At 38.8% G+C, this 288,358-nt stretch overlaps 3 protein-coding genes across 9 annotated transcripts in view; 2 read left to right on the plus strand and 1 right to left on the minus strand.

The window, feature by feature from the left end:
- The first annotated feature begins 12,259 nt into the window (after positions 1 to 12,259).
- Positions 12,260 to 163,961, plus strand: atp11b (ATPase phospholipid transporting 11B). 2 transcript variants are annotated; one of them, XM_059944854.1, is made up of 31 exons: positions 12,260 to 13,100; positions 26,444 to 26,560; positions 29,426 to 29,515; positions 31,322 to 31,402; positions 35,065 to 35,172; positions 38,059 to 38,187; positions 46,621 to 46,724; positions 46,853 to 46,900; positions 48,782 to 48,846; positions 51,482 to 51,563; positions 55,050 to 55,185; positions 65,512 to 65,709; positions 66,043 to 66,192; positions 68,208 to 68,380; positions 75,312 to 75,380; positions 76,133 to 76,206; positions 76,632 to 76,735; positions 84,501 to 84,682; positions 90,019 to 90,222; positions 91,544 to 91,697; positions 95,298 to 95,400; positions 95,975 to 96,120; positions 97,033 to 97,092; positions 102,927 to 103,054; positions 107,877 to 108,018; positions 109,337 to 109,402; positions 114,926 to 115,029; positions 119,027 to 119,192; positions 138,416 to 138,501; positions 155,949 to 156,082; positions 160,251 to 163,961. In XM_059944854.1, exons 1-30 carry the CDS (start codon positions 13,074 to 13,076, stop codon positions 156,040 to 156,042), a joined length of 3,390 nt encoding a protein of 1,129 aa, XP_059800837.1. In that variant the 5' UTR covers positions 12,260 to 13,073; the 3' UTR covers positions 156,043 to 156,082; positions 160,251 to 163,961. The 2 variants fall into 2 exon arrangements, with proteins under 2 accessions (XP_059800837.1, XP_059800831.1); XM_059944848.1 differs by lacking the exon at positions 138,416 to 138,501 and having other exon boundaries at positions 12,262 to 13,100.
- Positions 163,962 to 171,585: 7,624 nt separating this feature from the next.
- On the minus strand, positions 171,586 to 252,109 carry dcun1d1 (DCN1, defective in cullin neddylation 1, domain containing 1 (S. cerevisiae)). 3 transcript variants are annotated; one of them, XM_059944881.1, is made up of 8 exons: positions 251,785 to 251,800; positions 239,766 to 239,904; positions 237,479 to 237,695; positions 195,164 to 195,332; positions 183,507 to 183,637; positions 178,144 to 178,226; positions 173,899 to 173,995; positions 171,586 to 172,807 (listed from the first exon to the last, which is right to left on the minus strand). In XM_059944881.1, the coding sequence occupies exons 3-8, from the start codon at positions 237,651 to 237,653 to the stop codon at positions 172,728 to 172,730; spliced, it is 735 nt and encodes a 244-aa protein (XP_059800864.1). In that variant the 5' UTR covers positions 237,654 to 237,695; positions 239,766 to 239,904; positions 251,785 to 251,800; the 3' UTR covers positions 171,586 to 172,727. The 3 variants fall into 3 exon arrangements, with proteins under 3 accessions (XP_059800864.1, XP_059800870.1, XP_059800858.1); XM_059944887.1 differs by lacking the exons at positions 239,766 to 239,904; positions 251,785 to 251,800 and adding an exon at positions 251,996 to 252,109; XM_059944875.1 differs by lacking the exon at positions 239,766 to 239,904 and having other exon boundaries at positions 251,785 to 251,918.
- LOC132378108 (uncharacterized) overlaps positions 251,874 to 288,358 on the plus strand; it is a 42,406-nt gene continuing 5,921 nt past the window's right edge. Inside the window, exons 1-7 of one of the 4 annotated variants that reach the window (XM_059944862.1) lie at positions 251,874 to 252,078; positions 258,839 to 258,982; positions 265,143 to 265,268; positions 266,581 to 266,721; positions 272,904 to 273,031; positions 287,582 to 287,714; positions 288,155 to 288,308. In XM_059944862.1, coding sequence (XP_059800845.1) covers positions 251,874 to 252,078; positions 258,839 to 258,982; positions 265,143 to 265,268; positions 266,581 to 266,721; positions 272,904 to 273,031; positions 287,582 to 287,714; positions 288,155 to 288,308 — 1,031 coding nt within the window. Of the gene's footprint in view, positions 252,109 to 252,300; positions 252,702 to 257,755; positions 258,020 to 258,838; positions 258,983 to 265,142; positions 265,269 to 266,580; positions 266,722 to 272,903; positions 273,032 to 287,581; positions 287,715 to 288,154; positions 288,309 to 288,358 lie in introns of those variants that run through there. The other 3 variants (XM_059944869.1, XM_059944866.1, XM_059944859.1) reach the window with 3 other exon arrangements.

Here is a 288,358-nt window from a genome sequence, read left to right on the forward strand (position 1 = left end):
GCATTGAGTACAGAAGTTGGGATGTAATGTTAAAATTGTACAAGGCATTGGTAAAGCCAAATTTGGAATATTGTGTACAGTTCTGGTCACCGAATTATAGGAAAGATATCAATAAATTAGAGAGAGTGCAGAGACAATTTACTAGGATGTTACCTGGGTTTCAGCACTTAAGTTACAGAGAAAGGTTGAACAAGTTAGGTCTCTATTCATTGGAGCGTAGAAGGTTGAGGGGGGATTTGATCGAGGTATTTAAAATTTTGAGAGGGATAGATAGAGTTGACGTGAATAGGCTGTTTCCATTGAGAGTAGGGGAGATTCAAACGAGAAGACATGATTTGAGAGTTAGGGGGCAGAAGTTTAAGGGAAACACGAGGGGGTATTTTTTTTACTCAGAGAGTGATAGCTGTGAGGAATGAGCTTCCTGTAGTAGTAGAGGCCAGTTCAGTTGTGTCATTTAAGGTAAAATTGGATAGGTATATGGACAGGAAAGGTGTGGAGGGTTATGGGCTGAGTGCAGTGGGTGGGACTAGGTGAGATTAAGAGTTTGGCACGGACTAGGTGGGCCGAGTTGGCCTGTTTCCATGCTGTGATTGTTATATGGTTATATGGTTATAAGATTATAAGAGGCATGGACAGAGTAGATAGCTAGAATCAGGAAATGTTGACCATCCCTTTGCATGCACAGATGCCAGTTGATCCACCAAGTTCTTCCAGCAGTTTAGTTTTTGTCAGGAAAAATAATAATTCTTTTAAGAATAAGAATTACAGGTTTCCCCCGCAATCTGAAAGTAGACCGTTCCTATGAAACCATTTGTAAACCGAAATGTCGTAAAGCGAAGAAGCAATTACCATTAATATTTATATGGGAAAATTTTTTGAGCATTCCTAGACCCAAAAAATAGCCTACCAAATAGCACATAAAACCTAAAATAACACTAACATATAGTAAAAGCAGGAATGATATGATAAATATACACCCTATATAAAGTAGAAATATTGTAGGTATGGTGTAGTTTCATTTATCAAAATCAGAAAGACAGCGAGCCAAAATCGATTTGGAGAAAAAAAAATCGGCATGTACATGCATACGTACACACATGCGTACACACGTACACGCAAGCACAAACAACTGCCCGCACAAGGCTTCACGGTCATTGCAGTCTTTCTCGGGGTATACACACATATAAAGCAGGCATCTTTTTTTCGTAAAAGTGAAAATCCTCTTTGGTTAGCGAAAACAGGTACTAATGTAGGTCTTTTGTAACATTGCGAGTTGTCGTAAAGCGAACGTTCGAAAAATGGGGGACACCTGTAATGCAAAAACCTCTTGTCACCTCATTTCACTGAAGTCACCTGGAACAGCAAAAGTTGACAGGAAACCTTTAACACTAGATGACATACAACGTGCCATTGGATAAATTGTGATGACAATAAATTGAGTAACGAAAGACAACTGCTAAGCACTCAGTTCATCCACCTACAAAATATCAGGAGTCAGTTAATCCAAATACAGACCAACACCAAAGTCACAGTCGACACTAAAGAAATCCATTAATATAACATTTGAGTCTGATACATTATGAACATGGATGAAAAAGAAATGGAGGGTTATATAGTACAGAAGGGTTAGGTGATTATGAAGTAGGTTAAAGGTTGGCACATCATGACTGAAGAGTCCTTATTGTGCTGTATTGTTCTATGTTCAATGTTCTCTTTATTAAGCATTATGATGATTGCTGGGCTACAATGTTCAAATTTTAAGTTGATCCAATACCACTAGCTTTCAATACCACTAACAATATACCTGAGCTATATTGTTTATTTTTCAGTATGGCTCCAGCACAGCACAGCACAGGTCTCATCTTGGCAGACTGCCAGCTGAAATCACAGAACCACTTTCACACCCAGTTTAAAGGGCATGCTAAAAACAAAAATGTTGTTAAAAATGTAATCCTCTAAGCTTTAGATAACAAAAGAGCATGTCCTGCATTAAAACACAACTAAATTAACTGAAACTAACTTAGATAAATAATGGAAGTATAATTACTTAACTTTCTCATGTGACAGCTGACATCTTACATTCATTTTCATGGGGATTGGTGTGACTACACCAAGTTACCTTGGCAGAGGCTCAACTGGGAATTTTCCCAAATGAAAGATGTGGATACCCTATTTGAGTTAGATGGGCTGTGGTATAAAAATGTACTGAATCAATACGCAGTGAGTTTTAGAATTTCTTTGACTGCATCTCATCCCGATGCTGCACTCAAAGTAATGACAAAGATTTTTCATGGAAAAAAACAACAGAAAATAACCTGAAAACAGAGCAGTTGAAGTTGAAACTACATTTATGTAGGTTATTTGCTTATTTATTTTTCACAAATCAGTATGATTTTTACAGCATAAAATGGTACTGTACTGTAAACCACAATGTTATGACCTTTTAACCTGCTCCATGATCAATTTAACTCTTCGCTCCTACCTAGCCCACAATCCTCAATTTTTCTTTTCAGCCATGTGCCTATCCAAGACTCTCTTGAATGTCTCTAAATATTAACCTTTACCATAACCCCCAGCAGTGCATTCCCTGCATTGAGCACTGTCTGTCTAAGAAACCCACCCCTAATATCTCTTTCCTCCATTCACCTTGAAAGGATGTCTTCTGGTATTGGCCCATCCTGGGAAAAGGTAGTTGGCTGTCTCCTTTATCTATGCTTCATATAAACCTCTAACAAGTGAGCTCTCATTCTGCTTCTCTCTAAAGAGAAAAGCCCTAGATCATGCAACCTTTCCTTATAAAATACGTTCTCTAATCTGGCCAGCATCCTGGTAGATCTCCTAAACAGCTTCTCTAAAGCTTCCGCATCTTTCCTATAATGAGGCAATTATAAGTTATTAATTGCATGTCCCCCACTCTCCAAAACAGTTATTTAATTATATACCCAGATTTCATTTAAGTTGTATCAAATACATGGATGATAGATACAATTAAGTCAAAGCATACCTTAGAAATTCTACAGCACATTACAGGCCCTTCAGCCCACAATGTTGTGCCAACCATGTAACCTACTCTAGAAGCTGCCTAGAATTTCCCTACTGCATAGCCCTCTATTTGTCTAAACTCCACGTACCTATCTAAGAGTCTCTTAAAAGACCCTATTGTATTCACCTCTACCACCTTCGCTGGCAGTGCATACCATGCACTCACCACTCTGTGTGAAAATCTTATCTCTGACATCCCCCTTGTACCTACTTCCAAGCACCTTTATGCCCCCTCGTGTTAGCCATTTCAGCCCTGGGAAAAAAGCCTCTGGCTATCTACACAATCAATGCCTCTCATTACTAGTGTATCAGCAATCTCTTTCAGATTCCAGAGGACATTTGGGAAGTTTCAGTAATAAAATGCTTTATTCAGGAAAAAAATGAACTTTGAGCATTTATGTTTCTGTTAGACTAATCCCAGCAGTCTCAACTAGTTCCAGCCAGTTCAATATTCAGCAGCTAACTACACACAAGAGCATCAGATCACAAGGTGCGATTGTTAAATTGACAGACACCCAACATTACATAAGCCATATATAATTCAACTTTGTTATTATGACACAGGCAGTTTGGTCCATTAGGTAAATTCTAATTGCCAGCATAGCAACCCATTCTGTATCCTGAAAGGTTTAGGACAGGATTAGTGGGCTGCAAAGCTTGTTTCCTGGTCACTCTCTATTCTAAAGGAGAATTATTCCCAAGCAGCAAAAGTCCAACGTTCACTTCTTAGATTTGGGAGAGAATAGTTATCTCTCCAGAATGAGAGAAAATATCTACTTACTTAGGAGCTTGTCAAATTCTCCCAAAAACTTAAAATATAGTCCACTGTTACCCACAAGAATAGTATAGATGTTGTTATCTGGAGCAACACACATAGAGTTGTAACAGGGGCGCATCTACAGAAAATAGTGCCCATGGCAAGCACTGAAATTGTGTCCTGTCCAAACATCTGATACCTATCTTTTAGATAACTTTAACATAATATCAGCTCAAAAATACAAGTGAAGCTCATTAATCTTTTAATTAACAAATTATGGCACTACATGAAAATTATAACTGCACCTTCCTTGCTTTCACTGATGCAAATTGGTCTATGATGTGATCAGTCAGTTTTTTCAGTTTCTTCTCTTTCTACACTCAGCAGAGCAAGATCACAGAGTCTGCCTTGACCCATGGAGGCTCTCAAATAGGAAAGTATTAGTTTTAACTTGCTGAATGATCTCTCACAGCTGGCGATGGTTAGCATTATCTGAATAGCAATGCGAAGATTGGGGAAGATGGTCTCATCTCCATACTGAACAATAAATTAAAGAAGCTCTTGAAAAGTTGACCTGCCTTGATAGCAACATTCTGCAATCCAAAATTTCTTCATATGGCTGCTGTCCATCAATATCAGAGCTGTACAATTCGCCCAAATTTTCACGCTTCTTTAGGTCGTTGCTGTCGAAGCCGTAACACTCAACATTGAGAAGAAACCCAACTTGGTGTCAGTGTTGTGCAAATGAGCAAACCTTTCGCACATTTCTCTGTGAAGACAGTTGAGTGTTCCCTTCATGGCTCTTTCCATTTCCTCCTTAGCTGTTAACCCAGCATCTTTCAAGTTCTCATCAGCCATTCGTTTCTTTCATCTCTAACGTCTTTCAACTTCAATATTCCATTCTTGACAGAGACCGACTCCTTCGAGTGACTCACTGACCAACACTTCTCTTTCATCATAAAAACGATCTCAGAGGGCTTTCAAATCTGGGGCAGCAAGGTGGAACCTCAAGTTATCCTGCAGCCTCTTGAATATGGTCAATGCGAATGAGTACTTTCTTCCAAAATCCGAGCAAAATCAGAAAATTGTAACTCAACATGCGGTTGTACAGCAGCCTTGTGTCACTTCTTGTTTCGCTGCATTCGCATTCATTGTCTATCATGTCCTGGAGAACTTGAATTATCTCCTCAAGGTACTTGTTGATGGGCTTCACTGCTTCTGTCCTTGCACTCTACCTGGTTTCGGACTTCGACTTAACAACCACAGGCACGGCATTTTTCAGTTTTCTCCCCAGTGCTGTGTTGAACGAGAGAAAAACATGTAGACAGCTTTGATGGTTGCAAAAAATGTAAACATCATTGTATCCTGCTTGGCTGCATGTACACCCACCAAGCTGAGTGAGTGATTGTCGCAATTCACAAATACTGCCAGGTTGTTTTACTCACTTATTCTTTGATGAACACTACTTATATGTCCAGCCATCACAGCAGCATTGTCATAGCACTGTGACCGACAATCTTGTAGCTCCATTTCGTCCTTCTCTTGCTGTTTCAAGATGTCTTCAACTAAGCTCTCAGCATCCTTCTGGCTTATCTGGATAAAACCAATCAAGGACTCTCTAATACGGACAGTTTTCCTCCCAAAATCAACTTCCACATACCTCACTACTTCTGACATCTGCTCACGGTATGCCTGATTATGAGTCGAATCAAACATGAGACCATAGTACTTGGCTTTACGAATGCTTCTCAGTAAACTCTGGTGAACAGTGGATGCCACCATGTGGATGAATTCGTTCTGGACACCCGGTGAAAGATAAGACGTAGATCCAGGATGACTTTACAAATGAGTGAGGTTTTTTATGACAGGGTCAAAGATGGCCAGTAGTTCCAGTAAGCCAAGGAAATTAACCACATTGTAGTCATCGCCTAGCTGAACCGACTCCCTGTGTCCTCGCAAAGTCAGGTTCTGAGTCACAAGGAATTTTATGGAGTGAAGGATTCTCCTCAAGTTATCCCGCCACCTCTGCTTTTCCTTCTTAATCTGTGACTGAAATACCGTGTCAATAACCCCTCTGTTTCCAGCTAAATTTCTTTCCACTGTGAAGCATTCCCAATGATTCTTGGCAATTTCATGAACACTAATCCTTTCAGGTGGTTTCCACTGGTTGAATCCACTTTCCTGCCCCAATGAGGATTGATGGTCTGACTGGGAATAGAGAAGACAACAGATACAAAATGCAGAATTTTTAGAAGGGGAATAGACCAGCCATGAGTGAGTCACTTCCTCACCACGACCATTTCCCAATTTCCTTTTGAATCAAGTTTTGTTCATTGAGTGGTTATTTGTTGGTAGGAAAAGCCCCTCACTGTTAGAAACATCGAAAACCTACAGCACAATACAGGCTCTTCAGCCCACAAGGTTGTGTTCTGGAAATACTTCCAATGCAGCTTTATTATTTCTGTTCTCAACGCATCAGGCAGAATTGCTTTTCCAGTATCCTTGTTGAACTTGAGAAGTCCAATGTCATGTTGTTCAATCACTTCTGGTATGACAGTTTGAGGCTCTTTGACACCATCCAGTTCACTAAATTCAATGCCGTCAGGTTCAATCTCATCAATAAACTCAACATCACCACCACCATCGTCTTCCGCTCCTGTCATACCCATGTTCTCTGTGGCAGTCTCACTCTTAATTTTGTCATACTCAGATTTATCTGACTTGACTTCCTCCTTGGCTTGTGATGCATTTGTACTTGATCCACCTTCGGATTCTAATGAACTTGTAGCAGGTGTAGGTGACTCCATGGAACATGTCGAACTACTTCTTCCAGGCTTTTCAAAGAAGGACATGAAGAACTTGCTCGACTTCTTGTCTTCCGCCACCTCAAACTTTCATCTCTTTCGTCCTTCTGCTCCACTTTCCTTCTTCTTCGTGAAGAAACATTTCATGGTCTTCTTACACAATGCTCTGAAATAAGGCCATCCTAGTGCTTCTCGCCCATGATAATCAAAGACAGATCATACATCTGAAGAAAATTCTTTTTCCACTATCCGAGGATGGCTTGTCTGACTTTAATAGAAACTGCTCAGTGGTACCCCCTTCAAGTGGCACCCAGGGCACATGCCATACCTGCCAAACTTTAGACACGCCACTGAGTTGCAAGAACTCAGCAGGTCAGGCAGCATCTATGGAGGGAAATTGGCAGTCAATGTTTAGGAGAATGAACCTTCAAGGTTCATTAGAAACCTTTTCTCGCTGTGCTGAGCAACCATTCACTCTCAGACTCTGGAAATGAACATATTTGATTACATCATACCTTTTTAGTCTGGAAAAAAATTACCCTTTTACATTTGAAGATCAACTCCTGATTGCCCAGTTCAATCTCAGTTGTAAGTTGTCTTAAGACAGGCTGATGCCATGTCCCTTTCCAACTGGGCTAAATCATTTTCTTGTCTGGTATCTTCCACCATCTCCCACATCAGTATTAGAGCATGGTTCTTGCCATCCTGATTGCATCAAGTTCAATACCCTTGAAACCCCTTGCATCTTTGATATAGTCTGCATGCATATCCTTGCCTGGCCTTTAATGATTATTTATTGGTGCAACAATCAATCTGCTGGAGGAAGTCAGCCAGTTGAACAGCTTCTGCCAGGGTATGGGTATCGTCAATATTTTGCTTCAAAAACATTCAGGAACCAATGCAATCTCACAAGCAATTTTTGCAAACTTTTTGATCTAGAGGGAGCACTAACAATGATCTCAGGAGGCTTGTTTTCATTATTTACATATACTCTAGTTTTTCCACATATATTGTGATAGAACTGTCCCAGACCAAAACACACCATAAGATACTCCTCAATTTGTCTACATCTCCAATCCATCGAGGTCTATTTGTTTATACAGTGATTAACACACTTCCAAGATTGTTGCTTCAAGATTCTCTTCTGAGCTGTCCATAGTATCAGTTCCCTTTTTTGGAATCAAAGTGTCACAATTAAAGCTCCACTGGGTCCTCTTCCTTAATTTGACCGATCGTTATTAAGCCTCAACCAACACCATTCTATATTCTTCAATGCTCAAAGATATCAAATTAGAGACCAGAGAAGCACAAGATTTAGCTAATATTTTAAATATTATACAAACTATGAAATAAGCATAATGACATACAAGTTTTTGATAAAATGTGGTTTATTAGCAAAATTATTTTACAAAATTCCATCATATTTTTTAAAATACTTCTTTTTAATTTCAATACTTTAAAATGCTTGACATACTTAGGACATCAGACAGCATCTGCAGAGAGACAAGGTGGGTTATCATTCAGGTGATGATCTTCCACCAAGTGAAAAGCAAAAACTTGCAGATTTTAGAAACTAAAATAAATCTGATGGAAGGTTACATACTCTACTTTAATGTCAGACCTTCTATGACATACTGCACCCTACTGCTACAGTCACATAAAAACTAGAAGAAGCCACATGACTCTTTGAACTTGCTCTTTCATTCATCAACATCATGGTTGACCAAATGCCTTAGAGCCAATTTTCTGCACCATATCCATATTTTTTGATCTGCTTAATACACAGAAATCTATCCTTGAATGAACTCAGTGAGCCTCTAGGGTAGAGAATTCCTGTGATTCATCATCATCTCTATGTAGAAGTTTTCATCTCAATACTAAATAGTCTATTCCTCATTCTGAAACTGTGAACAGTGATTATGGAGTTGTACCTAAATTCATCCTATTGAGTTCTGTAAGATTAAAAATAAATTCAGTATCTTCTGTCATTCCTTTAAACTCTATATATTAGAGTTCAAAGGAATGACAGAAGGTAATGAATTTATTCTAATATAAAACCAGAAAATGCTAAAAGTACCCAGCAGGTCAGGTAGCATCTTTGGAAAGAGCATTTTTATTTATGTTCTTCTAGAGCAGAGGTTGCAACCTATGGCACACGTGTCCAAAATAGCATGAACAAAAATATTGTGGCACACAGCTTTATACCTCACCCATAATAAAATGATTATCTTTACTGCCAAATGAAGCAGTGAAAATATTTTACAACCCAAGAGCAGTGAGGTGTTTACATAGGCAATGTCTCAAGCCAGCTTGGTGTTGGGTAGACAGTCATAAAGACATGTGATCTTGGATGAAACATTTTGAAATCCTTGCAGATCTGGTTTAGCTAGTAAATGGTTACACTACAATACAATTAAAGATCATGCTATTTTTCAATTGTCCTTTTAAAAGATTAACCTTTGAACATGTTTTCTAAAATGCTTCATTTATTTCAAACTGTGTTAAAATTTATCAATAAAACAATAAACACAAATAAGCAACAAAGTCCATCATTACTGTTTACTAATTCATTAATCAATCGTAATCTCTGCTCAAAATTATCATGCCACATGAGAGATTTCTTTTTAGTTTATCACCACCCCTGCTCAAGCTAATGCAGTCCGAATCTAACAAATCTCTCCTCTTGTAGCAAACCTGTAACTAATCTAGTGCACCTTCAGTGCAGTTCCTTTTTGACAAGTACAGAAGAACTGCCCATAAACTGAATATTAGTTAAGTTGAAAGTGAACAACTCCCTCCCTACCCAAATCATAAAGTGAAATCTTAAGCCATGACAGTTCTTGGGGAATAGTTTGCAAAGTGTAGACCAGGGAAAGCCAGAGTAGGAGGTTACCAGCAAGTGAACTGTCATTAATGTTTGTCGGAAATGACAGAGGAAAGCTGATCTGCTAATTACAGAAAAAACTATCAACAGGTTTATGAAAGAAAACTGCACTCAATATTTCACAAAGACACTTTTAATTCTCCACTCAACCACTCTTGTAATAATGACCAGCATATCATTTATTTCCCTAGTTGCCTGGAAAAGCTGCATTTGGCTTTTACTGAATAATGCACAAGGTCACATAGATCTCTCAGATAGCAACATTACATATCCTCTCCCTATTTCAAAAATACTCTGCTTTTCCAAACTTACCATATTATATAGCATATGCTGTTCTTACACACTCATCAGTTTGAAGCCTCTTTATATCCTCCTCCTCCTCTTCCTTCCTAACAATCTTTCTAATATTATATCATCAGCAAACCTGGAGGTTCCATTTGGTGTCCTCAGCTAAATATTTGAAGCAAATTGTGAATAGCTGAGAACTGGACATAAATCCCTATGGTGTGCCATTAGTCAAAGCCTACTTCTCTGTGGATTGTCACCTTGTAGTGGTGGAGAAGCTTGTGTGGTCCTGAGATCCCGAGAGTGATGCCGTGGCGGTAAGGTCGAGAGTGAGGTCCCTAACAAAGAACAATCCAACCAAGATCTCAACGGTGTAACAGGCAGACAAAGTTACTTCAAACTCAACGGCTGTGAAGGCGGATGAAGGCTGCAACAAATCCATCAGCTCCAATTGTCATGTTTTCCATGCCATTGGAATCAGTTGATTTATGAAGTATCGTGTGCTTCTTGGAGTGCAACATCGAGTCCACTTTAAACAAATACATGCATAGGCGTCTTTGCTCTGTGGGCTACATCTTAAATAGATCAACAGAAAAAAGACCTTCATCCGCGACCTCGAGGGATAGACACAACGAGTCAAAGCCTACTATCCGAAAAAAGGGCCTCAGACTGAAACATCCACTGCTTACTCTTTCCCATAGATGCTGCCTGGCCTGCTGAGTCCCTCCAGCATCTGCAGATTTTCTCGTGTTTAAGAAATTGCAGTTGCCAACGTAGCCTGTCTATCATGGAAACCTGCCTCCTCTCAGTGACTGTGTCTACACATTACACGACCTTGGGAAGGCACCCAAGATTATCAAAAATGCCTCTCACCTTGTCATTCTCTCTTCACCCCCTCTTCCATCTGAAAGAAGATCCAAAAGCTTGAAAACGTGTGCCATCAGGCCCAAGGACGACTTCTATGCTGTTGCTTTGCTTGAATGGACCCCTGAATGATAAAGTCTTGATCACTCAGTCCCCTTCATCATGGCCCCTGCACCTTAATTGTTTGCTTGTACTGTACTTTCTTCTCTGACTGTAACACTATATTCTGCTTTTTTGTGTCTCCACCATTTAGTACTACCGCAACGTGTGTTGGCTGTCCATCGTTCCCAACAAAGCCGTTTGTTTGTGCAGCTCATCAAAAGAGCTGTGTGGAGAAAAGGCTCTGCGGGAGGAGTTTTACAGTGAAAAGGCTGTTGCATTGGGGCAGCTCCACTCTCTCGGCCTTAAAAATCTTGGTCCAATGGTACGAAAAATTGTCACAAGACTTCCTTGGCTGCAGTGGATAGCCATGACATCTTCTGTGCCTTGAAATGCCCTTTGTTGTCTACAAAGCATTGCAGTGCTACCTTCTTGGCCATTGAGTCTTGTAGTTGATCTCATCTGCCCAGACCGCTGGAACTGGCTTTGCATGCTGGGGTAGGCATATCCCTATCTCTCCTGGCTACCCTCACTTGGTTTGGCCCCCCTGTTGAAGCAATGTATGGGGGTGTAGCCATTGTCGCATGTAAAATAGTTACTTGGAGCCACAGGTGAGAGCTGGGTGGCAGGTGCGGACCAAAAGTGAAGAAGCTGCCCCTAGGTGGAGCATGATAAGCCTGCCAGAGGTGCTACAATGGATCTCATGAATGAACTGATCTGTTTGGATGGCATGCATGCAAAACTTGTCACTGCATCAATAATAAAATAATTCCCAGTCTTTGCTTTCTGTCCAATAACTACTTCTCAATCCAGATCAGTATATGACATTCAACCATATATGCTTCAATCTTGCTCACTAACCATCCACAGACAGCCTTTATCGAAACCCTTCCAAACATCCAAATACATATATTTTGCATACAATACATATAAATTACATAATAAATATAAACATAAATTGCATACATCAGAAAACCTCCAGCAAATCAATCAAACTAATTTTCCCTTCATAAATAGCTAAATACGTGGATAGGAAAGGTTTACAGGGCCGTGGGTCAAACACAAGCAAATGGACCTGGCTCTTTGGGCAGCACAGTCGGCATGGATGATTTGGACCAAAAAGTCTGTTTCCATTCTGTATGACTCATGATTCCTCCTGGACAACTCTATTCTTCTTTTCAGCTATTCTGTTACTACATACTTTATAGTACTGTAGCATCTTCCCCACCACTGACATTAAGTGAAAATATCAGTAGTTTGCTCTCTCTCCTTTGATAGGGCAGCATTTAGTACCACTGAATCCCAGGCACATTCACTAACTTTATAGCCAACCTTCAGAATTCCAAGATGTGGATTATCAAGTCTTTTTGACATATCAGGTTTTAGTCTCAATAGCTTATCCAGTGCTTTGACAATATTTATTTATCTCAGCTCCTTGGTTCTCTAGTACTTCGGTTTTTATGGAAGAAAATAAATACTGACAGACAAAAAGGAGTTGTTCAAATATTGCCTTTATTTTGTCACATGTATATCCAATGGTAATTCCTTTACCATTTCCTTATTCTCTATAATAAATTCTTTCCTGTTTAGCGACCCACATTTACTTTCCTTCAAAATTCACGATTCCAGGTCTATTTCTTGCACATTCCTGGTTTTCACTAGTCCACCACTGCCCCCTTCACTATCCTGCCTCGCTCGGCTCCTTGTCTTCACTTTATAACTCACGTTTTTGACTAGGGTTACCATCTCTTCCAAAGTCGCCTTATGATGTATGGGTGAGGCATATTTTTTTTTACAAGAACACGGAAAATCATTCTCGTAAACGAGTTCCATAACCACCCCAAGCTGAAATCCACACTAGCCTTCCGACCATTGAGGACATCTTGGAAAACTGATGCCTCAAGAAGACGGCGCCCATCATTAAGGACGCTCACCATTCGGGATATACCCTCTTTGCATTGCTACCATGAGGGAGGAGGTACAAGAGGTTGGAGACCCAGAAACCCTTATGAAGAGCGTACTCCGGTCCGCAATCAGATCCATGAACAATACCTCGTCACTCCTCTTGCACTAGCGGGGCATAAGGATGCTGAGGGAGCTCCGGCGACGCTTCAGCCCATTGGTCCCTGCCCTGACGGAAGTGTGCTGGCGCGGTGTTTCCGGTGCGGGGCGGGCGGACGGGCGGGCCGGGCCGAGTTGATGATGTGGGAAGAGGTCGGCGTCGGGCTGTGGGCTGTATTCACGGGTTAAAGTGCGTTACCAGCCGTGTCGTCGAGGAAAGTAAAACCGGTCGCGTTGGTCGGCGGGACGGCGTCTCCCGCCGGCTTTATGTGGAGCCATGATTCGCTGGATACGGCAGCAGCTGGTAGGTTCGGCTTGTGAGGGCTGTCGGTGGGATGAGCCTGTGGCGCGGCTGAAACCCTCGGGTGCCGCTTCCGACTGGAGCGTTGCTCCTACTTTCGCCGGGGCTTAAGAGGGCCGGGCTGTAGGCGAGAGAGTTGTACAAACTACCACTTGCCATTCTGCGGGTGGAACCGCAATGGCTTCTCACACGGATCGAGTAGTTCCTGGTGGTGGACCTTTGCAACAAGATAGATAATTTCACTCAGACTCTAAGTTTATTACAGGTAACCTGAGATAATTAAACATGGTTATCATTGATCGTTAATGTCAGCTCGGTTACCAACACCTGCTGCTGTTTCCGTCACTGAGGTTCTGCAAGGGTTTATTCGATATTGTTCCGCTGTCATGTACCACTGTATGAGACTGTGGTAATGAAATGCTTTCATTTCACAGTTGCAATACAATATAATTACAGTAACTTGAGTTTAGTTGACAACAGGTGACATTACATATTAAAATGCCAAATCAAACTGCCCAGGATTGTGATTCGACATGACAAATGTGCTGTTGGCTTCCAAATACAGTTTGCATATAAGCATTTTTGTATTCGTGATGCTACTCATCTCTTTGAAGTGTAAGTTTCATTATTGTTGGAGAGCAGTCTATTTTGTGGAAGTACAAGTAACAGATGAAGCAACAAAATGACACAAACAGCACCACAGAGAAAGACAGGACTAAGCCTGCCATCCTTCACTCCTGGTACATTGTTCTTCAATATCTCTAAACCAGGGTTTTCAACCTATTCTTTTAAGTCTTCATGAATCCCTACCTTAACTGAGGTGTCTGTGGACGCCAGGTTGGGAACCCCTGCTCGAAACCAAACCCTCTAAATTGGCTTCTTTTATTATCTATTAAATTTTTGATCAATATTTTTCTGAAGTTTGCCATTGTTGACTTTGTGGGATAGTGCACAAATAGGCCATTATTAGGCCTGACTTGTCCATGCTGCTTCCAACCTAGATCTATTTAGTGTCATTTGCCCTATAACCTTCCATATCTTTCCACTCCATGTACCTGCCCAACTGTCTTTTAAAAGTTGTTATTGTACATGCTTCAACCACTTCCTGAGCAGCTGAGTCACATAGAATTCACCCTTTTTGCGTATGTATTAAAAAAAAAGTTGCCCTCTCAAGTTCCTCTTAATGTTTTCCCTCTCACCTTAAACCATTGATCGTGTGGATAGTCAGAGGCTTTTTCCCAGGGCTGAAATAGTTGCCACAAGAGGACACAGGTTTTAGGTGCTGGGGAGTAGGTACAGAGGAGATGTCAGGGGTAAGTTTTTTACTCAGTGGTGAGTGCATGGAATGGGCTGCTGGCAAAGGTGGTGGAGGCAGATACGATAGGGTCTTTTAAGGGACTTTTAAACAGGTACATGGAGCTTAATAAAATAGAGACTCTAGGTAAGCCTAGTAATTTCTAAGGTAGGGATATGTTTGGCACAACTTTGTGGGCCAAAGGGCTTGTATTGTGCTATAGGTTTTCTATGTTTCTATCCCTTTTATTTCTTGATGCACCAACTCGGGGGTGGGGAGAATAAGTGTATTCACCCAACTTATTCCTCTTCTGAATTTATAAACCTCTATAAGATCACCTCTCAGTCTCCTACACTCTAAGGAATAAAGTTATAGCTTGTCCAACCTCTAGATAACATCACAACTCCTAGCAGCATCTTGAATCTTTTCTGCACTTTCTAATTCCACAAGCCTGTTGTGTAGAAGTGCTTACAGGCATTTTGACTGAACTGCCTTATGTAAACTTAAACTTGTAGCTCAACGTTTTGGAAAATAACCTTGCATTCTGAATGGTTCATGAGCCGATGAACACTACCTCACTGTATTGCTCTATTTTTGCACCATTTATTCTCTTAATGTAATATAGTATTTTGTATGTACTGTATTGCAGAGCATCAAATTTCACAATATGTAAGTAATAATAAACATGATTCTGATTCAAAAGTTAATTTTCTGCAGGACATAATATAGGAGACAATTCATATCAATTGTATGGTTTCAACAGATTAAATAAAGCAGGGTTTGAAAACAGGATGTGCCACTTAGGTGGAAAATAGTGGATGTCAGAGTTCCTAGCTGTTAATCATGAATTTACATTATGACACATTAAAGTTTGATAATACACTATGACAGCTGATATCATAACACAACTCTCCTAATGATAGTAAATAGGATATAAGAGGTGGGTGGGTATGTGTTGAATGATAGTTTAAAATCAGATAGTTATAAGCATGTGGTGCTGTGGCATTGTAATTGGCTATCCTTGTTTTAATGTTATATAAACATATGCTTGGGTGAAGTATGATAGTATATACTTAAATAACTACATTGAAATTAATTTAGCTCAATAAAATTGTTTATACTTCCTGTGATGCATTTAGAAATCACAGAAAGATGTTGGACAAATTGGCCAAGTTCAGTGATCTCTATAGCATCTACATATGTTCTCAAAGCTAATTTATTTACCCTTTCATCTATTAAGAGCCTCTCAATTTGCATTTTGTTGGCAACCTAGTAAACCTAACAGGTTATTATTTACCATTTCAATTCACTTTTAAATGTTAGTACAGCTTGACATCATAGCCAGGTAGTAATGAATTATTGTTTGTGTTATGTGGTGTCTTGAATATAAATTATAGTTGATATACTCATTGGAATGAGTATTGAGTCTTTTGTTATTTATTCTTCCCAACTATTGTGTGATTTTGAACATTTCCATCATACTGACCTCTCCCCATCTGATAATTAGACAATCCAGTTGTCATAATAATATATTCAACCCTTGATTCACTTACCTAGGGCTCCTATCTCTAATTGCAATAAAAAAAGTTTTATAAAAATTCATCAAATGAATCCTACTGTTTTTAGTGTTCCTATGTATAGAGATCAAAATTGTTACCCCATCAAATTGTTTTTCACTTATCTCGTGATCGTAAATAATTTTGTGATCATAATTATATTTCATTATTGCTCAATCAAAAAAATAAGTCATTTTTGCAAACTGAAAAGTAGCTGGAATTCTAAGTGAGTTAAAATTGTATGACAGCTATATTCTTAAAAAAAAAATTAGGAACCTTTGCATTTGATAAATGTTTTCTATTATTCAGCTTAATGTTTTTAGCTGAAGAATTCATTGGGGAGAAGAACAAGTCCCACTTCAACTGGATATATCTGTTACAGATTTTAGTTTGTTCTTTCCCTGACATTTCAGAGCTGTTCACTTCAAATAGTGAAATTATGTGGATTTGGACACATGTCCATTTGATCATGTTTAAATAGAGTAATGCGTTTGGCCTTGGTCGCATTTAATGTAGCAGTAAAGATTTGTAATTTTAATGTGAATTTGGCGACCATTCATGGATTAGTTTGATTCCCTTTTGGTCAGAATAAAGGTGTAGCCAGAATATTTGTCAACTAATTTCCTTGAAAGTTGTAAATACCACCAATGAAATTAAGACCACCAACATTTTACTTAAGCTTTGTCTGAAAATGAGTATGTTTAAGAATACATTTGTTTCTTTTTACTAATGCAGCATTAAATATGCATACATTGTATGTATTCTTTCTCTACTCCTAGTGCTTTACTGGTACAATGAAGATTTTATTTAATGTCAAAATTATCTTGTTTAAGATTGTTTTGATGTTAATATCCATGTCGGTTTTAAACAGTTGTAAAGGGCACAGTAATGTAGCAGTTAGCATAATTCTATTACAGCACCGCAGCGATCCAGATTCAATTGTTTTTTTGTAAGGAATTGGTACTATTCTCTCCATTAATGCATGTGTTTCTACTGGGTGCTCAGGTTTCCTCCCACATTCCAAAGACATGCTGGTTAGTAGCTTAATTGATCACATTGGTGTAATTGGGTAGTATGGGCTTGTTGGCCTGATACTGTATGGTAACAGGCTCTAACTGTAACAAGTAAAAATAATTACAGTACTGCAAACAAAAACTGATAAGCCCCATGTTCTTTTACTACTTAATATTTGCTTGTTTAAGAGACCTTAAAGTGTTCTTAGAAGTAAAATACGATGTGGTTAATGATAGGAGCTCCATTTTAAGTCCTTCATCACATAGTTATGCAAGAATGTAAAAATTCTGGGGATATGATGCTTGGCATGTACAAAATTAGGTAAAATCTGAAAGGTTTAAAGGTAAATATGCCCTAAAATGTTGAGATTTATGTACTGTACTTTTCCCACATAATACTTGTATTCACCTATCGAACTGCTACCCTTTCCTGAAATGTAGTCTGTTGTTGGTGAGATGATATATTCTCTTAAACTATGACCAAATCACTGATTCATGGTGATCTGGGAAATCTCATTTTGAATGCACTGTCCACATGATGGGCATTCACTGTCTGGGACCAGGGAGCTTTTATGTCAAGCTCAGCTTTCTAACCATGGTAGCTGTGAACTTCTAGCGATTAAACAGTTGTTTTTGAGTAAAAGGACAGCTTTGCAAATAAACAGCACTGTCTATAGAACACAAGATGATGGATTCTACAGCATAACGATGATTGCTCAAAAGATGCAGTGCAAGACTTCGGTATTCTGTTACTTGCCCTGTATCAAACCAGGCAACGCCGGCTAAGTTATTTAGTTCGATGAACTTTGCAGACTAGAATGATACTATCTCTTAGCACATCAAATAGCTGATTGATTGTGTACTGAAAGAATCAGCTTCACAATATTAATTTTGGGTTTCTAGAAACTCTGTCCCCAGAAGCCACCTGTACGAAAAGATATCTGAAATATTATCACGTATGTTAAGTCACCCAAGTGGCAGAAAGTAAGGGAACAGTCAGACTTGTTAGGAATGATTTAAAAAACAATGAAAAGAATGTCAGAAAAGGCGGGTGAACTAAAATCCATTCCTCTGCCTTTGATTTCTGCAGTGAACAGTACACCGTCAGTATACCAATAACTGTCTATATTGGATAGGGCTTAAGATCTTCATTTGAGTTTAAAATTTTGTGGTCAGCAAACTCAATGCCATCACACACATTATCAATTTTTGTTTGAAAATGCAAACATGTATTATTGTTTTATTGTTCAATGAAGTTATTCTGATGAACTTTATTTTTTTTTAGACATTTGAGAGGCTCTTAAACCATACACAGCAACATACAAATGTTATCTTTATTGAAGGAGAGCTTTGAAGGCAACGGTTGCTAGCAGAAGGTTAAACATGATTTGTTTCAGTGTAAATGTGACTGCAACGTGGCATCCATTTTATGAACTACTAAAATAGCAAAACCAAGGTTAATTAAGTTTAAAACAAAATCCAAACTTTTCTTATTTAATTCTTTTGTTCCTCTGCATTGATGCTGCAGTGTGGGGGTGATAGATACAAAACTAGAATCTGAGTTCACATTCTATTGGCAACCTAACCAAGCTTTATTATCGTGTCTAAAGGAATAGGTCAATGTTAATTTGAACAGGTTTTAGACTTTCCTTCTCCCAAACAAAAGAGCAAGACTTGAGAAGCAGGAAAGTTATGCTAAACCTATGTTGAACTTTGGTTGGCAGTGGATTTATGGGTGGTTATTTATTATTAGGAAAAGACAAATTAACCATTTCTCTTTTTGTCCAATTCAGTGAAGAAGACCAAGGATTAATTTAATAGAGGCCTTTAAAATGATGTGGGTTTAATAGAGTAGATGTAGAGAGATTGTTTTCACTGCTGGGAATGAGTTTAACTAGAGGTTTTCACTATATACTCAAGCAATAAAATGGGAAATTCAGCAAATAATTCTTTATCCAAATTGTGGTGTGAAAGTAGTGATTGAATTATATTTAATGGCATTGAACAATTATTCACAGATTAAGGAGATAGACGTTTATGTTGACAGATTTGAATGAGGAATGGCATGATACTAGATCAGGGTAGATGGGCCAGTTGTTTGTTGCTGTATGGTATATTCTCCAATCTGCTCAGATTGCAAGTGGTAAATGGAATTCAATCCTGCAAATTGAGTTGGTGCATTTTGGGAGTGCAACAGCACAAAAGAATACATTGTGGGAGAGTAAAGGTTTGATGGAAGAGGGTTTTGGAATATATTTACCCTCAAGGTACTAGATTAGTTTGATTGTATGACTTAAAAAGGCTTGCAATTAAAAGGTCAGGGAGTTAGGCAAGTACTGCAAGTGCATTATTTAAACCACAGTATGAGTACTGCAGACAATTCTTGTTAGCATATTATGGGAAAATAATTGCACTGAAGAGAAAGGAAAATTGATTTTGAGAGTTTGCAAGGGCTGGAAATTTTCAGTTTTAAAGGAAGATTGGGTAGTTAAGAGTTTTCTTTGGATCAGATGAGGCTGAAGGAATTCAGTTTTTTGAGATTTATGAACTGGGGTTTTAGATGAGAAGTAGGTGGGACTAATTTCCATTTGTAGAAAAATCAAAAACTAAGGAGCATAGATTTGAAACATTGAGGGCAAAATGGCAACAAAAAATTCTCCCAGTTGTGGGATGTGGATGCTTAACAGGGCATCAGAAGCAGAAAATTTCATTATCAAAGTATAAATGCATATGCACATAGAGCTATGATGTGCAAGGCCATAGTGCCTAGTCCCTGCTTCTCCCCCTGCTCTTTCTACAGGCCTTTTATAGCACATCTCTGATGTGATATGTTACCTGTCTTGATTGCTCCTTGCATTGAATGTTATTTGAGTTCTCTCCTATCAATTGTTTTGGGGTATTTTCCCATTTTAAAAAATGTTGCTGTATTGATTTTATTTAAAAACTATCCTTATTTCACACAACCTGTGGGCTGCTTATACATACTGTGAGTTGGACGAAGTCTGCTGAATACAACTGAGGGAAATTGTGATGGGCTGCTTTCCCTGCATTTAAATTTAGCATTCTCATTTTAGTTCTATGAGACAGAATTAACAGACAATGCAGATTTTAGTGTGTGGCCACAGTAAACAAAGAAATCAATATAGGTTTATCTTAATGTTATTTAAAATAAAACTTGCACAAAAAACTCTAAAAGCTGATAAATTACTGGAGCTTGAACATCTCCATTCCATTATTTTAAAAGAACTACTACAGAATACTGGATGAATTAGTTGCCATCCATAAAACTGTATAGATTAGGGAACAGACATTGCAGATTCTCGGATAACCCCATTATTTAATTGAAACGTCATACTGCATGGAAACAGTCCTTTTGGCCCACCAATTCCACACAAACCATCAAGCAGTCATATACCTGAATCTTGTGCTTATCCCATTTTTTCCCCCTCACAGTCTGTGAAATTGCTAAAGTTCTGACATTCACCTTTACACTAAGGGTTTATTAAGCTACCAACTTGGAATGTAACAGTAAAATGAAGATCATTGCAAAAGCTCAAATGGCCGCATTAAAAATGTGCGATCTCCACTTAGACGGCACCCAATGTCAGGATTAATCCTGGATCACTGGAACTGTGAGGGAAAACGAAAGCGATAAACATACCATTTAACCTTGTGATGGAAATGTTGGAGTTCAGTATAAAGGATATGATAGGACTACACAGAAAATAACAATGGGATTAAGCAAAATCAACATGCAAGGGAAATTGGCAAACATACTCGAGTACTTTGAAGATATAGCAGGTAGAATAGGCAAGGAAGAAACAATGAGTGTTGGATTTTCAGAAGAGTTTTGTTAAAATGCCATATGGTGACACTGTGTGCAAAATTAAAGCTTATAGAATCAAAGGTTATAAATTTGCCTCAGTTGAAAATCTGTTGAGAGATAGGAAGTAGCGTAGGGATAAAGTGGGACTTTCTCAAGGTGGCAGATGGTGATCAGTGGGGGTACCATAGAATCCCTAACTATTCACAATCTTCTTTGGATAATTTAAATGAGATAACCAAATAAAATGTTTCTAAGTTTGCGAATAAACAAAGTTTAAGTTTGTGAGCTGTGAGGGAAACAGAGCTTTCAGATGTTTTAGGCAAATTGTGCAATTGGGCAAATGTACGTTGGATGTATAATGTGAAGAACCCATGATTTTTCCCAGTATTATTCTACCGGTAATAGATTGGGGAACTGTGTGTAAAGGAACCCAGGTCCTCTTTCAACAAGTTATTGAAAGCAAATGTGTGGGTGCAGCAGGCAAAATATGTGGTCATCTTCTGTGCAGAATGTTTTAATTGCAGCAATGACATAAACTAGATCTTTTTGAAATCACATCTGGAGTACTGTGTGTATTTCTAGTCTCTTTAGCCAAGAAAGGATATTCTTGCCTTAGAGAGAGTACAGCAAATGTTTCCTGAGGTAACATGACTGTTGTAGGAGGAGAAATTGGATTTACAACAATCTTTACAATATTGAGGGGGATTTCATTGAAATGTAAATTCTGACAATTGATTAGATTGGAGTTAGTGTTGGGATGCAGAGTGAGATTTGTAGAACTGAAATCAGGAGAAATTTCTTAACTCAGGAGGCGATGAATTTATGGAATTCAGTTCAGCAGAAAGCAGTTGTGACCAAGTTACTGGATATGTTTGTTTAAAAAAAAGAAGGAATATCGTAGTGAGTTGGAAAATGTTTGAATGGTAGAGATGCTAGAAGGGCCAAATGAACTACTGTTCTTTTTCCATGGTTGTATGTCAAAGTGACTGAATTGCCTTTGTGTCACAGTGGTAAAAGTGAAGTCGAAGGGTGCAAGGTGATCTTTTGATAAGGTTTATTTATACAATTTCTTAGGAGAAAACTAGTTGTAAGCGGTTAGAAGTATACAGTTGTACAGTACAGAAATAAGCCATGGTGATCTTTTTGCCCATCCACGTCAATGCTATTTGACTGCATTAGTTATGTATGTTTCTAAATCCTGGCTATTTAAGTGCTTACCTAAATGCCTTTAAAACATCATGATTGAGTCTAACTCCACACTTGCTCTGACGGAGTTCCAGATAGCAACCACTTTCTATGTGTATAAAAAATCTTTTAACCTTAAATCCACTTAAAGCTTCTTCCTCCCACTTTTAAGAAATGGCCTTTGCTACCCCTACAATAGGGGATAAAAATTAACCATCTATGCTACTAATAATTTGACATAAGTCTTTAAGGTTACCTCTCTGCCTCCTTTGCTTCAGAGGAAATAAACTTAGCCTTTCTGGTCTCTCTCCACAAAGCTTTATAATCTAGGCAACGTTCTTGGGAATCCCTTCTACACTCTCTCCAGCTCAATTAAATTCTCCTTATAGTCTGACAACCAGAAATGAATGCAATCCTCCATATGCAACTGAACATGTCTTAGTTCCTATATTGTGCTCCCACCTGTGAAAGCTTGTATGTGATATGCTTACTTCACCACCCTAACCACCTGTATAGCCACTTTTAGCAAATTGTTTTTTGTAATCCAAGGTCTCTCAATGCATCAACATTCCTTAATAGAATCGAATCGGGTTCATTTTCATTGTCTTAGCTACCGATCCGGACCTCAGTCAGTCTGGATCAGAGACAGCATCTCCAACACCATCATATTGAACACGGGCCCCCCTCCCCCCCACCCCCCCAGGGCTGTGTGTCAGTCCACTGCTGTTCACTCGGCTGACCCACGACTGTGCAGCAATACACAGCTCAAATCACATCATCGTGTTTACAGATGACACGACCGTGGTGGGTCTCATCAGCAAGAACGACAAGTCAGCTTACAGAGAGGAGGTGCAGCGGCTAAAGGACTGGTGCAGAGCCAACAACCTGTCTCTGAATGTGAACAAAACAAAAGAGATGGTTGTTGACTTCAGGAGGGTACCACTCCCCGCTGAACATCGACGGCTTCTTGGTAGAGATCGTAAAGAGCACCAAATTTCTTGGTGTTCACCTGGCGGAGAATCTCACCTGGTCCCCCAACACCAGCTCCATAGCAAAGAAAGCCCAGCAGCGTCTCTACTTTCTGAGAAGGCTGAGGAAAGTCTACCCCCCCCACCCCCCATCCTGATCACATTCTACAGGGGTTGCATTGAGAGCATCCTGAGCAACTGCATCACTGCCTGGTTCGGAAATTGCACCATCTCGGATCGCAAGACCCTGCAGCGGATAGTGAGGTCAGCTGAGAAGATCATCGGGGTCTCTCTTCCCGCCATCACGGACATTTATACTACACGCTGCATCCGCAAAACAAACAGCATTATGAAGGACCCCACGCACCCCTCATACAATCTCTTCTCCCTTCTGCCGTCTGGGAAAAGGCACTGAAGCATTCGGGCTTCCATGACCAGACTATGTAACAGTTTCTTCCCCTAAGCTGTCAGATTCCTCAATACCCAGAGCCTGGACTGACACCTTACTGCCCTATTGTCCTGTTTATTATTTATTGTAATGCCTGCACTGTTTTGTTCACTTTATGCAGTCCTGGGTAGGTCTGTCGTCTATTGTAGTTGTTTTTTTTCTCTGTTGTTTTTTACTTAGTTCAGTCTAGTTTTTGTACAATGTCATGTAACATCATGGTCCTGAAAAATGTTGTCTCATTCTTACTATGTACTTTACATAGCAGTTATGGTCGAAATGACAATAAAAGTGACTTGACTTATATGATGTGAATTTTGCTGCAAAGACATTGAAGTACTGCATTATAAGGTACATAATGCCAAAAAAAAGGAATAAGATGGTGTGCATTGGTTCATGACCATTCAGAAACCTAATGGCAGAGATGAAGGAGCTATATCTGAATTGTTGAGTGTAGGTCTTTGAGGTCCTATACTTCCTCCAGATGGTGAAGATCCTTACTAATGGATGTCGCATCTCAAGACATCACCTCTCCAAGATGGTCTCTGGTGGCGAGGACCGTGCCCATGGTAGAACTAGCTGAATCTACGACCTTTTGCAGCTTCTTGCAATCCTGTGCAATTTCAAATGTTTGGTGACGTACTAAATCTCCTTCAACTCCTAATAAACTAGAGCTGCTGGTGTCTTGATGATTGCATCAATGTGTTGGGCCCAGAATATAACCTCTGAGCTGTGGACACCCAGGACCCAAAGCTGCTGAACCTTTCCGCAGCTGATCCCTCAATGAGGATTGGTGTGTGTTCTCTGACTTCTGTTTTCCTGAAGTCCATAATCGGTCTCTCTGCCATTGAGTGTAAGGTTGTTGTTGTGACACGACTCAATCACCAGTCTGTCTTGCTCCAGTACACCTCATCACCATCTGAAATTTTGTTAACTACAGTGTTATCATCAGCAAATTTATAGATGGTGTTTGAGCTGTGCTTAGTCACCCAGTCATGAATGTAGCAAGGGTAGAGCAGTGGCTAAGCACACATTCTTGAGGTGCTCTCATGTCTGCTCTTGAGGGGATGTTTTTACTGATCTGTAATGATAATGGCAGCAAGATCCAGTTGCAAAGGGAGACACAGAGGCCTGGGTTTAGAAGTTTGGTAAGTAATACTGAGGGGAGGATGATATTGAACAGAGCTGTAATTGATAAACAGAAGCCTGGCATATGTTTTGTTGTTGTCTAGATGGTCCAGAGCAGAGTGGGGAGCTAGTGGGATTGCATCTGCTCTAGACTTGTTGTGGCAGTAGACACATTGGAATAAGACCAGGTTCCAGCTCAGGCAGGAGTTAATTCTAGCCATAATTCAACCTCTGGAAGCATTTTATTACAGTGGGTGTGAATGCTACCAGTCAGTAGTTATTGAGATATATCACCCTGTTCTTCCTTGGCTCTGAAATAAAAGCAGGTTCAAATCTCAGACTACAACAGTAAGAGGTTAAGGATTTCTTTGAACACTGTAGTCAAATAATTGGCACAGGTTTTCAGTAGCTGGCCAGATATTCTGTTGGGGCCTGCTAGACAACAGGTTCACCCTCTTGAAGGATGTTTTGACATCAGTCTCTGGTATTAATGGTATTGGATGCTGAGGGTATTCGCATTAGTGAAATGTTTTTCTCTCATTCAAAGCGTTCATGAAAGGTGTTGAGCTCATCATTGCCACTTATGCTGCTTCACCATATAGAAAATAATGGTATGCAGATCCTGCCGTTTTCGACGATTGTGTCTCCAAATTTGCATAGCATTGCCTTTTCGCTCTCACAATGGCCTTATGCAGGTCATACTTGGGCTTGTAGGGTTCTGGATCACCAGTACTATACATTACAGATTTAGTTATCAGTAGACTGTAAATATCCTGATTCACCTAGGAGTTCTGGTTTGGGAAAGCTCGGTATGTTCTCGAAGGCACGTGCTCATTCACGTAAGTCTTGGTGAAGCTGGTGACAGCTGTAGCTTCTTCACTTAGATCAGAAGTTAAGTATGTTTATATGATCCAGCCCTCTGATTCAAAGTAACCCTGTAACTGCTCTTCTGCCTCCCCTGATCACACCTTGTGGTCCTCATCATTAGTGCTACAGTTCTCGGTCTTTGCCTAGATGCTGGGACTGGAGATACAGCCAAGTGATCAGATTTGTGAAAATGAAGACATGGGATGGCAAGCATTCTCTATGGTGGTGTAACAGTGAGAGAGTGTATTGGCTCCTCTGATTCTGTGAGTGACATGTTGGTGGCAGTTCATCAGAGAATTATCAAACCAGCCTGGTTGAAGTCCCCTGCAATGATTGGGAAGGCATAGGCTGCACTGTCTCATGACTTGATCACAGTGCTCAGCTCTTCTAGTGCCATCCCGATGTCTACCTCAGTGGAGTATACACCACTACCAGAATGAAGGTGGAGAACTGCCCCGGCAGGTAGAATTGACTACACTTGTCTGCCAGATGTTCCAGGTGGCAAGAAAGGACTTAGACAGAACTAACACATAAGTGCACCATGATGTGTTTTAAATACTTGCAACCCAAGCTGGGTAGTAATGAAAGCTGCTAAGTTTAACTTAATTGCATATATTGTACAAGTCAGAATTGTCATGCTAAAATTATATGCTGGTTAGGTTAATTTTGAGCAGTGTGTCAACTTCTAGGCAATGGACAGAACTACTGGAGCTTCCAAGCATCAGAGATTGAAGATGCATTACTGTGTGCGTAAGCTTCAATAAACTAGTTGAATTATTTTTCATTTTTAAAATGCACGTTGAATTTTGTCGATTTCCTCGTGTTTGCTCATTGAATTTTGTCAGCTGTTTCCTCTTGCCTTTAAGCCTTCAGTCTCTATTTCCAAGACACTAACATTGCCTGGTATGGTGTGACACTTTTCCTTTGAGAAAGGAAATGATGACTTTCATAATTAGTTTTGGGAAAATAAGTTTGGATACTTTTTGTGGGTATTTAAATTTTAAAGTTGAAGTCTCTAATTGATATTTTAAAAAAATCACTGACAAATTTCTTCTATCTTGCAGGGATTTGACCCACCACATCAGAGTCCCACAAGGACAATATATGTTTCCAATCACTTCCCTCAGCACATTCATTTTGTTCACCAGAAGTTTCCAGACAACAGGATAATATCATCCAAGGTAATGATGAATGTAAACCAGTGGTTTACCTTAATCTTTTTCAAAACAGTATTTAGAAAATTTACTTCACAATTGCCTGCCAGTTTTAATCTTGTTAATTCAGCTTTTAAATGTTGAAGCATATCTGTAATAATTGGATAGAAATTATGGCACTGAAACAGGCTTATACATTGAGCTATGCCAATCTTATTACTCCTGTTGGAGGAATTTAGCAAGTCATCCAACATCTGTGGAGGGGAACAAACAGTCAACATTTTGGGTCTACATCCTTCAGGACTAGAAAAGTGGGAAGAAGCCAGAAGATGAAGGTGGGGGGAGAGGAAAGTATCACAAGCTGGCGGTGATAGATGAGACCAGGTAAGAAGAATGTGGGAAATGAGGTGTTGCTCCTTCATCCTCTTGGCCTCATCTTGGCAGTAGAGGAGGCCACTGGGAGATGCAGTGTAGTTCCTGTGTTTGTGAGACCCAACAGAGGTTGGTGGACCACTTCGTTAAGCACCTCTGTCTGCCGCAGGATCTCCCAATGGCTACCCAATTCAATTTGACTTCCCAATGCCATTCTGACATTACTTCATCTCCTCTTCCCCAACCCATGTTCCCTCTCACCTGGCCTCACATATCACCTGCCTGCTTGTACTCCTTCGCCTCCTCCCAATTTCTTATTCTGACTTCTACCTCCTTCCTTTCCAGACTTGTTGAAGGGACTTGACTTGAAACGTCACCTGTTCATTCCCCTCCATAGATAATATCTGACTTACTAAGTTCATCCAGCATTTTGTATGTGTTGCTCTAGATTTCCAGCATCTGCAGAATCTCTTGTGTTTACTATTCCTTGATCAAACTTTGTTGATGTATTCAGTTCTTTGTCATGCATTAATATGTTTTAAATATAGCCATGTGCCTTTACAAGAATGAAGGTATTTGCCTCGAGTATCGCACATTCTAACCACTCTCTGGAAAAAAGTGGTTGCTTCTAAATTCTTTCTTGAGTTTATTGTTACTTGTTTATATTTATATCCCCTAGTTTAGGGCTCCTAGAAAGCATCTCTCTTATCATGTCAAAAAAGAATTTTCCCTTGCCTATCAAACCCACAATTATAAAGGCCTTTTGTTGGACCACCTAAGAACCTTTTCCTAATAAGACTTTTTTTTTTCCCCCTAGCCTGGTAATACACAAATGTATTTCCTTAAAACATTTATTGAATAACATTTGGACTCAGTTCTCCTGTGCTTTCATTTGCATGAACAATTCAAGGAATTACATACTTGCTGAAATCTGAAAGTAGTCTAGTAATGTTAAAAAATGACACTCAATGCAATGACAATGATTTACATTTGTGCATAGTAGTGAGACTTTCCATTTCATGAACATTAGTAAGTAAATTCTGAGTTATTGTCACCAAAGATATTTGAAATAAATGAATGACAAAGGTTTTCACTTTTGCCTAAGAGGGGTAAAAGTGCTTTTAGTATGTTTGGTGCCTTAGCATGACCAGGGAACCGTGGAACAACAATGAAAATTCAGGGTAGATTAGTATGCAGAATTAGAACTGAGGAATTTTTTTTCTCTCCTTTGTTCTATGTAGGCAATTCAGATCTTTTTACCATTGTTAAATAATATTCATTTTTAAATGGAATGGGTGAAAACTAGGCCATACGTTGCTGTGTGCAATAAAACTGATAATCCACTGATTGCGATTTCCAAACAATGGTTCAGAGTCTAAATCACTGGGTTTTGTTTCCTGTTCTACCTGTAAACTTGGCAGGGCCTGTCTCCCAGATTCTCTTTAAATTTATTGAGACCACTGAACTGCTTTGATACTGCTGTGTAACTTGTTTTTTTTTAAAAGCTAATTAAAAGTGTCCAGGTGTATTAATGGGAGTAATAATTGACAGTGCAAAAAATTTTCCGGTCTAGCACCATAAGCCTAGAGAGTATTAGATTATCAGAGTTTATTCTATCTGGTTGCAGATTTCTGTGCGCAGAAATTTCATAGAACACAAGTTACTGACAAGTAAATTAAAAGATTGATTTGTATGATGTCAATGGAATGAAATGCCATGAATTTACTTACTTTTAACAATGGTTCTTTTTAGTTAGATGATTAAGTACATGATAATCAATTGCAGTGCAAAATTGCCTGCAATTTCTTAGAATCTGGGCAAGCTTGAAAGCATTTTACTACCATATCTTAATTAATATTGAAGCTTGTTTTGTAATTGGGTTATAGATAAGAATCCAGTGTTTTTTTTTTCCCCCCTTAAAGGTGACTTATTACAAAGTCAGTGTAGGTCACAAACACATTGACTCATGCAGTGCTTTGCAGTTAGTTTGATTTGCATAAATATTCATTTGGTATGTGCCATGTCGAATGACATGGGTGATCATGGTCTTTCCATGACCATAATTGTTCTTGGTAATTTTTTTTCTACAGAAGTGGTTTGCCATTGCTGCCTTCTGGGCAGTGTCTTCGCATGTTAGGTGACTCCAGCCAATATCAATACCCTTTAGAGATTGTCTGCTTGGTATCAGTGGTCTCATAACTAGGATTATGATATGCACCAGCTGCATGGCTTCACTTGACCCACGGGAGGGTGGTGGGGGGGGGTGGGTTGGTTGCTAAGCCAGGGCTTTACCTTGCTCAAGGGTGACCCGCAGGCTAGCAGAGAGAAGGAGCTCCTTCTACCTCCTTTGGTAGAGACGAATCTCCACCCTGCCATCCAGCATAATATAATTTGACACCAAACTTAAGGGCACTATTTTCAGATAATTGGGTATCCTTTAATTTTGTAGAATTTATTTTATATTTGTATTGAATCCTTTTGTGTTACATGTATACTTATTTTTTCTTTTTTTTCTTGCAGTACACAATTTGGAATTTTATCCCTAAAAATTTATTTGAACAATTCAGAAGAATAGCCAATTTCTACTTTCTTGTAATTTTTCTTGTACAAGTAAGTTTATCTGAAACCAAATGTGATGAATATTGTGGGTTGAAATTTCTTCCTGCTTTGGAATTAACTAACAATTATTAATTTATAAATTGGTCTTGCTTAAGTTCAGGTGCTTAATTTCATCTCCACTTAGTGTTCTAGTTGCCTTTTTAATTGCTTGCTGTCAGTCCATGCTGACTTTCATTTTTGAGAATACCCAGATCTCTGAACGCCAACATCATTTAAACAATATTTTTCTATAAAGTCCAACATTCCATTTGCTTTCTTAAAAACCTTATGCTTTTTCCTTTCAGTGACTGGTACAAAAAGGCACCTAAGACTTCTCCTTTCACAATGTATCACTGTTCATGTAATTACTTGCTCTCCTATTTTATTGTCAACAAAAAGGACATCCATATTCTACTGTGCCTGCCCATTTTTGCCTGTTCCCTCAATGTGTCAAAATCAACCTGGAGTTCTTCTGCTTTCTTATCTTTCATGCTCTTGCCTACCTTTATGTCCTCTTAAGGAAATAGCCATGTGTTGCTTTTAATATGCTCATAAATCCTAATGCCGATCTCTACTGGTTACTGCTTGTCACTCAAAGAGACCATTTTATTCCTACTTTTAGTGCTCATTCTGCTGACTAGTTCTCCATCCATGTTAATATCATTGTGCTTAATTTTGCATGTTAATTGCTGATGTGGGACCTTATTGAAACTCTTAAAGTGCACGAATAAGGATGTGCAATTCTTTAGGGCATTGGTAAGATCATAATGGGAGTATTAGTCATCTTGCCCAAGAAAGAATGCAATTTCTGTGGTTATTTCCTAATGTTCTTTGGTTCTTATTTCACTATTTTAAGCTGTCTCACACCATGTTATGTGATTTCTAATGGTGAAACTAATTGTGATAATTGATGAATTAATCTCTCAAATTTGCCTTCACTTATTGTGATTTATAATTTTTTTACCTTAATCTTCTATTTAATGAAATGTTAGGTTAATAATTATTGGGGGGGAAATGTAAAATTATATTATTGAAGAACAATGTTTCCAATATATTGATCTTAGGGCTAATATTCTTGAGTTGTGGTAGGAGATATTCTGATTATACTAAGTTTTGAAAGAAGCATAGATTGAACTTTACATTTGTAGCAAATAATATATCCAATGTTAATTTTTTTGCCCCTAAGGCTCTGGTCAAAAAGAAAACGAACAGCTGCCACACATTGCAGATTTTAATTTTCATGAAACTGGTGCATTAACTCCTTTTGCTTTGCAATGGTTTACCAGAACATTCATGATATGTTAGAATTTTTTGTCTAATTTACAGCATATTTCCTGTAAGTCGTGTGCACATTGGCAAGATTTTCTTACCAAAATATGATAAGAATTTTCAGCAACTAGATGAGCCCACAACAGACCAGCCCTCCTCAGAGGGAAAAGAGGGGAAAATTATTTTGCTCTAAAAATCTGTGCACTTTTAAGTAGTTCAAATGTAATTGATTTGATTGTTCTGTTCATTGTAATATAAAAGATCCATCAGTAATGTTAAATGTTGCTATTAATAAAGGTTTTGGAAAACAAAACATTTTATTTTGTGGGAAAGGCAAATGAAATTAATGCCAGTGGAAATTAATTACTTCAATAATTAATTTCCCTGATAATTTTCATTATAGTGGAAGTATATTATACAGGGCATGGTCGACTTGATATCGACAAGTGTTTAATCTAATGTATTGTACTAAATGCTCCAGTAATATTACAGAACATGTATATATTGATGCTTACATAATTTATGGAATTGTATTCATTCATTTTCAAGTTAATGATAGATACTCCAACAAGTCCCTTCACCAGTGGTCTGCCATTGTTCTTTGTAATTACAGTAACTGCAATTAAACAGGTAAGGAGTAAAATTAATATTCAATGTATTAGCTTTTGTAAAGCAATGTATTACATTTGTAAAGTTTTATTTTAAAGATTGTTTATACCATGTTATAAGCCATTTCTAACTTAGTAATGTAGCTGTTGGATTAACCACTAAGAGTAGTTCATTTGTTCTTGAAGATATTTGTGTAACTAGTTTTTTTCTTTCTTGTTCTTCATTTGGTACTTGTTCTTAATTCAATTTAGGGAGAAAATTTTACAGATTACTACTTTGGTAAAGTGTGTAAGGATGGATTAAGTGGTTTTACCTTCAGGACCACCCTTAACAATGACCAGAATCAAATGATTTTCAGCCGTAGATTTTCTGTGTTCAGAATAAATATTGGTTCTTTGACAATTGTTTTTAATTTGACGAGCTTGATTTGGAATGTATTTTCAGAATTTAGAATCGGATTTGAAATCGAAAATGATCAATGACAGCCTAGGGATTCCGTGTGCCATTTTCTCTGTTAAATTCAGTTGTTTGTCTTGCAGTAGTTGACTTTAATTGCCATGTATAAATTGGGTTGATACCAAGGTGTGATCTACAGTGAACCATATGTATTCCTTTAATCTCTCCCAATGCAGTGCCTTATTAAACAGAATGCAATTGTATGTATCATCCAAACTTTGAAGTCAAAAACAGTAGCTGGCAGTGGTTAGCCTTTTTAAAATGATGTCAAAATACAAGAACTTTTATATCAAATGTATTTTAGATGCTCTTTGAAATCTGCTTTTTTTTGTTAGAAGCTTTAAATCAAGCTAGCTGTAGTTAAACATTTCAATTTACCTTTTTTATTTACAAGCATTTATTTTTAAACAAGCTGAAATAAGTAAATGTATGATGTGCCTTTTTGAATATTGCCTTAGAGAAGTAGCATCGAGCATCCATCAGCAAAGATCCCCACCATCCAGGCAGAACCTGTACCCAGGCAGGACTCTCACCACCAGGTTCAAGAACAGTTGCTACCCCTCAACCTCTTGAACAAAGGGGATAGCTACATTCATTAATGATTCATTTATATTATTTCATGCTTGCTATTTATTTATATCTTTATTTCCACAGTTTGTTTACAGTTAACAGTTCCTGATGCTTACTGTTTACAGTTACTGTTCTATAGATTTGTTAAGTATGCCCACAGAAAAAGAAACTCGGGGTGATATGTGGTGAATGTATGTATTCTGATAATAAATTTTGCGTTGAACTTTGGACTTTTGAAACCCTTGTTGCCAGATAAGATCCCATCACTGTTTGCTTTAAAGTTTTATCTGTTGCTTGATCCCTAGATTATAACATTTAATACCTATTGTTCAGTTTTCAGTGCCTCTTTTTCCATTGTAAGTAGATAGATAACTACCACAATGTAAGCATTTAAAAGAATCCTTGAATTTTGTGTATTTTTAATCACTTTTTATTCCTTAATTAGACCTTTTACTAGTTATGAGTATGGAGCATTGTGCATGTGCAATGTATTATTAAGTAATAATGTAAATTTTATTTTTTTAACTGTAGCCTGATTTTTAAAAATTGTAGGAGTGATGCGGGCTTTCATAGCAATTGTCACTGATTCTAAGAATGCATTTGTTCTAAGGTAGCCACATTGATGCACTTGCAGAGGTATTTGAAATCATGAGAGGCTTAGAAGAGGTGGATGGTTGCAGTTTATTTTTAAAGATGGAGGAGCCTAAAACCAGAGGACATAAATTTCAGGTGAAAAGGGAAAGATTCAGAAAGGACCTGATCAGCAACATTTTCCAAACAAATGGTGGTGACTATGCCAAGTGGGCTGCCATAGGAGACTGTAGAGTTATGTGCAATTAGAATGTTTAGAATACATTTCGGCAGGTATGTGGATAGAAAGGATTCAGTGATTTATGTCAAATGCAGGCAAATAGAACAAACCTAGATAGACATCTTGGTCTCCATGGACAAGTTAGGCTGAAGGGCCGGTTTCCATGCAGTACTACTCTTAACCTGTGAGTCTAAATCTGCATCAACTTCTCTTGAGATTTCTACTGTTCTATATGGAACATAGCACAAATTCAGATTGGTGCACAAGTTGTCAAAATCCTGATTCCATGTTTGGACAAGAACATAAATGGTGCATTGCTTTAACAAAGATGAGTGCATTTTCATTCTTTCTTTTTCAATCTTTTTATTATTATTAATATCAACATAATAAGATTGATACATAGATAATGGGATTACAAACATACACATTTCAACTGAACATGAAAGAATACATAAGCAATAGTTACAATTTAAATGAGTCTTCCCAAATCATGGACGATACAAGTAACATATAGGGTCAGCAGGAGACGCTCATGGAGTGAGCACTGTTTCAGATTCGCTCCATAACCTTTTACTTTTTTTAACCTATGATCACCCTTATTTAACTTACTTTTACCTACACCAAAAGATTCTTGCTACTTTTTTGGACTTATCTTTAAGAGTTTATTGTGAATTTTGAAGAAATGAATACAGAAATGGCTCTGAGATCTAAAGGGCAAGACCCTGGGAAAGATTCTAACGGGAACGGGAAGAAGAAAAAGACCGATCCTAAGCGCACTGAATTGACTTATGAAATGTTATTGGGGGTTTTAAATGAAAAATTTGAAGAACAACGACAAATTTTCAAACAAGATATAAAGGCTTTTCAGGATTATATGGATAAGACTGATTCAGTAGTTAACCAGCAGCAAGCTCTAATCGCAACTTTACAAGAGGACGCTCGGAAGCGAGACTTGATAATCGACAAACTGAAGCAGAAATTATCTTCGACAATTAAACAGGTGGAAACAATTAAAGCCAAGAGTGTCAACTTTGAAAATCGGTCCAGAAGACAGAATTTACGCATACTTGGTCTCCCGGAAGGTATTGAACAAGGGGACCCCTCGAAGTATTTTGCTCAACTTTTAAAGGATGCGTTCCCTTCTGTATTCCCAGACAGTCCTTCGTTACTTGATCACGCTCACAGAATTATGCGTCGATCACCAAGTGCTTCAGCTAAACCACCGGTTGTAATTGTCCGATTTCTTTATGTGCATGTTAAAGAGCAACTTATTCGTGTGGCTCGGCGTGTAGGGATGGTCAAATTCCAAGAATTCAATTTTCGAGTGCATTTTCAGTTTCACCTATTTTGATTAAATACTTTATTTATAAAAAGCTTTGTTTAACGATCCAAACCATGAAAGTAGTACGAGAAAAATCATGTTAGTTTCATCTAAGGTGTGGCCTTAATACTGTAATTTGAGAGTATTGCTACTTAATCTTTTAGATGTGTACATTGCATCTTGAAAAGTAATTTCATTTTTTTAAACACTTAAAAGTGAGCTGCTAAATTGTACCATGAATACATGTGTGTGTAAATTAATAACCGTCCCTATATTTACAAGCTAAATGTATGTAGTTATCTCCATTTTTAAAGAAAATAAAAGTTAACTGCAGATCAACCATGTACTATTACAACGGATATTACTTCATTTCAAAATATGCAGGTATAAGGGGAGAGAATTTTTAAAACAGAATATTCATGGCATGTTAGTTTAAAACTTTAAAACCTTTGTTAAATGCTTAAAAATGGGTATATTTTAACTTGGAAAGATTATATTTTGTTAATTATGCTTTTTGTACATTAGGGTTATGAAGATTGGTTACGGCATAAAGCGGACAATGAAGTAAATAACACCCCTGTGTATGTAATTCGGAGTGGTAGTCTTGTCCAGACAAGATCACAAAACATAAGGGTAAGTCTACCATAGTTTTGGTGGTGAAGTGACATTGAGATGTGTGCGACATCTTTCAATGATGATTTTAGATTGTTTGTTATTTCCTCTTCATCTCGAGCATAGCAATATTGTATAATTAATTGACTGTACTCATTTGCCTCTTATTTGCATTTCCTCCAGACTGATCACCTGCAGTTAACAAGTTATATCAGTTAACATCACCTTTTGTCATTCAATCTCTTTCATATTACTTTGTTCCCTTCAGCCTTAGCTACAATATTTCCAAATTTTCATCATGATTAAAGCTCATCAATATGAGTTGTTTCTCTATGCACAGTTGCTGCCTGATCTTGTGGTTATTTCTAGCAGTTCCTGCTTTTGGAGGTCCAGCATCTGCAGTTTTTCTTACTTTTTGATTCCTTGATCTCCAGTAGAAACACATATTTCCTGTAACATAACTAGAACTGTACGCAGCATTCAATTTGTAATTAACTGTATTTTGTGTATCTATTATATATTTTTTTAATTTACACTCAGTAGCCATTTTATTAGGAACACCCATATCCCTACTCCCAGATGAATATATCTAATCAGCCAGTCTTGTGTCTGCAACCCAATGCATATAAGTATGCGGGCATGATCCAGTTATTGTTCAGACCAAACATCGAAATGGAGAAGAAATATGATCTAAGTGACTTTGACTGGTATGATTGTTGGTGCCAGACAGGATGTTTTGAGTGTCTCAGAAACTGCTGATCTCTTGGAATTTTCATACACAACAGTCAGTAGTGTTTACAGAGAATGGTGTGAAAAACATAAAGGAATTCCAGTGAGTGACAGTTCTCTGGGTAATAATGTTGATGAGAGAGATCAGGGTGAATGGCTAGACCGGGGGTCGGCAACCCGCGGCTCCGGAGCCACATGTGGCTCTTTTACGTCTGTGCCGCGGCTCCCTGTTGCTTTGGGAAATAATTGGTCAGTATTTAATTAAAATGTATTTTATGTTAGTTTGTTAGTTTTCGAAATGTAATTCTAAATTTGAAGATTATGGTGATCTTGTACAATCTAAATAAGACGTTGTGGCGACCCATTTCCTGACACATCCGAACCGGCTCACAATTAGCCAGCGTTCAGGCTAAGGGAGATAGCCTACGGGGGTTTGTGAGTACGTGTCTTTTGCAGCATCATGGGGGGCGGGTTGAGGGAGGCTTAAAAGCAAGGCTGTTTAGTTCGAATAAAGCTATCTTTGACTGCAGTTTACTGACTGCGTGTAGCACACCGCTACAACGTGTTTTTATCACTGGCTGTCCAGAGGGGAGGTGCTGAAACGCTTTGTCACGTGTCTGGAAGAAGTGAAAACTTTCCTGGGCAGCAAAGGGCCCACCTTTCCTGAGCTGGAACAGCCAGAGTGGCTGGAAAAGCTACACTTCATGGTAGACATGACAGCGCACCTGAACACGCTGAACACAGCTCTTCAGGGGTAAGGACGTACAGCCCTGCACATGTTGGAGGATGTTTTGGCATTCGAGCGCAAGTTGACAGTGCTTGCCAGAGATTTACAGAAAGGCACATTGTCTCACTTCCCCAATTTGAGAGAGTTCAAACAAGGTCACGACATGATAAATTCGGAGTATTTACATTCTGCAATCATCGCAATGCAAACATCGTTTGGGAAACGCTTCTGTGAGTTCAAAGAGGAAAAAAACACATTATCCTTCCCGGTCACTCCCCTAAGCATCGATCCATCCCTACCGAATACGACTGCATTGTCAGGTGTGAGTCAACCTGACCAAGTATGATAAATATTTTAATTGCCTATTATTTTACGTATATTCATATGTTTTCATTGTTCAGTGAAATAGTCCTTTTACTTTTCAGGTTGACAGCTGGCTGACGTTATTTTTCGTTTGCTGCTGACGGCAAATTTAAGTTTGGCGTTTTTCATAAATACAAGAAGGACTCAAATAGACATTGAGTATTTTACTTAAAAGTAACCTTCAACCCAACATCTTTTTTTCGGAGTTCAAAATGTTTTTGTTGCATGCAGAAATGTAATTTCGTTTTCTCTGCAGGAGTTCATCAATTTCATAAATGCAACACATTATAGTTTGTTTATAAATAGCATAAAGGCAAAACAAAACGTTGTATGCAGTGTTATTTCATTTTAAATGTCAAACGGCTTTTGCGGCTCCCAGTGTTTTCTTTTCTGTGGGAAACGGGTCCAAGTGGCTCTTTCAGTGGTAAAGGTTGCCGACCCCTGGGCTAGACTGATTCAAGTTGACAGGAAGTTAACAGTAACTCAAGTGGCGAGCAGAAGAACATCTCAGAGCACACAACATTCCAGATCTTGGAGTGGATGGGTCTACAGCAGCAGAAGACCACAAAGTGTTGTGTATAACAAGATGTTATGTGTATTACCCTCACACAACCTCATTTTTGTGGTCTATGCCTTTGCTATTGAAGGAGAGCACACCCTTTGCACCAATTCTGAATTTGATTTGCCATTCTCCGTTATGTCCCCAGGGTTTTTAACTTTTGTAACCAATTCTCTATATGGGACCTTGTCAAAAGTCCTGCTAAAATCCATGTGAATTACACTATATGTAGTAACTCCTTGACCTCACCCATCATGTTACTATCTCACATTGGCCAAATAGATCTTTACAAAGCTGTGTCAACTGTGTTACCCATGTGAAAGTTCCATCCTTTGCCTTCTATGGTCAAGCCAGTTGCAAATCCAAATTTGCAAGTTACCATAGATCCCATGTATATTTATCTAGGTTGTACTAGTGACAACAGACTGGTAGAACATGTGAAGGAGTGGCCTGCATGCTCCAAAGGTAATATTGAGCTTTAAATTGGTTTCCTTCAAACAACTAGACAGCCTTTTATTTTTACCTGTAGGTTGGTGATATCGTCAAAATAGAAAAAGATCAAACCTTTCCAACAGATTTAGTGCTGCTGTCGTCTGACCGAGCAAATGGGACATGTTACGTCACTACAGCAAGTTTGGATGGAGAAACTAATCTGAAGGTAAGGATTTTTTTCTTGCATGAGAAATATATTTTGCTTAGCTGGTACAGTAATAGAGCTTGGGCAATGAACTGCAAGAGGCAATGATTTAAGATGACATTTCTATATAAAAGCCTTTAGAGTAAAAATAATTTTCTTGAGTGTGCTCATTTCTTTCTAAGTCTGCCTTGTAAATTAATTTATATTGTTTTCATGTGGGTACAGAACCTTTCTTTTTCAATCTTTTTATTGAGTTTCATATATACATATAAAAAAAACATAATAATAAGTAAATTATGAATACAATAGACTTGAAGTCACATTAATAATAAGATAACTATATCCTATTAAACATCAACAAAAGAAAATACCTTAATCAATCAATTCCATATGATTATATATGAAAAAAAAACAAAAATAACCGTTAAAAGAAGAAAAAATTTGAAAATATGTGAAAAAAATATATATTGAGAAAAAAAAACACTAAACTAAACTAACATGGGCAATAATAATAGTTTACAGGTATATGATAGTGTCAAAAAACTCCAGAACTCCATACCTGAACATGAATAAGCAGAAAGAAGGTCTGGAAAAGGCCAAATTAATTCATATGAAAATGTCAAATGAACGGTCTCCAAGTTTCTTCAAATTTAATTGATGAGTCAAAAATAGTGCTTCTAATTTTTTCCAGGCTCAGATAAGAAATAGTTTGAGAAAACCACTGGAACGTGGTAGGAGGATTTACTTCTTTCCAGTTTTGTAATATAGACCTTCTGGCCATTAATGTTACAAAAGCAATCATTCGTCTGATTGAAGGGGAAAACTGATTACCATCTTCATTTGGTATGCCAAAAATTGCAGTAATAAAATGAGGTTGTAAATCTATATTCCAAATTGAGGAAATGGTAGTAAATATGTCCTTCTGGGTACAGAACCGAAGTAACCTTTTTTCAGACCCATGGGTGGAAATTCAAATATTTGCATCGAAATATCTATGGTAACTTTGAATTTCAGATTTCTGACCTGTATTCCATTATGGAGTCGATAAGAACAGTAATCTTAAATTGAATATTTTTGTGAAAGACTTAAGTTTATGGACTAAAAATGGTCAACTTGGCAATAGTTAATTTATGATCATTGCTTAAATGTTTATTCTGTGTACCAAGATGGTGCATTAGATACCTATGGCTATCAGAGTGCTAATAGCTATTTTGACTAACGTCTTCCACTTCCTTCCCTCTGCATATCTCCAGTTGCAAATAGAAGGTGCATGTGACATTTAGCGTTGCACACTTTTAGCCTGGTAATGATTTGGAGTGGGACCAGGGTACTGAGGTGAGAATCATAAGAGGTTGGATAGGTGGAATTGGGAGGTGATCAGATGGAGCTGGAGCAGTGGAGATGAAGTAAATGGCAATGGTGGAAGTTTTAGACAAGAGTGAGGGGAAAATTGGACTTAGGACGGCAGCTGTTGCAAGATTGGATATGAACTCAGATAAACGTGTTCAGAAGAGGTGGTAGGATTTGGTGCAGACCTAGAGTATTGGGCTCAAAGGATGCAAAATACAAAGTACAACTGATGCTGGTGTTGTAAAAAATTCTTAAACCTGTGAGAGACCGATGATTGCTATTCATGTGGTAGAGTCCAGGTTCCCTTTTAATGTATACCTCCATTCTCTGTCTATTCATATATCTAAAAGCTTCTCCTTCCACTACATCCTCAGCAGCCAGTTTCAGGTACAGACCAACCAAACTTACCCTCTGCAGATTCCTTAAACTTTCCCCCTCTTACCTCTCATACTTGATATTTCTGCTCAGGGAAAAAGATGCTGACTGTCTATCCAATCAATATCTCTGGTAATTTTATACGCCTCTATCAGGCCTCCCCCTTGGCCTCTGCTGCTCCTGAGGAAACAACCTAAGATTGTCTAACCTATCCTTCTAATACAGGCAGCAAACTGCTAAACCTCCAACACCTTTTTCATAAGCCTCCACATCATTTTGGTAATGGAGCAACCAGAATTATACATAATTATTTTCAAAGCATCACTTTGCAAGATTGTGACTTAATGAAGTGATGGGTTGTTTGATCCTGTTCATTTGTGCTGACCATAAGTCCAATGAACAATGATTGTTTTGGCCCTACTGAGGTCATCTTCACTATCCAATGCATAAGGATAGTATATATTTACTTAAGATTTACTCAGCTTGATTTCCATGGTACTGGATGGTGAAATATCCCAGCAAATGTTAACCCGCTTCTTACAACTGTTGTTAAATATAGAAGATTACTGAGTTGTTGGCTTGTTGAAAATGAGTGTTTTGCTTCCTTTGGTTTGTCCTGAAACTGTTATGCAGACTAGCATCAGTAGTGATTGTTTACTGCAGAAGTAATCAACCTGAAATGTTAACTCTTTCTATCTCCAAGGATGTTTCTTGACCTGCTATGTTTTTCCAATGTTTTCTGCTTTATTGTGAGCAGTCTTTTTATTAGTTTATCTGTTTTGAACTGACTTGCTCTTATTGCTCCAAAATGTTAGCATGGAGAATTAGCTCTACTTGATTGTAATCTTAATCTAATTGGTGAGTCAAAGGATTCAAAGTACACTTATTATCAAAGTATGCATAAGTTGTACAACATTGAGATGGATATGTAAAGTGTTTTCGTATATTCACATCTGTACGATGTTACATGAAGTAATGTGTACATTTGGCCAATTGTAAGTTAGGTCAGCATGGCAGTTCTATTTTTACCACATAGTTGGATAAAACTACCACTTTAGCAATTGAATGATGATTTCTTGCATGAATTCTGTGTGTATAGTCTTGGGCTTGGGTCAGGCCACCTGACTCTATGGTGCCCACAACATTATACCTCCCAATTTTTATCTACTACAAAATCTTTCCCCTTATTGTGTATACTGTGTGTACTCAAATATAATGCCCACCAGTTCAGAACTCTCTGCTTTCCTTTACAGTTTTGTCTCAGTTTTGCTTGAAGTTAAATTCTTATCCCTTTATAGGCATTTAGTTTTACTCTTTATTCTGGAGACTTCAGCAACCTTCCCTACACTTTCTGTCCTCTTACATTTTCCAACTTGTTGAACACACCCATTTAACTTCATAGTTTTTTAGTAAGTTCTTTAGTATTTCTTTTTTACCCTATAAATGTCTACAAGAAAACAAATCTTAAAGGTAGTATAAAGTAACATATACATACTTCAATAATTTACTTTGAACTAGCTGCTGTATCACACATGCCAGAAGACTGCTGAGTATGTGTTAGTTTACATTGGTCCCTGCAGCACTGATTTGACACAATGTTAAACTGAACTGCTGCTCTGAACTGAATGGCAACCCTGGCAGGGTCTGCAAGACATTACATCCTACAAAGCAAAATCCAATAGTATGAATGGCAGTGATGCTTCACTACCAGATGAACTCAACGCCTTTTTTGCATGCTTTGGAAGGGAGAACACAACTACAACTGTGAAGATCCCTGCTGCACCTGATGACCCTGTGATCTCCATCTCAGAGGCAGATGTTAGACTCTTTAAGGCAGGGACCTTGCAAGGCAGAAGGTCCCAATGGAGTACCTGGTAATGGCTCTGAAAACTTGTGCCAACCAACTAGCAGGAATTTTCAAGGACATTTTCAATCTCTCACTGCTATGGGCAGAAGTTCCCACTTGCTTCAAAAAGGCAACAATTATACCAGTGCCTAAGATGAATAAAGTGTGCTGCGTTAATGACTATTGCCCAGTAGCACTCACATTGACAGTGATAAAATGCTTTGAGAGGTTGGTTATGACTATACTGAATCCCTGCCTTAGCAAGGACCTGGACCCACTGCAGATTTCCCTATTGCCACAATAAGTCAACGGCAGACACAATCTCAATGGCTCTCCACATGGCTTTAGACCACCCGGACACCTACGTCAGGATGCTGTTCATCGACTATAGCTCAGCATTTAATACCATCATTCCCACAATCCTGATTGAGAAGTTACAGAACCTGGGCCTCCCTCTGCAATTGGATCCTCGACTTTCTAACTGGAAGACCACAGTCTGTGCGGATTGGTGATAACATATTCTCCTCGCCGAAGATCAACACTGGCGCAACTCAGGGGTGTATTCTTAGCCCACTGCTCTACTCTCATGTCTGTGTGGCTAGGCATAGTGCAAATACCATCTATAAATTTGCTGACAATATAACCATTGTTGGTATAACATCAGGTGGTGATGAAAGGGTGTACAGGAGTGAGATATGATAACTCGTGAAATGGTGCTGCAGCAACAACCTGGCACTCAACGTCAGTAAGACAAAGGAGGTGATTGTGAACTTCAGGAAGGGTAAGATGAAGGAACGCATACCAATCCTCATAGAGGGATCAGAAGTGGAAAGAGTGAGCATCTTCAAGTTCCTGGGTGTCGAGATCTCTGAGGTTCTAACCTGGTCCCAACATATCGATGTAGTTAGAAAGAAGGCAAGATAGTGGCTGTACTTTTATTAGGAGTTTGAAGAGATTTGGCATGTCAGCAAATACACTCAAAAACTTCTATAGTTGTACCATGGAGAGCATTGTGACAGGCTGCATCACTGTCTGGTATGGAGGGGCTACTGCACAGGACCAAAAGAAGCTGCAGAAGATTGTAAATCTAGTCAGGTCCATCTTGGCTACTAGCCTACAAAGTACTCAGGACATCTTTAGGGAGTTGTGTCTCAGAAAGGAAGGGTCCATTATTAAGGATCTCCAGCACCCAGGGCATGCCCTTTTCTCTCTGTTACCATCAGGTAGGAGATACAGAAGCCTGAAGGCATCCTCAGCGATTCAGGAACAGCTTCTTCCCCTCTGCCATCTAATTCCTAAATGGACATTGAAGCTTTGGACACTACCTCACTTTATTTTAATATACAGTATTTCTGATTTTGCACGTTTTAAAAATCTATTCAATATACGTAATTGTTTTACTTGTTTATTTATTATTTTTTCTCTTTGCTAGGTTATGTATTGCATTGAACTGCTGCTGCTAAGTTCACAAATATCATGTCACATGCCGATGTTAATAAATCTGATTTTGATTCTGACCTCAATGTACTATTTATGCAGCTAAATTCTACCTTAACAACAAGAAGAATCTTCCTCACTCACTAAGGATTCTTTATGACCTGGGAAGATACTAGGGTACAATTACACAAGTTCCTTGAAAGTGGTAATGTGGGTAGACTGTAGCGAAGGAGGCATATGAATATTTGCCTTCATTGGCTGAGACCTTGCATACACAATGTTATGACATTAGGCAGCCAAATAGAACATAAGAAATAGGAGCATGAGTAGGCCATATGGCCCATCGAGCTTGCTTCAATAAGATCATAGCTAATCTGACCATGGACTCATCTCCACCTACCTGCCTTTTCCCCATAACCCTTAATTCCCCTACTGTGCAGAATATATCCAACCTTGTCTTCAATAAATTTAGTGAGGTAGCTTCTGCTTCATTGGGCAGAGAATTCCACAGATTCACCACTCTGGAAAAAGCCATTCCTCCTCATCTCATTCCTAACCCTACTCCCTGAATCATGAGGCTATGTGCCCTAGTTCTATTCTCACCTACCAGTAGAAACAACTTGCCTGCCTCTATCTTGTCTATCCCTTTTGTAATTATATATGTTTCTATAAGATGTCCTCTCATTCTTCTGAATTCTTGCAAGCACAGTCCTAGGCGGCTCAATCTCTCCTCATGGTCTAACCCCCTCGTCTCTAGAATCAACCTGGTGAACCTCCTCTGCACTGCCTCCAAAGCCAGTATATCCTTCTTCAAGTAAGGAAACCAGAATGCATGCAGTTCTCCAGGTGCAGCTTTGCCAGTACCCTGTACAGTTGTAGCATAACCTCCCTGCTCTTAAATTCAATCCCTCTAGCAATGAAGGCCAACATCCATTTACCTTCTTGATAGCCTGCTGCACCTGTAAACCAACCTTTTGTGATTCATGCACAACCATCCCCAAGTGCCTCTTCACAGCAGCGTGCTGCAATTTTTTACCATTTAAATAATAACCTGCTCTTTTATTTTTCCTTCCAAAGTGGATGATCTTGCATTTACCAACATTGTACACCATCTGTCAGACTCTTGCACACTCACTTAACCTATTTATATCTCTCTGCAGACTCTAGGTATCTTCTGCACAATTTGATTTTCCACTCGAAAAATGTAGTATCATCAGCAAACTTGGATACACTACACTTGGTCCCCTCTTCCAGATTGTTAATGTATATCATGAACAGTTGTGGGCCCAATGCCGACCCCTGCAGCCCACCACTTACCACTGATTGCCAACCAGAGTAATACCCATGTATCCCAACACTCTGCTTTCTATTTGTTAACCAATTACCTATCCATGCTGATATGTCACCCCAACTCTATGCATCCTTATCTTATGGATAAGTCTTTAATGCGGCACCTTATCGAATGTCTTTTGGAAATCAAAGTAAATAACATCCATCTGTTCCCCTCCCCTTTATCCACTACACTCGTCATATCGTCAAAGAACTTCAATGAGTTTGTCAAACAGGACTTGCCTTTGCTGAATCTATGCTACGTCTGCCTGATGGATCCATTTCTTTACAGATTCCTCACTATTTCTTTTTAATGATAGCTTCAAGCAACTATAGATGTTAAACTAACTGAACTGACTGGCCTATAGTTACCTGCCTTTTGCCTGCACATCCTTTTTTGAACAGTGGCACACATTCAGTGTCTTCCAACCTGCTGGGGCCTGCCCAGAGTCCAGAGAATTTTGGTAAATTATCATCTACTATAACTTCTGCTATTTCTTTCACTACCCTGTGATGCATTCCATCAGTTCCAGGGGACTTGACTATCTTCAGGCCCACAAGATTGCTCAGCACTACCTCTTTAGTGACAGCTATGGTCCTCACCTCCCAATACATCCCTAACATCTCTCTTTGGCATGTTAGACTTGTCCTCCATCGTGAAGACCGACACAAAGTAGTCATTCAAAGCCTCTGCCATTTCCTGATTACCCAATATCAGTTCCCCCTTCTGGTCCACCAAGGGACCTACGTTCACTTTAGCCAGCCTTTTCTGCTTTAAATAATTATAAAAACTTATACTATCCATTTTTATATTTTGTGCTAGTTTATTTTCATAATCCATCTTCCCTTCCTTTATTACTCACTTAGTGATTCAGTGGATCTGAGACTATTTTTCATAAAGTAGCTGGTATCTGAAATCAGTTCACACTACCTACAAAGTGTGATTGTGGTGGAGAGGGTGCAGAAAAGATTCTCAGGGTTTTCAAAAATGTTGCCTGAAGGACTTCATTTATCAAGAGATATTGGATAAGCTAGGTCTATTTTCCTTGGTGTCAAGGAGGCTGAGAAGTGACATAATAAAAGTGTATATAATTAGTGAGAGTCGTGGATAGGGTAAATTGCTAATGTTTCCATTTGTAGTGGTGCCTAAAACCAGAGAACAAGAGGTTTAATATAAGAAGAAAGATTTACAATTACGGAGTAATAAATTACAGAAACAGCTCCCTTTGACCCAACTGGCTCTTGCCAACTACAACATTTTCTTTGCTAGTTCCAGTTGTCTGCTCTTGGCCCATAAACCTCCAAGTCCCTCCTCCATTTACTTATCCAAATGCTTGTATGTTGTAATTGTATCTGCCTCAATCACTGCCTCTGCAAATTAAAGGCCCTCGCTACTCTGTGTATCTCTCCTCTTTGATCTGTGCCCTCTAGTTGTGGACTTCTCAACCCTGCAGAAAGGACTGTCTTTAAAGGGGATCTGAGTGTATTTTTCACAAATTAGCTGGTATTTGGAATCAGTTTGCAGAGGTGATTGTAGCAGCAGAACAGTACAGTGTTTAAGAGGCAGCTGGATAGTACTTGAACAAAGGGAGCATTGAAGGATGTAGAATTAATGCAGCATGAGATCAATATAAATAGGCATGATGTTCAGTTGCAGACGCAGTAATGTAGTGAGCTGAAGGGCCTATTTATGCGTTAAAGATGTAAACCAACCTCCACAGCTGTTACACTAAATTTTATACACTAAAATGTAACCTGTGGAGAAATTTGGAAAGATGACGAATCTTATTTTAAGTAAAAGTATACTTCAAACAAATCTTCAAGGAATGTAAACTAATAGCATTTGCTTAACTGAAAACAGCTTTAAGGGTTGAATTGGAAGCTAAAATTGGATCATAGCTATGTAACAGTATGGATGTATTAAAGTTGGCAGAGTGATCTTATTAAAATTATCTTACTAAATTGTGAAAGAAGTTTAGATGGGGACAATGGATGGACATCCTCATTATAACCAGTAAGGAAATTGAGACTAAACTTCCCTTTTTAGTTGAATTTATGTATTTTGTGGGGAACTAGATATCGTTGACCTCTTTTAAATTTTTGCTCTCTTTCTTTAGACCCATCGTGCAGTTCCAGAAATAGCAAAGTTGCAGACGGTTTTTCAACTGGACAATCTAAGGGCTGTTATAACCTGTCACCAACCTGAGCCAGATTTATATAGGTGAGATCAAAGCACTCTGTAAATTACTTTCTGGAATTTGTGTATATCAGTTAACATCTGTAGCAAGTTTTAGTTTCAATTGTAAAATTATTTCCTCGTATTATTTACAAACTTTTGCCTGTTTACAGATTTGTTGGTCAGATTTCAGTAAAAGGAGCTCAAGGTGACATAGTAAGGTATGAAAATGTGTATCATCCACTTTTCAATGAAACTAATGAAGCTGTTCCTTGCCAAATATGACTATAAATTCTCTAAAGCAGGATTTCCCAACCTTTTTTATGCCATGTACCCCTATCATTAACTGAGGGGTCCCTAGGTTGGGAACTGCTGTTTTCTTGCTACTGGAGAGGGTAAAATGTGTGGGTTTTTTTTAATTACATTGTCAAAGGCCAACTAGCTAGTTTGGAAATATTCTGTGAAAACAAAACATTGAAGGAGAAAATAGTCATGAATTTAAACACATTTCTATAAAGAAAAGTACTTAATGGATGTTTTTAATTCACACTTTATTTACTAAGCAACTGAAATAATGCCATCCAGCAAATTTCAGTCACCAATTAAGATTTCTTTTAAGTGATTTCAGACAGAGCAGGTACAACTGTGGAGATTTTACACTGTTTTGCCTTTATGCATCTATGAAGAAAGAAATTAGTTGTCATATTTAGCTGTTTTCAGAACCTAAATAGAATACTGTATTAATGTTTTTATTTTAAAAAGGAGGGATATGGATATTGTGTAGGCAGAAGAGGTTTTAGTTTAGCTTTTTAATTACAAACAAATCATCTCATTTTTGCTATGGATGTCCAGTCCCTATATACCTCCATCCCCCACCAAGAAGGCCTCAAAGCTCTCTGTTTCTATCTGGACACCAGACCCAACCAGTTCCCCTCCACCACCACTCTCCTCTGTCTAGCAAAACTTGTCCTCACTCTTAATAATTTTTCCTTTGGCTCCTCCCACTTCCTTCAAACAAAAGGTATGACCCTGGGCACTTGCATTGGTCCTAGCTAAGGCCTGCCTTTTTGTCAGCTACGTGGAACAGTCTATGTTCCAAACCTATAGTGGCGCCCATCCCCCACTTTTCCTACACTATATCAACCACTGCTTCCTGCACCCACATTGAACTCATCAACTTCATACACTTTGCCTCCAACTTCCACCCTGCCTTCAAATTTACCTGATCCATTTCAGACACCTCCCTCCCCTTTCTTGATCTCTCTGTCTCTGGAGACAGCTTATCTACTGATGTCTGTTATAAACCCACGGACTCTCACAGTTACTGGGACTATACCCTGTTATTTGTAAAAATGCCATTTCCTTCTTTCAATTCCTCCATCTCCACGACATCTGCTCTCAGCATGAGACTTTTCATTCCAGAACAAAGGAGGTGCCTTCCTTAAAAGAAAGGGGCTTCTCTTCCTCTACCATCAATGATGCCCTCAATTGCATCTCTTCCATTTCATATACGTCTGTCTCACTTCATCATCCCACCACTCTACCAGGGATAGGGTTCCTGTTGTCCTCAACTACCACCCCACTGGCCTGCACGTCTAACACTTGTCCACAACATTCTCCACCTCCAACTGGATCCCACCACCAACCAGATCTTTCTCTCCCACTCTACTTACTGCCTTCTGCAGGGATTGCTCCCTACATGGCTTCCTTGTCCTCACATCCCTTCCCACTGATCTCCCTCCTGGCACTTATCCTTGCAAGTAGAGCAAGTGCTACACCTGCCCCTACACCTCCTCCCTGACTACCATTCAGGGCCCTAAACAATCATTCAAGGTGTTTCTCCCTCCCTCACCGCCCCCCCCCACCTTTTAACTCTACTCATCTCTTTTTCCAGTCTTGCTGAAGAGTCTTGGCCTGTAACACGACTGTACTCTTTTCCATAGGTGCGTTTTATGTGTGTTGCTTAGCTTTTTAATTATTATTATTGTGTGCCACAAGACCTGTTCTTGTGCTGTACTGTTCTGTTTTTCAATGTGTAATCTTGAGGCAAACTTTTACAGTTGGTCTGGAGCATTGCTAAAGCATAACCTCTGTTTCCTCAGGCCTCTGGGACCAGAAAACCTTCTACTTAAAGGAGCAAGTTTGAAAAATACCAGCCAAGTCTTTGGTACCTATATATAATTTTTTCTATTTGTGTTTTAATCAAGTTAAATTTTGACCAGAATCTGTATTAACAACTTAGGAAATTGCAGTACAAATTTGTTTGGAAACTATCATGAAAATATTTATTAATAGTTGTGCAATAGTTCCAATTATCAGCAGACTGGCCAACAAGCATAGCCTTTACATGTTTTCAAGAGGTTAGACTTATTTTAATCTCATTGGTTGGCTATGAACTGTTTATATCTGTTTTGGATATAATTATGGCTGTAATTCATAGATGAGGTTCCAAAGCTATATTTCTCTTTCATAAAATATGCTGCATTCTGCCACTTGTCTATATACTCACAAATTTATCAATACTTGTCCTTTTTTTCTATGTATCCCAAGAAGATTTTGTTCTGTTACTGTATGACTATACATTTCAAACATATATTGATGCCTCCATTGGACAGAGTTGTCCATGGATGTTGCGTTCTAGTTGTCTAGAGCCTGGGTAGTACAATATAGAGAGCAAGCTCCCCCTGTCTATGCATCGCGTGAGTCCAAAGGAACGGCAGAGACCAATACAATTTGGTGGCAGCAGCATTGGAGTTACCAGTCAGCATTGAACTCAATGTAGGACTGCCTAAAGGACTCCAGCTCTGGATTTTTCCCTCGGGGTTTACTCCCAAAACTTTCCCCAAGAGTGGGTGTAGCTGTGAGGCAGTAGAGGTTTGAGATCAGCGTTTTCCTTCTCCTAGATGAGCTGCCAGCCACGGCTGACAAGCCCCATCTGCCCAAAACATCTTGTTTTAAGGTGCCAGTAACCTGCCTTTGCCCCTTCTTCTGTCAATAGAAATGGTTCTGCTGAGCTTTGTAGCTAAGCCACACGTGTGAAGACCAGGAGCCGGACTCGGTTGTCAGAGTCTATTTGAGGCACATTGGGAATATTTAATAGGTAGTGGGAGCTTGTCCCCTTTACCACCCCTGGCTATAACCCTAAGGAAACCACTTCAAACAATAACTATACATAAATAAATTGGTAGAAGTTTTATCCTTTGATCATTTCTGGCAAAAGTCACTTTGATTTAACAAATAATACCATTTGAAGTTCATGAAGTCATTCACAAAGAAGCATTTTAGATGATGAATTAGAAGATCTAAAGAAGCAGTGCAAATTTCAGGATAAGGTTGTCATGGTATTACAGAATCAAGTGTGCTGATATAAAATGCATTGAATTTGTATATAAAGTACATTGGTTATCTTCTATGCAATCATTCCAAAGTAAGGCAAGTTTTAGACAGTTAACCACATCAATTAGTGATGTACTGCAAAAATATATGCTACATGTTCAGAAAAAAATCTGAATTTCTTATTAGTAATAAACTTGGATAAAAGACCATGACTAGAAAGTTATAATTACACCAAGAAATGGAGAGAATATATTCCTTTAATGGTCTCTGTTTTGATTGCAGTGACGAAGTTTTCATAATACTTCAGGGCACAGAATTCCAAAGATTCTCCAACCGAGTAAATAAGATTATTTTGATTTAGTTCCTAAATGCATATCCCTTGAAACCATGTCTCCTAGGTCTAGGAGTCAGGGAAATACCCATCGTATCCACCTTGTTGAGCTCTCCCAAGAATTTTTTATATTCTGCATTGAGGATCACTTTCATTCTTCTGAACTCTAGAGAACAGAGGCCAAGTCGACATGATTTTCCCCTCTTACGATCCTCCATCCTCAGAACTAGCTGGGTGAATCTTTGAACTTTCTCTACCAAAATTGCCAAAATTGTACACAATATTTCAGGCATGGACTCCTTAAGACCTTGTACAACAGCAGCAGAACATTCTACCCCTTTATATAAGTTCTAATGAATTGAAAATAAACGTATCACTTGTCTTCCAAATTTCATGGTAGCTTCATGTTCTCTTCAATGACTTCTGTACATGAATACCTACATTCCTTTGAACATCAAGGAACCATGAAGTTAGAATGCAAAGAAAAGTAAGAAATGCTTGCAATAAGTTTTGAATTATGTGAAACACGTCTTCAAAAATAAAAACAAGAATGTTATGGCCAGAGGAGAATTTGAAATTCACAGAAAATATTTTTAGTCTTTGGTAGGATAAATGTGCCTACCTACAATTGTGAACATCATGCCTGCCTCCTGAAATAAGAATTCTAAATCCTCCTTCATATTTTGCTTTATTTATTGTAAGGGCCATTTGTGAAATCCAAGTGAAGAAAATTGGCTGTTGTTGACCTCTTAATTAAAAAATGAATTTTCTTAATTTAGAACCCCATGTAAACAGAACACATTCAATGAGAGTGCCCAGACTGAATTTTCATTTTAAATTAGTGTAAATTGCAAATATCAAATAGCAAGCAAAATAGACAGGTATTTACAAATCACAATATTTACTGGGATTTTCTGTGGTAGAAAGATATTATATTGGCTAATTGACCAGGATATTAATTTTATATGTTAATGTTTTGACTCTCACCTTACTTTGGAAACTTTGAGTTAGGTGAATATGGTGTATCATTGCTATAATTAACATGGAAATACACCTTCAGAGAATTAATGACAGCACCTATACATTCATAAATCCTCCTAGTTTTGCATCAGTTAACTCTGCGTCTGATTTTCAGGTGTGGCTGTTTACACAGGAATGGATGCTAAAATAGCGTTGAATTACAAGAGTAAATCACAAAAACGTTCCTCTGTGGAAAAGTAAGTTCATTTTCATGATCTTTAAGAACAAGGGTGAGCATTTTTCTTTTAAATGACCAAATCAGGATTATGGAATTGAGTGAAGATGCCACTCAGTAAGTTTAGTTTGTCATTATAAAATGCTGGAAATGTCTAGTAACTCTTACAGCATTTGCAGAGAAAGAAAGTCGATGACCTTGAAACGTCAATGCACATGTTTTTATTTCAGTTTTCTTGCTTTTTGTATTTAGTTTGTTGTTTAGTATTCCAGTTCAGCCTATCTAGGAACTTGTTGCGTTCTAATCTCCACCAACTTCTTCTCATACAGTACTTTTAACATAAAGCATTTCAATGCTTTGTTATTATTTAGTGAAGTATCACAGTTTAACACTGGAAATCTTCATTGTGCAATAGTTATTCATTATTTTCTTGCCTGAGTAAAAATAAGTGTGGTCTGACTTCTACTGGTACCAATTCATTTGAGGGTTGTAATTTTAAAGATTCTTCGTAAAGTTTTATTCTAGTTGAGTAGTTTCTTTAACTATTTCTGCTGTCCTGTGCAAAAATTGCTCTGTAAAGAATAATCAGCCTGTAGATTTCTGCAAATTTAAGTGGCAGTCAAGCTCTCTTTTAAACTAGATGCTAAACTTGAGTCTGAAATTGAAAGTCACTAATTTCTTAAGAGCTTTAGAGATATTCGAGGATGTGACTATCTGTGCACCATTGTCCTCTGTTTTCCATGGACACCAGCCCCCATGCCTAATACCAAATATTTGCCATTTATCCTGCTGTGCTGTAACAGTTTAAACCTCCAGACACTTCTTTTCTGAAAATGGAAAACAAAATGTATAAAAATACAGTGGCAATTATATTTCATGTAAACTGAATGTTATTTCTAAAGTGTGAACTTTGGTTTTTAAGTTGAAAGCTTTCAGTTGGAGACATTTAATTTTCTCTTCTCAAAAAATACAACACAAACTTAAATTGCATATTCTAGCTTTCAGTTACAGTATTTCTGCTCTGGGTTTATTTCCATTAATGTGCAATGCTTGGGGCAACAAATCAGGAACAAAAACACTTTTTTAATCATATTATGTAAAATTGTAGATTTAAGCTTCTCAGATTTTCATTAGTAACCCTACTAATGAGAAAAAAAATTTACTTGGGAAGAATATTTTTTTTGGGCAGAAAGTTTTGATGGGTGCAGGGAAGCAGTGGAGAGTGCGGTAAAATGAGGAAATGGAAATATTGAGCATCCAAGGACCTGGTTGCACAGTTTAGGAATGTGTGCAATCAATGAACTTAAGAAATAGAAGTAGGCCAGCAAGTCGGGCTGCATCTATGGAGGAGAAGCTGTTAGTGGTCTGAGACTCTTTGGCAGAACTGGGAAAGAGAGAAAATGAGTTAGGATATCAATAGCAGAGAATCTTGGGGAGAAGTTGATAAAAGTTATCCCCAGAGAAAGACCAAATGAATTAATGTACAGTTAGAAATACATTTTACAACTATTATGGTTGCTAATAGCAAACCAGGCTCTATCAATGGGGGAAGGGGGTTAAGCCAAAATTGCATTTCTCCCCTCCCCAAAAGTACAAGTTAACCTTGGAGTGAAGATACTTATTCCAGTCTTATTGAGTGTACTTTGTTCAGGAGTCTCCAATTCTTAAATTTAATGTCTCCTCCAGAACCACTTCACCAGCCATAAATTTGTTTCACCTACCTAGTTATGTGCTTATTAGTAGGTTGCATTGAGAATCTTCATATTTCAATCTTCCTAACTTTTTTTTGGAGGACGTTGTGCATCCTTTACCTATTTTGTAAATGAATTGAAAATTTTGACTAGGTGTTTTCACTTGACGTCAGTGGTGGGAAAGATGCTGGAGTCAATTATAAAAGAGGAAATTACGACACATTTGGATAGCAGTAGAAGGATCAGTCCAAGTCAGCATGGATTTACAAAAGGAACTATTATGTAGTTTTTTGAGGATGTAACTATGAAAATGGACAAGGGAGAGCCAGTGAATGTAGTGTACTTGGACTTTCAGAAAGCCTTTGATAAAGTCCCACATAGGAGATTAGTGGGCAAAATTAGGGCACATGGTATTGCGGGCAGAGTACTGACATGGATTGAAAATTGGCTGGCTGACAGGAAACAAAGAGTAGTGATTAACAGGTCCCTTTCGTAATGGCAGGCTGTGACCAGTGGGATACCGCAAGGTTCGGTGCTGTGACCGCAGCTGTTTACAATATACATTAATGATTTAGATGAAGGGATTAAAAGTAACATTAGCAAATTTGCCAATGACACAAAGCTGGGTGGCAGTGTAAAATGTCAGGAGGATGTTATGGGAATGCAGAGTGACTCGGACAGTCTAAGTGAGTGGGCGACTGTATGGCAGATGCAGTTTAATGTGGATAAATGTGAGGTTATCCACTTTGGTGGCAAGAACAGGAAGGCAGATTACTATCTAAATGGAGTCAAGTTAGGAAAAGGGGAAGTACAATGAGATCTAGGTGTTCTTGTACATCAGTCATTGAAAGCAAGCATGCAGGTACAGCAGGCAGTGAAGAAAGCTAATGGCATGCTGGGTTTTATAACAAGAGGAATTGAGTATAGGAGTAAAGAGGTCCTTCTGCAGCTGTACAGGGCCCTGGTGAAACCCCACCTGGAGTATTGTGTGCAGTTTTGGTCTCCAAATTTGAGGAAGAACTTTCTTGCTATTGAGGGAGTGCAGCGTAGGTTCACAAGGTTAATTCCCAGATTGGCGAGACTATCATATGTTGAAAGATTGGAGCGACTGGGTTTGTATACACTGGAATTTAGAAGGATGAGAGGGGATCTGATTGAAACATATAAGATTATTAAGGGATTGGACATGCTGGAGGCAGGAAGCATGTTCCCGCTGATGGGTGAGTCCAGAACTAGAGGCCACAGTTTAAGAATAAGGGGTAGGCCATTTAGAACAGAGATGCGGAAAAACTTTTTCACCCAGAGTGGTGGATATGTGGAATGCTCTGTCCCAGAAGGCAGTGGAGGCCAACTCTCTGGATGCATTCAAGAGAGAGTTAGATAGAGCTCTTATAGATAGCGGGGTCAAGGGATATGGGGAGAGGGCAGGAACGGGGTACTGATTGTGTATGATCGGCCATGATCACAGTGAATGGCGGTGCTGGCTAGAAGGGCCGAATGGCCTACTCCTGCACCTACTGTCTATTGTTTATGTGCGCAGAAGATTGTAATTAAAAATGTTGACTCAGTGGGACAAAAGAATATGCCTGAAAGTCATCATCATTGTTTCCAGTTTTCCACTCTATGCCCTATGTAGAAAATCAACCATGATCAATAGAATAAAGTAGGATCTATTTCTTAAGCTGACTGCAATCTATATAAAATTCTTAAACAGTTCTTGCCAATATAAAATTTGAAAATCTATGAAATTGAGTTGATATAAATGTTGCCAGGTAAGAAAAACTTTAAGATACTTGTACATTTCTTTCCGACTATAGGTCCATGAACACCTTTCTTATAGTCTTCCTGGGAATTCTTGTGTTTGAAGCGGTTTTCAGTACTATCTTGAAATATAGTTGGTTGTATGAATCTCCATATAATGAAAGAACTTCACAGGAAAAAAACAGCAGCAAAGTGAGTATGAATAGGTTTTTAACTTCACCTTATTTTGTGCTTGGAGTTGTTATTCAGTTGTTTAGTTGAGTCCTACTCTTCGTGACCTCATGGACTCCTGCACACCAAGCCTTCTTGTTGGAAACTGCCTCCCTAAGATCCCCCAAGGTCATACACATTGTCTGAGTAATATTATCTATCCATTATAACCTCTATCGTCCCCTCTTTCTTTTACTTTCTGTTTTACCTAACATGAGAGTCTTCTCCAAGGAATCCTGTCTTCTCATGATGTGGCCAAAATATTTGAGCTTTTGTCTCATAGTAGGAGTCAAAAGGTGGTAGGTGGAAGTTTGCTTTTCAGATTGGAAGCCTGTGAACAGTGCTGTGTTGCAACGGCCCATGATGGGACCCCCTGTTGTTTGTCATCTACAGTCATTCTACTCCAGGGTTTCCTAACCTGTGATCCGTGGACCATTCTGTTATTGGTAGGTGGACATGTCATATAAAAGGTTGGGAACTCCTGCTGTATTCTGACGATGTGCTGTGTGGTCCTAGACTCCCCCACTATAAGAAACATATGCGCCACATCCACTCTGTATTTGATGTAGATATTTCAATATTTGATGGGTTTCAATGAGATTCCCCCCTCCCCCATTCTAATAAACTTCAGTGTGTCCAGAGCCATCAAAGGCTCTTCTTATGTTAACTCTTTCATTCCTGGAATCATTCTCGTGAACCTCGTCTGGACCCCACTCCATTGCCAGCACTTCTTTTCTTAGACAAGGGGCCCAAAACTGTTCACGATACTCCAAATGTGGTCTGACTAATGCCTTATAAATCCTCAGCATTACACCCTTGCTTTTGTATTCTAGTCCCCTCAAAATCAATGATAACATTTAATTTGCCTTCCTTACCACCAACTCAACCTGTAAGTTAACCTTTAGGGAATACTGCACAAAGAATCCCAAGTCCCTTTTTACCTTGGAGTTTTGAATTTTCTCTCCATTCAGAAAATAGTCTACATTTTTATTGTTTCTACCAAAGTGCTTGACTGTACACCTCCCAACACTGTATTCCATCTACTGTTTCTTTGCCCATTCTCCTAATTTGTCTAAGCCCTTCTGCAGACATCCTGCTTCCCTGATACTACCTGCCCCTCCATCTACCTTCGTGTCCTCCACTAACTTAACCACAAAGCCATTAAGTCATTCATCTAAATCACTGACATTAATGTGTAAAGAAGCAGTCCCAATGCCAACACCTGCAGAACACCACTAACCACTGGCAGCCAACCAAAAAATGCCCACTTTATTTCCACTCTTTGCCTCCTGCCAATCAGCCAATCTTCTATCCATGTTAGTATCTCTCCTTTAATACCATTGGCTCTTGTTAAGCAGCCTCATACGGCACCTTGTCAAAGGCTTTCTGAAAATCCAAATAAGCAACATCCACCGACTCTGCATTGTCTATCCTGCCTGTTATTTCCTCAAAGAATTGCAACAGATTTGTCAGGCAAAACTTCCCCACAAGGAAACTATGCTGAATTTGGCTTATTTAGTCTCATGCTTCCAAGTGCCCCAGACCTCATCCTTAATAATAGACTCCAACATCTTTCCAACCATTGAAGATAGGCTAAATGGTCTATAATTTCCTTTCTCCTGCCTCCCTCTGTCTTTAAGAGTGGAATGGCTCTTGCAATTTTCTGGTACTCCAAAATCATTCCCGAATCTAGTGATTCATGAACAGTCATTATTGATGCGTCCACAATCTCTTCAGCTACCTCTTTCAGAACCTGGGGTGTAGCCTATCTGGTCCAGGTGACTTCTCTACCTTCAGACTTCTCAACTTCCCAGGCACCTTCTCCTTAGTCATAGCAATGGCACTCACTTCTGGCCTGACCCCACATTTTCAGCATTCTGCTGGTATTTTCCACAGTGAAGACTGATGCAAAATCCGCCATTTCTTTGTCCCCCATTACTACCTCTCCAGGGTGAATTCTATAATATTAAGATCACTGCCTCCTAAAGGTCCCTTTACCTTAAATTCCCTAATCAAATCTGGGTCATTGCATAACAACCAATCCAGCATTGCCATTCCCATAGTGTGCTCAACCGTAAGCTGCTCTAAAAAGCCGTCTTGTAGGTGTTCTACAAATTCCCTCTCCTGGGATCCAGCACCAACCTGATTTTTTTTTCTCAATTTACCTGCATATTGAAGTCCCCCATGACTATGGCAACATTGCCCTTTTAACGTGCTTTTTCTATCTCCCATTGTAATTGGTAGCCCACATCCTGGCTACTGTTTGGAGGCCTGCAATTCCCATCAGGGTCTTTTTGCCCTTGTTTCTTAACTCTACCCACAAGGATTCTACATCTTCCAATCCTATGTCACTTTTTTTCAAAATATTTGATTTCGTTTTTAGCAACACAGCCACCCCACCCCTGCTGCCAATCTCCCTAACCTATCGACACAAGGAATATCCAATCTATGATCTTCTTTAAGCCACAACTCAGCAATGCCCACAGCATCATACCTGCCAATCTCTAACTGCACTGCAAGATGATATACCTTATTCCATATACTGCATACTTTCAAATATAACACCTTCAGTCCTGTATTCATAACCTTTTTTTGATGTTGACCCTGTGGCACTTTAACTCATATCAATCACTGCAGTTTTAAACATAGAACATAGAATAGTATAGTACAGGCCCTTCGGCCCACAATGTTGTGCCGACCCTTAAACCCTGCCTCCCATATAACCCCCCACCTTAAATTCCTCCATATACCTGTCCACTAGTCTTTTAAATTTCACTTGTGTATCTGCCTCCACCACAGACTCAGGCAGTGCATTCCACGCACCAACCACTCTCTGAGTAAAAAACATTACTCTAATATCCCCCTTGAACTTCCCACCCCTTTCCTTAAAGCCATGTCCTCTTGTATTGAGAGGAAGAGGCGCTGGCTGTCCACTCTACCTATTTCTCTTAATATCTTGCATACCTCTATCATGTCTCCTCTCATCATCATCCACTCCAAAGAGTAAAGCCCTAGCTCCCTTAATCTCTGATCATAATGCATACCCTCTAAACCAGACAGCATCCTGGTAAATCTCCTCTGTATCCTTTCCAATGCTTCCACATCCTTCCTATACTGAGGCTACCAGAACTGGACACTGTACTCCAAGTGTGGCCTAACCAGAGTTTTGTAGAACTGCATCATTACCTCAACAGTCTTAAACTCTATCCCTCGACTTATGAAAGCTATAAGCTTTTTTGCTACGCTATCTACCTGTGAGGCAACTTTCAGGGATCTGTGGACATGTACCCCCAGATCCCTCTGCTCCCCCACACTGCCAAATATTCTGCCATTTACTTTGTACTCTGCCTTGGAGTTTGTCCTTCCGAAGTGTACCACCTCACACTTCTCCGGATTGAACTCCATCTGCTACTTCTGAGCCCACTCCTGCATCCTATCAATGTCTCTCTGCAATCTTCGACAATCCTCTACACTATCCACAACACCACCAACCTTTGTGTCATCTGCAAACTTGCCAACCCAGCCTTCTACCCCTACATCCAGGTTGTTAAAAATCAGGAAAAGTAGAGGTCCCAGAACCGATCCTTGTGGGACACCACTAGTCACAACCCTCCAATCTGAATGTACTCCCTCCACCATGACCATCTGCTTTCTGCAGGCAAGCCAATTCTGAATCCACCTGGCCAAACTTCCCTAGATCCCATGCCTTCTGACTTTCTGAATAAGCCTACCATGTGGAATCTTGTCAAGTGCCTTACTAAAAATCCATGTAGGTCACATCCACTGCACTACCCACATCTATATGCCTGCTCACCTCCTCAAAGAACTCTGTCAGGCTTGTTAGACATGATCTGCCCTTCACAAAGCCATGCTGACTGTCCCTGATCAGACCATGATTCTCTAAATGCCCATAGATCCTATCTCTTAAGAATCTTTTCCAACAGCTTTCCCACCACAGACTTGAGCCTCACTGGTCTATAATTACCTGGACTATCCCTACTACCTTTTTTGAACAAGGGGACAACATTCGCCTCCTTCCAATCCTCCTGTATCATTCCCATGGACAACGAGGACATAAAGATCCTAGCCAGAGGCTCAGCAATCTTTTCCCTTGCCTCGTGGAGCAGCCTGGAGAATATTCCATCAGGCCCCGGGGACTTAACTGACCTAATATATTTTACCAACTTCCAACACCTCCTCTCCCTTAATATCAACATGCTCCAGAACATCAACCTCATTCATATTGTCCTCACCGTCATCAAGTTCTCTCTCATTGGTGAATACCGAAGAGAAGTATTCATTGAGGACCTCGCTCACTTCCACAGCCTCCAGGCATATTTATCTTTAATCAGTCCTACCTTCACTCCTGTCATCCTTTTGTTCTTCACATAGTTGAAGAATGCCTTGGGCTTTTCCTTTACCCTACTCACCAAGGCCTTCTCATGCCCCTTTCTTGCTCTTCTCAGCCCCTTCTTAAGCTCCTTTCTTGCTACCCTATATTCCTCAATAGACCCTTGCTTACTGAACCTCATGTATGCTGCCTTCTTCCACCTGACTGGATTTTCCACCTCACTTGTCACCCATGGTTCCTTCACCCTACCATTCTTTATCTTCCTCACCAGGACAAATTTATCCCTAACATCCTACAAGAGATCCTTAAACATCGACCATATGTCCATAGTACATTTCCCTGCAAAAAAATCTCAATTCACACCCGCAAGATCTAGCCTTATAGCCTCATAATTTGCCTTTCCCCAATTAAAAAATTTTTCTGTCCTCTCTGATTCTATCCTTTTCCATGATAATGCTAAAGGCCAGGGAGCGGTGATCACTGTCCCCCAGATGCTCACCCACTGAGAGATCTGTGACCTGACCCATTTCGTTACCTAATACTAGATATTAGTATGGCATTCCCCTAGTCAGCCTGTCAAAATACTGTGACAGGAATCCATCCTGGACACACTTAACAAACTCTGCCCCATCTAAACCATTGGAACTAATCAGGTGCCAATCAATATTAGGGAAGTTACAGTCACCCATGATAACAACCCTGTTACTTTTGCACGTTTCCAAAATCTGCTCCTTGGTATCTTGGCTGCTGCCAGGGCGCCTGTAGGATACTCCCAATAGAGTAACTGCTCCCTTCCTATTCCTGACTTCTACCCATACTGACTCAAAAGAGGATCCTGCTATATTATCCCTGACCAGTAATGCCACCCCTCCTCCCCTTTTTCCTCCCTCTCTGTCCCTTTTAAAGCACTGAAATCCAGGAATATTGAGAATCCATTCCTGCCCTGGTACCAGCCAAGTCTCTGTAATGGCCACTACATCATAATTCCATGTATGTATCCAAGCTCTCAGTTCATCACCTTTGTTCCTGATGCTTCTTGCATTGAAGTACACACACTTTACCCCTTCTACTTTATTACTTTTACACCCTTTATTCTGCCTCTCTTTCCTCAAAGTCTGTATGTATGTTAGATTTGACTTTACTCCAAGCACTGTACTTGCAGTTCTTGCATGACCTTTATCCTCCTCCACCTCACTATCTGCTCTGACACTCTGGTTCCCCTCCCCCTGCAAATCCAGTTTAAACCTCCTGGAGCAGCACTAGCAAACCTTTCCTCAAGGATGTTAGTCCCCCTCCAGTTCAGGTGCAACCCATCCCATCAGAACAGGTCCCACCTTCCCTGGAACAGGGCCCAATTGTCCAGAAACATTAAGCCCTCCCTCCTGCACCAACTCCTTAGCCACGTATTTAGCTGCATTATCTTCCTGTTTCTAGCCTCACTAGCACGTGGCACAGGTAGCAATCCTGAGATTGCAATCCTGGAGGTCCTGTCCTTCAACTTTGTACCTAACTCCCTAAACTCTCTTTGCAGGACTTCCTCCTTCTTCCTATCCACGTCATTGGTCTCTACATGGACCATGACATCTGGCTGCTCACCCTCCCTCCTGAGAATACCGAGAACACGATCTGAGATAGCGCGGACCTGGCATCAGGGAGGCAACAGACCATCCGGAATTCTCGATCTCTCCCACAGAAGCTCTTACCTGTCCCCCTAACTTTCGAATTCCCTATCACTACTGCTCTCCTCTTTTCCCTCCTTCCCTTCTGAGTTGAGGGTCCAGTATCGGTACCAGAGACGCGACCACTGCAACTTGTCCCCGGTAGGTCGTCCCTCACCAACAGTATCCAAAACGGTACACTTATTATTGATGGGACCGGCCACAAGGGTGCTCTGCTCATCCTGTCTCTTCCCCTTCCCTCTCCAGACAGTCATCCAGCTACCTGTCTCCTGACTCTTAGGGGTGACTATCTCCCTGAAACTCCTGTCTATTTCTTCCTCTGCCTCATGAATGATCTGAAGCTCATTCAGCTCCAGCTCCAGTTGCCTAACTCGGTTTGTCAGGAGCTGCAGCTGGATGCACCTTTTGCAGGTGTAGTCATCAGGGTCAATTGTGCTTGCCCTGACTTCCCCCATACTGCAAACGGAGCACTCAACTGCCCTAACTGTTCCCTCCATTACCTACTTCTAGGTTAATTAGATTAATTAAAGGAGCTTACCCGGCCTTGCCTCACTGGGAGCAAGCTCGTCCTCAGCCTCTCGAGCCAAAGCCTTCCTACACTGTCTCTCACTAATCCGTCGCCTGCTCCTATGATGCCACGCCGTTAATCTGCTCGCTTTTTAAACTCTTCTGTTGTTCTCACAGGCCCACCTTTACGTGCTTGCGCAGTTGTGCCCCATTCAAACTGCCAGAGAAATTACCTCTTTTTTCCTACGTTAAAAATTAACAGATAGGGCAATAAAAAATAGGGCATTTTGCTGTATCATTTGCCTGTCTTTCCTCATAATCACACTACATACTACATCTAGTTGTATACCAACTGCCCCATCCTCAGCCCTATCACTCATGTTCATATCCTCCCTACCAAATTAGTTTAAACCCTTCTGAACAGCTTTAGCGAACTTGCTCACAGGGGTATTGATCCCCTTCAAGTTCAGGAGTAACCTGTCCCTTTTGTACAGGTCATACATTCCCCAGAAGAGATCCCAAAGATCCAGAATTCTGAATCCCTGCCTCCTGCACTAATTCCTCAGCCATGCATTCATCTGCCAAATAATCCTATTCATGCTCTCAAGGGCACATGACACAGGCAGAAATCCAGAGATAATTTCCATGGAGGTCCTATTTTTCAGCTTTCTACCTAACTCACTCTCTCTTCCTCTCTTTAAGACCTCCTTGCTTCTCCTACCTATATCATTGGTACAATATCTACCATGACTTCTCTGATCCGGGCATCTGAGAAGCAGCATTCTGTCCAGCTATCTCTTTCACGTCCACAGAATCTGCTGTCTGCTCCTCTAATTAGGGAACCCTCCATCACTACTGTACGCCTCTTCTTCCCCTCCCTCCCCGTTCTGAGCCACAGAAATAGACAGTGCCAGAAATCAGATTGCCTCATACTTATTATTGAGGGGAATGGCCACGGGTACTCTGCACTTGCTGTCTATTCCCTTTCCCTCTTCTGACAGTCACCCAGATACCCACTTTCTGCAGCTTCGGAGTGTCTACCTCCCTGTAGATCCTATCTATCACCTCCTCATTTTCACATATGAGCAGAAGGTCATTAAGCTGCAGCTCCAGTTCACATATTTAGACAATTATGGGCTAAATGCTGGTAAATGGAATCAACTCAGGTAGGGACCTTTGTTAGCATGGACAAGTTTAAGCCTTGACTTTTAATATGTTCAATATTAAATGCAGTCATATTTGTTTTGAATATAGTAATTTTCAGATGGTTATTTTAAGTGAAAAATATTTTCATATTATAAATGGATTCAAAATAGTAAAATTCTATTTTTTAAATCTTTCATGTGATTTGTATAAATGTCTGTTTTGAATACTGTATTCTTTGTAGCTGTTTAACACTCAAGCTGCAACCTCCATTGATATGAATTTGAGTGTGTACAAGATATGCTTTAAATGCCAGCTCCATTGCATAAACTTAAGCTGTTCCTCTGGTTCAAGGATGATATTGATTTGAGTTTGTGGATTTCAGGGTGGTAGGACCACAGGCTCTTCCGTAGTATTGAGAGGTGGAATGATTTGTTTTGTCTGCTGCCTGCTCAGCGACGCTTATCTGTTCCTTATTGTGGCCTCAAATTTCACAATACCAGCTTTTTGCTTTTGGAATGATTTTGGATTAAACATTCCCAAATGAGCATTCATGCTGCATTTCTTCAAGGGGCTTTGGATTTTTTTCTCTCTGCCTAGTAATCTTTCCCATAATGGTGCACAGAGTGATCTCTGCTTTAGAATTCTTGTGTCAGGCATGCAATCAATATGGCCTGCCTGATGTAGCTAAGAGTGACAAGAGCCTTGATACAGTGAATATTGTTCTGGGGAAGTGCTGATATTGGTTTGCTTGTTCTTCCAGTGACTGAAGGTCTTTGCAAAGGCAGTGATGGTGGTGTTATTCCAGATGTGACTGTTCAAGTTTCAGGAGAACGTAGGAGGGCAGGGATCACTATAGTCGGGAGAAGTGAGTTTTGTACCAGGTCTGAGATCTGGATATTTGGATCTCCTGTTCTCCAGATGATCAAAGACAGTGGTGCATTGAAGGCAATGTTGAATGTCATCATCAACATCTGTCTTGCTGAATGATTGCTCCCAAGGTGTAGAAAGTGTTCATGTTTTCCTGATGTCTCTATGAATCATTATCATCAGATAACAAGATAGTACACAATAACTACTTTGAATCTCTATCTAAAGCCGAAGTAAAAATGACCAGCTGACATCTCCAAGAAAAATGCAAACATTGGTACTATATACAGCCATTTTAAACTCAAAGCCATCGATTGGAGCAAGAGGAAGAAGAGTATTGGCTGCTGTTATTTTTTTTTACAGATGTTGACTGTTTGCCCATTCTCAGTGTAAATGTCAGTGATGGCTTGAAACTCAGCCTGCTGCATCTGTCTTCTGCAGCTCAACTGTTGAGTAGCCTTGCTTTCCAGAGCATAGCTGCAGTAAGTGGAAAAACGTGGCAGTTTTTTTAGGGATAAGATGCAACATTTTGGCACAAAAGATACAGAATAATGTAGTCATGTTTGATGTTTATCTCCAGTGAGAATAGTTCTGCTTTAGATTCATTGGTTAATATCACAACTTGCAAGTTGCCATTAAGCAATAAAGATGTAGACATATTACTGTAACCAGAGAATTTGAAGTGTGTGCTTGTCCCATGGTCCCTCCCAATAGATGTCGTCGAGAGGTTTTTTTTAAGACAATTTACAGTGGCTTGTGCTGCTCTCTACATTTCTCCTGGTGATGTGACAAGGTAAAGATAATTTTCAGTGTACCATTAGATGGACAGAATACACAGTGATTCTAAAGATAGTACTTCAGCCACTGGAGGAGGGTGATTGAGCAGGATCCTAGAGATGACATGCCTTATGGCAAACTGCATGACCCCCCCCCCCCCCTCTGTTCACTCTTGTTTCCTTTCTTAAAGGTGTCCAGGAATAATAACCTCTTCTTACAAGATGAGGGTGAATTCACCACTGAGCGTTGGGATTTCAGCAGGGATATTATCTGCTTCCAAGTCCTTGCTACTTTTTGAAAATGGCCTTCTCAAATTTTTGCTTACCCGGAGTGGGAGCCTAGAAAGGTTGCTGAAGGAGTTAGTCAAGTCTGCTCATAATTAGTCAGAACTGCATTTGAGGAGTTCTTTGAAATGTTCCTTCCATATTGCCTTTGATTTTGATTAGTTAGCTGTTGTTCTTGACTATCAGGGTGCAGAGCCTTGAGTGTTCGACCATAGTTTTTAAAGCACTAATGAAACCGAATGTTTTGGTCAATGGTAATTTGTTGAGTATCCTGTGCCTTCTCTTTTCACCATCTGTTCTGTAGGTTCCTGATTTTCTGCTGAACGTCTGCCTTCACTTGTTTGTGGAGTTATTTCTTTGCTTGAGGTCTAGTGGTGCTTTAAATCTGGGAATCCCTTGTGTTGGCTATTAATTAGCTCTTGGATCTTCCAGTCATGTATCTCTTCATAAATTCCATTTATGGTGAAACTCCGTGCAGTAGACATTTTTTTTTTGTCTTCTGTTGACTGGGAGTTGTTGGATTGTCTTTGAGACACAAAGCAACTGCTTTTGCACCATGCTTCTCAACTTCTCAATTTCAATAAAACTTCAAATGAGCAAATATGAAGTGAGTAATTATGCATTTTGAAAATAGATTTGAGTATGATTCTCAATGTTTCTTTTTAATAGTTAACTGATAAAATTATTTTATTTGTAGATCTTGACAGGTATATCTGATTTCTTGGCTTTCATGGTGCTATACAACTACATCATTCCAATCTCACTTTATGTTACCGTTGAGATGCAAAAATTCTTGGGATCCTTTTTCATTGTGTGGGATCTTGATTTATACCATGAACTTTCCGGTCAGCGGGCACAGGTTAATACCTCTGACCTTAATGAAGAACTTGGACAGGTGAGGGTTTTCATTCTTAGCAAAGTTAACATTTTAGACAAATGTTTGTGATTTATGTTTGGGTGTTTACACTGCCACAGATTTTCTGTTGAATATAATCAAAGAAAACAAATATTTCTGTAGTTTGGGAATACCATTTAAGTTACTTACTAAACTCCTGCAATTATTTACTGTGCTCTTGCACCACTCCTCGCAGTCCAAGACAGTTGAAGCTACTTGTGGTTGGGTTAAGATGGGGAAGTTTTTGGAAATCGTCTTTCCCATCTTGCATTATTTGCATTAAAGAGTACTGATTAACCAGGAATATGCATAACGATGATTTTAATCCTTTAGGTGGAGTATGTATTAACAGACAAAACTGGAACACTGACTGAAAATGAAATGAAATTCAGGGAATGCTCCATTAATGGCATTAAGTACAAATATATGAATGGGGGTTTGGTCCCTGAAGGAGTGACTGGAGAAACTAACAGACAAACTTTTGTAAGTTCCAATTTTGTTGGCTAAAAGTTATTAAAACACTATTTTTCATTTACAGTTCTATTTTGATGCTTCTCAAGTTGACAAATGCTTATGTAGATTTTGGATGTATCAGTATAAAAACATTTTCTATTAGGCAAGCCCTCAGCCAATTACAACTCTTCTCATCACAACAAATGCTACTATGAAATTAAAGTCAATGCTGGAAAAGATAAGCAGATTCAACAGCAATAATGAAGAGGAGTTGATGTTCCAGCTTAACCTTTCATCCATACTGGGAGGGGGTAGGGGAGAAACTTGATACTTTTTCACATAACCAGAAAAATGGCAGAAAATGTGATGGGTGAGGGAAAACGAGGTGATATATGAACTGAAGGCAAGAACAGTTGACAAAAGCAAGTGGAATAGGGTAAGTTGACATTAATAGGTCAAAAGAGGTGTCAGAGGAAATAACAGTAATCAGTGGTGTTGAATTAGGAACATTATGTATCTGATGGAAAGAATAGATGTTGTTCCATTAACTTGAGCTTCTTTGAAATGTTGTCAGAGTGGAATGGAGGTGCAGAATTTTTGTACCAGGAAGCACCCCGAAATCTGATCATGTTTGCAGAGTTAATGTGGACGTTCTACAAAGCAGTCCACCCAAGCTCAGTTATTCTAGACAGAGCCATTTGTCATTATGTTTATGTTGTTGGCTATTATTGGCAAAGATCATTCACCTAGACCCAGATCTTTTCTAATTAACCACAAGGCATTAATGTTTGACTGAAGTTTATGTCAATGAGTTAAACAACATGGGAACATGTTCTTTGACCCAAAGGATCCATGTCAAAATTTATTTTTTTTAATGTTTAGGAATGTAGATTTCATTGGCAAAACCAAAATTTATTGCGTAATCTTAGTTGCCTCATCTGTCTACTTCTACACTCTCTGTTCAAGGTCTTGTGGAATAGGCAGGCTGAAAGTACAAATTCAAACAATACAAAATTCAAGGTGAATAGCTTGGATGGTTAATTAATGCTTAACCGAAACTGATGTGGCGTGTGTGTATGTGTATATATGTATGTATACATACACACACGTGTGTGTATGCAAATTAAATCTGTTGTCTTGATTTTTCAAGTTTTTAGCACAATGAATGTTGCCTGGTGTATTTTAAACAACCTGTACTGAATAATTGAACTCATTTCTTCAGTCAAGCATCCCATTGTGCTTTGCAGCTACGTTAAGTTTATTGCCTGTAATATATAGAATAGTATGTGTTTTCCACAGACAGTGGTTTCACACACTCAGATTATCCTAGGCAAACTTAATTAACATAGAATAAGGATGTTAGAGGCTAATGCTAATACTAAGTATTCTTATAAAGCCTATCTCTCCACTGAATGATGCTAAACATAAAATGAAACAATGTCTTGACCCACTTTTTGGAAATTGGGAGGCTTAACATGCAATGATAATATTTATGCTATCATTAAAATTTAGATAAATTTCACTCAAAAACAAAATGCCGCCTGTTCTATAGATTTCAATGGTACCTGTATTTTTGCTTTCACTCCCTGGTATTTACCCCATTATATATTAGATCATGTTTATAATAATACAGAACAGTCTTCACCCAAGTGCCCATTCTTCCTGTATACATCCAGACATTAATTTTTGGCAGTCTATTTAGACAAGCTGGAATCTAATGTCATTGTTCAGAGCTGACAAATGCAGATTTGCTGCAATTTTGATTTGCTGGTTGTTGATTAGGAATAGATGGCTCCTCTGTACTAAGCTCTCCTAATATGTCCTTCAGATAATTGTAGCAGAAGTGAATGAGATTAACTTGAACCGAGATCAAACCCAGGATGATTCGCATTAGTTATTCCTGTTACTGATGTAAATTGGCTAATGGGCTTTGGTAGGCAAGATGAAGTAATCCAGTAAGTCTCAATGTTTAAAGACTTTATACCCTAAAGTGTTTGTTTGGATTCATGTCAATTGTTTTATGATTTTAATGTTTCATTTCCTAGACTAATGAAGAGGTGCTATTCTTGAAGGCAATATCCCTGTGTCACACAGTGCATATTAGTGACTTGGAAGAGCCGCACAGATCTACTCCAAAGCATGTTGTTACTGATTTATCCAAAATACAATACTATGCTGCCTCACCAGATGAGAAAGCTTTGGTGGAAGCTGCCAGAAGGTAAGCTATTTTTTTTATATCTACTGAACCTATCAATCTGATATTTTTCCTTTGATTCAGAATTTATTTTATTGAATCTGATTTCAATACTTTGAGTCACATCAGACCTCCGCTGATTGTGTTATTGTTGTGTAAAATTGGTGTAGAAGTAGTCATCACTTTTAGTTATTTGGACCTTTGACTTGTTGTGACAGTAAATGAAGATGCTTCTGCTTGACAAACTGATAACTGGAAGCTTGGTGTTCTGTAAATATATTGCTTCATCCAGTAAATTTCATATCTATAATGCTAATAATATCCAGGGTGAAATCCAATGGGTTATCCCATACTGAAGTTTTTGGACTTTCTGAAATCTGACACAGTTAAGTGATTCCACTTGTGCTAGTTGTAACTAATAACCATTTATGGAGGAAGTAGTAGTAAATATCAAGTATACAAAATATGCATTCTGAAAAAATGTACAAATGTATTTGAGCTCATTGCCAGTATGTGGTAATAGTGTACAGTCATTAATCTTAAAATGTTGTAATCTTGTATTTAAAACGTGTTGCTGACTCAAGTGATTGTAAGGCTATTTGAATATAAGCTCATCCAATACTGATTTCCAAATAGCCTGAGTTTGAGTTTTTTTTAAATTCCACTCTAGAACTAAGTACAAAACCTTATTTGACATCTCAGTACAAAGGTTGCAAAATGTTTCCTGGGAAAAGCACAAAAGAAATGAAATGCCCCACCCCAGTCCTTCAGTTAGCTTCTCTTTGTTTATTCTTCATTGCTTTGCACAAGGGCTTAAATTGAACGGGGAGAAAATGAAACTGATGTGTTGTCAACTGTGTTAGATTGTATACATTTTTCATCTAGATCCAGACTACATGCTACTTTCAAGTAATTTTTTCACTAACAAGATAAAGATGTATTATAGCTTGTGCTACTAAGTTGCCTTAAATAAGTCCTCGTGCCACCAGCCTTCAGATAAAGCTTTCCAATTATTTCACTTTTTCTATGCTTCCTGCTTTTCTTTTTGTCTTGTTTGTGTTATGGAAACTGTTTGAGCCCATGACATATAGTTTGAATCTCAATCGAAAGATCCATTGCTATGCTGTATCCAGAGAGCTGCCTCGTGGAGATCAGAAACAGGGGGCTGAAATGATCCAAGAACAAAGCTCATAGAAAAAAACAGATGAGGCGTGGAGTCATGAATGACTCCATCTCGAACCAGTGAGGAAGATTGAAACATTGAGGTGAATCACTAAGAGGCCATCGATAGCTCTGCACAAGACACTTGACAGCTGGAACAGGACATTCAGCCCTGGGTCAGTGTTTGGACCCAGTTCTGTGCTTTTGGCTCCGGGTTGGCAGCGTTGACAGTCACCCTGTACGGAAAAACTGAGATTGAGTGGTTGCTTTCCTTGTACACAGTGAAAAGATATTTACCATATTCTGAGATTTCTGTGATCATTAGACTGTATATTGGTTTCCTTCAGTTTTTTTGGTGTTTTCTTTCTTGTGGTTGATTGGTGGATGAGTGATCTGTTAATTTTTTAGTGTGTCAGAGTGGCAGCTGGGGATTTGGTGCTATTGTCACTGTTCTCTTCTGCAAATGAAGGGGTCAAGGATTGTTATGTGTAGAGAATCATTGATTTTGTGGGTGTGTTTTGACTGCAGGTGAGGAGGGAATTTTGGGGTCTGTGAGGTTTTTTATCATGCCCATTGAAGGGGACATGTTGTCTTTTATTTCATCCATCCATGGTCTTTCTGTATGTAATGGCTGTCTGGAGTAGACAAAAATTCAAGTTTTATTATACATGCATACTTTGACAGTAAAATGAACCTTTGAAATGAGGCCTCACCAGTTCTTTGTAATGTCTTATCGTTGCATTTGTCTTCCTTACCACATTTAAGCATTATAGCATTTAGGGAATCCTGCACAAGCGCTCCCAAGTCCCTTTGCACCTCAGCTACTTACATTTTCTCTCCATTTATAAAATAGCCTACCCTTTCATTTCTTCTACCAAAATGCATGACCATAGACTTCCTGATACTGTATTCCATCTGTCACTTCTTTGCTCATTCTCCAAATCTAAGTCGTTTGTAGCCTCTCTACTTCCTCAAAACTCCCTGCCCTCTCACCTATTTTCATATCATCTGCAAACTTTGCAACAAAACCATCATTTCCATCATCAAAATTATTGACATATATCGTAAAAGGAATTGGTCCCAACGCAGACCCCTGTGGAACACTACTAGTCACTGGCAGCCAGTCAGAAAAGGCTCCCTTTATTCCCACTCTTTGCCTCCTGCCAATCAGCCACTGTTTTATCCATGATAGACCCTTTCCTATAATACCATGGGCTTGTTAACTTGTTAAGCAGCCTCATGTGTGGCACCTGAAAATCCAAGTTTACAACAATAACCAATTCTCCTTTGTCTATCCTGTTTGTTATTTCTCAATGAATTCCAACAGATTGTCAGCAAGATTTTCCCGTGAGTAAACCATGCTGACTACAGTTTATTTTATCTTGTACCTCCAAGCACCCCAAAACCACATCCTTAACAATCAGCTCCAGCGTCTTTCCAGCTACTGAGGTCAGACTAAATGGCATATAATTTACTTTCTCTGCTTCTCCCTTCTTGAAGAGTGGAGTGACATTTGCAATTTGCCAGTTTTCCGGAACCATTCCAGAATCTAGCGATTCTTAAAAGATCATTACTCAGGCCTCCATAATCTCTTTAGCCACCTCTTTCAGAACCCTGCATTGTACATCATCTGGGCCAAGTGACTTATCTACCTTTGGGCCTCTGTTTTCCTCTCTAGTAATGGTAACTTCACACAGTTCATGACATCTTACATGTGGAAGTTCCACCATACTGTTAGTGTCTTCCATAGTGAAGATTGATGCAAAAAGCTTATTCAGTTCATCCGCCATTTCCTTGTCCCCCATTACTACCTCTTCAGCATTGTTTTCCAGTGGTTTGATATCCACTGTTGCCTCTCTTTCACACTGAATGTATCCGAAGAAATTTTTGGTATCCTCTTTAATATTATTGGCTGGCTTACTTTCATATTCCATCTTTACCTTAATAACGTCTTAGTTGCCTTTTGTTGGTTTTTAAAAGATTCCCAATCCTCTAACTTCCCACTAATTGTTACTCTATTTTATGCCCAACCTTTGGCTTCTTTAACTTCCCTTGTTAGCCTCGGTTGTGTCATCTTGCCTTTAGAATACTACTTCCTCTTTGGGATTTGTATATCCTGTGCTTTCTGAATTGTTTCCAGAAATTCCAGCCATTGCTGCTCTACTGTCATCCTTGCTAATGTTCTTTTCCAATCAATTCTGTTCAGCTCCTCTCGCATGTCTCTGTAATTCCCTTTACTCAAGTGTAATACTGATAAACCTGATCTCATCCCTGTTCCTCTGACTATGAAATGACCCATCAACACTGCGGTCCTCTTCACCTCTCTGTTCTTTTGAACCACGGCACCAGACTCAGTGCCAGGGACCAGGTCACTGTGGCTCCCCCTGGTAGGCTATTCCCCCTCAATAGTATCTAAAGTTGCATACTTGTTAATGAGGTGAAGGCCACAGATGTACTCTACACTGGCAGTGTATTTTCCTCCTTCCTCCTGACAGTCACCCAGTTACCTGCCTCCTTCAATCTAGGGGTGACTACCTCCCTGTAGCTCCTGTCTTTCACCTCCAGTTTCTCTTGAATGAGTTGAAGGTCATTGTGCTGCAGCTCCAGTTGCTTAATATGATCTCTCAGGAATTGTAGCTCAGTGTATCTTGTGTATATGTATTTGTCTGAGAGACGTGGTCTCTCTGTCTTCCCACAACCGACGGAGTACAATACACTGCCCCGGAACCATTCTCACTAAACTACTAAGCCCTAACAAATGAAGAATGAACAAATAAGAACAAGAAAGAATAATTTACAAGATATTTTACTTCACCCAAGGCAGATGAGTTAAAGCCTCTCTAAACACTGGCACACTTAAAAGAATGGCTGTTCTGTTTGTACTTGAATTATTTTCATTGGCCCTTTCTAATGAATCCTCTTGCTGATTGGGCGTTCCTCAAGTCAGAGGAACTGCTGCGAAGCTCTGCCTTTAAAAACTGAACTCGGCCTTTTCTCCTTGGAGCGATGGGGGATGAGAGGTGACCTGATAGAGGTGTATAAGATGATGAGAGGCATTGATCATGTGGATAGTCAGAGGCTTTTTCCCAGGGCTGAAATGGCTGCCACAAGAGGGCACAGGTTTAAGGTGCAGGGGAGTAGGTACAGACAGGGGCATATCTATGGAATATAGCGCCTTTGGCAAGCTCTAAAATTGTGCCCCGTCCAAACATTTGACACCCATCTTTTAGATAACTTTAACATAATATCACCTCAAAAGTACAGGTAAAGCTCGTTAATCATTTCATTAACAAATTATGGCACTACATGAAAATTATAACTGCACCTTCCTTGCTTTCACTGATGCAAATTGGTCTATGATGTGATCAGTCAGTTTTTTCAGTTTCTTCTCTTTCTACACTCAGCAGAGCAAGATCACAGAGTCTGCCTTGACCCATGGAGGCTCTCAAATACAAAAGTTTTAGTTTTAACTTGCTGAATGATCTCTCAAAGTTGGTGATGGAAACTGCAATGGTTAGCATTATCTGAATAGCAATGCGAAGATTGGGGAAGATGCTTTCATCTCCATACTGAACAATAAATTCAAGGAGCTCTTGATATTTTCATGTTGACCCACCTTGATAGCAACATTCTGCAATCCAAAATTTCTTCATATGGCTGCTGTCCATCAACATCAGAGCTGTACAATTCGCCCAAATTTTTGTACTACTACTTTAGGTCATTACTGTCGGCACCGAAACACAGTCCCTTGACATCGAGAAGGAACCCAAACTTGGCGTCAGTGTTGTGCAAACGAGCGAACCTTTCGTCCATTTTGCTGTGAAGATGGTTAAGTGTTCCCTTTATGACTCTTTCCATTTCCTCCTTAGCTGTTAACCCAGCGTCTTTCAAGTTCTCATCAGCCATTCGTTTCTTTCATCTCTAATGTCTTTCAACTTCAATATTCCATTCTTGACAGAGACCAACTCCTCCTCCGAGTGACTCACTGACCAACACTTCTCTTTCATCATAAAAATGATCTGGGAGGGCTTTCAAATCCAGGGCAGTATCATGGAACTTCATGCTAGGATCCTGCAGGCCTCTTTTGAATACGGTGAATGTGAATGAGTACTTTGTTCCAAAATCCTAGCAAAATCAGAAAATCGTAACTCAACATGCAGTTGTACAGCTGCCTTGCGTCACTTCTTGTTTCACTGGTCTCGTTTTCATTGTCTATCATGTCCTGGAGAACTTGAAGTATCTCCTCCAGGTGCTTGTTGATGGGCTTCACTGCTTCTGCCCTTGCACTCTACCTGGTTTCGGACTCCGACTTACCAACCACAGGCACGGCATTTTTGAGTTTTTCCCAGCGCTGTGTTGAACGAGAGAAAAACATGTAGAGAGCTTTGATGGTTCCAAAAAATGTAACCATCATTGTATCCTGCTTGGCTGTATGTACACCCACCGAGTTGATTGTCGCAATTCACAAACACTGCCAGTTTGTTTTTCTCACTTATTCTTTGATGAGCACCACTTCTATGTCCAGCCATCACAGCAGCATTGTCATAGCACTGTGACCGACAACCTTGTAGCTCCATTTTGTCCTTCTCTAGCTGTTTCAAGATGTCCAACCAAGCTCTCAGCATCCTTCTGGCTTATCTGGATAAAACCAATCAAGGACTCTCTAATACGGACTGTTTTCCTCTCAAAATCAACTTCCACATATCTCACTACTTCTTACATCTGCTCACGGTGTGCCTGATCAGGAGTCGAGTCGTACATGAGACCATAGTACTTGACTTTACGAATGCTTCTCAGTAAACTCTAACGAACAGTGGATGCCATCATGTGGATGAATTTGTCTGGACACCTGGTGAAAGATAAGATGTGCATCTAGGATGACTTTCCAAATTTGTGAGGTGTTCTTTTATGAGAGGGTCAAAGATGGCCAATAGTTTCAGTAAACAATAGTAAACTGCATTAGTTTGGGGCACTTAGTTTCCTTTTTTTCTCGGTGGCAGTTTAGCAAGTCTAAAACAGGTGGATAGTATTGTCATCCTTCTTCTGGAGAGAAATGTTGCCACCTAACTGGATTCCTTTTTATTCCAACACTTGTAGAAGTCTTTTTCCTTTTTTAACTTCCACTTTTTTTTCTTGCTCAATACCACTAACTCATTCGGAAATGTTATTGCAAAGGTGCTGGTAGTTTTTACAGTCTCCTAGATGTCATCAATTTTGATGTATAATGTGAGAAGTGGAGGATATCTAATTGAGATCTTAAATTTTGGAACGAAATACTGGTTCTACTACATGCCAAGTCTCAGCGGTGATTACCAAATTTTAATTCTATATGTCAAATGGTGACACCTGATTACCATTACTTCTAGGGGCATATTGTGCATCACATTAATCTTTGAGAGAATAATGCAGTGGAGATGGGTACCAAATCCAACTCAATTGTTATTTGTATTCAATGCTGCAGTCAGTAATACATCAAACCAGTTGAGAAATAAGTTCTTTAAATAGTTTTTTAGAAACTTAATATTACTACAGCAGTATTACATTTGTTCAATGGTCTGAAAAATCATTTATTCAAAATACCATTTTGTAGAATTGTTTATCATAAACTCCCTTCATCTGGGGGTTTTGATGCATTTTCAGTTTAAAAAAAATAGCTTGCTGAACTAGATTGGTGTGTTTTTCCATTGTAATTTACATGCACTGCTAATGTTGCTTCTCAGACCCCTGTACTATTTTCTTTTAAATGTATGGTCTATTGAGAGAATTATAACATATTTACTTTCCTTTTATGTAGAATCGGAGTTGTATTTGCAGGATCTGATGACAATAGTGTAATACTTAGCACATTTGGAACGACTGAAAGGTAACATAAAACTCCAGATGTGTAGATGGCCTTAATGTGTTGTTTCAAATGGTAGTGCGAAATTTTAAATTCTAGTTTCTCAAATCTCGAAATGAATATTTTGGTTATCTTTTTTCCCGCCTTATTTCCTCGAATATATGGTTTCACTGGTATCACATACTCATATGGTCATGTTTTGTATGGATAATCATTGTCTGATGGCTGTTTGCAGGCATTACAATTCCCAATACTATATCTGTCCAGTATCTGCATTCAGACACACTTTACCCACAGAAGTGTTGTAGGTTTTCTGTGTTTCTAAGTGTCTGGATTGTAATCAAACTGGCTTCCAGCTTAAGTTACTATAATAATATTGTCTCCCAAGGCCAATTGGGTTATTCTGGAAACTGTCTTGAATGGCATTAAATTCCTCACTATAATAATTAAGTTTCAGAAACCCAAGGTTACTATGCTAATATATTTAAAATATATCTTAACACTGCAGTATTGGCACCAAGCCTCCACTTCATGGATTCTATGAATGTTTTCTATCATTACTCAGTTATCAGCCACAATATTCTTAACAGTACTGAAACCCCCAATGTGGGTTGGTGAAAGGTTATTTATTAGCTCATTGAAATACATATGCCACTGGATGAACATGAGATAAAAGCAGAAATAACTAAAAAGACAAGTCTCAGATACATATATAGCTAAGTTTAAAAACTCCTTAATTCCCTATTACTTACTTTTTGCTTTCTCCCTTTTTGCAGATACAAACTACTTGATGTTTTAGAGTTTGATGCAGATCGCAGGCGAATGAGTGTGATTGTTGAAACACCAGAAGGTACATTGGTGTTGCATTCTAACTGATGAATTTAAGAACACCAAATGCACAAAATATGTGAATACACGGAATAGCTTAAATATTTAATTATTATGGAAATACACAGCAGATCGGGCTGCATCTATGGGGAGAGAAACGGCTAACGTTTCAGATCAAAGAGCTTTCATTACTGGTCTTTGCTAGTAGATGACTACCCTTGTTGGCATTGAATCCTGTGGTTAACTAACATAATTTCCAGTTAAGCAGTTGGCCTGATCATACATTTTAATAGCATGATTTCCCCAGTTGCTCATTTTATTTTAATGACCTTTTAGAAGATTTGCATACACACACAATGTCATATTAGTAAATAAGTGTAGACACTCAATAAATGTACATAGAAATATTTCTTCTTTTGAAAGGTGACAACATCTAATTTGTTTCAGGAAAACTGGTAATGTTCACCAAAGGGGCAGAATCCTCCATCATTCCGTTAGCAAAATCAGGGGCAGTATCTGTGATGAATGCACACGTGGATGAACTTGCTATGGTAAGTTTTACTTCTTTTTGTAGAGTTATGGATTGTGAAATTGGGCTCTGCAATTTCTATTTATTTGCATTAAACAACTTCCTAATACTCAAATGAGAGCTTCCACTTGCATTCTGGAAACAATCTTAGTTAAAGGATTAGTATGGAACTTAAGGCCATTGGTAATATACGGAGTAGTCAGATTATCTTCCAAATGCTAACTGCACAACTGCAACCCCTGTGGATATCAATATTCCCTTGCCTCTTAAACTTTAATGTATTTGGCTCCTACCAGGCTGCTGATGGAATATAAACAATATCATACACTGTGACAAAATGGCATCTGTTTGCTCTCAACTCTTTAACTCAATCACAATTCTTGTCCCTCTATATTTTAGTCCTGTGTATAACCAAATCCAAGTGCAACCACTATCTGAGTCAGTGTCTGAGTTTATAGCTGCATGTGCAAGACAACGTAACTGTATCTCTTCATCTTCACTGTGTTCTCTTCCTCCATTGAAAGTTCCCATTCTTGGTTATCTGAAGAACAATGGAGCAATGTTTGAGATATGCTGAGGGGAGAGGAGAAAAATATTGTGTACTTAAACATTTGCAACTTCAGAGTGAGAGTTTACAACATGAGAAAGTAGTTGGATGGGTGAGTATGGATTAGCTATGCTTACTGCAGTCTTCCCCAAGGAGGTTAAAGCATGCGAATCTGCTTGTTTTCCAGTCCCTTCCTGATTCCTTCTCTTCTGCACTTCAGTTACGGTGAAATGCTAAGTGACTGTTGTGTTATTTGAATAACGCAACTTTCATGGTTGTGAAGTACTAAGTTGAGAGTTTGAGGCTTGATACTGGTCCTGCACGTGCAAGGATGCTATAAAGCATATGCATTACTGTATACGGTTGAGTACTGGCTAATTGAAGTTGCTAGGTAGATGATGTAGATGTAACAGTTTGACCAGTGGGTAAAGTTAGTCGTCCTGTAACTTGGCATTTGAAGGTAACAGTTTGACAAATTGTTAAATTTCTGCACCAATATTTGACATTAAGCAGCACTACAACACTTCAACGAGAACTGGACAATCTTGTTGCTCATCCTCTCGTATATAGCGATTGCTCAAAGTATCAGAGATCATATCTAAGCTTCAAACACTGCAATGCATCAGGGAGGGGTAGAGTTACCTGGACACTGTTTCATGAGGTAGTCACACCTACTAGATTAACTAGTTCAGATTTGGTCTGTGTCCAGGAACAAGAGGGTGTAACTGCGAGTGAGGCAGGTAGGGAGATCCAAGACGTAGTGCTGAAGGAGCCTCAGCCCTTGAGCTTGCCCAACAGGTCTGAGGTTGTTGCTTCCTGAGGGATGAGAGTCGGGACTGTAGGAAGTATGACAAGCAAAAGGGGAATGTGATTAAGTGAGCCAGTCCGGGGGGGTGGGGGGGAAGAGAAGAGAAGAAAAAAATAGTTGTAATTGGGGATAGTTGTCAGGAGAATAGCACAGTTCTCTGTCACAAGGATTGAGAGTCATGAAGGATATATCATCTTCCTGGTGACCTGGTTTGGGGTGTCTCAACTGTCAAGCAGAGAAATTTGGAATGGGAGGGGAAACATCCAATTGCCATGGTCCATGTAGGTACCAATGATGTAGGAAGACAAGGAAAGAGGTTCTGTTGAGGGAATTTGAGTAGCTAGGGATGAAAGTAAAATGCAAAAAGATAATGGTCTGTGGATTGGTACTTCAGCCACATCCAAATTGGTACAGTGTTAAATGTGTGGCACAAGTATTGGGGAAAGAGGGAACTGTCCAATGGGACAGGCTCCACCTCAACTATGCTGGGACCTGTGTCCTGCCAATCACATAATTAAGGATGCGGGGAGAGATTTAAAGTAAATACTAGGGACGGGTTCAACAGTTTAGAAAAGTATGGATAAAGAAAAAGGGAAAGCCAGTGCAGTAGAGGTCATGAAATAAAGAACAAGACAAAAAATTAGAAAGGAGTTAGTATTTAACTTCAGACAACATGGAGACAAAATTTAAAAACTTGTGAATACAGGACTGAGGGTGTTATATTCTATTGTACATAGCACAGTTAGAAATTGGAAGATGACATTGTCGGTATCACTGAGATGTAGTTGAAAGAAGATCATAGCTGGAAGCTTAAATTGCAAGGATTAGCATTGTGTTGAAAGGACAGGCAGGTGAGCAAAGGTAGAGTTTGGCTTTGTTGGTAAAAGATGAAATCAAGTCTTTAGAAAGAAGTGAAATAGTATCAGCAGACAGAATTCTTGGAGATAGAGTTAAGAAACTGCAAGGGTAAAAACTGTGCCTAATGGGAGTTCTATGCAGGCTTCTGAGCAGTAGCCAGGCTATGGGATACAGATTACAATGGGAGATAGAAAAAACAGGCAAAATCAAAATTTCAAGCAAGATTGACAAAGGAGGGTCAGTGGATGTTCACTTGGATTCTCAAAAGGCATTTAATAAGGTGCTGCATATGAGGCTGCTAAACAAGATAAGTGGCCATGGTATTATAGGAAAGATACTAGTGTGGACAGAAGATTGACAGACAAGAGGAAAAAGTGGGAATAAAGGGGCCTTTTCTGGTTGGCTGCCAGTGATTAGTGGTGTTCCACAGAGGTTAGTGTTAGGTCTGCTACTTTTAACATGATCTGGATGATGAATTTGACGGCTTTAAGGCCAAGTTTGTGGACAATATAAGGTAGGTTGGAGGGTAGATAGTGTTGAGGAAGCAGATTAGGGGAAGTCTCGGAAAGTGCACAATAATGCACTTTGGTAAAAGAAATAAAGGCATAGACTATTTTGTAAACTCGGAGTGAATTTGGATATCAGAGGTGAAAGAGCACTCGGAAGTCATAGCGTAGGATTCAGGTGGTGTTGGTAGTAAGGAAGGCAAATGAAATTTAGCATTCATTTTGAGGGGACGTAAAAGCAAGGACATAATACTGAGGCTTAACGTGGCATTGATCAGACCCCATTTGCATTATTGTTAGCAGTTTTGGGCCCCATATTGAAGAAATAATGTGGTGACATTGGAGAAGGTCTAGAGGCAGTTTACAAGAATGATCCCATGAACAAAAGGGTTTATGTATGAGCATTTGATGGCTCTGGACCTGTACTCTCTGTAGTTCAGAAGAATGAAGCAAGGGGGGATCAATGTACAGAGGATGTTTTCAATAGTGGGAGCATCTAGAATGAGGCTAAGAATGGAAGGGCATCATTTAGAACAAAGGCAAGGAGAAATTTCTTTAGCCAGAGGATGGTGAATCTGTGGAATTAATTGACCCATTTTGCTGTGGAGACCAACTCTTAGATATACAGAATTTATTACAGTGGTTAATAGGTTCTTGATTAGTAAGGTTCTCAAAAGTTATGGGGGGAAGGCAGGGAATGTAGTCAAGAGAGAAAATGGTAGAGCAGACTCAATAAACTGAATGATTTAATTCTGCTCCTATGTCAGTCTTGTGTTGAAATAACTTTTGAGAAAACTGCTACCCTTCATAGTTTCATTGTACCCTAAAGAAGAGCAGGTTTCCTTAAAATAGTGCTAACCATTTGCAGTGTTAGGCACTCATTAATGCATGTAGCATTGGGCAGTGAAGGGAGTGTTTGGGCATGCAAGAATTTGTTTAAGTGCTCCCGTAACGCTAATTTGGCATGTTTGTGTGCAATGCAATGAATGGGCATGGGTTATCTGTATACTAAAATCCCACATCCACTGTCAGAGAAGAATCAGTTTTTCTCCCTGTTGTCTAGATGTTCTTGTGCTTTAGGATAAATGAAATAAAATAAATATCATAACAAATATTCATTTTCTGGCACCTTTACAAAATTATCATTTTTGTTTTACTTGTTTAAAGTGAGTAAAGCACCGAGTTGTTTCATCAGTATATTTTACCATAGAAGCACATGGCCAAAATTAATTCTACTAGTAAACTGACAGCACTTGTTATCTTTTGATTCACAAGCTAAAGCCATTCCATTTCTACATTTCAAAGCACCTCCTGATACAAGACTGTGCACAACATAATCCCATCATATAGCCAGAACACGTCACAGTCACAACTGGCTTGGATAATGCCAAGAAGTTTAAACAGCTATCAATTAAAAAATGCTTTTGTACAGCCCTGAAACTTGAACTATTAAAAACTATTCAAAATAAATGAAACAATTATTTTAATTTAAAGAAAACACCTAGGCATATTCAAACATCTAAACATTTCTGTAAGCTGAATTAATTAAAATATGTCACCTATTGCTTACCCTTCACTCTCATAGACACTTCTCTCCTGACGAAAGAAGTACCTGTCAGTAATTGCAACCAATATGCATTACTAGACCTCATTACACTTCATGAGTGGAATATTGTCAGTAAAACCCCAATGGCTAACATATTCTGGACTCTATACATGTCATAAATGTAGTGACACCTAATGCCACCAGAGACTTATCTTCAATTTTGCCCTTTTCCAATTTTGATTCAATCTTGTGCTAGCTAAAATAACCACTCTTAATATTCTGAGTTCTTTATTTTCTCTCTCCGTTAGTGTAAAAGCTATGGAGTAGGTAAGCAGATGAGCAGCATGGTTACTACAGTTTTTTGCTGTGTGCATGAAGGTGGTTGACATTGGTTGGTATTTGTGTGAGGTGCCTCAGTAGTATAGCAGTTAGCACGATGCTATTACAGAGTTTGGAGATCAGTTTCGGCGCCGCCTGTAAGGAGTCTGTAGGTCCTCCCCATGGAATGCGTGGGTTTTCCCTGGGTCCTCTGGTTTCCTCCCACAGTCCAAAGGCATACCAGGTAGGTTAATTGGTCATTGTAAATTGTCCCATCATCAGGTTAGGGTTAATAAGGGTTGTGGGGTTGCTGGGGCGGCTCAAAGGGCTGGATAGGCCTACTCCATGCTGTTTTGCTAAATAAATATTTCTTGGGCTAGAACAGCTTGGGAAAGTTGAGCATGTTCTTAGCAGGTTTGTAATTTAAAGCTAAGATATTGCACCTATTCATTGTTGCCTTGTCTCTTACACTGAAATGATTTTTGTTCTATTTTCTACAGGGAGTGATCCTTTACATAGCACAATAACTGCCACAATGTGGTGTAGCATTTGTGAATTATTTTGGTTTATGCGTTTTGGGTTTTCATTGCTAACAAGTTCCTCCCAAGTCGGGTATAACTGAGAAACGAGCAGAATCCTCTGCCTTGCTCCAACATACCCCCGACTTCTAATAGCTATGTTACTTCACTATTAACTATACAGATGCCTATATCTTCTAACTGAGTTTTAAAATTAGTACCAGTTGGCATGTGCTAATTGCTTAAATTAGCGATAGTTTGTTCAACAAGTGCATGACCTTCAAAACCACATGGAGATGACCCAAATTAATTTTATATTAGATTGTTAATCTTCAGACAAGAATTTATTCAATTTGTATGGCCCTTAGTTTTAAACTTGGGTTCCAGGATAAAGGATTCTAACAACATTGCAAACTAGGAATTTTTAAACTCTTGTAACTTCAGAGCTTAATCATTAATTTAAATTTTGATCATTAAATGGGTATGGTACAATATGAGGCCATTCAGTTCGTCCATTTGAGCTCTTTGGCAGAATAGCTAATTTGTTCCATTCCCTATCAGTTCTGCCTTGCAAATTTTGTCTTGCCATGTGTTTATCCAATATACTGTACAAGACCAGACAGAATTTCTCTTGCTCATATCTGCAGGCTGTACATTCCAGATTCTGAGAATACATTGCATTTTTTAAAACAGAGCTTTTTCTCAATTATTTTCCCCTTTTTCTTATACCTGTTTCCTCAACTCTTCATCTCCATTAACAGAAACAGCCTCTCCCACCACCCACTTTATATATTTATATCAGATCTCTGCTTGGCCTTCTCAAAGGAAACCAACGCCAACTCCTCTATCCTACCTATACTTGTAACTGTAGCCTTTCATGCCAGGAACCATCGTTTTGAACCTTTCTACTGCCTACACATACTTCCTATAATGAGGCAAGCAGAATGGATCACAATACTCCAGTCAGGGCCACTTCTCATAGATTGGTATTCTTTATATTGCTTCCCCTCCTAGTGAACGTAATTATAAAATAACAGGACTTCCAGTTAAAACTGAGGTGTGAAGAAATTTTTTTCTCAGCAGGTGATGAATTTCTTGAATATTCTACCCAATTGGAGGTATTTGAAGAGGAGGTAGTTTAATTTGTGAAATATCAGGGTAATCAGAATGGTGATAAACTAGCACAAAGAGGAGATAGTCCAGAGGCATATCAGACATGATCCTATTGAATAGGAGGTAGGTTTGAGGAGCTATATGGCCTATTACTGCTCTTATTTTGGTACTCCTACCAAAATGTGAATTCTCGAAATCCTCCATTGTAACTTTACATGCTGATGCAATGTATCACTGTCCTCTCATAGTTCACAATACTGGACATGTAGAAATTACCACTTCAAATTCTTCCAAATTTGTGTGGTTGCTTAAGTAAAAATAAAACAATGGCTGTGACACTGATCCCTGTGGAATGCCACTGTTCACTTCCCTCCAGTCTTTTTAAAAAAAATCGCCATAACACACTATTAGATGTTACTTAGTTGATTATGGCAAGTGATTATTTTTGATAATTTTGTCATGCAACACCTTTAAAATTCCTTCTAAATTTATGTACACTATATAGCTGTATTGCTCTGTCAATTCTATTAATTTGATTAAAAGCAATTTGCCTTTAATTGGTACATGCTATTTTGTCTTATTCCATTTTCCACCTGGTGATTTTTAACCTGTCATAGCTTAATGTTTTTTTATGTTTTTCCACAACTGACAGGCCTGTAGTCCTTTTCTGAACAAGGGAGTTATGGTTGTCATTTTCTGGTCCTCCAGCAACACTTCTGTATACAAAAAACAATGAAAGATTACGGACAGTGCATAGTCTTCTGCTCTCATATTTTTCTCAGGATATTAGGATAAATCCCATCTAGATCTGGTGATATACCTAATTCATTTTCTAGTACCTTCATGCTATGAATTTTTTAATGTACTATATCTAAAGTCTCAGTTATATTCTCCACTATTATTTTGGAAGTACCCCCTCCCCTCAATACAGATGCTAAATACTCATTTAGTGCCTTTTGCTTCCATGTGCAAGTCCCATCAATAAGTACCACACCTCTATGACTACCCTTTTACTACTTGTTTGCCTAAAAAAAATACTGCTGGAATTCACATATATTTCTTCAGCTGCTCTTTACACATACACTCTCTCAGACTCTCTGATCTTAAGTATTCATCTCACCTTTGATTCTTAATTCTCACTGCTATTAACAACTTGACGCTAGACTTTAGCAGTTTGTTTTGGCTTTCTTTCCTCTTTGATAGTTTGCATGCACGTGGAAGTCAGAAGGCATGGATTCAACTCCCATCTCAGAGGCTTAAGGATATCAGTCAAATTAACATTGAAGTGATTCATTGACCAGGCCTATGCTACCAGTTCAAATGAGCATTCGCGACATCTAGCTGCTTCTAGAAAAAGAACCCGCAGTCTCAGCTAGGCTGCCCGACTGCTTCTGGTCAAGCATGTTGCAGTGGTACTGTTGTACCCAATCATCTGCTGTTCCCCTGCTTTACACCAAAGATCTTTTCTCCCCCCCCCCCCCCCCCAAATATACAGGTTTGTAAGGCTTTGGAACATCTTGAAAATGTGTATAGTGCTACATAAAAATAAATGCTGTTTGTATTTTGTTTCTAGAAAGGATTACGAACGCTCTGTATAGCCTGCAAATTTCTATCCAAGGAAGAGTATAAAGAAATAGAATCTCAGCTACACACAGCCAGGACATCTCTACACCATCGTGAGCAAGTTATAGCAGATACTTTCAACATTATTGAGAAAGACCTCCACCTGCTGGGAATTTCTGGAATAGAGGACAAGTATGTTTATGATCTGACATTATTGTTAGTCTATGAACATCTTCTTCATTATAAAGCTAATTATGCTATTATTTAGTGTTTTGAGTAATTTGATGTGATGAGAGAGTTCTGTAGTTCAAAATTATGTACGTTACTATAGACATTTCTGACTTGTTTGTCATTATTCTGCAGTGTTAGTACTTATGCTATGTGAATTGAATTCAAAGATATACCAATATACTTGAATGATTAAGGTCTTGAATTCAGGTTTAGAGTCTTTCAAATCATTTTATCGGCCTTGCAGTTTATGGAAATCTGAAAATGAAGAATATAAACGGCAGATTTTGCATAAAGAGATAAATTGACATCTGACAATTGAATAGTAAAATGAATGGCATATTTTGTGCTAACCAATTCCCAACATATGTTTGTTTAAAAATTCAGTTACCATATACACTGTACAGTTAGGATTTGCTATTACCCTGGGCTCTGTGAGATGGCCTTCTGCATACTGTTGTGACAAAGTATCAGAGTAAAATCAGGGATGATCCTTAAAATATTGGCAATCTATTTCTCTTCAAGAGTTTGTGATACTGTATGAAGGCACTAGAAAGACTTGCCATGCTTAAAGTAAATCAAGTCTGGATCCATTGTATCTTGGGCTTTGAAGGTAAAAATCTCAAATGTAGGGAGGACTGGCAGATTATGATAAACTCTTTTGCAAAGTGCATGAAAACTGAAAAAGGACAAACATTACACCCTTATAGAAGAGATGTGAAGATATTCCAAGCAAATGTAGATCTGTCAGCTTAAGCTTAGTTTTGAAAAGCTTTTTGAAATTATAATTATAATAAACATTAATAGATATTGGAACAAGTTTGAGCTGATAAAGGTGAGCTCAAGAAGGTTTCACTGACACCTAACTAAGTTTAAGGTTATTTCTTAAGATTTGCCTGGAACAACATGAAAAGTAGTTGTTAGTTGGCTCAAAAAAACCTGTCATTATAGGTTAATATAGTTTGGAAGAGCTGTTTTGTAAGAATTTTACAGAATAGGTGCTCGGACATTCCAGTGGTCCAATTAATGTCGAGAGCAGAGCACTGCAAACTAAGTAAAAGTACAGAAGGGGCAAGCGGGGTGGCCATTGTAGGCCAGCAGTGAGAGTAGGAGCGTCAGGCTTTGATGAGAAGAGGCTGAGGACAAAGAAACAGGTTAGAAGATTTGGTCTTGGTTGCCCATTGTGTAGTGCAGGCAGGATGGCAAATATGGCAGTGGAATGCTCCTCCTGTAGCATGTGGGAATATTTGGAACCTGATAGCCTCCCTGATGACTACACCTGTGGGAAGTGCAGCCAAATTCTGCATTAAGGAGTTGGGTGAACTTGGGGTCATCCGGGAGGCAGAGTACAGGTAGTCCCCAAGTTACGAACATCGGACTTACAGATAACTCGTACTTATGAACCGAGCAAGGAGAACGCCATCCACCATTTTAAGTCAGAACCCGACGCCGTCCAGCATTTTAAGTTGGATCGTGATGCCGTCCACCATTTTAAGTCGTTGCTGTTGACAATGTGTTGAGTGTTTAACTTTGTATTTGGCTTCAATTTTTCTTAGTAAGATTCACCCTGACACCCCCCCCCCCCCGAGTTTGATTTAGTGACAGACCGTGACCGCTCCCATGCCGGGTTGATGTTGATCCAGTGACTCCCGTACCATCCGTGCCGGGTTGATGTCGAGCTCGAGACTCAACCTCGTAAATAAAACACTGCCACCTCCAGTTTAAATTCCCATGCAGAATATTGTGGAGGATCAAACACCCAAACCCAGCACAGCCCACACTTAACCTGGCTCAGTGCGGTGGAGTTTAGGACCCGGGGAGTTCAGTGCGGTGGTCCTTAGGACCCAGCGGACCTCGAGAGTCGGCTCAACTCAGGACCTGCCGCCCGCAGTGTTTCTGTTCCATTGACGGGAAGCAATCGCGATTGAAAATAAAGTGGAAATAATAAAATGTTTGGAAAAACACCATCGGTCATTGGAAAAGCGTTAGGATACAGTCAGTCAACAATCGGAACGATTTTGAAGGATGACGGATAAAGTGAGAATAATGGAGCATGTGAAATGCCCTGCCCCAATGAAAGCTACAATTATTACTAAGCAACGCAGTGGTTTATTTATTTGAATACATACGTTACTTAAGTGTTTTATATGCATAGAAAGGTAAAATATATACTATATACTAAGACAAACGCTTGACTAACTGACGCTAAATAATACCGGATGTACTTGTTCCAACTTACGTACAAATCCGACTTAAAGACAGACTCAGGAATGGAACTTGTACGTAACCCGGGGACAGCCTGTAATTGATAGATATGACTTTTGAGCAGGTGGTTACACCCAAAAATAATGGATAATATAGTGAGAGTGCAGAGGAGATTTACAAGGATGTTGCCTGGATTGGAGAGCATTCCTTGTGAAAATACATTGAGTGAACGTGGCCTTTTCTCCTGAAGTGACAGAAGATGAGAGGTGACCTGATGGAGGTGTATAAGTTGATGAGAGGCATTGATCATGTGGATAGCCAGAGGCTTTTTCCCAGGGCTGAAGTGGCTAATGTGGGTGGGTATAGTTTTGTGGTGCTTGGAAGAAGGTACAAGGGGGGTGTCAGAGGTAAGTTTTTCACACAGAGAGTGGTGGGTACATGGAATGCACTGCCAGCAAAGGTCGTAGAAATAGATATGATAAGATCTTTTAAGAGACTCTTAGATAGGTACATGGAGCTTAGAAAAATAGAGGGCTATGTGGTAAGGAAATTCTAAGCAGCTTCTAGAGTAGGTTGTAGGCCAAAGGACCTGTAATATGCTGTAGATTTTCTGTGTTTCTATTAATCTAAGGAAAATAGTTGCACATAAGCAAACGCTTAGTTTTTCTTTCAGTTTTAGGCTACATATAAAGCATCATCCCAACCGGTCCCAGTTTTCTTTTTAGTAGCTTTTGTTATATAATATTGGAACTATCTGTGATCCTGCAGGTTGTATTGCTGCCTTGACTATATACAAGAGTAAAGCTTAACAAAGTGACGTTATGGTCCTTGAGTAAAGAGACAAGTCCCAAACTTCAGAACATAAAAGTTCAAGCAGCTATGTTTCTGGTAACTTCCTGTGATAACAGCAATCTCTGATTATGTCTAAATGTTGAAAGTTTATCATTGAAGGATGATCTATAATGTTTTATGTGAATTTACATTGGTTTTATGTGATAGTTATTGAACATTGTAATGCATAATTTGAGCAATTTGAATCAAAGTCAGCTGTTTTGTGACTAGCATCTTTGAGCTGCTGTTATGACTCCTTTTAATGCAATATTTCTTAGTTTTGATTATTTAGTGATACAGTGCTGAGTTGGCCCTTCCTTCTGGCCCTTCAAGTCATACTGCCCCAGCAACCCTGACAAACCCAGTTAACCCTAACTTAATCACAGGACAAGTTACAATGACCAGTTGATCCACCCAGCATGTCTTTGGATTGAGGGAGAAAATGGGAGCACCTGGGAGAAACTCATGCATTCCACATGCAGACTCCTTATAGACAGTGCCGGAATTGAACTTGGAGCTCTTGGTGCCCATGGTGGAAGAAGCATTTCTTAGCAGTGTGCTTCTGTCTATGAAAATGTTGCATTTCTGGACATCTGTAACACATTAGTGGCCCCAACCAATAAAACCAGAAGCAATTCATTGAAATATTCTGCTGGTCACTTAATGATGGGCTTCAGATTTCCATTAGTGAATAACTCTATAATCAACATTTTTCAGTTAAAAACCTTAACTTAAAATCTTTATTGTTTTCCCAATTCCCTTCTGCAAACCAAACCTGAGAGTAGTTCATTTTAAAATACTAAGCCTGCAATTGTGTGAGCTGAGTATTCTAAAAAGAATAGCTCTCATCTGTGGTTTTCAAAAAGTAATTGGTTAAACACTTAAGATTTTAAGTTCAGGTTCTTAAAATGAATGATTATGGAGTTGATTATAGAGTTATTCATTGATCTGCAAAGATACAGAGTTCTCAGTACTTTATTTTGTTCATAGAGGCTACTAAATAATTGCATATCACAATGCATATGTTGTCCAAATTAGTTCCTTTGTTACCTCCAGCATACTTATAACTTGTTTCTGCCATTAAATGTTTTACTGCACATGTCTAAGCTTGAGCTATATGCCTTCCAACAGAAACAAGCCACATGAAACATCAAATTAATGCTGGTTCCTAGTGGAGAAATGTAATCAGACACATTTCCCTGTGCCTGCTGTTTGGGCCCTACAAATGATTTTCCAGCTGTTTATTCAGTTCACTTTTGAAAGCCCTGACTGTTTTTTCTACTGATTGTTTCCACTATTTCAGACAGTACCAACCAACCATCAGTAACCTTGTCACCTGTATTTTTCTTCAGAATCAGGTTTATTATCAGCGGCATGTGACATGTAATTTGATAGTGCTAAATCTGTAATCCCCTGGCTTTTGGATCAACTAATGGTTATAGCTTTTCTCTATTTATCTTGCCAATACTTGTGTACTCCAAATCAAATGTCCAGTTGTTTTGTACCTGAGATTCCATATCTGTGGAACCATTCTGGTAAATCTTGCCTTCACCTTGTCTGAAACCTCGCATCATTCCTGAAGTGATGATGAGAGGCATTGATCACATCTGAAGTTTACTTTCTTTTTATCCAACAGAAAGTTTCTACAGATTTATAAAAATACAAATGATTAGTGTTTTGGGATCAGAGTGCCCCTAGTTTATTAAGATCACCTTTGTACACTTTTCCTTCGCTAAGACAAAATGTAATTGTGTTACATTACTCAGTGTGCCACCCTACATTACTGTGAGTCCTGCTGGAATTTAACCTTTAAATTTCAAGTGTTTTGAAAACAATAATAACCTGATTAGAGTCACTGCTAAATCAACAAAATGGATTGCATACATTTAAAAAAAACAGTCATCAATAGATGGATATTTTATTATTCACCAAGCAACAGTAATTCAAACATAACTTATGATGTTCCTTCTACCTGTTGTCACCTGACCCCACTTTCCTTTAGTCTCCAGAGGATGAGGACTCATTATAGGTATGTTTCCATGAAAGTATGGAGTTTTGGAACCTCAGACAAGTAATTATTTTTCATATGCAAATCTAGGAAATTACATGCAGTGCATTTGACCAACACATATCCAGCTGAACTTGTTTCTGAGCCCAGCCTGCCTCCCCATGTATTTTGCTGATGCACTGAACAGCCATTTCTGTGGCAAAAATTAGCCACTACTTGATGTTAAATATTTTCCTATCTTTGAATCTTGTTCCAGGTTGCAAGACAAAGTACCTGAAACAATTGAGGCTCTTAAATTAGCAGGCATCAAAGTGTGGGTTCTTACAGGCGATAAGCAAGAAACTGCAATTAGTGTGTGTTTATCCAGTGGGCACTTTCACAAGGCGATGAGTATTTTGGAGCTTACTAATCAGAAATCTGACAGTGAATGTGCTGAGCAACTTCGCAGGCTTACTAGCAGGTAATCAGGTTCTCTTTTCTGAGATATATAAATTAAGTAGTTGTGCATTTTCTAATTGTACACTGAATTAGTTCTAGAAAAGTCATTTATTATTTCCTGAATATTGATATTTTAAAGTCTTAGTAAGAATTGTATTTGTCTTTGTATACCTTTTCCTAACTTTTTTAATAAATTCTGTAAGAAGTTGGACTTATTTAGCACCTTTTAAGAAAAACCTGTTGTGGTAGTTCACGAATCATCAGGCAAAAATCATTAAGCCAAAATAAAATGTTAAGCATGAGAGCAGAGTTTGGCTGGAAAATTAGGGTCTGAGAGGACAAGTTGAGATTTAAATATAAGCATTAGCATTTTTAGTAGGAAAGGTTGTAGATTATTTTATCAACATTTTGAAAGTGAGGATATGGGGCATCAAGGAAAACTGAAACAGTTTAATCTGTGTGCTAAATATATGGCTAAGGTCTTTTCTAGCAGATTCCCAAATTAACGGCAGAAATTGAGGTGGGAGTGAATGTTTAAAAATGTTCAGGAACTAAGGTTGAACTCATCATCAAATAGTACACAGTATGCTTATTGTTTAGCACTACCTGAGCATAAAGCTTCGATAAAAGGGTGCATCTTCAATCCATGTCATAGCATGAAGATGATGGCTGTGCGCTTCTGATTGCCAGGACATCAGGCAAGTATAAGCTGACAGGTGGTCAGAAATGTGGTGGGGAGACAAAGCTCTCTTTCTTCAGTATGAGCATAATAACTGACTGTAGATAAGAAGAGATCAACCTTGGTTTCATTGAAAATTGCAGGCATGGGAAGGTAATGATGAAAATACAATGCTACCAATGCATAATGTATCCATGCTTTTGGTTTTACTGAGTCATTTGACTATCAAAATTCTTACAGTATTTATATCAACTACTGGTTATGCAGTCTAAAGAGTTCTCCCTGGTACTACTGGAATATTAGCTGTCCTCTGGATAAAGATTTCCATAAAAGTTAGTAGAATATGACTGATAACAGCATGGTCTTATTGATAGGACAAATGGCCTAATTGTGCTCCTGTATCTTATGGACGAATGATAATGCTTTTGTATCTAATTTTTTATAAAACAAACATTTATTCTATGACAAAGGGTTTGCATTTTGTCAATGAAACATAATGTTGTTTTTATCAAGTAAATTAAATTGCAAATGTGGCTAAGTATCTTGCATTTTAATATTTTGGATCAGATCCACTATTGCTGTATCTGATTGTAGATGTAGTTTAGCGTACAAGAGACTTTTTGGAGCAAACTTGGAAACCTCAACAAATGATTTATCATTACAGACTGGAAAATGATCACGTGACTCAGCATGGCTTAGTTGTGGATGGAAGCAGCCTTTCACTTGCACTCAGAGGGCATGAAGAATTGTTCATTGAAATCAGCAAAAGCTGCAGTGCTGTGTTATGTTGTCGAATGGCACCACTACAAAAAGCAAAAGTAAGTGGACTACTTAAAAAAATGCAGTTCGTTTCAGCATTTGTAAGATGAAATGCAGTAGATTTCTTTTTGAACAGACTGATCTATATGTTTCTTCTTATCCTCCAATAAATTTTGATTTTGAAAATGTTGTTTACTGGAATGAAATATAAATCTTAACATTTTATTTTCTTGATAGTTTAGTAGAGAAAAAATGTTCGATGAATTCAGAATCGTAATGTCCGTCCAGTTTGGTCCCTAATCTTAGCTGGAATGCCAGCATAACAATTCCTGTTGGTCTTGCTGTTAGGGAGAAGCAAAATCAGTCTTCACCTGATAGCAGATCCCCACTGGTAACTCCTAGTTGAGAACTGTAATTAGGCCTCCTAGGCCATATTTATAAGTTGGGGCAGTAGCTTAAGAAAGTCAGGGCAGCGTTGTATGGTACCTTGAAGAAATGGATTTGTTCAACTAAGTTCAAGTTTATTGTCATCTGATTATACAAACTGTATATACAACCAAACAAAATAACATTCTTCCATACCACAGTGCACCCACAAAACATATATTACACACACCAAAATATTACCATAAATAAGTTAAAATATAATTCAGAATGCACGTAGGATGCAGTACAGGTAAATAGCTCACTGTCCTGGTGGCAAGACCTCAGTGGCGGCCGGTCTCGCATCCTGAAGGAAGAAGCTGTTACCCAGTCTGGCAGTCCTAGTCCTGAAGCTTCTGTACATCTTTCCTGACAAAAGTGGGTTAAAGAGATTGGGATGTGTGATAGGGTTCCATAACTTGAGATGCAATTCCTGGTAAGTCACAAGTAGGACAGAGGGTGACCCTCTCTGTTTTTACTATCCTCTGTAGAGTCTTGCAGTTTCTATATGACACAATGGTGCAGCCAGACAGAAGAATCTTGATGGTGCTCCTGTAGAAAATTGTTAGAATGGGGGCCTCAGTCTCCTCAAAATGTAGATGCTGCTGTGCCACCTTGACTAGTGAGGAAATGCTGTGGGTCCAAGTCCATTGTGTGCACACCAAGGAACTTCGTGCTCTTCACTCTCACCATGGCAGAGCTATTGATGTGCAACAGAATGATCGACATGCCTTCCTGTAGCCCCCCACCCAATCATTTGTTTTGTCTTGTCTACATTGAGACTTGGGTGGTTGTTCTTGCACCATTTGACAAGCCTCTCTATCTCCTCTCTGTATGCTGACTCATCATTGTTGTTGATGAGGCCAACTTCGATTGTATCAGTGTAGTTGCGAGTCAGCAGTGGGCTGAGCACGCAGAAACCGGGGAGCAGCAATGCTCAGCGTGATGGAGCTTGAGATATTGTTGCCAACTTGGACTGACTTGGAGTCTTACCATCAAGTAGTCCAAGATCTAGTTGCAGAGTCTAATTGACTTATAGCTAAAATTCTTGGATATGGGGTTTAATTTATTCACTTCATTGAATCTCCAATTTTCCCTGCTCCAGATCATGTAAAAAGATCTGGCCAGAATCCTCCTGAGCCAAACAATCTAAAGTTGAAAAGAGAAACAATTTTTAAGATTTGAGTCTCTTCATCAGACCTAAGAATGAAGCAAAGCAAGTTAATCGTGATAGCTGAGAAGGTGATGGAGGGCAATGGATAAAATGAAAGGAATTTCTCAGAGGGGTGTTATTGTGGGACATTAATGTATTTGTATATCTGTCATCATTATGGAAAGAAATTACTTGGTTGTTGCGTATGGCTATCTGTTGGAAGTAGGTATGTGTAAATTGTATGCCATGTTTGATACGTTACAGATGTGTCTGCACTTGAAGTACTTCATCTGCTGTTAAGTGCTTTGGGATGGCTAAAATATGAAACACTATGGGTGCAAGGGGTTCCAAGAACAGCTGTACACAGTGAAAGAAGAGTCTAATCCACTGGATACATTATACCTGAACTCTTCATTATTTTGGTTAGATATGACAAATCTGTCAAGGGAGAAGGGCTATTACTGCCAAGGTTGAAATTGATCCCTATGATTAGCCACAGGGCCACAGTAGTCGTCATAAGTTTCTGTATTTCATCCCTTGATTCAATGGGGATTTGTGATTCTTGATTGTAGAGTCATAGAGCTGTACAGTGCAGAAATAAGCCATTCAACCCACAACAACAATGCCAGCCCCATCTGCACTAATTCCATTTCCCTACATTATGTTCCTGCCCTATCTATTTAAGTGGTTCTCTAAATGTTTCTTAAACATAGTAATTGTGTCTGACTCTACCATCTCCTCCAGTGCATTCCAGATACCATTCACTCTCCATGCAAATCTGTCCTTTCACCTTTTTGTATCCCTACCGTGGGGGGAAAAATGTCCTGGCTATCTTCAAGCAAGAGAAAATCTGCAGATTCTGGAAATCTAAGCAATACACACAAAATGCTGGAGGAACTCAGGCCGGGCAGCATCCATGGAAAAGAGTAAACAGTCAACATTTCAGGCAGACATCCTTCATCAGGACTCACGAAGGGTCTTGGCTCAATACGTCGACTGTTTACTCTTTTCTATAAATTCTGCCTAGCCTGCTGAGTTCCTCCAGCATTATGAGTTTGTTTCTGACTACCTAATGTATCTATCCCACTTATAATTTTATAAGTCTCTATCAGGTCACCCTTCGGTCTTCTACATTCCATGGAAGATCGAGACCTCCAGTCTCTCCCTATAACTGAAATCTGCCTGTTCAGGCCACATCCTGGTGAATCTCCCTTGTACCCTGCAGTGCATCCACATCCTTCCTATATTTTGACAACCAAAGCCCACACATTATGCAAGTGCAGACTAATCAGTGTTCTGTAACTTTGCCTTAACTAATGGAGGCAAGCATGCCATATGCTCCTTTACCACACTTTGTACCTATGTTGCTGCTTTTGGGGAACAATAGACTTGAACCCCAAAGTCCCTTTGTTTATCAATATTCCTTAGAGCCTTACATTTTTTTTAATATGTCCTATCTGACTTCCCAAAACTTATCACCTCATTTGCGTAGATTAAATTCTATCTGGCAATACTCTGCATCTGATCTATGTCTTGCTGTAATCTTTTGACAACAACTTTCTCTGTTCATTTGATTAGTCCATCCAAAAGACACATTTTACACCCTACCAGAAGAGGCCCAAGCCTTTTTTAAGAAAAGCACAGGAGATAATGAGATGCATGACAAGATAGAAAATAGCCTAAGAAATGTATGAGTGGAGCTGCTAGCTGGCTTTAAAATAGAATAGAGTTGAGGAAGAGGCTGGAAGGCTCTCAATAGAGCAATGATAACTCCCCAAAATGTAACTGTAAATGTGTTACTCAAAACTGGCAGTTGAAAGTGGTTTAGATTATAAATGTAGCAAAACATGTGTGCTAATATTTTACCATCTGAAAGACAACTCCCAAAAATGGAAACACATCAGTATTACTTTGGAGTATCAGCCGAAGTTAAAGAATGCACTTTGAGAGATTTAATTTAAAATGAGTATGATCTAATATTTGATTTTAGTCTACTTTGAAATTTTTCATTTATGAATTTCTTTGTACACCATCTCTTGGGTATAGAGGCATGAAATTGTGCAAATTACTTTTCATATTTTAGGTAGTCAGACTTTTGAAAACGTTGCCAACCAAGCCAATTACCTTGGCAATTGGTGATGGTGCAAATGATGTCAGCATGATACTGGAAGCAAATATTGGTATAGGTATGTGAACAGTATTGTCAACTTAATCATATTTATCTTTCTAGCTCAAAGTAGATAAAGCAGAAAGTGTATAGTTTGTGAGATGAGTTAGAATAATGCAATACCATCTAAATGTCTATAGACAGTGCGATTTTTAAAAATTTGGTGCAAAAGTAGTGAATGCATATTTTAAGTAGTTCAACTTATTTTCCTTGTCTGAAAGCTAATTAACATTATTAATTGAGTGCTATCATCAACCTGAATTTAGGACTATGAATAATTTGATCAATAATATAATTATTTGAATAATCTGCTATTGTCATTCTGGATTGTGTTTCAGATTTCTATCTTTCTGCTTTCTTACTCCACTAATGGTAGAGCTTTTAGCTATCATGGGCTTCCATTTTAACAACAGCACTCTCAGCCTCTGTTGCATTTTGCCTCCCTGGAGTGTTTTCTTATTTTAGAATGCCAGTTTATAGACCTGAGTTTGTTTTTGTTTACAATGTAGATTTTATTAAATAGTTATTGTAAAAGTTCAAAGATTTCTGAAAACTTAATGCCTTTTAAAAACTGCCTTAACATCTTTCCACAGGAATCATGGGTAAAGAAGGCCGACAAGCAGTGAGAAACAGTGATTATGCAGTAGCAAGATTCTGCTTCCTCACTAAATTACTTTTTGTCCATGGTCATTTCTATTACATTAGAATATCACATCTTGTACAATACTTTTTTTATAAGGTATGTTACTTGACTATTCTGTTTACCAGTTTGTCACATTTTTGTATTGTTCTGCAACAATAGTCTTAATTTAGACTAGCTTTTAACCCATTTTCCTTGCCACCCCATTCTCACTAATTCCATCATTCATGTACCATACAGGTATAATACCTATCTGGTACTGTTATTCTCTGTGCCTAGACAGTGATGTCTTTTATTCTCTTAGAAAGCAAAGGTATTCTGACTAACTTTAATCTTGTCCTTGTCTATTTCGTCTATTTTCCATTAACAGCCAAATAAATGATGTCTAAATAAACAAATTGTGGGAACTTTTTATGTGGTAGGGTTCCAGCTGCTGGTATTTAGGGCGGCATTGAAAGTCCCCCATCTCTGGCAGAGTGTTCAGGACTTGCATCATAGTGTCAGTAGCTCAATTTTTACGACTGGAAGTCATGCAAGTTCCAGATGGGGACTCAGGAATACCATCACACTCAGATGTGGAAGTATTTTTCACTGCTGTTTCTGTAACACTTTTGTTTTTACCAATCAGGGCTGTTAGCCCTAAGCTGAACTCAAACCCAGAGGACTAGTGGACAACTCTTAGTCCTTTACCCTTTGACCTGTTTGGCATGAGTGACCCTACCACCAGCCAAAATAGCTCTCCAGGTCATTGAGGCACATAAGCCTCCAAACCATGACAAGGTTGCAGTCCTCATGGAGGAACCTTGGCATTGACCAGGAATCAAATCCTGAAATCTTGAAGAGCTAAACAATGTCAACAATGAAATAGAATTATTCTGCAGCAAATTAATTTCTTCATGGTTCTCATATTGTCATTGTTTTTTTTATTTATGGGCTCTTTGAAATCATTTTATTATTGACAATAGTGCATTGTTTTAAAGCCTCATGCTATTATACTTTCACCTTTTTCAGAATGTCTGTTTTATCACGCCTCAGTTTTTATACCAGTTCTTCTGTATGTTTTCACAACAGGTAAGCATTACTGGTTTTATTAGTTATTGAATTTCTGGATGCTGTATATTGTCTTTTTCTGCAGATTAACTATCTCTATCACTAAAGGATTTATAAAATTTGAAGGAAGAAGCAATTATTAAAATCCAAATCTGGTGTGTTTTCCCTTTGATACCCATTCACTTCAGTTTTTATTTGGGTGGTTTGATGCCATATTCCATCAAATGCTTTTTTGATGACAAATAGCAGTCACTCTCACCTCACCATAGCATTTCAGCTATTTGGCTGTGATGAGGTCTGGAATTGAGAAATGCAGCCTGTGCATTGGTGAGTAGTTTATTGATGAGTATGTATTGCCTGATACCACTGTTGACAAAGTATTGCATTTCTTGATGCTTAAGAGTGGACTGATTGGGTAGTAATTACCTGGATTGAATTTGGCATTGCTTTTGTGAAATCTTTAACCTGAGCAGATTTTTTACGTTGCTGAATAGATGCTCAATTGAAATGTAATAGCAACCAGCATGAGTAAAGGGGAGAGATAGAGAGAGAGAAAGAATAAATATGAATGTAAGGTGCATAACATTCTTAACAACATGGGTAAATTCAAGGCACAGATTTTTAAAAAATAGTGTATGATAACCTGATGGCTATTTCAGAAATCAAGTCACGAGTTGAACGAATATTCTACAGAGCTTGGTATTGAAGAAGGAGTAAAGCAGTAGGGTAGCTCTGGTAAAGAAAGAGATCAGTATGGTAGTGAAAATTCTTGCAAGATCAAGATGTAGAATAAGTCTGGAAGTAAGAAGTTACTGGTGGAAATCATATATGAATTTCCTAATCATAGTTGCACTGTAGTGTATGTCAAAGATTTAACTGTAGCCTTCACAAACAGTACTGTGTAATACCCGTGGGTGACTTTAATAGACAAAATCAGTAGTCCTGAGGATGAATTTGGAGTGTATTTGGGATTAGGTTCTTGCAATATGACATAGATCCAACCAGAAAACAGTTTGTTCCTTAGAGTTGACATTTTGAAGGAGCCTGGGTTACTTAACAATGACATGGTATAAAAAATACTCTGGTAATCATCACAGAATATGGATCTGAAACTGTTTGTTATGTTTCTCCTCTCACTGTGAAATGGAGACATCTCTTTCTCCCTTACTGCTGAGTTCCTTCAGCACTTTGTGTGTGTTGCTTGGATTTCCAGCATCTGCAGATTTTCTCTTGTATGAGATAATTAGTGACAGTCATTTGTGGAAATATTTCATGATTCTCAATAATGTGTATATATTTGAGAAATAAGAACTGCACAAGGAACAAACATGAGGAAATGTGCAGATGCTGGAAGTTCAAACAACACACACAAAATGCTGGTCCTGACGAAGGGTCTCGGCCCGAAACGTCGACAGTGCTTCTCCTTACAGATGCTGCCTGGCCAGCATTTTGTGTGTGTTGTCTGCACAAGGAAGATTGGTTAGCTGAAGAGTAGCATCACATTGTGGTAGGCTAGAATATTTAGGATGGGAGTGGTGAATACTGAAAAACATCCACTGCTGGTCCAAACAGTTAGACTCAATGTTACAAGCCTGCTTTGATAGCTTCACCTGGGAGGTATTTCAAGCTGAGAACATTTCTGAATAAAGGAAGTGGTCACAAGCTTCATTCAGAAGTGCATTGAAGACATTGTTCCCCAAAAATCGGTCCAGGTCTATCCAAACCAGAAGCCTTAGATAAATAGTTCAGTGTGTGTTGCTCTCAATGCAAGGGATAAAGCCTTTGCCTCTGGAGACCAACGGGATCAAGAGATGCCACTATGATTTATGTAGAGCCATTAAGGTGGCAAAATGGCAACATGGACAAAATCCAGTCACAAATGGCACACACAGCATATGGCAAGAACTGCACGCCATTGTGGACTTCAAGAGGAAATGCAGCAATACAGCCAACATTGCCGCCCTATTCTGGGGCGAGCTAAATGTTTTTTACACTCAATTCGAGTTTGATAAGACTGAACCCCCAAGGAGAGCCACTGATGACATCTGCTCCTTGGTCATTGCTGAGGCTGAAGTACATATGCAAGGCAGCATGGTTGGACAGTGTTCCAGGGCAGGTCCTCAACGTGTGTGCCAAACAGCTGGATGGTGTGTTTATAGACATTTTTAATCTCTCCCTCTCCCAGTGTATAGCGCCCTTCTGTTTCAAATTGTCCATCATTGTCCCTGTACCTAAGAAAACCAACAATTGACGCCCTGTCACACTCAGCTCAGTTACAAGCAAATACTTTGAGAGGCTGGTTAAAGCCTACATCTCCAGCATGCTACCACCCACACTGGGCCCCCCTGCAATCGCCTGCTGACAGAACCAGTCTACCGATGACGCCATAGCCACAGCACTACACACTGACCTCACTCACCTGGAGAAGAGGGATGTATACATTAGAGTGCTGTTCCTGGACTACAATTCAGCTTCATCACTATAATTCCCTCCAGATGTGACAAGAAGCTCAGAGATCTCGGCCTGCACCCTGCCTTGTGCAGCTGGTTCCAAGACTTCATATCAGATCGCCGCCAGGTGATAAGGATGGGCTCCCTCACCTCTGCCCCTCTGACCCTCAACATAGGTGCCCCCCAGGATTGTGTTCTGAGTCCCTTTCTCTACTCCCTTTACACCCACAAATGTGCTGCCACATACAACTCCAATCTGCTGATCAAATTCACAGGTGACATGACTTTGATCGGCCTTACTTCTAGCCATGACAAGACAGCCTACGGAGTAGAGGTTAATGTGCTGATTCAGTGGCGCCAAGATAACAGCCTCTCCCTCAATGTCCAAAAAACAGAAGAGCTGATCGTGGATTACAGGAGAAATGGAGACAGGCTCGCCCCATTCAACATCAGTGGAACTGCACTTGATAGGGTGAGTATTTCAAGCTCCTTGGTATACTCATCACTGAAGATCTCACTGGCTGTGTGGCAAAAAGAAGCACAACAAAATCTCTTCCACCTCAGACAACTAAAGAAGTTTAGCATGAGCCCCCAAATCTTCAAGACCTTCTACAAGGGCACCCTGACTGGCTATATCACCGTCTCATACAGGAACTGCACCAACCTTGATTGCTGGACACTGCAGAGAGTGATTCAGACTGCCTAGCACATTTGTGGATATGAACTTTCCTCCATTGAGGACATTTCCAGCAGCAGGTGTGTAAAGAAAGCCTGCAAGATCATCGGGGACACCAGTCACCACAACCATAAACTGTTTCAGTTGCTTCTGACTGGCAAACCGTACTGCAGCATTAAAGTCAGGACCAATAGGCTACGGGATGCTTCTTTCTACAAGCCATTAGACTTATAAATTCACATGTCTGTACATTGCAATGGAGTCATAATGCAAAGGTTCTTACTCCCTCACATTGTGGGATGGATGTAAGATTTAAGTAAAATTCTAATTAATATTCAAATAAAGAAAACAAATACCGAAAGATTATTAGAGAATTATTAAAACATGGGGAAATAATTTAAAAAGCAAGAGAACAAAAGTAAACTTTAAGAAAATTTTCTAAACAGATCACTTTAAAGTGGGCAATTGCAGGGTTGAGACTAATTAAATGTACAAATAAAATTTCTGTGAATTTTGTAGGAGTAGCATAGGGTATAGAATTTTTGTTTCTAACAAGTTAAGAAAGTTGAATTAAATGCCAGATACAAAAAAAAGCAACAACCATTTCATAGCAGAGATATTTGGAAATTTAGATGACCTAAAGATTGCATTCAATGTAAATTGGTTAGTAAGGATATCATCTAGCAATAGGCATATAAAACATTATTTTGATTCTTCTATGTATGTTCATTCTTACTATAGCAAAAATATATTTTTCCTCATTACAGTTTCTGAGTCAAAGACTTTTTTTTTTGGAGAAAAGCTTTAATCCTGTGAATCGTTGTCTATCTTGGTATTAGCCTACAAACTCCCACTAATTATCCTTATTTCCTAAAATAATTATTGTTTAGGATTTTAGCATGTACATGTCATAACAGCATCTTGCATTCATATGGTATTAACAAAGGGTTGATGTTGGAGGGCAAAAATGTAAGTAGAAATACCACATTTAATATGGTGTTAAATATATATTTTTTAGAAAATTTCAAATGTGATAGTAAACCATAGAGATATTAAGTCAATTGCTTAGAGAGGAAAATTTAACAAACATCTTTAGCAGAATATGTGAAAGGTTTAGGAATTGAACGGTTGGAAACAACATTAGCACTAACTGAATGGAAGAAATGGAGACAGCATAAAGTCAGAAGTGGTGAAATACAGATTTTTTTTTAGTTTATTGTTCTAAAGGAGTTTGGATGTGGAAGTTAAGCCAGTGGAGGGACTGAAAGCAAGATTGAGGATTTTGATTTAAATGTTAGAGGCTGAAGCTATGAAATTGGTTTATTTAAGTTCTGCACGAAGGTTAGTTAGGAAGGTTCAATCTTTACGTGTTAATATTGAAGTAGTAAAATGGATTCAACAGTGGCTGGATGGGAGATGCCAGAGAGTAGTGGTAGATAACTGTTTGCCAGATTGGAGGCCGGTGACTAGTGGTGTGCCTCAGAGATCTGTACTGGGTCCAATGTTCTTTGTCATATACATTAATGATTGGATAATGGGGTGGTAAATTGGATTAGTAAGTATGCAGATGATACTAAGATAGGTGGCATTGTGGATAATGAAGTAGATTTTCAAAGCTTGTAGAGAGATTTAGGCCAGTTAGAAGAGTGGGCTGAAAGATGGTAGATGGAGTTTAATGCTGATAAGTGTGAGGTGCTACATTTTGGTAGGAATAATCAAAATAGGGCATACATGGTGAATGGTAGGGCATTGAAGAATGCAGTAGAACAGAATGATCTAGGAATAATGGTGCATAGTTCCCTGAAGGTGGAATCTCATATGGATAGGGTGATGAAGAAAGCTTTTGATATGCTGGCCTTTATAAATCAGAACATTGAGTATAGGAATTGGGATGTAATGTTAAAATTGTACAAGGCATTGTTAAGGCCAAATTTGGAGTATTGTGTACAGTTCTAGTCACCGAATTTTAGGAAAGATGTCAACAAAATAGAGAGAGTACGGAGGAGATTTACTAGAGTGTTACCTGGGTTTCAGCACCTAAGTTACAGGGCAAGGCTGAACAAGTTAGGTCTTTATTCTTTGAAGCAAAGAAGGTTGAGGGGGGACTTGTTAGAGGTATTTAAAATTATGAGGGGGATAGACTTTTTCCATTGAGAGTAGGAGAGATTCAAACAAAAGGACATGAGTTGAGAGCTAGGGGGCAAAAGTTTAGGGGTAACACGAGGGGGAATTTCTTTACTCAGAGAGTGGTAGCTGTGTGGAACACAGTAGGAGTGATAGAGACAGGTTCGATATTGTCATTTAAAGTAAGATTGGATAGATATATGGACAGGAAAGGAATGGAAGGTTATGGGCTGAGTGCAGGTTGGTGGGACTAGGTGAAAGTAAGCGTTCGGCACGGACTGGAAGGGCCGTGATGGCCTGTTTCCATGCTGTAATTGTTATATGGTTATAAGTGTTGAGTCATTAGCCTGAGTTTTTCCCAACTGAACTCCAGAGAATTGAATGTTGTATAGTTGACTGTTGCTTAGCAGCAAAACACTGATAGCAATTTTTCAGATCCTGCAGTTACTTTCATTTGAACAGGGTAATGAAAATGCTCTAAAATGCAGGCTATCCTTCGTATAATCAGATAGGTGGGTGAATGGCTTGCAGATATGTATATACCTATCTAATGGATGAAAAGACACTTAAACTTAAAGTACCACATTAATATGTTTTTCTTGCAGACATTGTATGACGGTGCTTATTTGACGTTGTACAACATTTGCTTCACTTCCTTACCCATTCTCATGTACAGTTTGTTTGAACAAGATGTGCATCCTCGGGTACTACAGAGCAAACCATCATTGTACAAGTAGGTTGAATTTGATTATTGCTTTTCACTTGTTTCCTTTCCGTGCAAGAAGTGAGTTTGAATTTTTTTTGAATTTTTGGAGTGAAAAAATATACCAATTGTAAAGATTTTGCACTGTTTGAAAGAAATAATCCTAGCAACTGGCCTAGAAGAAACTTGTCCATAAAGATCTTGTTACTTTTGAATCATGGATTACGTGTTCCATGATGTTGTTATTTTCTTCAATATCTAAGAAATACCTAAATGTCGAGCAGCTAAGCTATGGAAAAACTTTCATACAACAGTGAACAATTTGTAATTTTCAGATATTTTCCAAAAATGTAATACAGATGTAGACTAAGTCACATCAGGAGTTTAAAAAATATTTCAAAATGCTTCAAATTTAAAAGCTTTGAATTTTAAATAGATTGAATAAATAATTGTAATTTCATTCAAACTCATACAGCAGGTGTACAATATTTTACTGTCATCAGCAAGATTAAGGAGCATTTGTGACAATATGTTGTTAAAGAACTTGCTGTTCATGCAACCAAATGTAATATCTTAAGGAGGGATGTTCTATAGTGTTCTCATGCAGGGTGTAGAAACTCTGAACTAAACACCAAGTTAAACCAAAGTCAATGAAGACAGGATTGCAGTAAGATTTACTGTTCACTCTTCCACATTAATGTATGGTGAAAACTATTGATGAAACAATACAAAATATATACAGTATTTGCTTCCTTCTTGGCATCACATTTACATCATAAATACTTGTAAAACTCCAACAAATTATATTACATTAAAGTCTCATTAAAGTACACCATACAGTCAGAATCTACCTACGCCATCAACGACTTTAAATACACTTCAACACAAACTATCCGGCAACGCTTTCAATAACACAAGAAAATAAACTTTATCAACCGTCATTTCTTTTAACAGAAACAGCGTTAACATTTTTACTTCAACATGTCGACTGTCATATGAACTTACGGCGTTGCTTCTATGATGTTTCTTAGTGCATAGAAATGGAACTTTTCTCGCACTGATCCTGCACACACAAGCCCCCTCCTTCCCGTTTCTTTAAACGGCTATTTACCCACAAGATGCGGCAAAACCAGGTGTGACGTCATCACATGCTGTGATACATCACAGATACTTTCAACAACTGCAATGTAGTTATCAACCTTAACATTAACTAAAAAATAATTACAAACAAATTACTAAAGTGAAAATGTAATAAAGTTAAATAAATGCCTTAAGGGCAACACAGTGACACTAATTTGGAAATACTTGAAATTCTCTTCAATCTTGCAATTTTACTGTTGGGTATAGCTTAGAAACCAAGGGTCATTTAAAATTTTAGAATTTCTCTTTTGCATTGACCCAGGAGTTACATTCAATTTCACTGCACAAATTAAGGTTGACTGGGACAGATTTCTCATCATTAGAACTGCAAAATCCAGGTTCTAGTTGTTTCAAGTACTGGGAGAGAACAAAAGGCCCAATTAAACAGGAAACTAGATTGGTGATAAAACAAGTTCCACAACTTGTAGAAGGCAGTAAAAATAAAGTAGAATTTGAGCAGTTCTTGGTGAGGGAAGAAAAAGTTCAGTTTTTAATAATGCTCATGAAGACTAAAAGATGAATATATTAAAATAATCAAAAATTCACTGGGCCAAGATCCTGTCAGTGAGCTGTGAGTTCCATTTCATCAGCTCATTTTTAGTTTGTTAATGTTACTGTATGTAATTCAATGTAATTCATACAATTCTTATGATTAGCATGATAATTCACTTACATACAACTTTGAAATAAGGCTTCAATACAAATCATGAAATGAATTTCCCTAGTGGAGCCTTAAGCTATTCTTTTTTAAAAAAAAAGTGTCAATATTTATCCTTGACCTCATGCAACTAAGCCAATTCTGGATCCACTCATTACTCAAGGATCCCATGAGCATTTACCTTTTTAACGAGCATCCTTTGTGGGATCTTGTCAAAAGCTTTGCCAAGATTGATGTAAAGATTTTTTAAAAGATTATCTTTGTCACATGGACATTGGAAGAATGAAACATATACAGTGAAACACAGTTTGCGTTAACGACCAGCACAGTCCAAGAATGTGCTGGGGGGCAACCTGCAAGTATTGCCATGCTACCAGTGCCAACATAGCATGCCCACAGCTTAGTAACCTTTACTAACTTTATGCCTTTGGAATGTGGGAGGAAGCTGAAGCACCCTGAGGAAACACATGTATCAGGGAGAGCGTACAAAATCCTTACAGACAGTAGCAGGAATTGAGCCGTGATCACTGCTGGAAAGTGTTACACTAGCTGCATCACTACCATGCCGCCCCACACTACATAAGTGACTATATGAATGCACTGATCTCTTTATTCCTTTTACCATCTCAAAAAAAAACTTCAATTGAGAATCGGGCATGAACATCCTTTGTGAAATTTGATTAGTCATATTTTTCTGAGCAAAGACTTACCCTAAAATTGTATCAGCTACTAGAAACTAGAGGTAATAGTAGTGGATGTTTTTGTGGCTGTAATCAGCAAAATTCCAGAGGGCTCAAAATTCAAACCTTTGCTGTTCAGAGAATATATTAACAATTTAAATTTTAGTACAGAGAAAAATTATAAAATAGTTTGTGAATGGTACAAAACTTCTGATATGGTTGACAGTGAGGAGGAGTGCTTGCTGCAGAATAATATCAGTTAACTGATCAGTTAGACTAAAATAGGAAAATTATCTCCATCAAAGTCCTCCATCAATGGTGCAAGTTGTATCATCTGCAGCTCAACATTAGAAAGTCAAAGGAGATGGTGATGGACTTTAGGAAGAGCAAACTTGCACTTCTCCCTGTTACTACTGAGGATGTGGGTGTGGAGAACCTACAAGTACCTGGGGATGCACCTGACTGACAGACTTGAGTGGAGCACCAACACAGGCTGTGTATAAGAAGGGCCAGAGTTGCCTCTACTTCTTGAGTAGACTAAAGTCCTTTGGAGTATGCAGGCCTCTCCTTCGCGTGTTCTACTAGTCTGTTGTCGCCAGTACAATCTTTTATGTGGTGATGTTCTGGAACAATGGAGTCAACACCAGTGGCGCCAACACACTCAATAAACAGATTAAAAAGACTGGCTCTGTTATAGGAGTCAAACTGGACACACTGGAGACTGTGCTAGAGCAAAGGACTCTATGGAAAATCCTGGCATTTCTGGACAATGTTTCTCACCCTCTGCATGCCACCTTGGCTGAACAGAGGAGCACTTTTAGTATTAGACTAAGCCAACTGTGCTGCCCCAAAGAGCACTGCAGGCAGTCCCCAAGTTACGAACGTCCGACTCATGGTCAACTCGTACTTACAAACGGAGGGAGGAGAATGCCGTCCGCCATTTTAAGTCATTGCCGTTAACACTGTGCTGAGTGTGTAACTTTGTATTTGGCTTAAATATTTCTTGGCAAGATTCACCCTGATCCCCTCTCCCTTTTCCAGTCAGCACCGCCCCACTTGTCCCATTTAACCTGTCTCAGTGCGGGTAGACTTTAGGATCTGGAGCAGCACAAGACCCGCTTCCCGCGGCTGCTGCTGTATTTTTTTTATCAAGTGCAATCGTGAACAATAGCCAGATCAGAGATGCTGATCAAGTCAACCAGTTCCTAAAGAGAACTCTGATAGGCCAATCAGACTTAGCGATAGAACATAAAATCTGCAGTTTTCTGTTCCGTTGATGGAAAACGATCACAATTAAAGCGCTTGGAAAGAGGTGAAACGCCATCGGTCATTGGAAAAGCTTTAGGCTACAGTCAGTCAATGATCGGAACAACTTTAAAGGATAAAGGTAAAGGATAAATTGAGAATAATAATGGAGCATGTGAAAGGCCCTGCCCCGATGAAAGCTACAATTATACTAAGCAATGCAGTGGTTTTAATTATTGAAATACGTATGTTTCTTAAGTGTTTGATATGCATAGAAAGGTAAAATATGTACTATATACTAAGACAAGCGTTTGACAAACTAAATAATACTGAATGTACCTGTTCCAACTTGCGTACAAATCTGACTTAAAGACAGACTCAGGAACGGAACTCGTTCGAAACCCGGGGACTGCCTGTATATGAGGTCATAATAATAGCCAGGGAAGTGATGGCCTCGTCTTGTTAGACTGTTTGAGGGAACCTTTTTTATTCTTTCTTACTTCTCTACTAAATTTTGTTATTTGTATATCTGTGCACTTGTAATGCTGCTGTGATTTCCTTTGGAATCAATAAAGTGCCTATCTATCTATCTATCTTATCCACAGCATGTGAAGTTATTATTTAGATCTTTCCATACATCCTGCTCTCCATACACGAACCTTAATTAGCTACATTATTTCTTTCTTATCCTTCGCTGTATTGATCTAGGCGTTTTTTGGTTTTTATATAGGAAGACTGTTTGAAACATAAACAGGGCCAATTAATTGGGTCCTTAAAGCAGTAAAAAGCAGCTCTAACTTCATGGAAAGAGCTTAATTTGTTGCAATAGTGCATCTGTATATAATGACTTATGAAGATCTTAATTTTGCCTTTTTATTTTTTTGACCTCTACTTGCAGAACCATGCAGCATCTTGCGCTAATGCACATTTTGTGTACCTCTTCCTAGTGATGTATTGAATTTCTAATCCATTCTGATTGTTGTCTTTTTCTTACAGCAAACTCTGGCTGTATTTAAATTGTGTATTTAATTAAGGCCATAATATGAATAGGTTATACAGTTAATTTAAAGTTAGCCTTAATATTTTGTGTGACATATTTAGCATGAGTGATATTTCTTTATTTTCACAGGGAGATTAGCAAAAATGAGGTTTTGTCTCTGAAAAGATTTCTGTATTGGACTCTACTAGGATTTTGTCATGCCTTTATATTTTTCTTTGGTGCTTATCTTCTGAGGGGAGAAGAAGATATGTCCATGATGGGAAATGGTCAGGTAAGACTTATTCTTGCTTGTCTTTTTTTTTACTTTTGTTCTTATACACTTTGCTGCCTTTCTCAGTTACATTGTGACTGTGGAAATAATTGAGCATTCCCAGACCTATCTGCAGTAGCATACCTAAGATTGGAGTGACTGGGCTTGTATACACTGGGATTTAGAAGGATGAGAGGGGATCTGATTGAAACATATAAGATTATTAAGAGATTGGACACGCTGGAGGCAGGAAGCATGTTCCTGCTGATGGGTGAGTCCAGAACTAGAGGCCACAGTTTAAGAACAAGGGGTAGGCCATTTAAAACAGAGATACGGAAAAACTTTTTCACCCAGAGAGTGGTGGATATGTGAAATGCTCTGCCCCAGAAGGCAGTGGAGGCCAAGTCTCTGGATGTATTCAAGAAAGAGTTAGATAGAGCTCTTATAGATAGCGGGGTCAAGGGATATGGGGAGAGGGCAAGAATGGGGTACTGATTGTGTAAATCAGCCATGATCACAGTGAATGGTGGTGCTGGCTAGAAGGGCCGAATGGCCTACTCCTGCACCTACTGTCTCTTGTCTAACCATATGGGTGGATACTGGAAATACTGAGCAGGGAGGTGATAGTCAAATAACAAAGGTAGCTGGCATAAGGCACTACTCAATCCCGTCTGTTTACCTGTGCATTTGGTCAATTGGTCACTTAGTTTAAACAAATGTCAATGTTTTCATATCTCTGAACATATAAAAAGAGTCACATGCAATGTTCAAGCGATCATCTTGTAATGCTTCTTTGCATAAGTTCCCATTTAACTGCAACAGTTTAGCTGTATATTTAAAGTTCAAGATGCATGCAAACTGTTAAAGATTGAATTTTAAATTATCTAACTGGCCTATTTGCTCTTTTAATTGAACTGTGCAAATGCCTCTGGACATGTAGAGTTCTGCTTTTGTTCAGAGTGTGATTCAACCATGGTTGTGTAAACTAATGCTGCTGACTCCCATTTTTTTTACTGTTCATTCTGCCTTCGGAATTAACATTAATATTAAGGTGATTTTTCAGTTTCATTGTGGAGTTGGGCTTTCATTTGAGAATGTACATGTGCATTATTCATTAAAAATTGCTTGCAACATTAAACTTGAAATTTAGCTTCATGCGAGGCAACATATATCTAAATAAATCTAGTCCGCATTGCTTTCTAATCTCTTTAATATTATGGTTGCTAAAGTTTACAGAGGAGAAATGCTTTATCAGTTGATCACTTCTTTAATCATTAATTTGCATTCTTTGAGCCATTTGCAGTATGTAAGTTTTTATATTTTAACTCTTGCTTTTTAGATGCTTGGAAATTGGGCATTTGGCTTTCTCGTCTTCACAGTTATGTTTATAACTGTTACATTAAAGGTAAGTACAAAGTGCTAAAATGAAGCCAAAACAATGAACTCACTTATTGAAATTTACTACTCATGTGCTTTGTCTCCTCTGCTAAGTTTATTCAATGTCATGATTGAGTGCATGTAGTGTTCTTCACACTAACATTACTAATTTTTATTGTGTGTATTTAAAAATACTTTGAAGTTCATAAAATATAGATTAAAGTGTTTAATTAATTTATTAAGTATTCAATTAGTTCAATTGGGTATATGACACAGATAAACAAATCCCCAGTAGTCTTGACATTGGTGCCTGTACTGCAGACAGTTTGCTTCCACCTGTCTCGTTTGTTTGACTATAAGATATAGGAGCAGAATGAGGCCATTTGGCCCATCGAGTCTGCTGCGCCATTTCATCATAGCTGAAATCTCCTGCCTTCTCCCTGTATCTTTTAATGCCCTGACTAATCAAGAACATCTCAACCTCTGCCTTAAATGTACCCAATGAGATGGCCTCCACAGCCACCTGCTTCCACAGATGCACCACTCTCTGGCTAAAGAAATGCCTTCTCATCTCTATTCTAAAAGGATGCCCCTCTATTCTGAGGCTGTGTCTTCTGGTCCTAAACTTGCACACCATAGGAAACGTCCTCTCCACATCCACTCTATTAAGGCCTTTCAACATTTGATAGGTTTCAATGATGTCACCCCTCATTCTTCTGAATTCAAGTGAATACAGGCCCAGAGCCATCAATTGCTCCTTATATAATGAGTCTTTCAATCCTATTATCATTTCCGTTAACCTTCTCCAATGTCATCACATTCTAACTTGGGTAAGAGGCCCAAAACTGCTCACAATACTCCCAAGTTTTTTGCTACCAAAGTGCATGACCATATACTTCCTGACACTATATTCCATGTGCCACTTCTTTGCCTATTCCCCTAATCTGTGCAGGTTCTTCGATCGCCCCTCTGCTTCCACAAAACTACCTGCCCCTCCACCAATCTCCATGTTGTCTGCAAACTTGGCCACAGAATCATCAATTTTGTCATCCAAATCATTGACATGTAAAAAGATGTCCTAACAGAGACCTTTGTGGAGCAGCACTAATCATCGGCAACCAGTCAGAAAAGACTCCCTTTGTTCCCACTCTTTGCTTCCTGCCAACCAGCCAGTGTTCTATCCATTGTAGTATCTTTCCTTGTCAAATACCTTCTGAAAATCCAAGTACACACCATTCATTGATTCTCCTTTGTCTATCCTGCTTGCTATTTCTTCAAAGAGTTCCAACAAATTTGTCAGGTAAGATTTCCCCTTTTGAAAACAATGCTGACTTTGGCTTATTTTATCATGTGCCTTCAAGTACCCCAAAACCACATCCTTAACAATGGACTCCAACGTCTTCCCAACCACTGAAGTCAGGCTAACTGGCCTATAATTATCTTTCTTCTTGCCTCTCTCCCTTCTTGGAGTGACATTTGCAATTTTCCAGTCCTCTGGAACCATTCCAGAATCTACTGATTCTTGAAAGATCATTACTAATATCTCCACAATCACTTCAACCACTTCTTTCAGAATCCTGAGGTGTACACCATCTAATCCAACTGATTTATCTACTTTCAGAGCTTTTAGTTTCCCAAGCACCTTTTCCCGAGTAATAGCAACTTCCACACATTTCTGCCCTCCCCCTGACACTCTTGAACCTCCAACCTCCTGTTGTCTTTCACAGCAAAGACTGATGCATAGTATATAGTTTATCCAATATCTACTCTCACCTCTCTTACGCTTTATATATCTGAAGAAACTTTTTATATCCTCTTTAATATTATTGGCTAGCTTACCTTAGTTTTCTATCTTTTGTTTCGTTATGACTTTTTTAGTTACCTTCTGTTGGTTTTTAAAAGCTTCCCAATTCCCTTTTTTGCTGTATTATAGACTCTCTCTTTGGCTTTTATGTTGGCTTTAACTTCTCTTGTCTGTCACGGTTGCATCATCCTACCTTTAGAATGCTGCTACTTTGAATTGTATCTATCCTGCACCTTCTGAATTGCTCCCAGAAATTCCAGCCATTGCTGCTCTGCCATCATCCCTGCTAATGCTCCCTTCCAATCAATTTTGGCCAGCTCTTCTCGTGCCTCTATAATTCCCTTTACTACACTGTTACACTGATACATCTGACTTCGGCTTCTCCTTCTCAAAATGAAGAGTGAATTCTGTCATCACTGGCTGCTAAGAGTTTCTTTACCTTAAGCTCTCTGATCAATTCCAAATCTTTGCATCACACCCAAACTAGAATAGTTGATCCTCTTGTGGGCTCAACTACAAGCTGCTCTAAAAAAGCCATCTCATAGGCAAACTTCTACAAATTCCCCCTCTTGGGATCCAGCACCAATCTGATTCTCCATATCTACCTGCATTGAAGACCCCATGAAAATAGTAACATTCCTCTTTTGACATGCTTCTTCTTTCTCTTGTAATTTGTATGCCACATCTCTACCTCTGTTTGGAGGTTGTGTATTTTACTCCCATCAGAGTCTTTTTACCCTTGCAGTTCCTTAGCTCTACCCATGTCAATTCTACAACTTCCAATCCTATGTCACCTCTTTCTAATGACTTGATTTCAATTTTTACCAATAGAGCTACCCAACCCCCCTTGGCCTACCTACCTCTCCTTTCAATACTTTGGTAGTTAAGCTCTCAGTTATAATCTTTAGTTACAATACAGTGATGCCCACAACAACATTCATGCCAATCTTTAACTGCTAGAAATTCATCTCCCTTATTCCATATACCATGTTGTCACAAATCCCGTCACAAGTTGAAAAGGACCAGCAGAAATGGAACACACCTGGAGTCTGGTTTGCTATAATTTAAGTCTATTTATTACTACTACGAATTAATATCATTAAAACCGGATAATACGATACAGGTTATAAACTTTTTTTATATATATATATTTCTCCATAAATGTGTGTGTGTGGATACAAAGATAATAGTCCCAGAGGTAGATATCAGTCTTACGGTGTCAGGTAAGTTTAAGCAGTTCAGTTCACTTTGTGTTGCATTGAGTTGAATTGATGGAGAGAGAGAGTTAATTGAGTTGATGCTTTACATTGGCAGCTTTAGTTATTCTTGCTTCCGAGTTCTTTAGAGTAACTTCGTGTGAACCCCACACAGACACAGATGGACAGAGCCCCTTCTAGGGATTGGTCTACTAACCCAGGGTACGGGTTCACCACCAACAAACCCCCACAGGCAAGCTCTTACCCGCACTGATAGTCACGGGTTGAAGTTAATCGGTCTGTGGCCTCCACCCTTGTGGTGGTCTAAACTCCTCCAGTGGTTTCTCGGGTAGCTTCCGCAATCCTCCCGTGTCGTGTCTCCTCTGTCGTTATCAGACTAAAAGCCTCAACTTTTTACAATCCATTCGAAATTCCAGCCGTCCGTTAGCTCAACCGCTCTGAGCTGTTACCATAGTGACTTCCCAGCTCGTGTCTCAGCTGGCGCCGTACTCTCTCTCTCTCTCTCTCAAGGTCGCAAAAGTGTTATCAGAACCAAGTCAGTGTCCTCTCTCTCTTTTAATTGCCTCCTTGTTCATTAGACTGCTGAATTTTCTAGCAGTTTCTCACCTGTGACAACGTATATTTAAATAAAACTCATTCAGTCCTGTATTCCATCACTCTTTTTGCTTTTGTCCCCTTTTTACATTGCAACTCATCCCGATGACTGCAATTTTTTTGCCCAATCATCAACCTGTCCTTGCTAGCAATTTGACTACACACTGCCTCTGTTTGTAAACCAAGCTACCTCATCCTCAGCCATATCACTACAGTTCCCATCTCCTTGCAAAATTAGTTTAAACCCTCCCGAACAGCTCTAGCAAACCTGCCTGCAAGGATGTTGGTCCCCCTTGGGTTCAGGTGTAACCTGTCCCTTTTGTACAGGTCATACCCCTAAAATTTCCCCTAAATACCCCTAAAATACTCCCTAAAATTTCTCTAAAGGATCTCTTCACCTTGCCTACCTATGTCATTGGTGCCAATATGTGTAACAAGACTTCCGGTTGTTCACCCTCCCCCTTTAGAATGCTGTGGACCTGATCCAGTCATCCCTGGCCCTGTCACCTGGGAGGCAACATACCATCCTGGTGTCTCTATCGCACCCTCAGAATCTCATCTTTATTCCTTTGACTGTGGAATCGCATATCATCACTGCAGTCCTCTTTGCTTCTGTTCTCTTCTGAGCCACAGCACCAGTCTCAGACCCAAAGACCTGATTGCTACAGCTCCCCCTAATAGGTCACCACCACCCCTTCCCCAAACAGTATCCAAAGTAGGAAACATTGAGGGAAATGGCACAGCAGTATTGTGTGCTAGCTGCCCTTTTGCCTTCCTCCTTCTGACAGTAACCCAGTTACCTGTCTGCTGGAACCCAAGGGTGACTACCTATCTATCAGTTTCTCAGTCTCCTGCATAAGCCAAAAGTCACCGAGCTGCATTCCAGTTCCTTAACATGTTCTCTGAGGAGCTGCCTCTCGGTGCACCTGGTGCTGACATGGTTGCCCAGGGGGCTGAAGGTCTCCCAGAATTCCCACATCTCTTGCGCATAGAACAATACACTGCCTCTGGAGCCATTCTCACTGAGCCCTAATGGATGAGGAGTAAAGAAGAAGAAACTTGCTTCACCCAAGCCAGATGAGCCAGAGCCAAAGGCTCCAACACTGGCCCACTCACACAATGGCTGCTCTGCTTGCCCCTGCCCTATTTTTATTACCCCTTTCTAAGGAATCCTGTTCACTGATTTGGGCATAGTCCAACTCTGACAAACTGCTGTGAAGCTCTGACTTTTTCATCTTTGGCAGTGAACCTAAGGGAAAATGTAGCTTTTTGTCATGCTCCCACTCATTGATTAGGAACAGTCCACATAATTACTTACAAAGCATGCAACTTTGTAAGCACATCTTCTCCCTCTTTCTCCATTTACTGAGTTTCCTTGAAACGCATCTAAGCAATCTTTCACAACCACTTCCTGCAATATCAGGTTCCACGTTCATATCATTCTGAGTGGGTACTTACTTTCCTTTTTGGATTTACTAATAACTGTCTTGAATTTCTGGCCATTGACTTTATTTAATAAACTCTGTTTTATGGAGAAATTATTTCCATTTGAAAGAGAATTCAGATACTTTTGATTATGTAGTTTGAAAGTGGTGGTTAAAAAGCCATGAATTTCTTGCAGTTTCTGAAATAATTGATGTTGCACAAAGTAGAACTTTCATAATTATACCTTCAAAGATTTATATTTTGCCATGCGCTTCGAGTACCTTATCCATTCAGAATGTTGTTAAAGGCAAGTCCTTATCAGAAGTTTCTAATGTGAAAATTAGATCATTTACCAACTACTTAACTGATTCTTTATTGCTTGTATTGAAACTTATTGTAAGATTAATTTCACTTAGTATTTTATCCCAGCTTAGCTGGTGGTTATGATGTTGTTTACCCCAGTAACCCTTTCTTCTTTCTCTCCTTTTCTCCTGCTGCAAATGAAAATAAGCTTGGAGTAGAGACTCATTACTGGACCTGGATAAACCATTTTGTTGTGTGGGGTTCAATAATTTTTTACATTGTGTTCTCTTTGGTTTATGGAGCAGCACTTTGGTAAGTGTGATTGTTATAAGCTTATAAAATCTTTTTTCTTATTAAGTATGTTCTATTGTAAAATTTTCAAATATGGATGCTCAAATAATGTGAAAGCAAATTTCAATTGTCAGAAAATGCCATATCTTTGATATGAATCTTGCTAATGTGTAAATCTAAAACAATAGAAAATTGTTTGCATGGACTAGATGGGCCGAAGGTCCGGTTTCTGTGCTGTAGTGCTCTAAGACTCTATAAAATCCTGGAAACACTTAGTTCAAGTACCATTTGCAGAAAGAAGCAGAGTTAACAATTTAGGTTAAAAACTTCGTTAGAATTGAGAAAGAGAAAACAAAGCCAGTTTTAAGTTGCGGAGTGTGTGAGTGAGGAATGGTTAGATTTTATGCCACTATAAGCCTTCAAGTTATTCATGATGCTGCCTTTTAATTAAATTCATTTTTTATTTCCAATAACAGGCCTACAGTATCTCGTTTCTCTCATTTGCTGCTAATAATATTTCAACAATGAACAGCCATTTGGAAGTAGATAATTTATATATCAAATTCCTAACTAAAAGAAATATTATGAATCTGAGATTGCTTCACAGTAAGCAGGCCAATCAATCAATCCAAATAATCAGACAACAAACCAGGATGTAATCACCTACAACTGTTAAACTGACATCAAAACAATTCTGTCGAGGTTCAAAGTAACATTTGAAAATACACAAATTGAGCATTTGTGGTTCATGGGGTTAGGGATTTCCTAATATTCATATTCACAACTTTCTTGGTAAAGGATTTTCTCATGAACTTGCTACTAAGAAGATAAATACTTCTACTAATTCAAGATTCTTTAGCCAGAGGATATAACCCCCTGTCAATAATATTTCATAAATTCTAGAAAGCATAGACTCATGCCACCAAACTCTTTTCATACCCACTTTTGTTCAGTTTTCATACTTTCTTATCCACACAATTTACTTTCATACTTTGTTTCATCAGCAAACTTTCATCTGTCATAATTGGCTCCTTCCTCAAAATCTTAACTGTTAAATCTTAACAGCTGAGGGTCCAGGTGTTCTGGCGATCTGTTTGACATTGTGAAAACAAACCTTATTATTTCCCTGTATATCAGTGAGACCTGACTTGGATTAGGAGACTGCTTCGCTGAGCGCCTACACTCCGTCCACCAGAAAAAGTGGGATTTCCCAGTGGCTCACCAGTTTTAATTCTACTTCCCATTCCCATCCTACATGTCAGTACATGGCCTCTTCTACTGCTGCAATGAGGCCGCACTTGGGTTGGAGGAGCAACACCTTATATTCTGTCTGGGAAGCCTCCAACCTGATGGCATGAACATTGTTTCCTTGAACTTCCGGTATTGCACCCCCCACCTCCCCCCACCATTCTTCATTCTCATTTCCCTTTCTCATCTTATCTCCTTACCTGCCCATCATTCACCTCCCTCTACTGCTCCTCCCCGTCACCTCCTTGCATGACCTTCTGTCCTCTCCTGTCAGATTCTCCCTTCTCCAGCTCTGTTTTTCACCAATCAATTTCTCAGCTCATAACTTCACCCTTCTTCCTCTCCCTATCACCTACTACTTTGTATTTTTTCCTCTCCTCCCCCAGCTTCTTACTGACTTTGTAGCTTTTCTTCTTCATTCCTGATGAAGGATCTTGACTCAGTGCGTCAACTGTTTACTCGTTTCTATAGACGCTGTTGAGTTCCTCCAGCATTTTGTATGTGTTGCTTGGATTTCCAGCATCTGCAGATTTTCTCTTGCTTTTTATTTCTCATCCAGTTTTTGTGGTTTTATCAGTTCTCTCAATGTTAAATCTATTATTCCCAACCCTGAGAGTCCTCCTATAACAACCTCTGTTAATCACCTATTGATCCAGAAACACTTTATTCACAAATTCTTCCTTACCTCTTCCATTAATTATATCCACAAAAAACTTGCTTTCTTTAATGCTCTCCTTTTTATAAACTTATGTTGAGATTTTCATTGTGTCCTGTTATCACGTTAATTTATTTAGAGATACAGCATAGAATTTAAAACTCTTGCATTTTCCTGTCAGCTGATTTCAGTTGTCTTTTTATTTTTTCCCCTCATTCAGTAATGCTTCTGTATTTGCTACCAGCCAATCCACAGGTACTACTCCAGAATACATTAAATGTTGGAAAAATTGTCACTAGTACACTTAGAATGCAAGAACTTCTGTCTCCAGAACTAAAAAAAAATTAACCAGCAGAGTTGTTTGCAGTTATAAAAATCCCTTCTGTTTTTCTGTTTTGGGAGTACAGTGGATTCTGGTTATTTGGGACACATCGGGACCAGTGCACTTTGGCTCAATTAAGCGGCTGTCCCAGTTATCTGAAGTTTCATGGAAGTAGTTAAAAAGACATAAAAAAGACAAACTGCCATTTAACTGAGTAGCAAATTGTATATTTAAAGGAAATACAGAACAAATTAAAACATTACCAGTATTACTGCATATTATAAAGCTGTATATCAGTTCGTAAAGGTGCCTGACAGAGGAGTTCATGTATATGCTAGCATAGTACTTGATTGGTAAGCTATCCATTCTTAGCCCCTTAAAGCATCGAAATTAAACACTTTTCCCAATAACCAACTACTTATCTTTATAAATTCCTGACATATTTGAACAACGCAGCAGTTGTGTGATCTATTGTTTTCTTTGAACCTGATACTGTTGAAAGTTTGTAGCAAAGGGAACCATCTAGTGCGCTATAATTTTTTAAATAGTCGTCTTTCATCAGCATTATAGATATCTGCACAAAAGGAAGTCGGGGATTTTGTAGATTTCCATGTTTCTGTACTTATGGCATCGGCACCTCCTTTCTCATGTGTGCCTTCTTGAATTTGAAGTAGTGCCTGCATTTCCATGGAGACAATCATCCATTGGTTGCTTTAAATTTTTCATGACTCAGCTTCTTGGCTAGCTCCTCTGACTTGTTTTTTTTAATTATTGGTACATGTGTACACACACACACACACACACACACACACACACAATCCAGTTACAGTGTAAAATCATTGATTGAGGGTGTCTTCAGCATCTGGATCTTTACTTACATGCTTTTGTTTTTGTGATGTTTCCTGCTGTTCCTCGAGCAATACCTATTATTCGCGCAGTTTATCTTGCTGACGTCAAGCATACAATTTTAGATTTCGGCACTCCAGTTATCTCTGCCAGCTAACGATGAGTGCTGTTAGGCGGATAGCTTTTAATTTGGTCCAGTAGGGTGATTTTTTTTCAGTCAGGGTTAAACCTTTTCACGGCAAAATATTTTTTTCAGGTCAAAATAGAAAAATCAATATTTCAAAATCACTGCTTTTTGAATTGGCATCCATTGACCAAATGGGTAACATAACACAAGCACTTGCAACTTTTGGCTCTAAGCACAGTGTAGAGTTTTAACAGCCACACAAGTGCATGTGACTGACCATCTCCTGCCCCAATTAAGTGGCATAGTTTCCCAAGTTAAGGGAATCCCAGCTATTTTCTTGATTTTGTCCTTTAAGATTTGTCCCAAATAAGCAGCTGCCCAGATTAACCAACGACCCAATTAACTGGAATCCACTGTATTATAAACATTGTTACATGCTTTCATCAGACATTTTGAATTCTTATGCTGCCAAATATTTATGCTTTCTGTGAAGATGGAAAATATTTGTTTAACCTCGGCTCTTTCCTTGCCCTCCATTTTAATTTTCCTACCCATCTCTGCTTTCACTATTGTCATTTTAGAAATTCTATATTAATATTTATAATCTTTCATGTTATGGCTAACCTAAAGTAAAAGAGCCATTTTTTTGTTTTCACTTTTAAAGATGGCATTTGGCATCAATAACCTCACAGTTGCTCTCATTGTAATTTTGCTTCATTCTTAGGTATTTAATTCTGTAACATTGGATTAGTGAGGTTAGTTCAAGTGTTAGTTCCAGACCTGTGCATCAAAATGTGTTTTATTTCTCTCCTCCTCCTAGGCCATTTTTGCAATTACAAAACATGTATGCAGTCTTCAGTCATTTGTTGTCCAGTGCTTCAGTCTGGCTTGGCATTATCGTCATAGTAGTTACCTGTTTGTTTCCTGATGTCCTAAGGAAAGTATTTTGGAGACATGCACGACCTACTTTGGCACAAAGATCACAGGTAGGTCCCACTTACCTCAGCAAGGATGCCATTTTTAGGTGTATTGCAATTAAAATTGAGTTAAATTTTTCCAGAAATCACTAGAAAGTAATTGAAGTATGTCCTCAATGAAATTATATAACTTTATAAAAAATGTCAGTTGCAGTTCATATTAGATATTACATGGTATCCATGGTCAGTGTATTCTTAACTACAGTATGAAAATGTGGCATGGTATTAGCTGAACACACAAAGCATTAATAGGTTGAAAGTAGTCTGCAATGTATTTTGTCTGCTAAATGATGAGGAAAGATTTTATATCGGTTGTTGTTTTGACCAGTATTTAGCTTCTCATTGCATGCATGTGGATCATTTCTCAATGTGTCTAGTTTATAATTTAAATAATATACATTGTGGGTCCTTGTGACTGCACAGGATAATAATGTCAGAAGATTATTTTGAAACAGGTGTTTTATAAGGTAAGTTGTAGCAGGACCCTTAAAAATAAATATTAGATATGTTTGTCTATAGGGTATAATAAGAGCAGCAGAAAGACTGTATAGGTGTGATTCTGTAATATTTTAATCACCTTATTAAATTAAGACTACTTAATAACCTATAAACTATGTCATCTTGATTTATATTGATATACATCTTGAATATTACAGAGATGACATGACTTTGTTTCCGTCCTTATTGTCATGTTGAATGATGTCATTGGTATTTCTAGAATAAAGTTCAAAAGTGCTTGTTAGATTTTCGTTTATGAAATTATCATGCAATGTTAGTGACAGCCAGCAATGTTTTTCTCTTGTGTAGCTATTAATGAAAAACATTTAAGTATCTGCATATTTAAATAACGAACTGAGTCTTTAAAATGTGCATGTCACACAACTTACCAGAACTTAAAAATAAATGAAATACGGTATGCTGAAGATCTTGCAGACATTTAATGTGGATTCATATTGTAGTGCGTGCAAGTGATCGACTTCAACTTGGATCTAGCTACATTGTGACTAAGCAGTTATGAATTCAGATTGAAATTGTTGTTCATATTCAATGCTTATAAAATGGATTTTTGTTGTTTGTGTTGGAGTAATAGCCAACCCAAGAAACCTGTATAGGGTGATTTTTTTGCTGAACTGAAATTATGTGGTATGCCAAGGAAAGCTGATGTTAACATCTGTTTCTATGAGAGGCAGATGCTGATTAAAGAATAGTTTCCATTAATAATCAGCATCCAAAAGTGAAAGTTAATGTTCAGATGGGTGAAATAGTTTAGTTTAGTTGGGTTGTTTTCTGCTCATGGAAAAGGTGAGATATCCAGGGAAGGTGTTTTCTTTTATTCAAATTCATATTTCTGCACTGTTAGATTTTACAGAAAAATGTTATAGTAATTCACTTGAAGTAATGCTTTAATCCTAAATGATCATTTCTAAAAAAAACTTCATAAAATGAATGTGCAAAAATGAGATAATTGTACTTAGTCTTTGCTTTTTAATATAAAAAAAAATCATTGCAATTATAATTAACCTTCAGAAGATCCTTATTAGAGCTGGAGTTTTTTTTGTATTGAAGTTAGGGAAACACTGGTAAGTGCAAAGAGTAGTGGAACTGCAATCTTTAAATGACAATTCATTTTAAGTTTGAAAGTTTCTGCTCAGGAAAATTAAGGACGTGGAAGGAAAGCAGGATAGATAATGGTGGAATTTGGCCATAATTTTATTGAATAGTGAAACAAGTTGAAAGCAAAATGGCTATATGTTCCACATTCCTTCTAAAGTTCAGGTCTCAAATATGAAATATCGACTATCTTGCTTTCTACAGATATTGTCACTCGTGCTAAGTTTTCTCCCCCTAGCATTTTCTATATTAATTTGTTTCCCAGCATCTCCAGGTTTTTTGATTTTTTTTTTCCATTTTCATTTATTTATGGGCAACAAATAAGGTCAATAATAACGTGCACCCCTTGTAAGTGACTTGAATACTGAGCTAAGCTGAAAAGAACATTAAACCATGGAGTGATTTGCTCTATTGTATAGTGCTTGCCTTTTGGAAACTGTGTTTTTATAAAAAGAATTGTGTGGCCACTTCAGGCATTACTTTAAAGTTGTTTCCACCATTCCACCAGATGATCACAAATTTTCAATCCAACACAACCATATATATTCTTTCTATACTGTTGCGATCAGAACACTCCGAAATGCAGCTTAAACTGTTTTTAAAGCTACAACGTAACACCCCTATTTATTACCATGCCACAACCTATAAAGGCAAGCATACTATATGCTTTCTTCATCAACCTAACCACCTGTAGTCACTTTAAGGAACTGAGTTCAGACTCCTAGATTTTTCTGTTCATCAAAATTCCTTGGTTACATCTTAAGTATATGCTTTTGTATTTAAAAAATAAGTCAAGTTTTTTGACCTTTCGGAGTGCACCGCCTCTCACTTTTAGGGACTAATTCCATCTGATAAAGCTATACCTAACTTTCCAACTCGAGCACTATCTTCAAACAACCTCTTGTCATCCCCAAAACCAATAACTATTTCATCCTCAAGCTTACTAAATTGTACCTCCTATGTTCACATCCAAGTATATCATAAACAGAGTGGTCCCGGTACCGATCCCTATATTACCGTACTAGTCATAGACATTCAGGAACAGGGACTCTCCAGGTAGGCAGCTGCTTAACTTTACATACTCCCGACTCATGAGTCCCACTTGATCTGGTGCGTAACCAAGCACAATTCTTCAGCTTTTAAAATCATAATTAATACTAAATATTCTTAAGATATTGTTACTTTAACAGTATCTATTTAGAAATGCATCTGGATTATTAGAGAAGATATTTATGTAAGGTTTCCTAAAATAGTGTCAACAATAGAAACTGAAGAACTTGATTCTTGCAAACAAAATTTTGCATCAAATTATTGATTTTGGTAGAAATATTGGTAGCAGAGCTGAGTTGAAACAAATTATTTTACCTGAATAAGGAGAAATAATTCAGTTTTTGCTAAATTGTTTAACGTTACTGGGAAAACCTTTGCCCTTTGCGACAAGAATGGCAAACTATATAGGGAACTACTGAAATAAGGTATTTTAAAATGAAGAAAAATATGAAAGTTCAATTGGAATTTTTAAAAATTTTATCTGGAACTACTTTTAATTTATACAATTAAATAACTGAGCATTTTCCATCTTGTCTATTTTGCGTTACTTTTTCAACCAGATTGCGATTGTTCCGCTCTGTAAATTCAGATGCAAACCATCTGGATAGTCCTCTAGCAGTAGAAGAATTTTTAGCTGCTCTCTCCCCATACAATAACTACAGGTGGTTGTAAGCTGGTTTGGTTTTCATTCTGCTTTGGTATATAAAGTTATATACTGTAAAATGAATGTAATGTTTAGATCATTAGATGAAAAGTACTATACAATTAACTTGATAGTTACTCAGTCTTTTGTAACCACAGATTAGTTTCTGTTTTCAACTCAGGTTAATAAATGTTGACTTGAATTAGAAGTAAATTGACTATATATCAATATTCTCTTTTAGCCAGATATAATTGTTTGCATGCACACAATGCAAAAAGATTCATGAGTAGCATGTTTAAGATGCAGCCCTATCATTACTTCTGATGCCTTAAAAGTTTTACAGAAACAACATGTGAGAAGTGAATTGTTTCTTTAATTATAATGAACCTTTAGAAGCAGTGTTTGTATCATTGCTCTGAAACCATTTCAGGACAAGTCCAGAAACCTTGCTAAGTTTCCAGTGATGTTAGAACTACTTATCAAAGCAATCAATTTTTAGCAGATACAACCATTCAGAATCACAATGTTGACATTGCCGTATTTTAATGTGGGTGTTCCAGTAAATCTTGACAGAATCATTCCTTCTATTTGGGTTCAAAGTTGATTTGAAATAGAAATATCTTTAACATTAAAAGTATTCAATGTCAAAATACTTTATATTTAAAAGAAAATACATTTTTTTTTCTCTTTGATTTGGACGTGGGTAGGAGGGAAGAAGTTGAAGTGCCAGAAAAGAAATATATTTTAAGTTAAGTGCAAATTCTGCAGATGCTGGAAATCCAAAGCAACACGTACAAAATCCTGGAGAAGCTCTTCAGGTCAAGCAGTATCCATGGAAATGAATAAATAGTCAAAATTTCATGTTGAGACCCTTCTTCTGGAATGGAAAGGAAGGGAGAAGACATCCAAATTCAAAAGTGGGGGAGAGGAAGGAGGACTAGCGAGAAGGTGATAGGGGAAGCCAGGTGGGTGGGAAGCTGGCTTCACCTAACAGCTAATCCTCCTTCTTCTTACCCACCATTTTATTCTGGTGTCTTCCCTCTTCCTTTCCAGTCCTGGAGGATCTTGACCAGAAACATTGATTGTTCATTTCCTTAGATGATGACTGATATGTCTTAGGTTGGCTCAGTTTATCCCATTTAAAAACATAGGTGATATTTTTAAAATTTGCTATATAATTTAAAAATTGTATATAATTTGACTATAGAATTTCATCTTGAATGATTGTGTGTAGCTTTACAATTCTGCCTTCCATTATATCACAATTTTCACTTATTTATAAATCCATGATATTTTTCATATTTTTCCTGATATGAGGCCTTCCAGCCTATTAAATCTTTGCCAGTTTTCAGAGCAATTCCAATAACCCCATTTGCCAATCATTTTCATAACCTGTTTTTTCTCTCTCATCAGCCCCTGATTATTCTGGCATACAGCTACTCTTGGGTATAATTTACAGTGGCCAGTTAACATTCTCAAGTCAAGTCAACTTTTATTGTCATTTCGACCATAACTACTGGTACAGTGCATAGTAAAAATGAGACGTTTTTCAGGACCATGGTGTTACATGACACAGTACAAAAAACTAGACTGAACTACGTAATAAAAAAAACACAGAGAAAGCTACACTAGACTACAGACCTACACTGGACTGCATAAAGTGCACAAAAAACAGTGCAGGCAATACAATAAATAATAAACAGGACAGTAGGGCAAGGTGTCAGTCCAGGCTTCAGGTATTGAGGAGTCTGATAGCTTGGGGGAAGAAACTGTTACATAGTCTGGTCGTGAAAGCCCGAATGCTTCAGAGCCTTTTCCCAGATGGCAGTAGGAAGAAGAGATTGTATGAGGGGTGCATGGGGTCCTTCATGCATGGGGATGCAGCGTGTAGTGTAAATGTCAATGATGGCAGGAAGAGAGACCCCGATGACCTCACTATCAGCTGCAGGGTCTTGCGATCCGAGATGGTGCAATTTCCGAACCAGGCAGTGATGCATTTGCTCAGGATGCTCTCAATACAAACCCTGTAGAATGTGATGAGGATAGGGGGTGGGAGATGGACTTCCCTCAACCTTCGCAAAAAGTAGAGATGCTGCTGGGCTTTCTTTGCTTTGGAGCTCGTGTTGAGGGACCAGGTGAGATTCTCCATCAGGTGAACACTAAGAAATTTGGTGCTGTTTATGATCTCTACCGAGGAGCTGTCAATGTTCAGCGGGGATTGGTCGCTCCATGCCCTCCTGAAGTCAATAACCATCTCTTTTGTTTTGTTCACATTAAGAGACAGGTTGTTGGCTCTGCAACAGTCCATTAGCTACTGCACCTCCTCTCTGTAAGCTGACTCGTCATTCTTACTGATGAGACCCACCATGGTGGTGTCATCGGCGAACTTGATGATATGGTTCGAGCTGTGTGTTGCAGCACAGTCATGGGTCAGCAGAGTGAACAGCAGTGGACTGAGCACGCAACCCTGGGGGGGCCCCGTGCTCAGTGTGATGGTGTTGGAGTTGCTGCTCCCGATCCGAACTGACTGAGGTCTCCCAGTCAGGAAGTCTAGGATCCAGTTGCAGAGGGAGGTGTTCAGGCCCAGTAGGCTCAGCTCTCCAGTCAGTTTCTGAGGGATGATTGTGTTGAATGCTGAACTGAAGTCTATGAACAGCACTCGAACGTATGTGTCTTTTTTGTCCAGGTTGGGTAGGGCCAGGTGCAGGGTGATGGCAATGGCGTCATCTGTTGAGCGGTGGGGACGGTACAACAACTGCAGGGGGTCCCGTGGTGGGGCAGCAGGGTCTTGATATGCCTCATGACGAACTCTCAAAACACTTCATGATGATGGATGTAAGTGCAACGGGACGGTAGTCATTTAGGCAGGACACCGAAGACTTCTTCAGCATGGGGACGATGGTGGCGGCCTTAAAGCACGTTGGAATGGTGTCACTGCTCAGGGAGATGTTGAAGATGTCAGTGAGGACATCTGCTAGCTGGTCTGCACTTCCTCTGAGCACTCTACCAGGGATGTTGTCTGGTCCAGCAGCCTTCCGTGGGTTGACCCTGCACAGAGTTCACGGAGAGACACAGCACCTGGTCATTTGTAGGAGGGGTGGACTTCCTCGCCGCCACGTCATTTTCCACCTCAAACCGGGCGTAGAAGTTATTCAGCACATCTGGGAGGGAGGTATCACCTGCACAGTCAGGTGATGTCTTGTAATTGGTGATGTCCTGGATGCCCTTCCACATGCGCCACATGTCACCAATGTCCTGGAAGTGACTGTGGATTAGCTGGGCATGTGCACGCTTTGCCCCTCTGATGGCTCAGGGCAGTTTGGCCCTTGCTGTTGTTAGAGCTGCCTTGTCGCCTGCTCTGAAGGCGGAGTCGCGGGACCTCAGCAGCACACACACCTCTGCGGTCATCCATGGCTTCTAGTTGTCATGCATAGTGATGGTCTTGGACAGAGTAACATCATCAATGCATTTGCTGATGTAGCTGGTCACTGATGCTGTGTACTCCTCTAAGTTGGTAGAGTCGCCATCGGTTGCAGCCTCCCAGAACATGTGCCAGTCAGTGTGCTCAAAGCAGTCTTGCAGAGCAGAGATGGCTCCTGCTGGCCAGGTTTTCACCTGTTTCTGAACTGGTCTGAAGCGCCTGTCGAGTGGTCTATGTGCTGGGATTGGCATGACAGAGATGTGGTCTGAGTATCCGAAGTGGGGGCGGGGCTCTGCCCGGTACGCGTCGGGGATGTTTGTGTAAACCAGGTCCAATGCGTTCTCCCCCCTCGTTGCAAAGTCCACATACTGATGGAATTTTGGGGAGCACTGACTTAAGGTTCATGTGGTTAAAATCACCGGCAACAATAAACAGACCATCAGGGTGTGCGTTCTGCAGTTCGCTAATAGCCCCGTACAGTTCACAGAGCGCCTTCTTAGCATTAGCGCTGGGGGGAATGTAGACACCGAATATAAGGACAGAGGTGAATTCCCGTGGCAAATAAAATGGTCTGCATCGAACTGCCACAAACTCCACTAACGATGAGCAGTGTCTGGAAACCAGCACAGAGTTCTTACACCATTCCATGTTGATGTAAACACACAAGCCGCCACCGCAAGCCTTACCAGAGTTAGCTGCATCTCTGTCAGAACGAAACAAAGCTAGCCTGTCTAGCTGGATGGCAGCTTCCGAAATACCATCAGTGAGCCATGTCTCTGTGAAGACAAACGTGGAGCAAACTCTGTACTCCCGCCAAGTATTACGTTGGAGTCGCATGTAGTCCATTTTATTGTCCAGGGAACAGACATTGGAGAGCAGAATGGATGGGCGAGCCAGCCCGCTAGGGTTTGCTTTTAGCCTGGCATGGATCCCTGCCCGTTGCCTCGCTTCTGCTTCCTCGCACATCGCTTTCGACATCTCCATCTCTAGCTGCCAGCATCAGGAAGGCCGAGGAATGTAGGCCTGTTCCCCTCAGCAAACCGACGTCGCGTAATTCAGCCAGCAGATCTTTGTGAAGGTTTGTTTTTGGACGATCTCTGTATTGTAGTAGTATCTGACGATGGTAGATAGCATCTCTGTTATCCATATGCCCTAATCGAAAATTGTGTGTCAAACTTAAAATAGAAAATTAAATGAAAGTAACACCAGGTCTGAAAGGCCGCTGCTGCCGTGCCACGCCACCTCATGGGAAAACCATTCTAACCAATATATGGGAAGAAACAGGACATTTAGTGGTGGGGAGTGTGGGAGCAGGCCCAATGCATTCACAGGGAGTGTAGGTGTACTCCTCTCAGATGCCACCCAAGTACTATTAATCACTTAGATCAAGCTTGCACGATGGTTTGGTGTAAGGTATCAGCAATAGTCTTGTCCCTCAGCAAACTGCATTTTCATTGTGTAGACCTATTCTGTTTGAATTTAATCCTTACAGCTTTGTAAACTTTCGGTATCAATTTCAGTGGTAAACTATACAGTTCCTGCTTCTCCTTTTATCCACCTCCAGCACTCACTTGCTAACTTACTGTCTTTACATTCCAAAATTGTTGCATAAAGCATTGCCTATGCAATCATCAATTTCCCTAATTCTTAAGATCCTCCCCCCCCACCCGTAACAGAATTCAGTTTCCAAATGTTACTTCTTGTCAATTTTTCTCAGACTTCCAAAGACATCAAGGTCAATTTCTCCAATTCCATTTGAAATTGTGAAGTGAGCAGTATCACAACGACAAACAGAAACTGGGAAAATTGACTGGTGGCTTCAGAAAAGTTTGCTTTAAGTTGTCAGCTGACAACTTGAGGAGAAGTTGTATATCTCAAAAGAAAATGGACTTAACTCTGAACCCCAAGGCTATTTACCTCTGCTCAATGCTACCATCAAGGAGGAATTACAGGAGCCTGAAGACACATACTCAATGTTTTAGGAACAACTCTTCCCCACAGCCACCAGATTTCTGAATGGACAATGAACCCATGTATACTATCTCACTCTTTTCTTTTTGGCTTCTTTCATTTTCATTCATAAATCTGGTGGTGGAGAGGAAGAAGCTGTTCCTAAAATGCACTACTTAATTTTACATGACTTATTTAATTTTATATAAAGTGTATATACACTTTATTTCTTTTTCAATTTATATTTTTTATTATTATGTATTGCAATATATTGCTGCCGGAAAACAGATTTCGTTACATATGCCAGTATTACGAAACCTGATTCTGACATCACATCACATACAATCCAGTAAGCTTAATTTGATGTTTCCTCCTTTACAAATGTAATGGTTTCGCCATTATCAAAACGTTTTTTGAAAATTATCTGTACTTACTAATTCTGATTTCGTCACTTCAAAAGTAAAGTATATCCTAAAATATGTTTTCTAGTTATGTGAGGAATATTGATTAAATTTGATTTCAAATCAAGATTTCTAAAGTTTATCCATAAATGGAGTAGGGGCCATTTATTTAATTTCAGTTTTTACTTCCAGTGCACACTCCTGTTATCTGATTGTTGGCCTGAAGCTCCAGCCTGCATTCTTAGTCTCATTAGTTGATTTTTTTCCATGTTTTTTAATCGTGCCTGTTTGAAAAGTTGTCAGTCATCCCAAATAAATACAGGTGACCCCCGTTTTACCAGTGGTGTATTCCTAAAAAGTAGTCTATATTGTGATTTTTTTCCCCCCACATTATCTGCTTATCCATTAGGGATCATAGCTTGAAAAACAATGTTTTTGTTCATCTATTTATTTTCCATATAAACTCCATTTGAGTACTTATTCTGTATCTCAACTTACCGATTGTGATTTATGAATTCAGAAGGGGTGAATTTCCCATTACCCAAAATGGTCGTCTATATCTATTTACATTTGTTAACCAGTTTTCATCCAGTGCAGCAAATTTCTGTTGAGAGTTATACTACTAAAGTGTTGCAGATTGTCTGTAATGCAAGTGATATAGCTGATCTGCTTGCCTTTCTTCTCTCCACAATACAATTTGTAAACTAATCAATCAACGGTTGGTCAGAACCTCCACCAAATCCTTTGAGTTGGAAGTCTGATACTTGTCTACCATTGAGTTCCACCAATGTTTTTAAAAACAAATACCTTTCATTTCCTATTTTACAGTATCTACTATATTTGCATTCACATTTATAAACTGAAATAAAGTTTTTAACCCATGTACATCTTCCTCATAAGATTATCATCTTCATCCCCAAGCATTTGTTACGTTATGATTCTTGTTTTGCTTGTGGTGGTATTTATTCTTCTATTCACTGCTAGCAGAAGATAATTACCATGGTACCAAGCTGCAGTGTCGGTCAAGGCCGCAGATCAGGCTTGTTTTCTAGGTCTGTAGAGATAGTTTTGGGGACTGTGCCAGGCAGTTATGGTTTAGGGAAGGGATGAGCTCAGGCAGGAGCTCATTGTCAGGGCACTCCAGTGATCCCAGTGGGCAGATGTTGGGATGTAATGTAGGCTGTGGATGAAGACCTGTAATCCACATGATCAGTGACTGAGGTCGATGGGCTGCATGGATGAGGACCGGTGACACCCTCCACAGGTCAGCGAGTCTCTCTCAGCTTGTCGATCCCAGGGTCATAGGTTCATGTGAGTAGGAGGCCATTAGCCCCCCCCAGGTTGGCATATTTTGGGGTCGGAGGTTGGTGTGACTCTGGAGTTTGAGGTCTTGGGGTTCACCCGGAAGACCAAAATAGATGTGTCCAGAAGTTGGAGGCCCGATGATTGCAAATCCACTAGGAGCCTGGAGGCGACCTGACCCAGGTTGTGAATAATTGGGAGGGAGGAAAGGGACTTGTTTTGTTATTGTTTTATTTTGTTGTTGCTGCTGTTGTTGCCTGTGTTGTTCTGCTGAACATTGTGGCCATGCTGTGTTGGCACCAGAATTGTGAAACTTGCGAGCTGTCCCCAGCCCATTCTTGTCCTTGTTGTTAACACAAATGATGCATTTCACTGTTTCAGTGATAACTAAATGAATCTAAATCTGCTTTCTTATTTTTGTTCATTAGTTGCTTTACATCTGGTCCAGAATCATTCACCTGTCTGTATTGTATGAACTTGCTTTTTAAGTTTCAGTATGGATACAGTCTTACTCTGTATGTATCTAGCCACCTGTTAATTCATTCTTTTATTAATTCATAACCACAGACCTGTAAAATTGATGGTTTTTCTGGTGGTGCCTTCCCTCACAGGAGGTTGATTGGTCTTATAAGCTGTTTTTTTTTAAGGAGAAAGTCAGATTCCTAGTCTACCAGGATTTAATGACTGAGATGTATTTACTATAGTACATATGCCAGAGTTTGAATATGATTTCAAATCATTATTCAGAAGTTAAAATATGTGGATTCTGAAAACCTATAATATAAGCAAGTTTGTTGGAAATATTCCAGATCTAGCAACATCTATTCCAGAAACTAAATACTGTAGATGCTGAAAAACTGAAGTAAAACAGGAAATGCTATAAAATGTTTGAGTCAGGAACTATCTGTGGAGAGAGAGGGTCAGAGTTAACCAATTTGTTGATGTAGGAAGTTGGAGGATCACCTGAATTCATAAGAATAAATACCCCACTTTCTAAGGTCTGACAGTATGGTAAATTTTCAACAGACCAAACCAAAATGAAGACAAAAGAGGATGCAAGGCAAGTCATGGATATGTTAACTGAGAAGCACAAATCTGGGGAAAGGTACAAGACCATCTCAAAGTCCCTGAACAGACTTCGGAGCTCAGTGCAATGCATCATGAAAAAGTGGGAAAAATATGAAACCATAGCCACAGTGCCTAGGTCAGGCCACCCCTCTAAACTTAGTCACGGGTGAAGAATGGCACTTGTAAGAGAGGCTTCTGTGACGCCAACAATTACTCTGATAGAGTTGCAGAAATTAGTGGCTGTGACTGGAGTTGAAGTTCGTGGCTCTACAGTCTCTAAGGTCTTGCAGCTCTGAGGTTATTTATGGAAGAGTAGTAAGGAAAAAGCCCTGACTATTTTTTTTAAAGCATACCCTTGCCCTTAAAATCTTAACAAAGCATCACTTAGAAGATACTGTAAAGATGTGGAACATCTTGTTGTCAGATGAAACTAAAGTGGAACTTTTTGATTTCAGCACTAAGTAGTATATGTGGCATAAGTCTAATACTGCACATTAGCCAGGTAACACCATCCCTGCTATAAAGTGTGGTGGAGGTGGCATCATCCTATAGGGATGCTTTTCAGCAGTGGAGGCTAGAAATCTGGTGCAGATTGATGGAAAGATGAATGCTGCTTAAATACAAGAGATCCTAGATAAAAACCTGCCAGAAAGCTTAAACTGGGGAGAAAGTTAATCTTTCAGCAGGACAATGACCCAAAGCATACTGCCAGAGCAGCCATGGAGCAGCTTCAGATGAGGAAAATTGATGTCCTTGAATGGCCCAGTCAGAGACCTGACCTTAACCCAATCAAACATCTATGGCAAGACCTCAAGATTTCTGTCCTCCATCTCTCCCCAACTACATCTTGAGGAATTTTCATGTCAGAAAGGTATGCAATATACATCCTGAAATGTTTTTTCTTTGCAACCATCGACAAAAACAGAGGAGTGCCCCAAAGAATGAATGACAGTTAAATGTTAGAGCGCCAAAGTCCCCACTTCAGGTCCTCTGCCTCCCGTGTGTAAGTGGCAGCAAGCAACAATTCCCCCTCCCCCCACCAGCAAATAAAAGCATCGGCACCCACCACCAAGCACTCAGCACTCAAGCGTGAGCAAAGCAATAGCAAAGACACAAACTTGCAGTACCCAAAGACTACACGTTCACCCAGTATTCAACATACTACGTGTTCTCTCTCTCACTCTCGCGCTCTCTCTCTCTCTCTAATAAGGGAGAAAAAGAGGTCTCAGTTTCACAGCGAGAGGGGAGACATAGCAGACAACTTGCTGGTTTAAGTTGTTAAAAGTCCATTGCGTCACTTTTTTCCCCAGTTCTTTGTCTAAAGGTCTCAGGGCACACAGCCAAAGATATTCCAGCTTGACACACTGATCTGGGACACCGACCTTCAATCTGCCCATCACCAAATCCCCGAGACCCTCGGCCTCCAAAGACAAGCCAAACTCTTAGGCCGTTCACTTGGCATGTCGGATAATGGCCAATCGTGACACTCCGAGAGCAGGTCCCATTCCAGTAAAGAACCGAAGTCAGCACGTAACTCCAGGTCAGGGTCTTCAAATGAACCCTGAGAGTGAAAAATAGAGATATTAAAGATGAAAATAGAGCTGCTTCCAAAGATGGAACCAAAGGAGTTGCCACTTAGTGCCATCTCGACTAAGATAGGTAAAATAGGCAAATATTGCTCCATTATGTTCTGCAAAACTAATGGAGACTTATCCAAAAAGTCTACCAGCTGTAATATGCAGCTGTGAGAGGTGTTTCAGTAAGTACTGAGCTACAGGGGATGAATACTTTTGAAATGTTAACATTTACGATTTTGAATTTTTTTTTCATGCTTTACAATTTTCCCTGGTTTTTTTGGGCTCCACTGAAAAAAGGAGCATATGTTTCACAAATAAAAATTCTCAGGTGAATCTATCAAAAATCCCTGATTGTAATACCATTTATGTGAACCAAGCGTTAGGGGCTGAATACATTTACAAAGCACTGTAGGTTCAACATTTTGTTCAATTTCAATTAACATTTTGGGTTAATGATTAGTTGACTATATTTCAGAAGTTCGCATTGAACTAACCTGAAGCATTGTGTTTTTCTTACTAGCTTGAGCATTCCATCTATTCACCTTCATGTCTAGGATTTTAAGCTAATCTAAGTTCTAAGGAGAGAGAGTGAGTTACAAATATTTTCACATTCTAAAGTCTTTCTAAAGTATGTCATAATCGTGAAGATGTGGAACCTTTTTTGCTGTTCATCCGAAGCTTCCTGAGAAATGGCCAGTTTATTACTTGCAATTTCTGCACCATAGCTGCAATAACCATTACATCATTGTTTATCTCCAGCTCTAGTAAATTAGGTTTCAGTACTTTCTGTGTGGTTTTGCGCACTCTGGCTAGGATCACAAGGGTGTCACCCAGGTGATCCAGTTTCCCCCTAACATTCCAAAACTGTGTTGGTCTAGGTCAGGGGTTGGCAACGTTTACCACTGAAAGAGCCAATATAGACCCATTTCCCACAGAAAAGAAAACACTGGGAGCCACAAAACCCGTTTGACATTTAAAATGAAATAACACTGCATACAATGTTTTTTTTTTGCCTTTATGCTATGTATAAACAAACTATAATGTGTTGCATTTATGAAATTGATGAACTCCTGCAGAGAAAACAAAATTACATTTCTGCATGCAACAAAAACATTTTGAACTCCGAAAAAAAGACGTTGGGTTGAAGGTTACTCCATAGTTAGCCTACCTTGGATCGAAGAATTAAAAGAAAGCGCGCACTGGCGGGTGTCAGGCATTGGCAGTGGTGATGTATATTAATAGCGATAAAAAAACACGTAGCGGTGTAGCGCTACACGCAGCGCTAAAATAAAGACACTGCAGTCAAAGGTAACTTTATTCGAACTAAACAGCCTTGATTTAAAGCCTCCCTCAACCCGTCCCCATGGATGCGGATGCTCCAAAAGACACGTACTCACAAACCCCCATAGGCTATCTCCCTTAGCCGGAACAGTGGCTAATTGTGAGCCGGTTCGGATGTGCCAGGAAATGGGTCGCCACAACGTTTTTAGATTGTACAAGATCACTATAATCTTCAAATTTCGAATTACATTTCAAAAACTAACAAACTACAGGGAGCCGCAGCACAGAGATCAAAGAGCCGCATGCAGCTCCGGAGTCGCGGGTTGCTGACCCTTGGATTGGCAGTTGTACGTTACCCTCTATTGTAGGTGGGTGGTAAGAGAATGAGGGGCATGTCTGAGATAATGAATTGCAAGGAAATTTGATGTCTATTGTTTTAAATTTATTCTAAATAGAAGAATGGAATGGATTGAAATGCTCTTGAGAACTGGCGTAGACCCAGTGGGTCAAATTGTTGCTTTCTCAGTCAAGGAAAAATGTTGATAAAATTAAATATGAAAATAACTAAATGGTACTCAAGTCAATACAGCTACATAATGGTGAAAAGGGCAGATATTAAACTCTTCAATATGTGATTAATGAATATTTACAATTCCTGGGTTGTTCAAATATGCAAAGCTGTCATTATGTTAATTACTAGATCAGTGGTTATCTTTGTGGTACCCAAGGCAACTAAGCCTGCAGTGTCACATAGACTCATAGAATAAGGGCATTCAGAAGATTGCTGGTGTTCAAAATAGAACAATTCTCTACTCTGCACGTGACATATCCTAGAACATTAATGAAGAAAAAGTTGAACTTGGGAAAGCTGTGCAACAATCTCTGAGGACATGGAGATAATGCTTGATGACAGGGAATGTTGCTTCCTGCATGAAAATGAAGGGGGATCAAGCTCGCTTGGCTTTGTGGTAGGTAATCTTTGATACAATCAGGGCAAATTCGAAAAGTCTGGAGTAACAAAAGAAAATCAGCATGGATTTGCTGAAGACAAATCATGTTTGATTAAGTTAATTGAGTTACAGAGAGGGTTGCGCAAATAATGTTCTGCATTAATATTTTGCTCTCACAGGCATTTGCTAACAAACTTCACAATAGACTTGTTAGCAAAGTTAAAATGTATGGGATTACAGAGGTAAAAGCACTGTGGATATGGAATTCATGAAGGAGCAGGTGCCAGCCCACAGGGCTATTTTAGAATAGGTGAGGAACTTGCTGGGTGATGTTATTAGTTCACACTAAATTGCTGATATACAGCTGCCATCAGATTTGGAATTCTCATATGAACGCTAAAATGTGGAACTTGAAATCTCAGCTGAGGTTTTCCCACCTCTTCCTTGTACTGTAGAGTCGAACAGCACTCGCTGCAATTTTCTAGCATTTAGCCTGGGGAATCTGTCTGCTGAACTTGCGCCAGTTTAGACCTAGAGCTAAAACAGTGAGTACATTCATTCCAATGAAGGGGAACAGCTGTGAGTATGTAGATTAAGAATTAATTTACAATGTTTTAGAATTCACTTAAATGTCATGATTATTTTCAGTTGTTTGTAAATGATTAAGACATGTTAGTATTTTTTGTTGGTTTTAAATAGCTTTGAATATTTCCAGATGTTAAGGAACAATCAGAAGCAGTCAGTCATTAGACCTGACAGCTGGGACTGCCTGTGGCTTGGTGAGAAAGTCAGATTTACTTTAGTTACTTTGAGAGTGGGGCCCTGCCTTGAGACAATGTTGAACAAGGCCCTGTTGCTGCCTATTTATGACTGTGGCAGAAACTTGATTCTGGCAGAGAGTAAAATTTTGAATTCATACCAGATCCATTAACTTATTGAGTAATTGCAGCTTATTGCTGGCATTAAATTCTGGCCCCATCTCCTGGAAGCAGTGCCAGAGCCATCGATTTGAATGTAGGTGAATGCCCAAGAACTAGGCATAATTTCAGCATTAACAGAAGGAGCAACACAAACGCAGCAGCTGGTGAGTAAAGTGAAAGGCCTGGAGACAATGTAGACTGGTAAAATTTAGAGATATGCAAAGTGATACCATTTTTTTGAAGAATTGCATATGAATTACATGGGTACAACAACGCCAGTGACTGTACTGACCTCAGCTTGGCTAATGCAATTCGGCTGGATAAGGTCCTCTACCTGCCTGTATATACCCAGGCCATTAAAACAAACATCTGGGAAGTGCACAGTGAGCTGCTACATGGCCTTGGGTGTTTACTGCTGAAGTACCTCCCTAGAATTCCCTGGCAGAATTTAACACTAATCAAAGTTGAGGGTAAAGCTTTAGCTTTCTGCAGAACTGCCAAAATTTTGACTCGATGAGTAAATGTCTTTGAGATTCAACACACTTAATATAATCCTAATAATATCTATAAATCAAGAATAAACCAGTAATAAGCAAAATAAGTGCCTTATTTTTTGTTCTTGTACTGGGAGTGACCCCGGAAATAAATGAGGGCCTCAATATTGTACTAAGACTGCATGATATTGAGGAATCCCAGCATGATTGGACTCCACATGGTGACATGCACTCTGTACCTGTAACTCAGCCCATCTCATACCTCTGCATATATTTGATCCTCAAGTCCCTTTGATCCCTCTAGAGCCTTGAACTACAATTCTTTACCAATGTTTAATGCTAATTGTACGTTTGGAAAGATGTTGGTTCAAGGATTGTTTAGAAGAAATTTATTAGAATGGTACAAGAAATTATTAGTTATGCTTACGAAACTCCATTCTCATTCAGACACAAGAGGTTTGTAGGAGATTTAATGAAAGGGGCTCAACTTGTGAAGAGTAAAACTGTTTCCTGTAGCAGAAGATTGCTAACTAGAAAGCATAGATTTTGGGTCATTTCGCACAAGTACCATTAATGTGGAACTGCTTAGTCATCTAGAAACGGTGGTGGATGTAGATTCCATAATAATGAACTGCATGAACTTGCAACAGTAGAGAAGTTTCAGATCTATTCAGAGAATTAATGGAGCTAGATAAATAGGTTTTCTAAAGAATTGAAATGTATAGTGGGCACATGATCAAATAATGAGTTGTGAATAATTGCTAATAAATGGCTCAAACAATGTCAAGGGTTTCTAGTTTATCTATTCTACAATGTTATGATTGTGTAGCAATGACAATGAAAGTACTAACTACATAGAATAAAGATGATTTAATCAAGTGATTCCTTCACTGAATTTATGCAGTTGATTGGGAGATGAATTTTTAACAATAATCTCTTTTTCTTCACAAGGTCTTTGTTTTATTGTGGCCAGCTTAATTTTGTCTCATTTCAAAAACTAAATTGAGTTTGTTACCTGTTCAATTAATGTGACTTAACTACATATGTAGAAGAGTTATTAGATGGCCAAGTTAAAGAACGTCAACTAAGACTGGAAATGGTTAGAGTACCCTTTCTTTCATGGTCATTTAAATGACTGTGAAGCAACTCTTAATTTGTAGAATTGCTAAGACTGTACCACTACCAGCAGACGTCTAAGAGATATATGTTCAATTTAAATATAGGTTGCATTATTAAGTGACTACAACTAGGTCATAAAAGTAATCTCTAACTGGAAAATCAAAAAAACATTACAGATGCTAGAAATCTGAAATAAAAACAGAAAATGCTGGAAGCACTCAATAGTTCAGGTAGCATCAGTGGAAAGAGAAGCGGTCAATGTTTTTGAGGTCAGTTTTGATCATCCAGTTCAGACAAAAGGCTTTGAACCTGAAATGGTAGGTTTCTCATCAGCATCCATCATTAAGGATCCCCATCACCCAGAACATGCCTTCTCATTGCTACCATCAAGGAGGAGATACAGGAGCCTTCTGATTTCTGAATGGACAATGAATCCATGAGGATTACCTCACTACTTGTCTTCTTTTTGTGCTACTTTTTAAAATACAATCTTATTTTAAATAAATATATTATGGGAAATTTATAATTATTATGTATTACAATGTGCTGCTGCCACGAAAAAACAAATTGCATGATCTATGCCAGTGATATTAAATTTAATTCTGAGTGTTTTCAGCATTTTCTGTTTTTCTTTTTTCTCTGATTTGGTTTAACACAAAGTGGTAAATCAGAGAACTTAACTCTTCATTTTCATCTGACCAAAGCTGAAGAAAGTATTCAGACAACTAAGTTAACTGAAGCTGTTACATGTATTTTTTTTTAACAATTGTGTGAAATCTGACCTGAATCCTTTAATTGGCTATTTTGCGTAACAAAATACTGCGCACGTCAATTTATGAGAATGTTGAAAATTTGTTCTCAAAGTTTGTCCTGGAATTCTGTTTTGCAAAATTAATGCCCATGATATGTTTAAAATGCAAAGAAATATTCTTGGAAACTAGGAAAACAATTATTATTGCAGCATTCTTGAGCTGTCAGATAATATAGCCATCCCAGATCACAATGTATAATTAGTGTGGACGATATCATGAACCAGAGTGGTGCTCTAAAATGAAGCAATTCTTCAGCTCATTCTCTTCTTCCAAGAGAGATTCATTATAGTTTTTACTGTGTGGAAGTATTAACCTCTGGTACATTCAGCTCTGCATCCAGCCAGTGATATGACAAAAAATACAAGTCAACATTAAAATGCTCTATGTACTGCAATGACCAGCTAAGAATAGCTTAGTATAATTCAGTAATTTAATCTAGACATGTTTGAGTCAACTTGAATCTTGTCTATTGTCATATTGTAAACAGCCAAAATGTCAATTTTGGAAGATAATTTAATGAGAAATCAGCATTACAAAGACATGTATTTTCTGAGATTTTTTGTGGTCTTGGCAAAATGTACTAAAACCATACTTATGCATTGTGTGTTCCATCCCTTTTCTGTTCCTTTGTAGATATACAACAACAAAATTGCTTTAGGGGATGACAGAATCGCTCTACAGCCATTGTCAAGGGCCAGGAATCAACTGAGCAAGATTAGGTAGAGTAGAAGTGACAGCTGCTCAGTAATGTGCATGGCAAATGTGATTGGACTAACCAGTGCTTAGGCAAAGAAGAGAGCTCATTAACATTGTGGGGTAGAGTGGAGGAGCAGATTTTGTTACATGCATGCAGGAAAATGGCCTAACATGCTCGAGGAACTTCCAGCCACCCTGTTAAGAGAAAGCAAAGTGAAATAGAAAGCTTGCATGGATTGGTACATTTTAAGAATTTAACTGGTTTGAAAAGTTCAAGTTATTTTTTAAATAAAACTTATTGTTTCATTTTATATCTATTAAAATGCCTCATTTTAATTAAAAATTACAATATTTTACACTTGTATTTAGTTGTGTACAATACGTTCTGATTGATAGGTTATGGACATGTGTAGCATCTTATTTGGAGTAGTTTTACTCTTCACTCAAAAATATGGAATTTTTAGACATTGAATTTTTGTAAAATTTCTAAATAGAATTCTATATTTACAGAGATTAACATTCAGGTTTGTAAATTATTATTTGACCATGCTTTGTATTTTAACTGAAAAGGATGCTTTTCTTTTTTTACTTCCCCATTTCCACTTCCACATTTTTCTACTTTGAGTTCCACACCCTCAATTGTTAATTCCGTCAATCAGAACAATCTTGGAGGGCAAAGATGCAATAATTAGATAGTGCCATAGCAATTGGTTCCTATGTCTTAACAAAAAAGCCTTAAACTGTATCAATTGCCCTCTGAGCATCTTGCTGTACTTTGAAATAGTTCTCACACATTGCTGCTAGATATTATAACTAGGTCCAGAAGCAGAGTACATATTTTTCTGCAACTTGAAAGCTTTTCAAATTTGCCTTCAATTTGTTTAGCTGCTGAAGAATAATCCTGGTTCCTCTGATCCCTCTACAGAGCTTTCATCTTTTACACTGAGACTTGTTTACTAGTCCAGTAGATGTCCTTTATATTCTCTCCTGTTGGTTTCACATTCAATGTCATTTAAAAAATCATACATCAGAGAAAACAATCCAAATCATAAATGCTCTATTTTAAACACTGGAGTGTACTGGGTGTTTCTAAGGGTTTGCCACCTCTCCCAGCAATAAAACAAAATCCCTTTCTAGTCCACCATTCCTTTTTAAATTGGATGATTTAGTTTATAGTCTTAAAAATTAGCCTTTTCACACCTGAATTAAAAGTTATCTGTCCAGTGTGTTTCTCTGTCTGTCTCCATAGTTTTTCCATTTCATCTTTTTGATATATTTTCAAGTTCCATTTTATCTGAACTTGTACTTTGTGCACCCAGTTTCAGATCATTAACATGAATGTAAAAGAGCAGTAGACCCAAGAGTAACCACCAGGACTGCTCTTGCATCCAACCTGAAAAGGGAATATTCACCACTGTGCATTTTTTACAAAACAAATCAATTGTATGTAATTAATAAACACTTGTTGAAATACCAACCAATATTGTCATCCTTTAGCCCGTTACTTTGGCAAATAGCTCCATTAAACACCATTAGAAATATGTGTAAACTTTCATTTAATGTTCTTAAATGATTATTTCTTGCATCTGCAGTCTCTCCTGTCTCTACTTAAATGGCCGTTTAGCTTTACATTATTAGTTTAAAAGTTTCTCCACCATCACGATAAGCTGTCTGACCTGTAGGTTTTCCCTCAACCCTTTTATTTTGGACAAGCATATAAATGTTTGAAATCCTTTTGATCTCCACTGCCACTTTTTGGAGAATTACAACCAGTTTCTGCAATTCCCGTTCTTTGCTCAGTAATCAAGGATGTGTTTCACTTTGGCAAAGTGCTTTGTAATGTCACCCTGTATAAATAATCTTTATAACCTATCCAATTTCGGTCAAAGACTAGGAAGACAGGATAATGTGTACAAATTGGTATAAAAGCTGGGAGTTTAGTGTGTCTGAAAGCCACACGAGTCAATAATGAAGTTGTAACTGGCAGACAAATGACTAGGTAATGATTTTTGCGTGAATTTGAAGGCTCTTCAAAATAACAATAACATAATTTTAATTGCACCCAATTGGTTCTAATCTGTTAGGTTTTAATAATTTCCATCACCACATGATCCAGTTTTTAAAGTGTGCTGTTTTCAAGAGGTTTGGTTACGTATTTAATGGAAGTGACTGTTTGCAGTTATAAAGTTTAGATTTGGGTGAACTATACACATGATAGCCTGGTAAACAAAGCATTTTGTTATAAAACTAATACTCCTAAAATATCATCAGGCAAGGTTTTAAGCTATTTGTGGTTTTTTTTCCTGCATCAATTTGTAAGTCATAATATTTTCATTCACATTCTGATATTAATGGAAAATTATTGGAAACAACCTTAACCAAGTCCACCTATGCATTCTTAATATGTCCAATATTAGCTGTGGCACCTTCTTTTTTTGTTGCATTGCATGGACCTATTACATAATTCTGCTCATAGCTGTATGTGGCTACTCATCATAAAAGCTTGTAGAATGGAATTATTTAATTGCACATTGCTACTGCTTGAGCTATTTATGTTATATCATCAAGTATTTTGTCTTTTGGAATTTCTTTAGAGTATATGTGCACTGACATGCATTCCAAAAAGTGTTATTCATGTGGTTAGTGTTATGCTTCATATGGTTTTCAAACTGTATTTGAAGGACTCTGTAAAGACTATTTTATTCAGTTCACCTACAACCAGAGTTAGGTGTGTGCATTTTATTTCAACATGAAGTTTGTTGTTTAAAAAGATGGTTAGTAGTTAAATATTTATTAAATCTATAAATTAATTAAATTTTCCTTGATGTATCTACTTTTTATTATGTAGTGTTAAGTAAGATATTAACGTGTATGTAACACTCTTGATTCACTTTTACATAAAGTGTTCTCAAAATACATCTTACCATTGTGACTTACATTTGATGACATCCCCTCTAAAAAATTTTAATACATTCATTCATATATTTTGGCCCAGATTTTTGTTTGTTTTACATCAAAGATGATTGTTCTGTTTTTCACTCCATTTTCTCATGGATTCTAGACTTGAAGGTGGGTGTCAAGTTTAGGTCTTGTTTATTTTATTCTTCCTGTCAGTGTTTAAATGGATTCTTAATGATACATGTATCGGCAAAACCATCCACCATTCTCTCTATGGCTCTAGCTTTTATTATTTGGGCTTCTTCTCATCCTTTCGTGTTGTTTTTGAAACTTTTAGTTGTTACGAATTCCCGTAACTGGATCACTTACCAGCAAAGATAGAGAGGTCCGTTGAAGTCTGATGGTGCTATTTTTAAAAGTATTTATTGATAAAGGGTTCAAAAATAAGATTAATGCAAACATACAGATAATATACATTGTCAATACTAAATCTAAGCGCGGGTATAATAATAACCAATAAGAAATAGCTCTATCATTGTCTAGGGGTTGATGTATTGTCCGATAGAAAGATAACAGTCACCATCAGTTCGTTCAAGCTGCAGCATTGTTGGGTTTAAAAGTGATGGGGTTTAAACTTGCCCCAGGTCTTTTATGATACCAATCCGTTGAGTCAGGGGTGCAGGCTTCCCTGTTGTTAGCTAAAAGCTGTTTTCCGTGGTTCCAGCCACCAATTCCAGCCACGGAATCGAACGCACATAGCTTCCTTCAGATGACTTCCTGCTGTTATGTGGTCGCTTAACGTTTCTTCTGGTGCGTCTGAAGGGGTTGTTCCCCAGACCCTCTTTTATACTTCCTCACAGGGTCTCCGATGTCAGTCAGGTTGGGATGATGCAATCCCTCAACCAGCCCACTCTGGTCATCCCCTGAGGGGCTTCAATGAATAGTACAGTACTCAATACACAATTTGGTCTTCCGGAGACAATGGCCATGTCCCGTAGCTTTACATCGCCGGGGAAACGAGACATTTTGCACGTCCCACTCTCATTTCCTGGGCCCCTTGACCCAACCCACCGGTTATCTTGCGATTCTCACAAAGGAGGGGGCTACGGACATAACATAGTATAAAACATAAATCAAACAATTGTCAAGGTGAGGAAAATCTGCTGAAATACTAATATGCCCCTCATACCATTGAAGCACAATTCTCACCTTTTTTTTTGGATTACCTTAGCATAAATCAGAATAGGGTCAGATTGTTGTTCAGAACTAGCTTGAATTTAAACCCTGGTCCAAACACTACACGTTTTTACTTCTTGGCACTCAAGGTCATCAATTTAGTAGCTTGCATGCTTAACTTTCTCCTTGATCACTCTTTTGTAATTGATATCTCAACGTGATTGAATGCAATCTTGGTATTTGTTAGGTGCAGAATTTTGATTTGTAATATTTGGCTTTAAGCATACAGCTGGACAGATGGATCCCAGAGGTTGGGTACTACAATTTGAGAAAAGCTTTATTTTGCAGGTTTGTGTTGTGAAGTGAAGGCATTTTGCCCACCTTTTTCAGGTGGTTGGGAAGTTATGTTTTCAGAAGTGTGTTCCCTCAGCCTAACATGGGTTTCTTGCACCATTTGTGCCTGCCTTTGATAATATAGCTTCAGGGAATTGAAAACAAAAGCATTCGTTTCATGTTATTCTTGCATTGCATCTAATTCTAGTTCTGATTAATTGGATGCAAGGATCTGAGATGTGACTAAATGAAATCTTGCTGTGAAGGGGGTAAATGCTGAAGTGGGAAAGTGAGCAGATGATTTGCGCTATAATGACCCCCTCCCCTCCACGAAGTCATCCTCACTGGTCTCCATGGTCATTATCTACATTGCTGTACAAGAGATATCAAACAATAGCATAGCTAAAAGGTCCAAGCATAACTATCAGGCTGATGTTGAAATCAGTCCCTGCCTATTATTAGCACCACAAGCCTACCAGAGGTGGTGACACAGTGTGCTGTACAGTCCAGAGGCATAACACCATTTGACTGTGGGATCCTATGCAGTTTTGAAGTATCTGGTCAGTCCTATCCATGAGAATCTACTGTGTGCTCCTCTGGAATACCACTGAGGGTTGTAAAGACTTACCTGTCCTGAATCTTGCTGATCCATTCATCATAAATGCACTGGATTGCTGAATTGATTTGGTGGTGCTAGTCCTGTTTTCAATACTCATTAAGATGTTAAATGGAGAGAATCAGAGCAAATCCACAGATCAAAGTTGTGTATCCTTGAAAATGCCATGACTAGAAAAATTAAATATGAAATGGCACATCCTACGGTCCAAGATTTATCAACAAGCAAGTGGACCAATCTTGATTTGTTGAAGAATGTAGAAGAGCATACCTGGAGCAGACACAGGTGTGCCTAAAACAAAGGTTCTAATCTGATTGAACTGTCGTAGGACTAGAGGCGTGTTAAATGTTGAAAGCATTGTTATAATTATATAATGGTGTTTAAATAATTCCAAGTCAAGTGGTCATGCTAAAGTTCCACTGTAATTCCCACATCAGTCAGTGAATGGTGGTTAATTATAGAGAGAAAATGAAGGTGGAGTACTGCATGTGCAACATTCTAGTCTGGTGAATTTGCACTTTTCCTCTGCCTCCATTTCCACTTCTCCATTCTCACAGAAACATATCTTGTTAATATTCTTTACTTAATGTAAGAAGGATACATTGTATAGATTAAAGCCTGAGGATCTCATGAAGCTTTTCAGCCTGCTTGTCACTGTAATTAATTTCACCTCTGGCCATTCTGTTAACCATGGCAATAGGCTGTCTTGAATTTTCAGAAGGTCTTTGACAGGGTGCTACTCATGAGGCTGCTAAACAAGGTAAGTATTGCAGGAAAGATAGGTGGATAAAAAATTGGCTGACTTAGCAGGAGGCAAAGAACAGCAATAAAAAGGTCTTCTCTGCCAGTTACCAGACAGCAGGTCTGTGTTGGAACTGCTTCTTTGCACATTATCTGTCAGTGATTTGGATGAGGAAATTGATGGTTTAGTGGCCAAATTTGCAGACAATACAGAGATAGGTGGAGGGGCAGGTAGTGTTGAGAAAGCAACTGAGTCTTCAGAAGGACTTAGACAAATTAGGAGAATCGGCAAAAATGTGGCAAATAGAATATGGTGCAGAGAAGTGCAAGGTCATACACTATGATTGAAGAAATACAGGTGGAGACTAATTTTCTAAATTAAGAGAAAATTCAGAAATCAGAGGTGCAAAGGGATTTGGCAGTCCACAAAAGTTATCTTGCTGGTTGAGTCAGTTGAAGGCAAATGCAATGTTGGCATTTATTTCGGGGAACTGGTTCCTTGCACTCAGCAAAGAACAGCAGTTATAACTGCCATTTGTCCTTCCATTCTTATTTAAATATGTTTTATAAGGTATAATTTTTCTAATTAATGGTTTTAGTTCTATTACTTTAGTTGATAAACCCATAATGACATTACTCAGTTCTTGGTTTAAACTACAGCTTTACCTTGCAAAGAACATAGGACTAAAAATGATCCATTATTGTGCAAAGTGGTCAAAGTGTTGCTAAAAACTCAAGTGATCAGATTTTTACTGGTTGGATCAAAAACTAAATTGTTGAAGGGAAATTGCTGTCCTGTAACCAGGACTTTAGGATTCTGTACCTCTTGCCTGATGGTAGCTGTAAGAAGATGGGAGAGCCCAGATGGTGGGGATCTTCGATAGATGTTGCCTTCTTAAGGCAGTGCCTCCTGTAGATACTACCAACGGTGAAGAGGGATGTGCCTGTGATGTATTGTGCAGAGTCCACTGCTCTCTGCAGCTGCTTTTGTCCCTGTGTGTTCGAATTGCTGTATCCAATCATAATGCAACCACTCAGGATACCTTCAACAATGCATTTGAAAAGAAGTTTGATAGTTCAGAGCTGCATCATTCTAATTTATGATTTAATACCATGGGTTCCATCACAGTCTCTCTCAGTGAGTTACTTTCATTGAGGAAAGTAAATTACAAAATGTTACTTCCAAGTAAATATAAGATTGCTTTTTGCACTAGCTGCAGCTACAATAACAGAATGAAAAAAACTTTAAAAGATCTTATAGTAGCTTGAGGTCCAGAATTTGCAGTTACAGCGAATCAAAACAGTGCTCAGTTCCCAGATACAGTGAAATATGTCAGTTACCTTGATAAGAACTTATTGACAATCTGGAAGCAAAATGCAATTATAACTAATTAAATGCTGTGCTAAGTTGAGGAACATGTCTGATTAACATGAGACATAACATGGACTGCCCCCAGCATACACTTGAGTGTGTTAGTTGTTGACACAAATGACACATTTCACTGTATGTTTCAATGTACATGTGATAAATCTTGAATCAAACTCTTTAAAAATGAAATAGAGTTTTAATGTAAATGGATTGCAATATAAAATAAAGATCTTCAAGTCAATTTGCAAAGTAGTAATTTTGCTTTATTACACATTTTTTTAAAAGATAATATGTTCTACAAACCCCGTTTCCAGAAAAGTTGGGATATTTTCCAAAATGCAATAAAAACAAACATCTGTGATATGTTAATTCACGTGAACCTTTATTTAGTTGACAAAAGTACAAAGAAAAGATTTTCAATAGTTTTACTGACCAACTTAATTGTATTTTGTAAATATACACAAATTTAGAATTTGATGGCTGCAACACACTCAACAAAAGATGGGACAGAGGCATGTTTACCATTGTATTACATCACCTTTCCTTTTAATAACACTTTTTAATCGTTTTGGAACTGAGGATTCTAATTGTAGTAGATTTGCAATTGGAAATTTTGTCCATTTTTGCTTGATATAAGACTTCAGCTGCTCAACAGTCCGTGGTCTCCATTATCTGATTCTCCTCCTCATGATGCGCCATACATTTTCAATAGGAGATAGATCTGGACTGGCAGCAGGCCAGTCAAGCACACGCACTCTGTGTCTACAAAGCCACGCTGTTGTAGCCCATGCAGAATGTGGTCTGGCATTGTCCTGCTGAAATAAGCACGGACGTCCTGGGAAGAGACGTCACCTTCATGGCAACATATGTCTCTCTAAAATCCTAATATACGCCTCAGTCAATGGTACCTTCACATACATGCAATGCACCCATGCCGTGGGCACTGATGCACCCCCATACCATCACAGATGCTGGCTTTTGCACCTTTCACTGATAACAATCAGGACGGTCGTTTTCATCTTTGGCACGGAGAACTCATTGCCTGTTTTTTCCGAAAACTAGCTGAAATGTGGACTCATCTGACCACAGCACATGGTTCCACAGTCTTTTGGTCCATCTGAGATGAGCTAGGGCCCAGAGAACTCACGGACGTTTCTGCATAGAGTTGATGTATGGCTTCCTCCTTGCGTAATACAGTTTCAAGTTGCCTTTCTGGATGCAGCGACGGACTGCTTTAAGTGACAATGGTTTTCTGAAGTTATAATTGTCACAGTAGCATGATGGTTTCTTAGGCAGTGCCGCCTGAGGGTTCGAAGATCGCGCGCATTCAACAGTAGTTTCCGACCTTGCCCCTTACACACTGAGATGTCTCTGAATTCTCTGAATCTTTTCACAATATTATGTACTGTAGATGTTGAAAGACCTAAATTCTCTGCAATGTTGCTTTGGGAAATGTTCCTTTTGAACTGACTAACAATTCTGTCACGAATTTTGGCACAAAGGGATGAGCTACGGCCCACCCTTGCTTGCAAAGACTGAGCCTTTGATGGACGCTACTTCTATACCCAATCATGATACCTCACCTGCTACCAATTAGCCTGCTTAATGTGGAGTCTTCCAAACCGGTGTTACTTGAACATTCTGTGCACTTTTCAATCTTATTTTAACTCTGTCCCAACTTTTGTTGAGTGTGTTGCAGCCATCAAATTCTAAATTTGTGTATATTTACAAAATACAATTAAGTTGGTCAGTAAAACTACTTAAAATCTTTTCTTTGTACTTTTGTCAGTTAAATAAAGGTTCACATGAATTAACATATCACAGATTTTTGTTTTTATTACATTTTGGAAAATATCCCAACCTTTCTGGAAATGGGGTTTGTATAATCCCATTTGCTTTCTCATGATAGAAATTTTGTGCTAGCTCCCAAGCAGTTCATTACCACCCATACCCCTCACCCCAATCTCGTCCTTTTTCATTCCCTTTATTGGCTTACTACCCACATATTAAGAATGATTTACAGTAGGCAACTAACCTACCAATGAGCATCTCTGTATGTGGGTAACAACTGGAACATTGTGGATAGCCCATGCAATCAGAAATCATGTAGACATCAGTTAGAATCAAACCCATTTTACTGGAGCTATGAAAAAGCAGCACTATCAGTACTCCCCAAAGTGCAAGAGATTTTTTTTTTATTTTAAGAGCAGAATTATTTAAAAATTTTATCTAATTTTCCCTAACTAAAACAGGCTGAATTAATGACAGCAGCATTGATTTCTGTGTTAAAACTAGGTATTGAAATTGTAAAACTCCCATCACTGTACAGTGCAATGGCAGGGATTGATTTTGTTACTTCCACAAAATGCCACTTTAAAAAAAATATGCATGTTTTGCACCCTGTACCTAAATAGTTAAAGTTCCCTAGGCACAAAAATATAATGTGATGGAAAAGATGTTAAAGGCAGAATTCTGTCCCTTGCCATTCTTCCAGGTTACTATCTTAGACTGAACCAGAAAGCCTGCTGCCTTGGTCCACAACTAAGTTTCTAACTCCCATTTACTCTCCTTCCACCACTTGCCCTCCAAAATTTCATCAATCTCTGCCATCAACTGCTTCCCAATGTTACTTGCCTCTCAATGACTTCCTGCTAACGTTTTCCTTCCACAATAAACTTAGAACTAACTTGGACCTTCCCATTTACATGTAGATCTATATTGACTTCTGTGGCAACTTTACAATTAATTTGAAGAACTCATCCTTCTATTAGAATTCTTTCCGATTTTGCCATTTCCTATCTTAACGTTCTCCATCGTCTTTTACTGAGAATTGTCCACTCTGAACATTGGCCATTCCCTGATTCCTTTGGAGATCTTGAACCAAAACTCTGGAATCCAGCACTTAGCCTCTCCATCACACTTCTTCCTCTAACCTCCTTTGATTTTTCTTATGCCTTATCCTGTCAGTTTTAGTTCAAGTATACTTTTTCATACCAATCGGACATCCTCTCAAATTTTGAGCATCAGACCACTTTCACCTTCAATTCTATGATACCCCAAGTGTCCAGTGACTGGCAAAAGTTGGAACAAATATTGCCTAACTCCATGAGAACCAACTCTTCCCTCGAATCTTGCTCAGCAACCACCCTCAACAGGTAAATGAAAATTAATAAAGCCATAAATGCTTGAAAGCAAATGAAGCTATTGGATGCTTTCTGGAAAGAGAAACAATTGCTGTTTTAATTTGGCAACACTTTCAGAACTCTTGACACGAGAGTAATTAACCATCCTCCACATGCTAGTTCAAACAAAAATTTGTGACTTTTCTTGAATTCATTCTCGGGGGTGTTAACATTTTTGTTCATTACTAACTTTCCCTGAATTGAGTTGGTTAAAATTGCATGATTAGATCTGGAGTCACTTTGTAATAAAGCAGGGTGACCGATTGCAGATTTCCTTCCTTGAAGGATATTGATGAGCCATAGTTTTGTAACAAAGTTTCGGAGTGCAGATGCTGAGATAAGATCTTTTTTTGGCTAACCTCTAGATTTGATTTTTACTGAATTGAATTTTAAATTCTCCAACTGCAAAGGAAGGGTTCAAACTAGTGTTTGGATAACCAATTCAGAAATTTGGTTGCTAGTCCAGTTACTTAACCACTTAGCAATGCCTTGTGCTGTACAGAGGATGCTTGCCAAGTTCCTCTATTGCCAGTCTTTTTGAAGAAAGAGAATAGTTTTTATACATAAAAGTTACTAACACAGAAGCAGTGTAAAAGTTTTCCATTTTATCGAGGGAGATAATACATTTTAAATTCAGTAATGTCTATAAGGATTTATATGCAATATAATTTTAGACAACAATATTTATGTGCAAGCATGGACATTATGCCCTGTCATGTCCTGGGTATCTTTAGTCCTGATACTGATAGAAAGAGAAGACTAGGGTAAAGTCAGCTGTGGATAACTTTAATCACACTTAGTGTATTTTTAGGGAAAAAAGAATTCTTGTCAGTCATTCTTTGGAGGAAAATGATCTGGCCAAAAGAATTCTTGTCAGTCATTCTTTGGAGGAAAATGATCTGGCCAACTTGAACCTACATTTCATCTAAAAGAGGTCTGTGATTCAGGCAGTTTATTTTTTTAGCTCAGAGTTCTGATATTGAATCTATCACATCTACCAAATGGGCAGAAAATACTTGACATGTGAATAGATTGTGTTTGGTAGTAACAGGCTAAATAACTGGAGCATTATATTGTTTTCTATTTTGCAGAATTGGCCTAGTTTGAGCTTTAGTTTTTAATTCCTATTGTCCATGCAAGATTAGTCGAGCTCTAGTAATGACAGCTTGTAAATATTTGTTATAGGATCGTGGAGTAATGCAGCACAGACACAAGCCCTTTAACACAACTGGTCTGTGCCAACCAAACCATCCTCCCAGCAAGTCCCAATTGCCAGCTTTTGGCCCATAACCCTCCATGTATCTATCAAAATGTCTCTTACTGTTGCAATTGTACCCACCTCAACTGTTTCCTGGTATTCACCGCCCTCTGTATAAATATGTTGCCTCTCTGATCTCTGTCTCTCACCTCTTGTATCTGTACAACCCAAAAGAAAAGATGTGACTGTCCACCTTACTATACCCCTCATGATTTTTTAAACTCCTCTTTCTCGTGCACTCTTCAAGAATTTGCATATTGTTAGATAATTGACCTTCAGCTATCATCCTCTCCTTCCTATCATCAAACCAATTGTGAATCCATCTCACTGGCTAATTGTTCCATGTACAGACATTATCCAAATTATTTATGTAAGTAATTAATAAGAGGTCCCAACACAAACCTGTGGGGCAAACTACTAGTCACAGGCCTTCAGTCAGATACCCAACCTTCAACCAGCACGTTCTGCAAATTGTGAATCCACCTCACTGGCTCCCCACATAACTGAACCTACTAGATCAGGCTGTTAATGCAGGACCTTATTAAAGGCTGTTAAGTCCATTTTTTGTCATATACAGTGCCTGTTCAATCTCCAGCTAACTGCTTAGATATCTGTCCCACACACAACCATGCTGACCACACCAGATCAGGTTTTAGCTATCCAAGTGATGGTTCCTCAGAATTCTCTCCTGTAACTTCCCTACAACTGAATTCAGGCTCATTGGCCTGTAGTTCCCTGGCCTGCCCTTGTTACCTTTCAACAATAAAACAACATTAGCCACCCTCCAGTCTCCTGGAACTTTGCCAGTAGCAGCAACAAAGCAAATATCTGTACAAGGGCCTCTGTGATCTCTTCCCTTGATGTCATTGAATGGCACCGAGCCATCCAATGTCCAATATAAAAATTCTGGGCCACCCCAAAGATCCAAATTGATTTAAAGTCTTCAGTCTGAAATGTCACTGTACTCTTTTCCTAGATGCTGCCTGGCCTGCTGAGTTCCTCCATCATTTTGTGAGTGTTGCTCGGATTTCCAGCATCTGCAGATTTTCTCTTGTTTGTGATTACATCATTTCAGCATGAGCTTTTGTAGTTTTATTAACTACAAGAGTTCATGCTGAAATGATGTAAGCTGCTTTTCATGAATGTTTTTATATGTATCAAGATGTGCACTTTATTGTGATCTTCAAGGGTTTTGGCCCAAAACATCAACCATACTCTCTTTCCACAGATGCTGCCTGGCCTGTTGAGTTCCTTCAGCATTTTGAAGTCTTTTTCTCATTATTTGCCTTGGGTTAACGGTGTAAAGAAAATCAATGCCAGGAAGCTTTGAGGAACAGTTACACTGCTTGGATTTTGTTGGGTTCTCAAGATTAAGCAGTCTATTGATAGTAGTGTGAACAGACTGGTTGGGCAGATAATTCTGTTATTAAACATTTATCAACAAATTATATTCTTTTTCTTTATATTATTGAATAGCATATGAAATAGTTTCATTAAGAGGAACATTTTCGCTCTTTGAGAAAAGGAATCTAAGGGTAAATTGTTATTAAATGGAGATTTAATGTTATTGCAGAATCGGCTAGGTAGAGTGATTTGGAGCCCGTCATTCCAGAGAAGTATTTATTTCATGGATAAACTTTCAAAGGTAGAGATCTACATTGGAATACATGGATTAGGAGTGAACCACAGAGCCCCTTGCCTCTGTGCTGTGGTCTGAATAAGATAGCTGGACTTTATATTTTAAGACAGGATTTGTTAAATCAAATAATTGTGTGCTTTTGGGAATACTCTATGCGCATGAATAGCGGACTGGTAACTGGAAGGAGATGGTTTTGAGTTGGCAGGCTGTTCAGTGTTTAGGCCTTGGCCATTTATATCCACTGTTGACTTAGCTAAGATGTATGCAAAGGTTTCTTTAATGATACTTTGGTAACTGGAAAAGTGACCTTTGAAGAAGTCCATAAGACTGAGCAGAATTTCCTAATTCTGCTCTTCAAGTCAGCTTCATCATTCCTTCATGGCTGATTTATTATCCCTGTCAACTCTATTCTTCTGCCTTCTCTCCATAATTGCTAATGCCCTGATTAGTCAGGAACCTTCCAACCTCCGCTTTAAATATACCCAATGACTTGAATTCCACAGATTTGCTACCCTTTGGTGAAAAAAAATCCCTCCTCATAACTGTTCTAAAGGGATGTCCTTGTATTCTGAGGCTGTACACTTTGGTCCTAGAAACCCGACTGTGGGAAATATCTGCTCCAAGTGCACTCTATCTAGGCCTTTCTATATTCAGTAGGTTTCAATGTGAAATTCCCCCCCAACTCCCACATTCTTCTAAACTCCAGTGAGTACAGACCCAGTGCTGTCAAATACTCCTCAAGTATTAACGTAGTATCCAAAACATCTTCAGACATCTTCAAGGAGCGGTGCCTCAGAAAGGCAATGATAATTATTAAGGACCCCCATCACCCAGGGCATGCCTTTTCATTGTTACTATCAGGAAGGAAGTACAGAAGCCTGAAGGGACAAACTCAGCAATTCAGGAACAGCTTCTTCCCCTCTGCCATCCGATTACTAAATGGACATTGAACCCATGAACACTACCTTACTTTTTAATATATGTTACTTCTGTTTTGTACTTTTTTAAATCTATTTAATAGATTAATAGACTGGAATACATGATTAAGAAAATTTTGTAACAACTGTACTCAATTTGATATTTCTTTAGCATGACCCTGGACTTAGTAATCTACAGCTACCAGTACATTAATCATAGTGTTGTACAGTATAAAACGGGCTTTTTGACCCACCTCGTCTTTGCCAACCATTTGTCAGTTATCTATACCCATGACACTTGCCTTCATTAATTCCATCTCAGTGTTTGCCTTTTGAATATTGTTCCTGCCTCCACCACGACCTCTGGAAGCTCATTGAGATACCAACGAAAATTTACCCCTTAGATTCCTTTTAAACCTTCTCCCTCTCTCCATAACCTTATGCTCTCTAGTTTTAGACACACTAACCATGGAAATGGACACTATCTACTCTGTCCATGCCTTTCATAATTTTATATGCTTGCCAGTCCAAGCAATAGCTTTGTGAATCTTTTCTGAACCCTCTTACACTTAATACTGTACTGTGGTGACCGTAACTACACATATTCCGAGTATGGCCTGATCGGTGTTTTGTATGGGCACAAAGTGGAACAGAACCTGTTGCATTAACAAGAACAGCTTGGCTGCCAAACTCTTCCTACTCACCAGAGCTTTGTCTGATTGGTTGGCAAACTTCCTGTTTACCAATTAATGTTTGCATTTATTTCTGCCCTAATGTAGGATCTCAACCTGAAATGTTGATCATTCACAAATGCTGCCTGACCTTCTGAGTTCCACCAGTGTTTTGTTTTCTCGTTCCAGTGTCTACAGTCTCTTGTGACTAGATGTGTGCATTTGTCATTTAATGATCACAATCACTCTGCGCCAGCCAAAAAAATTAAAAAAAATACTTTACTATTGATAAAGTATTAAACAGATGCATCCATTTTAAACAATTAAAGTACTTAAACTAACAAATACAAATCTCTTATCTTTTCTGCTGGCAAATAATTTGTCCATTGATTTTAGGTGTCTCCTTGCGTGTAGATGAAGTTTACCTAGTCCAGGCTCAGCAAGTGGATTTCCCATTCTGAGAGCTAGAAAATCTAGTTCTCACTTCTGTTCTTTCTTCTCTTTCTTCCATGGTCCTCTTGAATCAGATGCTCCTCCTCTAGCTCTTTACCTCTTCCACCTACCCCTTCCTTGCTTAATTCATCCACCCACTCACCTTCCCCCGCCACCCCTGCCCATCTGATTTCATCTTTTATCTTCCAGCTTGTACTTCTTCCCTTATACCCACCTTCTCATCTTGTCTTCTGCCCCATTCCTTTCCAATCCGAAATGTCAACTGTTTATTCCTTTCCATAGACGCTGCCTGACCCTGGTATTTTCAGTATTTTGAGTGTGTTGCTCAAGATTTTCAGCATCTGCAGGATCTCCTGTGCTGCTTCTTTCCAGATAGGCATTGCAGTAGCTCTGCTGCCACAGAATTCCTGAACTGCAATCTTTCCTTGGGAATTGCCCACTTGGGGCAAATGACTGGCCAGTCCACCAGAACTTTTGCCTCATTGTACGTTAAGTTTGAGTTAATCTGAATAATTATTTTCAGATTCTTCTAACATATGCCCTTGCTTGTTGCAATATGTGATTACTTCCTATAAACTGACTTCTCCTCAACGAACAGTGGCTTCTTTGTGAAGGATACAGATTCACTTTAATCATTGGTTGTTGGGTCAGAAAGATGACATTAGAGGCATGCGTCAGTCAAAAGCATTGATCCACTGATATAGTTGACAAATGTTATAGCATGTGCTAGTTATTTGATCCATCCCACTGCCCATACTTGTCATCCATTATACTAACCCAGGCTAACCTTTTCCAAATACTGAGGTCTTGGGCTGACGGCCCCTCTGTCCTAAAGGATGCTCTCCAAGACAGAGCAGGGTCTATTTCAAAAAGGCCTTCTGTGTCAAATACTGAGGCCCCACTTTTGAAATAACACCATGATGATTAATTTTTAAATTGATTTAACTATATCATTTAAAAAAAACTGGTGTCTTAAAACAACACTTCAATAAAATCCATAAATTTAGGTATATAAGATGATGACGGGCATTGATTTTGAGGATAGCCAGAGGCTTTTTCCCAGGGTTGAAATGGCCAACACAAAGGGGGCATAATTTTAAGCTGGAAATGGGTACCAAAGGAATGTCAGGGTTAAGTTTTTCACACAGTGGTGGGTGCATGGAATGCACTGCTTGCATTGGTGGTGGAAGCAGATACAATAGGGTCTTTCAAGAGCTTAGCCCAAGAGTACATGGAGCTTAGAAAAATAGAGGGCTATGCGCTAGGGAAATTCTAGGCAGTATCTAGAGTAGGTTGCATGGTCAGCACAACATTGTGGGCTGAAGGTTCTGTAATGTACTGTAGATTTCTATGTTTTTAACCACTTAACCTTTTCTCCACAGGGTCAGTGACCCAATTCAAATGACCCAAGTTGCTGTTATTGCACAGACCCATTTTGGCATAACTGTGGAGGGTTTTCATCATTAAGCCTGTGCTTTGTCAGTGACTTGCTGGTTGGTCCAGTGACAGAGTACGAGGTTGAGTTCAGCAGCATTTGACTTCCAGTTTACTTGGACTTCCATGGTTGACTGTGAGATGGGCTGAAGCACAGTTGACAAAATCAGCCAACTAATGTCAATCCAGGCTGAGATCTCTCTCATGAATTGGTTACATTTTGTCCTATATCCAGTGTACAATACTTGCTCCATTGTGTCTTGTGCAGAATATTGCTTGGTGAATTCTGCAATGAAAGATTCGAGTACTGAGAGGAACATTTTTCATAACAAGTTCACATTTTATTCAGATAACATTTGTATATGGCATTTCATCTTCTAAATGTGCTCTGTAGACTGATTTACATGTGAAATACTTGTTTGTGAGAAGAAATCCAAAACAATTAAGTTGATCTTTCATCACCCTGATTTTTCCTCTTACAGCCATGAAAATAATTTACATCACAACAAGGCCCAACTTTTAGAATTCGGTTTGCCAGGATGTTGTCTATATCATAGCTTGAATGGTAGTTGCAAGAGATTTTTAACATTTTGAAAATTTTCCATTGCTATCAATTTTATTAAGTTGAATTTCAGTATAGATCTAAATGATAAATATCTTAATAATAGAACAAATAGATCACAGTGTGATGGCATACATTTTAGGTTACATTTATAAATCTTATAGTATGTAACTGGACAATACTCCTTGCAAATAAATATATTTTGTTTCATTTGTCTGCAGTTCTTGGAGACCAAATCTGGTGTCACCTGCATGGAATCACTTTGCTGTTACTCAAGCAGAGAAACAGGATGTTCACCTTTTAGAAGAGTATTAGACCAAATAATGGGAAGATGCAATTCCTTGCGAGTCAACAGGTGTGGAATTTCTCTTAATAGACTCTGCTGCAAGCATTTTTCTTACAAACGGGAGCATGAGCTTGCTGCTGCTGTTAACTTACAGAACAGCAGCAGGCATGGTCCATAACAGGATGTTCCTGTTCTTAAAGTTTTTTTTAAAGCATTCAGTAAATTTGTAATCAAGTTTTGGACTGGCTGCTTGGTCTCAGCAGTAAGAGAAAAAAATTTAGTATTTTGATACAGTACTTTGTATTGTTTTCTTGGGTATAAGTAGGAATGTTCTTTACAATGTGATTAGAAATTGTATTGTTTTGGTGTCAAATTCCTGGGAGCTTTTCAAACTTTGTATTCTTTGCAGGGTCATGGATTCTAAATTGAGCTTGTATTCTTCTGCTAATGAATAGTTTTTACCTGACAAAAATGTTGTGGGTATTCCCTCTGAATAAGAATCCTAATTTAAAAGCACTCCCTAAGCCCCACCATTGTGTGGTAAACGCTTAAGAATTTGCTAGTGTGTTTGTTCACTCTCACTTATAGATCATCCGACTTAAATTTATAAAGGCTTCTAAATCACTGTCAGTGTGGGTATTGAGCCAAGCAATGAGAGACTTACCACTCCAAGTTAGATGTTTTCTTCTAAAATAATTGCAAAGTAAACTTTGGAAGATAGAGTGGGTGATGCTCAAGCAAGTCTGATTTCTAAACTTGAAATCAATTTTGGTTTTGAAATATCTGCTGGTACTAAGTTTGCCATTTTCATTATAACAGTGATTGAGAATCCCTGAAACTGTCAACTAGTTGATCACTAAGTCAATTTCCACCTCCTGTTCAAATTCTTATCCTCATTGATTTCTAAGCCTTTGTAGTTTGCTAAAATTGTCGTTGTACTCCTTGTATGTGGTTTTAAAAATAGCTTGTTTCAAAAGCATTTTTATAAGTGTAAAATTTGTTAGGTTTTATGACAGGAATTTACTTTGTAAAACAGTCAAATGTTTTTAACCTTTTTTTTGTGGTAAGTTTTGTAATATTTAGCCCATTTTAAATATTTGGAGAGTATACGCAAGTTGAGGGGAAAAAAGGTTTTCTTTTTTATTCTTTGTCAGTATTTTGATTAGATTCTCAGTTCCAGAACCAGTAAAAAAAATGTATTCTTTTGTTTTTCAAAAAATGAGTTATTTTTATTTTTTGCCAGTTGATTGAACTTTCAAAGCCCAATTTTAAATTGGAGATAATGGACTTGGACACAAAGAGACTTGATTTGAAAATGTTTTATAAAATCTCTTGCTTCATTTTTGAAATATAATTAAGAAAAGATGTTTGTTTAATGCAGCAAGGTTGCAGTTCTCTTTGATATGTAGGGAAATTCATCTTTCAAATGTATAAAGAGGTCTTTTATATTTATCCAGGACAAAAGTTGGAATTTTTTTCATGCCATGCATGCAGGAAGGCTTTTCAGTTAATGCAACAGTGACTCATCTGGCCTAGGTTAAGTGCCCAAGTTGCAAGAGATAAGTTTGCACTTAATATTAGTGTTGTCACTGACCCAAAACATTTTACCCCTTTGGGAGGGAGTAATGTACTGTTTCTAATTGAGATTGCATAGAACAGATGGTGAATGTTCTGGAGTGAAAACATAAATATCAGCAGGTCACGAAGCCATCTGGAAAAGAAAGAATTGGGAGTTCAGGTCACCGTACGGGTTGGAGAAATTGAGTTAATGTTATAGTATGACTTTGCATCAACACAGGCCAATTCTGATACAAAGACTGTATAAAAGTAAATTTATTTTAATATTCTGAGGATTTATTGAGTTACTGGACTACTGGAATTGTACTGAAGAATTTACGCATAGTTACATCTTTAGGTGGAACAGGTATAAAATTTATCACAGAACATACAAGAAGTGGAAATAGAGTAGGTCCCTTGTGTCTGCTCTTCCTTTCAATCAGATCACACATTATCTCTTACCTTAGAAACACTAACCCTTTATCTTCATTAGAAACATTGACACCAGGAAATGTAGCCAATTTAGGCCAGCTTACTTTTTCCCTACTCAGCATTCTTTTGATACTTTATAACAATTGTGGGTGTTTTCTCTAAATTACTTTTACTCTGATTCTGATTTGTTACATACTCTCTTGATGTGTTTCAATCAAGTCTTTGTAATGTCCTGTTTAAGCTGTCTCATACCTCAAATCTATGGAAGACTATCTCGATTTTCCTGCTATCTACAGGTTTTAATTTCCACCTTTAGCATTGTTTAACTTGTCTTATTTTCTCTTCTCCTTTCAATCTTGATGGTTTCGGGATCTTTGGGCCTTCGTTGAGATTACTCCAAATAAATTAAAGGTTAGCCATTTTGATGAAATGCAGATTTGTCCTTTGAAAACCTAAAGATCATATGGATTTGTATTGTTAAATATCATTTATTTGTCTAAAGTTTGAAAATGTCCAAGTAGGAGTTTGAGAGTTTCACCCTCTGTTATTGGAAAAGTATTTCTGCTGTCACTATGATTAAACTTTATTGGTAAATGCTGGTTTCAAATGGAAGTGAAGGTGTTGAATCCAGTTGTGACAGCACTGAAAGGTTTGGAGGGGTGAAACTATTGGTCACTGCTGGTCTCTAGTGGAGAAGCAAACTCTGGCTGAAAATCCTGATCCTCTCTATAAAATTATAGAATGGTTACAGAACATTAGGAGGACACTCAGCCCATACATGTCTATGCCAGTTCTCTACCAGAACAACTCACTAGTTCCACCTGCAAGCTCCTTCTCCATAGCCTTGCATATTTTTCCTCACTGTAGATTTTCCAGTTCACGCTTGAAGGCCTCAAGGCAACCTGCTTTCATTTCCACAACTGCAGGAAGTGAACTCTATATTCCGAAAGCACACTATTAACTAGTTTTTACTCGTGCCAGTCTAATTCTTAATTCACTTCTTATTTTATACCTGTATAGTCCTTAGTTTTGCCACCAACAAGAATGGCCTCTCACTGTCCACTCTATTCAGGTATAAATACTTCTGCCATCTCACTCCTCAGCTTTTTTGGTTGAACAGTTTACCCTTAACAAACCTACACCATCTTACTTTATTCAATCCAACTTCCTCCAGCTGTCTATTTAATCCTGTCTTGGATCAATGTTTCTAAACATTTACCTCACACGAAGATTAAACTGAAGAAGTGTCTCAGCCCAAAACATCGACTGTTCATTTCCATAGATACTTCTTGACCTGCTGAGTTCCTCCACTATTTTGTGTGTTGCTTTGGATTTCCAGCATCTGCAGAATTTCTCATTAAACTGACTTGCCTGTTGCTGGGTTTGTACTTTTTCTTTACTGAACAAGGTAACATTCTCCAGCCCTCTGGTACCACTCTATAGACAAAGCATACTGAAAGGTTGTGATTACCATGGCAGTTTCTTCTCAAACTTCCCTCACATTCCTAGGATACATTCCTTTGGGTTCCAGTGACTTACAGGTTTTTAAGTTCAGGCAACTTTTCTAATAGTAATTTTTAAATCTGGAGCTTCATTCGTTCTACAATGCATCATGGGCTGGGCTGTGGATTCATGACAAAAGAGGAGGTGAGTTACAGTGCTAGGAATCCAGTTGCCTTTCAGCTTCACCTCTGGAACACTGGGTGCTTTGGGCCAGCAACACAGGCCTTCCACGTCCAGACTGGATAAGCACAGGTGGGAGAACCACATCACAAAGATTTGGGTCCATGTGTTTTAGTCCAGAGTTCTGATTTCTCAAACAAGATATCCTACTGCTCAAGCCATTTTTGGAACTAAAATACTGTTATGCAGGATTGAACATCCCTTACATTTTAACTGAAACAAAATTGTAATGCTTACTTAACACAATATTTTACAGATGGTGAAAATCCAGAACTGAGGAAACTCAACAAGTCAGGCAGCACCTATGGAGGGGAATAAACAGTCTTCACCAGATTTAATGATGAAGGGGCTCAGCCTGAATTGCTGTTTATTTCCCTCCATAGATGCTATGCTTATTTAATGTGTTTAACATTTACATAGCTTTTTGTTTGGATACTTACATGTAAGAATTTAGGATATAGTATTAAATGACTATAAGATTGTAAGCCAAGTATGAATCTACGTTATTTCTTCCTACAAGTGCTCTCTGGATGTCACGTTGTCAAAACTTTTGTTTTTGTTTTAGATCTTGGAGTGACTTGGATCCCCACTGCACGAATGACACAACCATTTTGACACTCTCATCAATGGATGGCCCTTCACATGCATCAAGGATTTAATGGTTGAGTGAAAGCATGGTGAATGCTGTGTCTTTCTAGAGCTTTTGATTTTCAGTTCCAATTTTTACCTCTGAGTCAAAGGGGAGAATAAAATATTTATGTGAATATCTGCCTTTGGCCACCATACATCTATGTTTATTTGCATGAATGCCCTATTCTCATTCAAATAAGTACGGCATTTTAGAAGAAGCAAGGACCCTAATGACAATAAAGATTGTAATTTATTTGTAAATAGTTGTAACTTACCATATTTTCCTCTTTTTACAAATGATCTATTTCTGAAGCTATATTTTTCTATTTTTGCTTTCTCAGACAGAGAATGGGATAACAACTTTCATATGGTACATCCACTTTTGGACTCAATCTGCACTAATGTTAAATTAAATTTTTTGACATGCAAGGTAGCTATTTAGACAAACAAGTAACTTTAAAGATATGGAATTTCACGCATCTGACATTCTTGTAATCCTCACTCTGGTAGTACTTTCTCCATTCTAATTGCTCTCCCTGTTGGATATTGCAGTCAGTAATTAACTGAATGGTTAACCCATGGTTTGCAGTTAACAATGGAGATGTAGTAGGAGGCAACAAAGTGGTACAGTGAAAAAGAGAGGTGACATTTTGCAATATATTTTTAAGAGATGGTGATCAACTTTTTTAATTTAAATGTTTAAAAAAAATGGGGTTTTCAAAACTGGACATGAAAGTGAAGGCCGGGAAGTTGCAATTCGGGAAGAAATTAAAATGAATGAATGAAAAATCAGAATGGTGACTGTAGAAGTGATCTGTCAGTTAGCTCCGGAGTTTGCCTAAGCTTCAAGTACTTGGCGATTGCATTCTATGGGAGATTTGGGTATGTTAAAGTACAGGGACAGATTAGGAAACTAATTCATGATTTGGACTTCTAAATGTTGGTTTAAGTTACTAAGGGTAAGAGGTATATCTTGTGAGTTAATTTATTGGTCAATGGTTTAGCCTTTGAAACTATTCTGTGCTCTTATATAGAAGAATATAAATCTCTAGATAAATCAACCCTTAGTCATCTGCAAACATCAGTTTAATTTTTGCATCACACAGATTTCAGTGATTTTTATATAAAATTACATTGCTTGTATAAACAAGCTAATATTGCCAAACTATAATGAATGCAATTGCATGTCTCAAACTGGCAATTGCTAAGCTAATTTGTTAACAATGTACAGTATTGCTAAAACTATGTAATGAACACCAGCTATACTGAACTATTGTCACAGCAAGTAATTGGTATTCGAAAAAGGCATCTTATTCTGCAAGTAATGTATATTGTTAAAATGAAATTACATTCTCATTTGGTTTATCACTTGAGTTTCTCTGCAGAGGTTTGAACGTTATACAGGTTGAGTATCCCTTAATGAAACTGTGTGCAGGGTAACAAAAGCAGATCAGCAGCACTTGGAGAATACCTGAATCAACAACAGACAACCCAGACTTTCAGTCTCCAGCTACGATGCCATGTTTTGATTAAAAGGTTACAGCAGACTATATTTGTATTTTACTTTTTTTCTTAGATTTTATGCAAGGTTTAAAAACAACCAGCATTGTAAACTTGTTATGATGTTAGTTTTCATCAGCAATGATCTTCACAAACATATAAATTTCTCTGCTGCTTCATGATCAACAGACTTTAAAATATTTCAAGATCTTTGAAAATGTAATGTTGTGCCTTTTCTCAAATTTCTATAACCAGCCTGTTGAATATTCACAATTACCTTCAATTTTCAGTTTGGTGTGATAAATCTTTGTTCATTTCATGATGGGCATACTGTTAAGTGGCATAGGTTCAGTCCGACACTGACGAGTCCATTCTTTCAGTATGAGATTTTGAGATTGAGATTCAGATCTTCATTTTTAACTTTGGTGTTTTTTCTATTTTTGTTACCTTCTGTTCGTTGTATTTGTGAGGGCACCTCTCAGAATTGTCTGTGGTGAGCAGAGACCTGTGCATCACCTGCGAACCTTCCTAGCGCCTTGTTGAATTTTCCACTTGTGACATCATGTCAGCGTTGAAAAGAACTTTACGATTTTGGACAAAGGGTACTCAACCTAGAATTATATTTCCCAGTTATTTATTTTTTAATGTTTGCCATTTCTGTGAAAATCAGTTTTAAAAAAGTGTAATTTAACAGAAACAGGGTTGCATATATCCCTTGATTATATCCCTGTTACATATAATTTACATAGTATTGTATATACTGATTAATCACATCTCAGTTCATATTTTCCATATGTGCTACTGCATATATTCACCAGGTAAAAGGCATTTTTACAGTTTATACTTCTCTGTGAACTGGTTTAAATATAATTCCAGAATAAAAGGAAGCAAATACTATTAATTAGGTGCAGGCTGTATCACATTTAACTGCAAACAAGAGAAAATCTGTAGATGCTGGAAAACTAAGCAACACAAACTACTGGAGGGACTCAGCAGGCCAGGCCAGGCACTGTACTATGAAAGACACTTTGGCAGCACTGGAAAACATTGACTGTTTACTCCAGCCCTCTTCTTCACCTGTCACCTTATACTTCTCCCTCCCCTCCCAACTCTGACTCCAGTCCTGCTGAAGGTTCTTGGCCTGAAATGTTGACTGTGCTCTTTTCCATAGATGCTGCCTGGCCTGCTGAGTTCCTCTAGTATTTAGTGTGTATTGCTCATACTTAACTGGGAAGTTTTGTCTGACAACATTCACTAGTGGCGGGGTGGGGGGGGGGGGGGTTTGAAATGCTGGGGAAAGCCTTGTTACCTACTAACGAATGATTTTAGCTGTGTCCTTGCTTCCTGAAACTACTTACTCATTTTGGACTACCCATTTTATGAGTAAACTGTCCCAAGTTCTACAAACAAACCAGAGGTGTTTTTAAAAAAAACCCAATGATGAGCAGTTAACCAATATCAATGTTCAGCCAGAAACCCTCTTGCACAATACAGTATCCATTTATCCATTCTCGAAGAGTTCAAAATCATGGATACTCACCCAATGCGGGTAAAGAGGAAGTTAGAATTCCACAGAACAAGTTAAATTTGGATCTATTGCTGGCCTTGCATGGATTTCAATGCTGAATTAATTTTATACCAAAAATTCATATTTATACATTTTTTAAACCTACAATGATTTGAGATGTGGATTGAGTAAATCTGAACAAGATACCTTCTAAGTGAGATTTGAGAGAGAGTATATTTAAATACAACAAATCAAAGCTTTAAAGGCTTTTGTACACCTGGATCCTGACCTTTCTTCAAAGTCTGTTGTAAGCTCTTGTATTATGGAAACATAAACAGAGCTTGATTCAAAATAATTTTTTGCTATATTGACAAATAATCACATTTCATGGAGGTTGTAGGAACTTGTTTGTGACAGTTGATAATTTTGGCTTATAAATGCAGTGGTGCAGATACTTTGGTACAATTCACTGAGTAGCAATAAAAAATGTGGATCTTGGGCACTAGTCAACATTTTGTGGAGTTGCATTATATTTTTAAAATTAAAATTGTTACTTTGAGTTGCCTCAAGCTATTCTACATTGGTGGAGCTTTGTCTACAACCGGTATGTTCATATTTATCAATAAAGAGAAGAAAATAGTTGTGTTTTTCCTTATTTTTGACCTCAAAATACCTGAAGTTGTATAGTTATTCTAATTGTGGAATAAGATAAACTGCCTTCCTCTGCTGATCCAATTACTTAACCCTGTTTTTGAACCAAAATATTGGTGCTTTTAAAAATAAATTACAAAAAAATATATATTGGTGCTTTTGTAGAGTATTTTAAATTCCGTTGCCTTCTTCAGGGAGACTTGTTTACCCTTACCTTAATAGTACCGCAGCATAAAAGTCAGGACCAACAGACTCCAGGACAGCTTCTTCCACCAGGCCATCAGTTTTAAACTGACACTGATTTCAGTGTACTCTCTGTTACAATGACTGCTTTATTTATTATAAATTACTACAATTGCACCTTTGGACAGAGACAAAGATTTTTATTGCTTACATCCTTCACATACATGAGGAGTAAAGTCAATTCAATTCACATTGGCAAGTACTGCTGGTCCACTGAATGCCATCTAGTGGTGGAAGATATTCCTCAATGTCATGCCTCACACTGCAGCTGACAAAATCTACTTAAACTGAGATAGTAGTTCATGAAATTACTTAACTGAATTCATGTTTAATTAAGAGACTGCATTTTGCTGTTTCCTTGCTTGAGTAATCAAAAATAATATTTTTCCATCTTGAAGCTGATGCAGAGAAGCACAAGCACCCCAATCACTACACTAAAGTTCAAGTTTATTCATCTGTACACAGGTATACAGCAAAATGAAACAACATTCCTCTGGGGCCAAGGTGCAAAACACATTACATATCACATACAGCACAATATTAACATTTTAAAAAGTATTCTGTAGATGTACATGTTGACAGAAGTGCATATACAACAAGACAAATATACATTAGTATTACTACTACTATTGGCAGTCATAATGCGTAGTGGATTCAGAAGCACACATCCAAAAGTGGCAGTGGTGTGTCTGCAGTCACTATTGTTGCTGGTGGGATAAACATGGCCAGGATGTAATAACAGCTTGAAAAGAATATAGGGACAAAGCAGAATGAACATGAGTTTATGAAAAGAAAATCAAATGGGACTGCAAATAGGTATATAGGCCTTCTATTGGTCATGGTCAATCATGGGTGTTGTGCCCTAGCTATCTACATTATTGGTGTAAGCCAGGAAGTACAATGTGGAGAACAAACTTTCCCTCTCCATACAGCTGATGAATCCAAAGGAACTGCAGAGACCGATACAGTTCAGCACCAGCTAATCACAGGAGTTGCCAGACATTAAATTCAACACAGGATTGCTTTAGGGTCTCCAGCTGCAGAATTTTTGTTCCTAAAGCCTTTCCAGTGGGCACATATAGTCACAAGGCAGTGGAGGTTTGAGGTCAGAGTTTTCCTTCTAGATGAGCTGCCAGCCATGGCTGACAAGCCACAGCTGTCCTAAGTGACTGGTTTTAAGGTGCAGGTAAACCACCTTTGCCCATTCTCCTGTTGGTAGATACAGTTCCATTGGGCTTAGTAGCTAAGCCACACATTAAGGTTAGGAGCTGGATGGGTTGTCAGTGGCTATTTAAGATGCTTGCCTTTAGGAGCATTTAATGGGTAGTGGGAGTCTTATCCCCACTACCCTTTTCAGCCTTAACCAAAGAAATTTTGCAAATGCTGGAAATCCAGAGTAAAATAGAAGTGCTTGAGGAACTCAACAGGTTGGACAGCATCTATGTAGAGTCAATGGCTCTTGGCCCAAAACATGAACTGCTTATTCCTTTCTATAAATGCTGCCTGACCTGCTGAATTTTGTGTGTGACTATCACATGGGATGAATCTTGGGAATTCTTTCAGGATATAACTATCAGTGAAAGTGGTAACATGGATTATTTGTGGAAAAGGAAATGGTCCAACAGGGTAGAAGTTAAGAGTAAATGGATCACGGCAAGGAAAGGTTGCTGTCAGTATTGATGTCAAGAGATTTAAAAAGAACTTTCTGGGCCTCTTATTATGCACTTTGCAAAGGCCAATAAAAGTTAGGTTTAAGTGAGTGGTCATTTTGGAATAGCCACTGGAGTGGACCAGTGTTAGAATGGTTAAGCTCCAGGCTTCAGCTCAAGAGGCTTAAGGCAAAGGCTCAAGGTAAGTTTCTTTCTTTGTCTATTGCTGCCTATCTAATGCTATTAGAATGGGTCTGAGGTCAATGGCGTGTTCTTTGTGAGAGATGTGGGAACTCTGTCAAACCTAGTCTCCCTGTTAACTACATCTGCACAAATTACATCCAGATGCAGCTCCTTAAGAATCATGTTATGGAGATTGAGGTGCAGCTGAATGACCTCCAGCTCATACAGGAAAATAAGGTAGTCATGCCCAATTTGCAGGAGGCAGGTAGCTGGGTGACTTGTCAGGATAGGGAAAGGGAAGAGGCAGGCATTACAGAGTTCCCATCACTGTTCCCCTTACTACAAATGACTTTTTTCAATACTGTTGATTTTAAGGGGGGGGAGGGGAAGACAACCTACCGTGAGAAAACTGCAGCAACCAGCTTTTTGGCCTGAATGTGGCTTTATGACTATGAAGGGAATGGGGAGAAGAGTGCAGTAATAATGGGGGATTCCATACTTAGAGGGAAAGACCAGAGATTCTGTGAATGCAGCACCACACTGGTATGTTGCCTCCCAGAGCCAGGGATGTCTCAGATTAACTCCACAGCATTCTAAAGGTATTAGTACCAATGACATAGGTAGGAAAAAGAATATAGGGAGGCAAGTAGAAAGATGATGGCAGGACCTCAAGGGTAGTAATTTCTGGATTGCTCCTTGTGCCGTGAGCCAATGAGAGTAAGAGGAGGATGAGAGATTTAGCAGTGTGTAGCTGACGAATTGATGCTGGGAACATGGCTTCAGATTTCTGGATCATTGAGATCTCTTCTGGGGAAGGTTTGACCTATACAAGGATGGGTTACACTTGAACTCGAGGAGACCAATATCCTTGTGGGTATGTTTGCTAGAAACAAATAAGAGGCTCTTAGATAGGCATGTGAACTTGCAGAGAATGGATGGAAGGGATTAATTAAGTTTGGCTCCTGATGTACTGAACTAATTGAACTAGTAACTGAATGCCAAAGGGCCTGTTCATGTGCTGTACTGTTCTAAGCAATTTCTGATTATGCTCGCAGGATAATTGTTAAAAACCAAAATGACTTTACAGTCAAGTCATTTATTTCTATCTGAACATTCACTATGCATTTCAATTTAAATGCTTTATTTCAAAAGATGGCATTTCTTCAAATACAAAAATCAGGCTGGCACATCATAGACTACATGACCTTAATGACTTCTATCTTCTGTATCAATGTTTCTTGCATGTAATTGTTTCTTACAACCCAGAAACATTTCAAGCAAAATGTAACCAAATTATGCATTACAGCATGTTAAATAATTGGAAATTCAATTTAGGTACATGAAAGAACATGTAACTAAGTTCCAGTTAAAACACAGGAGGTCAGGAACCACAATGGATAAATGAAATAATTAATAGTATTTACCTGGACACAAAAATGGCGGTATTGTACAACATTAGCCCAGCAAGTGAAATTTTGTTGGGCTGTTGAGCACATTCTCGGTGAGGAAACATCTTGGTAACCATTTACAGAAAGTGCATCATTGCCTTGGAGAATAAAAGCAAACTGATGTCTAACATCAGGAATTTGATCTCCAGTGAAATGGAAATGTTCAGCATGCTTCCTTCGAAAAATGACTGACGTGATCCAATTTAAGTGTTTGTGATGAGGAGCAGGAATTTAAAAAATAGTTTCAGCCGTATGACTCACATTTAAAATTCAAAGCAAAGCAACAGAACTACTTTATCTTCCTAAAACATGACTGAGCAACCTGGAAAAAGTTACTAGAGCAATTCACTGAAGCATTCAAGAAACAAATTTATTGGAGCTAGTTTTGAAAATTATGGAAAGTAAATCTTATTCATCCTAAATAAATACTATTCTTACAAACTAATCAAGACTTACAGAAAATAAATATGCAAAAAATGAAGCAGGGAAGTGATTAGAAATAAGAGAACAATCAGGTAAGGCAAATGGCCACATTGACCTATTTTGGGCTTTTAGCTTAAAAGTAACATTTATTATAAAATGAATTTTCAGAATGCTTTTTAAATTCATAGTAAACAGGCAACTGGATACTTCAAGTCAATTGTTTTAAAACCCTTTTATTGGCATTTTCAGTAGACCCTGTAGATTTTCATCATGTTTAATTTACAATACATTTGCCCAGAGATAATTTTACATAATTTACATGACAATCATTTAAACAAGCTCTTCCTAAACACGCTCTCAATACTCTAAAATATGCTACCTACAAGTGTACAGAATTGCAATACGTACAAAGCACTATATATTAGGCCTGAATTACAATACTGTTTCCCTGTCTCTTAACCAAGGATGGAGACTTCACAGTTAACAATTGTTCAACTTGAACAAGCGTTCCATTCTCTACATTCCTTAAATACTAAAAAAGGAACAGATAGGCCATTATCAGGCCTCAACATATTCAAGGATGTGGCCAAACAGGACAAAAATACACCAAACCATGTTGGTTTATTCAATGCCAAGCAACAAAAGACAATGGTTTTGGCACACTACATAAACACTGCAGATGATTCTGTAATGGGTCAACAGGTACAAGTGTTTCTTTAAATAGTTCTATTGATTGCATCTACAAAAAGGTACTTAAATCATCTAATAAAACTAATAGGGAGATTATTTTTTTTAAGTCCAAAATTCAGATCTCATCATCTTGAAACAATACATTAAAGTCACAACTGAATCAGAAGAAACATTAATCCCTTCTACTAAGCAGAACCAGTTCTATGATAGTTTTAAGTCATCATTGATCATTATGTATCATTTTAGTAACTTAAAATGTGATTTCCATTTAAAGAAGGACATTACATTCCAAACTTTGGAGCAAGCTCGAATCACTACAAATGGCTCAGTGCAATCGTTAGTTACACCAGGACTGTTTACAAATGAAGAGAACAGTACTAATGAACAACCAAACTGCCATCCTGATGAGCAACTGGGGAGGGGGGGGGGGGTGAATATTAGAATGGAGAGGCATAAAACATACTCACAAATTCCTACAGATGTCATACTAAGCATGGTTACTGATGAGTTTGTAAATGGGGATGACCAAAACTTTTAAGCTAAGTTAATGTATTAATAGGAAATTTAAGAACCTGAGAAGATCTGGAAGATCCACTGCCTACTTTCTGCTGGGTATTGATGTAGTATGGGGAAAACAAAATAGAAATAAAAGTTTACTTATCATAAATCTGTCTTCCTAAGGCAATCAACTAATTTAAGATGTACAGTTATTTAATTTTTTAAAATTCCATTCTATAGTTTCAAGGATCAGACTCATTTTTAGAACACACCAAAAATGGCCTAAGTGCATTTCTCCAAACAAGACCTGGCATGCAAGAATGTAATTATATATGTACAAGTACCTTCCTCATTTATTTGAAAAATATTCCCAAAAGTCTTGCACGCAGTTTTCCCACAAGGCGTGTGAGAAGCTTCAAACCACAAAACATCTCCATTTTGAGTCGGAAGCCGGAGGATCATTTAAAAGACACAACAAAGAAATGTTCAGCCACGCATACAAATAGCACTGAATGAAGTTTTAGGGCAACCACTTCAACCTGAAAGCAAAACTAAATCCTGCTTAAAATTGCACCATTAGTTACTCACCAACAATTCACCAAGCTACTTGCTCCCCTCCATGCATGTTGCTTTGTTTCGACCAATATTAAAATTAAAATTGACATTTCTTCAGCAATAGGCATTCCAGAGGGATGCAACTTAACTCCCCATGAGAGGTCTCAGGTAAGTATGTGCATAAAAGATGCTACAGAGGGAAAATTTTGCACATACTGAAGAAAACTCTCAATATTAACGACTACTAATTGCCATTGTGAAGAAGAAATCCATCACTACAATTGTGACTTTATGAAGTCTCACAATTAAAACACAAATAATAAAATGTGGCCATTAATTACCTTAGCTGTGTTCATTTCCAGTTTTGTTACATACGCAGAAGTTTGGACTGTTATTTGAATACATGTGTACTTCATGTAAGTCAATTATGCAAGTATGCTGAGTTTCTCCAAAACCGAAGTGCATGCTGAAAGCGGGCAAGTGGACTGCAACGGTGAGTAAGAAATCAAATCTACCACTTTAAATAGTGATTTGTTTTTAATGTCTTGATTTAAAAGACTATATTGGCATTAGAAGTACCTAAATTTGAGCGATAACCAAAAATCAATGCTTAACAGCTGCAAAATTTACTTAGTTTACATTGTTTTTACAACTTCATTTTAACTACTTAGCCATTTTATGAATCTTCTGATCTCATGTGCAAATGACTGGAGTTCCAACTCACTCCGTAGTTTATACAGTACTCAAATACATTATATTTGCACAATATAAACACCAAATTAGAGAAACCTGCACAACAAAACTGCATTTTCTATATTTCATATACATATCTTGATAAGGATTGGCTCCATCTGCTTAGTGTCACTGCAATAAAATCAGTAGAACTGCACTTTAAAATGTACCATGCAATTTCAAAAGAAAATTTTTGGAAGTACAATTTCCAAATTAAAATTAAATGGATTTTCTAAAATGACCAGCTTTCAATAATCACTTACATGTCTTTGCATTATGATCTAGTGAATGAAAAGTAAATGAAGTTTATTTTAAAAAGTGATTCTCTGGTCTATCAGTACTGAGGTAAAGTAATATAAAAAAAGTTCAGTTTCAAAAAACAGCCTCAGAAATGTGCTAATTGAATCATTAGGTTTACAACATACTGCTCAAATAAGAGCTGCATTTAGGCATTCAACAATTTGCATCAAAATCAATACATTCTCCCCCCCCCCCCCCCCCCACTATTTAAGTGCATTTAGTCATCAAGAGTGATTGACAATTTTAACTTGGATTAATTAAATGGGTGAAGTCAAAACTTAATTGGGCAGGTAGCAAATTCGCAATCACTAGTATCACAAATGAAAGAAACCAATGTAATACAAGTTCAGGATTCATAGAGGTATGTTGAAACTGGATCTAAGTCAAGTGCATCAGATGGCCATTTAACATAAGAATAGTTAAAGTTTATTAAATGATTTTAAATCCCAAATAAAATTAGTATAGGACATTACTTTTGAAGGCCCAATTATGAAATTCATATTTTGGATATATATCCTGATTATAATATCCTAAAGTTCTCAGTTTTTACCTGAATAATGCATTCTACACCTGAATAATGCATTCTACAAACATGGGAGCCATTTACAATAAGCAGATTTTGATAGCTACATAAATGGACTATTCCACATGTTTTAAGCAAATGTAACGATATAAAAGGCTCACCATAACATTGACCTTAGAGATTAGTTTTCTTTAAAACATTTCATGATCCTCTAATTTACAGCTCACTCCATGCAGGGTGTAATAAAATCAAGCTAAGCACACAAGCACCAAAGTCCATCTCACACCAACAGATTTTCAATTCTTTCTTCCTCTCTGAATAAATGTCAAGTTAACATAATGAACTGAGCTGGGATGCAAAATCAAAGCAGGTGTACAATAATTGTCTTTAATTTTAAATATAGACCATTTTTAACTTGACTTTGAAAAATAAATGGCTCCAAACACCAACGAAAAGACGGAGGTATTTCTAGTCACGTTTCCATTATTTTTATTGAATATAAAAAAGGTAAGGTCAACCACTTATTTTCCTTTAGGTTAAATGTGGCAAAGGCCTGCTCAAGTTGAAAAGAGCAGAGCAATTTTAGTTTCTCAGTCAACAACTTAGTCATTTAGTCAAAACCTAATTCAGCAATAGTTTGTATTTTGCAGCTGGAAAGGAAACCGGAAATACCTTTCAGGGCAAACATCAGAAGGCAAAATTCAAGATTGCAAAATTCAGTATCAGAACAGTGACAAGATGCTTCTTGGTTTAAACACAACCTAAGAAAATACATCAGCTGGAAAGGGAAGCAGTGCATTGGAAGGGGAATGGAAGAGTAACTTTATTTTTGTCAAAAAAAAAACAAACAGTATTTACCACAGATCTCAATTGTACAACTGCACCATTCTAATTCCATGTTCATTATGGAAGAGGACCAAATTTGGTACATTGGCATAGTATGATCTAGTCTTCATAGAAAAATAAGACTTTATGACAAGAAGTCTGCCATAGAACACAAAATGGCCAAAGATTAGCTAAAGCAAGATTCTGTGATGATTTAACTGCCTGCTTACATAATTTAAATAGTACTAAGGTTGAATTGATTCCATTTCAAATACGGATTTCCTGTGTCCAAGCATGCTGTTCAGTTCCTAACTGAAGGCAGCAATGTGCTCGATGTCAAAAAGCACTATAAAATTATCCTTTCAGAAAAGTCCTCCAAACGAATAAAAGATGAATGGTACAGGATCCCAAAGAATATACAGATGGAACTCACACTCATTGTTGATGAAATTACATAGAGGTCCTGACTAAGACAGAAGCCCAAACCACCATTAAATGAATACGATATGATTGAAGAAAAGTCCTTTTTGGTGTTAACAATCCTCCAGATAGAATGAAAGGTTTGATCTTCACTTCAATCCATTGATCTGCATTTTTAGTAACTAATTGTGAAATGACTGTGCATTATTTGCTGTATTTTTCATTCTGTACACATCATGTACATTCTGCAACAAGGCTCCCAATGCTACACAGTTGTACTTTTTGTCCCAGTGATTTGTGGTCGTGCAAATTCCACAAAGTCATCAATAAGGACTGGCCATGCTCCTGAAACACATCAAAAAAATTGCATATGTATTTTCCATCCTTACAAATAAACAAATTTTACTTCATCTAATATGACTACTTAATGGAAACATCTACCAAACACATATTCTGAGTATAGTGACTTGTACATCAAGGAAATGGAGCTTTTACCAGCCCATGATAGAGAGCACTCACAGATCAGCTCCTGCACAAGTTAGATGCAGGGTGCAATTTTATGCATTACAGTCAATCCTTGCATAATACAAAAGCTGATTTTCCCAGCAGGCGTTCCAGATAAATTCTGGCACATTTAGCTCGTTTGACTCTGATTTAAGAATATATTTAGATGAATAAAATTCACTTCTCTTAAATTGAACAACTATGCCATTGAATTAAACTCAAACCAGAATTAAATGAATAAACCCAGAATTCACTATAATGTAAACCATATAACGATAACAGCACGGAAACAGAGCATCTCGGCCCTTCTAGTCCGTGCTGAATGCTTACTCTCACCTAGTCCCACTGACCTGCACTCAGCCCATAACCCTCCATTCCTTTCCTGTCCATATACATATCCAATTCTTTTTTAAATGACAACATCAAACCTGCCTCTACCACTTCTACTGGAAGCTCATTCCACACAGCTACCACTCTGAGTAAAGAAGTTCCTCATGTTACCCCTGAACTTTTGCCCCCTAACTCTCAACTCTTGTTTGAATCTCCCCTACTCTCAATGGAAAAAGCCAATCCACATCAACTCTATCTATCCCCCTCATAATTTTATGTCCCCCCTCAACTTTCTACGCTCCAAACAGCATAAAGTAACTAATGTAGTGGGCTTCTGAAAGTTCAGCAACTTTTACTAACACAAATGAAACTAAGCTTATATCATACAATTTGCCTTTTTTTTTTAATTATGTTTAAGCTAGTTGCCCTTGGTATTTAAAATCAAAGACCTCATCTTAATGTGGGCATTTACCTCTCAAGTAATACACTCCACAAATCACAAATTAAAAAATTTAATGGATTTAATACCAAGTGAGTCATAAGCACACAGCTCAAAGCAGCTTAAAGAAATACCACTGAGTTTTTCTCCCATACATGCATACCTTCTTCATCATAATTGGACATGTCATCAGCGATCATACAGCTGAAGTCTAACAGAAGGTTCCAGGTGTCTTTAGGTATTGATCTTTTATGATGTTCCTGCAGGCAAATGAAACATTTTTTTATTGCATTACGTCTTAAAACACAATCAGATTACATTTACAAAAATAATTTTCTGCAATTTATCAAAAGCTTTAGCAGGGTAATCTAATCCTAATCTATCTGAAATAAATAATAAAAACACAGTCGCTCTTATCATAAATCCACCAGAAATGTAGAAGGGTGCTTGGTGGTCAATTGACGTTACAGTTGGTGAAAGGGTACATTTCTGTGCTGTATGACCTAGATCTATAACTTTAGTGAGACCGCCACAACAGTATATTAGGACAGTATATTAATCAGAATATACAGTATCAATTTATACTAAGTTACTTTTAATTTTGCAGTAATGTGCAAGATTTCACATACACTATTTTTTGACAGAATGGATATATTCATTTTACAACAAGAATAAAGTTGCCGCCACCCAAACCTCTGAATGATGCTAAATACAAATTATCAGTTAGCAATGAAGCCATCTCACAAACTGGAAGGAACAATAGTGTTTCAGTACTAATCCCGAGTCCTAATTTGTAAGGATATTTAGTTTAAAAATGATAGTGAAATTAATTCAAAACTAGTTTTATTTTAATTTATGATCAATAAACCATGAAGTCAAAATGTTTACAGGATACATTTTGAATAGGCAAAAGTGTTGGGCAAATAAGTGTACGCATAAACCAGCATCATTAGAGGAGAGCACAGATCAACTTAATATTATACTATTGCTTATTGAGTAGGTTTCAATTTATGGTTGTTTTGCCAGAGGAATTAAATAAATAATATCCATTTCATGCAGGACAAACTGCTCTAAATATTAGAGAACCAAGCATCCAGAGCAAGAGGAAAAGAAATTAGTAAAGAAAAGGTTAATGAGCTCATAAACTGATAAATCTAAAGAAGCTGAGGATGCACACTGTCTAGTGAAATAGTGATGCACTAATGGTTAGCATGTTCAAAATTTTTATAGATTTTGAAATGGTCTCTGCAGATTTGATGGCAGTAAGCAGGGCCACACTATTTCAGAAAGTGCGAGAAAATAGGGACCCATTAACCTGTTACTCTGACATCAATAGTTGAGAAAATGCTGAGATCTTCAATCACCAGCATTATACCAAGACATTTAGGAAGTAATATTAGGCATTTACCTTAAACTTATGAAAGGAAAATAAAGGCTGATTAATGAATTGAAGCTTTTTGAGGATGTGATTAGAAGAATAGATGAAGAACCAGAGTCTGAGGTACAATGAGATTCTTAAAAATCTTTGAAATAAGGTCCCATGACATTAATCAAAGTTAGAATTCATGGGATTAGAAGATATAAGAATAAACACATCCTTCTCAGGTAGATAAACTGATAATTGTGGTACTGCAGGTATTGGTACTCAAGACCCCACTATTCACGATCTATACTCAGTCCCTAGTACGGGAGGTATGTTTGCTGTCTTGCTGCTGTAGCCCAACCACTTCAAAGTCTGACATGTCATGCACTCAGATGCTCTTCTGCACATCACTGTAGTAATGTGTGATTATTTGACTTGCTGTTGCCTTGTCAACTGGCCATTCTTCTCTGACCTCTCTAACAAGGCAATTTCATCCACAGAACTGACACTCACTGGATTTTTTTTGTTTGTGTTTTTCTACACCAATCTCAGCAAACTCTGAAGATTGTTGTGCTTGAAAATCCCAGCAGATCAGCAGTTTCTGAGATATTCAAACCAGCCCATCAGGCACCAACAGTCAATTCCACAGTCCAAAGTCACTTAAATCACAATTCTAACCCCCATTCTGAACAACTGAAGTTCTTGGCCATGTCTGCATGCTTTTATGCCACGTGATTGACTGATTAGATATTTGCATATTGAGATGGTGTAACTAATAGGGGTCACTGAAAGAGGCAGCCGTATTAATAGTGTTTGCATTTGTCATCATTTTCAGACTGCTATAGATTATGCTATTGTTCTTGTTTAGCCAGTTTAGCCAGCAGGACAGCGTAGTAGTTAGCACATCACTTTACAGCACCAGAGATCACTAATCAAGGTTCAATTCCTGCCACCTTCTGTAAGGTGTTTGTACATCCTCCTTGTGACAGCGTGGGATTCTGCTGAGTGCTCAGGTTTTCTCCCAAATTCCAAAGACCTATAATTAGGGTTATGAGTTGCAGATATGCCACGTTGGACCAGAAGTGTGGCAATACTCGTGGGCTGCCCCCTGCACAATCAGACTATGTTGGTTGTTGACGCAAAAATGATGCATTTCAGTGTGTTGTCAATGTGCATGTGACAAATAAAGCTAATCTTTATCTTTAAAGAATCATAGAATTATACAGCACAGAAACAGGCCATTCAACCCATCACATTCATGCCAACCAGTGGGCACCCTTCCATACGAACCCCATTGCCCAGCACCTGTTCTATAATTTTCTAATTCATGAGTTTATATAATGCACTTCTTAAATGCTGTCAATAATCCAGCTTCAACCGACCTCTCAGGTCATGCTTTCCAGGTGCGTTTGTAACTCTCAGCCTATTGATAGTGGGAAATTCAGTGATGGTAACATTATTGTCAGGGGATTATAGATGGATTTTCTCTTTTTAGATATTGTCATTGTTTTGCACTTATATAGTGCAAATAATACTTGCCAACTGTCAATCCAGGCCTGGTTACTATCAGATCTGTTGGTTCTCTCTCCTTTTCTTAGTTACATCCCCAAGTATGTTTGCCAAACTAGATTTCCTTTTCAGAAATCCACGTTTAACATTGTTGAATCCCACTGATATTTTACAACTGTCCTGTTATACCTTTAGCTTTCTGTATATTGTTAACGTTACGCTTGGCACTCTGGTTACCCAATTATTCTCACTTTTAAATGGCAAGACTGTGTTTCACTAAACGTCAATCTACAAGAACAATAGCATAATTATAGCAGTCTGAAAAATAATAACAAATGTAAACACTATTAATACAGCTGCCTCTTTCAGTGCTCTAGCATGCAAATTATTTAGCTCTGGGATTTATTTGCCTTCAGGAACCAATTTTCTCAGCACTATTTTCTTCCCGATACTAATTTCTGTTAGTTCCTTGGCTCATTGGACTTTCCGTTCTCTGTCACTCTCGTAGGTTCATCTGGTTCTGTCTTCACAGAAGTGGACAGAAATTTTCTCCCACTTCTGACTGCAGGGAAGCTGCACTTGTCTTTACTAATTGTTATCTTCCCAAACATTCGTAGAAACTTTTATGGTGCACTTTTACATTCCCCGCAAGTTTACTTTCATTCTAATTTGTACACTTTTTTTTTGTTTTTAAACCCTCCTTTGCTGAAATTTAAACTGCTTCTAATCTGCTGGCTTTCTGCTTCATTTAACAATCGTATATCATGCCCATTTGAATTTAACACTAGTGGCCAACACTGAGTTGTTTGTCCTTTCACATAAGGCAGAAACATAACAGCTGCAGCTCCTTCAGGTTTCTTAAATATATTTCTATATCTCCTATCACTACATTCACTGGGGTAATTTACATTAATTAGTTACTTACCAACCAGCATGTTTTGACACAAGAGTAGGAAATAGAGTTCTCAGGGGATATGGGATTAAAATGGTCAGCATAATTGGCTTCCATGTACAATATGAGATGTTATTCAGCACGACATAAAATTACTAAATGATGGGTAGGCAAGGGTTAAGAAATTAAATTATAAACACAAAGAGATATCATGTAGGATAAGGACATTTTTTATCAAGTAAAACAACAATTTCCTACCAGCTAGTGTGCCAATAAGCAAAATAAAGAATTTTAAACTTATGACTATAGGGCAAAGTTAGGCCAAATTCTATTAACACAGAGCATCTTTTGGATATTAAAAAACTAATATGCAAAATCAATAATTACTGACCAAGGGAAGTGAATACATGTTTTAAAAAGGAAGAACTTAAATGCAGTAAGCAAGGGAATTGTTAAAATTAGATAACTTTTAGAGAGGCAGGAAAGGCACAAATGAGACAACTGAGCTCTGGTATTTTGATTGCAGCCTGATAGCTACATTACATAAACTACATTTAATTTCTTCAGGATTTTCCCAGAGAAACATCAACTTTCAAATACAAACAAATCAGAATCAGGCTGGAAACTTCGATACTTGTACTTACCAATAAAAATTTATTCCATAGATCTAAGAATTTGAATCGCCCAGCAAGTACTAAATTCCAGTAAGCAATGGCCATTTCTAAATCTGGAAAATAAAATATTCAGTACATCTTCAGCAGCTACTGGAAATTTTAAATAACCGCACCCAAAGTTGAAAGTTATACATTGTGTTATAGTTGTTTTATTTTCCATTCTTGTATACATTTTCTTTAATTTGGTGCAGTTATTATAATTATAGTTTATCAAAAGGGATGGAAAAATAACTAAGGGAATCTGAGACAGTCTTGTCTCAACATTCTGATCAGTAGAAAAATGCCTGCAGATATAGTAAGGTATCTTAAAATGTAATAACGGTGGCTAAAACCCCAACCAGCCTCACACACACAGGTAATACTGTTTAATTAAGCATTTGATTAAAGCCAAATATTTTGCAAGAAATCATACATGACTTGATGGCCCCTTTAACATCAATGTTATAAAGGGAGATGCTCACTTTTTTAAAATATACATTTTCCTTCTGGATAAAAAATACAAAGCAATTCAGTATGAACCTAATACTACACAACCCAAACCAAAGAGGCATGGGTGAGTGAAAACACAGTACACCAAATGTCAAAGCATCATAAAATCAAATGGAAATGACAGAACAAAACTGAAAATGGTCATTAGCAGAAAGAGGAAAATAGTTTTGATAGCGATCTAGTCTTTGCCTTTATTGCTATGTACTTGAAAGTTCTAATTGTATTTAATTTTGCCACGTTGCTTTATTAACATCAACAATTAATTAACAGATCTGTTTTCCAACTCATAACTACATCCCCTCTTTATGAAAATCTTTTGAGATGAAGAAGTTTAATACAAGTACTTTCTATCTTTTACACTAAGTTTTGTTACTTAAGTACAATGGCAAGTTTAAAGAATAAACTCTTCTGAAGCTTCCAGTCAGGTACAGGTATCGATTTTAAACGATGTTTTGAGAAAATCTTTGTCAGGGATAGTGCCTGGGCATGTCTAGTCAGTGGTATTTATACCCCCGTTGTCTGTCCCTCCTGATTGGTTAGTCTTCATCCAATCAGGGTTCTGCTATCCCACCTTGTTTACTATCGAATTCCCGTTCTTACTAAGTGCAAGACCTTTGTCTTTTGTTTTCCCCTCTGGTCTTACAGGAAAGTTTGGAATACAGGTGTGTATCCATTTGGGTTACCTGGAGAAATCAGTGGTAGCAAAACGTTGCATTTGCAATGGCCACAGGATTGACTTTGACGGCACAATACTACTGCATTGTGCCAATGGCTTTTGGGGCTGCCTGGTGAAGGAAGCCAATAAAATAAGACTAGAGGAAATGAACTTTAACCGAAAAGAAGGTCTCGCTCCAAGTAAGAACTAGAATTTGGAAACCTGATTGGATGAGGACTAACCAATGAGGAGGGCCAGATGACAGGGCTATAAATACCACATGCCCAGGGATAATCCCTGACGAAGATGGTAGTTTGTCATAAAACAGTTATAACTGATACCTGTACCCAGCTGGAAGCCCAAGAATAGTTTATTCATCCTATACACTAAAAAAGCACTAGATCCTTTTTGACTTGATTAAGGTTCTAATAAGCTTGTTGGTGTATTGAGCATTCACATATTAAGGCCACATTTAATTTACAGTTCACGCTACTTTTTCTACATCACATCTGGGTCTTCAACCTACTTCAGATCATAATTATTCTTTGCAACCCATGCACTAACTTGCAAATTGTTTTGGACTATAACATTAAGCTGCTAGAAACTGTATCAGCCTAACTCAATTCTTTAATCTTAATTTATTATTAATGCATTGCAAAATTGTAGAATAGGTTCATTTTTTCTGGAATATCAGAATTCACCATTAACTAATGTGTATATTAGAACCTTATGTCATTGTATTTTGGTAATAAAACAATACACCTTAGTATTTTATATCTGAAGCTCAAAATATAAATAATGTAAACATCAGTCTCCAGAATGTTCAGTCCTCCATAAAATGCTAGCCTCTAAGATAGAACATTTTGGCTTCTCCAAAAAGGTACACATTTCTTTTTCACTTGCAATGAAATCAAACAATGCAAAATTTACAGAATGCATCCCACAAATAGAAGGAAGGAGGGATATCCTAATGATTTTCTTTAGCCACCCAAGAGGCTATGAATTTACCATAAAGATTTGCAGTTACTGCCTTATCCTTGTACTTAAAGGATACTTTATCCCCATGCTGTTTGACCCAGTTAGAAGTCATAAGAGAATGATCACATTCCTTCATTCAAAGCATACCAGAATACAAATACAGTACATTAATGGAGGGTGTACAACATTCACACTGCATGAACAATGGCATTATTGCCAATGTTAACTTAAGCTTATTTTACAGTCACATGATTTTTCTGTAAAAAAAAGATAAGGAATTTTAATTGTAGAAACACTGATTTAATAGATTCCAAGTTTAAGTCAAATTGGTAAACATCTACTCTTGGTGAACCTTTCATCACTGGGTAAAACAGAGACTGAAGTATATTCCACATTTACCATCCTGCCAGGGAAAAAGACTTAGGCACTACCATCTCTTTCCTCTAACCAATCAAAACAAGACTTTTTTTTTTAAATTGTACTTCCACGTTATATCTAGGATTTTCAATTAAAAATGTAGGCCAATGAAATGACAAAATGCTTATTACAGAGCATAATAAAGTTTGGTGTCAAGGCACATTGCTTCTGCAATCAAACATTTTTCTCCTGTACAGATCATTCCAAGTTGTCATATATCAAAGTTCTTTCAAATTCAGATTAACTGACATTTCAACTTGTGCATTAGTATTTCAGCAGCAAATTTTTTTCTTTTTTAAAATCAAGAAATTATGAAAAATCAACCTTTTAAAGGAATCTTTAACTATTTGTATGCAGTTTCAGCGCATGACTAATTCCAGCGTTAATCTCACAGTTGATGGAAGTGGAAGAATCAACGCATAAATCAAATCCAAACAGTTTTGCAATCCACATGTTCATCTGAATCAGTTGTGACAAGGTTATCTCAAACAAATCTTGAACGTGCCTCTTCTCTTTACAGTTGAAGGGCTTTTGGTACATTTCCAACATTTTCTCTTTTCCTGTCAATTGATTAATGTAGTAATTTTGTGTGCAAAGATCACAAGGAGGATTAAAATAAAAACCTCAAATTAATTTAATGTCACATGCCAATTTTGTAGAGCCATAAAATTGTAATCACTCTATTTTTAAATATTTGCTAGTTAAGCTATGATTATACCTTTGAAAAATTAGCTCTGCCCCTCTTGAATTCTGCTGCCTGTGAAGGTCCTGCGGGTCTGCCTCCACACTCCTCCCTATTCCTCATTATCTGGCAGCCAAGCTTCCTTTAGATTTGCTGTGTTGTCTGCAGACATGGAAATAAATAGGGTGCAGATATATTTGGGGAGATTTTTCAGACTGTGGGCAAATAGATTAGAAGGATGGGTTTACACTAGCTTGAGTTTACATGACCTCTGAAGTAATGAAACAGCTGGATAAGAGCCTGGAATATCACATTCGTGTGGTCTAATTCCAAAAGAAAATGCCATTCCTCAATTTCAAATCTATTCTTACTACTTCTGGGTATTTACCATTATGTCAACATGGATAAAGGAGTACTTCACTAAAATTGCTATTAAAAGCTCAGTAAATATTTATAGATCCCTGGAAGTCTTTTGTTGAAGTCCAGAAGGGAGTTAACAAGGGATGTGTATCCTAGTTATCAATTTGGTTGAAAGACCTTCTCCTAAATGGGTGTCCAAGAGTGAAACCTAAAATGTGTAAAGGCTAGTTCTCTGCTCCACAAATTAATTGGTTCTTGTTGCACAATTTCCTATATGCCAAACTGCTGTAATATTCAGTGAGGCAATATCTGCTACAGGTAAAGTACCCAAATTCAATATTAGAGTCATAGAAAAGTACAGCACAGGCCCTTTGGCCCATCTAGTCCATGCCACACCATTTAAACCACCTACTCCCATTGTCCTGTACCAGGACCATAGTCCTCCATGCCACTCCCATCCAAATTTCTCTTACACATTGAAATCGAGTTGGCGAGCTGATGTGTTCCACTTGTGCTGGCAGCTCATTCCAAACTCTCTCAACCCTCCGAGTGAAGAAAATTCCCCTCATGTTCTCCTTAGACTTTTCACCTTTTGTCCTAGCTCATTACATCCGGTTGTAGTCTCATCTGCGGAAAAAGCCTGCTTGCGTTTACCCTATTTAATACTCAGTTTCATACACCTCTGTCAAATCTCCCGTCTTCTACGTTTCAAGGAATAAAGTCCTATCCTATTTGATCTTTCCTTAAAAATCAGGACCTCCAGTTCTACCAACATCCTTGTAAATTTCAACCTGTACTCTTTCAACCTGGTTTATATCTTTCTGGTAGGTAGGTGACCAAAGCTGCACACAATACTCCAAATTAGGGCTCACCTAAGTCTTATACAATTTCAACATCACATCTCCTGTACTCAATACATTGATTCATGAAGGCAAATCTGCCAAAAGCTTTCTTTACAACCACATCTACCTGTGACACCACTTTCAATCAATTATGGACCTGTATTCCCAGATCTCTCTTTCTACCATACTCCTCAGTGCCGTACCATTCTCTGTGTAAGACCTACCCTGGTACATCCTTCTGAAGTGCAGCACCCCACACTTGTTGGCATTAATATAAACAGTAGTTTTCAAATTATTCTATTCTTGATAAATATGATACAAAGAATAACAGCCCAAAAGTGATGGGCGGGAGGTGTTTTTGCAATATGATTTGTTCTGTGATAAATTTATGCTGCTTTATTCATGTTGATATGGACTCAAAATACAGAAATCTTATAAAATTTCATATAATTTACAAAAGTGGCAGCTGTTGCCAATGTTTTGGTGAAAACTAACCATACATGTAGAAGTTCCAGAATTTAACAAAACACCACAAAATTTGATTTTCAAAATATCACTGCTTAACCAATTTTAAATGGTGTCCTGGACAAAGTTAGAAAAGTAAAGAAAATAGTAACTTCATTAAATTTATCTTCCAATATTGCCAAGTCAAGTAACCATAATTACCAAAATACCAAAACACATGTTTGCAACATATACCTATAAATTGTTAGAAACATGTCCTGTGACATTTCCTGCCCTATATAATCAAGCAGGTTCTGCTTAAGCACAATAAAATTAATCATGTGATTCCAAAATCACATCTCAATCACAGTGCAATTCTGTATTCTCTTAGGATTTTTTCTTTCCAATAAAAGGCTGCATTACTGAATTTTTTGAAAAGTCAATGTATCTTTTAAATTGAACTTACCTAAGCCCTTTTGGCCTGGGTTCTTTGCAAAGCTGAACGTGAACTGGTAAAAGTCCTTAAACTTTGCTTGATCTTTTAATTCTAGTTCCAATTTAGGCAGTAGAACCTTCAGTTTTTCTATGCTGTCACACCTTAATAAGAGAAACATTATTTTTAACAGTGTATCGTAACAGTCAATGCTTTGTCTATTCCTACTTTCATATTAAATTTCTCTCATTCTACCCTTCATCATAAAATCCTAATACCTTCATTTGACTTTGATAAGCCCAATTTAATACTTACTTTTCCTCCTTTTGTTGTAAAATGAATTATCAGAGAAGGATCAAATCATTTAGCTTTTTCTTGTTTATCAACTTTAAAAGAACAATTTACATTATTACCAAAAGGACAACATGTCAGGATGAAGAATGCAAAAAAAAACTGAAATTCAGTTTCTGAGCAACACAAGGTCCCAGGAACTTTCATAAGCCCTCAGACTATCAGAAGTTAACTTAAAATAACAAATGAATTACAAATTTCTCTTGCAACAAGAGTGAATCTGCAGATGCTAGAAATAAATAAAAAACACAAAGTGCTGGCAGAACTCAGCAGGCCAGACAGCATCCATGGGAGGAGCTATCCACCGACGTCTACTACAAATCCACTAACTCCCACAGCTACCTAGACTATTCCTCCTCCCACCCTGTCTCCTGCAAAAATGCTATCCCTTTCTCTCAATTCCTCTGCCTCCGCCGCATCTGCTCTCAGGATGAGGCCTTCCATTCTAGGACAAAAGAGATGTCTTCAGTTTTTAAAGAAAGGGGCTTCCCTTTGTCCACTATCAACTCTGCCCTCCATCGCGTCTCCCGTATTTCACGCACCTCTGCCCTCACCCCATCCCCCCACCAGCCCACCAGGGATAGTCCCCCTGGTCCTCACCTATCACCCTACCAGCCTACAGATCCAACATATAATCCTCAGTAACTTCCGCCACCTCCTACGTAATCCCACCACCAGCCACATCTTCCCCTCCCCCCCCCACTCTCAGCTTTCCACAGGGATCGCTCCCTACGTGACTCCCTTGTCCATTCATTCCCCCATCCCTCCCCACCGACCTCCCTCTGGGCACTCATCCCTGCAAACGGAAGAAGTGTTACACCTGCCCCCACACTTCTTCCCTCACCACCATCCCAGGCCCCAGACAGTCCTTTCAGGTGAGGCACCACTTCACCTGCGAGTCAACTGGGGTGATATACTGTATCCGGTGCTCCCGATGAGGCCATTTATACATTGGGGAGACCCGCCGCAGACGGGGAGACCGTTTCGCCAAACGCCGGCTCTCAGTCCTCCAGTAGTGGCGGGATCTCCCTGTGGCCACACACTTCAGTTCCACAGACCACTCCCACTCCGACATGTCTGTCCATGGCCTCCTCTACCGTCAAGATGAGGCCACACGCAGGTCGATGGAGCAACACCTTATCTCCTGCCTAGGTAGCCTCCTTCCTGCCGGCATGAACATCCAACTCACAGACCTCCATTGATACCCTTGCCCCCCCCCACCCTTAACCCCAACCCTATCTATTATTTTAGTCTGGTTCTCTTTCTCTCTCTTTTTCCCCCCTCACTATAATCTCTCCCCCCAGCCCTACCTTTCTTTCTTTTATTTCCCATAACTCTCCGCCTTCCCCCTAGCCCATTTCCCTCCAGCCTATCACTTCCCAGCTCTCTACTTTATTCCTCCCCCCACTTCTTATCCCCCCTCGACCATCCCATGTTACTTTACTCCTGATGAAGGGTTTCAGCCCGAAACGTCGTCACTACCTCCTCCCATAGATGCTGTCTGGCCTGCTGAGTTCTGCCAGCATTTTGTGTTTTTTACAGATCTCTCTTGACTGGTTTTATGCTACAGCGATGCTAATAAAGTAAACATGAAGTACAAACTTGTGCAATTTCAATTCCTTCCACCGCTAAAGACAAATAAAATTAAGGCAGAAAGTGAGAAGTCTAAAAGAGGAAGGAAAAGCAAAGTGTGATACTTCCAAATTTGCATTCTGTTCTTTATACATAAATTGGATAGGTGCAGGATTTATCAAATGTGCATGCAAGCTTTCATAAGCAGAGGCGTGTATCTATCTTCAGTATAGATTGCCAAGATTATCAACAAATTTTAGTTAGTAATAAACTTGGCTGGGTCAAAATCCACATTTGTTGTTTCAATTAAACTAAATGAGAGCAAAACAATACTTCAAGAACACAGCTGAATGTTTCGTTTCTGAAAAATGAATCGCACATCTTTCTTTTTCAATCTTTTTATTAGTTTTTTTTAAAAAACATAACATAATATTATATTACATATGTTATGAATACAATAGATTTGAAATTGAGTTGGTACCAAGATAACAATATCTTATTAAACTATCAGTGAAAAAGGATCATACAATATCAATCTAATCTATATTGATTATACATGAAAAGATTAAAGATAATCATCAAAAGAAAAAAAATGTAAAATATAAGAAAAAATGTATATTTAAAGAAATAATAAAAAAATAAACCTAAACTAACATGGGCAATAATAATAGTTTATAAGTATATGATAGTGTCAAAAAACTCTGGAACTCCATACCAGAACAAGAATAATAAGAGTAGAGGTCTGGAAGAAGTCAAATTAATTCATATGAAAATGTCGAATGAACGGTCCCTAAGTTTCTTCAAATTTAATTGATGAATCAAAAATAGTACTTCTAATTTTTTCTAAACTTAAACAAGAAATAGTTTGAGAGAACCATTGAAATGTGGTAGGAGGATTTACTTCTTTCCAATTTTGTAATATAGATCTCCTGGCCATTAATATTACAAAGGCAATCATTCGTCTAATTGAAGGGGAGAATCGACTATCATCTTCATTTGGTATACCAAAAATTGCAGTGATAAAATGAGGTTGTAAATCAATATTCCAAATTGAGGAAATGGTAGCAAATATGTCCTTCCAATAATTATGTAAAGTAGGACATGACCAAAACATGTCGGTCAATGAAGCCACATCTAAATGACATCTGTCACATTGAGGATTAACATGAGAATAAAACCGAGCAAGCTTATCTTTAGACATATGAGCTCTATGTACAACCTTAAATTGTATTAAAGCATGTTTAGCACATATAGAAGAAGAATTAACCATTTGTAAAATTTTTCCCATTTTTCCGTTGAAATATTGTATTGAAGTTCTTTTTCCCATTCCTGTTTAATTCTACCTGATATCTCTGGTTGTATCTTCATAATCATATTATAAATAAGAGCCACGAATCTCTTCTAACAGGGATTTAAAGTAAAAATCATATCTGAAAAATCTATCAAAGTTGAATTAGGAAAGGATGGTAAAACTTTATACAAAGTTTCTAATTTGTAAGTATCTAAAAAAATTAGATATAGGTAATTTAAATTTGTTAGAAAGTTGATCAAAAGACATCAAACTACCTTCAGAAAAAAGATCGCGAAAACATATTATACCTTTCCTCTTCCATATACTAAAAGCTTGATCTGTTAAAGAGGGTTTAAAGAAAAAATTAAGTAAGATAGGGCTATCAAGAACGAAGTTTTTTATTTTAGAGTAAAAAATTTACGAAATTGAAACCAAATTCGTAATGTATGTTTGACAATAGGGTTAGATATCTGTTTATTAAGTTTAGCTAAATCAACAGGGAGAGAAGAGCCAAGAACAGAAAATAAAGAATATCCTTGTGTACCATTACATTCTAAATTTACCCACTGTGGGCACAATGGTAAATCTAACTCTAATTTCCAGTATAATAAATTCCGAATATTATTCGCCCAATAGTAAAATCTAAAATTGGGTAAAGCTAAAGCACCATCTTTTTTAGATTTCTGTAACTGTCTTTTACTTAATCTGGGGTTTTTATTTTGCCACACAAATGAGGAAATTTTTGAATCAATGCTATCAAAAAAAGACTTAGGAATAAAAATTGTTAAGGCTTGAAATAAATATAAAAATTTCGGTAAAATCATCATTTTAACAGCATTGATCCGACCAACCAATGATAAGGATAAAGGAGACCATCTAGTAGTAAGTTGTTAAATTTGATGAAGCATAGGTAAAAAAATTCAATCTGAATAAATCTTTATATTTCTTGGTAATTTTTATACCTTAATAAATAAAATTATCAGTAACAATTTTAAATGGTATCCTGTCATTCAGTAAAGTTTGGGCATTTAAAGGGAAGAGTTCACTCTTATCCAAATTTAATTTGTAACCAGAAAAACTACCAAATTGAACCAACAAGGACAGAATAGCGGGAATAGAATTATCAGGATCAGAAATATATAACAGCAAGTCATCAGCATAGAGCGATAACTTGTATAATTTTTCATTACGGGTAATACCAGAAATATTAGGGGATTCACAAATAGCAATGGCTAAAGGTTCTAATGCAATATTAAATAATAAAGGACTTAAGGGACAACCTTGTCTCGTACCACGAGATAATTGAAAAAAAGAGGATCTATAATTATTCGTAAGAACAGAAGCAACAGGTTTATAATATATTAATTTAATCCATGATATAAAATTAGAACTAAAATTAAAATTCTTCAAGGCATTAAATAAGTACGTCCATTCAACTCTATCAAAAGCTTTTTCAGCATCTAATGAAATAACACATTCTGGGGTTGTGGGTGAGGAAGTGTAAATTATATTAATCAAATTTCTAACATTAAAAAAGGAGTATCGGTTCCTAATGAAACCAGTTTGATCTCCTGAAATAATCTGTGATAGTATCTTTTCTAACCTAATAGCTAAAATTTTTGTAAGAATCTTAGAGTCTACATTTAATAACGATATAGGGCGATAAGATGCACATAAAGTAGGGTCTTTATCTTTTTTAAGAATTAAAGAGATAGTAGCTTCATAAAAGGACTGGGGTGGTCTCTTCTTAATAAATGCATCATTGAAGATTTCACATAGCCAAGGGGAAAGCAAAGAAGAAAAAGTTTTTAAAAATTCTATAATATAACCATCAGGGCCAGGAGCTTTCCCTGAATTCATCGATGAAATAGCCTCTCCTACCTCAGCCATAGAAATAGGAGCATCAAATAAACTTCGATCTTCATCTGTCAATTTGGGAATATTCAAATTGTTAAAAAAATTATCCATCATAGACAGATCACCATCAAATTCTGATTGATATAAAGATTTATAAAAATCTTGGGAAGTATTATTAATTTCTTTATGATCCGTAGTCAGATTACCATCTTGTTTACAAATTTTAATAATTTGTCGCTTAGTCGAAATAGCTTTTAATTGATTAGCTAACAATTTACCAGTTCGATCACTATGGATATAAAATTGAGCCCTGGTCTTAATTAATTGATTCTCAATTGAAGAAGATAACAGTAAGCTATGTTCCATTTGCAGTTCAACTCTCTTCTTATAAAGTTCTTTGGTAGGAGTCACGGAATAAATCTTATCAATTTCTTTAATTTTATCCACCAATAAAGCTATATCTAAATATCTTTGTTTTCTTTTACCAGCAGAATATGAGATAATTTGTCGACGAATAAAAGCCTTAAAAGAGTCCCAAAGTATTCCTCTGTCAATCTCTTCGGTATAGTTTGTTGAAAAAAATAAGTCAATTTGCTGTTTTATGAAAGTAATAAATTCTGGATCTTGAAACAAAGTAGCGTTGAGTCTCCAAGATCTAGTATTAATGAAAGAGTCCAAAATCTTGATAGATAACTTCAAAGGTACATGATCCGAAATAGCAATAGAATCATATTTACAGTCAATAACATCTGCTAATAAACGATGATCAATAAGAAAATAATCAATTCTAGAATAACTATGATATACATGTGAAAAAAACGAAAATTCTTTATCTTTAGGGTTCAAAAACCGCCATATTTCAGTAATTCCCGAATCGACCATAAAAGAGTTAATAAGTAAAGCTGATCTATTCGGAAGAGTTCGAATAGGTTTAGATCTATCCATCAAAGGATTCAAACAACAATTGAAATCTCCACCCATTATCAACATATATTCATTTAGATTAGGAAGGGTAGTAAATAAACGTTTAAAAAAATCAGGGCAGTCAAAATTTGGAGCGTAAATATTAACTAAAGCCACTTTTCGGTTAAAAAGTGAACCAGTAATCAACAAAAATCTGCCCTGTGGATCAGATATAATTTTATGATGTATAAACGAGATTGAGGGGTCTATAAAAATAGACACACCCCTAATTTTAGCAGTACAATTCGAATGAAATTGTTGACCCTTCCAGAACCTAAAAAAGCGTTGATTATCCTCCCTCCTAATATGGGTCTCCTGTACAAAGATAATATTAGCATTTAGTCTATGGAATACTTTAAATATTTTTTTACGTTTAATCGGATGATTTAAACCATTAGTATTCCAAGAAATAAAATTAATAGACTTATCCACCATGCTAATATTAATTGTATATACCATGAAAGGTTGAAAAAAACACATAACCCATAATTCAGGAAGAAGGAAAAATGGTACAGGTGCAACCGGAGAACATGACACCTCACCAATATTAATAATTTGAAGTCGGCCCATGAACAAAAAGCAAAAAAATAAAAAGCAAAAGCGTGAAAAAAGATCCCTACCCCCTCCCCTCGAAAGAAAGCCAAGCGGCAGGCGCATAAACTAACACTAATATTACCCCCATTTCAAGATGGCAGCTCCATGAAAAGATTAAAAAAAACTATATAACACCCAGATTTAAATATAGGGTTGCAAAGAGAAAATGTATATCAATCAGAGTGAAAAAAAAATAATATAATAAAACAAACGATCATTAATAAAAAAAGTATAAACCTTTAAAATTTGAAAGTGTAATATACCTTTAAAAAAAATTCCATGTTCAAATACAAGAAAAATGACGTTTCAAAAGCAAAGACTTATGGGAAGAAGAAACGACATTTTGAAAAAGCCATATTACAAAATATAAATGTAAGTTCAACAATCTATTAAAAAATTTGATTAAAAAAAGTTATCAAAATAGGATTAAAAAAAGATTTAATAGACACTACAATATATAATAAAAAAAGACCAAAAAATCCAAAACATTTGTCCCATTTCCAAGTGCAGGCAAACAAATAAATGCTTACAGAAAGCAAAGTCTTATGGGAAGAAGAAACAACATCTTAAAAAAAGTAAATCCTTATTACAAAATATAAACGTGTATATCCGAAACAGAAAAAAGAATAATAAAAAGAGATATTATAAAAAATTAAAAGAGCATCTATAAACGATGGTGATAGTAAAAAAAAGAAACCAGACCCGTAGATCAGGATAAGAAGTTATAACCCAGCTTCATAGGTTAAAACTTAAAATGAAATGGCATCTTCTCTCCAAAAAATTTTCAGCATAACACATAGTTCAACTTGCACTAGAAGATCGATATTCTTCAATGAATTTCTTTGCTTCTTCCAGAGTATTAAAAATTGCTGACTGTTGTCGTTCAACGTAATTCTAAGATTCGCTGGAAATCTTAAAGCTTGTTTAAGTCCAATCGAATGAATCTCTGCCATCACTGGCTTAAAAGCGATTCTCGCTCTCATTACTTCGAATGAATAATCCTCAACAATTCGAAATGTGTTGCTGTTGTGAGAAATCATACCTTTTTTACAATAGACAATAGGTGCAGAAGTAGACCATTCGGCCCCTCGAGTCTGCACCGCCATTCTGAGATCATGGCTGATCATTCACTATCAATACCCAGTCCCTGCCTTGTCCCCATATCCCTTGATTCCCCTATCCATCAGATATCTATCCAGCTCCTTCTTGAAAGCATCCAGAGAATTGGCCTCCACCGTCTTCCGAGGCAGTGCATTCCACACCTCCACAACTCTCTGGGAGAAGAAGCTCTTCCTCAACTCTGTTTTAAATAACTGACCTCTTATTCTCAATCCATGCCCTCTGGTACTGGATTCTTCCAACATCTGGAACATATTTCCTGCCTCAATCCTATCAAATCCTTTAATTATCTTAAACGTTTCAATCAGATCCCCTCTCAATCTCCTCAATTCCAGCGTGTACAAGCCCAATCTCTCCAATCTCTCTGCGTAAGACAGCCCTGCCATCCCAGGAATCAACCTAGTGAATCTACGCTGCACTTTCTCAATTGCCAGAATGTCCTTCCTTAAACCTGGAGACCAAAACTGTACACAATATTCCAGGTGTGGTCTCACCAGTGCCCTGTACAAATGCAAAAGAACATCTTTGCTCTTGTATTCAATTCCCCTTGTAACAAAGGCCAACATTCCATTTGCCCTCTTCACTGCCTGTTGCACTTGCTCATTCACCTTCATTGACTGGTGAACTAGGACTCCTAGGTCTCTTTGCATTTCTCCCTTACCTAACTCGACACCGTTCAGACAATACTCTGCCCTCTTGTTCCAGCTTCCAAAGTGGATAACTTCACATTTATTCACATTGAATGACATCTGCCAAGTATCTGCCCACTCACTCAGCCTATCCAAGTCTCCCTGTATTCTCCTAACGTCCTCTTCGCATGTCACACTGCCACCCAGTTTAGTATCGTCAGCAAACTTGCTGATATAGTTTTCAATGCCCTCATCTAAATCATTGACATAAATCGTAAAGAGCTGTGGTCCCAATACAGAGCCCTGTGGTACCCCACTAGTCACTTCCAGCCAGTCCGAAAAACACCCATTCACTGCTACCTTTTGCTTTCTATCTGCCAACCAGTTTTCTATCCATGTTGAAACCCTGCCCCCAATGCCATGAGCTCTGATTTTACTCACCAATCTCCTATGTGGCACCTTATCGAATGCCTTCTGAAAATCTAGGTACACAACATCTACTGGCTTACCCTCGTCTAACGTCCTTGTTACACCCTCAAAAAACTCCAACTGATTAGTCAAGCATGATTTGCCCTTGGTAAATCCATGCTGGCTCGGCCTAATCCTATTTCTGCCATCTAGATGTGCCACTATTTCGTCCTTAATAATGGACTCAAGCATCTTCCCCACGACTGATGTTAGGCTAACAGGGCAATAGTTCTCCGTTTTCTCCTTCCCTCCTTTCTTGAAAAGTGGGACAACATTAGCCACTCTCCAATCTTCAGGAACTGATCCTGAATCTAAGGAACATTGGAAAATGATTACCAATGCATCCACAATTTCCTGAGCCACCTCTTTTAGAACCCTCAGATGCAGACCATCTGGACCCGGGGATTTATTAGCCTTCAGTCCTACCAGTCTACTCATCACAGTTTCTTTCCTAATGTCAATCTGTCTCAATTCCTCTGATATCTTATGACCCTGGCCCATCCATACATCTGGGAGATTTACGAGCTAATCAAATTAAAAGCTCTTTCTCCCGAGGATAATGAAGGCGAACAATCACAGCTCGTGGTTTGCCACTCGCAGCCGAAAACCTCGCAACTCTGTGAGCGCGGTCGATAACAGGTTTAGTATGCAAACCTTCAGCACCGAAAATTTCCCACAATAATTTAGAGAAAAATTCAGTTAAATCACCAGACTCAACTTTTTCGGGGAACCCGATAATTCGCAAATTCTGTCTGCGAGATCGGTTTTCAAGATCAGTAATTTTAAACTTATACTGATCTAATGTTTTAACAGTCGAATGTACCTTCTTCTCCAGCGCTTCAATTGTACGTACTTTCTCGCAAATTAATTTTTCAAGAGTTGTGATCTTATCTTCAGGCCGCTGAATATCTGATGCCTGTGATTGAAGCTTAGTATCAAGCAATCCAACAGCTCCTTCGAGTTCAGATATTTTCGTGGTAAGCTTATTTTCCAAACTTGCCAGTTTACTTTCCAATTTACTTTCTAGCCTGCTTTCCAAACTTGCAAGTTTAGCATCCAGAAGATGAGAAATAGCGTCGATGGATAAAGGATCCTTAGACAATTTCTTGCTTGTAGCCATTTTAAGTTTGACAAGATTAAATCAAATATTGTTTTAGGAAAAAAAAAGTTAATCAAAAGTATCAACTCATATGATTAGGTTCGAAAAGATTTGATTAAAGGGTGATTATAGTTGAAAAGATGAAGAGCGCCTAAAAGTCTTGAAACTCCACCCTCACAGAGCATGAATCACACATCTGACTACACAGAAGAACATAAATTGAGATACGATTAGCACTTGGCACCTCAAACCTACTCCAGTTCAATATGATCACAGTATTATCTTACTCTGACTCTCCGCTAAGAGGACAACCCTCTACTCCGCTAATAGCCAAAAACTTTGCACGTCACAATGAAATGCCATCACTGCAAATCAGAGAAACTTTAATGAGATTCATCTTCTTACAAGAAGCCACAAAACAAAGAAATAGAATTCATGAAAAACCCACACCACAAAGGCATACGTCTAAGTGGGAAAAGAACAAACTGTGCAAACATAAGGAAAGCAAACAAAGTCCACAGAACATGAACAGCAGAGTCCCTGAAAGTCAGTCCACATCCATGTTGTCAGTTCAACGCTGCAGCCAGTCCAGGAGTCCAGTGGCTGCAGGCCACAGCTACAGTACCAGGTTTCGCACTGAGGCGAGTGCCGATGGCTGCAGGGTCAGTTTAGCGCTGAAGCAAATAAAGGCTCTCAGAGAAGTGAGAGGAACACCGGTCCTCCACCCTTGGCCTCAACACCTTAATCTTTTTAATCTGGCTTGGCATTCTATCAGCCAAATATCAGTTCATTATCCACTCCTGGGTGCAGGCCCCACCACTTCAGTCTGCTCCATCTACAGTTGATGCAGCCATACGTGCATTCTTGAGAGTCCAATTCGACAAATATTTCAGGATACCATAAAAACACTAGGTCATACAGATGGTTCAAAAGCACACCTCCAGCAGGAAATTAAAGGCTAAATCAAGATGTACAAAAAAGCTGGATGAACTCAGCAGGTCGGGCAGCATCCGTTGACTGCTCCTTTCAACAGATGCTGCCCGACCTGCTGAGTTCATCCAGCTTTTTTGTACATCTTGATTTGACCACAGCATCTGCAGTGTACCTTGTGTTTGTTAATTATAGGCTAAAGATGTCAGTGATCACCGCCGCAAAAAAGTGTATTTAGTATGCAAAGCATCAGTCTCACCAGTGTAATCTTTGCAATGCCAATGCATTTAATTAATAAGAGCAAAAGAACTTTAAACTGCATAAGTCTTATTATCACAATATTAGCTTTCAGTAATGATACCTGACTTTAAAGGTATTGTAGCTCTCCATCAAATGAGTACAGCAACTAAAGGCCCACTTGAACATAATAGAACTCTGTTCAAGAATTCAGTGTGCGGTTGCTCAAAATGTATACACAATGTCAAAAGCAGAGATCACACAACCAAGGACTGCTGAAGTACTCCCATGCCATTCAGGATGGAAGCAATTTCAGGATCGGTTCCTGGTGCAGTGTTGACTCAGTGACAAGTACAGCCAGAGAAAATCCTGTCTAACACAAATGTGTGCTAGTAGTATTTATTTCAATTAATCATTGGGTAAGGTCTGAACCCTCCTGAAATAGGCACTAACAACAAGGTCTCAACACTTAGACCAGCATCAACAATGTTCTTTTGTTGTCTCTTTACTGTTAAAGTTTAAGTTCTGAATAAATAAACTAAATTATTAGCACTTACTCAAATAAATATATGTTACTTACCCTAAATCTGTCATACCATCTATGAACTCTTGTTTCGAGAATTCACATTGTGTGGCTGCTCGAAATTTCCATGCAATGACCAGCACACTGATACTAGCTGGATCCAATCCTAAATCATCGCAGAACTGTTGAATACCATCTATTCCTATTTTATTTTCATCCTGCGGATCTGAAAGTAAATAAAAATACACATATAAGCAGAAGTTATTTTTCAGAAAGGATTGCTATATTATTTGACCCAGTAGTCTGAGAATTCTGCTTTTGCTTCAGCAGATAACCTTACTTCCTCAACCAAAACTCAACATGCACTATTATGTCCAGAAAGATACTACAATACCCCATTTTCCAAACATTCACTTTATGACACCTTGCTGTTACGAAAGACCTACATTAGTACCGTTTTCGCTAACAGAAGGTGTTTTCACTGTTACAATAAAAGGCAGCACGCAAAAAGGCAGTGCGCGCCCCGAGCACCCAAGCTCCTCCCCCAGAACTGCATTCTAGCCAGCATTGCTTAAACACATCCCTGTGAGCATCTATGCTTTATGTCGATTTATTTTGTTCATCCATTAGCAAGATGAGTTCTCAGGTATCAGAAAAGCCTAAAAGAGCTTGAAAGGATGTTATACTTAGCGTAAAACTAGACATAATTAAGTGTTTCGATCGTGGTGAACGAAGTAAGAACACAGTGAGTTTGGCTAAGGAGGCTGGGTTTGTGGAAGTTGACGAAGATGATGATGAAGAGGTTTTGGCATCCCATGACCAACAACTGATATGAAGAGCTGATGCAATTGGAAGAAAGGATAACAATCACAACTGAAAGCAGCAGCCAATGGCCTGAAAGTGAAGTCATCCAGGAACTGAACATGAAGCAACTGCATAAGATTTTCGCTGCAATTGACAATGCTGCAATCATTGCACTGCAAAACATGACTAATTTTGAAAGGGTACGTAAATTTAGAGCATATTTGCAGGATGGTTTGAGTGCTTACAAAGAACTGTATAATAGAAAAATGCGCAAGGCTAAGCAGTCAAGCATACTGTCATCTGTCAAGCCTTCCACATCAGCCACAGCAGACAACGAACCTCGGCCTTCGACATCGAGGCAGGCAGACATAGAAGGTGACCTGCCTGCCCTTATGGAAACAGACGACGATGAGATGACACCCCAGTCTCCTCTACCTCCCACCACCCCAACCTTTGACAATTCAACCTAACACCATCATCAGTGTGCTCGCTGTCTTCCCGATTCCGATAAGTGAAACTACACTGTACATAAATTATTTCAACTTTATATAGGCTGTGTATTTTTGTGTTATTTGGTAGCTTCATAGTTTAAAGGTTACTGGAGAGAGTGCTCCTGCCGAGAGCGCTTGCGTAAGATTTGCGCCACGCTGGACAGTGCTGCAATGATTGCAGAGAAGTATTTCTACTTTATATAGGCTGTGTATTTATTATATCATTCCTGCTTTTACTATATATTACTGTTATTTTAGGTTTTGTGTTATTTGGCATGATTCGGTAGGTTATTTTTTGGGTCTGCAATCGCTCACAAATTTTTCCCATACAAGTAGATGGTAATTGCTTCTTCACTTTATGACATTTCGGCTTACGAACCGTTTCACAGGAATGTTCGACCTTCGGATAGCGGGGGGAATCTGTACTTCACAAGACTGTAATTAAGCAAACTTCTTCACCGAGCCCCCTAAGATATCAGGAGCCTGGTCAAAGATGTAGATAAGGACAATCTTACAGGAATCATAGCAAGGATGCAGAAAGCTTTATGGAGAGAATTTCAGTGCTTCAGTGGAATACAAGGTACAAAAAGAAAACCAATAAAAATGGACTAAGGACAGAAATCTGAAGAATAGGGTTGGCAGATGCTACAGTAACAGGAATAAAGTAGCTACTCATCTTACAACAACCCAAAACAGTTGCAACAATTTAATACACAATAGTGAATGCATTTTAAAATTAATTCCATGTACACAACATTAAAATACAAAGTAAAATAAGATACAATATTAGAGCAAGTTCTATGTTTTTAGTTGACAATTTATCAGCAGTTTAATACATTGATCAACCTACAAAAAAAAGGCACTATGTAGATTCTGATTTCTACAACACTACATACAAAAACAACTGATTATTTTCAGTGAACTGAAGTCTTACTATACAGCAAGACATTTCATACTAGGTGAAATAAAAATTAAATCATCCACCCATTCCAACTTGTTTAGATACTTCACAAAATCATTTTGATAGGCATGTTGCTGAAAGGAAAAATTCATTACAGAGTTTCACATCAAGGTCAAATGGCTATCTCCCCAAAACAAAAACAACAGGGAGCATGGAGAAAGAATTATGGTGAATTAATGTCAGGTTACCTGCAGGAAAAGGGGAATGCAAGATTAAGTCTGAGAGAGGAAGAAAAACAATTCAACAATTCTAAAGTTTTGGACACCACACTATCTGCAGATTCCAAAGTCTTGTTATTTTCTATTCCCCCCCCCCACCCCCCGTGTGAGAAGTTTAGTGGCATGGAAGCAATATAAATGTAATTGTAAAAATTGTTATTAAGTATCAACTACCTTCTTTCTTTTTCAATCTTTTTATTAAATTTCATATATAAAGAAAAACATAACATAATATTAAATAGGTTATAAATACACTAGGCTTGAAATTAAATTAGTAATAAGATAATATCTTATTAAAATATCAGCAAAAAAAATCGTACAATAATCGATCAAACCTATATTGATTATACATGAAAAAGAATAATCACCAAAAGAAAAAAAAGAAAACAAAAATGCAAGAAAAAATGTATATTAAAAAAAACCTAAACTAACATGGGCAATAATAACAGTTTATGTGTACATGATAGTGTCAAGAACTCCGGAACTTCATACCAGAATAAGAATAAAAAGAGAAAAGGTCTGGAAGAGGCCAAATTAATTCATATGAAAGTGTCGAATGAACGGTCCCCAAGTTTCTTCAAATTTAATTGATGGATCGAAAATAGTACTTCTAATTTTTTCTAAGCTCAAACAAGAAATAGTTTGAGAGAACCACTGAAAGGTGGTAGGAGGATTTACTTCTTTCCAATTGTGTAATATAGACCTTCTAGCCATTAAGGTTACAAAGGCGATCATTCGTCTAATTGAAGGGGAAAGTCGACTACCATCCTCATTTGGTATACCAAAAATTGCAGTGATAAAATGAGGTTGTAAATCAATATTCCAAACTGAGGAAATGGTAGCAAATATGTCCTTCCAATAGTTATATAAGGTGGGACATGACCAAAACATGTGGGTCAATGAGGCCACATCTGAATGACATATGTCACATTGAGGGTTAATATGAGAATAGAATCGAGCAAGCTTATCTTTAGATATATGAGCTCTATGTACGACCTAAAATTGTATTAAAGCATGTTTAGCACATATAGAAGAATTAACCATTTGTAGAATTTTTTCCCATTTTTCTGTTGATATATTATATTGAAGTTCTTTTTCCCATTCTTGTTTAATTCTGCCTGACATTTCTGGTTGTATCTTCATAATCATATTACAAATAAGAGCCACTAATCCCTTCTGACAAGGATTCAAGGTAAAATTCATGTCTGAAAAATCTATCAGAGTTGAATTGGGAAAGGATGGTAAAACTTTATATAAAAAATTTCTGATTTGTAAATATCTAAAAAAATAAGATTTAGGTAACTTAAATTTGTTGGAAAGTTGGTCAAAAGACATCAAACCACCTTCAGAAAAAAGATCACGAAAACATATTATACCTTTCCTTTTCCATATGCTAAAGGCTTGATCTGTTAAAGAAGGTTTAAAAAAGTTAAATAAGATAGGGCTGTCAAGAACAAAGTTTTTCAGAGTAAAAAAACTTATGAAATTGAAACCAAATTCGTAATGTGTGTTTGACAATAGGGTTGGATATCTGTTTATTGAATTTGACTGAATCAGCAGGAAGAGAAGAACCAAGAACAGAGAATAAAGAATATCCTTGTGCATCATTACATTCTAAATTTACCCACTGTGGGCACAATGGTGAATCCAAATCTAGTTTCCAATATATTAAGTTTCGAATATTATTCGCCCAATAGTAAAATCTGAAGTTAGGTAAAGCTAAACCACCATCTTTTTTAGATTTCTGTAACTGTTTTTACTTAACCTGGGGTTTTTGTTTTGCCACACAAATGAAGAAATTTTTGAATCTATGTTATCAAAAAAAGATTTAGGAATAAAAATTGGTAAAGCTTGAAATAAATATAAAAATTTCAGTAAAATCATCATTTTAATAGCATTAATCCGACCAACCAATGATAAGGATAAGGCTGACCATCTAGTAGTAGGTTGTTGAATTTGATGAAGCATAGGTAAAAAAATTCAATCTGAATAAATCTTTATATTTCTTGGTAATTTTTATACCTAAATAAATAAAGTTATCAGTAACAACTTTAAATGGTATCCTGTCATTCAATAAAGTTTGCGCATTTAAAGGGAATAATTCACTCTTATCCAAATTTAATTTATAACCAGAGAAACTACCAAATTGAACCAATAAGGATAGAATAGCGGGAATAGACCTATCAGGATCAGAAATATATAACAAGAAGTCATCAGCATAAAGTGATAACTTATATAACTTCTCATTACGGGTAATACCAAAAATATTAGGAGATTCACGAATAGCAATGGCTAGAGGTTCTAATGCAATATTAAATAATAAAGGACTTAAGGGACAACCTTGTCTCGTACCACGAGATAATTGAAAAAAATAGGATCTATGATTATTTGTAAGAACAGAAGCAACAGGTTTATAATATATTAATTTAATCCATGATATAAAATTAGAACTAAAATTAAAATTTTTCAAGGCATGAAATAAGTATATCCATTCAACTCTATCAAAAGCTTTTTCAGCATCTAATGAAATAACACATTCTGGGGTTCTGGGTGAAGAAGTATAGATTACATTAATCAATTTTCTAACATTGAAAAAGGAATACCGGTTCTTAATAAAACCAGTTTGATCTTCTGAAATAATCTGTGATAGTATCTTTTCTAACCTAATAGCTAAAATTTTTGTAAGAATCTTAGAGTCTACATTTAATAGCGATATAGGGCAATAGGATGCACATAAAGTAGGATCCTTATCTTTTTTAAGAATTAGAGAGATAGTAGCTTCATAAAAAGACTGGGGTAATCTCTTCTTAGTAAATGCATCATTAAAGATTTCACATAACCAAGGGGAAAGCAAAGAAAAAAAGTTTTTAAAAATTCTATAATATAACCATCAGGACCAGGAGCTTTCCCTGAATTCATTGATGAGATAGCCTCTCCTACTTCAGCCATAGAAATAGGAGCATCAAACAAACTCCGATCTTCAACTGTCAGTTTGGGAATATTCAAATTATTAAAAAAATTATCCACCATGGACAGATCGCCATCAAATTTTGATTGATATAAAGATTTATAAAAATCTTGGAAAGTATTATTAATTTCTTTATGATCAGTAGTCAAATTACCGTCTTGTTTACGAATTTTAATAATTTGTCGCTTAGTCGAAACAGCTTTTAATTGGTTAGCTAACAATTTACCAGTTCGATCACTATGAATAGAAAATTGAGCCCTGGTCTTAATTAATTGATTCTCAATTGTAAAAGATAATAATAAGCTATGTTCCATTTGAAGCTCAACTCTCTTCTTATAAAGTTCTTTGGTAGGAGTCACGGAATAAATCTTATCAATTTCTTTAATTTTATCCACCAATAAAGCTATATCTAGATATCTTTGTTTTCTTTTACCAACGGAATATGAGATAATTTGTCGACTGATAAAAGCCTTAAAAGAATCCCAAAGTATTCCTCTGTCAATCTCTTTGGTATAATTTGTTGAAAAAAACAAGTCAATTTGCTGTTCTATGAAGGTGATGAATTCTAGATCTTGAAGCAAAGTAGCGTTGAGTCTCCAAGATCTAGTATTAATGGAAGAGTCCGATATCTTAATAGATAACTTCAAAGGTGCATGATCCGAAATGGCAATAGAATCGTATTTACAATCAATAACATCTGTACATAAACGATGATAAATAAGGAAATAATCAATTCTAGAATAACTATGATATACATGTGAAAAAAACGAAAATTCTTTATCTTTAGGGTTCAGAAACCGCCGTATTTCAGTAATTCCCGAATCAACCATAAAGGAATTAATAAGTAAGGCTGATCTATTCGGAAGACTTCGAATAGGTTTAGATCTATCCATCAAAGGATTCAAACAACAATTGAAATCTCCACCCATTATCAACATATGTTCATTTAGATTAGAAAGGGAAGTAAATAAATGTTTAAAAAATTCAGGGCAGTCAAAGTTTGGAGCATAAATATTAATTAGAACCACTTTTCGATTAAAAAGTGAACCAGTTATCAACAACAATCTGCCCTGTGGATCAGAAATAATTTCATGATGTGTAAACGAAATTGAGGGGTCTATAAAAATAGACACATCCCTAATTTTGGCAGTACAATTTGAGTAAAATTGTTGACCCCTCCAGAACCTAAAAAAGCATTGATTATCCTCCTTCCTAATATGGGTCTCCTGTGCAAAGATAATATTAGCATTTAGTCTACGGAATACTTTAAATGTTTTTTTTACGTTTAATCGGATGATTTAAACCATTAGTATTCCAAGAGATAAAATTAATAGACTTATCCATCATGCCAATATTAATTGTATATATCATAAAAGGTTAAAAAGACATATAACCCATAATTCAGGAAGAAGGAAAAATGATTCAGGAGCAACCGGAAAACATGACACCTCAACAATATTAATAATTTAAAGTCAGCCCATAAATTAAAAGCAAAAAAATAAAAAGTAAAAGCGTGAAAAAAGATCCCTACCCCTTCCCCCAAACCCTCGAAAAAAAGCCAAAGTATCAACTACCTTGGTGCCAAGATTAATCTGTACTTGTAGCTAATATCACAAAATTAGTTCTTCAAGCTAGAAATGAGGCCACCTATACATTTTGTGCATACTCATCCACCCCAACCCCAGCACAGATGATTCACATATCTCCCTCCCACTGCCCCTTCATCCAAAGCCAAAATAAAACTTGCAGTTTTCAAAAATCCTTCAAATTCAGTAAATGGATTGAGATATGTCAGACCTTCTGGTGCACATGTAAACATTTGTCACAGCACAAGATAGTAAGTGAAAGTAAAGCACTGGTATGCTACAAACTTGGATCAATGACAACATCTTGAAGCAATATGGTCACCACATAGCTATAAATAAGCTAAATCAGATAACAGGATTAGAATTCCACTGGCTGTAAGCATGCATCACCCAAAGGAAGGTAGCTGCAGTGGCTGGCTGTCAGGCATCTCAGCTACATATCTCTGTAAGAGCTCCCCAGCATAGTGTCCAAGGCCTGATCATCTTCAGCTACTTCATCAACGACCTTCCTTCAATCATTAATCACAACAAACAAGGATGTTCGCTGACGACTACACAATCTTCAGTATTATCCATGACTTCAGATAATGAAGGAGTCCACATACAAATGTAGCCAGTTCTGGATAATATGTAGGCCTGAGCTGATATTCTTTGTTACCCAGGTACCAGGCAACATTGATATCAAACAGAAGAAAATACAACCATCGCCCCATCTCATTCAATGGCATTACCATCACCAAATACCCCATCACAATCAACATTCTGGAAAGGTTACCGTTGACCAGAAACTGAAGTAGCTAAATGTACAATGTATCCATAAAAGTGGGTCAGTGGCTAGGAACCTTGTGGCAAGTGACTCACCTCTAACTCTCCACAGTCATCTACAAGGCTCAAGTTAGAAATGCAATGAAATGCTCACCACTTGCCTTAATAAACGGAGCTTCAGTAACATTCAATATCGATACTATCCAGGTGTGGCAAACTGAGGACCTGCACAAAAAATTCTAATGGAATGCAGCATACACTGATGCCCTTCAACATTTTAAACCTACCCATAATAGAATACATATTGATCATCTTGATGCCAACTAGACAGCGGCAAGAACACATGATATTGGATGATACATTTTGAAATCCTTTCAGACTAGGTGCACAAATCAGTACAGAATTTGATATGTAAACAGCTCGACCAGTTAGGATTGGCTTCGCTCTTATATTCTTCTGTCATTTGTGAGTGAATACTGGACATTCAGTGATAACGATAAATACTCCATGTAGTTCAGCACCTCATGATTATTCATGCAGACATTGTTTTCAGTGATGAACGACGTCCACACTAGACCGGATAATTTTGAAAATGCCTGTTTCGCGTAAAAACGATGTGTCCACACCAAGCGTTTTTGAAAATACCTCTGCCCACATTAAAACAGGTATTTGGGAGAATCTCCTCCTACTGGGCATGCGCAGGACACATCTACAGAAAACAAGCAACATGTTTGGTGTCGAATCTCGCAGAGAAAATGCACGTTGGTGCAGTTACAGACTAGAAATTTTTTTTTAAAAGAAATTGCCAAACAACGGACAGCTGTTGGCTCTCACGCGGGAGGACTTAAAACTAAATAAAAACAAATACTGGAGCCTACGGAGACAACCAACAGGGAGTTCACAGACAGTATGACCTGACTGACAACGAACACTGAAAAACTGACCAACTCTGTTGCATTAATAAAGCAACTTGTTCAATGTATAAAACATGTCTGCATCAGTGTTATCTTGTATTTCCATACAATGTTACAGTAGGCTGTCACACTTCTATTGTCAGAGAAGTACTTGCATAAATAGGTAAACCACATTCATACAAGCAAGGACAGAAAATAGGGCAAAGTGAGTATACTTATTTATTCAGTAAGTTATGGGTCAAAGTATTTGGTGAGTACATTTCTAACTCTAACAACACACTTCGTCAGGACGAAGGGTCTTGGCCCGAAACGTCGACAGTGCTTCTCCTTATAGATGCTGCCTGGCCTGCTGTGTTCCACCAGCATTTTGTATGTGTTGTTTGAATTTCCAGCATCTGCAGATTTCCTCGTGTTTGACATTTCTATCTCTTCTGGCTTCAGTCTCATTGCTCTGTTCTGAAATTGTTAGGTTGTATGTGGGTTGTGTTCAAGAAAACAATGAAATGCCACCATCTGTTCCGGCACGTCATGACAGCGTTTCTGGAAATCTCCGGTTACCCCATCCACACTACTCTTGCCCAAGCGGCATTTTCAAATTTACACACTCTGGAAGGCGTTTTAGAAAAACTCCATTTTCAGGAGAGGAAAGCACCATTTCAGTGTGGACGGAGGGTCAAAACAAAGAGAAAAAGCTTCGGTTACGGATTTATCCGGTCTAGTGTGGACGTAGCCTGATTCAAGTCCGATTATCAAGAGTAGGCTAGTGCTATATGCATAGCTCTCAAAACAATCAATTACAAGCAGATATTCGTCATTAGTGCAGCAACATCGGTCTCACTGAGTAAAACATGTTTATTGCCCTTTCTTTGATTATTTTACGAATATGCAGCAAAGTTTATAAGTTCATGCTCACATTTCTAGTGAGGAACAACAACCATTTAGAAATGTGATTTTTTTTTTAATCATCTCTTTTGAAAGACTAGTATTAATCATTTTGACAGGTTTTCTAAAATGTTTCAAGTTTTTAATCTGTTATACTTTTAATAGTAAATCTATAAATAAGCTAATTCTTTACCTTATAACATTCCATAATTATCATTACTAATTCATCAATGATAATTTCTGCTCAAAGTTATCACGGCACACAAGACATCTGAAAAGATTACTGCCAATATGAACCCACACACACTTCGCCATCCTTGATATAGCACATAACAAACTGCATGATAGGCATCTTATCTACAACTACTAACCCCAGCAATGAGAAACAAAAGCAACAGTTTGTACCATCTACAGAATGTAGTACAGCAACTCAGATGACACCTTCCAGCTACAAATTCCACCAGCTAGAAGGACAATGGCAGCAAAAGCACAGGAGCACCAGCACTCAAAGTTGCCTTCTAAGCCACACCCTATTTTGACTTGGAAATATATTGTCATTCCTTCACTGTCACTGTGTCAAAAATCACCAACAGCATTGTCTGTAAACCTAAGCTAGAAGGGTTGCAGCAGTTCAAGGAGGAGCTCACTGCCACTTCCTCAAGTGCAAATCGTGATTTGGGCAATTAACTGTCGGCTCCGCCTGCAAACTCAACATCCCTTGAATTTTTTTTAAATCAGAATAAATTACTTGCAAAGATAAAAGCTGGAGTAATTCTGGTATGTTCTTAGCTGTTTTAGGAATTCAGTCACAGAAGTCCATAACTGTATAAGATACCAAAATAATTTATCATTTGCATTGGCCATTAATGCATACTTCACCTATAAAAGTCACCACTTTAAAAATAATCTAATGGTCATCAATGCCCCAGGATTCTGCATCTTTGACATAGCTGCCCATCAAAATTATAGAACTGTGAACTTCAGGAACAAGTACATCTAAGAATGCCTGAACAACTTCCTTTCATCTGAAGATATTAAAATTGCAAGTATTGCAGAAGTGTCAGAGTTGTTTCCCATACTTCCTTAAAATCACACTTTATATTGATAATCTGTAAATTTGCTGAATCACTGTAAGCCACAATAAATATCTGGGAAATGAGGAAGATCTTCCACTTAAAATTCAGATCTAGCAGTTTTTATGCAGTTATCTCCACAGGAGCTCACCAAGTTCCACTGCACAGGATACTGGTACTGCATTGGTGGACTCCTGTGAAGTCCAACAGAGCAGTTCAAGTATCCCGCTAATTTACAGTTGTTCAACATTAGCACTGCGTCTACTGAATCTGTTCCAGGTACCCTAATCTATTGACAATGGAGGAATGGTTACAGATAAAATGCGTACCTTTGTATTTAAGTTAGGCTACATCCACACTATGCCGGATAAATCCGTAACCAAAGCTTTTTCATCTCCTGAAACCAGAGCTTTTCAAAAACGCTTTCCAAGGTGGATATTTTTGAAAACGCTACTGGGGCAGATCAGTGCGGATTGCATAACCGGAGACTTCTGAAAACGCTATCAGATGGCAGCACGCTATTTCATTGTTTTCTTGAACGCAACCCAACAATTTCAGAACAGACAGCAACAAGACTGAAGCCAGAAGAGTTAGAAATGTACCCACCAAATACTTTGACCCTTAACTTACTGAATAAATAAGTATGCTGTCCTCACTTTGCCGTTTTCTGTCCTTGCTCGTATGAAGGTGGTTTACCTACTTATGCAAGTAATTCTCTGACAACAGATGTGTAATAGCCTAACGTAACATTGTATGGAAATACAAGATAACAATGATGCAGACATGTTTTATACATTTAACAAGGTGCTTTACTAATGCAACAGAGTTAGTCAGTTTTTCAATGTTTGTCCTCAGCCGGGTCAATCTGTCCGTGAACTCCCTGTCGGTTGCCGCTGTACGCTCCAGTATTTGTTTTTTTTAGTTTTAAGTTCTCCTGCGTGAGAACCAACAGCTGTCCGTCGTTTTAAGTTTTTCAAGTCTGTAACTACACAAACGTTCACTTTCACACTGAGATTCGACACCAAGCATGTTGCTTGTTTTCGGTAGATGTGTCCTGCGCATGCGCAGCAGGAGAAGATTCGCTGAAATCTCCATTTCAATGTGGATAGAGATATTTTCAAAAACGCATAGTGTGGACATCTATCATTTTTACGCAAAACCAGCGTTTTCAAAATTATCCGCTCTAGTGTGGATGTAGCCTTAGTTGTCAAAGACATTCAATCTCATTGACAGTTTTGGCAGTGCATGACCCCAGAAGCAGGGTTTCAATAACTGTCAAATTCATTCCAAGGACAGTACTGGGCACTCACAAGGCTGCTGTACTATGGTGGAAGTAAAAACTTGATCCAGCACAGGCCACCAGAGAATGTGTGTGATTATCTGGTACTGATTGGGGGGAAAAAATATCACACAAGCCCAACTGTGTAGCTATGTTTTTAACAGCTACAACCACCTATTCACAATCCAAAAGGCGTGCACACCCCAATTATAGTTCACTCGAGATATGCTAAGCAGTAAAATTCTTTAAAATATGCATTAAAATAGTAAGAACACAGTAAGCATAAATCAGGCAATACACCCCTTTGACAGGCAGTCAATAGTCTCTATGAAAACCACGGACTTCTTTTGAAAATAAGGTCTGTATCACAATCACTGCAAGTTCACATTGTCAAAATGTCGATAAGCATCTCTATGAAAGGATGAGATTTCCCATTCTCCTACAATCCAGTACTCCTCCTGAAATCACACTCACATTTTTTGTGTTTTGGAAAGTTAAGTTCTTTGTCCAATGATTCCAACAATCTAAACTGTCATTACAAATGTTAACGGACATTTTCACAGTGCATTTCACCGGCTGTCACTATTAAATGCTGTCACGGGATCTCTAGCGTTTCTCCTGGTGCGTCTCAAGGGGTTGTTCCCCAGACCCTCTTTTATCCTTACTCACGGGGTCTCAGATGTCAATCAGGTTGGGATGATGCAATCCCTCAACCAGCCCACTCTGGTCGTCCCCTGAGGGTTTCCAATGAATAGTACAGTACTCAATACACAACTCCGTCTCCAAGAGACAATAGCCATTATCAGTGGTTCCGTTTCACTGAGGCCAGGACACATTCCAAACCCTGTGTATTCTGCGTGTCTCCCTCTCTCATTTCCTGGGTCCCAGACCCAAATTAATAGCGATCTTGCGATTCTGAAAAAGGAGGGGACGACTTTGTACCCTTCAGCCCCTCAGAGTTGCGTCGCATTCGTAACATCAGTCATTCACGTCCACAGAAATAAGTTGCTGATGTGAAGAAAATAATTTTCTCATACATGTTATGTGAAACAAAAGTAAATAATTAAACAGATTTTATTTCAACTCTTTGTTTCTTCACACATGCAGGCTCCCATTTTGGAAAATCATGAATAGAACCATTTTCTAGGAAAATAATCTCTTGTATCATGGGTGTCACCAACAGTATGCACTTCTGAGTTTGTATCTGCAATGGATAAAATAGATAGTAAGCTGAGATTTATCAAATGAAAATCTGTAAGAAAAGGCAGCAAACCTCTCCCTTCAGCAGTAGAATTTCAAGTTCATTACACTACATAATATTTTAAGCAGATTTGCCGTGTGGTAGGTAAAGATTCACCTTTTCAAATCCACTATCATCAACTTGTTTATACTAAGCATTCCTGTTGAAGACTGTCTGCAGAGGCAGAACATTGTACAGTAAGATGTCACTACACATGCAGGCCAGAACAAGGACTGCCCACAAAACAGCTCCAAAAAATAAAAAGCCATGCTTCAGGTTTAGCCAAGTGTCATACATGCAGAGGACAGCGAATGCTTGTGAATTACTGTAACATTCAGAAAACATGGTAAACAAAAAAAAATCCTCAGAGATCTTAATTAAAATGATCAAAACATTATAGTATATTCAATTCATCTCCCTGCAGCACTGTATTCTAACAAAAATGGATGGGTTTGCGGTTCCAGCACAGGGTCAGAAGGTATGACATAACTGCGATGTTAGAGCATAGCCAGGAAATTGGCAGCAGAGCTCATCCAGCCAGTTAAAGGCTTTCATGCTCATGTGGGAGTACCAGTCATTTTACTTTAATAAGATATAATTTGTTAGCTGCTGTAATAAAACATCATAGCAAATATGAATAACAATAATATCAAAACATACAATTTTTGCAGTCAGTTTTTCTTATAAACATAAAAAGCTCTAACGTCAGTCACCTTTGAACTCATTATGAAAAACCCTACTAAATTTTATCCTTTAAAGCTTTCAGAGTAGGAGTCATCAGAATGCCATTGGTTTGTGAGATCAGAGCATAAAAACCTCACATAAGAGACGAAAGGTTAATGCTGCAGCTATATAGGACCCTGGTCAGCCCCCACTTGGGAGAACAGTGCTCAATACTAGTCGCCTCACTAGAGGAAGGACATCAAAACCATAGAAAGGGTGCAGAGGAGATTTAACAAGGATGCTGCCTGGATTGAGGAGCATGCCTTATGAGAATAGGTTGAGTGAACTTGGCCTTTTCTCCTTGGAGCGACGGAGGATGAGAGCTGACCTGATAGAGGTGTGCAAGGTAATGAGAGGCATTGATCATGTGAATAGTCAGAGGCTTTTCCTCAGGGCTGAAATGGCTAGCACAAGAGGGCATAGTTTTAAGGTGCTTGGAAGTAGGTACAGAGGAGATGTCAGAGGTAAATTTTAATTTATTTTTTAAAAACGCAGAATGTGGTGAGCGTGGGGAATGGGATGCCGACAGTGGTGGTGAAGGCAGAAATGATAGGGTCTTTTAAGAGACTGCTGGATGACTACATGGAGCTTAGAAAAATAGAGGGCTATGGGTAAAGCCTAGATAGTTATAAGGTAGGGACATGTTCGGCATAGCTTTGTGGGTCAAAGGGCCTGTATTGTGCTGAGGTTTTCTATGTTTCTATAAAATGGTTAAAAATAAACTTGCATTTATACAGCACCATTCATGATCTCTGAAGATCCCAAAGTACATTAAAGCCAAATGAACGTTTTTAAAATATATTCACTATTAGAAGGCAAGAACAATAGCAGTCTGCATACACAAGAACATCAATGCTATAACTGTCAGATGTGTTTCAGTGACATTAATGGATGGATAAATGCTTTCCTAGACGCAGTGAACAATGCCTTCAGAATTTTGCCCTAAGACCTTTCATGTCGATACTGACACATCTAATTTCAGCATCAATCTTCTTTGTACTCATTTCTGAAGCATTACCTGAACTTTGAAGTTTGGCTTGATGTCTTGGTTGTAAAACTACGGGTTTAGAATCAATCGAATGCGGGCAGAAGAGTGAACGCACAATACTAAGAAATTTAACATGATTTCACTGCCACGTACTGCATACACTGATGACTAGGCAACTTCAGAAACTACTATAAGTCAAACGCTTCAAAGTCTTCTACTGCTTGGAGAATGAACATCACATAAGCATTTAAGCACTTGTAATGCCCTGGTTAAGATTTCTACTGCTATGCTGTGAGGTAGTTTATATTAGCAGTTTTCTATAAAAGCTGTATGCCATGCTGGAAAGTGTGTTCTGGCTTCAGCTACGACATGGACCCATATTGTCCAACTTAAGAACAAGAGCAGACAATCAGGATTGTGGGAAGTGAGAGAAGGTTCTAGAGAGTTGTTGGAAAGAGTTTTCTGAAGGACAGTAGTCTGGTTCATGGTCCGAGTGGGAGATGTAATGAAGAGATCAAGACAGACACCCATAGGATTTGATCCAACAAGAAGACAATTACAAGGAATGCTTTACGAGACGAAGGAGCCTTAGAATGGAAGCTCTACCGGTGATTGGTGATGACAATTCAGCACTGCAATAGTTATACCCAGCTTTTGGAAGAGACAAGCTCCAACGGGCATGTGCACATTTACACTGGTTTAACTGTAATGGGATCTTATATAGTTTTCTTTTCTTTTTCTTAATAAAGAAAAAAAGCTGAATAAAGCTTTTTATTGAATAAAGTTCAATAAAGCTGAAATTTGTAAATATACGTTTTAATTTTATATGACATACAATCTGTTATTTCTCCTCAACCTGGTACTCCAGCTGTAGTGCTGCCAACAAAAAGCCTTGCGGAGGGTGGTTAGGGGAGCAGAAAAGGTTATTGGGGTCTCCCTACCTTCTGTCCAAGACCTCTTTCACAGTCCATGCCTCCAGAAGACACTGTACATCATTAAAGACCCCTCACACGCTCTCCATGAACTGTTTGTTCTTCTGCCATCAGGTAAACGTTACAGAAACATCAAAACTAAAACCACAAGGCTACTAAACAGCTTCCTCCCACAGGCAGTCAGACTGCTAAATAGCTGCTCTACCTGACTCTGCTTTGGACACTTTTAACTTGTTTTTAACTGACATGTGGCTGTTGTGTTTTACTATTTATTATTTACTATTTATTGCTATGCTTATTATTTAGTGTTGCATCTGTTATGTTATGATTGCACTGCTCCTGGGAAATGCTGTCTCATTCTGCCCTGAAGAGCTGATGTACTGCTAGAAATACAATAAAGTTTTTGAATCTTGAACTGATAATTGTGTTAAGGGCAGTATTTACACACCATTCGCTCAAATCAGGGTCTCTTTAATTGGACCACCATGACATTCCTGCTTGGTTGAACCCCAAATCATACCAACGCTAGACATATATTGTTTATGAAAAGTGGCCTTCTCACTGCTGAGTCATGTCGGCTGTTAGCAGAGTTAGCCAACAAACCAGGTCTGTATACAAACCCCAGTGAGAGGGTTGCACATTGATAACAGAAGAGGGACAAACAAATGAATAAGCTTTCAAAATGGCTAATAGTGATGCAGCCTATGAAAGCCAAATTATGTCACAACAAGCAAAGGGCAGGAGTTGTGGACAAGTACAACTGAATTTTGAGAGGAACTATGCATCCAATTTTGCTTCATGTTATCAATAAACAAAAATAAACATACACAAGGTTAAGAAATGACAGGACAGGGCACTTGCTGGGACAGTGGGAAGCAAATATTACTATGCCCCCAATGATATTCAAATTTTCAGGAAAAGTCTTTTGTACTCAGTTAATTCAAAAAAAACACTTCAATGTTACAGGGTATAATATACTTAGAAAAGACTGAAAGGGAAAACCAGATGTGCAGCACCTACATTTTCTGAAATTGCAAAGGCAATAGGAAAAAGTGATGCGGCCATGAACATGCATACACTTGGAAAAAAAAGTAAAGGTTCTATTATCATAGGAACAGTCTTGGGATTACATAACAGGAAAAGGGAGTTGGGAGAAGAATTATGTAAACAAATCAGAAGGGGGACAGGTGGGGATATAAATAAAGTACAGAAAATTAACCTTCATGAAATTAATTGGCTAGAGATGGTAGGCTAAAGATAAAGGAATTAGTATTCTAGTTTTTTTAAAGCCCAAAATAACAGATTTTCGCAAACTAAGAATGGGAAATGGATCATGTGGGGAAAAAAGAACATTTAGACAGTAGTGATTATTATGAGATCTTAAGACATTTGCCAAGATATACATTATATACTGTATATTGTCAATGATGTAGAACAAAAATGTGAAACAGAAATGGGACCTCAAAGCAAGAGTGTTGTACCAGACGAATATTAGGGAATGCTCAGTACTTTGCTTTACAGAAACCTGGCTCACACCAGCAATTTTGGAAGCAGCACTGCAGCCCAATGGCTTCACCGTTCTCTGCAAAGACAGGCAAGTTCAGACCTTTATAAATAGAGGAGGTGGAGTATGATTAATTCATCGTGGTGAACAGACACTGCAGTTCTGTCTCAGCTCTGCTCACCCAAACTGTAACATACAACAGTTAATTAATAACCATTTTATCTGCTGTGTGATGGATTTGGATGCATGTCGGCTCTGGCAGGGTTTGCAAGCCAATACTTGTTATATGGCAAAACCTAACATCATGAATGGCTGAAATGCTTCACTCCCAAATGAGATCACCACCATTTATCCATGCTTTGAAAGGGAAAATGAAATTACACCTGTGCTAATCCCTGAAGTATCTGGGGACCCTGTGATCTTCATCTCAGAGGCCACATCAGAACACCTTTCAAGAGGGTGCACACACACTAGGCATCAGGCCCTGACTGTGCACCAGGTGCAACCTCACTAGCTCTCCACTTGGTCTTGAATCACCTGGACAGCAGCAATACCTACGTCAGGCTGCTGTTCAACTCAGTGTTCAACACAACCATACCCTCAGTTCTAATCAATAAGCTCCAACACCCGGACCTCTGTACCTTCATCTGCAACCTGATCCTTGACACCCTCACCGGGATATCACAGTCACTATGGATCAGAAATAACATCCCTCCTCCCTCCGCTGACAATTAACACTGACGCACCTCAAGGATTTGTGGTTAGCCCAATGCTCTGCTCTCATGACTGTGGCTAGGCACAGCTTAAACGCCATCTATAAATTTGCTGATGACACAACTATTACTGGTAGAATTTCAGATAGTAATGAGGAAGCATATATGGCATCACAACAACAACCTTGCACTAAAAATCAGTAAGACCAAGGAATTGATTGTGGACTCCAAGGGGAAGTCAACGAACACCCGATTCCTTAATCCTTATCAAGGGATCAGCAGTGGAAATGGTGAGCAGGTTCAAATTCCTGTGTGTCAACATCTCTACAGGTCAATCCTGAGTCAAAATAATGATGCAAATACAAAGCACAACTGCAGCTATACTTCATTAGGAATTTGAGTCTTGTATCATTAAAGATCCTTGCAAATTTCTACAGATAAATCTTGAGAGCAGCACCACCTGGTATGGAGAGGCCACTGTACAGAATTAGAAAAGGCTACAAACTTGTAAACTCAGTCAGCTCCATCATGGGCACTAGCTTCCCCAGCATCAAGGTCACTTTCAAAAAGCAATGCCTCAAAAAGAAGCATCCATCATTAAAGACCCTATCACCCAGGACATGACCTCTTCTCATTGCTACCATCAAAGAGGTGGTACTGGTCTCCTTACTTGAGGAAGGATGTACTGGCTTTGGAGGCGGTGCATGGAAGGTTCACCAGGCTGATTCCAGAGATGAGGGGGATTAGACTATGAGGAGAGATTGAATTGCCTGGGACTGAACACGCTGGAATTCAGAATAAGGTATCTTCTGGAAACATAAAATTATGAAAGGGGGAGACAACGTAGAGGCAGGAAAGTTGTTTCCATTAATAGGTGAAGCAGGAACTAGGGGATATAGCTTCAAGATTTGGGGAGTAGATTTAGGATGGTGATGAGGAAGAACTGCTTTTCCTAAAGAGTGGTGAATCTGTGGAATTCTCTGCCCCATGAAGCAGTGGTGGCTACCTCAATAAATATATTTAAGACAAAGCTGGATAAATTGTGCATAGTGGGGGAATTAAAGATTATGGGGAAAAAGCAGGTAGGTGAAGGTGACTCCATGGTCAGATGAGCCATGATCTTATTGAAAGACAGAGCAGGCTCAACAGGCCAGATGGTCTACTCCTGCTCCGATTTCTTATGTTCTTATGTACAGAAGCCTGAAGACACACAATCAACATCTCAGAAACACCTTCTTCCCTTCCGCCATCAGATTTATGAATGGACAGTGAACTCATGAATACTATGTTACTATTTTTTGCTCCTTTTTGCACAGCTATATACACAATTGTAATTTATAGTTTTTTTTTAAATTATGTATTGAAATTTACTGCTGCTGCAAAACAACTAATTTCACAACATACGGCAGCGATATTAAATCTGATTCTGAAGCATTTAAAAAGGTATTCAAGGTCTGAAAAAAACTATATACCACTAGAAAGAAAACTCAAAAAAAATGCTGTAGAAGAGAAAATAACTTGCAAGCAAATCAGTTAATCAATGGAATTGACCCAAGATCTGGCTAAACTTAAGGTTCAAATCAACTCCTTCTACTATATCAATAAAATATATAAACTATGAGAAAATAACAGATAGTGACTGCTGTGAGGGAAATCTTAAGAAGCATGGAAAAAAGCCCTAGTCATACCAAAAGCAAAGGACAAAAGGAACATAAAATACTAAGATCATATCAGGATCAGAATCAGGTTTATTACCACGGGCATGTGTCATGAAATTTGTTAACTTAGGAGCAGAGTTCGATGGAGTACATGATATAAAAGAAAAATAATAAATAAATCAATTACAGTATACATATATTAAATAGATTAAAAATGATGCAAAAAACAGAAATAATATATATTTAAAAAGTGAGGCAGTGTTCAAGGGTTCAAAGTCCATTTAGGAATCTGATGGCAGAGGGGAAGAAGCTGTTCCTGAATCACTAAGTGTGTGCCTTCAGGCTTCTGTACCTCCTACCTGATGATAACAGTGAGAAAAGGGCATGCCCTGGGTGCTGGAGGTCCTTAATAATGGACACTGCCTTTCTGAGACACCACTCCTTGAAGATATCCTGGGTACTTTGTAGGCTAGTACCCAAGATGGAGCTGATTAGATTTACAACCTTCTGCAGCTTCTTTCGGTCCTGTACAGAAGCCCCACACCACCCCCGCCAAACCAGACAGTGATGTGGCCTGTCAGAATGCTCTCCATGGTACACCCTATAGAAGTTTTTGTTGACATACCATATCTCTTCAAACTCCTTGTGAAGTATAATTGCTCTCTTGCCTCTTTATAGCTGCATCGACATGTTGGGGCCAGGTTTGATCCTCAGAGATCTTGACTTTCAGGAACTTGAAACTGCTCACTCTCTCCACTTAGGATCCCTCTATGAGGATTGGTATGTGTTCCTTAGAATTACCCTTCCTGGTCTACAATTAGCTCTTTCCTCTTACTGACACTGAGTGCCAGGTTGTTGCAGCAACATCACTCCACCAGTTGGCATATCTCGCTCCTGTACCCCCTCTTATCTCCATCTGAAATTCTACCAACAATGGTTGTATCATCAACAAATTAATAGATTACAGACCTGAATCGTCAGCCTTGAATGCCACAGATTTAGCCTTCAGCAGATGACGTAACTTCGTGGTTAATCCACAGCTTTTGGTTTGAGAATTACAGCAAATCTTTGTAGGCACACATTCACCCATACAGGTTTTAATGAAGTCAGTAACAACTGCAGCATACTCATCCAAATTCAAAGATGAATACCTGAATACAGTACAGTCCACCAATTCAAAGCATTACTCTAAGCGCTCCTGTGCTTCCCTTGGTCCTCACTAAGGGTGCTGTAGTCTTCCATCCTTGTGTATACTCAGGGAGTAGGAGTACAGCCAGATTATCAGACTTCCCAAAATGAGGGAGTGGAATAGCATGGTAGGCATTCTTGATAGTGATGTAGCAATGGTACAGTGTGTTGTTTCCTCTGATATTGCAAGTGATCTGTTGATGGTAGTTGCTTAGCGACTTTTTTTCCAGACTGGCCTGGTTAAAATTTCCCAAAACGACAGTGAAGGCGTTAGGGTGTGCTGTTTCATGCATGCTGATCCCATTGTTCAAATCATCTAAAGCCTGATTGACATTGGCCTGAAGTGGAATGCAATACCGCTACCAAAATGGTCATGGTAGGCAAGTGATTAAAAAATCAAATCTGTTAATGCAGACAAAACAACAGGCAGCAACTGTAATTAGTAAGAAAATTACTCTAAATAATCATACTTCAAAAATACTTGGATGTAAACTTGTATGTACTCAGATGTTTAACATTGATTTAAGAGGTCATGTTGGATTAGTCTGACTTTTGTTTTGGAGAGTAGATAAGGGTAGTGTGATTGATAGTGTCTGTAGAGTTTTGCAATGCTTTTTGCAAGGATCTATTTAGCACAAAAGTCAAAGCTCAGGCATCCAAGAGTGCCAAAGTTGATCCAAAGCTGGTTGTGTGGCAGTAAACTAAGGGCAAGGTTGGCAGGCACTTTTGTGACCGGAAAGCATTACCGGGGGTTCGAGGAAGAAATGAGAATGATGAGAAAGTTATTGTAGAATTACACATGACACTATTTTAAAAAATGCGGATGCTAGATAAAATCAGAAAAAAAGCTTTAAACTCGAAAGGTCAGGCAACATCTGTGGAGGCTCAGAAGGGGTGAAGGGGTGAAGGGGTGTGCTCCAAAAGCAACCACCCAAATTGCATTTGATTTCTTTGATATGGAAGAGACTGCATCTGAGCACTGAATGTAATTTGATAAATAGGAAGAAGTTCATGTAAATTGGTGCTGCAGCTAGAAGGACTTACTGGATCCCAAGAAGGTAAAAGGACTGCACTCCTTCTTCTATCTAGACTTAATGCAGCTTCAGGAAGTGGGTACTGGGGGTCCATGAGTCAGTCCTCATCGGAGAATCAGAGGTGGAGAAGGTCAGCAACTTAAAGTTCCTCAATATTATTTCAGAAGACCTGTCCTCAGCCCAACACGCAAGTGCAATTACGAAGAAAGCACAGCAGCACCTCTACTTCCTAAGGAGTTTGCATAGGTTCGGCATGACTTCTAAAACTTTGACAAACTTCTATAGACGTGTAGTGGAAAATACACTGACTGGCTACATTACAGAGCCATGTGGAAACACCAATGCCCTTGAACGAAAAGTACCATGACCCAGTTCATCACAGATAAAGTCCTTCCCACCATTGAGCACATTTACATAGAAACACAGAAAATAGGTGCAGGAGCAGGTCATTCGGCTCTTTGAGCCTGCACCGCCATTCAGTATGATCATGGCTGATCATCCAACTCAGAACCCTGTACCTGCTTTCTCTCCATACCCCCGATCCCTTTAGCCACAAGGGCCCTATCTAACTTCCTCTTAAATATAGCCAATGAACCGGCCTCAACTGTTTCCTGTGGCAGAGATTTCCACAGATTCACCACTCTCTGTGTGAAGAAGTTTTTCCTCATCTCGGTCCTAAAAGGCTTCCCCTTTATCCTTAAATTGTGACCCCTTGTTCTGGACTTCCCCAACATCAGAAACAATCTTCCTGCATCTAGCCTGTCCAATCCCTTCAGAATTTTATACGCTTCAATAAGATCCCCCCTCAATCTTCTAAATTCCAGCGAGTAAAAGCCTAGTCGATCCAGTCTTTCTTCATATGAAAGTCCTGCCAACCCAAGAATCAATCTGGTGAACCTTCTTTGTACTCCTTCTATGGCAAGAATGTCTTTCCTCAGATTAGGGGACCAAAAGTGCACACAATACTCTAGGTGCGGTCTCACCAAGGCCTTGTACAACTGCAGTAGAACCTCCCTGCTCCTGTACTCGAATCCTTTCGCTATGAATACCGATATGCCATTTGCCTTTTTCACCGCCTGCTGTACCTGCATGCCCGCTTTCAATGGCTGGTGTACAATGACACCCAGTTCACATTGCACCTCCTCTTTTCCTAATCAGCCACCATTCAGATAATAATCCATTTTCCTGGTCTTGCAACCAAAGTGGATAACCTCAAATTTATCCACATTAAATTGCATCTGCCATGAATTTGCCCACTCATCTAACCTATCCAAGTCACCCTGCATCCTCTTAGCATCCTCCTCACAGCCCAGCTTCGTGTCATCCGCAAACTCGGAGATGCGGCATTTAATTCCCTCATCTAAATCATTGATATATAATTGTAAACAACTGGGGTCCCAGCACTGAGCCTTGCGGTACCCCACTAGTCACTGCCTGCCATTCTGAAAAGGTCCCGTTTACTCCCACTCTTTGCTTCCCGTCTGCCAATCAATTCCCTATCCACATCAATACCATACCCCCAATACCGTGTGCTTTAAGTTTGCACACTAATCTCCTGTGTGGCACCTTGTCAAAAGCCTTTTGAAAATCCAAATATACCACATCCACTGGCTCTCCCCTATCCATTCAATTGGTCTGCCATGTCTTTGTTCCCTATGATCAATTCACCTGTTTCTGACTGTCAAGGACCTACATTTGTCTTGACCAATCTTTTTCTTTTCACGTATCTATAAAAGCTTTTACAGTCAGTTTTTATGTTCCCTGCCAGCTGTCTCTCAATCTTTTTTCCCTTTCCTAATTAAGCCCTTTGTCTTCCTCTGCTGGTCTCTGAATTTCTCCCAGTCCTCAGGTGTGCCGCTTTTTTTCGCTAATTTATATGTTTCTTCTTTGGACTTGATACTATCCCCAATTTCCCTTGTCAGCTATGGGTGCACTACCTTCCCTGGTTTATTCTTTTGCCAAACTGGGATGAACAATTGTTGTAGTTCATCCATGCGATCTTTAAATGTTTGCCATTGCATATCCACCGTCAACCCTTTAAGTATCATTTGCCAGTCTATCTTAGCTAATTCATGTCTCATACCTTCAAAGTTGCCCTTCTTTAAGTTCAGAACCTTCGTTTCTGAATTAACTATGTCACTCTCCATCTTATTTAAAAATTCCACCATATTATGGTCATTCTTACCCAAGAGGCCTCCACAACAAGATTGCTAACTAACCCTTCCTCATTGCTCAATACCCAATCTAGAATGGCCTGTTCTCTAGTTGATTCCTCAACATGTTGATTCAGGAAACCATCCCGCATACATTCCAAGAAATCCTCTTTCTCAGCACCCTTACCAATTTGGTTCACCCAATCTATATGTAGATTGAAGTCACCCATTATAACTACTGTTCCTTTATTGTATGCATTTCTAATTTCCTGTTTAATGCCATCCCCAACCTCACTACTATTGTTAGGTGGCCTGTACACAACTCCCACCAATGTTTTCTGCCCCTTAGTGTAATGGAGCTCTACCCATATTGACTCCACATCCTCCAGGCTAATGTCCTTCCTTTCTATTGCGTTAATCTCCTCTCTAACCAGCAATGCTACCCCACCTCCTTTTCTTTTCTGTCTATCCCTCCTTAATATTGAATATCCCTGGATGTTGAGCTCCCATCCTTGGTCACCCTGGAGCCATGTCTCTGTGATACCAACTATATCATATTCATTAAAGCAATCGTTTTTTTTAAACTTTGTTTTGTCCGTCAAACACCGCAAAATCACCCATCTGCGGACCCCAGAGCCCATCGGCTCCGACGCCAACACGCATGAATCTCGGATTGCGACCCCCGCTGCCAATCACAGCACCGAACAGACTCCGAACCCGGACTCCAGTACCACCACCGTGGGTTCCTACGGCCATGGCCACCCCCTCAGAGACTCCAGCCTTGAACTTCCAGTTGGACCTCCTCATGCTGCCATCTCCCCCCACCCCCCACTCCCCCCACCAGCACGCCGGATCCCAGCCTTGACCTCCGAGCTGGACCTCCACGCGCTGCCATCTCCCCTTCCCCCACCAGCACACTGCCATCTGATCCTTCCGAGCCTGAGGTTCAATTACCGGTTCCCAGGCCCTCGGGGGCTTCAGCTTCCTCTCACCCCCACCCCTTCCCCACCGACTCCACCAGCCTCCCACCCACCTCGGACCAGAGCTCTCAACCCTGCCGGGTCTTCACCATCCCCTCCGACCTTCCTCTCTCTGAGGCTGAGCACTCTGTCCTTAGTAAGGGCCTCACCTTTGTCCCCCTTTGCCCTCACCTCAGTGAGTTCCACGTGCGCCAGAACGTGGAGGTCTTCTTCCGCCGGCTCTGTCTTCGAGCCCACTTCTTCGGTAGGGACTCTCCCACCCCTGATGACCCACTCTCCCATCTCCAACCCTCCTCCTCCTCCTCATGGACTCCCCGCCCAGGACTTCTACCCGACCTGGATCTGTTCATCTCTAATTGCCATTGGGACATTAACCGTCTCGACTTCACCACCCCTTGCTCCAATTCCAACCTTACCCCCTCTGAACGCTCGCTCTCCATTCCCTCTGCAACAATCCCAACATTACCATCAAACCCGCTGATAAGGGGGGTGCTGTTGTTGTCTGGCGCACTGACCTGTACATAGCGAAGGCACGACGACAACTCGCTGACACCTCCTCTTATCTACCCCTGGACAATGACTCGAGGGAGCACCAGTCCATTGTCTCCCAAACCATTTCCAATCTCATCAGCTCGGGAGATCCCCCATCCACGGCCACCAAACTTATAGTTCCCACACCCCGCACTTCTCATTTCTACCTCCTAAGATTCACAAACCTGCCTGTCCAGGCAGACCCATCGTCTCTGCTTGCTCCTGCCCCACTGAACTCATTTCTGCCTATCTCGACTCTGTTTTATCTCCCCTTGTTCAATCACTTCCCACCTATGTCTGTGATACCTCCCATGCTTTACATCTCTTCAAAGACTTCAAGTTCCCTGGACCCCACCACCTCATTTTCACCACGGACATCCAGTCCCTATAAACCTCTATCTCTCACCAGGAAGGTCTCCAAGCTCTCCGTTTCTTCCTGGATTCCAGACCCAACCAATCACCCTCTCCCACCACTCTTCTCCACCTCGCAGAATTAGTCCTCACACTAACAATTTCTCCTTTGGCTCCTCCCACTTCCTCCAAACTAAAGGCATAGCCATGGGCACCTGCATGGGTCCTAGCTATTGCTGCCTTTTTGTCGGCCATGTGGAGCAATCTACGTTCCAAGCCTATACCGGTATCTGTCCTCCTCTTTTCTTACGTTATATCGATGACTGCATTGGCGCTGCTTCCTGCATACATGCTGAGCTTGTCGACTTCATTAACTTCGCCTCCAACTTTCACCCCGCCCTCAAATTCACCTGGTCTATTTCTGACACCTCCCTCCCCTTTCTAGATCTTCCTGTTTCTATCTCTGGAGACAGCCTATCCACCAACGTCTACTACAAACCTACTAACTCCCACAGCTACCTAGACTATTCCTCCTCCCACCTGTCTCCTGCAAAAATGCTATCCCTTTCTCTCAATTCCTCCGCCTCCGCTGATTCTGCTCTCAGGATGAGGCCTTTCATTCTAGGACAAGGGAGATGTCTTCCTTTTTTAAAGAAAGGGGCTTCCCTTCGTCCACTATCAACTCTGCCCTCCATCGCGTCTCCCATATTTCATGCACCTCTACCCTCACCCCATCCCCCGCCAGTCCACCAGGGATAGAGTCCCCCTGGTCCTCACCCCTCACCCTACCAGCCCACAGATCCAACGTATAATCCTCCGTAACTTCCGCCACCTCCTACATGATCCCACCACCAGCCACATCTTCCCCTCCCCGAACTCTTGGCTTTCCGCATGGATCGCTCCCTACGCGACTCCCTTGTCCATTCATCCCCCCCATCCCTCCCCACCGACCTCCCTCCAGGCACTCATCCCTGCAAACGGAAGAAGTGCTACACCTGCTCCCACACTTCTTCCCTCACCACCATCCCAGGCCTCAGACAGTCCTTTCAGGTGAGGCACCACTTCACCTGCGAGTCAACTGGGGTGATATACTGTATCCAGTGCTCCCGATGTGGCCATTTATACATTGGGGAGACCCGCCGCAGACTGGGAGACCGTTTCGCCGAACACCGGCGCAGTGGCGGGATCTCCCTATGGCCACACACTTCAATTCCACAGACCACTCCCACCCCGACATGTCTGTCCATGGCCTCCTCTACCATCAAGATGAGGCCACATGCAGGTCGATGGAGCAATACCTTATCTCCCGCCTAGGTAGCTTCCTGCCTGCCGGCATGAACATCCAACTCACAGACCTCCATTGATACCCCTGCCCTCCCCTTACCCCCATCCCTATTATTTTAGTCTGGTTCTCTTTCTCTCTCTTCTCCCCACCCCCCCCCCCCCCACTGTAATCTCCCCCAGCCTTACCTTTCTTTCTCTTTTATTTCCCATAATTCTCCACCTACCCCTAGCCCATTTCCCTCCAGCCTATCATTTCCCAGCTCTCTACTTTATCCCTCCCCCCCCCCCCTTCTTATCCCCCCTCGACCATCCCATGTTACTTCATTCCTGATGAAGGGTTTTGGCCCGAAATGTTTTCACTACCTCCTTCCATTGATGCTGTCTGGCCTGCTGAGTTCTGCCAGCATTTTGTGTTTTCATATTCATTAATAACTATTTGCACATTCAATTCCTCCATCTTGTTACGAATGCTCTTTGCATTGACACACAAAGCCTTCAGGCTTGTTTTTACAACACTCTTAGCCCTTATACAATTATGTTGAAAAGTGGCCCTTTCTGATTTTTGCTCTGGATTTGCCTGCCTGCCACTTTTACTTTTCACCTTACTACTTTTTGCTTCTACTCTCATTTTACACCCCTCTCTCTACACTTGTTCTCATCCCCCTGCCACATTAGTTTAAATCCTCCTGAATAACAGTAGCAAACGCTCCCCCTAGGACATTGGTTCCAGTCCAGACCATCCTGTTTGTACCGGTCCCACCTCCTCCAGAACTGGTTCCAATGCCCCAGAAATTTGAAACCCTCCCCCTTGCACCATTTTTCAAGCCACGTATTCATCGGAAATATCCTATTTCTACTCTGACCAGTACGTGGCATTGGTAGTAATCCAGAGATTATTACCTTTGTGGTAATTGCAGGACAGCGGCATTCATTATCACGGAACTGCACCATCTAGGCCATGCTCTTTTCTCACTGCTGCCTTCAGAAAAAAGGTACAGGAGCCTCAGGACGTACGCCACCAGGTTTAGGAACAGTTGTTACCCCTCAACCATTAGGCTCTTGAACCAAAGGGGATTAACTTCACTCACCCCAGCACAGAAATGCATCCACAACATATTGATTCACTTTCAAAGATTCTTCATCATGTTCTCAATATTTATTTATTTTGTATTTGCACAGCTTGTTGCCTTTTGCATGCTGGTTGAACACCAAAGTTGGTGTGGTCTTTCATTGATTCTAATTAGTTATTATTCTATTATGGGTTTACTGAGTATGCTTCAAATAAAATGAATCTCAGTTATATATGGTGACAGAGTATTTTGATAATAAGTTTACTTTGAATGTGAGATAGCTCACTTTTTTTGTTTGTATTAATACTGGTTCAGAAGTAAGGTTATTGATTTATATTACCCGTGTTTTTCTCTCTCCATAGACGTTGCCAGCTCTGAAGTCATTTTGTTTTAGTTTCAGCAACAGCTTTAAGGTATCCTTTTAAACTTTGTCCCTCTAACTGCTTCCATTAGAGTATTAACTGAATGGTGCTGTAAAACATCAGGATCACCTTAGCAACCCTGACCTTGCCCAACTGATTTTTCTTTTGTCTCATCTATCCCGCTGCCATCTTCTGTGCAATTTCAACCTAACTTGTTTCCTTAACTCGTCCAGCTCTGAAGAACCCAATGGAAGACTTTTTTGACCTGAAAAGTTAACTTTTTTTAAAATTTATTTAGCAATACAGCACAAAGTAGGCCCTTCCAGCCCCCAGCAACCCCACAACCACAATTAACCCGAACCTAATTATGGGACAATTTACAATGACTAATTAACATACCCAGTACTTCTTTGGAGTGTGGGAGGAAGCTGGACAGCCTGGAGAAAACTCACACATTCCACAAGGATAAAAAGGCTCCTTACAGAAAAGCACCAGAATCACTCTGAAGTCTGCAATATCAAGCTGCAATCCTGTTGCAGTATCCATTACACTGCAGCAGCACCCAACCAATAAAAGTCATTAATCAATTAATTAATCAATGATAATCTCTGCACATAACAGAACTTTTTGGACTACAGGTGGCTCGTTTTTCAAATGTTCGCTTTACGACAGCTCGCTGTTCTGAAAAACCTACATTAGTACCTGTTCTCGCTAACCAAAGAGAATTCTCACTTTTACGAAAAAAAGACGCCCGCTTTATACGTGTGTTTACCCCAAGGAAGACAACCATGACCGTGAAGCCTTGTGCGGGCAGTTGTGTGCACACGCATGTATGTGTCGATTTTTTTTCTCCAAATCTATTTTGTCTCATTCTTCCCGGTTCTGATAAGAGAAACTACACCGTACATACAATATTTCTACTTTATATAGTCTGTATATTTATCATATCTTTCCTGCTTTTACTATATGTTCGTGTTATTTTAGGTTTTGTGTGTTATTTGGTAGGTTATTTTTTGGGTCTAGGAATGGTCAAAAATTTTTCCCAAAAAATTAATGGTAATTGCTTCTTCGCTTTACGACATTTCGGCTTACAAACAGTTTCATAGGAACGCTCTACCTTCCATTAGCAGGGGAAACCTGTACCGCCATTTTGGGCACTTGCTTAGAGCGTTCCATAAACCCCTGAATTAGAGCATTCCATAAACATCAGGATTGCCTTAGCAACCCCGGTCTTACCCTGCTACAGAAGGGCTGTATTCAATGGTCTTAAGACTTGAAATGTTAACTATCATCTTTCTATAGCTACTGTCTGATCGAATGATTGTTTCCTCAATACCAGTTGAGCTACTGTTGAGTACTGTAGAATAGTCTGGTCACCACATTACAAGAACAATTACTTAGTAGAGGAGATTTTCAAAGATGTTGCTCTGGTGGTATGATTGAGGCTAGTTTGGATAAACCAGAGAAGCTCCTAGAGAATTAACAGGAAGCCTTTTATAAAAGGGTCAAACAAGAATAGGCATAGATTTGAAGAAGTTGTTGAAAGGAACAAAGGATTTTTTTCCATCTTGGTGCTAATGGTCTGGAATTCTTTGCTTGAAATGCTGATAGCAGCAAAAATCTTTATCCCAATTTCAAAAATATTTGGATACATATTTGAAGAACTATGACTTATGGATCTAGTATTTGTAGGCAAGTGTAGCTTGGGGAGCCATTTTTCCAGTTTTCTCTAACATAATTCTGTACTCTAAATTTTCTATCAATTTATGATAGAGTTGAAGGGAGACATCACATATCAGAAAATATAGAGATACTATAGCCAAATTTAAGTGTTTTTTTTACATGAACTACTCAAACTTATGACAAACAACCCCTCTCCCTGCCACCCAATCCATATGAAATCAAAGCTGTTGTAGAGCACACAGCCTCAAGATTACCGTTACTTAACCTGATTATGGCTGATCCACTGCTTTGCCCACATAGATGCTCAATCCCCAAATCCTCCATTTCTGATAATATTCAAACATCTAACTGATTTCAACCATGAATATTCTCAATAAATTCCACTGGTTCACTGCATTAAAAACTTCTCATCTCCTGAATGACTAACTCTTCTCCCAAACACTATGGTGAACCTTTCAATTCACAGTTCTCCAGACACAGGAAATGCTCTCAGCAACAATTTGTCACTTATTCTCAGAATTTTACACATATCCATGAGATCATACTTCATTCTACTAAACTATCAAGGAAAGACCAATCTGAGTCATTCTTCAAACATAGGAATCAGTGCGGTGAATTACCATTGCACCAGTTCCAGGGCAAGAGTCCAAAGCTAAACAGTGCTCCTAATACACAAGCAGTTGTCTACAAACGTTGCAAGAGTTCCTTAATTTTATACTCCATATTCTTTACAATAGAGGTCAAAATACAAATTTGATTTTTTAAATTGCTTTCTTTCCTAACACAAACAAGTTTAATTACAAATGAGCACACCAAGATCGCAGTTACCAACTCATTATTAAACACATTTTGTTTTTTCTATTTTTTTTGTTTTTTCTCAGTGAATTTCCCCATTGTTATGGTCCAGATGGAATGCAAACTGACATTTTAAAAGAATAAAGCAATAAGAAAGGGATTTTACCATATACTTAGAGATCCAGTAGGGAAGTGTTCTGGCCACAGGACTGCTGAATAACTACTATAACACATGTACTTCAGAAGAATGTATTGCCCAGTATATTTAATTAATGGTACATAGTATAAATCAATTCATGATTTGTCAAGCAAAACATTTAGAAACTAAAATTAAAGAAAATGCAGGATATATTTCAGAAGTATCGCCTTCCTTGTTCAAAATAATTGAACACTTTGAACCTAATCTAGAGAAATATTAGATAGCAAGATTGCAATTGACATAATTGGATTTATAAACAGCCTTCCATAGGCTACTAGATAATAGATTAACAACTGCCAGAACATATTAAGATATAGGACAACAGAAAACTCAAAGGCTTCCAAACAGACTGCTGACAGTAGCAGTAAATAATAAGTTTAGGAAGTACAAAATAAGGCTCCATAAAGTTGTTCTGTAATCATAGTTGCTTGCCATATTAACAATTTAGATTCTGGAATCAAAAGAACTTCCAAAAGGGGTATGTAGTCAAAAATGTGGAGCTTTACAACAAATAAAATAATGTACACTTAATGAGTAAAATAATTTCATCATCAAAGTGTGAGGTACAGAATGGCATTTCACAATCTGGTGTGAACATTGCTGGGTGATATTAAGCACAGTTACAAACAAATACATTTGATGAGTAAAATCACATCGCTTCAGGGTTAAAGGAGTGAAGGAAATCTGAGTATAATAAACATTATGTATCACATGCAGTTTTTGTCACCATACTACAGAAAGGAGATATAGACACTGGAGGGAATGAAAAAATGTGAAGCTACAAAAGCTTGGAAGCCTTTTTAAAAATTAAGGTGCAACTTATTGAAAATCCTTAAACATACGCTGATCACCATGACATAAATCCATATTTTCATTTTGGAGGGAAGAACAGAGATCCTAAAGCAAGCAATAAGACAATCACCAAAAAAATTACATAAGGCATTCAAAAGATACTATTTTTTTCAGGGGGCTGAGGACATAGAATTTGCCAGCAAAGGGTGTGGTGGCAACAAGCAATACAGAAGTACACTTTTTTTTTTAATATGAATTTTTTTATTGAATTTTCAAATGGTTACAGAAGGAAAAAAAATTATTAACCCTTCCCCCCCCCCCCTAACATATCCCTGTAGAAAGTAAAAAAAGAGAAAAAAAGGAAGAAAGAATGCCTGGATATCGGAAGATCCCCACATGCTCCATGGACACATAGGAGACATATCTTAAGACAATCCTGAGTAGTTTATACGTATCTTTTAAAAAGTATTTACTAACTTTTCTTCACTTAAACATTATTTTACTGTTTTTTTTTACAGGAGAGCTGGATTTCCACATCTTGATCCTACATCATCACGTGACGTCCTCCTAATATAGAAGTACTTAAGGACAGGCAAGATAAGAAAGAGAGAAGGGAAGAGAGAATGCTGATAAGAGCTAGACGTGTCATGATGACAGGAGGTTTTAATGGAACATGAATATTGGCATAGGGTGGTTAGGACAAACAAGTATGATGTTCATTCAACCGTCCTATTAAAGCTTCTGTGTTCAGAATTCTATTTCAAAGATTCACCAAGCACAGTTATTATAAAATGATATATAAATTATACACCTTGAAATTTGTCTGCTTATAGGCAGTCACAAAGCAAGAAACTCAAATGACCCAATTCTTTCTCAATCTCATTTTTCTTCACTCGAGTACACCAACTACCTAGAGATAAGTTCTACCCTTATGATTTAGGGTCTGCAAATCCTAGAAGATTCTTCACTGACTGGTTAAAGAACGCACACTTGATTTTATAATTCACACATCTCAAATATCATGTTTTTTTATTTCTAATACTATCAATTCCATCACTTTTAATGGTCTTTAATAAATGGTAATTTTATTCATTTACCATCAACAAAACCAGATACATATGCATATTCCTCTGAATCAGTGTTAACTCATTCCAATTCTATTAATGTATCTTTGGTTCTGTATTACTTAGTTTTTAAGAATGAATTTCTTATACTTCATAGTGTCATGCTTCCAATTTTTTAAATATTATATATTTTTCATGAACAAGAATATGAAGCTTCTGCATAATTTCTCCAATCTTCAAATTTAATGTTATTCCTTTTTAGCACAAGTCCAGGATTGACACTGCTCCAACATTCCCTCGTTTCATACATCAAAGGCTTAGGACCCATGTATAAAGTATATCATAACTTGCTTATTGGCGATTTAGAAGCAATAGGGAAAAATATTTAAAATGGAAAATAGTATCCAAACATTTCATCAGAAACACTTGGAAAGGGAAAAAAAATTCAGAAATTGAAAACGACTTCAAGCTTTTCAGAAAATCAGAACAAAACTTACCTAACATTCGTCCTTCATTTATGTTGAAAATACTTTGTAGAATACATTATACTAGTCTTTCTGGACCTCATCCTTAAATATGTGTACAAATTAATCACAATTCCAACAGTGCCTATGATTTTTTGTAGAAATAATTGAGCGTTTCAGAACTTGGAGGAACAATGCAAATAATAGAGAAACCTTTAATGTAGGTTTGCATCCCATCAGCAAAAATATAGCTTTTTGTGTTTACATAACTTCCAGTATTTCTTTCTCCACTTGATTACAATTGATTTCACTGGATTACTTATTGGAAGAAAGTTTAGAAAATGATTTTAAAAAACAATGAATGAGGTTATAACAATTATAATCCTGCCTCTTTCATCATACCAAAAATGCATAGCTCAAGAGAAGCAAAATCTACTTCTGTGATTTTCAAATCTGTATTAATAGATCTAATGAAATATGAAGAACTAGTAAGTGAGAGCTTTGGGCCTACTACAGGGTTCAGATCTGAGGACTCAATGTTTAATTCAGTGTCGTTATTCACTTTAATTATTTGCATGATGTGTTTTTCTTTCCTCTTTGCACATCCGGTGTTGGTCTTTTATTTTTATTTCTTTTTTATTAACTGGGTCCTTTCAAGATTCTTGCTTCGTAGCTACCTATGAGCAAGCAAATCTCAATGTTGCATAATTAACACATTCTTTGACAATAAGTGTATTTGAATCTTGAAATGATACACAGAACTGAAAATGTAACACAGCAGAAAATATCTGTATGGTTGATATAGTCTGAAAATAATGAAGCTAGAACATATTTTTCCATATGTCCTTGCCATGGCAGAAGTGATCTTTACGTGCAAGTTTTTCTATTATTTCCTAAGCTTTATAAGCAGCATAGCAGGTTTAGGAAAAATTACACATTAGTGTCAACCAACAGATATTTGAAGTTAATTTTTGTTCTGAATAGTCCAGACAAATTTCAAGTAAGTGCTTTTGTGTTCTCTCAACTTAATTACGCAAAATTCAGAGAGAAAGATTTTTTAAAAATTAAAAAATATCTACGCCTTTCATGACACCAAAAATGATCAGATATACTTTATGAATAATTTGAATTTGTGCATAAAAAATTAAGTGCTCAAATCCGTTCATAGTCCTTCTCTAATCCTCTCCAGACATCAACTAACCCCAAAAATCTTCCCCATCCTCAACTAGAAAACTAAGAAAAGCAATACCTTTGAAAGCATATCACAGCAAGGAGGCAAATACCCAAGTTCATAAGACATCTATTCTACTAATTGCAGGGCCAGATATGCCAGGAAATAGTAAAAAGTTACTTCTACAGAGCATATGTCATAATTTCCTGAGATTTCTCTACACAGCCACCTCTATCAAAACTCTTCCAATAGCTTATTACTACAGTTCCTCCACCTTGAAACTAATCACAAAATTGATTTTGCTAAATTTGCTAGCATCAAGTTCATTCCCACCATTCAGACTGCTGCAGAACAGTACTGCTGGGTAGAATTTACAAACATTAAAAGGAATAGATTTTAAAAAAGACGCAACATTGCTTCCAAATATCGTAACAGAATTGCTTTTTTGGAAGCAATACAATGTTACATTTCAAAGGCAAGGCAAAAAACAGATCAGACATTTCACATATACACAAATACAGTGAATTCTGGTTAATTGGGCCATCACTAATTGGGGTAGCCACTAATCTGGGGATTAGTTTTTTGGTTTTTAAGAGCATATAGGAAGAATTCCCTTCATTTACTTGGGACACTATGCCACTTAATTGCGACAGGAGACTGTTACTGAACAGTTTCTAACTATCAGTCATGCTTAGCTTTTAAACATTACACTGTGCTACAGCAAACAGTTCTGAAATAGCTTCAGTTGTGTATGTTTTGTGATTTTTGTCACTGACGGCGAGTAATAAACAATAAGACAATTCACAACTATTTTACTCACTGCTGTTTCAAGCATTCAGTGTTGAGGATGCCAGAAACAGTCAGGAATGAAAATTAAGCAATTTCACTACTTCAACTAGTTAGGACTACGGAGAATTTGAAGGCATTGACAATTATCTTGAATGTTACAATGAAAATGAAGATTTGAAGAATACAATGTATGAAGGCAGCCATTTGCTGCACGAGGTATCTGCACTGATTTTATTCTTACAGTCAATCAAAAAATCATGGCAGTGTACTCTGGATTAATTCCTCCATCAATAATAAAAACTAATAATTTATAATACTGTAGTAGTAATGTTCTAATTTGTTCTGTATTTCATTTAAATACATAATTTGTTACTCATTTAAATGGTAATTTATCTTTTATATAACTTTATTTCCATGAAACTTTGGCTAATTGGGGCAGCTGCTTAACTGGGCCAAAATGTATTGATCCCGATATGGCCCAGTTAACTGCAATCTACTGTATTTGAAAGTAATAATGTTTGAAAGGATAAAGGGTAGGAAGCTATTAATAACTGGTTGGGTTTCAGAGTATTGTGTTATAGGTGACACTCATTAGGAAGGTTGTCAAATTTTTAGTAGAATTTCAGTAATTAAGTGTTTAATTTACATATAAAGACTATCAAATTAGACATTTGGTGGGAGTTTTTTTGCCTAGTGTAGAGATGGCCAAGGATAAAATTAATAAAACTATTCAATATTGAAGGGGATTTTGTTAAGACCAAGCGCTGATAAGTTGATAAACCTATTTAAACAATTGTAAAACAACCAGTGGAGATCCAAAAGTTAAACTACAAGAAGTGATTAATTAGACTAGTTTGTATTTCTGACAATTTAAAAGGTTAGGGACAAACTGATACAATCTGAACCTATAGTAAATTGAAAATAACTAGTTATATAAATTAGAGAATGACTGTATTTATAGGGCATATAGATTAGAAATTAGACGCAGGCTTCTCAGAAGTTAAGAAATATTCCATTGACAAAGGTTGCTAAAAGTTTGGAACTTTTCTGTAAAAAGCAATTGACATTCTTCCACCCTGACAGGCAAGTACCTGGAATGCATTGCCCAAGAATGGTGGAAACAGGGATGTTGACAGCATTTAAGAATTCTCTAGACGAGCCCGTAAAACACACTGGCATAAAAAGAAATGAGCCAAATGCTGGGAGAGGGAATTAGCATGCAGGAGCGCCCAATGGTCAGAATGGGGATGACAGGCCAAATGACCCATTTCTATACCATAGACCTCCATTTCTTAATGATAAATAAACTTCAAAAGCAATTCACTCACTCCAGAATACTTCTGAGGTGCCCAAGAATCCCGAAGTCCACGCGCATCGCAAAAATATCTTTTTGCAAGGATTTCACTGCATTATACTGGAAAGTTTGCATCTGTGGCAGCCAGACCTAGTGGAAGACTTGTTTGAATTGAATTTCAGACCAGGAGATTAGGAGGAAGATGTTCTGTTTTTATTTTTTCCAATTGTTCATTAAGTTATTCCCTCATGTTTAAAATCTTTAAAAAATTACAGCCTCCCAATAGCTTAAACATCTCAATACAGGAGATTAAACAATTGTTTTTAACAAGTGTTTAATTACTGTTCTTCCCCCCCCCCCCCCCCCCACCAAATCTTCTCTGCCAATGGTTGTCAGTGCATTTCAGGAATGAGGTCTCAGCAATATGTTTCACAAAGCAAACATTATTGATGCCTCGTGCCCCATTTAACATTTGTGCACAGGAAAAATATCAACAATAAAATACAACAGTAAATGCTAGAAAAAAATCAGCAGGCCAGATATCTATAGAGAGAGAAGCAGAGTTAATATTTCAGAATGACCTATTCAGACTGTTGTGATGAAAGGTCATCAGCCTGAAGAAATAATTCCAGTTTTCTCTCCACAGATGTTCTCAAAGGTGCCAAATATTTCCAACATTTTGTTTCTGTTTCAGAATTCAGGATTTTGGCTACATATATATAAGAGATACCTTTGATAAAATGTAAATGCAGAATTGAGAATACAGGAATTCACATTGCCATGACCATGTTCATAACTGAAAGGCTTGTCATGTACAATCCAAACTCAAACTCACAACAGCTGTCTGACTGAGGTGCATCCCACCAATAAACCACACACACTTAAGCCACATATCAACTTAAAGGATAAAAGTGAAAACAAACCAAAAATTGTTATTGCTTTAAGAACATCTATATGTATTCACTTTGAGAAAAACTCTCCCATAATCCCAAAGTCATGCACAGAAATGATAAGATGTCTTATGTTTTCCCCAGCTGATGATATTGTTTCAATTAATGGTTAAAGAGCACGACAGCACAGAAACAAACCCGTCAAACCATTAGTCCATGCTGGCCTGGTTTTCTGCCTAGTCCCATCTACTTGCACCCAAAGCACAGACCTCCATACATCTCCCATCCATGTACCGCTGCAAGCTTTCAAGCTTCCTGCACAGAGTTGCCAAAATTTAGCCTCACCAAAATCTTATACAACTTCAACAGAACAACAATCAGGTTTAATATCAGTGGCATTTATCATGAAATTTGTTGTCTTGTTGCAACAGTACATTACAATACATAATAAAAACTATAAATTACAATATATATTAAAACATTAACTTAAATAAATAGTGCAAAAAGAGAGGAAAAAATACTGAGGTAGTGTTTATGGTCCAGACAGAAATCTGATGGCAGATAAGAAACCATTCTTGAAACATTGAGTGTGTTGTTTTAGGCCCCTGTGCCTCTTCCTTGATGGCAGTAATAAAAAGAGGGCATTTCTTAAGGATGGGCGTCCTTAATGATGACTGCTGCCTTTTTGAGGCATTGTCTTCTGAAGATGTCCTCGAAGCTGGGGTGACAAGTATCAATGATGGAGCTAGCAGGGTTTACAAAGCTATGTAATGTTTTCCCCAGTCCTATCCAGTAGACACTCCATACCAGACAGTAATGCAGTAGTTAGAATGTTCTTCACAGTACATCTGTAAAAATTTGTGAATATCTTTGGTGATATACAAATTCTCCTCAAAATCCTAATGAAATATAGCTGCTGTTATGCTTCTTTGTAATTGCATCAATATTTTGGGCCCAGGATAGATCCTTAGAGATGTTGACACCCAGGAACTTGAAACTGCTCACCCTTTCTACTTCTGAACCCTCAATGAGGGCTGGTATGTATTCCCTCGACTTCCCCTTCCCAGTCCAGAATCAATTCCTTGATCTCACTGACACAGTGCAAGTTTGTTGCTGTGATACCATTCAACCAGCTGATCGATCTCATTCATCACCAACTGAAATTCTACAACAATAGTTGTGTCATCAGCAAATTTACAGATAGCATTTGAGCTGTGCCTAGCCACATAATTGAGGGTGTAGAGAGTAGAGCAGTGGGCTAAGCACGCATCCTTGAGGTGCACCAGTATTGACTGTTAGTGAGGAGGAGATGTTATTTCCAATCTGCACTGACAGTGGTCTAATGAGGAAGTCAAGGATACAGTTGCAGACAGAGGTACAGAGGCCCAGGTTTTGGAGCTTGTTGATTAGTACTGAAGGTATAATTGTGTTGAACACTGAGCTGAAATCAATAAACAGCAGCCTGACATAGGTATTACTATTGTCTGGGTAATCCAAAGCCGAGTGGAAAGCCAGTGCGAAAGGCAAATTGCAGCAGGTCCAAGTCCTTGCTGAGGCAGAAATTGATTCGAGCCATGACAAACCTCTCAAATCACGTCATCACAGTAGATGTGAGTGGCACTGGGCGATATTTGTTGAGGCAACCCATCCTGCTCTTCTTGGGCATTGGTACGATTGTCACCCTTTTGAAACAAGTGGAAATCGCCCACTACCACAGTGAGAGATTGAATATTTCCTTGAACACTCCTGCCAGTTGGTTGGCACAGGTTTTCAGAGCCCTACCAGGTACACCATCAGGGCATGACACCTTGTGCAGGTTCACCCTCTTGAAACTTATAACATCGGCTTCTGAGACAAACTTCACAGACTCACTAGATGCTGCAGGGAATAGCACAGGTGTATTCTCCCTTTTAAAGCATGCATAAAAGATGCAAAGCTTATCTGGGAGTAAAGCATCACAGCCATTCATGATGTTAGGTTTCACCTTGTAGGAAGCAAGGGCCTACAAACCCTACCAGAGCTGATGTGCATCCAATTCCATCTCTAACTTCAACAGGAATTGTTTCCTCACCCATAATATAGCCTTGGACTTTGTATAGTTGTGGATCACTGATCTTGAATGTCACAGATCTCATCCTCAGCAGACTACAAATCTCTTGGTTTGGGCACTCACTCATCCACACACGTTTTGATGAAGTTGATGACACTAAGTATTCATACCGAATCAAAGACGAATCCCTGAATATTGTCCAATTCACCAACTCAAAGCAGTCCTGCAAGTACTCCTCGACCTTGACCATACTTTCTTAGTCTTCACCATTGGTGCTGCAGTCTTTAGTCTCTGCTTAGACACAGGGAGTAGAAGTACAGCCAGGTGATTAGTCTTTTCCAAAGTGTGGTACAGAATGGCACAGTAAATGTTCCTGAGGGTGGTATAACGGTGGTCAAGAGTATTGGCCAATCTGGTTTCACAAGTCAAAAGTTGGTGGCAGTTGTTCAGAAACTTCTTCAAGGTAGCCTGGTTGAAATCTCTCACAATGATAGAAGGAATCAGCATGCAGATTTCATGCCTGCTGATTACGTTGCTCCACTCCTCCAGTACCTGCCTGATATTGGCCAGAGGTGGAAGGTACACTGCCACCAGAATGATAGCGAAAACTCCCTTGACAGGTAAAATGGACGACATGTGACTGCTTTCTGTTCCAGGTCATGTGAGCAGAACTGAGACAACTACCAGGCTTGTGCATCACGATGAGTTAATTATAAAGTAAACTCCACCTCCTCTGCCTTTAAAAGACTGAGAAGACCTGCCTTTGTGGAGGATGATGAAGCCAACGGACTGCAGTGTTGCATTCAAAATTGCCAGTGTGAACCATGTTTCCACAAAGCAGCATATACAGCAGTCCCTGATGTTCCTCTGGAGGTCTTCAACTTTATTTTCCAGAGACTGTTTCCCAGCTGGATAGTCAGGAGTGAAAGTTGAAGGCATCTGTGTTTCAATTGTTATCTGTGCACAGCGCCCTAGCTTCCATTTTCTTAAAGAGGAACTCTACTCATGGCCAGATTCTGCTGTCCAAAATTCTTCAATTTTTAGTATCAATGGTTTTTTAAAAAACATCTTAAAATGATGTTGCCTACTGAAGTACTCATGACTGTAACTGTGGATCTCAGCTGTAGTAATCCTGAACAGGAATACATGATGATTCCCATTAGAGCTGTACCCAAACAGTCACCACTGAATGATGCCTTCTTACTGGAACAAACCCAACTCCTCTACTTGATTTCCTGATCTATGAAGGCCAAACAGTGAAGTGATTCACTTTGGAAGGATGAATTTGAAGGCACAATATAGTGAGAGTGGCATGATCCTTGGCAGAAAGAGGAATCTTGGGGTCCAGATCCATAGATCCCTCAAAGATGTTGTGCAAGTCGATAGTGTTGTTAAGAAGTCCTATGGTGTGTGAACTCAAGTTGTTAGGGGATTGAGTTCAGGATCCATGAGGTAATGTTGTAGCTCTATAAAACCCTGGTTAACCCTGGTTAGATCACACCTGGAATATTGCATTCAGTTCTGATCACATCGTTATAGGAAGAATGTAGAAGCTTTAGAGAGGGTGCAGAGTTTTACCCGGATGCTTCCAGGTTTAGAGAGAAAGTCTTTGAGGCTAGGTTGAGTGAACTAGAGCTTTTACCTTGGGAGGACAGGAGGATGACAGGCATATATGACAAGAGGCACAGATCAAATAAATAGCTAAAAACATTTTTCCAGGACAGAAATGGCTAACACAAGGGGATATAATTTTAAGGTGGCTAGGGAAAAGTATAGGGGACGTATCAGAAGCAAGTTCCTTACACAGACAGCGATGGGTGTGTGGAACACCCTGCTGAGGTGGTAATCGATGCAAATACATTAGGGCATTTAAGGAATGCTAAATAGGCACATGGATGCTTAAAAAAAATGGTGCATTATGTATGAGGCCCCAATTGATCTTAAAATAGGTTAAAGGGGTCAGCTGACATTGTGGGCTGAAAGGCCTATACTGCACAGTAGCACTCTATGTTCTATACCAGTGCAATCTATTAAATCAAATCTCTGGCTATTATGTTCCAAAGCAATTAGTTCCCAGAAGAATCATGAATTGACTTGCAAGTTTTTCCAAGTTTTTAAACATTGAATCATAGATGCGATGGATAATCTATTACTCCAGTGAAATCAATCCGATGGATTGTGAAAGTTATTGAAATCATGTCAACAGTGGCTAAGCTGGTTCAGACATGCAATTTATATTCATGCAACAGAAAAAAAGTACAAATTCAAGTAGTTTATTTACTTTCTTCAACAAGTGTATGTTGTTTAAGTCACACCACTAATCACAAGTCCATACACTGAGGCCTTCCTTTAGCAAAACAATAAGTCCCATTAGGGCTGCAGAGGACATAACATTTATTTTGAATAGTTTTGTAAAGATCACAAAGGAAAAGCACAGATTAATCACAGATATTCAGTGAGGCTCTGAAATCAGTTAAGCTCTCACTATTTAAATTTATGCTTAACAAATACGAAGAAAAACGTACTCACCTCTGTATCTATTGTATAGCTGATCTAATCTCTTTCTATCCAATGAACCTTTCAGACTTTCTCGAACATAAAGTTCTGGATTTTGAAAAAAATTGTCTGTAGCAACATCTAATTTCCAATCGTTCTGTGATAAACAACATACTGCAGTTTTTTCACTGGACTGTGTAAAGACCATAAACTGCCGCACTTTATCCTTCTGTGAGGACTTCAGCTTGTTCTACAAAACAAAAAAGGAACATGTTACAGTGCCTAGTCTATAGGAGTACTTTTTCCAAATATCACAAATATGCTTATATTTACATATATAAGCATAATCAAGTCCTGCAACACATCATAGCCAAAAGGACAGCTCCATCCAAAAGTTGTATTTTTAAAATAGACAACCAATATCTTTCCTTAAAAATGTATTTATTTGTAGGACGCAGGTATTATTGGTGGTCTAGCATTTATTGTTCATCCCCATACTGCCCTTAAGATGATTAGTAACTCTCCTTAAAAAAAACCCCAACTGTTGTGGTTGTGAATAAACTGAGTGGTATGAAAGGACATTTCAGAAGGTTGCTAAAAGTCAACGAGTCCATGGTCCTGTTGGGATTTCTTTCTGTAAAGGCCATTAGCAAATCAGATGTGTGAGAGCAAATCAAGAATTTTATTATCATTATTCATACAAGCTTTTTATATCAGATCTATTGACTTCACTGAATTTAAGTTTCCAGGTGGTAGCCTGAACTCTGTAGTAATCCAGGTGGACTACTTCCTGCTGGTAGTCTGAATTACAAATTCTGCAAAATAAACACCATCTTCAACAAAATACCACAGTGAACATTAATTCATTATTAGTCTTGTTCTTCATTAATTTAGCACTCAGTGACATTATACCTGTAAACTAATAAAACTCTATTCATTGAAATCTTGTAAACAGGTGCTAAGGTAATAATCACAATAAAAATCAGGAAAAGGTCAAGGGTCACATCTACTTTCCTTAACTGACTTTCTTTGGTTTAAGTCACATCAGTATAAAGCACCTTATATTGCTCTATTAGAAGTTGGAAGATTCAAATGCATTATCCAAATTATATCATCTATCAGATCATGAAGGAACCCTAATAATAGTGGGAAATCCTCAACAGTGGCCACCACAGATCAATCATCTAGGGAAAACCAAATATGGAAAAGCAGAGAATCGCAAGAAACTGCAGATGGTGAAATTCTGGCCAAAGTAAATGCTGGAAAAACCAAAGCAAAACAAAAGAGATGATTATTGACTACAGCAGGAAACCACAGCTCCATGAGCCAGTCCTCAGTGAGGGAATGAGAGGGAGAGAGTCAGCAAATTTAAATTGCTTAGCATTATCAGTCTGCAATTCTATCCTGGGTCCAGCTTGTAACAGTCATTACAAAGCACGGCAGCGCCTCGACTCAGAAGTTTGCACAGGTTCCTCATGTCATCTAAAACGTTGACAAAATTTTCTAGATGCATGTTGGTGAGTATCTGATTGGTTGCATCAAAGCCTGATATGGAAATGCCCTTGAATGGAAAAATCTACAAGTGGTGAATATTGCCTATTCCATCATGGGTAAAGTCCTCCCCACCATTGAGCACATTTACAAAGGAACACTGTCACAGAAAAGCAGTATCCATCATCAAGGGCTCCCACCATCCAAGTCCATGATCTCTTCTCACTACTGCCAACAGGAGGGACACACAGGACCCTCAAGTCCCACAGCACCACCAGGTTCAGGAACAGATATTACCCTTCAACCATTAGGTTCTGCACCAGAGAAGATAACTTCACTCACCTCAACAATGAACTGATTCTATACCCTATGGACTCATTTTTAAAGACTTGTATTCTTACATATATTTTTAAAGACTTATGTAAATACAGTTGATGTTCGATATCTTTTGATTACTTATTTTTCTTGAAATTATTTTTTCTTGTATTTACACACTGGTTGTTTATGAGTGTCTTGTGTAGTTTTTCATTTTTTCTATTGTTTCTTTCTATTTATTATGACTGTCCACATGAAAATGAATCTCATGCTGACATAAATGTACTTTGATAATACATTTACTTTGAACTTCAGTGGGTCAAGCAGTCTCAATTCAAGGCTCTGCAACAATATGATACAGGGTCTCACCAGGAAATCTTAACCATCCTTTGCCTGCACAAATGACATTTGACCCATTGAGTTCTTCCAGCAACTTATATTTTTGCTAGTGAAAATAAGTACTGTATTCATTTAGCCCTACTTAATGCAGAATGAAGAAATAAGCTTTAGTCACCTCACATCACTGATGTCACCTGGAACAGCAAGAGCTGACAGGAAACCTTTAACACTAGATGTCATACATTGTGTCATTGGATGAATTGTGATAACAGTAAGTAGCGAAAGACAACTTGCTAAGCACTCAGTTCAGCCACCTATAAAATATCAGGAGTCAGTTAATCCAAATACAGACCAGCATCAAAGTTACAATCGATACTAAAGAAATCCATTAATATAACATTTGAGTCTGATGCATTAGACACATTTAAGAGTCTCTGAGATAGGCACATGGATGAAAGAAAAATGGAGGGTCGGATCCGGGCTATGTAGGAGGGAAAGAATTAAGATTGTGGAGTAGGTTAGAAAGGTAACAACACTTTGGGCCAACAGTACTGTACGTTCTAAAACAATTAGAAATTTTGAAATTTGTAAATAGAATTTTCAAGGTATGCTGTGCCTACAAAAAGTACTCACCCCCCCCCCATCCTCTACTCCCAGACATTTTGTGTTTTATTGTTTTCATGTCGAAGTGAAAATACATCTGTACAAAGTGAGATAAATTACAAATGTAACATACAAACTAATTGATTGCATAAGAGATCACCCCCTTCAAGGCAGTATTCAATAGATCCATCTTTGGCAGCAATCACAGCCTTGAGTCTTTGTGGATCGGTCTCTATCACCTTTGCGCATCTGGACACTGCAATTTTTCCACCCATTCTTCTTTACAAAACTGCTTAAGCTCTGTAAGATTGCATGGGGATTGTAAGTGAACAGCCCTATTTAAGTTCAACCACAAATTCTCAATTGGATTGAGGTCTGGACTCTGACTTGGCCACTCCAGGACATTATTCCTTTGTTGTTTTTCAGCCATTCTTGTGTAGCTTTGGCTTTATGATTGGGGTAATTGTCTTGCTGGAAAACAAATCTTCTCCCAAGTCACAGTTCTCTTCCAGTCTGCATCAGATTTTCCTCCAGAATTTCCCTGTATTTTGCTGCATTCATTTTACCGTCTACCTTCACAAGCCTTCCAGGGCCTGCTGCAGTGAAGCAACCCACAGCATGGCGCAGACACCACAATTGTTCACAGTAGGGATGGTGTGTTTTTGACGTGCGCTGTTTGTCCTATGCCAAACATAGCATTTAGTCTGATCATCAGAAAGCTCAATTTTGGTTTTATCAGATCATAGAATCTTCTTCCAGCTGACTTCAGTTTCTCGCGTGCCTTCTGGCAAACTGTGGTTGAGATTTCATGTGAGTTTTTTTCCCCAACAGTGGTTTTCTCTTTACCACTCTCCCATAAAGCTACAACTGGTGAAGCACCCGGGCAAACAGTTGTTGTATGTGCTGCCTCTCCCATCTCTGCCACTGAAGCTTGTAACTCCTCCAGAGTTGTCATGGGTCTCTTGGTGGCCTCCCTCAGTAGTTCTCTTCTTGCACAGTCAGTTTTTGCAAATGGCTTGCTCTAGGCAGATTTACAGCTGTGCCATACTCTTTCCATTTCTTAACGATTCACTTAACTGTACTCCAAGGGATATTCAGTAACTTGGAAATTTTCTTGTATCCATCTTCTGACTTGTGCTTTTCAATAACCTTTTCGCAGAGCTGCTTAGAGTATTCTTTTGTCTTCATGGTGTAGTTTTTGCCAGGATACTGACTCACCAGCAGTTGGATCTCCCAGAAACACTTTGACTGCATACAAGTCTCCAAAAACAGATCTCCATTAACTATTGATATGACTTCTAAAACCAATTGGCAGCACCAGTGATGATTTAGTGTGTCATATTAAGGGGGGGGGGGGGGGGTGAATACTTAAGCAATCAATTATTTTGTGTTTAATTTTTGTAATTAATTTAGATCACTATGTAGACACAGAAGATTCTTTTTCTGTTGATCAGTGTCAAAAAAGCCAAATTAAATCCATTGTGATTCAATGTTGTAAAACAATAAAACATGAAAACTTCTTTGGGGGGGGGGGAAGGGCTGAACACATTTTATAAGCACTGAAACAAGACTAAACATATCTTTCACCAGAATATCCATAAGCTTGAGATAGTGCAGAAATCTTGAGTATCACACAAGCAGAAGTCACTCAACAGGTGAAGCAGCTTCTATGGAGGGAAATAAAAAGTAAGTGTGTTGGGCTGAGACCCTTCTTCAAGACCCAAACCATCCACTGTTTATTCCCCACCATGGATGCTGCCTCATGTGCTGAGTTCCTCCAGCATTTTGAGTCACATGGGAATATCCAGATACATTTTCTTCATGGGACAGTTCAACACTGACTTTCATGCCACTGCAGTGTAGAAAAATTCAAGGTGAGATGCTGGCACATCTGACCTCCTGCATCAGTACTGAACTCAGTACTATGGAATAAACAAAATATCCTTTGCTTTACATCTAAAATGAAGGGCATATATAGTACAACTCCAATTATTTCTGATTGTTGATCATGAAAGTGTTAATTTATTGTTATTTTGTCCATTTTCTAATACTATCAAATTTATCTTAGCTTTAATTATTTTAACTTGAACTATTTGCAACTTTTCTGATTACAAGCTCGAAGGCCTTCAACAGCCTGGACTCTAGGGCAATCAGTCCCAACATACTACTAAAAAAAAATGTCCGGCCACAAACAGTGGTTTCAATTAATAAGATATTCTCAGATTCCTCTGCAAACTTACTAACTAACTAGATTTTAATCGATATGAGGAAACATTAGAAGTGATGAGCAAAAGTTTAGTCAAAGACAGGGTTGTGAGGAGAAGCAAAAGTAGAAATTATGACTATTAGCAGCCACAAACTACAACAAATAAATCTGAGGATACTCAAGAGAGCAGAACTGCAGGCCTGGAGATAAGATACAAATGAGTTAGGTAAAAGGGGTACCTACATCACATGGTTCAGTGTTGGGACCACGTCCTTTTGTGTAAAATGTCATTGATTTAAATGACAGAATTGGTGGTTTTGTGGTCAAGTTTACATATGATATGAAGATAGGTGGAGGGGCAGGTACTGTTGAGGAAGCAGGGTGTCTGCAGGGATTTAAAACAGATTAAGAGAATAGGCAAAGTAGTAGCAGATGGAATACAGTGTAGAGAAGTGTATAGTCATGCACTTTGGTAAAAAGCTGCAGACCAATCAATTTGAAGAGAAATTGGGAAGCAGAGTTTAAAAATGGAGCATCTCACAGGAGCTTGCGTATTAGAATAGTGGGTATGACTGCGAGGACAGTTTTCTGTTCTGGGTGTCAGATGTGGGATGTCCGGGAGACCTCCACCCTCCCTGATAACCACATCTGCACCAGGCATATCGAGCTGCAGCTCCTTAGAGACCAAGTTAGGGAACTGGAGCTGCAGCTCAATGACCTTCGGCTTGTTAGGGAGAGTGAGGAGGTGATAGACAAGAGCTATAGGCAGGTAGTCATCCCGGGGCCACAGAAGACAAATAATGGGGTGACCATCAGGCTGTGGCTGTCCCTTTTAACCATAAGTACTCCATTTTGAGTACTTTTTTTTGGGGGGAGGGGGGGACCTACCTGGGGGAAGCAACAGTCTGGCACCAAGTCTGGCCCTGTGGCTCAGAAAGGTAGGAAACAGAAGAGGAGGGCAGTGGGATTAGGGGACGCTATAGTTAGGGGGATAGATGGGAGATTCTGTGGATGCAAAAAAGCACAAGGATGGTAGTTTGCCTTCCAGGTGCCAAGGCTCATGGTGTATCTGAGTGCGTCCACAATATCCTGAAATGGGAGGGCGAGTAGCCAGAGGTCGTGTACATATTGGTAGCAACGACATGGGTAGAAAAAGGGTAGAAGTCCTGAAAGCAGAATACAGGGAGTTAGGAAGGAAGCTGAGAAGCAGGATCTCAAAGGTTGTAATCTCAGGATTGCTGCATGTGCCACGCAACAGTGAATATAGGAATAGAATGAGGTGGAGGATAAATGTGTAGCTGAAGGATTGGAGCATGAGGCAGGGATTCAGATTTTTGGATCACTGGGACCCCTTCTGGGGCAGAGGTGACCAGTACAAAAAAGACGGGTTGCACTTGAATCCAAAGCAGACCAATATCCTGGCAGGGAGGTTTGCTACTGCTATTGGGGAGGGTTTAAACTGGATTTGTGGGGGGCGGGGGGGTGGGAACTGAAGTAAAGAGGCAGAGGATGGGGAGGCTGGAGCACAAGCAGAAACAGCTTGTAGGGAGTTTGTGAGGAAGGATAGGCAGATGTTAGAGAATCTGCCTGACGGTTTTAGATGTGTCTATTTTAATGCAAGGAATATCATAAACCAGGCAGATGAACAGAGTGTGGAACTGTGACATTGTAGCCATTACAGAGTCTTGTCTCAGGAGCAGGAATGGCTGCTGAATGTGCCAGGCTTTAGATGTTTCAAAAAGAACAGAGAGGGAGGCAAGGGGGTGGGGGCATGGCATTGCTAATCAGAAATATTGTCATGGCTGCAGAAAAGGAGAAAGCAATGGAGGGATGGTCTACTGTGTCTGTGTGGGTGGAAGTCAGAAACGGGAAAGGGGCAATAACTCTACTGGATGTTTTTTTTAATAGAACCCCCAAATAGTGACAGGGATATTAAGAAGCAGATAGGGAGGCAGATTCTGGAACAGTGCAATAATAATAGGGTTGTTGTGATGGGAGATTTTTACATTCCTAATATTGATTGGCATCTCCTTAGCAGGTTTAGATGGGGTGGAGTTTGTTAGGTGTATTCAGGAAGGTTTCCTGACACAATATGTAAATAAGCCAACTAGAGGAGAGGCTGTACTTGATCTGGTATGGGAAATGAACCTGGTCAGGTGTCAGATCTCTGAGTGGGACAGCATTTTTAAGGTAGTGACCATAACTCTATCTCCTTCACCATAGTGCTAGAGAAAGATAGGAGCAGACAATTTGGGAAAACATTTAATTGGGGTAGTGGGAAATATGATGCTATTAGGCTGGAACTTAGCAGTATAAATTGGGGGCAGATGTTCTCAGGGAAATCATCATCATCAGGTGCCAGGCCCAGTCTGAGCTTTGACTGCCATGGCCCACACACTCCTGTTTTGGGTCAAGTGGATCAATTCAACGGTATTCATTTCCAGTTCTCTGGCTGCCCTCTCCATCACCATTTGTCTCTGCCTTCCTCTTGCTTTCTTCCTCAGGGAAATGCATGGCATTAATGTGGCAAATGTTCAGGGAATATTTGCATGGAGTTCTGCATAGATATGTTCCATTGAGACAGGGAAAGGATGGTAGGGTTAAAGAACCATGGTATACAAAGGATGTAGAAAATCTAGTTAAGAAAAGCTTATGAAAGGTTCAAAAAACTAGGTACTGTTAGAGCTCTAGAAAATTACAAGGTTGCTAGGAAGGAGTTTAAGAATGGAATTAGCAGAGCCAGAAGGGGTCATGAAAAGGCCTTGGTGAGCAGGATTAAGGAAAACCCCAAGGCATTCTACAAATATGTGAAGAGCAAGATGAACCCTGTGAGAATAGGACCAATCAGGTGCGATAGTGGAAATGTGTGCATGGAATCAGAGGAGGTAGCAGAGGTACTTAATGAATACTTCAGTACTCACCAGGGAAACAGACCTTGGCAATTCTGGGAATGACTTACAATAGACTGAAATGCTTGTGCATATAGACATTAAGAGGATATGCTGAAGCTTTTGAAAAGCATTAAGTTAGATAAGTTACGAGGACCAGATGAGATATAACCCAGGCTATCATGGGAAGCAAGGGAGAAGATTGCTAAGCCTCTGGCAATGATCTTTGCATCATCAATATGAACATAAGTACTGGAGGATTGGAGGGTTGCAAATGTTATTCCCTTGTTCAAGAAAGAAAGCAGAGATAACACTGGAAATTATAGACCAGTGAGTCTGACTTCAGTGGTGGGCAAGTTGTTGGAGAAGATCCTGAGAGGCTGGATTTATGAACATTTGAAGAGACATAATATGACTAGGGATAGTCAACATGGTTTTGTCAAAGGCAGGTCGTGCCTTACGAGACTGAATGAATTCTTTGAGGAAGTAACAAAACATTGATGAAGGCAGAGCAGTAAATATAGTGTATATGCATTTCAGTAACGCACTTGATAAGGTTCCCTTGCAAGGCTCATTCAGAAAGTAAGGAGGCATTGGATCCAAAGAGACCTTGCTTTGTGGATCCAGAACTGGCTTGCCCACAGAAGGCAAAGGATGGCTGTAGATGGTTCGTATTCTGCATGGAGGTTGGTGACCAGTGGTGTTCTGGGACCCCTCTTTGTAATTTTTGTAAATGATCTGGATGAAGTAGTAGAAGGGTGAGTTAGTAAGCTTGCTGATGACACAAAGGTTGGGGGTGTTGTGGATAATCTGGAGGGTTGTCAGAGGTTACAGCAGGACATCAATAGGTTGCACAACTGGGCTGAGAAGTGGCAGATGGACTTCAACCCAGATAGGCGTGTAGTGGTTCATTTTAGTAGGTCCAATTTGAAGACAGAATATAAATGTTTAGACTCTTGACAGTGCGGAGGATCTGAAAGACCTTGGGGTCCTTGTCAATAGGACACTCAAAGCTGTAGCGCAGGTTGACAGTGTTGTTAAGAAGGCCTATGGTGTGTTGGCATTCGTCAATTGTGGGATTGAGTTTAGGAGCAGAGAGGTAATGTTGCAGCTATATTGGACCCTGGTCAGACCCCACTTGGAGTACTGTGCTCAGTTCTAGTCACCTTACTACAGGAAGGATGCGGTATAGAGACAGTGCAGAGGAGATTTACAAGCATGTTGCCTGGATCAGAGGGCATACCTTAAGAGAATAGGTTGAGTGAACTTGGCCTTAGCTCCTTGGAGTGACGGAGGATGAGAGGAGGATGATAGAAATGTGTAAGACGATGAGGGGCATTGATTGCATGGATAAGCAGAAGCTTTTTCCCAAGGCTGAAATGGCTAACACGAAGGGACATAGTAATTAAGGTGCTTGGAAACAGGAACGAGGGGATGTTTCTATGCAGAGTGGTGGGTGCACGGAATGCACTGCCAGCAACAATGGTGCGGCAGATACAACAGGATCTTTTAAGAGCCTCTTAGATAGGTACATGGAACTTAGAAAAATAGAGGGCTATGCACTAGGGAAACTAGGCAGCCACTAATGTGTTGTAAATTTCTATGTCCTATGTACTTTCTAAATAGAAGAGAAATTCATAATGGTTAACTTACAAGTTGAAGCAGTGGTAAGGAAGGCAACTGCATTGTTGCCATTCATTTCAAGAGTTCTAACACATAGCAGCAAGCAATCCTGAGGTTCTACCAGGCATTTGCTGAAGGATACACTTGGAGTACGCAAGTAGAAAGAATGTGCTTCCAGAAGAGGTTCAGAAGAATGATCAAAGGAATAAAACGGTCAACATACGAGGAGCATTTGGTGCCTCCAGGCCTGTACTTGTCGGAGTTTAGAAGAATGGTTGAGTGGAGTACTGATATCAGCCATGATGGAATGGTGGAGTAGAATAGTGAGTGGCTTGATGAGAATCTAGGGAGAATAAAATTTAAGGTATGAATAATAGGCATAGAATTGGTGGGGCCTAAAGACTGTCCTGTAAGAATGTTAGAATAATGGCCTTTAAGTGGTGTTACAGCAAATAGGGAAGGGCTCAAAGGAGCTTGAGAAGACAGAATTAGGCAACAGTTTAAGAAACTTATTCCCACTGGTCCAACAAATAAAAGAGAAACAGCAATTACAGAAACAAACCAATTGCTGAGATAATTCAAGAGCATGGAAGATAAGCCAGAACAGATCAGAATTCAAGAGTAAAAGGTCTCAGTAGAGAAGCAAAGCCTGCAAAAGCAAAACAGGTGGACCAAGATAATCTAGCAAAGACCAGGTCTTAAAATAATGCAACAAGTTACAAGTCAGAGTGCAGCATAAAAGACAACAAAAATAGTATTGCTCAGAATACCACCACATTGGATGAAATAAGCCTGAAAAGCCATGTCATATATTAAGTAGCACATGTACTAAGTCGAGGCAAATATCCGGTGCAGAGAACAATCCCTTCGCAATAGATAAAAGTGTCATACAAATTTAAAACATAAGAGATTCTGCAAGGGCTGGCAAATCTTGAACAACGCGCACACAAAATGCAGGAGGAACTCATCAAATCAGGCAGCATCTATGGAGGGGGAACAAAGAGTCAATATTACCAGCAGAGATCCCTCACCAAGACTGGGAAGGAAGAGGATAGTGCCCAGCTTGTAAATCTTCCCCACCCCTCACTTTCTTATTCTGGCTTGTTTATTCCCTTCCATAGATGCTGCCTGACTTACCGAGTTCCTCAGGCATTTTGTGTGTATACTACAAATTTACAGCAGCTTAGATATTGTTGTCAAGGTTCAGCATGTATTACTTCAATAAATACAGTAAAAAAATTAAAATAAAAGTATGACCCATGTCAAATAATAGTTAAACAGAAATGTTACCCAAATGTTTACACAATTACTAATGCACCATGCTAACATTTGCAACAGACATCTCTTCCTTCGTTCTTGTCCCTCTCCATTCGAAACTAAAAATAGTTTTCCAATGCTGAAAACAGATTTGATCCTGCACATCCCAATGAGAGTACTATATCTATTTCTGTACTGAAACCTAAGACACAGTGTATCTGGCAAGTAGACTTAGATCATTTGCAAGAGTTCAGAATTCACAATTTCTCCAGAATATAGTATGTTTAACTAAGCATCATATCTTAAGTATTTTATATTCAAGAGGTAAGAAACTATAACAACTTCTGTACTCAGATGAGCAACAACTTGCAACTAAATCCCAAATCCTTAATCAATTGTCAAGTAATATTAGCTTTGAATTAGAATTTCTCTACAAAGCTAAAGTCCATTTTAAAATGTATGATCCAGTCAGTAAGTCAACCTTGGAATATTAGTATACAAGACTTCAAAGGTAAACTGCAGCTGACTAGATTTCCAAAAAACACTAAGATATCCTCTCTGTATAGATCAGAGTTTCATATTCAAATGCTGAATGGAAATCAAATTGGTCCCATGAAATTCCCAAAACCTTTATAGAAATCAATTTATAAGACACAAATATTTTCAACTCCACACAAAGTCTATTTAGAGTCCAATAAAACAACTAAAATTACAATCAAGCACGACACAGTGATACCATTGCTGCACACTATGGTGACACCATAATTTCCAGCAGGAAAACTCAAAATTAATGGAATTTCTCTTTCTGCTCACATGTTGAAAAACATACCTAAAAACTGTAAACTATATATGCATTATCCACCTGAATATCCTGTTCTTTTATTTACAGACTTCTTCAAAATTTGACAGCAGCACCAAGATAGTTCTTAGGACAAAAAAATGAATATTTATTTTCAAGAGCAAAAGGATTTCACCCTTCAATGAACTAACAAACTTGTTCCAATTATTTGATTATTTTTTAAAAGTCCAATTATAACTTTATATATCAGATTTTCTTCCCAATCATAACTCCTTCCCTTAAATTATTCCCCTCTTGCCAAATTTTATGCTCTGATTGGCTAATGGCTTCAGCATGGTTTCACACATATAGTGTTCACCAGTACCTCTTCCAAATAGCGATTAGTCATTGGAATCACTTGATAGCATGGTCAGCATTCTGTGCATTCACTGGGGGCATTATAGCTGATTCCAATCCAGATATTCTTACCCAGTGTCCACAAACACAGACTTCCAGATTAGGTGGCACTCAGGAGCAGGTACCCCGGCATGTCTGCCCTCTCTAACCCAGCAGCTCAAATCAACTGTAGGACCCCAAACTGCAACCTGGTTGAGATCAACTAACTCAGACCAGGATAAAAACTAGGACCATCCTGGGAAAGAAAAGAATGGTAAAAACCAGAGTTAAAGATCAATATTAATGATCACTTTCTACAGATGTAAGAAGTTTTGCATTCTAATTTGCCAAACTGGACACAGCTGCTCTGTAAACAAACCAGAAGCTTTAAGATATACTTTAAAGATCCAAAATCATAAGGTCTGAATTTCAGAAACAAAGCAGAAACTTTCCACTTTGTTTCCAAGTGTTAGGCAATTCCTAAATTCTAAAAACCAAAATTAAAAGGGAAATCTAATAACTTAATATCAAACTGGTATGTTCTTGGGAACTGCAGTTTCCAATAAATAATACAAAGCAGCAATACAATCAAGAAATATGTTGAAAATTATTTATGTACTTTCTATCAGTAAGAAAGTCCAAATTATTTGTTAATAACTTACAAGTAGCCACATCTCACATTTGGGAAGTTTCAAAACAACTTCACTTTTTTTTGGAATACTGATAACATTAACTTAGACAGTAGTAGGCCATTGTACTCTTTGTAGTAAAAGCACTCTGAAAATATTGTTAACTAAGGAGTCCTACGATTTTCTGCTCATGAACGAATGGTGATACCCACCAAAATCAAATTGCAAGCAAGGGAAGCTGGAGGACGTAGTACCCACCCACCCAGTCTGCAGGATGATGAAAAATTGCAGGTTTAGACATGTTAGAGAAGTAGGCAAAATAAAGGGGTCAGCATAGATATGGCCCCTTTCTTTGCTGTTCAGAAAGTGTTAGCAACTTAATACAATACACTTTTAGACAGATACAATGCAGACTGATGCAGATACAGAACAAGCAGTTCAAATGCTGAATAGTAGCAAAGGCTACTTACTATCATGTGTTCCATGTTGTCTTGCAACAGTTTAAACTACAAAGACTCAGTATTATGATATGTAATCTGAAGTGAGAGCACCCAAAACAATTAGGAAAATCAATGACCAATATGTAATAAGCCAACAAATGAACAAGTGAAAAGAATGCTATACTTTCAAACCAGATGTTAATATTTATATAAGTTATAAGTTTAAAAACAACAACCCAAAATTTCTGGACAGAATATAAAGCTTTTTGTCACTTATCACCCAAGAAAAGTTCAAGTCTTGTTCAGTCTACTACTTTTCAGGATGAGGGTTGCCCAGGAGTGCCAAGTGACTTTAAAACATTACATTATACCAAAGAGAATTTTAAAACTATAATTATATTTTTGTTTCTTTTCCATTGGTGTTTTTCTTTAAAGGAGATACAAAATTGCACAAATATAAATAAAAACAAAAATTCAATGAAACGTAACTACTCTTGTCCCAATCTGTTTCAACACCAAAAAAAGGTTTTCATTGTAAACCTCATTCATTCACCATAAAGTCCGGCTTGTCACAATGTTCGAATAAAGTCCTGTTTGACGAATCGCAAAAAAGTAATGTAATAGCAGCAACAAACGTCTCTTATAAGAACAAACAAATAAAAATGTATACAACAGAACTTCAGTAAACCAAAAATGGCCAATTCTTATTCCGATACCTTTACTGAAGTTAAAAGAGCTAAATTTACGAGCGACTGTTCCAAACGTTGACATTAACGATAAGCTATGACAAACATTAATAAACCCTAGCTGACTATTTCTATTTCTGATCAGAGTAAAGCCCAAGAAACCCTCTGCAGTGACGCAGTTGAGACGAGGAAGGCGAAAAAAAGGAACAGATCGTTCAAAAGGCACGAGAAACCCGGTACTTTACCCAGGAAGAAAATCCAATAAATAAAAACAACACTAAATTCAAAAAGTCGCCCGTGAACCCAACCTTCAGTCATGGCGAAAAAGGCCAGGCGACCATTTAGTCTTAAAATAAATGATGGAAACCCAACCAGCATACATCCGTCCATCTAGGCCTCAGAAGCAGCGGCCCTCGAGTGAGGATGGCGCCAGCCACCTTCCTGCCCAGCCGAAGCGAAGTGCAGTTCCAGCGAGCGGGGCCTGTCACTCCGAGCCAGAACCGAGGCCGAGCACCGCACTCCAAAGCTCGGCGGCCGGGGCCGTTGGACCGGGAAGGCGCCGGCCGAGGCCGAATCACCGGGCTCGGGCTCGGAGCGAGCGGCCGCCGTCGAGATTGTACAGCCCTTCCTGCCCCCGAGCACCCAAACCCAGGCGGAGAACGAGCACGATCTCCCGAGAAGCACTCACCATCTTCAAGCGCTCGGGCCTCTTATAAAAAATAATATATAAAAAAAGGAAAAAATACGGACAATTAACAGTCACCGTGGGTGACACTCATGCGCAGTGCAGCGCACTCCCCCCGCACGGCACACACTGAAAGTTGTAAGAGCCGCTCGCTCGCTCGCTGCCTGCAGCCCGGGCGGTGCGGCCACGGGGCGGGGGCTGAGCTAAACTTCACCTCCACACCAAACTCCTCCTCGACTTCACTCTGCGCCCGCACCGTTACACCAGCAGCAAGACGCTGGCTGCTCTCTCCGGCAGGTCGCTTACAAAGCAAGCTGTTTTAAACAGGTTATTTCCTGAGAGGTGGGGGGGAGTGAAGTTTGCTTGTTTGACATTTTTTTTTGCAGGGAAATTTGAAAGGAGGAGAATTAGGTGAAAGGAATTTTTTTCCCTATATTTTCACCACAAACACACAGAAAACCAGCAACACGCAAAAGGAAGGAAAAATTCTCCAGTGTCCTCCATGCGTCAGAGGACCGTGGGAGGGACTTTCTACGTCGGTGATTAGCGCAAGCACGGGAAATTTAAAATATTTGTATAAATCGCCAGTTGCAGAAAGTGTAATCTCATTTAGTAAGCTTCAGCTGGGTCCCTGTATACATTCATGCTACGACCCACGTTGTAGATCCCTACCAATTCTCTAGTCTCCTTCATGCCGTGTACTGATCCTTTTGAATGAGAAGGTGGGATACAACTACCCAGCATGTGTTAACCATATGTGTTCGTGAAATCCTGTGAATGGGTTAAGGATTTCCTTCCCCAATTTTTTTATAACTCTGCTGTAAAATTTTCTAGAGGGTCAAGACCTCTCATTGGTTTCCCTTTAAAATTTGATAATTAAAGTCAAGCTACAAAGAATTCTGCTTAAGAACGGCACGAACGTAAGTAATCATAATTATTTATATAACAGTGATGATCTTTTGAAAGCGACCCTCCCCCACACACGTCCTCACCCTGCCTGGGGATAAAGTATAATTATTTTTTCATGGAAGTAGTTATTTGAGCGTCTAATTTATGCAATGCATTAAATGTTATTCATTTCATTACTGTAGTAGATTACAGTTTCCTTGAGTTGCCAGAATGATATAAAACAACGATTACCTGTTATAAAACATGGTTCAGGTAGAATAGATAATGCTAAGACATGTACTTGTTGCTGTAGCTCGGTTACTTCCAATTATACACCGTGGCCAGCAGATGCGCTCGAAAATAACAGCTAACTTCATCAAAGTAGATCTGGTGAATTTTGTAGCAATTATGGAAGCGTTAGTGAATTCGGAGTTCAATAATGGCAGCGACATTTTGCTTAAATAATGTGAACATACCTAACACTTGACCTCGAGAGCGCCTTCCATGACCTCAGAGTTTGGCTGTCATATGTTTGAGTTAAATTTAGACGTGTCGCTCATCAATTAATATCAGTATTGTTTAGTTACGACAAACGGTGAAAGATCGTTGTTCTTTCAGGCAAATTTCACAGAACTCTAACGAAGCAGACTATAATCGCCTAAATAAATTTATAATATATTTTAATGCAGCATTCCTTGTCTCCACTACCCTGTCCCGCAACTCATCCATTTCCCGGACATTCGCGTTTACCCCATCTTCTCAGCGCTTTAATAGTTCCACTTGTCCTCACTCACCACCCGCGAGTCTCTGCATCTAACACATTCTCCGCAACTTCTACCAACTTCAACGGGACCCTACCACCAAACACATCTTTAACTCTCCCCCACCCACTCTGCGCTTTTCGCAGCGATCGCTCCCTCCGTGATACACTTGTCCATTCATCCCTCTCCACTCATCTCCCTTCCAACGCTTACCCTTGCACGCAGCAGAAGCGCTACACCTGCCCATTTACCTCCTCCCTCAGCTCCATTCAGGGCGCCGAACAGTCCTTCCAGGTGAGGCAACACTTCACCTGCGGATCTGTTGGGATTGTCTGCTGCATCCCCTGCTCCCGATGGGGCTTGCTGTACATTGGCGAGAGCCGATGTGGAATGGGCGACACCTCGTCGAGCACCACACCCTGCCTGTTTAAATGGCAAACTCAATGTCTCTTGAATGCGGTGATTGTATCAGATGCCACAGCTTCTCTACCAGCAGGCTCCTGAGATTAACAACTCTGTGTAAAAAACATCTCTCCCTCAGATCCTATTAAAAAGTCTTCTCTCTTTAAAGTGCCCTCCTATTTTTGATATCCCCTTAAATTTTTATGTCCATGTATTAGGGTAATGCCCGGCCTTCTTTGTCATACAAGCAAACCAAGCCATGGATGAGGTGTTGGAGGACCGGAGAATAGCTAAAGTTGTTCCGTTCTTCAAGAAATACTCTAAGAATAAGACAGGAAATTATAGTCGTGGATAAATTATTAGAAGGGAAAGGTTATATAAATAGTTAGATAGCCAGGTTAGAGATAGTCAACATGGCTTTGTGCGTGGTAGGTCGTGTCTCTCCAATCTTACAGATATGTTTACCAGGCAAGCTGATGAAGAAAATTCAATGGATGTTGTCTACGTGGACTTCAGCAAAGCTTTTGATAAAGTCCTTCATGTGAGGCTGGCCTAGAAGGTTCAGTCTAGAAGTTTCAGTCTGAAAGTTCGGTCTATCTAGAATGTTCAGTCTTAGAGTTCAGTCTAGAAGTTTTAAATTGAATTTGACACCAGCTTGTTGAGAGAAGCCAGAGAGTGGTAGTTTCTTGGGTCTGTTATTGTTTATAATCTATATTAATGATTTGGATGATAAGGTAGTTAAATGTAGTTACATGTACCTAGGATTATAAAGAGAGCTTTTGGCACATTGGCCTTCATAAATCGAAGTACTGAGTATAGAAGTTGGGATGTAATGTTGAAGTTGTTTAATATGTTGGTGAGGCTAAATTTGGAGTATTCTGTGTAGTTCTGGTCACAAAACTACAGGAAAGATATCAACAAGACTGAAGGAGTACAGAGAAAATTTACAAGGATGTTCGCGGGGACTTGAGGACCCGAGTTATGAGGAAAAGTTGAATAGGTTAGGACGTTGTTTCCAGAAGCACTGGAGAATGGCCGGAGATTTGATAGAGGTATACAAAATTACGAGGCGTATAGATAGGGTAAATGCAATGAGGTTGGATAAAATAGAACTAGGGGTTATACGTTAGGACAAAGGATGAAATGTTTAAGCGGAACCTGAGGGGAGGAATTCTTCACTCAGAAGGTGGTGTGAGTGTGGAACGTTCTGCCGGTGCGATTTCGGTTTCAATAATTAAGAGAAATTTGGATAAGCACATGGATGGAAGGGACATGGAGGGCGATGGTGCGGGTGCGGATAAATGGGCTAGGCAGAATAACGGTTTAGCACGGACTAGATAGACCGAAAAGTCTGTTTCTGTGCTGTCGTGCTCTATAAATCCATGACTCTATTCATTCTTAAATGCCAGCTGCAGTCTACGAAGTTTATAGAATGTCAAATGGCATAACACATAATTAATAAAATATCAAGAATATGCATAAAAGGTACATCACAAAGAGCATACATTTATTTGTTTCCACCTTGCATCGAACTAGATATTGGAAATAACGATTACAATCGGTCCTTTCAAAACGTAGGTGAAAGATTAAAATAGATATCAATGGCTACGAATTCACCGAAAAGAGTGCATTCTGTCCTCTGCAAAAACGAATGATGTAGTTCGTCAACCCATCGTAGATATTGCTAATTTTGGGTTAATTTCAAATCAAATGTATAGTAATTCTTTATACAGCACATAACTTGCAGTCTGCACTAGGTTCCACATTGGATGGTCAACGTATGTTTTATATATAAATCAAATGAAATTTACGAATTAACTTTGAACTTGGACTTCGCAAGCAATTACCAGAATTTGCATTCTTAAAGCTATGATTTTGAAATCAGTTTTGCTGCTATACATCATAAATGATTTCTAAACGCAATCACTAAACTGTCGATCTATGGGCAGCATAATATAATCAATCACTCGTTATCAGGATATTGGTACTCAAAAGCAAACATGTTAAGATTTCTCCAGCTTTTCTTCCGCGGTCCGGTCAGATGGGGCGCGTCAGCCGTAGTTGCCCTCTCATCTAGAAGGAAAACTCCGATCTCAAACTGCCGCTGCCATGTGTCGCAGCGGGTGTCGAACTGAGTCGATCTTTGCCGGTCCTTCGGATTCATCAGTTGCGTATCAAGGGGAAGCGTGCTGCATGGCCAACAACTTGTTCTCCATATCGCACTGACCCGGCTTGTGCATCGCATAGTTGCTAGTTGCACAGTTGCATGGTCAATGGAGAAACATAGAAAATCTACAGCTCAATACAGGCCCTTCGGCCCGCGATGCTGTGCCGAACACGTACTTAGTTAGAAAATACCTCGGGTGGTAACCCTCTATTTTTCTAAGGTCCATATACCTATCCAGGACTCTCTTAAAGGACCCTATTGTGTCCGTCGCATTCCACGCATTCATCACTCTCTGCTTAAAAAGCACTTACCCGGCATCTCCTCTATCTACTTCGAAGGACCTTAAAACTGTGCCCTCTCGTGTTAGCCATTTCATTCCTCGGAAAACGCCTCTGACTGTCCACGCGATCGACTCCGACTAACGGAGGGCCTCTCATTATTCAACAAATGAGCAGCAAGATTGATACTGCTCAATTCACCATCGTTTCTTGTTACGGAACTTTTTTTCGTCAAAGGGTAGTGAATCCATGGAATTCAATGCCACAGAGACTTTCGAGGCCAGACCATTGGGTATATTTAAAGTGGAGGTTGCTAGGTTCTTGATTCGCCAGGGCGTTGAAGATTACGGGGAGAAGACAGAAGAATGGGGTTGAGAGGGAAAATGAATCAGTCATGACGGAATGGCGGAACAAACTCGATGGGCCGAAAGGCCTAATTCTGCTCCTTTGTCTTATGGCCTTAAGCAAAACTATAATTGTTTAGCAATTATGAAACCAACTCTGGAAAGACGACTAAACAAGGAGCAACAGGGCTGTCCTTGATGCTGGGCAGAAAAGGTTGAGACCCGGTTGGTTCTCCTGTGGGCGAGTTCTGGTTTGCTGCTTCAGTAAGCACGTTGAAAGGTCGGTATCATCGTGTTCTGAATCTAGATAAGGGTGAAGAAATGTATCACAATTTTACTAATAAAATCATCTTACTCCCATCTTTAATGCGTGTTCTTATTTGGAGGAGGAAAAAACCGCTTTTAGAAAATGCATCTTCCTAAATGTAAATGTCTCTGTATGGTTGCTCATAAAGGAATCCTATTTATACCTCCCCTGGCATTTTATTTTGAGGATTTCGATGCAACCATGAAAACTGAACATAAGTTCCATTAAAATAACCAGGCGCTGTCTTTTTAACATTTGGATAATTCAGACAGAATCATCTCGCCGTTTTACAGATAAATTGAAGCGTCAATTACAAATATAGCATTTACCACACTGTTTTAATATTTTGTTACAATAGCACTCTTTTGCTGCAGATTACCTTTGATTTTCAGAAATTGAGAAGTAAGGATTGTGAAAAAGAAAACTCGTCTATGGCGACAGCCCTGTTTCACATTTGAAATGTGAGCTGGCGTCTTGAGAACCCGGTTGAAAGTTTCAGAACATTTATTAAGTAGTGTCCTTAACCACAGGTCAAATACTGTACATAACATAAAATACTTCGCTACTTTTAGACTAATATTCAAAGTGAACCGATTGTTTCTCCCTCTAATGTGAAGACGGGTGGTTTGATCCACCAACGTTACAGATTGAACTTGCAACATTTATTTGTGTACGGCGAATCCCTAAGAGTAACGTTGAAACATGTTTGCTTTTTAACACAGTCGGCTTGATCAGGAAGTTTCAAGTCACTGATGGTAAAAATCGTAACTCGCATGAAAGGAGGTGAGGGGCGTGGCTTGGGAGACCAGACACTACTTAGTGCTCGGCGTGGATGCTCGACACAGTCGAGGAAACTGACTTGGTGCTCAGGGTTGGTAAAATGGAGAAGTACGAGGCTGCCATGGTCCTTGGAGCACTCGGGAATGCCATAGGGTATCACAATGTCACCCACGAGTGCTACAAAGCTGGATTAAAACTTACCGAGTCTGATTTATTAGCTGAGATAGACACAATGGTTTTAAAATCATTTCAGTGGAGGGCTCCGCTTGATACTCTGATGCACATGGCGACTGCCGAAGCGTTAGCTTCTGGTGAGTTTTCTGTCCAGTCCTATAGCTGGTTATGTGTTTCTTTCCGAACAGGCTAATTTAAGTATTGTCATCCATCAGAGGCTTGACATTGGCAAGACGTATCGCTGCCCGCCGGTGAACAGTTCGTTCACACGATTCCATGGCACAAACTATCTTCGTCTGATGTTAAATGTGAAAACACAGAAGTTAAAAAGAGTGCGTCCGGTTTCAGTGCTCCTGAACCTTTCCGCCACCTGCTTTTTAACCTGCTACTCTAACTGTCAACAGCACATCGCTGAATGTCACAAACACTTCAGTGCGTTCAACGCGTTCATTAAAGAGCCGGTTCAAAACAGATCAGACGATATGATTTTTTATCCTCTTTTGTCCACGTTCGGATATATAAAAAATAATTATCGAACTGATTCAAAAAACCGAACTCTATTTCAACATAACGCACTGAAGTGTTTGGAAAGTAGACCAGAAATGATGAGCAGCAGCTCGTGTATCGGATTTATCAGTTACTGTTACTGAGATACTAACATTTCGAAACCAAACTTTAAAAGCCGATATGTATATCTAAAGCCAATATATTGTATATCGCAGTTACATTGGCACTAGAGCCAGAAATGAAGTAAACTTTTGGAATGTGGATTCTCGGTCAAAGCTCTGACTCTATGGGTGTATTTCCAGGATGTTCAGTTATTTTAGTTACTCCTGTCTCAGGGTTGAAAGATCTGTACTGTATACATTCCGCGCATTTGATTGAAGATATTACACTGCACCGCAAGACTGCCCTAATAATAACAGGAATGGAATAGGAATGTGTTGTTCTTTCAGCCTGGGATTCCATTCAAGAACTTTGCAACCAAGCTGCAAAAAGACATCTCCTGGTTTTGCATTCGTATCAGAATCGTTCAGAAGGAGCCGAACTCCGGACAAAAATCTATTCTTCCAAAGGGTGCACAGCGTTAAAGAGAAAAGGTGAAAATCTTTCCATCTCATTGTAAGCTTGTGTAGATACTACGTGTTACGCCGCTGGAATGAAGGTTCTCCACCTCTGTCTGGCGTTGGACATACACCGTCACACACAGATATGCGAGGATTTTTCATTGCTCTTTACCTAACAATTTTTTTTCACCAGCTCCTGGTTGTTAGCCCTGAGCTAAACCCCCGAACCTAAAGGACCGGTGAACTACTCTTAGTCTGGCCTCTAGCCTTTGTCCTGTTTGACAGGGGGGACCCTGCCAAGAGCATAAAGCCCTGACTCCAGCTCTCCGGGTTGTTAGGCGCTCAAGCCTCCAAACCCGACAAGCTTGTGGTCCTTGGAGAATTTAAGTACGTATATCAGTCTATAAATTGTGGGTGAATTGCTGTTCCTACACATTAAAAATCGGCAGTACAAACCAGTAATATTCAGACTGGCTGATTTAATTCAAGCAACAGTCATTAATCCAATTCTAAAGTGATAGTAGTTTTAGAGCTATCCCAATTGTCTTTACATGTATTTGAAATAATGTTAAAGGTGTTTTCTTCAGATTTTTTTCTTACCACCATAGACAAGAATAGTCATGATACTTATTGTTGTCCATTTATGAATTGCCCACAGTGAAGAGTGGGTGTATCAATACATTATCTATTAGTCTTCAGGGAAGCACAGTTATCCATCGGATAATCTAAGCTTTATTGCACTCTGCTCATGAAAATACTTAGTCATGCATTTTCTGGTCAAAATGAAAGGCAAGCTAGAACTTTCATTTGGTAGGAATAATCTTCTGCAATATTGCTCAAGAATACATTAAATCATAAGGAGAGCACTAAACATTATGAACAAGTGTCGAGAATATACCTTGGCCACAGAAAATGTCATGAATTACATCTCTTTTCTTCAATTAAAGGTGGCTTTGATATTGACAATGTGGCAGACAACAGATGGAATCCGTGCAGAGGTTTATAGGAAAGGTGAACAGGACTTTGGATTGTGACAATATGATTAAACACCTTGTGGATATAGAAATTGAGACTGAATGGTGATTGGTGAGACAGAAATGGCTTGGAAAGCTTTTTGAAGGTCAAACAGGAGTGGTATGTTGCCCGAATAGAATATTAGCTAGCAATGTATTTAGAATAGTAACTAATCAGGAACCGGACACATTAACAAATGTAGAAGCAGAAGATGATTTTCATGAAAATGTTCAATCTAAAGAGAGATAATGGAGTGGATGTACAGAATATATTTATGGTGACGTAGATGGGAGCCATGCGGACCATTGGGTCCATGTCGGCACCTAGGGAAGCAATCCTATAAGTCCCTTAACCCACTCCCCTACTTTTCTATAATTCTACAACTTATTCTCTTTAATACATAATCAACTCCCATTTATTTTTTTCTTGTTATTAACAGTGATAAATTTAAGGTATGAGGTGTAAGATTTAAAGAGATTCAAGGTGGGTATTCAGAGCAAGTTGGCAGAGGAAGCTGTTGAGGTGGGTACAATTATAATATTTAAGGTTATTAAGATAAATAAATAGATAGGAAAGGTTTAGAGAGATATGGGCTGAACACAGGCAAATGCAACTAGTTCAGGAAGGCAATTTGGTTAGCATGGGCATGTTGTTCCAAATGGCTTTTTATATGCTGAATGACTGTGCCAATAACCTCCAAGGGGTAATTTACAGTAAGGAATTAGCCTACCACAATGCCTTTGACATAGGGGAGGGAAATGGAACATCTGGATGAAACATACACTGTCACAAAAGGAGCATGCAAACTCTGCACAGATAACAACAGAGATCAGGTACTGCGCCATTGCATATACCACCAAGAGGGACTGGAAGAAGGGTCATAAGGTAATGGACGTTGGAGATAAAATAAAGTTCATAAATTCTCTGCAAAAAATAGAAACTTGAAGTCAATGCAAACTTTGAAGCAAGTCAGAGAACTGTTTCCCATTGAAAAATAATTAACTGGGATTATCCTTTCTATAATAGTGGCTTGGCTGACACTGTTTCATGTAGTCATGAAAGATCCAACAAGTGCAAATCTGGACTAGTGATGCAATAGTTGCAATGTGATCTAGGTTAGTTAGCTTAACATAGTGAAATGCAAAGGCTTTAGTGAAGAATGAAATGATGATGTATTGAGTTAACATAGATCTCAGAATAGACAGCAGTGCCTAATAGATATGGTGTAGATGAATTTTTAATTAATGTGATAATTTTTTTTCATTTTTTATTACATAGAAGGTGATCATTTCTCAATTATTAGAGATTTTTTAAAGGAGTATAACTACAAAATAGCATTAATTTTGTTTAGGAGAGTAGGACTTGAGGAGTGTAAGTGTTGGTAATCCTCAAGGTCCAGTTCAGGGGTACTTCAAAGTTCAAAGTAAAGTTCATAATCAGAGTACATACATGTCACCACATCCAACCCCGAGATTCTTTGTTCACTGTAATTATAACACAAATAAATGAATTGGACATTAGCCAAAAGGGTATGTCATTGAAGTTAACAGATAACACCAAAATAGGAAGTGTAGTTAAATAGAAGTTAAAGAAAGCTATTGATAAGTCAAGGGAATGGGCCAAGTTCTGACTTCAATATCAGTAAACATAATGTTGATGCAGTTTGATTAAAAATATAATAACATTGGAATGGAAGTAGTGAAGGGAAACAGTAAAGGAATCTCAAGACAGTAATTCCCATAACAGGCAGTGAGAGAAAGCTAATCAAGCTATTTTATCGTAAGAGATACGTATTTTAAGTTTCATGTATCTACATAATGTTTAGGGCATAGTTCAAGATTAGATTTTATTACCAAATTTTAAAATCTTCTTGTCAATCTTGGGCAAGATGTAGCACTTGCCTAGCCCCCACCCCCAATAAGCCATGGGGCAGATAGTGGATGGTTGTTTGGGTGGCTGGTGTCACCCGTCTTATAAAATCACCGTCCAGAAGAAAGCAATGGCAAACTTTGGCAAGAACAATCATGGTCATAGAAGGACCACGATCGCCCACATCACATGGCATGACACATAATGAACGAATAACACAGCTTGATCAGGATGTCACTTATTATTGCAAAAGCATGAAGAAGTACATTGATTTTTATTTTGCTTGTTAACAGTGTGAATTAAAGATAATATAATGTCTTTCCAATTATGGAAGCATGCAAAAAATTGAATTAAGATCAAACTGTTTACAACAGCTATAGGACAAAGAAGGAAAATGTAGGATCAAGAATAAATCAAAGAAAGTTTAGTATAGAAAGTAGAAGAAAATCTTTCATTCAAACACCCTTCTTCTGTCTGCAACAAGCAGGATTAACAAACTGAACTATCTTAATTACAGTCCCCACTCCCATTCCAACATGTTGGTCCATGGCCTCCTCCACTGCCTTGATGAGGCCACTCTCAGGTTGGAGGAACAATACATATTCCGTCTGGGTAGCCTCCAAGCTGATGGCAAGAACAGCTTGTAAATTTAACTTATGTAAATTTCTTTCCCTCCCCCTTTTCTCTTTTTCAATTCCCCATTCGGGCTCCCCCTTACCTCTTGTCTTCTCCTCACCTGCCTGTCACCATTCTCTTATGCCCTTCCTCCTTCCCTTTCTCTCATGGTGCAATCTCCTCTCCTATCAGGTTCCTTTTTCTTCCGTTCTTTATCTTTCCCATCTGTCACCTCACTCCCACCTACCTTCCCCCTCACCTGGTTTCCAGCCTGTATTCCTTCCCTTTCCCCAACTCTGGCTTCTTCCCTCTTCCTTTCCAGTCCTGAAGAAGAGTCTCAGGCCAAAGTGTTGACTCTTTATTTCTTTTCATAGGTGCTGCTTGACCTGCTGATTTCCTCCAATAATTTGTGTGTGCTACCTTTTCATTCAAGAATGATCCAGGCTACATAATAAAAACATAAAAAATCTACAGAACAATACACTCTTCGGCCCACAAAGCTGTGCCGAGCATGTCCTTATCTTAGAAATTATTAGGCTTACCCATTAATTAGGCTTACCTATTTTTCTAAGCTGCATGTACCTATCCAGGAGTCTCTTAAAAGACCCTATTGTATCCACCTCCACCACCGTTGCCGGCAGCCCATTCCATGCACTCACCACTCTCTGCGTAAAAAAAAAAACAAAAAAAAACTTACCCCTGACATCTCCTCTGTACCTTCTTCCAAGCATCTTTAAATTGTGCCCTCTCGTGCTAGCCATTTCAGCGCTGGGATAAAGCCTTTGACTATCCACACAATCAATGCCTCTCATCATCTTATGCACCTCAATCAGGTCACCTCTCATCCTCTGTTGCTCCAAGGAGAAAAGGCTGAGTACCTGGATGAGGAAGTGGAGGGATAGATTAGTAAATTTGCTGATGACACAAAAGTTGGGGGTGTTGTGAATAGTGTGGAGGGCTGTCAGACGTTACAGTGGGACATAGATAGGATGCAAAACTTGGCTGAGAAGTGGCAGATGGAGTTCAACCCAGATAAGTGTGAGGTTGTTCATTTGGTAGGTCAAATATGATGGCAGAATATAGTATTAATGGTAAGACTCTTGGCAGTGTGGAGGATCAGAGGGATCTTGGGGTCCAAGTCCATAGGACACTCGAAGCTGCTGTACAGGTTGACTCTGTGGTTAAGAAGGCCTTCATCAACCGTAGGATTGAGTTTAAAAGCCAAGAGGTAATGTTGCAGCTATATAGGACCCTGGTCGGACCCCACTTGGAGTACTGTGCTCAGTTCTGGTCGCCTCACTTCAGGGAGGATGTGGAAACCATAGAAAGGGTGCAGAGGAGATTTACAAGGATGTTGCCTGGATTGGGGAGCATGTCTTATGAGATTAGGTTAAATGAACTTGGCCTTTTCTCCATAATGACGTTAGCTAAGTGACTTCTTTCCACCATGTAATTTCCATGTAGTTATTTCCAGTGGAAGTTGGCAGGCTGAGATAGGGAAGTGGCAGGGTATTTAGATCTCGATTTTAGAACTCAGCACAATAATTTGGGAAAATTTGAAAATTCTGCTCTGATCTTTACACCACAACATAGGACATGGCCAAAACATTTTAAATGTATCTAATGTCAATAAATACATAGAAAATACTTTGTGGTTATGGGAGACGCAAAATACATTATTTTTTTTACAGGAAAAACTGACATAGAGCTGTAGAGTTATAGATCAGTGGGGTGCTCAGTGCTCCCCATCATTGAGCACATCTACACTGAATGTTGTCACAGAAAAGTAGTATCCACTCTCAGTCATGTTCTCTTCTCACTGCTGCCATAGGAAGAAGGTACAGGAGCCTCAGGATTCACACTACCTGGTTCAGGAATAGTTAATACCCCTCAACCATCAGGGTCTTGAACCAGAGGGGATAACTTAACTCAACTTCACTTGCCCCTTCACTGACCTGTTCCCACAACCTATGGACTGTCAAGGAGTCTTGATCTCATGTTCTTGATATTTACTGCTTAATTATTTTTTTCTTCTTTCTTTTTTTGTATTTGCATAGTTTGTTTTTGCACACTGGTTGCCCGCCCTGTTGGTGTGATCTTTCATTCATTCCATTATAGTTATTAGACTTGCTGAGTATACCAGCAAGATGATGAATCTCAGAATTGTCTGTGGTGACATATATATACTTTGATTGTAAATTTACTTTGAACTCTGAGCATGTCAAAACAAGTTCAGAATTATTCCAGAATGTAGGACTACAAATTGTATCAGTAACAATGAATGTTTTGGTGATTTTTGAATAAATTAGTGGAAATAGTCTGATGCATTCAGTAATTTTGTAAAGTTACTATTAGGTATTCTTGAAAGCTAAAGCCACAAACTGATAGGCTTAAAATTTGAACATAATGTAGTTGTCATAGAACACACTTGGAATGCATTAGCATAGGGTTGAATTTATCATTAGATTATTAAAGAAGCCTTATTCATTTATGAATAAAATTTAATATCTAAATTGGTGAGAATATTCAAAGGTTAATTTGAATTAACTATTGACTATTGGAGTAGCAATACAAAGCAAGAACACAAGAACCATTTGAAAAATAAAAAATGTTCCTTGTAGTTACTTTGGCATGTACTGAGGTCATGTGGAATTTGAGGCACCATTCTTAATTTCTGTCACTCGTCAATTCACAGAACCTAAATTTGGAGCAGCTGCGAGAACAATGTGCATCGGTATGTGCTATTCAAAGGCTGAGCAACTGAATGATCTCCTACATGCCAGCATTGAATGTGGGCGAATGACACACAGTTATCCAGCAGGTAACATGCATGAACTAATACCTTGCTGGCAATACCTGACCCCTTCCTGGATGACATTAAGGGTATTGTTCCATGATAATATCAGAAACCATAATAGAACTCTGTTCAGATTTTCCCCAAATAGCATTCACAGTATGTAGAATGAATGCAGTCAGACCACAGTTTTAATGTTTCCAACTAAAAAAATTACATTGTAGTCAATATCCTTATGTTAGCTTTTTTATCAACTGAGTAATGCCATAGAATGTAGATGCTTTAAACAGAGGTATTTTATTGATGTAAATAGCTCAGTTATGAACTCTGCTTTCATAAGTGAAACAATTAGAGATAATTAATTGAAGAATCATTACTTCCAACTGATATATTATTATGTCCAACTCATTTTTACTCCTGCTTGTCTATGTTTTGTTGTGTATGTTACTTAAAATTACATACAAGAGAGAAGCAGGCCATTTGACCCAACTATTCATCTTATTATTTGTGCCTTACTTGAGCACCTGCCTTCATTATTCCTTATCTCAGTCTAAACAGCACCATATTACTCTCTCATTCTCCTGCTTAGCTTGACCTTTCCAGCTCCCTCTTATATTTATCCAGTCACCCCTTAAGTATGTAATACTTTACACTTCAAACACTTTCATGTTGTGGGTGAAGGTGATCCTCTAGAACATCCTTGTGAATGCTTGTCTACAGTCTCTTGGTCATGGCCTCTAGTTATGCTTTTGTTCAAATGGAAACTCGCCCTATGTCTATTGGTTTAAAGCTTTCATAATTTTATAAATCCCTTACTTTGCCACGTCTCATACCCTTTGAGGGAAAATACCTAGTCTGTTCATCCCTTCTTGGTTCTAGGACCATCTTATTATTAACTCTTAAACTGACACTAAGATTTTAGGTTCTGTCTCCTGCGTGACACTTGCGTACGTTCTGGTGGATGATTCAAGTAAGTGACATAAAAGTGAAAATGATTCAAAAGAGGGAAATAAAACATCCTCACCTTTTCGAATTGGACTTGTATTTCGTTTAGATGTACAGGGCGTTGTTTGTTTCAGTCCTGAATACCAGTTGCTAAATTATTCTGTACACTTACTTGACTAGCATTTGGGCTTTGGAATAAAGGAAGGGTGACTATCTGATTGCACTAATTTTTTCATACAATGAAACAGAATGGTGTTTTGAACTGCATAATTAGCTTATTTTTTTAAAAAAACAAATTCAGGGAAAAAGCAAATTGTTATTTCATTATGCAAAGAATTCAGTTAGGTTCTTATTTATTATCCAAAGCATTAACATTACATATGTTCATTTGTAGGGTTTCTAGGTAGTTTCTGTACAGCACTTTTCACATCATTTGCCATTCAGGGGAAGCCTATTGCTCAGTGGGGCTGGAGGATGATGGAACTGATGCCAACTGCAGAACAATACTGTGAAAGGAAGATGAAACACTTTTCAGGTAATCTCCAATTTCATTTCTTAAATCAAACTCGACATATTTCCACAATGCTTTTCATAAACCCAACTAAAATAAATCAAAAAGTTACAAAAAATATACGCTGTGAAAACATCTTGCTACTTACTTTGTGTTCAAGAATACTGAGATTAGTAACAGCTCTCTGTTTTAAAATCTCATAATGTGACTCGTCTACTTATGTTTTCATAAATAAAGAAATAAATATGGTTTTAACACAGATTTAAAATTGATGTATTGTATATATACACACAATTTAGTTATGCTCTGTACATTCCATTAGGAGATCTCTGTATTTTTATGGCAAATGTGTTCATGCTCTGTGTAATATTCGGTAAAACAGGTCCAGGCCAGCTGTCAGAGCATTCCCTTCAATTGTAGCTACCCCTCCTTCCCCATCTATCTTCCTGTTAGCAAATCCCTCTCATACACCCATCAATTCTGCCTAAATCTCAAGCCACCCTTTCCACATTTTGGGAGGAAACTGGTGCATAAGATGATGAGGGATCGCCAGAGGCTTCTTCCCGGGCCTGAAGTGGCTAACATGAGGGGGCATTGTTTTAAGGTGTTTGGAAGTAGGTACAGAGGGGATGTCAGGGGTAAGTTTTTCACACAGAGAGTGGTGGGTGCGTGGAATGCTCTGGCCGTCAGCCATGGTGGAAGTGGATTCAATAGAGTCTTTTAAGAGACTCTTAGATACATGGAGCTTAGAAAAAAATACAAGGCAATGCGAAAGGTAGGGAAATTCTAAGCAGTTTCATGGTCGGATCAACATTGTGGGCCAAAGGGCCTGTAATGTGCTGTCGATTTCTATGTTCTATCCAGAGGAAAACCATGCATCAGAATCAGAATCAGGTTTATTATCACGTGAAATTTATTATGTGACGTGAAATTTGTTAACTTAGCAGCAGCAGTTCAATGCAATACATAATCTGGCAGAGAGAAAAAAAACAATACTAATAATTACAATAAAACATAATAAAGAAAAAAGTAAATCAATTACAAATATTGAATAGATTATTAAAAAATGTGCAAATACAGAAATACTGTATATTAAAAAAAAGTGAGGTAGTGTCCAAAGCTTCAAAGTCCATTCAGGAATCAGATGGCAGAGGGGAAGAAGCTGTTCCTGAATCACTGAGTGTGTGCCTTCAGGCTTCTGTACCTCCTTCCTGATGGTAACAGTGAGAAAAGGGCATGCCCTGAGTGCTGGAGGTCTTTAATAATGGACACTGCCTTTCTGAGACACTGCTTCCGAAAGATGTCCTGGGTACTTTGTAGGCTGATTTGATTTACAACCTTCTGCGGCTTCTTTCGGTCCCGTGCAGTAGCCCCTCCATACCAGAGTGATTCAGCCTGTCAGAATGCTCTCCATGGTACAACTATAGAAATTTTTGAGTGTATTTGCTGTCTTGCCTTCTTTGTGACTACATCAATATGTTGGGACCAGGTTAGATCCTTGTGGTGAACTACATATACCTGTCTGGACATGCCCCCCCCCCCACCCCCCGGCTGACTGCTCCTGTGGCTCCTCCCACAGACCCTGGTATAATGGTGATTGGAGGCACTGCTCCTTCCTCAGTCTCCAGTATGTCGTGTGGGGATCTCTTGCTGCTGACTGCTCTCTTCCAGCGAATAAAAGCCTACTTTAACTCATGTCTCCAAGAGTTATTGATGGTGCATCAATCCTCAGAGATCTTGACACCCACGAACTTGAAGCTGCTCACTCTCTCCACTTCTGACCCCTCTATGAGAATTGGTATGTGTTCCTTCGTCTTACCCTTCCTGAAGTCCACAATCACCTCTTTCGTCTTCCTGATGTTGAGTGCCAGGTTGTTGCTACGACACCATTTGCACTAGTTGGCATATCTCACTCCTGTACGCCCTCTCATCACTACCTGAGATTCTACCAATGGTTGCATCATCAGCAAATTTATAGATGGTATTTGAGCAATGTCTAGCCACACAGTCATGTGTATACAGAGAGTAGAACAGTGGGCTAAGCACACACCCCCGAGGTGCGCCAGTGTTGATCGTCAGCGAAGAGTATATGTTATCACCAATCCGCACAGACTGTGGTCTTCTGGTTAGGAAGTCAAGGATCAGTTACAGAGGGAGGTACAGAGGCCCAGGTTCTGCAACTTCTCAATCAGGATTGTGGGAATGATAGTGTTAAATGCTGAGCTATAGTCGATGAACAGCATCCTGACAAAGGTGTTTGTGTTGTCTAAGTGGTCTAAAGCTGTGTGAAGAGCCATGGAGATTGTGTCTGCCATTGACCAATTGTGACAATAGGCAATCTGCAGTGGGTCCAGGTCCTTGCTGAGGCAAGAGTTCAGTCTAGTCATAACTAACCTCTCAAAGCATTTCATTACTGTCGATATGAGTGCTACCAGGCAATAGTCATTAAGGCAGCCCACATTATTCTTCTTTGGCACTGGTATAATTGTTGCCTTTTTGAAGCAAGTGGGGACTTCTGCCCATAGCAGTGAGAGGTTGAAAATGTCCTTGAATACTCCCACTAGTTGGTTGGCACAAGTTTTCAGAGCCTTACCAGGTACTCCATCGGGACCTTCTGCCATGTGAGGGTTCACTCTCTTTAAAGACAGTCTAACATCGGCCTCTGAGACAGAGATCACAGGGTCATCAGGTGTAGTAAGGATCTTCACAGCTGTAGTTGTGTTCTCCCTTTCAAAGTGGCATAGAAGGCGTTGAGTTCATCTGGTAATGAAGCATCACTGCCATTCATGCTATTGGGTTTCGTTTTGTAGTTAGTAATGTCTTGCAGTCCCTGCCAGAGTTGCCATGCATCTGATATCGCCTCCAACCTCATTCAAAATTGTCCCTTCACCCTTGAAATCACCCTCCGCAAATCATACCTGGTTTTCTGGTACAGGCCTGGGTTGCCAGACTTGAATGCCACAGATCTAGCCTTCAGCAGGCGACATACCTCCTGGTTCATCCACGGCTTTTGGTTTGGGAATGTACAGTAAGTCTTTGTAGGCACACACTCATCCGCACAGGTTTTAATGAAGTTGGTAACAACTGCAGCATACTCATCCAGATTTAAAGATGAATCCCTGAATACAGTCCAGTTCACGATTCAAAGCAGTCCTGTAGGTGCTCCTGTGCTTCCCTTGTCCAAACCTTCTTGGTCCTCACTGCTGGAGCTGCAGTCTTCAATCAGTGCCTATACTCAGGGAGTAGAAGTACAGCCAGGTGATCAGACATCCCGAAGTGAGGGCATGGAATAGCACTGTAGGTATTCCTGATGGTGGTGTATCATGGCCCAGTGTGTTGGTTCCTCTGGTATTGCAAGTGATTGGTTGATGGTAATTGCTTAGTGATTTTTTTCAGACTGGCCTGGTTAAAATCTCCCAAAAAGATGGTGAAGGCAATAGAGTGTGCTATTTTGAGCATGTTGATCCTGTTACTCAGATCATTTAAAACCTGCTTGACATTGACCTGAGATAGAATGTAAACTGCTAGCAGAATGACCCCAGAGAACTCCCGTGGTAGGTAAAAAGGATGACATTTTACTGCTAGATATTCCAGGTCTGGTGAGCAGAATTGGGACAGCACTGATATATTTGTGCACCAAGAAGAGTTGATCATGAGGCAGACTCCTCCACCTCTGCTTTTGAGAGATTCTATAGATCTATCCTGATGCTGCATCTGGTACAGAAGGGGTTAACCAGGATTCCGTGAAACAAAGGACACACACGGTCCTAATGTCCCTCTGATTCGGCACCCTGGCTCTGAGATCATCGATTTTATTCACCGGAGACTGCATGTTTGCCAGCAAGATCGTCGGTATAGTGAGTTTAAAGCCCTGCTATAACAGACTGAAACAGGAATATTTAATCGTATCCATTGAGAGTACTGCCGCTACTCAAGTCACACCTAGGTGCCCCGGAAGAATGAGCAAATCCACACAGTGCACACCAGAGATGAAGTTTGAACTGAAGTTGCTGGAAGAGCTTCACAGCAGCAGGAAGAGTTGCACCTTTTTTTGCCCCAGTTCACGGTATTGACGCCCTCCTGTTGCATGCAGCAAATATATTACAGGTTTTAGCACGAGCTTAGTTTTCGCCTGATAGCAGCAAAATGTACTAAGTAAGCATCAGATTATTTTTTTTAGAGACACGGCATGAAATTGGCCCTTCTGGACAGATGAACTGCATCCCCTAACAACCCACCTATTGAACACTAGCCTAATCTGAGGACAATTTACAATGACCAATTAACCTGCTAACCAGTAGGTCTTTGGACTGTGGGGGGAAACTGGAGCAGCCAGAGGGAACCCAAGCATTCACAGGGATAACGTACAAACTCCTTACAGAGAGCAGTGGACTTGAACTCTGAACTCCAGAATGCTCCGAGCTATAATAGTGTTGTGCTAACCTCTATACTACCACAATGCCCCAACTTCACCTTCAGTCGAGTGCCAAAGCAGTAACCACACAGCCAATACTTCATAGAACATTTTCACCTGCTATTGACCAAACAGCATCTGTAAAAATGAAATCTTGTTTTCAAATTCAGGATATGGGATCATTCCGATCTGATCCCAACTCAAGGCTCTTCCTTGCCCTTTAACACCGGCCTTCTGAGTCTTTCCTACTTCTTCTTAATGAAGTGCGATCTCAAACTTTTTAGTAACAGGAGTAAAGAGTACAAGATCAAGGAATTCACAATGAGTCTTCAAGGAAAAGCAATGCTCTGACAATTGGAGTATTGCTCTTGGTGTTTCGGTTTAGTAAAGATGTAAAGGCTGAGGTTATGGTGGAGAGATTTACCAAAATAATTGCAGGAATGAGCGATTGCAGTTACACTTGAAGTAAGGAGAAGTTGAGTTATCCTCTTTGGAACAGGAGAAACTGATCTGACAAACATATTTAAAATCATGAAGAGCATAGATAGAGTAGATAAAGAGAAATTATTCTCATTCACAAAGGGGTCGGAAAAAGAGGAGAAAGCATGTTGGTGATTGTCTTCATATCACTTTTGGTTCCTTTGCCAATTCCTTTTTGCACAATTAATGGTTAGAATATGGGGGTACATTACAAGTGGAAGTGAAGCCACATTGAATTGTAGTGGAAACAGGGAGCTGCATGGAATAGATTTGCGGAGCTGTGGGGGATTGGACTAGCTTTGCTGATTTTGCTTAGAATCAGTACAGACATGATAGGCTGAATGGCATCCCTCCATCACGTAGCCATTCGGGGATTCATTATTTTATTTCAGTTTTAGACTTTCTTACATGCTCCACTTTTACAGAGCCCTTGTGACCCATAGTTTCTTAAGCCCACGGTAAGAATGCCAGAGAGCTAAGGCTGCTGCTGTCTGAATAAATATCCATGACGTAGAAGAAAACTTCTGTCTGTAAAGATTGGCAATTATGTTTATAAGATATATTATTGTTAATTCATCCCTGTTAACAATGGAAACTTAAATAGAAATCCTAAGTGTTGATATAACTAAAAAGGTTTATTAAATAATATTTTCATAGCTATTCCTGTAAATGCTGTGTGAAGGCTAACTGAGTACGTGACTGATCATCTTACTGGCCACCAGTATTAGCTCTCTTTCACTGTGTGTGTGAAGAGCGAGGAGGTTAAAAAAAAAGGGAAATATTATGTAATATTGTGTTGGTTTGGTATTGCTGGCTCAGCTCCTGAAGGGATGAGATAGAACATTCCAAGTTTTTGGACATGACTTGCATTCATGATAGAAGGGTGGCAGGATTTTAGAGCTAAGTTAGTGCAGGTCGTTGTCCTATATACTATGCGTTGTAACGGAACTGTGGTATAACAATGGAACTGTGTTAAAAATAATACCATGCTGCTTATAAACTATCCTATTGCAGACCAAAACATTTTTAACAATAATAGATACTGAGGAAAAATTAGGAGAGAGAACTTAGAAATAAATTTGAAGAAATGTAAAAGTTAGCAAGACAATTATACTTGGGAAGAAAAATCCAGAAAGCAGAGAGGAATTCCAAAGCTGTGTCGGTAATGATGGGGCAGAGAGGGCTAAATGGAGGGTGTATGAAGAATGTAGAGTATCATCAATATCTCTTTTTCCAGGTCTGAATTTCCACGTTGTTGCTATGTACACATTCTAAATGTGGTTTGCATGTTTATATGTATTCATCTTTATAGATTACCGCGAGAATTGGTTCTCTTTTGAAACCAAATGGCAATTGTACCTTCAGCAGAGAGGAATTGAGAAAAATGGAAGCGATAAGGCAATTTTTCCTAAAACCTATAATATTGAAGAACGAAACAAGGTAAAATGAGGGTGAAATATGTTGTAAGAAAAAGCATCTATTCATAATATTAAAATAAATTTAATATACACCTGCCCAAATTCCTATATATTTGAGTATTGAATTTGACAGCTGCAAACCAGATTTTGCAGAGTTTCATGTTTCCTTAGCTAAAAATTGTCCACCTATTCATTGTAATATCAAACCCTATACTTAGATTTTTTTTAGTTTGAATGTGAATGTAAATGGTAGGGACAGAAATGTGGGCAGAGGGGGTTGGGTGGCCCTGTTGGTGAGGAATGAGATTCAGTCCTTTGCAAGGGGGGGACATAGGATCAGGAGAAGTAGAGCCTGTGTGGATAGAACTGAGGAACAGTAAGGGCAAAAAGACCCTAATGGGTGTTGTCTACAGGCCACCAAACAGTAGCATGGATATTGGGTGCAAGTTGAATAGGGAGTTAACATTGGCATGTGGCAAAGGTAATGTTGCAGTAGTTATGGGGGATTTCAACATGCAGGTGAACTGGGAGAATCAGGTTGGTGCTGGACCCCAGGATAGGGAGTTTGTAGAGTGCCTACGGGATGCATTCTTGGAACAGCTTGTACGAGAGCCGACCAGGGACAAGGCTATTCTGAATTTAGTGTTGTGTAATGAACAGGATTTGATAAGCGATCTTGAAGTAAAGGAGCCATTAGGAGGTAGTGACCATAATATGATAAGTTTTTATCTGCAGTTTGAGAAGGATAAGGGCAGATCGGAGGTGTCAGAGTTGCAATTGAACAAAGGAGACTATGGAGACATGAGGGAGGAGCTGGCCAAAGTTAACTGGACAGATATCCCAGCAGAAAAGACAGTGGAACAGCAATGGCAAGTATTCTTGGGAATAATGCACAAGGTGCAAAATCAGTTCATCCCCCGGAGAAGGAAGGATTGAAAGGGGGGAAAGGGGCCACAGTGGTTGACAAAGGAAGTCAGAGATTGCATAGCATTAAAAAAAAAGGAAGTATGACAGAGCTAAGGTGAGTGAGAGGACAGATGATTGGGAAATTTTTAAGGAACAACAGAACTTAACTAAAAAGGCAATACGGGGAGAAAAAATGAGGTATGAATTCAAGCTAGCCAGGAAAATAAAAGAGGATAGCAAAAGCTTTTTTAGGTATGTGAAGAGAAAGGAGATATTTAAGAACAATGTTGGGCCCTTGAAGAATGAATTGGGTGAAATTGTTGTGGGAAACAGAGAAATGGCAGAAGAATTTAATAAGTACTTTAGATCTGTCTTCACTAGGGAAGATGTATGGATGGGCCAAGGACAAAGGGTAACAGAGGAAATGAAATGAAACAGATTGACATTAGGAAGGAAACGGTGATGAGTAGGCTGATGGGACTGAAGGCTGACAAATCCCCAGGTCCAGATGGTCTGCATCCTAGGGGACTAAAGGAGGTGGCCCTGGAAATTGCTGATGCATTGGTAATCATTTTCCAATGTTCCTTAGATTCAGGATCAGTTCCTGAGGATTGGAGAATGGCTAATGTTATCCCACTTTTTAAGAAAGGAGGGAGGGAGAAAACAGAACTATCGTCCTGTCAGCCTAACATCAGTAGTGGGGAAGATGCTAGAGTCCATTATTAAAGATGAAATAGTGGCATATCTAGATAGCAGTGATAGGATTGGGCCAAGCCAGCATAGATTTACCAAGGGCAAATCATGCTTGACTAATCTATTGGAGTTTTTCGAGGATGTAACCAGGAAATTAGATAAGGGTGATCCTGTGGATGTAGTGTACCTCGATTTTAGAATTGGTGGGTAAAATCAGAGCTCATGGCATTGGGGGGAAGATATTGACATGGATAGAAAACTGGTTGGCAGATAGAAAGCAAAGGGTAACAGTGAATGGGTGTTTCTCGGAATGGCAGGTGGTGACTAGTGGGGTGCCACAGGGCTCGGTATTGGGACCACAGCTGTTTACGATTTACATCAACGATTTAGATGAAGGCATTGAGAATAACATCAGCAAGTTTGCTGATGATACTAAGCTGGGTGGCAGTGTGACATGTATTGAGGATGTTAGGAGAATTCAGGGTGACTTGGATAGGCTGAGTGAGTGGGCAGATACTTGGCAGATGATGTTTAATGTGAATAAGTGTGAGGTTATCCACTTTGGGAGTAAGAACAGGAAGGCAGATTATTATCTGAACGGTGTAGAGTTAGGTAAGGGAGAAATACAAAGAGATCTAGGAGTCCTTGTTCATCAGTCACTGAAGGTGAATGAGCAAGTGCAGCAGGCAGTGAAGAAGGCTAATGGAATGTTGGCCTTTATTACAAAGGGAATTGAGTACAAGCGCAAGGAAATCCTTTTGCATTTGTACAGGGCCCTGGTGAGACCACACCTTGAGTATTGTGTACAGTTTTGGTCTCCAGGGTTAAGGAAGGACATCCTGGCTATAGAGGAAGTGCAGCGTAGATTCATGAGGTTAATTCCTGGGATGTCTGGACTGTCTTATACAGAGAGGTTAGAGAGACTGGGCTTGTACACACTGGAATTAAGGAGATTGAGAGGGGATCTGATTGCAACATATAAGATTATTAAGGGATTGGACAAGATAGAGGCAGGAAATATGTTCCAGATGCTGGGAGAGTCCAGTACCAGAGGGCATGGTCTCAGAATAAGGGGTAGGTCATTTAGGACAGAGTTAAGGAAAAACTTCTCCTAGAGAGTTGTGGGGGTCTGGAATGCACTTCCTCGGAAGGCAGTGGAGGTCAATTCTCTGGATGCTTTCAAGAAGGAGCTAGATAGGTATCTTATGGATAGGGGAATCAAGGGATGTGGGGACAAGGCAGGAACCAGGTACTGATAGTAGATGATCAGCTATGATCTCAGAATGGTGGCACAGGTTCAAAGGGCCAAATGGTCTACTTCTGCACCTATTGTCTATTGTAACTGTTTGCAGCACTATTACCCCAGGGTTTCCCAACCATAGACCAATACTATTAAGAAAGAGATGCATGGACCCTGGGGTGGGAAACCCTGTACCCCAGGTCAGGAAGACATCCAGCGATATCTTCAATTGTTATAAAATAACAATGGAGATATAAAATAGTGCCATGAATTTTCTCAATCCTATTTTAACTCTGTGTGAGTTTATCATTGTTTGACTTTTGCTGGGAATAAGTTGAAACAATTATCCATTTGTAACTTTTGTGAAGCAAGTAGGTTCATCAAGAGAAGGCATTCCAGGAATTACAGGATAGGAAAATTCATTTGAAATGATTAAGGCTCTAATTGTGTACAGTATTATGAAAGGAGTCCAAGATATAAACACACTAAACTATTTATAAACTTATTAGTCAGTGCCACTGTGTGATAAAGATATTAAAAGAAAAGCTGTCAGATACAACCGTTTACTTGTAATGAAACAAGTTGGAAATATTACACATAACTGATAAAAAGATTTATTTGTTAGAGATTATTGGCAATGTTAGTACCCAGAACCTTCCTTTTTAGATTTCAATGACTACAGAAGTGAATAAATTATGGCTTTGTCAAAAAACTCTGCACTTTTTATTGATAGCTCCACTTTTTTTGACTCTGAAAAATGACTAGTGCAATTGTAAACCTCAATTAAACTGTTGGCATTGCCCTTATAAGGTAGAAACAAAGAGACCGGAAAAAGAGAAATAACAAATTAATTATCTAATTGAGTACATTACAATACAGATTTGCACACATGTGAATTATCTCTGAATAAGTGACTCATTGATATATCAAATGTTTAAATTCTCATTGAGGGAATGAAAGATGATAACTGCAAAGGAATCTTAGTCCTCTGAATTATTTGTTTAAGCAATCATTTCTGTTAAGTGCGGCTTATCATCTGGCCTGTAGGTCTTGAACCTATATCTATTTTCTCTTGCCCGAAGCATGACTGGATATATCAATAATTTTCAAGTAGCTAGTTAAGTCTAAGTGCAATAACATGTCAATTGCTTTTCTCAATGCCAGAATTAGAACATGTTTCATACTGTCACAAGAATATGAAACCTTACATGGTAGCAAGACAATGAATAGATTTGATATTAGTATGCTAGTCCCTTTAAGGATCTTGCTCTTTGCACTGAATTTGAAAAGTCTTTATGAAATATATATAGTTAGTTTCAATGGTATTTGCTCTGATAGGAGCTATTGTAATAAATATAGGTGTCAGTGCATCAAAGCACAACAGCAGCTACCTATCGCAAAATTTATGAGAGTGATTTTCTATAAGTAATGGAATGTAAAACTAAAACACAACACCTTCAAATAAATTATCTTTCATAAAATAATTGCTGGTCAGCAAAAACTGTTCTATGGAGCATCTTTAATATTGTAAGCATTACAAGTGATTATATTCAATTGGAGGAGGAAATTGAGGCCACAGAAGATATCCTTGCATGCTCTGGAGAATCAAAGGAAGGCTTAGAAGCATAGTCAATTCATCCAAGAACCAAACTAAAATAGGCATGTATCTGTGGCTATTAGGGTATCAAACATGAGAGCCATATACAATATCTGCAAGCCATGGCCATCAGGGAAATTAGGACGGAGGAGATTAAGTGAGGAACCTGTACTTAAACTGCACTTTAGTTACTTATATTGGCTACTCCAAATTTGCAAACTCTAATACAGAGTAGGATGAGGGCAGCAGGTGTGTGGAAATACCAGCACATAATGGCCCCTCTTCAAGTCCCAAAATACCCTGACATAGAAGCATATCCTCATCACTGCTCTCTAAAAGGCGATAATGTATTGGGAATAAGTGCTAGTACTGGCAGTAATACAAAGATCCCCAATATAAATATAAATAAAGTGTGGGTTTCTTGGCTAGAAATTCCACAGAATTCAAAAATCTGTTTAAACACGATCAAGCTTCTTCCCCTATGCCATCAGATTTCTAAACAGTCTATGAACCCATAAACGCTACATCATTATTTGCCTTATGCACTATTCACCTGTTTTTGTAACTTATAGTAAATGCTATGTTTTGGACCATATTGCTGCTGCAGAACAACAAACTTCACAACAGATGTCAGAGTTAATAAACCTAAAACTGGTATGGGTCTGTTTCAAAATTGTGATGTAGCAGATATTCTTCCTACTGTAGCATGGATTAATGTACTTTATTTTGAATCTAAAATTTGAGCATTAATTGCAATATCATGGTGATAAAATGGGATGAAAATATCCCTGGCTTATTCACTCCTTAGCTCTCAAATATACTGGACAAGAGACCCTTCAAAATAACAAGTATTTTTACATAGAACTCTGAGCTTTATTACCAAAAATCATTATGAAAAAGCTAACAAAGAATCAACGTTGATTTGAAAATGATTTTATTTCTATCTTTTGATTTGTGAACATTTTTGTTTGCACCAAAATTTGCTCACCATAGAAGTGTCAGGAAAAAAACAATGAAAGATGTAATGTTTCTTCTTCTTCTGTTGTCCCAGCTTTTGTGTGGTCCCGTCTCCATATCTTTCAATTAATACTGCCAATAACCAACCCTTATTTAAGTTAAGATAATTCTATAAGATTAAGATATTTCTGTCAACTAAGATATCCTTTAAAACAAAACTGCACCGAGGATCAATGGCAATGTTACTGATCAAATTCCAGGCTTCTTCAGAATGGTTAAAATTGGAGCATCATCATTGGCCTTTGTGTCACTGAGATTTTGATATAGGTTTCCATCTCCCTGGTCGACAGCAGGCACCGTCACCTGGCATTAACAATGCTGGGCTCAGCTGCATTGCCAAACAACTTGCAAATGTTAAGAATAGCGCCACTGATGAAATGACATTTCTCCAGCATAATTTTCTGCTATAATGAATGAAAGAAATGAAGAGAAATTAAAAGCGTTCAATCTAATTTGGAGATAGATTATAGATCCTAGATGGGTTTTGCATGAGTAACTGAGTTGCTTGTAGCTTCATTCATAATGGAAGGGATATGTCCAAGTGACCTTAAAGCCTTTGAGTTGTATAAAACTTTCCTAGGTTAACTATCTTTATCCAATTAAAAATGACGGTGTTTTGGATTTTTCAGGTGTAGTAAGTTTGTTTATTTCTTGGCTAACATTTCCCTCTGTGCCATATCTGGTAGTCAGCAGTGAAATTTTAGCTCTCACCAATGAGTTTAAGGAAACACTCAGCATCCACTTTATGAGCTGCCCTCAGAACCTAACAAAGTGGCCACTGAGTGAGTATATGTTACTGGTCTTCTGCGACTGTGGTTCACCCACTTCAACGTTTGATTTGTGCATTCACAGATGCTCTTCTTTACACCATTGTTGTAAAGTGTGATTTTTTTAAGTTACTCTCACTTTCCTGTCAGTGTGAACCAAGGCATTTACCTCTGGCCTCTCTCATTAACAAGGCATCTTTGTCCACAGAACTGCCACTCACTGGATTTTTTTTGATCTTTGCACCATTCACTGTAAACTCTAGAGCTCGCTGTGCATGAAAATCTCAGGAGATCAACAGTTTCTGACATACTCAAACTATCCCATCTGACACAAACTAACAGTCCATGGTCAAAATCACGTCGATCACATTTCTTCCCCATTCTGATGTTTGGCCTGAACAACAACTGAACCTCTTGACCATGTCTGCAAGCTTTTATGCATTGAGTCGATGCTGATTAGATATTTGCAATAATAGCTGGTGTACTGAATAAAGTGGCCACTAAGTTTACTGTGCATACTCTTGTCAAGACAATGATTCTCTGGCGTCAAGCAACAGCAATTTAGTCATGGAAACTGAACAGCTACTGTAGATAATTCTTTGACAGCATGTTACCACTGACAGCAGCTTTGAATTTCTGCATTTATCTACACAGGTGTAGACTTCATAACTTGTTGTTAGTTTCACAGTATATTAATATGAAGAGTGACTGTTTCACTATTGTTGCAATCACAAAGTCAGGAAGTTGTGTTTGCTTGTATGATTGGAGTCAGAAATAGACCATAAGACATAAAGCCAAATTAGGCCATTTGGCCAATCAAGTTTGTTCTACCACATGGCATCCACACTATGGGCAATTAACAGTAGCCAGTTAACCTCCCAACTGCATGTCTTTGGGATGTGGGAGCAAACATTGGATGGAGTTTGGAAATCATCTCTCATCTTTGTTTTCAAATACCATAAGACATAGGAGCACAATAAGGCTATTTGGCCCATTGAGGCTACTCCACTATTCCATCATGTCCGATTCGTTATCCTTAACCCCATTTTCCTGCCTTCTCCCAATATCAACCTTCATTTTAAATATATCCAATGACATGGCCTGCATAGCCATCTGTGGCAATGAATTTCACAGATTCTCCTCCCTCTGGATAAAGAAATTCCTCCTCATCTTTGTTCTAAAGGGATCCTTCTATTTTGAGGCTCTTCCTTTTTGTCCTAGACTCCTCTGCTATAGGAAACATCCACTCCACTTCCATTCTACGTTTCAATGGGATACCCTTCATTCTTTAAACTCCACCGAGTACAATCCCAGAATCATTAAACTCTCCTCATTCGTCAGTCCTCTCACTCTTGTGAATCTCCTCTTGGATGCTCTCCAATGCCAGCATATCCTTTCTGAGAGAAGGCGTGCAAAACTGCTCAGAACACTTAAAATATGGTCTGAGCAATGCCTTACAAAGCCTTAGCAGTACATTCTTGCTTTGATATTCTAGTCCTCGAAGTGAATGCTAACCTGCAAGTTAACCTTTAGAGAATTATGCACAAGGACTCCCAACTCTCTTTGCACCTCTGATTACTGAGTTTGCTCCCCATTTAGAAATTAGTCTATGGCTTTATTCCTTCTGCAAAAGTGTTTGGCGAAACACTTCCCTACTCTGTATTCCATCTGCCACTTCTTTGTCCATTCTTATTATCTGTCCAAGTTCTGCTTCAATAAAGATGACTACCTGTCATCTTTATCATCAGTAACGATTAAATAAGGCAGTAGGCAAATACAAATTATTTAATCATTTCAAAATATCTCTCTAAAATTCTTACATATTGCCTATTTGTATTTTGAAACATAATTGCCTTTGCTAGATGAGCCAAAATATCCTTTTTTCCCATCTTAACCAAAAATAATATTTTAAGAAAGTATTGAATTCCCCCAAACATATTATACAGGTCATTGTTCTGAGCGTGAGTTAATTCACATTACTTGTTCATTGCAATAATGTTATCAATATATCCTAAATTGATTAATTAGATTCAGGAAATCCAATTGATGGTCTAGATATTCCTCAGAACTGTCAGTAGTTATGTGTTGAAGGGCTAACATTTCTCCCCCTCCACAGCACCCTTCATATCAATAGACAATAGACAGTAGGTACTGGAGTAGGCCATTCAACCCTTCTAGTCAGCACTGCCATTCACTGTGATCATGGCTGATCATACCCCGTTCCTGCCCGCTCCCCATATCCCTTGACCCCGCTATCTATAAGAGCTCTATCTAACTCTCTCTTGAATGTATCCAGAGACTTGGCCTCCTCTGCCTTCTGGGGCAGAGCATTCCACATATCCACCACTCTCTGGGTGAAAAAGTTTTTCCGCATCTCTGTTCTAAATGGCCTACCCCTTATTCTTAAACTGTGGCCTTTAGTTCTGGACTCACCCATCAGCGGGAACACGCCTCCTGCCTCCAATGTGTCCAATCCCTTAATAATCTTATATGTTTCAATCAGATCCCCTCTCATCCTTCTAAATTCCAGTGTATACAAGCCCAGTCGCTCCAATCTTTCAACATATGACAGTCCCGCCATTCCAGGAATTAACCTTGTGAACCTACGCTGCACTCCCTCAATCGCAAGAATGCCCTTCCTCAAATTTGGAGACCAAACCTGCACACAGTACTCCAGGTGGGGTCTCACCAGGGCCCTGTACAGCTGCAGAAGGACCTTTTAACTCCTATACTCAATTCCTCTTGTTATAAAGCCAGCATGCCATTAGCTTTCTTCACTGCCTATGAAGGTGTTTATCAGGTGTTTGGGATTTCTCCCTCCGCATGTATAAACACGAACTTGTTAAACATCTTGACAACCGTATCTCACTGTCACTGCTCAGTCAATGAGGTCCTATCAAATATAATAAACAAATTCAAGCACTCTGCATTTCTTCAGCACTTATGCTGGGAATTCACTTTAAATGATTTCAATGAAGAGGATTAACTACAAGGAAGAGTCAAATATTAGGTCGTTAAATGTTTAATTATCTTTTTTAATATATTATGTTTCAATAGTTTGATTGTTACAGGTTTTGAAAGTTTCTGAACATAAGCTATCAAGATGCTTCTCTGGTTTTTATGCACTGAGATACAATTTACACATGTAAGTCCCTTTTTAGCTCAGGACTTCCTTCAAAGTTCAAAGTAAATTTATTATCAAAGTACATACAGTAAATGTCACCATTTTCTTGCGTTTCGGGCAATCACAGCAGAACAAGGAAATGTAACAGAATCAGTGAGAAACGACACACATCAAAGACCGACAAACAGCCAATGTGCAAAAGAAGACAAACTGCACAGATACAAAAGAAAGATAAATGAGTAGAACAAAAATAATACTGGGGACATGAGTTGTGGAGTTCTTGAAAGTGAAACCATTGGGGGATCTCTTGCCAAATCAGGCTGGAATTGAGGTGGGTGAAGTCATCCATGCTGGGAAACATGGAGAGCGTGGTTACTGCAGGAACTCTGGGCCAGTGTGCTCTGCAAGAAATTAGATTTGTGCAAGTTGTCACAATGGCGGTAGCTTTTCAAGCTGCATATGCTGACATCAATATAGACATGAGGCAGGTTAATCAGAACATTGTGACTTGGCTGATGGCTGGCGAATGAGAGTACATTTCTAAAAACGGACATAAAACACAGAGAGATGAGGTGTATGAATAGCTACAACCTTCTCTCTCTTCCAAACAACATTCACATCACAGCCTGTCTTACCCCTCTGACAAAGGTTGATTATTTTATGGGGCACACTATTTTTAAACTTGTAAATTGCAAGGCTAAAGTTACCAATGCTATTAAATATACTACAAAAATACATAAATATGTTTCTGCTGGTACTGTGTGGCGCTTCAAAGCTTTAAAAGCAACTTAAAATTAGTTTCCTTTCTCCCTTCCTTAGCAGTTGCAACTGCAGGTGTTTAAGCCTCGTGAGTGCTGAAAGCACAGACCACAAGTGGATAAATACTGGGGAGTTTCACAGCTACGAAGTAACATGTGAACAAGGGAAGGGCGCTCGACTTGATTTTCAGACCCAGGGAATTAGGGCTTCACAGGAGATCATATGCTGTTGTTCATTAAACATCCTGGTGTAGAAGCTTGAGTCACTGCCAAATGAGCATACCATTCTGTTGCAGTGCATGGCCTGTGTGTCCAGTGAGATCCGATACACTGTGAGATGAATGAGTTTGTTAAGCTAAATTTACAGTGAATAAACTAACTGAAAAAAAATGTAAAGCTTACTCAAACAGGCAGGAGAGTTAGGCTATCAAGGGTGTTCTTACTACACATAAGAGTGAAAAGAGATATATCATTTTAAAAATGTACTCGTTTGTTTATTTCGAGATACCACGTTGAACAGGCCCTTCTGGCCCAACAAGCCACATCATCCAGCAACCTCGTTATTTAACTCTAGCCTAATCACAGGATAATTTACAATTAACCTACTAACTGGTATGTCTTTGGACTATGGGAGGAAACCAGAACACCCGGAGGATACCCTTGCGGCTCATGGGGGAGAATGTATAAACTCCTTACAGACGGTGCTGGAATTGAACTCAGAATACTGTAATGCCTGAGCTGTAACCACATAGCATTAAGTGCTATGCTACCACGGCATTAGTTAACCTGGTCTGTGTTGGGGCCGCTTCCTCTTGCATTATATGTTAATGACTTGGATGACAGAATTGATAGCTTTGTGGCCAAGTTTGTGAATGCTTTATGAGAATAGGTTGAGTGAACTTGGCCTTTTCTCCTTAGAGCAACGGAGGATGAGAGGTGATAAGATAATGAGGGGCATTGATTGTGTGGATGGCCAGAGCCTTTTTTCCAGGGCTGAAATGGCTGACACGAGGGGGCATAGTTTTAAGGTGCTTGGAAGTAGGTACAAGGGGGATGTCAGAGGTAAGTTTTTCACACAGAAAGTGCTGGGTGTGTGGAATAGGGATTTTTAAGAGATTCTTAGCTAGCTACATGGAGCTTAGAAAAATAGAGGACAATGCAGCAGGCCAACAATGTTGGCCCCTTGAAGAATGAATTGGGAGAAATTGTTATGGGAAACAGGGAAATGGCAACAGAATTTAATGCGTACTTTAGATCTGAATTCACCAGGGAGGACACAAGCAATCTCCCAGATGTATGGATGGGCCAGGGTCATAAGATATCAGAGGAATTGAGACAGATTGACATTAGGAAAGAAACTGTGATGAGTAGACTGGTAGAACTGAAGGCTAATAAATCCCCGGGTCCAGATGGTCTGCATCCGAGGGTTCTAAAAGAGGTGGCTCAGGAAATTGCGGATGCATTGGTAATCATTTTCCAATGTTCCTTAGATTCAGGATCAGTTCCTGAAGGTTGGAGAGTGGCTAATGTTATCCCACTTTTCAAGAAGGGAGGGAAGGAGAAAACGGAGAACTATCGCCCTGTTAGCCTAACGTCAGTCATGGGGAAGATGCTTGAGTCCATTATTAAGGACGAAATAGTGGCACATCTAGATGGCAGAAATAGGATTAGGCCGAGCCAGCATGGATTTACCAAGGGCAAATCATGCTTGACTAATCTGTTGGAGTTTTTTGAGGGTGTAACAAGGATGTTAGACGAGGGTAAGCCAGTGGATGTTGTATACTTAGATTTTCAGAAGGCATTCGATAAGGTGCCACATAGGAGATTGGTGAGTAAAATCAGAGCTCATGGCATTGGGGGCAGGGTTTCAACATGGATAGAAAACTGGTTGGCAGATAGAAAGCAAAGGGTAGCAGTGAATGGGTGTTTCTCAGACTGGCTGGAGGTGACTAGTGGGGTACCACAGGGCTCTGTATTGGGACCACAGCTCTTTACGATTTATGTCAATGATTTAGATGAGGGCATTGAAAACTATATCAGCAAGTTTGCTGATGATACTAAACTGGGTGGCAGTGTGACATGCGAAGAGGACGTTAGGAGAATACAGGGAGACTTGGATAGGCTGGGTGAGTGGGCAGATACTTGGCAGATGTCATTCAATGTGAATAAATGTGAAGTTATCCACTTTGGAAGCAGGAACAAGAGGGCAGAGTATTGTCTGAACAGAGTAGAGTTAGGTAAGGGAGAAATGCAAAGAGACCTAGGAGTCCTAGTTCACCAGTCAATGAAGGTGAATGAGCAAGTGCAACAGGCAGTGAAGAGGGCAAATGGAATGTTGGCCTTTGTTACAAGGGGAATTGAATACAAGAGCAAGGATGTCCTTTTGCATTTGTACAGGGCCCTGGAGAGACCACACCTGGAATATTGTGTACAGTTTTGGTCTCCAGGTTTAAGGAAGGACATTCTGGCAGTTGAGGAAGTGCAGCATAGATTCACTAGGTTGATTCCTGGGATGGCAGGGCTGTCTTACGCAGAGAGATTGGAGAGATTGGGCTTGTACACGCTGGAATTGAGGAGATTGAGAGGGGATCTGATTGAAACGTTTAAGATATTTAAAGGATTTGATAGGATTGAGGCAGGAAATATGTTCCAGATGTTGGGAGAGTCCAGTACCAGAGGGCATGGATTGAGAATAAGAGGTCAGTTATTTAAAACAGAGTTGAGGAAGAGCTTCTTCTCCCAGAGAGTTGTGCAGGTGTGGAATGCACTGCCTCGGAAGACGGTGGAGGCCAATTCTCTGGATGCTTTCAAGAAGGAGCTAGATAGATATCTGATGGATAGGGGAATCAAGGGATATGGGGACAAGGCAGGGACTGGGTATTGATCGTGAATGATCAGCCATGATCTCAGAATGGCGGTGCGGACTCGAGGGGCCGAATGGTCTACTTCTGCACCTATTGTCTATTATATTTAAGAGGAAGTTAGATATGGCCCTTGTGGCTAAAGGGATCAGGGGGTATGGAGAAAAAACAGGTACAGCGTTCTGAGTTGGATGATCAGCCATGATCATACTGAATGGCGGTGCAGGCTCGAAGGGCCGAAGGGCCTACTCCTGCACCTATTTTCTATGTTTCTATGAAATTCTAGGCTGTTTCTAGAGTAGGTTACATCATCTGCACAACATTGTGGGCCGAAGGGCCTGTAATGCACTGTAGATTTCTATGTTCTATGTTTCTATAAAATTAACTCCCAACACAGTTCATGAACTTTATCTCCCAGATAATGGTTTACTTAATACCTGTTATTCAGTTTACAATGCCTTTATTTCCAGTGTAATTTGGAAAGGTGACTACCACGACATAAGCATTTAGAGGAATGCTTGAATTTTGCATGTTTTTTTTCTTGTATTATTTCCTTATTTGATCTTCTGCTAGTTATGACGGGCATGGAGCATTGTCCATGCACTTGTTTCAGTGATAATAATGTCAATTTTAAGCTTTTTAATCAGTAGCCTAATTTCAAAAGTTATAGGAGTGATACAGGCTTTCACAGCAAACTTCACTCATTCTGAGAATGCATTTGTGTCAAAGTAGCCTCATTGATATACCTATACAGGTATATAAAATCATGAGGGGCAGAGATAAGTGAATGGTTACAGTCTTCTTCCCAACGTAGTGGAGTGTGCTACCAGAGGACACAGAATTAAGGTGAAAATTGATAGGTTTAGAAGGGTCCTGAAGGGCAACTTTTTCCACACAAATGTGGATGGGTATATGGGGTGAGATACCAGAGAAAGCTGTAGAGTTGGGTACAATTACAATGTTTAAAAGACACTTAGGCAGGTAATTTTGAGGGATATGGGTTAAATGTAGGCAAATGGAACTAGCTCAGATAGACACCTTGGTCACCACAAACTGGGATGAAGTAGCCTGCTTCAAGCTATATAACTCTATAGTAGTTCCAGTGGTCTTTTTAAGGCCCATTGGTTTGATTCTTAAGTGAAGAAGAAACTGATCACAACAGATAGTGAACATGCTGCAGTCAATCAAAGTTCACTTTCACCCAGGAGACTAAAGCTGGTGCTTCATTTTATTTACGTTCAGAAAGTCCCCAGTATCAGTATCAGGTGATCACAGAAAACAACCCAAATGGATTTTGCACTGGCAAATTTCCGGTGTGGAATGACGCAACCATGGGTGTTTGCATTAGTTTTTCAATGTATGAAGTAATGGGATCCAATTTCTAGGCTTACTGTCTTAAATTCATAACCACTGTATAAATCTTTTGCACCTTTAATAGATTTGATACCTGTAGATGTTCTTTATTGCCTTCTAAAATAGAAAACAAAAAGAAGTATTTACAGTGGTAAATTTTATTGCATCATATTAGGTTACTATGAATAAGTGTCAACATTGAAATAGACTGCTGATTGAAAATGACAACTGGACTTTTTTAATATAAATATGACAGCTGTTCAGACGCTGGCATTCGGAATCAACTGGAAAGGATAAAGGCCTTGAAACAACATTGATTGCTTATGATGCACTCTTGTTTGCTGGTAGTGACTGGGAGAAGCTGTGTTATTCGGCCATGTTTCATAGGGGTAAGAATGAATTCCAATTTTGAATAAATATTTTCTAAACGGCTATCTTTTTGTTTCAAATCAAGCTAACTGATTACAACAATAAAAGATTTCAAGTGGTATAAATAAGGAGGGACTGACAAATTATCTATTTCTAAATCTAAAATTAACTTTTCCTTGGTGCATTGCAGACTTTGGGATGGTCTTTGGCCCTAGTTAAGTAAACAATATTGGAATTTTTCTTCCTTTAGAAAATATGAAAACTCCAAAATGGATTAAATATTTTAATGACAATCAATTGCAAGCAATTGCCAAAACTAAATATAACCACAAAAAAAAACTATGCTGGAATGGCTTGATTACCTCACTTAGAAACATACTGTAATTATAAAAAACTTTATTATTTGAACAACAGTATTATTCATTTCATGTTATGGTTTTCATTATGCCCCTTTTAATAGGAGAGAGTGCTGTGACAGGCGCCATTGCAGGGTCCCTCTATGGAATTCTCTTTGGATTTGACAGTGTTCCTCTAAGTCTTTACCAGAATCTGGAGTTCAGAGGCCACCTCGAACTATTGGGGAGACAGCTGTACTACATTGCTACCACAGATAGGTAAGTCCAGTTCACATGGAAATCATTCAAAGTCTGAGGCCAAAACCAAA

The sequence above is a fragment of the Hypanus sabinus genome, chromosome 2 (genome assembly GCF_030144855.1).
Source record: "Hypanus sabinus isolate sHypSab1 chromosome 2, sHypSab1.hap1, whole genome shotgun sequence".
Lineage (NCBI taxonomy): Eukaryota > Metazoa > Chordata > Chondrichthyes > Myliobatiformes > Dasyatidae > Hypanus > Hypanus sabinus.

What these genes read in the sequence shown, in the direction of transcription:
- atp11b (XM_059944848.1), top strand. Translation starts at nt 13,074, where the DNA reads ATGATTCGCTGGATACGGCAGCAGCTG. An exon ending in TTGGTGGAAGCTGCCAGAAG is followed by an intron (nt 68,381 to 75,311) that starts GTAAGCTATTTT and finishes CCTTTTATGTAG; the next exon opens with AATCGGAGTTGTATTTGCAG. An exon ending in TACAATACTTTTTTTATAAG is followed by an intron (nt 96,121 to 97,032) that starts GTATGTTACTTG and finishes CACCTTTTTCAG; the next exon opens with AATGTCTGTTTTATCACGCC.
- dcun1d1 (XM_059944875.1), bottom strand. An exon ending in GATGGTATGACAGATTTAGG is followed by an intron (nt 183,638 to 195,163) that starts GTAAGTAACATA and finishes TCTCTTATTAAG; the next exon opens with GTGTGACAGCATAGAAAAAC. An exon ending in CCCAGGCCAAAAGGGCTTAG is followed by an intron (nt 178,227 to 183,506) that starts GTAAGTTCAATT and finishes TTTATTTTCCAG; the next exon opens with ATTTAGAAATGGCCATTGCT.